This window comes from Scardinius erythrophthalmus (assembly GCF_964197995.2).
Source record: "Scardinius erythrophthalmus genome assembly, chromosome: 7".
Taxonomy (NCBI): domain Eukaryota; kingdom Metazoa; phylum Chordata; class Actinopteri; order Cypriniformes; family Leuciscidae; genus Scardinius; species Scardinius erythrophthalmus.
Window position 1 is genome coordinate 36,642,302 of NC_138227.1, and position 263,936 is coordinate 36,906,237.

At 39.0% G+C, this 263,936-nt stretch overlaps 2 protein-coding genes across 3 annotated transcripts; one reads left to right on the plus strand and one right to left on the minus strand.

Annotated features, from left to right (window-relative positions):
* Positions 1–51,569: 51,569 nt before the first annotated feature.
* dscamb (Down syndrome cell adhesion molecule b) lies at positions 51,570–210,128 on the minus strand (the record flags this gene model as incomplete). Its single annotated transcript, XM_081369741.1, has 33 exons — positions 51,570–51,943; positions 56,625–56,927; positions 57,778–57,975; positions 59,263–59,412; positions 59,879–59,994; positions 60,088–60,118; positions 60,243–60,419; positions 61,588–61,878; positions 62,845–63,033; positions 63,251–63,349; positions 63,861–64,024; positions 64,318–64,435; positions 65,287–65,440; positions 66,851–66,984; positions 68,207–68,362; positions 71,470–71,616; positions 73,605–73,845; positions 75,701–75,771; positions 75,892–76,059; positions 76,985–77,113; positions 77,218–77,314; positions 79,469–79,665; positions 88,965–89,144; positions 90,884–91,003; positions 91,199–91,477; positions 96,925–97,197; positions 99,122–99,418; positions 102,086–102,361; positions 104,368–104,646; positions 106,384–106,530; positions 176,464–176,610; positions 178,967–179,284; positions 210,086–210,128. The coding sequence occupies 33 exons, from the start codon at positions 210,126–210,128 to the stop codon at positions 51,570–51,572; spliced, it is 6,063 nt and encodes a 2,020-aa protein (XP_081225867.1).
* Positions 210,129–232,582: 22,454 nt separating this feature from the next.
* bace2 (beta-secretase 2) lies at positions 232,583–261,001 on the plus strand. Of its 2 annotated transcripts, XR_014030569.1 has the most exons (10): positions 232,583–233,101; positions 247,314–247,402; positions 249,699–249,915; positions 250,640–250,771; positions 255,271–255,405; positions 255,643–255,744; positions 255,880–256,029; positions 256,321–256,489; positions 258,364–259,584; positions 260,586–261,001. XR_014030569.1 is itself a non-coding variant. In XM_081371688.1 (9 exons), exons 1-9 carry the CDS (start codon positions 232,823–232,825, stop codon positions 258,603–258,605), a joined length of 1,515 nt encoding a protein of 504 aa, XP_081227814.1. In that variant the 5' UTR covers positions 232,583–232,822; the 3' UTR covers positions 258,606–261,001. The 2 variants fall into 2 exon arrangements, 1 of the variants encoding a protein (XP_081227814.1); XM_081371688.1 differs by having other exon boundaries at positions 258,364–261,001.
* The last annotated feature ends 2,935 nt before the right edge of the window (positions 261,002–263,936 follow it).

Sequence of the window (263,936 nt, forward strand, 5' to 3'; positions counted from 1 at the left end):
ACTCTCCCCTGTGAAGGCCTCATCGACACGACAGCCATCAGCACTGATCCTCAACAAACTCATCTCCATCCCGACGTGACTCTGATCTTCAACCAGATGGAACTGGATAATACTCTGAATGTTCCAATATGACTTCTGACCTGTAATGCTGCCTGAATAATCATACACTGTTCGTTCGTTCATTGGTCAGAGCACTACAGAGAACTATATATATATATATAAATGAAATAAATTAATTACTTTTTTAAACAAGAATGAAACATCACTGAACTTACTTAAAGGACAATGGTGAAAAATGAACCTAGGGGTAATTAACACACGGTTACCGAGTCGATCGTTCCCTGGGATGCGTTTTCATGATAATCGAATGTAAAGAGTTTTGAGTATATGGGGCACAGAATAAGTAAAAGTAAATCGCTAGTTAATACCACTAACACGGCTCAAAATAGCCTCACACTAACACGGTAGCATAATGAGGGTCCCTACATGCAAACCGAAGCATTGAGAACTTTGTAAGTCTACAGACAGTTTAATAAGAAGATACTTTATAAAGACAGTGCATTACGCGTTTACAGGCAGCAGGCATCTTGAAAACAGTCTCGATTAGTCGAGTCACGAACGCCGTGCTACGTGTTGGGCACATTAAATTTGCTTTATGCTACCGTGTTAGTGTGGGGCTATTTTGAGCCTTGTTAGTGGTATTAACTAGCGATTTACTTTTACTTACTCTGTGCCCCATATACTAGTGTTATAAGCTAATCTGTTTTTAGAGATAAAACTCGTTACATTCGATTTTCATGAAAACGCATCCCAGGGAACGATCGACTCGGTAACCATGTGTTAATTACCCCTAGGTTCATTTTTCACCGGAATTGTCCTTTAAGCTGGACTGTGACGCTATTTTCCTCTGGAAACAAACTTTGTTGCATTATTTTCCTGTTATCTCTGTAGAACTGCTTTGAAACAATCTGTATTGTAAAAAGCACTATATAAATAAATGTGACTTGACATGACAATACCATAAGTGTCATATAAGAGGTCCATACGATGCTTTATATTCTTCTAATGCTATATGAATTTAAGCTGCCATTTACTGAAAATCTTGATATTCTAGCTCACCATGGCAAGTTCATGAGAAAAGTGGTTGTGAGGGAATCATTCAGCTCACTGACTTGATGCATTGTCACAGCCTAAAGGCCCGTACAGACCGGGACGAATATTGGCGCGCGTTATTCGCCAGCGTTTTTCAACGCGTTTTTTGTGTTCACACCCAAGCGATTTTCGCTGACGATGAGCCGAGTGAACATGCAAATTCATTCCCTGACATTAGATGGTGCTTAATACCACTCCATAACAGTTCTCTTTTATCAAGATTTTTGTAGTCTTTTTTTTGCTGTCACAGTTTTTTTTTTTGTCATAGTTCTTTATGTTCCGACACCAACGAGACCAGCAGCTCTACATTCATCTTGCCTTGCATCTTCCTTGTCTTATTTCTTCCCGGCAGTGTTTAGACGCTACTTGGTGTATATCTTCTTCGCCGTTACGTATGTGTGCTCGTTTTGTGTTTGAGCGCCCCCAAGTTGTGTTTTACTGTAACTTCAGAAGCTCCAGACACGTGAGCAAAAGCGGCAATCTCATTGGTCGCATTGACGCGGCGCGTCAAACCAAAAAAACGAACCCGAGGCGTTTTTTAAAAAATGACGCTTTTACGCGTGGCGTTTTTCGCGTCGGTGTGCACACTTACATTGGCGCCCTTTGTTTAGTTACGAGGCGTTAAACGTCGGCGAATATCGCGCCCGAAATTCGTCCCGGTGTGAACAGGCCTTAAGGTTGCGTAGATCTGAATCTGAATCAGATCTATATGTAGTCTTTGAAAAAAAAAAAAAAAATACTCTGGGGGCCATGAAACTTATGTGAAAAATATTACAAAATAGTTTGGGTGGCTGGCAACTTTTTTAAAAAAATGCTGGTGGTGAAAGAGTTAAAAGCCAAAGCCTCCTTTCATTGCATTTGCAACAAGTATAGTTTTGTCAAAATGTATCATTTTGTGTTCCACAGAACAACCTGAAGATGAGTAATCATGACAAAATTCTCATTTTGATAAAGTAATTATTTAAGGCTAATGCCAGCTTGTAAGCTTAGATGAAAATATCTCCAACGGAGACAGAAACATTCGTAGTGTACATAAATGTAAGACCATGCTTTGTATAATACAAAATATAAAAATATTTTATATTAAATAATATAAGTATACTGATTAAAACATTAAAAGATGCAGGATTAAATTACTTATGCAGAAACATGAGACAGAAACATGTTTCTGCATTTACAGTAGCCCTACACCTTGTGATTCAAGTGCTCATGGGAAAGGTTCGATATATCGTGGAGTGAACCTGAGACTCTTGTGTTACTGTAAGTGATCATCACAGTGTGGCTGTATTGCTCTGGTTCCAGATTTGCTGCAATTTAAAGAAGATAAAACTACTTTCAATTATGGGCTCCATATTAATGATCCAATTTGCATGAATTACATGGGGTTGCCAGGCATGTTTGGCTTATCTCATTCTGCACTCTCTCCTACAGAATTAATAATGGGTAACCCTGGGCTCTCCCTACAGAGGAAAGATATTGGCTATCACTGGCTGAATCTGGGTGAGATATACTCTCTTCCTCATAAGGGATATCGATAGAGACTTTGATCACTGGGTTGGTGCCTGAGGCGTTGTAGAATCTGTTAGTTAAATGAGATTATTTTGATGGGTTAACCCAATGATGACTGCTAATCATTTTTATTTTTATTTTTATTTTACAACAGTTATATGGAAACACAAACAGTATGCAACCAAGAAGTCGTTTTATCAATACACAATTTTTTGACATGGTAAGTATATATTTTATAGTTATAGTTAGTTAGTTTGTACTTTATTGTTCAGCTTTAGCTTTTTTTTCTGCTAAGGCTTTTGGGATTATACAAATGATACATATACATACATGCTTATGCGTTCCTCTCATCAATATTACATTAGGAAGGGTCTCTGCCCTCACTGTGGAGATTTGATGTAAGTGGACAAGATCCTTAACTCATTCTGTAACTCTAAGCAATTAACAGCTTAAAGAATCCCCATTGTGCTCTAAGATACACTAACACTTTAAGGAATCAAAACATGAGATTGCGCCGTCAAATATTAAGTAAGGTCTGACAGAAGCTAGCCTGATCATGGAAGGCTGCTGGGGTTGAGGAGGGATTTCTCCTATAATGTGGGAGCTTCTCTGCAGCATTTCCTCTGCGAACACCCCGACTGGATCTTCTGCAGCAGAGTGTGATTAAAATGTGTTGCAGACACCAATGCAATATAGTCTTCTCCTGATGCAGTGTTTATTCTCAGAGTAAACATCTGCAGAAATGCCCATAGTGGAAGTCTGAAGGCTTTTGAACAGACTACAGGAATTGAGGAGAGAATTTTGAATGGCACACATGAGTGGAATGATAGATGGAGGATAAACTGTTCATAATTATATCTGTGGATTTGCAGCAAAATACTTGTTTTGTGCTTTTCAGAGTTAAATTATATATATATATATATATATATATATATATATATATATATATATATATATATATATATATATATATATATATATATCACTGATTCTTGAGATAAGGGACAAAAGTACTTTTGAAAAGTGACAAACAAAAAATCGATACTACATTCATTTGAATTGGATATCTTCATAAACACGGGTCTCATCTATCATACTATGAAAAGGAACAGGTTTTTTATTTAACCACTTTTTATAAAAATTGACATTTACTCACTTAGTAACCTGACATTTGTCAACTCCGTCTGACACATGAAAATGTTTTTTTTTGTGTGTTTGATCAATTCAACAACACTGTAAAGTCTTTAAGTGTGTAGAAATGGTGTGCCTTAGCAAGGTTAAGTGATAAATTGCGTTGTATACACTTTTAATATTATTTTACATTGTTTTTGAATTAGCCATTTTAAATTACCTTCATTTAGTTTACTAATTTTTTAATTTTTAAAATATACATTCAGTGGTTTTGTGCACAAGACACTGATGCATGTAGATAAGTTGGTGTTTTAATGTATGAACACACTTAATCGAACAAAAGAAACATACCTTTTTATATAAAAATGAAAAACCTCCATCTTACGGTGTTGACACACAAATGACGGTGTTGACACACAAATGACGGTGTTGACAAACTAATCGAGAATAAAACTGATTAAAGATATTTACCTAGTTTTGACATGGCAAAGGGAGAGAGTATCAAGGGAAAGGGTATCAAACTTCATACAAAGAGTACCTGGTGTCAGGATCTTGGCACACATGAAAATGTCAAAATGTTCCTGGTATCAAAAGAAAAAAGCAAATGTATCTGGAGGTCCTCTGTTGGTCATCTATACTGAACAACACGTTTGTTTTTGCCCCCATTCTTCATGATCTGAACTCAAAGATCTAAGACTTTTTCTATGTACACAAAAGGCCTATTTCTCTCAAATATTGTTCAGAAATCTGTCTAAATCTGTGTTAGTGAGCACTTCTCCTTTGCGGAGATAATCCATCCACTTCACAGGTGTGGCATATCAAGATGCTGATTAGACAGCATGATTATTGCACAGGTGTGCCTAAGGCTGGCCAAAATAAAAGGCCACTAACCGATATGGATTTTTTAGTGCCGATACCGATTTTTTTTCATCAGCCTTAGCCGATGACCGATACGGGGTGCCGATTTTCTTGGGCCGATATTTGGAGCCGATACTGCTTTTGCTCACTCAATTTAAATCATAAAAATGACACAATGATGATAACAAATGTTACAAGTCTCAAATAAAAATAAGGAACATTTATTGAACTAAAAAAAAAACAATATTTGACAAATATTAAAAACATGTGAGGTAGAACAAGTAAAAAAAAGTTCAGTGCTAAAATTATTGAAAATAAATAATAAGCATAATTCAAATTCTTTAAGTAAATTCTGAAAATAAATATTTAAGCATGAATAAAATAATTACACTATTGCACACAGTAGCAACAAGCAAGCAGCATAATAAACGTCTGTCGTTGCTATGCAGCCATGAACTGCGCTCTCCATGATGACATGGAGGAAGAAGGACTAATTTATTTCCTGCCCTTTACGAATATATTTATGGAGATGAGAAATAAAAACCCGCCCTGTCCAGCTATGATCAGCTGTTCGGCCGATCTTTCGATGTTGTCGTATTATTCCACCACGCTTGCGGCATTCTGAAAAGTTGAGATGTTTTTATATCGATGCGGCGCGAACGCGCTTGGAAAAAACGAGCCCGTCGCTTCCATAATGAGCGTGCATACCGCGCGCCTACATTTGAAATAACGAACTTGAGCACGCAAAAGACGCGATATGTGAACAGGCCCTAAAAAGTTTCGATGTTTTCATCTCACCACGGCATAGGAGCGCCTGGACAAACGAGCGCGATGTGTCGCAACCGCGTCGCTGCTTTTATGATCACACGTCCAAACCTCAGCCAGGTGGTCGCTGAATAAAACTCCCACAAATATCACGGAACAACGTCGGCATTATTTAATCCTATGACCAGTGTTCGTAACAGCTGCCGTATGCATATGGATAGCCTCAAACTTAGCTATTTGCAGCTCCCTAAATACAATGACAAGCAGTTTTATAGATGAGGCATTCGCGTTTTCCATTTGGACCCACAAACTTGCTTAGTTGCACGCACATATAGAGCAACGTGTTTCCACTTTTAAAGTGTATGTCAATATTTCAGCTAAGTCAAACAGTTAAAAGATGCTTTGAAAGTTTAAAACTTGCCATTGTCTTGAAGAGGCTTCCAGCACTCTGCTAGTGTGGGAGGGGCAGTGCATGGGCTGTGCGTGAACTGCAGCGTCTCCAGCAACACAGAGCTGCCCACGGACGCCTGTCTGTAAATAATGCCGGGAAAAAACTATCGGCGAACGCAGCAGCCGCGTATCGGCCGATGCCAATACACGTCAAACCCGCAAATATCGGCCCGATTTATCTAAAATGTGCAGTTTTACTGTATTGAGGGGGTCTGAAAACCAGTCAGTATCTGGTGTGACCACCATTTGCTTCACGAAGTGCAACATCTCCTTCGCATAGAGTTGATCAGGTTGTTGATTGTGGCATGTGGAGTGTTTGTCCACTCCTCTTCAATGGCTGTGTGAAGTTGCTGGATATTGGCAGGACCTGGAACACGCTGTCGTATACGCGATCCAGAGCATCCCAAACATGCTCAATGGGTGACATGTCCAGTAACTATGCTGGACATGCAAGAACTTGGATGTTTTCAGCTTCCAGGAATTGTGTACAGACCCTTGCAACATGGGGCCGTGCGTTATCATGCTGCAACATGAGGTGATGGTCGTGGATGAATGGCATAACAATGGGCCTCAGGATCTCGTCACGGTATCTCTGTGCATTCAAAATGCCATCAATAAAATGCACCTGTGTTCGTTGTCCATAACATACGCCTGCCCATACCATAACCCACCGCCACCATGGGCCACTCGATCCACAACGTTGACATCAGCAAACCGCTCACCCACACAATGCCATACAATGCTGTCTGCCATCTGCCCTGTACAGTGAAAATCAGGATTCACCCGTGAAGAGAACACCTCTCCAAAGTGCCAGATGCCATCGAATATGAGCTCTTGCCCACTCAAGTCGGTTACAACGCGGACTGCAGTCAGGTCGAGACCCCGATGAGGACAACGAGCATACAGATGAGCTTTCCTGAGACGGTTTCTGACAGTTTGTGCAGAAATTCTTTGGTTATGAAAACCGATTGTTGCAGCAGCTGTCTGGGTGGCCGGTCTCAGAAGATCATGGAGGTGAAGATGCTGGATGTGGAGGTCCTGGGCTGGTGTAGTTACACGTGGTCTGCGGTTGTGAGGCCGGTTGGATGTACTGCTAAATTCTCTATAATTCTCTACGGTTAATGGTAGAGAAATGAACATTCAATTCACAGGCAACAGCCCTGGTGGACATTACTGCTGTCAGCATGCCAATTGCACGCTCCCTCAAAACTTGCAATATCTGTGGCATTGTGCTTTGTGATAAAACTGCAGATTTTAGGCCTAGTCCACACGGACAGGGGTATTTTTATAACTGGAGTTTTTCCTCCTGTGTTTTAAAAAAAAAATCCCGTCCACACATACTCTGTTTAAAAGAAATGTCCGCCTAAATGAAAACGCAAAAACACGCTATCAAGCACTGTCAAGAGCATGCCACACCAGCAGGCGGCGATATAACCCTAATCGTAAAGCCACGTTGACCAATCAGAAGCCTGAATCTGAAGCAAAAACCCCGGTTTTACTGTCTACACACAACACTGCAACCGGCGTTTCTGAAAATCCTCACCCCGGCAGGGGTTTTCAAAAATGTTCGGTTTCAGTGACCTGATACTGTGTTTCCGTGTGGACGAACGGCCGAACCGCGTAAAAAAAAAAAGTCACGGTTATAAAAATACCCGTGTCCATGTGGACAAGGCCTTAGAGTGGCCTTTTATTGTGGCCAGTCTAAGGCACACCTGTGCAATAAACGTGCTGTCTAATCAGCATCTTGATATGCCACACCTGTGAGGTGAATGGATTATCTCCGCAAAGGAGAAGTGCTCACTAACACAGATTTGTGAACAATATTTGAGAGAAATAGGCCTTTTGTGTACATAGAAAAAGTCTTAGATCTTTGAGTTCAGCTCATGAAAAATGGGGGCAAAAACAAAAGTGTTGCGTTAATAATTTTGTTCAGTGTATATTTGAACTAAAATGTAAATCTAACAAATGATTTGCAAGAGGACACAATAGGCTGAGAGCTAACTAAAAATACTTTTTTATTAAAGTTATTATGTGGCATTTGGGTATATTAAGATATTTTAAGTCAATCAACATGTATACTTAGATCATATTATCATGTTATGTAGTTGTTATACATTACTTAATGAGTCCTTGGAAGCACTTTTCCACTCCGTCAGCTTACATGTCAACACCGTCAGACAAAATATCTGACAGAGTTGACATCTGACGGAGTTGACAAAACAACATGTTTTTTCAACTTAATCACGTCTAATAAATGGTAGCCATTTTTATTTTCCTCAGTTGCCAGCTGCCATTAAACTAAACAAAACTACCAATTTTTATTTCAAAATTCTTGATTGAAATCATCCCTACTTTGAAGACAGTGTTGACACATAAAAGCTGTGACCACAGGGATTTCAACTTGTTTGCTGAATATATATATAAAAAAGTAAACTTACGAGACCATGTGTTGGACTGCTGCATTCATCAACAGATAGAAGTCAAAGGGGGTCCTCAGGGTTAAGTTGACCAAAATATGCCTGATTTATTTAGAATTTGAAACATTTCTGACGGAGTTGACATGAATTGATGACAGATTTTGAAAGGCTATTGTTAATGTATAAAATAATGCAATGTTCACTTTAAGTATTTTGTGATATTTTATTAAGCCATCCAATTAACCTCATATTCATATTTGTGCATTTTGGGCATTTTAAAACACTTTTTTTTTGCATTTTGATTTTGTGACCTCTATGGAGGACGAGTTCATTTGCATGGGCTTTCATAGTGCAGTGCCGGTATTTTATAAAATTCTATGAAATAATATAAATATATACAAAACTAAGGGTCTAAACATACACAAGTCTTTCATATCCAACTTTTAAAGCCTTTTAAATTAAATAATTTATTGTTTTTTAAGGCAAATTGCAACATTTTGATGGGGGACATGTTTTGTCCCTTATCTCAAGAATCAGTGATATATATATATATATATATATATATATATATATATATATATATATATATATATATATATATATATATTAAACAAACTGGGTTGAATTAATTGACGCCTACTGTACTAATCTAATGACACAACACAGCCTACTGTAAATAAAGAGAGATAATAGCCAAACAAGCCATTGGAAACAGGCTAATTTGAAACCAGCAGTAAAATGGCAACTACAACATAGCTACAATAAATAATTACTTGTTTATTTGTTTCACAGAGAAGCAGAATAAACCATTTTCAAATCCTAGCATATAGAGAGTCCCACGAATATAATCCTGGTGCTTGTTTACCCTGGACTGTCAGGCTGCTTTGAAGCTGCGCTCATGATGAGAGGACAGAGACGCAGCTCTTCATTACTGGAGGAATAAAAGAGGGATAGTAATATTTCAGAAGGAAGGGAGGAGATTTGCCGACGGCTCTCCTATTGGTTTAGTGCAACCGTGATGGCATTGAGGTGACGGCTTCGTACTTTATAAAGCTCCCTCAGAGTGAGGAAACACTGAACTCCTTACAGCTGAAGTGGCGCTGAGGAAAACCCGTGACATAACACTGAACCATGAGTGAGGTAAGTGCACCTCCAGCTTCACCGCATTCAGGCGAGATTTACCCCTGCCATAAGAGCAGATTTTGATCATACAATATGCATAATGGATTTACTCATATTGATTTCTTTTGAGTGCAGCAGTGTGTGTTGTGAATATTCGCTCAGCGAACTTTAATTCACTTTAGCTTTGCCGATAGATCTGTGTGTTTAGGCTACTTTGAACTTGGCTATTTCATTTGACGAAGACTTCTGAAGAGGGCGCACTTACCATAACACATCATCACATTATAGGCTAATTAAATAAATGTCCGTTTTCGGTTTCTAAACTGCATCTATCTAAACATATAGGCTACTTTATACAGTGTAGATAGCCTACGTTTTATCTACACAAATGCATTGGGTATTTCCACTGTCATTGCCCTGGAGAAGTGGCACAGTTCATTAAACACACAGTGACCTTTTGCAACACCATCACTCAATAGCAGTGCATGTTATCGCTGTGGGAGCCTGCCATTAAAAAGCACATTACAGGATAGTTAATGCCAGTTCAGCAAAATCTGAACAGTTAATAATGAAGCACTAACCAAATCATCAAGAGCGAAAATGGAACATGCAGAACATCAAACATTGTTTTTGACTGACAGATGTCGTAATTCATAAATAAATAAATGTATAAAATGTGAAAAACATGCCATGCAAAAACGTGCCCCAATGTGACATTTATAAAATGTATTAACATTTTTTTAAATTACAGTTGAGCCTTGCCTTAGTAATGTATGCCACTGTGGTTTTATGATGTAAGAGTTTATAATATTGTCACAGAAATATGACAGTCCTGGAAGTTTAGATTACATTTCTTGAAACATTTTTTTCTCTAGATATTTGAAACTATAAATAATTTGACTTTTGACACAAAATCTTATAAATACCAATATAGAGCTCTTGTCTCCCAATTATAGAATATTTATATAGAAGGAAGAACAAGAACTAGATTAATTTTTTGATGATCTGTTTTTACTTTAATTTGACGATGAAATGCATTCTCTTGCCGCATTGAATCGCAGGTCTGTTCTGTGTTGCGGACAGTATGGAAAAAATAATGCTAAATGCGAATAATAAAATCGTGCATTGGCTAGTGTTTATTTGGATACAAAACTGTCACTTTTACTATGTAATTTTGTATTTTTGGGTTTATATGTAGTTCCTGGTAATATTTTGGTAACTTTGTATGATAAACAAAACACCACTTGTGTCCAATGTAAAATCTAAGTCCTGAAGCAAACCTAGTTTCTACAAATAACGTTATTCTGTAGGCAAACCCTGGGCTGTTTCACTTAGAAATCATTTTTCCATCTTAGAATATCTGCTGGATTACCTTCTTCTGGACTTTTGCTTTGGTTATTAAGGGCTGAAAGCAGCTGTGTCTGTGCTTGTTGTGTTGGGTACAGGTCATGATAATCTTAGAGATTTTAAATAGTTACTAAATTTCCAGAGAGGAAGTGCTAATTAACTTCAAAGTTGTCTAGAAGCGGTGCTGTTGTGGCATCTCTCTCTAGCGATATGAGCTATAGGTGTGTGTGTGTGTGTGTGTGTGTGTTTTCTTGTCGTTATTTTCTGTGGCCTGCAGTGCTTTTGAACATGATGTGCCAGATGTAACAGAGAGGGATGCTAATTATGAGAGAGGAAATTAGCATAATCTCAGCCCTGATTTAAGCAGTCAGGTCATTACCATGCGTTCAGTTTGCTTCAAAGTATTAGAGCATTTAATATCTAAAGAAAAAGACCAATTACTGCGAGAGCTGTGATCAAACACCATATGCCACATCTCTACGGCTTCTTCTCTTTTATTCTGCATTTTCTTGTAGGAAATTTGGTAGTGAAAAGATTTTTCTATCCTGATATTTGTTGTAATAACGTTTCTCTCTGGCCCTATATGCAGAACGCCTCTGACTTTAAAAGGAATGTGAAATCATAATCTTGAACATTATTTAATTTAACAAACTTTAACTACTTCCTTTTCAGTCTGTTGTGGGAGTGGGAAAAATAATATTAACCGATAAGTAAACGGCTATTAAGGCATTGTTTTAATTTACTATTTTAGATAATGTGGCCTTTATAAACTGACTATAATTAACAAAACTAAAAGTTGGAATGGTTTAGAGATGAATTTAAAGTCAGGTGATGTAATTAGACAAAGGTTAATGCCATTAAGATTACAACAATGATAGCAAATAGCAAATTATAACTTTCATAAAAAAGACTCATTCATTTATAATAATTTGCTTTAGCAGAAATGCTACAAATAAATTATGACTGTAAAAAATGATTTGAATTTAATGGCAAAAGACTGTAAAATGTTATGGTAAAAACCTAAACAGTAAGTTCCCGTACACTATTCTGTGAAAAACTGTAATATATCTAACAGGACAATTATACAGTAAAATACTGCTAAATGTTCAGTTTTTGGAAGAACGGGTCATCTTATCTTGTTTACAGTGTAAAAACCATAAATTGACATTCCCAGAATTCCCTGTGTGACAGCTCACATTTGATGTTTTTAATTGAAATAATTATGTTTAATCTTAGTCTTTTGTTATCAGTTATGAACATTAGGGTTTCATGTTGATGAATGCTAATTGCATTATTTTAGTGTCATGCATTATTTAAAAATTTTGTAAAATTTTGGCAAATATTTACTGTTTTTTAAATTGTAAATTTAATATATTTTTGTATTTATAATATTTTTATATTTTGTTCAGCACACATACAAAACGTTAGCATCAATAAATGGTAGTTAATTAATAAATATTAAGTAATAGAATTGTATTAAAATATGCGAAACCTTTTTCCGTTTTCCAAAATCAATGCTTCACAGTTAATTCTTTTTTTAATTCTGTTTTTCTGTCCATGTTGTTTGAGTTGTGGCAATAGGCTGTATGAATGTACTCATCACTTGAACAGAGCTGCAGAGCACAGATTGGGGATAGATCAAGAGCCACACGACACATTTAATCTGATTCTGACAACTCTTGAAAAACTGCCCACATTACTCAATTCAAAATGGTCTCCTCGTCTCTCGTCTAATTCATCTCTGACCTCCCACACAACACTTGCCTCACACTGGATTGCTTCATGACACCCAAAAGGCCTACTACATTTCTCCAAGCAACACGATTGTCTGGACTGTCGGGAATCTGATTGGACATGTGTTGCCATGAGCAAGAACGAGCTGCAGCATCCCAGCTCCCCACATTTGCCACCAACTTTTTTGCCCCCTGCAACTGTCGGATGTAATTTTCCATAAACAGAAGCGGTTTTCATTTTGCCTGTTTATAGTGAGTAGGAAGTCAGCTTTCATATTCAATTTGACAAGCATCTGTGCACTTAATGACACTTGGTACATTAACCTAAGATGTGACTAATGGGACTAAAAGGAGGTGAAATAATACCTGAAAAAGTTAGTAGTCACAAAATAAACCGATGAGCAAAAACATTATGAACACCTCCCTCATATGTTGGTCCTTTGTGTGCTACCAAAACAGCACCGACCCTCTAAGGCAGTGGTTCTCAATCGGAAGAGGGGCGCAAATTGTTTTCAAGACAAAAAGACGTTTCTTGTTGATGCGAGGTCTGACCTTGCGCAGTACTTGGACAACCCATGTGGTTAGTGCAGTTGTCACACCTTTAGACATTTTCGATGCAAGGGAGGGATGCCAACATCTTGCTTCTTTCAGACAAAAAGTCAGTGCATTCATTGGCAAATCGGCTGATTAATAAAAATGTTGACATGTTTCCCAACTTTGCTGACTGTGTGCAAGAGACAGGGATAAATATCTCTCCTTTCTCAACACAGTCGGGCAACATGTTGAAGGACTGATATAGTTCGACTGTTATTTCAGTGAGGATTTCACTTCATTGGGTAAGAGATACCTTCAACTGCCCTGGAAAAGACCTTTCAGGTGATATGGAGGAGCAGTTAGTCGAATTAAAGAGCGACACCAGATTGCGACACCTCTAAAGCTCTTGCTCTCTGCCTTCATTATGGTTGAGTGTGATGACTGAATATCTGCAGTTGCCTGATGCCACCATTACATGCCATGTAATAAAATTACCTAAATTTGCCTCAACTCATCTGTGCAAGGCCGGGCTTTCAAAATTGACTGCCTTGTAAACCAAGTACCAAAATCGGCTCCAGGAGGAGAATGACATAAGGTTTGCGCTGGCAAACAATTAACCGCGAATTGCGTATCTTTGTAAAATGAAGAAAGCGCCGGTGTCCCACTGATTGATTTAACAAATGTCATGGCTAATGAGACGCGCCCTTTGTCCAAATTTACATAATTTAAATGCAAGTGTTTTTAGAAATCTATCTTAGTTGATAGATAGTTGGGGTTTGGGGCTTGGGGGGGCTTTAGTTTGAGAACCCGCTCTAAGGCATGGACTCTGCAAGACCCCTGACGGACGTCAGCAGCAGATCCTTCAAGTCCTGTAGGTTGCGAGGTGGAGCCGCCGTGGGTCAAACTTGTTGGTCCAGCACATCCCACAGATGCTCAATTGGATTGAGATCAGGGGAATTTGGAGGCCAAGGCAATACCTTGAACTCTTCATCATGTTCCTCAAACCATTCCTGAACAATGTGTGCAGTGTGAGGCCACTTCCACCAGGGAACACCACTGTCATGCAGGGGTGTACCTGGTCTGCAACAATGTTTAGGTACTGTAGGTGGCACATGTCAAATTGACGTCCACATGAATGGTCGGATTCCAAGCAGAACTTTGTCCACACTCCCTCCACCGTCTGACAGTGCATCCTGGTGCCTTCACTTCCCAAGGTAAACGGCGCACATGTACACGTCTGTCCACGTGATGTAAAATAAACGGGACTCATTGGACCAGGCAACTTTCTTCCACTGCTCCAGGGTCCAGATCCGATGCTCGCGTGCCCATTGTGGGCAAAGGTGGGGACTGTGTTTTGTGACACATTCCTTCCATAACTATGATTAAAATTTTGTGTGACTTGTGCCACAGAAGAACTTCTGTTGCCTCGGACCAGACTGGATAGCATTCGTTGCCCTCGTGCATCGCTGAGCCTTAGACCCCTAACACCCTGTCGCCGGTTTGTGTTTGTCTCTCCTCAGACCACTGTTGGTCAATTTGTTGGCTTTGCTGTTTCAGAGATACTCTGACCTAGTCGCCTTGCCATAACAATTTGGCCCTTGTCAAAGTCGCACTTAGTCAGATCTTTATTCCTGCCCATTTCTCCTGCATCCAACAATGTTGATTGTGAGAACTGATTGTTTGCTCACCATCTAATCTACCCAGACCTTAATATGTGGCCTTGTAAGGAGAAGATCAACGATATTCTCGTCATCTGTGATTGCTCATAATGTTTTGGCTCAGTGTATTTTATTCTAGATATTAGATATTACAGTATCTCAAGTGACATCAAAACATTTACATAAAGAAATATTTGATTTTGACATGACTTGATTTTTTGTAATGTCACTGGCATGAAGCAAACAAAAAAAATGGCTTAGAGACTAGTGATGTTTGATTCTTAAACCAATAATTTTTTTAACCGGTCAAGTAGCTTCACAGAATCACACTGAATTGAACTTTGTTTTCGGGTTGATGATGCAAGACACACATCCAAAGTAGCATCCATGCCTCAGCACAGAATGAGCGACTGAGCATGACCCGAAAGGTTATAGAACCGAAGAACTGGTTCAAAATGAACAAATAAAATAAAACTGACGCAAAAAGAAACGAATAAGCTGGTTCCAGCTGTCAAAGGTTTCCGAGGGTTCTTGTCATGCTAATTGGCTGGAAACGTCTGGACATGCTTATTGGCTTATTACACCTAAGTATTTTCAAAGGTAATGATCCAAAAACGTAATCTATGAACTTAATCCAAGTCGACACAAAAAATAACCATGAACCATGAACACAACAACGTAACATACAGTACTTCAATACTTCAAGACCATGAAACATGGCAAACATGAGGGTTAAAAGGGGTTCAAAACTCAGTTCCTGAAGGGAAAACAGCCCTGCAGAGTTTTGCTTCAACCCTAATTAAACGCCAGTGATGGGTCCTTTGACAACACGCTTCTTTGTGAAGCTTCAAAACCCTTGCGAATCATTTGTTTCGAACCAGTGATTCGGAGCGTGTATCAAACTGCCTAAGTCACGTTATTTCAGTAAACAAGACTTTGTTATGTCATAACTTTCTAAATGTTTCTACGTTTCTATGATCTCTGTGAACCCATGAACCAGTATCCGTGGCTGCATCTGAAATCGCATACTCTCTTGACTAGGTACTTATTTTGAATAAATAATTATTTTGTGAGTGCTTAAAAGTATGTTCTACATAGTATGATTGTGTGTAGTATGAATGTAATCTGGATGTTGTCATTATCATGTGACCTACCAGCATCAGTTGCGTCGTGTCTCTGCCATTCACAAATCCTCTCCCGTGGCATCATGGGATAGTAAAGTGTCCCATCGTATGCACACTTCAGAATCTCATCGTCTCATCGAGATGAGAAGTTGGTCATCCGGGTACTTTTTACCAACTCTTTTATGAGTATTGCGAATTCAGACATACTTCTTTTGTCACATAGTTTTTTGCCTACTATATAGTAAGGAAGTATGCGATTTCGGATGCAGCCATTATGATTTTTATCAGCTGGCGCAACTTCTCCAGAGCGGCTGCAATGGCTGTCATGATGACACCGCTGTTTTAAGATTGGCCGAATTCATCGCATGACACCGTTTTTCGTTTTTATTCGGACACCTTCAGTTCCACTAATGTTCACAAATCAGTGTTTTTATTAAAAGTAAAATCTCTTAATGCAATTATGATGTTATATTGTGTCATGTTTATTAACATAAAACTGATAAAAAATATATATAGACCCTACTTCAATGGTATTTAAATTGTATAGGCTTATGTTGAACTTTATTCTTGTACAAACAGACGTATATTTTTGTCAATGCTTAATAAAAGCCTGATATATTAATAGTATGAAATATAAGTATGATAATAAACACAACAATATATTTGTTGTTGAAACTGTGTAAACAACAAATGGAACTGGAACATAAGACTATAAAAAGACACAAACAAGGGACTTTGCTTCCTCATTTCAGAGGTCCATCTATTGCCACTGTAGTGAAGGATTCACTTTTTGCCAGTTACAAGCCAAGAAATCACTGTTGTGTTATTCTGGATATTTTCTCTTTTCTTAAATCTCCAAAGCATAAGCTGTTTCTTTGAACATTTGCAAATGAAGTAGCCTTACTGCAGGGCAAAGCCGCAGTAAATTTTTCGTTTGGCCGAAGGCATCAACACATCAGAATATTAAGAAGCTTAAGCAAACAGTTTTGTTATCCAAGCTGGATTATGTGAACTTTGCTGTATCATTCTTATAGCTCTGAATGTTTGGTAGTGCTTGCAAAGGCAAGTATTACTATAATTATTGCTCATACAATTCCTGGACCATCTGTACTACGCTTATGAATCCCAGGCAGCAACATAGTGTCGACCCAGAACCGGGCCACATCTGGTACATGTGGATTCAACGTGCAGCAGATATATTGCTGTCTGGGATGATGCTTAAAATCACATGGCTTATTGAGGAAAGATGTGCTATTACTCTTGTAAGTATTGTAACCACATAGCAACATACAGTACTAACCACTCTGAAAACCTTTGCAACTGAATATCGCAGCATCCTGGATACGACCTACAACAAGAAAATGTAAAAAAATACAAATGTTCTTGACCTTGCTGTACATCTTCAGCTTGACTTGATTTGATGTCAAAGTGCAAACTTTCCCATGATTCCACTTTCACAGCTGCCATAACCAAATTAAAGATGTCTAAAGAACAAGAACCAAATACGTATTCACAGACCTGGTTCTATAATATTGTCATTTGCTCTGCTTATTAGATGCTGCTTTCCAAATTATAGCATGGTGACAGGAAGTAAATAAAAAAAGCTATGAATATTTGAATGGTCATTTACTTCAGGAAAAGGGTCATAAATCACACACACACTCGCATTCACAATTTACAGGGTGCATTGCAGACTGACAGGCTAAGTGTTGTTATAAGAATAAATTGCCCCTGTAATATGTTAGTTTTGGTTTGATTACTGAAGCATTTTTCATCAATTGCATTAGCTCTCAGCATTGGGTTTATAAGATTCCCTGCCGACTGCTTTGCCTCTGTCTTTCACATGCAATGTAAATCTGTAAATTAAATCGATAAAGCAAACTGACAACTTTATTAAGCCCCTTTATGGTGAGAAGTGAATTGAAAGACGATAGCAGAACATTTAGTGAATTGAACAATAAACTAGGTAGAAACACTATAAATAAATCTCACTTTACTATGGACGGCATGCCAGCTTGATTGATTTAGACCGTTGTTTATAAGAAATGCTCTTGCTGGTATGCTCTGTATAATCCACAAAATATGATTTCTTATTGTAATTACTTTACATGCTTTTCCACTTTGCTCCACTCCACAATGTTGGTTAGGTTTTTGCACACACAAAAAATCAGACCACTGGTATTACAATCATTGGGAGAAACTGTAACCCCCAAAATGGCGGCTCTAGTGAAGTAAGAGAAGTAAAAGAGCCAAGTCACCCACATGGCCTTTACTCGCACATTGGCTGGGCCAACCTGAAATGTACAGCTTTTTAGCATTATTTGAGGGTAAGAAACAATGCCAAACAATACCATTAATACAAGATTGTATTGCTCATTTGAAATACTTTATTAAAATGCGACTTTAGCAATTAGGCGTAACGTCTGAGGCTGAGACTTAGGACACCACATACTGGGACTTTTCCCTGAACACATGGACGCCTGGTCACCCTATTATGTGTTAATGTTGATAATTAGGTACCTATTGTTAAAGTTCAAAACTGACTACATTAAAGAAAGGCGATGCTGTTTCAAGTTAGTTGACTGTGTCAAAGGAGACGTTTCTGTAATGTAAGACGGGGGATCTGGTGACAGCAGAAGCGAGGCATTGAGGAAGTGAAACGTTCCCTTGCGGTTTCAGCTACGGCTCACCTGACAGACGGCTCATAAATCACCCCACCTGTGACAGCTGATATCTGTCACTTCATCTGTCAAGAGATCTCGTTCATCTTAAACTTAAACATTGCTTCAATGCCCTGAGAACTCAAGAGCTCAGTGGATGATTTTCCTCTCAATCTGTTGTTTTTATCTCTAAAAAACTCACAGAACAGTCTAGGTATAATGCAAAACCTACTGAGTTGGCCCGCTGTCTACAGAGCACACCTTTCTATCATGTAACCGTCATGGACCAGTGGCAGTTTGAAGGTGTTTAACAGTCGTTGAGAAGTTTTCCGTGAACTTTTTCCGGTGAGCTGTTTCAAACCTCTGAAACAAACTTCGTTTTGGCCAGACTTAGTTGTAAATGTCGTTAGACCCGTTCATTCTTCGATTGATCTTGAATTATATGAGGACATTTAGGGTCACTTCACCTCTGAACACCAGGTTGCTAAACACCAAATCCTGTATGAAAGAGGAACAGATGTTAAATGAGTGTCTCAAAACTTTTTCAGACCATACATTTTTTTAAGAATATACTACAACTCTAGGCTGGACTGAGAACAAAGTGTCAAAGGAGGCGCTAGATCTTGAAAAAAGTTATGTATCTACCTTAGTAGGTCAAACTAAATGTTAAATATCCTTTTTTTTTAGCATATCTTTGCATGCATGCATGCATATATACATTATATGTACAGTACATGCGACCCTTTTACCAAAAGGGACTGTTTAAAACATGATTCTTTTGATATTACTTTTCTAGAAAACAAAAAGTGAACAAACATATGAATTAAATCATAAATAAAATGTACAAAAATAAAGCCTACAGTATCATATTTGATATACACATTTCTAAGGCCTAAATTATAAACATAATCAAAACTTTGCTTTACTTGCCTTCTGTCTGATTGATTGACATTTTAGCATATAAAATGGCCCTTTAGTATAAGTGTCTTTTTACTGTAAAATTTTAAATTGTTGATTTTAAATTTAATGATTTTTTTTTTGAAAAATGTAAATATGAAACAACAGGCTTTTACTTAAATGTTTTGCATTGCATTATATATATATATATATATATATATATATATATATATATATATATATATATATATATATATTATTAACTAATATTATATATTACTTCATATGTTTGGCTTTAGAGGATTAAATAACTTGGATGAAATAGTCAATGTTCGGCTGACTACAGTCAACACTACAATTTGTGTAAAAATGGAATGAAAAAAAAAGGAAATTATTATTTGTCTTCTCACCATTTGGGAGATAACTAATTTCTTATTTGATGAACTTTACGCAGTTATTGAACTGAATCAACACTTAAGAGCTGAATTGAACTGTGTTTGAATCACTGAATCATTATCCCTGTTTATCACTGCTTTTAAAGAATCTGATGTGCATAAAGCGCTATATAAATAAAGATGACTAGATATGTAACATACTTTCATGTCTACTGTCTCTCCCCTTGCTGTTTTTAAGAAGCATTAGTTCAAAACAATTTCTTCTCGCACACAAAAGGGAACTTGCATGAATAATCCAAATGCTGTTCAAGTTTGTGGCCTAATTCCACGTCTTTCTTCAATTCTTAATTCACAGTGAAAGCCATGCAGAAGTGCTGTAGACTGTGACATCTACAAGCTTCGAAAATAGCTCTACAAATGGCTGTGGGGAATCATTTATTTATTCAGCTCAAATTTTACAACTGAAGACACAGACCGTTCATCTTCACAATGCATAATGACAAATTTACTGACTTTAGATTTTAGATAATAAGATTTAGCAGGATTCAAACTGGCAATGTGAAAGTTGACTTCACACAACGTAAAAGGAAAAGGGAAACATAATTTACCAGCACCCAATATGACATACAGTATTTATACTGTACATGCCTTTATTCACCCAAACCCAAACAAACACTTTTATCTAGGTATGAAGCAAAATACACTAATATCTCATCTCATCAATATCTGAAAACTAAGAGACTTAGAAAAAACCCAACAACTTTAATTTACTGGTGAATAAAGCTTAGCGAACATGTTTTTTTTTTTTTTTGTGACCTTCAGAATCACTCAGCATGTTTTTGCCTTAAATTAAACATCTTTACTGCATTTGAGACATATGAGCAGAATCCTGAAGACAAACTGGATACATTAGGGAAAACAAGTTGCCTTAAGAGAAACAGATATTATATTTACATGTTCTAGTTTGGGATCCACACAAACATTTTTTCCTCTTATGTACGAGGCAGGTTTATGTATGCCGTGCCTCTGAGAAGACGAGAGGTTAAGACTGAAAGTGCTAACTTCAAAACAAACCTCTCATGCGTGTGAATTGCACAACCTTGTCGTGCCATGTCAGCTATCTAGGAGAGGCCATCAAGCATCAATGTCACGCATTTAATATTTATGGCAGGAAAATCTCCCAGTCTTCCGTGGTTCTGAGCGAGCAGCAGCCCGAGGAAACTGTCTCCGGGGGCCTGCTGTTCCCACAGACGCTTCAACACTGATTCTCACATGATGGGCACAAAACAGCTGCGACAGAGAACCAAGGAAGTGTGTTTAGCGAATACATTTGAGATTAGAGATGCTAAGTGTCTTGGGGGGAAGCTTCAGAAGAATTCATTTAAAACCTTTGCATTGTTGCCCGTGTGGAACACAAAAGTAGACGTTTTGCAGAATGTCTGAGCTGCCCTTTTCCATAAAATGAAAATGTGATTCAAAATTCAATGCTAAAAAAAAAACCCAAACATGCACTTCTAAAGTCCCCCAATAATTGTATCCCTTAAAACTCATCTTTAATCACCAAAATCACATATTTATTCTTCATGATTTAAAATATCTTGAATGTAACTCTACACCCTTGCCTTATTTAGTATACGTGGTTCTATGAATATGCAAATTAGCCCCGCCTCCACTCACTCACACCAGCCCAGAGATCCACTCGTTGGCGATCACACGTTGATCTGATTGGTTACAAGGTAGTTTGTGACGCCAGAAACACCAGCGATTTCAAACTGCATTTTTGAGATTGTCTTTCAATCATATATTATTATTTAGTACTAAAAATAAAATGATGGTGCCATTTTTGAGTCATTTTTGGTAGAACTATTCCCAAAAATATTGTTGGGTTTATGCAACATCCTTTGCACTAGAGGTCATTTAACTGCTTCTGCAGTTCATTTAACACTCGTATTTTAACACTTTAACAGTCTTGAGTGTGGAGCCAAGTAAACTCCCAGGAGAGTTCATTTAACAGTTTTTGCTGTGTGCATATTTGTGGCTGTCCACCCATTTTTGTATATTTTAATGCATTTATTCCAGTGTATATTCTTATTTTTTGTAGGTTTGCATTCATTGTTGTAAAACACTTTGGTCAACTTGTGCTATTTCTATGTTTGACATTGTAAGTATTAAAACAACAATTGTATACTGTTTCATTGTAATTTTTTTATAGTGCCACTAAATTTGTGGACAAGAGAGCAAACCAGCTTGGTGAACTGTAACAGGACTCAGGATCTCACACACCTTAAAGGCAAACACACACTTCACTTTCTCGTAAAAGCTTTTGTGGCTGCTGCCAAAAGATTCCAGAGGACATTGAACAATTGTATTCTTTGACAGACTACACAGAATATTTGTACTTTAAACATTAATTTGTCACGTTGCAAGACAAATAAAATGAATGGCAAAAGTAATTAAAATGGTGACCAATTACAGTGCCTAAATTACGTGCAGTACTTCCACATATACATGAAATGGTTTAAGTTAAAAATGATATGCATTGAAAGTATTTTTAAGACAGTAGTTGAAATAACTGTTCTGTACACACACAATGTTTGGTTGACATTGCTGCTGTGCAGGATTTTTTTTTTTTTTTTTACTTCATGAAGAGCTTTTGAATAAAATCTTTTGATATCTCTGCTCTTCAGAAAGAGGTAATTATAATAGCTTTTTTCAATTTCTATGCAAAACTAGACATTGCAGCAACCTTGATTTGGAGTTTTAAATGCTAAAGAAAGCACTTTCCTCCAAACGCAGAGACTATAGCAACATAATTGGTTTTCTGAGCGGTGACACTGTGTTTTTGCTGAAGGAGCCTCTCTCCGCTCTTGATTTCTGTGGTTGTGCAAGGAGAAGCCAACAAAAGAAACATGTTTACCTTGAACATTGTCTTTTCTGACTCTTTGCTGAGTGGAAACAAGATTGCATGAGCGTCTGACATTCTCTAAAGAAGTCCTCTGTAATTGCCAGCACTGCGGTTTGATTATGGTTGCAGCCCATGGGGAGTGTGTCTGTCTGTGTGTGTATGTGTGCGAGTGCGTTTCAGTTTTTTTTTTTTTTTTTTTTTTCACAGTTTGTTCCTTTAGTACAAACACCTCTGCGTTGTATGATTGTGGGTGTGAATAGTAATTGGGATTTTGGAGGTTGCGAAACCTTAAAGGTATATCCACACTGACAGTAATTGAATGGCTGCTCTGTTGGTTACTGTTGTTACTGCATTGCATTGTATTGGGTGGTGGGTCACTTCATTCAGCTTCATAGTCTGCACTCCCATTGGTCATCACAGTGTTGCTGCCTGGATGAATTACGTAGGGATTGCTTTTTGGATTTCAGAGACACTTTCTTCACTTTACCCTAAACAAAGGCAGCATTGGAAAGACAAAGGCCATGTTCACACAGCCTCAGACAGCAACATAGGCCCAGATCCGGGCCACATCTGGTACATGTGGATTCCATGCGCACCAGATGTGAACCGGATCTGGGCCTGCACTATATTGCTGTCTGGGGCGGCAGAATACAGCTGTAAGTCCTGTATTTGAGCCATTAAGGGGGACCTATTATGCAAAATTCACCTTTGCATGCACTGCATCAAAATCGCGTTCTGTACTACATTTGATTTTGTGTTTGAACCATTCAAAAAAGCATGTTCTACATAGTATGAATGTGGGAGGTATGATTGAAATTTTGTCACTGCCATTTTGTTAGTCAATTGAACTTCTTTTCAAAAGAGACTTCTTTCAAAAATATAAAAAAATCTTTATTATTCCAACCTTTTTGACCAGTAGTCTATAAATCACACAAAAATAAACGGAAAAAATATATATTGAGAAACTAACATTGTAAATTATTTACTTGGATAAAATTACAGTAAGTTACTGGCAGCACGGTTGCCAGCAAGTTGTACAGTAATTGTACTGTATTGCAATTTATAGTATACAGTACTGTATAACTACTAAACAGCATGTTACTGTATTTGAACTGTTTTAGTCTATTTCTACTGTATTTTATCTATATTGATTCATTACTGCTAAATATTAGTGACTGTAATAATGACTAATAAGGATACTATATATTATAATTAATGTATACACATAAATCTATAGTTAGTTATATTGTATAGTTCTTCTCAAATTCATTTAAAATTAAAATATTTTAAAACATTTTAGTACTGTGTTTGTTACCCAGAGTACAGTGCATCAGCAATTTACAGCCATGAAAGCCTTTTAAAGTTATTAAACTAGAAAACACTAGAAAGAAAACCAAACCATTATACAATGAAAAACAATAACAATTAAAAAAGTTCAAAAACTATAACTATTTATACTTTTCAACCTTACTATAAAATAAAATAAAATAAATCATCTAAAAATTAGGAAACAAAGATGCATCTAGACTATAAATAACAAGGAATATAGATGAAATCACACAGCTGAGTGCCGATAAAAGCAATGCTAACAGTCTCAAGGTCTGAAAAGAAATCAGCCCTTTTTAATAATAATAAAACACATAATAAAACACATCAGTCAAATATAACATGGGCATAATCTGACAGAAGGTTCACCAGAAGCACCCCACCCTCTATACATATTTATGCACTCAATCAAGTGTAGTAAAAAGTTTTTTTTTTTTTTTTGTCACATGATTTAAAAGCACGAAAGCTTTCATTAAAAAGAATGTAAGGAAGCATTAAGCAGGACGGCAGTGTGGTTGTCCAGCGGGTTATTTCTGTGCTCGTGTAGGCTGAACATTCTGCACTGCCTGAGAGGACGTGCAGGTTGCCTGAGCTCCTCACATCAAAGCACTACAAACACTGTTTGAAATTCAGTGAAAGTGCAGTTAATAATGCAGGAGAGGATGTGCCCAGGGAAAACATGTTTGGCGATGCCTTCTCTCTTGCTCGGCTGTTTAACTGCACCCTATTTTCCCGATATTTCAGAATTTGACTTCAGGGCCAGTTTGGTTTGGGTTTGTTGGAATATCCAATAAATCATCAAAGATCATAAAGCAAACTGATACTTTTTTCACATGATTCTGCCAAAAAAGCATGCGTTATAGCACTGATGTTTTTGATTTTATCCAAGCAGAATCAGACCAGTCTAACCGAGCAGGCTTAAGATTTTAAATGAAAAGCTGAAAAGTTCCTGAAAATTCAACAATAGAATGTTTGTTTCAGTTGAAATCTATATCACTAGCTAATGTTTTTTTTCTCCTCCTTTGTTTTTAATTATACTTTTGGTTTTGGGTTTAGTATTTCTATTCTTATCAGTCCATTTGCAGCTATAACTATCATAAACAGCATTTTCAATTACTTTTTAAGCCACAAACCTCTAATACTCTTTATCTCATTGTTATATAACTTCTCTTACTTGGTTACATGCCCCTCTCAACTTTTGTTTTCGAAGACCAAATATGTGGGATTTTTTCCTAATTGTCTTTCAAAACAACAACAACAATAACAACAACAACATAAATAAAATATTTAAAGGCACACTATGCAAGATTTGTACCTTAATAAAACAGCTTCGAAATCATTTCGATGGTAAACGAACAAAAACGGAAAGCTGACCAAAACGGTGTGGTTACCAACATTGTTCAAAATATCTTCTTTTATGTTCTGCAAAAGAAAGAAAGTCATACAAGTTTGAAACTACACAAGGGTGAATAAATGTAAATAAACTGAATTTTCATTTTCGGGCAAACTATCCTCAAAGTATAAAATTATTTTTTTAATGTAACGTGATACTCTAAATAAGAAACTAAAACTGCCAATAGGTGGTGGTACAGTAAATGTCTAAATGAGTAAGTCATCATTCATTCAATTCGATCAAATGGATGATTCATTCATGAATGAAGTAAATGGCTCTCTTTATGAATGGGTTCACCTCAAAACACAGATTCATTTAGAAACTAAATATTAACTTCTTATTTATTGAACTGTTGTATAAAATCAATATCACATTTGCACATGCTATTCTGGTCGAAAACAGCACTCGTGATATTGCGCTCAATACTCGTGTGATATTGCTCAACTATATCATATGCTATTAATATGAGACAAAGACTAATTGCAGGGGCATTTTTTGCCCTGATATATTGATTTTTAGGGGCATTGTAACTGCATTCTATAGGCTCCATCACGCAGTGAGTTGTTGCCCTGCTTCATGCTCATCTCTCACAGATATTCAGTTGTTTTTTATCCTGGTTTCATTTCATTGACTTTTAGTTTGTATTTATTAGTTTCCTGGTCTCCTTTGTCTAGTTTCCTGCCACTTATTTATTGTCATAGAGATTCATTTATTCAGCACAGGTGTTCATCATTATTTGCTTTGTATTTAAGTTGCAGTCTTTTCAGTGTTCATTTGCCCGGTCACATTAACGTGTAGAGGTTATTTTAGTTTGCCTGCCTTGTTTTGTCAAGTCAAGTCAAGTCATCTTCATTTATATAGCGCTTTTAACAATGTAGATTGTCTCAAAGCAGCTTTACAGAGATAAGCGTATAATTTAAGGTAACAGAGATTGTTTCGGCTTTACAGCAGAGTTAAGTTATTTCCATCTAAAGTTAGTTTTAATTGATTTGGTTCCGTCGCAATGATCATTTGTTATTAAATTAGGGGCCGCTAAGACGACACCATTCTCTCTACACAGACTTTAAACGCGAACCTGTGAGAAACGCTGATGGCGGTCACATGCGCATTTAGAATGGGTTCTATAGTTATGTGCGTTAGAATATACGCAGGTTTGGAATTCCCTACAAGCCAAGCCTAAACAAAATACTTGTCTTTCCTTATAAATTTTGATAAGGAATTTTATTTTATTTGTTGCTTTGGGGTAGGACCGCAAGACGAATTTTCCCGACAACGCCTTATCTGTAGAGTGGTAGTGGGATCCTCCATAGGGAGAGACTAGTTGGCACTTCAGCACTGCGTTGTCATCGGTCCAGGTGAAGGTCCTTCGTCAGATCTGGATACGGCCTGGATCCGGCAGGCTGCAGGAAAAACCTTGGGATAAACACAGACACTAAAATTAGCGTAGATGCCATTCTTCTCGTGATGTAACAAGTACATCAGGATTTTTGGGAAGTGTTCCCGGTTCCGGCTGACCTAATCTATGCAGCATAACATTAAATTATAGAAGTCTATAATGTATTATGTGAAAGCTAGGTCAAAGAGATGTGTCTTTAATCTGACTTTGAACTGACAGAGTGTGTCTGCTTTCCGGACAATGGTAGGAAGACTGTTCCAGAGTTTTGGTGCTAAATAGGAAAAGGATCTACCGCCAGCAGTCGATTTTGATATTCTAGGTATAATCAACTGGCCGGAATTTTGAGATCGTAATAGATGTGACGGACTATAATGCGTTAAGAGCTCGCTCAAGTACTGCGGAGCTAAACCATTCAGTGCTTTGTAAGTAATCAGCAATATTTTAAAATTTATGCGATGTTTAATAGGGAGCCAGTGCAGTTTTGACAGAACCGGGCTAATATGGTCATACTTCCTGGTTCTGGTAAGAACTCGAGCTGCTGCGTTTTGGACCAGCTGTAGTTTGTTTATTAAGCGTGCAGGGCAACCACCCAGTAGAGCATTACAATAATCTAGCCTTGAGGTCATGAACGCATGAACTAATTGTTCCGCATTTGTCAATGAGAGCATATGACGTAATTTAGATATATTTTTAAGATGGAAAAATGCAGTTTTACAGATACTAGACACGTGACTTTCAAATGAAAGATTGGTATCAAAGAGCACACCCAGGTTCCTAACCGACGACGAAGACTTAACAGAGCAGCCATCAAGTGTTAGACAGTATTCTAGATTATTACGTGAGGAAGTTTTTTGTCCAATAATTAGAAACTCTGTTTTTTCAGAATTTAGAAGTAGGAAATTACAAGTCATCCAATTTTTTATATCCGCTATGCATTCCGTTAATTTTGTGAATTGATAAGTTTCGTTAGGTTTTGAAGAAATATAGAGCTGAGTATCGTCAGCATAACAGTGAAAGCTAATTCCATGTTTCCTAATGATATCTCCTAAGGGTAGCATGTACAGAGTGAACAGCAGCGGTCCTAATACTGAGCCTTGTGGTACGCCATACTTAACCTGTGATCGATGAGACATCTCATCATTTACTGCTACAAACTGATAACGGTCAGATAAGTATGATTTAAACCATGCTAGTGCATTTCCTGTAATGCCAACATAATGTTCTAATCTATTTAAAAGAACGTTGTGGTCGATGGTGTCAAATGCAGCGCTAAGATCGAGTAACACTAATAGAGAGACACAACCACGATCGGATGATAAGAGCAAATCATTTGTGACTCTAACGAGAGCTGTTTCGGTACTATGGTACGGTCTAAATCCGGACTGGAAATCCTCGCAGATATCATTTCTTTCAAGAAAGGAACACAGTTGTGAGGATACTGCCTTTTCTAATATCTTTGACAGAAAAGGTAGATTCGAGATCGGCCTGTAATTGACTAATTCTGAAGGATCAAGTTGCGTTTTTTTAACAAGCGGTTTAATCAAAGCCAGCTTAAAGTTTTTTGGTACGTATCCTAGAGACAAAGACGAATTAATGATATTAAGAAGAGGATCTATGACCTCTGGAAGTATTTCTTTCAGTAGCTTAGTCGGTATAGGGTCTAACATACATGTTGTAGATTTAGATGATTTAATGAGTTTAGTAAATTCTTCCTCTCCTATAGCAACGAATGAATCAAATTTTTCCTCAGGGAGACTACAATGCACTGCCTGATGCGATACTGTAGTAGACGGTTGCATAGTTATAATTTTGTCCCTGATATTATCAATCTTATAAGTGAAGAAGTTCATAAAGTCATTACTGCTGTGTTGCTTGGAAACTTCGGTGCTTGAAGCTTTATTTTTCGTTAGTTTAGCCACCGTTTCAAATAAATACCTAGGATTATGTTTATTTTCTTCTAATAGGGTTGAAAAATAAGCAGATCTAGCAGCTTTTAAAGCCTCTCTGTAAGTAATTGAGCTCTCTTTCCATGAAATGCGAAATACCTCTAGTTTTGTTTTCTTCCAGTTTCGCTCCATTTTTCTGGCTGCTCTCTTAAGGGCCCGAGTGTGCTCGTTGTACCACGGCGTTGGACTATTTTCTTTAATCTTCTTTAAGCGCAACGGAGCAACTGTGTCTAAAGTGCTGGAAAAGAGAGAGTTAAACGTTTCTGTTGTAATATCTAGTTCTTCTCAGCTATCTGAGATGCTGAGATGATAAAACTGATTAGGAAGATTATTAATAAAGCAATCTTTAGTAGCAGAAGTGATAGGTCTCACATATTTGAAACACGGAGTCGGCTTTGCAGCCTTGGCTAAATGCAAATTACACGAGACTAGATAATGATCTGAGATGTCATCGCTCTGCTGCAGAATTTCAACGGCATCCACATCTATTCCGTGTGATAATATTAGATCTAGAGTATGATTACGACGATGAGTAGGTCCTGACACGTGTTGTCTAACTCCAATTGAATTTACAATGTCTTTAAATGCCAATCCCAATGCATCTTTTTCATTATCGATGTGTATATTAAAATCACCAACAATTAGTACTTTATCTGCAGTCAATATTAATTCTGATAGAAAGTCCGCAAATTCTTTGATAAAGTCTGTATGGTGCCCTGGTGGCCTGTATACAGTAGCCAGCACAAATCTCAAACGTGATTTATCGTTTACACTATATATTTTTACATTAAGCACCAATGCTTCAAAAGAATTATATTTAAAACTTGATTTCTTAGTGGTTTTGAAACTATTACTATAGATTACAGCAACACCACCCCCTTTGCGTTTCAGACGAGGCTCATGTTTATAACAGTAATCTTGCGGGGTTGATTCATTTAAAGTAATGTAATCGTTTGGTTTTAGCCAGGTTTCTGTCAAACACAGCACATCTAGGTTATTATCTGAAATCATATCATTAACAATGAGTGCTTTTGAAGTAAGCGATCGAATATTCAGCAACCCAAGCTTTAGCATTTGCTCATCTGTATTATAGCTGTTTTTTATTTGTTGAACATCAATTAAATTTTTAACCTTAGTTGGGTTTAAACGTTTTTTGGATTTCCAAATTCGGGGAACAGACACAGTCTCTATATGATGATATCTAGGTGAAAGAGGCTCTATGTGATGGGATTTATCTGACCTTGGTGACGAGAGGCCGCTAGCAGACAGTCGGTTTAGCCAGTCTGTCTGCTTCCTGACCTGAGCCCCAGATTGTCATGTTTGAGCTCTAAGACTATGAGCCATATTACTAGAGAGAAGAGCAGCACCATCCCAGGAGGGATGAATACCATCTCTTTTCAACAGGTCAGGTTTGCCCCAAAAACTTTTCCAATTGTCTATGAATTCTATATTATTAAGCGGACACCACTTAGACAGCCAACCGTTAAGCGAACACAATCTACTAACTATCTCATCACTCCTGCGAACAGGAAGGGGGCCAGAGCAAATTACAGTCCTTGACATCGTACTTGCAAGTTCACACACCTCTTTAATATTAATTTTGGTGATCTCCGACTGGCGGAGTCGAACATCATTAGTGCCGACATGAATAATGATCTTAGAGAATTTACGATTAGCATTAGCCAGCACTTTTAAATTTGCTTTGATGTCAGGCGCTCTGGCTCCCGGCAAACATGTGACTATGGTGGTTGGTGTCTCTATTTTCACGTTCCGTGTAATAGAATCGCCAATAACTAGGGCACAATCATTCTCAGTGGGTGTTTCACTGAGCGGGGCAAATCGATTTGTTATGGTAATCGGAACGGAAGAGTGGTTTTTAGATCCGCGACTAGAGCGATCCCTCACTGTCACCCATTTGCCCGGCTGCACGGGCTCTACTTCAGCCAGAACCGACTCATGTAAAGTGTGCACTATTCTATGGGCATCCAAAACATCTAAAGCACTAGCACTCTTACTATCCTCAATTAAAGTTTGGATGCGTGTTTCTAATTCTGAAATCTTCTCTGTCAACCTAACTGTCTCCTTACATTTATCACATATAAATCCTATATTGTCGACAGAGAAGCCTATACTAAACATGTGACATGAAGTGCAAGTGACAATAACAGGACAAGACATTACTCACCGTGTTTGTTGAGTGATTCTTACTCACCTGAGCTTTTTATGAACTCAAAGGCGCGGACGCGCGAGAGAAAAATAAATAAATAAAATAGCTGAGCGCACGGGTGGCGCGTTAACAGGCTAGCGAATTACTAGCGTTTTGTGCTAGTAGTACTAATAACAAAAGCTAGCGATGTCAGGTTAATCTGAGATGTTGGGTAAAATGTAGTAGTATAAACAACTAGAAATGGTAGTAAAATGATGGTTCAAAACAAAGAAATATATGGCTAAGACGGAGCTTATCGCACCGAATCAAACAAACACACTCACAGCAGGCAGCGAGGCAGACAGGAGCAATCCTATCAATTTGTGTATTCTAGTGTGGATTATTAAAGCCTTTGTGAACCTGACCTTCATCTGCCTGTTCTTCCTGCAACCCCCTGTGACAGATGACCGGACCTACAATGGATATAGCAGCGCAGTTTGCCACTCTGGCCCGGAGTGGCCAGAACATTATGGATTTTTGCAATCAAATCTTTGTACTGAATCTGGTTTAACTACCATCAAGTAGACCTCCCAGACACCCAAGGTCTTGACTGGAGGGAGGTGATACTTCAATGTCTGGAGAGTGTCTACCCCTGATCCATGACACAGCCAGACCCAGAGCCCAGCCCACCACTACTCTTGACCGCGGAGTCCCTGGCAGACATGAGGCTTCTGCTTGAGCCAGAACCCAAGGAAGAGAGGACAGCGCCGACCATCGCCCCAGAGCTGAAGCCCCAGAGTGAGTCTGACCAGGGGTGTGAGCCAGTGACAGTACTGGTGGTCTTGGATACAGAGGATTGGCTGATAGATTTGAATTCAGAGGTACTACTTCCCACCCTACCCCACCCTGAACCATCAGTACCTTCATTGCTGGCCCTGTCCAGCACTAAGATTATTTCAGTGCCCTGTATTGAGACTGTTTCATCATCCTGCATTCACTCAGAATTATCATCACTGATCCTGCCTCCCTCTCCAGCCTGGCACTACAAAACTATGCCAGTCCTTCAGTCCCTCTTCAGCTAGTTCCCATAAGCCCTTCGTCTTACCCTCTAACGCCATGCTGCATAGAAAAGCCTCAGGTCTTACCATCACAAGCTTCGCTTGGGCTAGTGGATCCCCCGGCTCTGCCTCAGGTCGCTGATCCCATCGCTCCACCTCGGCCTGTCGACCTGTCAGTTTTGCCTTGGCTACTCCCACCCTCGGCTGCACCCTTGGCCTTGTGGCTCCATCAGGCTTCCTCGTTCCTCCGGCTGTGCCGAGGACTTGCGAGCCATCCACTGCGCTCCATCTCTCCACCCCTTTGGCTCCAGCAGGCTCCGCCCTCCCTTCGGCTGCACCTTGGTCCTCGTCGCACTTGCTACGCCTCAGTCCTCATACGCTCGTTGCGGTGCCTCCCCCTTGGTCACCAGTGCCAGCGGTGTCGCTTGGTCCCATCGGCTCTCCGTCTGCGCCTTGGGCTCCCCTAATAATGGTTCCATCTCCATTGGTTGTCCTCCGGATGTTGTCAGCTACTTCACCATCATGGTTCCTCCCTCCATTGACTCTGCCGTGGGCTATCGCCATGGCTGAGCTCTGGGTCCACACCACCTGGCCACTCCGTCCATTGTCTCTACCCTGGCTGCTTCTTTCTTCCTTCCAATCCTCCTTGGTCTCGTCTGCCTCCTCTCACCATCCCTTCATCCTCCTCCTAAGCCACCTCCTTATCTACAACACAGAGCGAGGCCCCGTCTTCCGGGAGGGGCCATACTGTCACAGATATTCAGTTGCTTTAAATCCTAGTATCCTAGTCATTAGTTTCCTGATCTCCTTTGTCTAGTTTCCCACCACTTATTTGTAGTCATGGAGATTAATTTATTCAGCACAGGTGTTCGTCATTATTTACCTCGTTTGCTTTATATTTAAGTTGCAGTCTTTTCAGTGTTCATTTGTCCAGTCACATTAACGTGTAGAGGTTGTGTTAGTTTTCTTGCCTTGTTTTGTGTATTATAGTCTGGATTATGATAACATAATTATGATGAAATATGACTGGTGACTTTTGAGTTTCACCCAGGCCACGTTGTAGTTTTAGTTTTGTAGTTAACAAACCTTCTCTTCATTTATTTCAGCTGGCTAGTAACCGTTAGTGGTGGGCAGATCGAGGCTTCGTGGAACACTAAAACAGTTGAAGCAAATTTGCCATATTGTGTCGAGGCTTTGAAACAATCTGAAACCCGTCTCCACGTGACCCCTAGTGGTCAGAACAGTGTAAATGCAACAAAAACCCAGACCAAACATGCATAAAAACACCTTTTACAAATCTATTGCACATTTTTTATTGAAAGTTAAATCTTTCAAATGCATTTTTCTTATCATCTCATAAGATTATCAAGTGTATGTTATTTTATCAATTGTCAGGATTTGTTTTGTTTGTTTTATGAATGGCTCAGCTAAACAGGCCAATGAGACCATTATTCATTTTAATTATACTAATGTCTAATTAAAACGTCTACAAATGTATAAAACTGATCAGAGTTCAGTAAAACCCACAGACACTTGTTCATTGGTTCTCAGTGACTCCTCATGATTCATGGGTTGACAGAGATCATCGCCTCCAGCGGTGAACCATTGAAATTTCGAAGTGTTTCAAAACAGTTATGACGTAATGAAGCCTTGTTTACTGAAATCACGTGATTCTGGCTTTTTTATTTAGTTCCTTTTCTTTTTATTTCAACAGAGGCAAGGATCCGGAGCAGCTGGTGGCAACAGCAAAACCTCTGGGGCACAAGGTACTGTGAAAATATTCCACACGAAACCAAACACATCATAGATCTTTAATAATTTTTTGCCAGCTTCTACAGTGAATACAAACAGTATGTCCCAGGAATTATTTGTCTTGGAAGAGAAGAGATTCATCATGTTGTTGAGTTTGCCCCAAACAACCTTTAAGCATACAGAAAAGCCCAGCATCCCATCTGAAATCTTCAGGCATAAGCATTCTAAAGTACTCCCTGACACGTCCCACCAAACAATAATGTTCTGCGCTCTGCTCAGTGAAGGAAGAAAGAGTCTGGTAAGCATTTCAAAATTTGTGCCTGTGTTTGAAAAAAAAAAAAGGCTGAAGGAGGCGGCAAAAAAAAGAAAAGCGTTGAAGCAATGAACACGGTCCCCAGCGTTTTAGCTGCACGCTCTTATGAAAAATGCAACTAAATGTATCTGAACCAACAAATTGGCCCATACATCTTAAATCAGACTTAAAAGACTTGAGGGTTTTTCTGTTGTTGGTTTTCTACCTGATGAAGTAATGCTCTTGAGGACGCTGAAGCCCCGGGGAGAGTTGGGTACAGAGCTTATTGAGCAAGGCATAAGAACTGCATCTCAAAGGAAGCTGGTTTCACTGAAGCTTGAATCTTCACGGAATTGCACGGCCTTATTTGCAGATGATGCTTTAGACATGAGAACATAATAGTGTAATGCTAGCACCAACTCTCTTACTCTAGTGTCAGGAATGATGTTATACTACATACAGTACACATTATAGTAAATTTCACAATAGTAAAGCTTCTGCTAAATCCAAATACCATTCAGTGACCACAAAATGTATTTGGATACTTAAGCCACATAGAAATATCTGAATTTCAATGCATCAGACACAAAATATAAAATCAAGCAAACAAATGATGCTAGAATTCATTTCTCAACAACTAAACTTACTGGATTTATGAAATCAATTCCCCTCTCAAATTTGTTATATTATTAAATACATTTACAGGACTTGCTACTGCCAATACACACCACTCTCCCATATAGCAAATTTTATCTGGCCCAGCTCCATTCCACAGAACCCCTTTTCCCTCTGCCCACATACCGCAAAGAATGACGGTCCTGTAGTGGCTCAGATCCGGATTAAAGACATGGACCACACATGGGCCAACACTAGCCCAAGCCATTTAATAATCATAACAGGGCCTGAACTGGGCCAAAACTGGTTTTAATAGTGGCGCCAATTCTCAGCCATTAATAAAACATATCAACACCAGCTTTTAACCAGACCCTCATCCATTTAATAACCCACAACTAGCCCTACACTGAGACAGAATAGGTTTTATTCTTGGTACCAATTATCAGCCTTAAGTAAACCAAAACAGAGCCACACCTGAGCCTTATCTAGCCCAATCCCAAAACAGAATTGTTATCTTTTAGATTTCCTCTCTGGTGGTATACAGTAGTTTTGTGAGATCCATTCTTTGAAGGCATTTCTCATTCAAACGCACCTTACCTGAAACACAGCATCAATGAGCATTTGATATCACTGTCGTAAAACTTGTCATAAAGCTTCTTGAGGTTTTCATTACTGAAAATTCCTCCCCTCAAAGAAATCAGGACATAAGTGAAGGTTGAAAGTGAACAAAATAGACCAGGTGTAAAAGGAAATGCGTCTCCTTCATCTACTTGTGATCAGATCAACTAAATCGCATCTTAATACCAGGTGGAAACAGTGCCTGAGAATTAAAGATCGATCGTTTGAGTTCGTTCAGCAGCAAGCAGTACTTTTTTTTTTTTTTTGCAATTACAAAAAGTCCGAATTGTGAGATTTCTGATATAAACATTGATTTGTGTAAACAGAGAAAGGAATATGGTGAAAAAACCACTCATGTATTGACTGAAACATGAGGCCTGCTCTCTCTAGAGGTATATTTAAAGGATCTTGCTGTGCTTAACGTGTATGTCAAGGTTTTCCTCCTCCCTTGCTTAGATTGCTATTGAATTTGCCAACAGTCTAATGCGCTGTTTCATCTCAAAGGTATTCACTGAGCTGTAATTTCTTAACAATACAACAAATAACCTTCACATCTAGTACTTTCATGAATAGGGCTTGAAAGTCTTTTAAAATCATGCTGTACACATTTTTTTTAAGCATTTAAAAAGCATTTTTAATGCATTTACTTTATATGAGGTTCACCGTTTTCAAAAACCAACATCCAGAATTGAATCCTTATCTTGAGTTGCTTACACTTTTAACCCCTAATTTATGTTCTAGATAACAATAAATACACAAACAGCAAACAATCTACTTTAGTACATGAAACAATCAATACTCGTATGCAATACACCTGTGAGCAATGATCAGACGATTAACCTATGACAAGGCACATGGCAGGATAACACGACAAACAGGGAATCACAGAAACATGACAATGACAAGAACAAGAAACAAAACTCAAAACGTGACATAGCCTCCCCTCTATGGGCGGCTCCCGACGCCCAACAAAACCAAAAAACAATAGTTCAGGAGGGTGGTGGAGCGGAGGCGGACTTGAGGGAGGGATGGAGGGCCAGGCCCGTGCAGGGGAACGGGACCAGGACATGGCAATGGCGGGCCTGGGCCGTGGAGCTTGGTCGTAACTCATAGAAGCTTGGGCTTGGGCCTGGGCGGCACGGCTTCTGAGGCCTTAATCAGGTACCTACTGCCCCTCCCCAAAATTTTCTTGGGATGAGTCTCTGGCATGGCGGCCATCTCGGGATGAGTCTCTGGCGTGGCGGCCATCTCGGGATGAGTCTCTGGCGTGGCGGCCTTCTCGTGATGAGACTCTGGCGTGGCGGCCATCTCGGGCGAAGACTCGTGGACTGGAGCCGATGTGTGTGCTGCCCACAGACACAAAATAGCTGTGGCCACTATCATAAGAGCTGTATCATCCAGAGCTGACTCAGGTGCAGCGGCCATCTTGTGCGAAGACACAGGCACGGCTGACCTGGCGTGAACTGTCTCTGACTTGGCAGGCCTGACGTGAACAGGCAGACCTGACGTGAAGAAGCTCAGGCTCGGCAGAACTGACGTGAATCATGCTGAGAGGATACTGTGGGTTTGCGGAATATAATTCTGAAGTTGTAAAACACCCAGTGTTCAATTAGGCTAATTCAAGTGTTTTCATGCAGAGAATAAAATTGTCATTACACTGATTGTTGTTAGATTATATATATATATATATATATATATATTTTTTTATTATTATTATTATTATTGTTGTTTTTTATTAATATTAGTCTATTTAAAGTGATTGTGCTGGGGGGTTTGGTCAAACTATGGCAGCGATACAGCGAATAGTTGTGCTAAATGAAAGACGCCGCAGTCGGCGGTCCGCATAACGTTATCGAGAAACGCAGCCCTGGACTGGAAGCGTATATGAGTGTCTCCAGTGAATTTTATTTTAATGGCTTCTGTACACCACTTGCAGGGAGTTTTAGACAGGATTTGCTTTGTTCCAAATTTGTTATATGACATTGCAATCAGTGTGACACTGTGTGACATTTCTTTCTTGATGCATTATTGCTAATATCCTATAAGTCATAAATAATGACTATGTAAAGACATTTTTACACAAAACTGAGTTAAAAGTCCCGCAAACCCTACATAGGATAAGTGGTTTAAAGAATGGATGGGTGGATGGGTTAGTGAGTGAGTGGGTTGGTGTTTGGATGGATGGATGGGTGGGTAAATGGATGGATTAGTGGGTGGATGGATGGATTGATGGGTGGGTTGGAGTGGGGGTGGATGGATGGGTGAATTTTTGGGTGGATGGGCGGGTGAGTGAGTTTTTGGGTGGGTGGGTTTTTGGGTGTATGGATGGATGGGTCAGTGTTTGGGTGGATGGGTGGATGCATGCGTGCATGGGCGGATGGATGATGGATGGATGGTTGGGTGGGTGGATTAATGAATGGGTGGGTGATTGGATGGATGGATGGATGGATGGATGGCTGGACGAATGCAAATATTTGTTTAGCATATTTATAAGATGAACCATTATTCCATGATAAAAGTGCTACACAGTTGTCATACTTTTTTTTTATTCTTTTTTTATTATGTTATCAAAGCTTAAGCTAACAGCCAACAGTCTTGGATGTTTTGTCTTTCTCCATTCAGGTAAATAGGAGCTGTATTGCCTAGAAAGTGTTATTTTTGCCAGTTGACATTGTGTGTGTAATTTGTCTTATCCTTTGCTCTTAGTCAGATCATTTTCACCAATACAGTACATGCACACTGAATCAGTTTGATAGCATTTACATAAAAATGTAATTCTAACCCTATTGTTTGACAGCTTGTTTTTCATCACCTGCATCGTCGTGTTTGATTATATTTAGAAGTTAACATTATGTCATTATTAAAGTGCTCTTATTTTTCTATGCCCAGATGATTCTAAGAAAGACGTCCCTGAGGATTTCGACATCGACATGGAAGCCCCTGAAACCGAGAAGGCAGCTGTCGCTATTCAATCGCAGTTCAGGAAGTTCCAGAAGAAAAAAACTGATGACAAGTCATAGTTGCCAGCGGACATCTCTCTCCGTATGGCCTCATCAGGACAGCATGGTTTGATGTTGCATGTAATAGAATCCATTCTATATGGACTCAAGGGAGGGGGAGGGGAAATCAAGGTCGTAACCTGTCAATCACTGATCTAACCTGTTATTTTACTGCTGTAACTGTGAATTCCATAGTTTATATTCATTTTGGTTCCAGCTTTATTCTCCATTCTGGCCAAGAATATATGTCTTACAAGTGTACTGATGCATGATTTTCTATTGTAACTCATAGAACCTGTCCATTATTTGTGAAAGCACAATATGTTTTCATTGTGAGCTGCTTACAAAATTAGTCAGAAACTATTTATTGCATTATGTGTACATAAATATAGAGCAGAACTTTATTTTTGTTTCACACCATTAGTCTTGATCTGACGAATGCTTTAGCATACATTCACATCCCAGCGGAGTTTTAAAAATAGCTTGTCTTTTGAAAGCCATATTGTTGAATAATTCCCATCTTATCTTACCGAATCCTCACTGTATGCTCAGTTTTCTTTATTAAATTCATTTCTGTGTTGAATTCCATGCTGGATAAAAATGACTTGAGAGCGAGTGTTTGATTGTCTATTTTGCTGTGGCATATCATAAAATTTCTGTTCATTTTCTTCCTTTGCAAAGAATCATGGCACAGACATTAGCCAAACCAAACACTCACTCATTTCTATCTCAACTCAACTCTTATCTCAACTCAGTCTGAATGAAACAAGAAACTATTAATAAACATCCTTGAGTCTCTGGAACTAAATACTGTATTGTCTTTTAATTAAACTCAACCTTAAAGCAGGATGCTTATTTAGAAAAAAAAAATTGTCCTCATATACAATTGATGACAACAGATTCTGGACATCTGGAGAACTGCACTTTTTAGAAAATAAATCATTGAGGTTTTCTCGCTGCATAAAACACTTTCTCAATTTCATCTCATTTCATCTACACAAAGACAAATTCAATTTAATCCAAAGGTCCATAAAAACTTTTTTTTTAATTTATTTTTTTAAACAAATCAGTCTTTCATTTGCATATTTTATTCTGATATCAGAGTCAAAATGGCTGACAGTGCAAGCTATGAACTACTTCTCTCAGCAAATCCTATATATGAAAGAACTGTTTGAAAGAATACCTACCCTTCATACCATGTGAAGGTCACACATTGCACCGAGTAATATATTATTTACACTGAATCCTCTAGTGTAATCCTCACACGCACACACACACACTCACACACACCCCTCCTGAGCCTCTGTACTGAGGTGAGACCCATGAAGAGACACTCTTCCCAGCATGGGAAAATAACACCATAAAAAAGTGGGAAATAGGATTAATGTGCTCAGAAAAATGGGCATATGCTTGTATGTTTATCCTGAAATGTGTCTTGCAATAGTTAAAGGATTAGTTCACTTCAGAATAAAAAAATCCTGATAATTTACTCACCCTAACGTCATCCAAGATATTCATGTATTTCTTTCTTCAGTCGAAAAGAAATGAAGGTTTTTGAGGAAAACATTCCAGGATTTTCTCCATATAATGGACTTCAATGGTTATTAACGGCTTGAAGGTCCAAATTGCAGTTTCAGTGCAGCTTCAAAGATCACTACACGATCCCAGACAAGAAATAAGGGTCTTATCTAGCCAAACCATCTGTCATTTTCAAAAAAACATTTATATACTTTTGACCACAAATGCTCGTCTTGCACGTCCACGACTTCACGCATTACGTAATCACGTTGGAAAGGTTTGATTGGGTAACCTAGACTGGGTAAACCCAGCCCGATCTGCCGGCGATTTGATTTCACCCTAAAGCTCAGGCTGGAAACCTGTACATTCTCCTATCCTGCTTCCTTTACAAATCTGCGGGGACCAATCACAAACTGGCTTATCCACCTGGTGCGCTATTGGCGGGTTTAATCCAATCCAATTCCTTTTAACCTCTCGACAATGCTCATTGGCTTTAGTTTAACAAAAAAATCGCTCGAGTGGGTGTAAATACCACTCACTTTCATGTTTTTTTGTTGTTGCAAAAATCGCTCGATGACATTGCTGCTTCTGCAAACTGCTGATCAATGCTCCAAACCAACACGTTTGTTGACACGTTTCCTGCCTGGAGTTTTCACTGCAAAGTACGTCACCTGGATTGTTGGTCTGATTGGTTGAAGGACTATCCAATTGCGTACAGAGTCATTGAACTATGCCCGTTGATCACGCCTCTTGTGCAGTAGAAAATACAGAGCAGATGGTCCCACTTGGTCTGGTGATAGTCAGACTAGCGGTAACCTGAATTAGGCGGAAAATGTAGTATTGGATGAAAAACTCCATCTCATTTACTCCTCCAACTTTAAAATCGCCCGACATCGTTGTTTTACCTTTTCGTGTGACTTTAATGCCCGTATGCACAAAAACTGTGAATAGGCCTCTCTTCCAGAAGTGAAATTTATAAATCTCAAATGATCTTGAACTTGTGCGCAGCTAATTAACATATAAATCAGCACCAGTCAACGTCCAAATCCTTTACTTGAGAATGGTGAGCGGCAAGAATTGCTTATATTTCCAAATACCTGCAGTACTCCGACTCTCTGCCACAAGGAACAGTGTGAACGTCTGCTTTAGACCCTGATGTGGCGCTAAGCACTTTTCCACGTCAAAGACTGTTCTTATAAACATGAACCATAGCGTGGATTTTAGCGCACACACACTCAAAGATCAAATCTGTGTGTCTGCATGTTTTATAAATGAGGCCCATGATGCAGAATTGGAAAAAGATTGTTGCTGGAGGTTGTGTACTACTGTATGTTCCAGACATGATAAAGCCAAAAATAACATTGCACTCCAATTCCCAAAAGCAGATAGCCAATATTACCCTAAGTTCACTCAACAGGTAGGTCACAGGTCTCTTCTGATAAAGTCATCAATACCATGAAAAGCATTAAAAAAACATTGCTTAAAAAAACCCTGAATGAATCAGGAGTGCCTGTAATATTTCATCTTAAGGTACATACAGATGTTCTTTTTGTTGTCTTTTCTTTTTTTAACAAGATTAAATGGGACAGTGTTACAGCAATCATCTCTGTTCTCGGTTTCACAAACTCTCTTCAGAGTGCTTGCCTCTGGCTAAAGAGTGCAGTACCTGGGGAATACACCACAGATTGGAGAAAGGGGTATATCAAATCGCCAATACAAAATAACATATATTTCTAACCAAATATATTCAGTTTAAAGCAGTAGTGCAATTTATAGTATTCTGTAAGCACCAAGATTGGGATACTGTGTAAAACACTTTAACTAAAGTAAGAAACATGAAAGTTTAAGTGACATCAGTTCAACCAGACATAAACAACGAAAGGTCCAAATCAAATCATCATAATAGGGGAAAGTCGAATTTGCTCAGCGAGTTACTCTGGTGTCGAGTAATGATGCTCATTAAATATGCCCTTGTATCCGGGCTGCACCAATCACAGCGGGTTATCTGATATAGGCGGGCCAGAGGCGAGCTAAACAGAAGACGACAGCGCTGTGACGTCCAAGTCATTAGTAAACATTGCAAGATGGCTATGGATGAACACCAGTTGTTTGAAACGGCTTTGGCCGCTACAATAAACAAGTTCGACTTTGCTTTTTATCTAAAAGAGGAACAGAAGACAGCGCTCAAATCGTTCCTTTGCAAGAAGGACGTTTTTGCTGTTTTGCTGACCGGATTTGGTAAGAGTATAATCTACCAGTTAGCTCTGCCGGAAGCTAAGCGTATGAGGTTTATTGTTGTGATTGGTCGTAGTGTTATCCAATTGCGTGCAGTGAGATTTTCAAATGCATGCTTGGTGCCGCCCCTCGAGCTGGCCGATTTTCATTAGTCGACGCCAGACCATTAATCTTTCAGATTTAGGTCTGGATTTCCAGGCTATCAATCATCTGTAACTCGGGGACAAACACACAACTACTCACTGAGCCATCACACTCTACACTAGGTAAAAACAAAAAACAAAACTGCTTATCCATTTAATAAAGTTTGGTGAATTATAACATTTTCACTCGATTACGTTCACCCTTCCCAATTTCATCAAACTTTCAAATGATCAAACATCAAAAAGTAATGAAGGACACACATTTTTTCTTTACATGACCTTGAAACTATGAAGTGAAGCCATCTGTGAAGCCTGCAGATTAATCTGCCAGGTAGATACATGTCCATATACACATATATAAAGATATAAAGTTAAATTATTTATGCACTTTTCTTACAAACTGTATTTTAACTGCATTCTCACATCCCTTCTTGTAAAGTCATTTGTATAACGCTTCAAATTTCAACAAAGGTGGAGAGCATCTCTTTTTTCCCAGGTTCAGTCAACAACATATTCATGAATTTAATCATTACCATTCTTTTGTTTATTCTGTTATCTTTCTCCCTTCTGTTACTCTCCTCAACACCCTCAGGACTATTTTCTGATTTTCTATCAGAGTTAGTACTGGTTGCATACAAATCCTAATTGTTGGTGATTTTAATATACATGTAGAGAACGAAAAAGATGCATTGGGATTGGCATTTAGAGACATTCTAAACTCTATCTGAGTTAGACAACACGTGTCAGGACCTACTCATTGTCGTAATCATACTCTAGATCTAATATTAACACACGGAATCGATGTTGATGCTGTTGAAATTCTGCAGCAGAGCGATGACATCTCAGATCATTATTTATACTTCATTTAGTCAAGGCTGCAAAACCAACTCCTTGTTACAAATATGGCAGAACTATTATTTCTACCACTAATTTCTTTATAAATAATCTTCCTGATCAGTTTCAATTCCTCAGCATAGATAGCTTTGAAGAACTCAATGTTACAACAGAAACTATTGACTCTCTTTTCCAACACTTTAGACATGGTTGCTTCTTTGCACTTAAAGATTTAGGAAAATAGTCCAATGTTGTGGTTTAAGAGCACACTCGCGTCCTCAAGAGGGCAGCCAGAAAAATGGAGCGCAGCGGACAGAAAACAAAACTAGAGGTTTCTTTGCATTTTGTGGAAGGTCAGTACTGTCAAGGTTTGAAATTAATACCCGCCAAATGCAGGTAAAAATCAACGGTAACGCTGTCAAATCACTAGCCAATTTGGCGTGCTATTTATTATGTTTACTCAGTTTGCTGGGGAAGTTCAAGTAAGACAAATCTGTGCAGATGTAGCGCAAATACTCAACTCGTGAGTCATCATTATATATTAAATACAGCGTATTGTGCAGGATCTGCGCATATTTGGTTTAATTGAACACACGTCACTACGCAACAAATAACGCACTTGATTATTTGCATTGACACAATAGCAGAGATTAAAACGCATTTGGTTAACAGAAAAGACATTGCTATTTTCCAACATCCTATTTTTTTTATGTTCTCTGTACTGTATTAATCTGTCCACCTAAAAATTTTTTTTTTTAATTTTTGGTGATGAGGCTGAAAGAGAAATAAGAAATGAATGTATTAAATCTAAAACTTTAGTATATGAGTGTGTGTGTGTATGTGCATATATATATATATATATATATATATTTTTTTTTTATGTATATATATATATAAGTAAATAAGCTGTGACATTGATAATCCGGTTCATTTCTTTTTTCTTTTTTTTTTTTTTTTTTTTTTTCTTTTTCTTTTTTTCTTTGGCTAGTAGAAGTTCTGTATGGCCGGCAACTAAAAAATTTTGTAGACAAATTGGCCGGTGAGTGAAAAAGTTCATTTGAAACCCTGGTTACTGCATACAAAAAAGGCCTTAAAAACGGCTTGATCTGCTTACTTTTCGACTCTCTTAGAAGAGAACAAACACAACCCTAGGCAATTATTTGATACAGTGGCTAAATTAACAAGAAATAAAGCTTTAACTTCAGACATTTCCAAACAGCACATTAGCCATGACTTTATGAATTTCTTTATTTAGAAAGATTGATACTATTAGAGAGAAAATGAAAACTATGTAACCGTCTTCTACAGTATCATGTCAGACGGCATGCTATAGACCCCCTGAGGACAAATTCCATTCATTCTTTGCTGTAGGAGAGGAGAAATTGTCTAGACTTGTTAAATCATCAAAATCAACATCATGTACAGTATGTTAGACCCTATAACGACTAAGCTACTGAAAGAGATGCTTCCAGAAGTCATAGATCCTCTTCTTAAAGGGGTCATGAACTGCGTTATTTTATTGTTTTAAAATGTTTCCTGGGGTGCACTTATAATGTTAGTATGATTTTTACATCAAAAATGGTCATAATTTAGAAATAAAAGGCATTTTTCCTTCCCTGATTTTAGCCCCCTGATTTGAACGCTGTGTTTGAAGGGGCGTGTCTGTGTGAGACCAGTGATTGGCCAACATCTTTGCATATGAAATAGCTACTATTACATGAGGAATTCTCTTGAAAACCTTTAGCACGTTTTTACTATTACAGCTCTCAAGGTTAACTAATTGTGAAAAGTGTTGATTATAGCATTATATTTAGACAACGCTATCTCACGACCAATTCGTACGAATTCGTACGAATGATAAAAAGTTGGCTAATTCGTACTAATTCATACGACCTCACTCGTACGAATTTGTACGATTTGTCTAAACCCACGTGATGGGTAGGTTTAGGGGTGGGGTCAGGGGTAGGTCATTCGTATGAATTCATACGAATTGGCCAATTCGTAAAATATGTACGATTTTGCAAAAAACGTACTAATTCGTACGAGTCAGGTCGTATGAATTCGTACGAATAAGCCACCTCGTAGAATTTGTACGTTTTCCCGTGAGATCGGGCTCATTTAGATCATGGCATTAAAGGTTGCAGTTGGTGAGCATGTGCCGATCACAGACATGTTGAGCACATGAATGCAGCGATCTCGTCATTGCAACTTGATTTCGGCACACTAACGAATTATTTTACTAACAGTGCAAATACAATGTAAATAAGAGATTCATTGATAAAAACTGCAGATAAAAGGGACTTTGTTAGGGTCCGTCGAGGGACTCTGTCGAGTCCATAGCGTTAAAGTCTGTTTGCAAAGCCTGCGACTGTCACATGCCTGTCCTGTCTTGTGTAGCACATGTGGTGTTTGTGTTCCTGTCTCTGTTTTGACCCCACCCTTCTTGTTATCTCATTATTGGTTTCATTTGTCCCACCTGTTGTTCCCTCATTACCTGCCTGATTTGTCCCTTTTATAAGTTCCTTTGTGTTTGCAGTCTGTGTCGGATCGTTGTCTTGTCATGTGTTCCTGTTCTCCTGTAACCCGCTTGGTATGTTTTTTTGAAGTTCTTGTTTTGTGCTTTGTCTTTTCTTTTATAAATAAATATTATTTCTCCTTGCATTTGAGTTCTCCATTAGTTTCTTTATTGTAACGTGACAGAACGATCCGACCATGTGGAGAACAGGAACACATGACAAGACAACGATCCGACACAGACTGCAAACACAAAGGAACTTATAAAAGGGACCAATCAGGCAGGTAATGAGGGAACAACAGGTGGGACAAATGAAACCAATAATGAGATAACAAGAAGGGTGGGGTCAAAACAGAGACAGGAACACAAACACCACATGTGCTACACAAGACAGGACAGGCATGTGACAGCGACGAAATGGCGACTGATTTACCAAGGAATCCACAGTGAAATGTACCGAAAACAAATAAAATAATGCTTCTCTGAGACATTCACATTGTTGAAAATAATAACCACATTCCTAGCATTAGGATCCATTGGAAGGTAATGTTATTTTTAGTTCATTAACCCTGTATCATACCATTCATTGTTAGCTGACTAACAATGAGTCGTTCTCTGGGCTTGGTTACAATAAAAGCTGACTAACAAGGAAGTTTTCAGTTTTGAAACTTACAGAATATTCTTATTGTATGATGACCTCTTATATGTCGAAAGCTCAAGGAAAATTTGATTTCTCAATTCATGGCCCTTTAAATATTACTAATTCATCATTGTCATTAGGATGTATACCAAAAACCTTTAAGATGGCTTAAAAAAAAAAAAGTATCTGTCTATTAGTTTTACTGGATCTTAGTGCTGCATTTGATACTATCGACCACAAAATTCTTTTAAATAGACTCGAAAATCATGTTGGCATTAGTAGAATTGCATTGGCATGGTTCAAATCGTTCTTATCTGACCGGTATCAATTTGTAGCCATTAATGAAGAGGTGTCATATCGATCACAAGTTCAGTATGGCGTACCACAAGGCTCAGTACTAGGACCATTTCTTTTCACCTTGTACATGCTACCCTTGGGAGATACCGGTAACGCTTTACAATAAGGTTTCTTTTGTTAGCATTAGTTCATGTATTAACTAACATAAACTAACCATGAACAATACATTTGTTACTGTATTTGTTAGTCTGTGTTAATGTTAGTTAATAAAAATACAGCTGTTTAATGTTTGTTCATGTTACACAGTACATTAATGGTAAAACATTATGTTAATACAAAACAAATGTTAATACAAAATTAGATTTTAAAAATGTATTAGTAAATGTTGAAATTAACATTACCAGAGATTAATAAATGCTGTAGAAATGCAGTTGATTAATACGTCATGTTCATTAATGTAGTTAACTAATATTAACTAACGAAACCTTATAAGTGTTACAGAGATATCATTAGGAAGCATGGCGTTAGTTTTTCTGTTATGCTGCTGATACTATTTTTCTTCACGACCTGACAAAACATACCAATTCACAAAATTAACAGAATGCATAGTTGATTTAAACAATTGGATGACTAGTAATTGCCCACTACTTAATTCTGAAAAAACAGAGGTTTTAATTATTGGACGAAAAAACCTCTGCATGTATTAACCCAGAATACTGTCTAACACTGATGACTGCTCTGTCAGGTCTTGTACCCCTATTTCACAACCTAATTGTTTGACCAGATCTACTAGTGTTTAAATCCTCAGGCTGACCTTGGCTGAGGGCAGCTCCGTCTCATCGACCTTCACCATCAGCTGGTCTGGATATTGCTAATAGGGACAGTGTAGAAATCCTGGCCCTATGCTCAATCATACTAGGTTAGTGTCCTATCCCTGCAACATTCCCAGATGATGTTTGTGGGGTACTCATTATACCTGTAACAGTACTATGACTGTCCATATTTTCCTCATTGTTGAGTAACAACCCTGAAGTGACAGATCACTTTCTGAAAGTCACAATGCACTGACATTTTCATTACAAATTCTGATAATGTATATCTTTCTGATTCACAACTTCATCACCATCATCTCTTTTAGGATAACAGGATGTGGCCTCACAAATGGGTCCCCAGTGATCTGTAGTGGCTGATTTCTGAATCCAGGTCATGGCACCAATCTGTAGCAGACTACTCGTAACACCATAGGATAAACCCCCAATAAGAACACTGACAGTGCCTTTTTTGTGCCTCCTGCAAGCATAAAATGGAAGTGTTAAAACAATTGTCAATATTAAACAATCTCTCCTCAGAGTGCTTCCTGTAGCCTGAAGAGCGCAGAACCCAGGGAATATACCACTGATTGAAGAAATAGGTATATCAAATATATGTAGTGTAAAGCACTTCTCTGTGTTCTAAAGTATAGTGTAGTTTGCAAACCCACTCGACCAACTCACATTCATTGAAATAAAAAATAAAAATAAAAAATAAATAAATAGAATGAATGGTTATTTCACAAATTATTGGTTTCAGTAAACGGAAATATGGGACACAAGTAATAACTTCTGAAATATTTACAGGGAAAATGTTTCTCATGGTACGTACCCCAGACAGCAACATAGTGTCGGCCCACATCTACTACGAGTTGAATCCACATGTACCAGATGTGGCCCGGATCTGGGCTGGCACTATATTGCTGTCTGGAACAGCACGTGCGCATATTGTTCAAAGAGCTATTTAAGTGGTTTGAACAATCTTAAATGAAAAGAACTAAATAAGAGACTTTTTTACATAAATACTGTATTTTTTACAAAAAAACAAACAGGATATCGGACTCTTAGCATCCTATCTGCTGGCTGAAACGAAACACATTACCTTCAATTTGGTTATTTTAACAGGTAATGACAAGTCAAATGTTCGCACAAGTCATGTGATCCAGTACTGACGGATATGACGCTATCAGGAGCTAGTAAAGTGACTTTCTTTGAGCTTTCTGCTTAGCAAAACAATCCCCAGACAGCAACATAGTGTCGGCTCAGATCAGGGCCACATCTGGTACATGTGGATTCAATGCATACCAGATGTGGGCCGGATCTGGGCCGACACTATGTTGCCGTCTGGGTCGAGTACATTTGGCCTCAGCAGAGAGAGAGAGAAGTGGACGGCCCAGGTGCACAACAGCAAGAGAATGAGTCCATCAGATAAACAGACGCCTCTGCCTCGAGAATGCATGAGGACAGCTGTCATTACTGCACGTAGATGATTCTTTGATGAACAGAACGTTTGAAGAATAACATTTATTTGAAATAGAAATAGTCATTTGTAACATTATACATGTCTTTACTGTGATTTTTCAACAATGTAACGCATCCTTGCTGAATAAAGGTATCAATATCTTACAAAAACATAAACATTTCATAGTAATTCCAAACTTTTTATGATAGTGTTTTTTTTTTAGAGAGATTTCCACTATGTTCATTTTTTTAAATACCTCTTTTATAAGTTTTTTATGTCCCTATTGTCATCATTGTCAGATATCCATGAAAACATTTAAAAATCAGGTAATAACAACATCAGCCTTCATCGTGAATGTCTTCATCCATATTTCATCAGCTATGAGTTCAAGATAACACAGCCTTTGGTTATAGTTTATATTTTTTTTATATATCAGATACTCTAGATACTCATGCTTTAGTTTCTTTTAACCATAATATGGAAACTCCGCCACAGAAGTTGTATGAATTTTTTTTTTTTTTTTTTTGTGTGATAATTTTAAGAGGGTTCTGCTATGGGATAGCAACTCTGGGAATTCAAAATGTTACTGCATTTAATTATTGTGTAATATCCAAAATATGGTCATTTTGAATGATAGATTTCTCAAGTCACACTATTGTTACACATTACCACACTATTTGTATGCACTATTTTTGTATGTGATAATTTTGTCAACCTTAACTGAAAGAAAGAACTTGAAAAAAATAAATAAATAATTAATTGTAGTTCTTGGAGTTGAGTTGGAAGCTTCCAGATAAAAAGGAACTAGTAAAAACCTTGAGTGCTGATGCCTTGAGTTATACTGTATGGCAGATGCTGTGTATTATTAAAAATGTTTGTACATTTTAGTTGTAAGTTTGACTCATGTTGTTTGTCTGAGCAACCATGATCTATTGCTTTTTTCAGGAGGCATTTGCCTTTATTTATTGAAAAAAAAAAATATATATATCACATGTTTTTGGAATTTAAAAAAAAAAGAAGAAAAACAATCTGATTTGGTTTAATGTGAGTAAATGAATATGTTGGTTGGCTGCTTGTGCTGGTTTTCAGCTGACTGTAGAGAAATCCACACAAACAAAAGAGCTCCTCCTACAGGCAGCAGTCAGAGCTTCGTTCATAAACATCTCAAAAGACATCACAGTGCCATCTGTTGGTTATGATCATGGATGGGAGTCTGTAACCTGGGCTCAACATTTTGACCTGATTTTTTTGAATATTTATGAATTTTCCTGACGTAAGCTAATTCTGAATATATATATATATATATATATATATATATATATATATATATATATATATATATATATATATATATATATATATATATATATAATTTTGATTCTCATTGCAGTCATTTTTACATCGTCATGATTTACCATTTTGGTCTTTGTGTTTAAGGCAAGCGTATTTAAACTGATGTCTACTCTGACATTCGAAAGGCAGGCTTGACAACTGAAGACATGAATGGCAAAAACGAATCATGAAATAGAGCATTAGATATCAGAGTCCCGTTTTTTCATTATTCTGTCTGTTTACTATTCTCACCATTAGACAGGTTTTTCAATTATAGTTTAGAGATTGTGTCATTAGTTTGTCTCTTTATTGTCAATCATCTTCGGGTTTATTTTTCATTATGCATTACTGAATACATTCATATCTGTTAGTACTCCAAGATGTCCAAGAATTACGAAATTATTAGTAAATCCAGTGTCATATTGCTCAATTAAAATATCTTCTCTTTGTTGCGTGTCTTACACAAAACAGGCCACACCATCTACAAACAGGTGAATCAGATACCATTCATTCAAGGAGCTGCTGGAGAAAACTGCATAAAGACGTTTAGGTTTCTTCCACGGTTCTCTCTTTGTGTCACACATGCTCTGCAGCTCATCAGATGAAACTACCGTTACGCAGTCACAAAAAGCTCCAAAAGAGGAAAAAAAGACAAGAGAACCCAACAGTTTCAATTTTCTAATCAAACCAGATGTGTGCAAACATGACTAAGGACTTTATTTACCAAATCTTTTTTTTTTCTCCCTGTATTATCCACAAATAAAAGTGATTTCTTCATGTGTATGTATATATTTATATATATTTATATTTATATGTATATTATAACATATATTATAACATATAATGTCATAACATATATTACAACATTATATATTCCCTTAGTGTGACAAAAAAATCTCTTGGAATTATTTTTTTTTATTTTCAGGTCCCCATGCAGTCCTTAGAAAGCACAACATTCTGAGACGACTGGAAACTGTGGACGTGTGTCCAACCTCCAAGTTGGACTCGTTGTCCTTCCTCCATGTCTTCTGCAATCGTCAGATACACAGGCGCGATAAACAGCTACGAAATTGCCGATCACACCTCGTCGTTTCATTAAAACAGTAGAGTCATGGATAAAGAAAGCAACGTCTTCCCGCAGAGCTGACCACACCCCGCCTTTTTAAACCATTTTTTGATAATTTTTCTCTATTTTTATATAATAACAATAATGACTATAGAATTATCCTTGATATAAATTCAAAAGTAGTTCCTCTGTCAATTTAAATAAATAATTTTGGCAATCTTCATAACGGTGGTATTTAAAATAAATGAATGATTACGTAAAAAATCCAACTTAGTCAGAAAAGAGGGCAAGATAAAAAGGAGAGAAAAAGAAAGTGTAAAAAAAAGCAGAGAGAGAGAGAGAGAGAGAGTGAGAAAGACAGAAAGAAAGTCAGATGCAAAGAAAACTATCCACTTTAGGAATTCAGAATGTATGTACAGGACTCATCTCTGAATCAGAAAAGCGCTCGTCTTTGCAGCGGGTCCTCACGTTTTGTGTGTGTGCGTGACAGTGCAACGTGGTCCGTAGCTGTAGTCCTGTGTTATACAAGTGTGTAGGACTTTGCGTAGGGGTTGTTGCTTTGTTTCAGGTGTCCTCTGGAGTCTAGCAGCGACTCCTGGGAGCTGCTGAGTTTGGCAGCCTGGGCCAGGTCGCCCGGCTCGCGCTGTGGCAGTGTAGAGGCAGTTCCCGGCTGCCACTGCTGTACCGCCTCTCTGCTGGGGGGCCCGGAGGAAGAGAGGGCTGACGAGGGGGTCTCGGAGGGTGTGGGGGCAAGCAATGCTGGCCGCTTCGCCAATCGGCTCTTCTGTGGGTCCATACAAGTCTGTCCTGTGGCCTCCCGACCTGAAGGGGCCGCTCCCCGGTTCAAAAGGAAGTCCATACGTAGGTAAGGGGGAAGATGGACCAGCTCACCTCCTACGAGACAGACAGGGTCATGTAAGTGTGAGCACTGCTCAAAGATCAGATTTGCTTTGCACAATGTAATAAATAAGGGAGGGGGGTATGGATGGAGAGAATAGTCTTTAAAGGAATGTTCTGGGTTCAAATCAATCTGCCAGGTTCAAGCTAAATCAACAGCATAGGACAGGGCATAACAAGATAGGTAAGGTTACCCTTTAGTCAATGCTGTTTTCTGTTGACGTGTGTACAAAACGTCATTAAACATTATTTATAGTGCACCTATAGGTTAAGTTTAGGGTTGGACTTGACAGGACAGGATAGGGTAGATTTACAGTAGGATAAGGAAGGTTTGTTTTAGGTAGATATGTTGTGGCAAAATACTGTAGGTTATGTTTAGAGTAGGAAAGGTTAGGACAGAACAGAACTGGACAGGACAGGATAAAGTTGCTTTAGGGTAGGATCGTATAAACTAGGATAGGTTAGGTTTAGGGTATAGGATAGGATAGAGTAGAGTCGAGTATGATTGGTTAAGTTTAGGATAGTATAGGATAGGATAGAGCCGTGTCGAGTAGAGTAGAGTAGAGTAGAGTAGAGTAGAGTAGAGCAGAGTCGAGTCGAGCAGAGCAGAGTAGAGTAGAGTAGAGTCGAGTATGATAGGTAAGGTTTAGGATAAGGTAGAGTCGTGTCGAGTCAAGTCGAGTCGGCTCGAGTAGAGTAGAGTAGAGTAGAGTCGAGTATGATAGGTTAGGTTTAGGATAAGGTAGAGTCGTGTCGAGTCAAGTCGAGTCGGCTCGAGTAGAGTAGAGTAGAGTAGAGTAGAGTAGAGCAGAGCAGAGTAGAGTCGAGAATGATAGGTTAGGTTTAGGATAGGATAGGGTAGAGTTGTGTCGAGTCAACTCGACTCGAGTAGAGTAAAGAAGAGTAGAGCAGAGTAGAGTCGAGTAGGATAGGATAGGATAGAGTAGAGTCCAGTATGATTGGTTAAGTTTAGGATAGTATAGGATAGGATAGAGCCGTGTCGAGTCGACTCGAGTAGAGTAGAGCAGAGTCGAGTCGAGTCGAGCAGAGCAGAGTAGAGTAGAGTAGAGTCGAGAATGATAGGTTAGGTTTAGGATAGGATAGGGTAGAGTTGTGTCGAGTCAACTCGACTCGAGTAGAGTAAAGTAGAGTAGAGCAGAGTAGAGTCGAGTAGGATAGGATAGGATAGAATAGGATAGAGTAGAGTCCAGTATGATTGGTTAAGTTTAGGATAGTATAGGATAGGATAGAGCCGTGTCGAGTCGACTCGAGTAGAGTAGAGCAGAGTCGAGTCGAGCAGAGCAGAGTAGAGTAGAGTCGAGTATGATAGGTTAGGTTTAGGATAAGGTAGAGTCGTGTCGAGTCAAGTCGAGTCGGCTCGAGTAGAGTAGAGTAGAGTAGAGTCGAGTATGATAGGTTAGGTTTAGGATAAGGTAGAGTCGTGTCGAGTCAAGTCGAGTCGGCTCGAGTAGAGTAGAGTAGAGTAGAGTAGAGCAGAGCAGAGCAGAGTAGAGTCGAGAATGATAGGTTAGGTTTAGGATAGGATAGGGTAGAGTTGTGTCGAGTCAACTCGACTCGAGTAGAGTAAAGTAGAGTAGAGCAGAGTAGAGTCGAGTAGGATAGGATAGGATAGGATAGGATAGGATAGAGTAGAGTCCAGTACGATTGGTTAAGTTTAGGATAGTATAGGATAGGATAGAGCCGTGTCGAGTCGACTCGAGTAGAGTAGAGCAGAGTCGAGTCGAGCAGAGCAGAGTAGAGTAGAGTCGAGTATGATAGGTTAGGTTTAGGATAAGGTAGAGTCGTGTCGAGTCAAGTCGAGTCGGCTCGAGTAGAGTAGAGTAGAGTAGAGTAGAGTAGAGTAGAGTATAATTGGTTAAGTTTAGGATAGTATAGGATAGGATAGAGCCGTGTCGAGTCGACTCGAGTAGAGTAGAGTAGAGCAGAGTCGAGTCGAGCAGAGCAGAGTAGAGTAGAGTCGAGTATGATAGGTTAGGTTTAGGATAAGGTAGAGTCGTGTCGAGTCAAGTCGAGTCGGCTCGAGTAGAGTAGAGTAGAGCAGAGCAGAGCAGAGCAGAGTAGAGTAGAGTAGAGAATGATAGGTTAGGTTTAGGATAGGATAGGGTAGAGTTGTGTCGAGTCAACTCGACTCGAGTAGAGTAAAGTAGAGTAGAGCAGAGTAGAGTCGAGTAGGATAGGATAGGATAGTATAGGATAGGATAGAGCCGTGTCGAGTCGACTCGAGTAGAGTAGAGTAGAGCAGAGTCGAGTCGAGCAGAGCAGAGTAGAGTAGAGTCGAGTAAGATAGGTTAGGTTTAGGATAAGGTAGAGTCGTCTCGAGTCAAGTCGAGTCGGCTCGAGTAGAGTAGAGTAGAGCAGAGCAGAGCAGAGCAGAGCAGAGCAGAGTCGAGAATGATAGGTTAGGTTTAGGATAGGATAGGGTAGAGTTGTGTCGAGTCAACTCGACTCGAGTAGAGTAAAGTAGAGTAGAGCAGAGTAGAGTCGAGTAGGATAGGATAGGATAGGATAGGATAGGATAGGATAGGATAGAGTCGTGTCGATTCGAGTAGAGTAGAGTAGAGTAGAGTAGATTTGAGTTGAGCAGAGTGGAGTCGAGTATTATAAGTTAGGTTTAGGATCAGATAGGTTAGGACAGGACAGAATAGGACAGGTTTGTGATAGAATAAGATCAGGTTTGCTTTCAACAATGTGATAAATGGGAACAAAAATGGATGAAGGAACTAGTTTTTAAATGAATGTTCTAAATTCGAAATAAAATTCTGCATTCAAGGTCTGTTGACACCATAAAACAGGAAAGTACAGGACAGGACACTAGTTTTTGGATTGGATAAAATAGGTTTAGGGTAGGGTAGGGTAGGGTAGGATAAGATAGGATAGGATAGGATTCAATTCAATAAAATGTTTCAATTCACATTGATTTGTATAGCGCTTTTTCACAAGACATATTGTTTCAAAGCAGCTTTACATAAAAATGCAGAGGTGATTGATAGGATAGGATAGGATATACTTTATTGATCTCTTCCTCATCTAGTTGTCTAAACAACTAGTAGAATTTTAAATCCAACTGTGAATCCTGTACGGATCAGACACATCTCACACAAAAGAGCGTTCTAAAAATGGCGGAGTGCAGTATTATATAAAACTTGTTCCAATAAGGCCAGTGATTGAAGTTTATATCACATCCAATGTCTCCATTGTGATAGTAAACTGCTGTTTTGTAAAGACAGACGATACCTCTACAGCACAGGATGCAGATCGCCCCTACTTGGCCTTAAGGAACAATGCCAGGTGCTCTCACTAACCAAAGTCTTCCTGTCTGGGGGAATAGTGCAGATACATTCACATTGAGAAGGTAACACTAAGCGCTAATCAGTAACCCAAGAACCGTCTGGGGCATGAAATCAGCCCTGGGTGGCCCAGACGCAGGCCACGCTAAGCCCACTGATGCGAAAAGAACATGGCAGTGTGTTTGGACAACAGCCTTCAAGCCTGTACCCATCAACACAGGAATTGATAGCACACTGCAAGAGTGACAGCTGACTGGTGAACAGGTAAACTGAGGAACACGTGGAAAAACACATTCGCACACATATACTACTGCTCAAAAGTTATAATAAGAATAATATAAGGAATAATTTCTATATTTTAAAAGCGGCGGCTATTTGCAAAGTGTAAATAGCAACTAAAAGTATTTTCTTTACACTAAGTGCAAATAGTGTTAAATACTATGTACACTGTGTAAATAGGATCTGTCACTATTTACACTTAGTGATAATAGCATTTAGCTATATTTACACTAAGTGGAAATAGTATTTTCTTTGCACTATTTGTGTAAATAGTTGTTTGATGCTATATGTATGCAAATAGTGCCAGATACTATTTGCAACTCAGTGTATCATAGTACATTATAAAATAGTATACAATAATAACATATTCAGTGTAAATGATTATATTTATTAAAATCAAAAATGGATGCTGTCCCTAAAGCCCTCCCCTAACCCTACCAACTTAACACTTTATTCCCACTTTCGAATACCTGTTAGGCACTTTATTTCCACTTATTCCAAATATTTTCGGAATTTGTGCTTATAAGTAAAAAATTTTCAAATGTGGTGGGCGGGGCCACTAGGTAACTCCAACAAATGCATATGCAATAAGGTCAGCTGGAAAAATAACTGTGTCCACGGCTTTACATCGCAAATGTTTCACTGCATGTCTTTAGTAAATCTTTAGTAAATTTAGTAAAGTTTTTTGATGTTATTAAATCTGGCCATAACTCTCACTTTTGATCAGTGTCATTAACATTTCAGTAACCCAGATCTTCAACTACCTTGCTCTATTCTGGTATGTAACACTCACTTTTTACAATCCTGATGGATAAATTTGAGTCACGCCCTACTTTTTTTCATGCTGAATATCCTGTTTTACTCAGAAATATGTCCAGTTATGAAAGTAAAAGGACTTAAACAGTGTTTTTCTTGAAATATGGGATATTTAATACAAGTAGAGACTCGATGATAATTAAACTCTACCCTAAAAACAGTGGAAATGACTTGTGTTCCCAGTTGTAAAATCAAGTGAGAATACAGCAAATTGGTTTTCTGAAAGCACAAATCGAGCGTAGGCAGTTGACGCTTCAACATGTTTGCAGCCTTACCGGGTCTGTGTGCTTTGGGCACGGCCATATTCATGACCCGGCTGGCGTCCTGTGGTTTGGGCGGGGAGGCTGTGAATCTGCAGATGCCTGACTCTGACGGCGTGCTGGACGTCAGGCTGTCTGTGTAGTCATTGGTTCCGGCCGTCATCTGTTCGGAGGATGTGTCTGAGATGAAGCATTCTGTGATCGTGAACTTAGCGTGTCGCAGTTGCTCCTCCATCTTGGCGTGTTCGTAGGCACGGGCTAGTTCCTCGTACGTGGAGGAGGCGCTTTCTGTAGACACCATACTGCTGCGAGCTCGGTCTGTGAGAGAGAATACACATGTCGTTATACATCACAAAGCTTTTTACCACATGCCCTATCATACACCCGGTGCAATGCAGAGCCAGGCACGGCAAGTGTTTTTTGCTAGTTTCAGCCCGACGCAGTTATCATTTTAACGTCCTGCGACGTTTAAATAGCAAATGCATTTGCGCCCATTTGTTCGCCAAAAGACAGAACAAGAAACAGAAACTGCTAAACTTTTTTACCCTCATGTCATTACAAACTCATACAACTTTTGTTCATCTTCAGAACACAAATTAGGATATTTTTAGTATTCTCTCACCATTTTTGTCCACCAGTTGAGAACCAAAGCAACCAAATCTTTCATGAAAAAAAAAGTAATCCAAATGAATTGAGCAGTTTAACACAAGTCATCTGAAGAGACACTGTCGCTTTATATGATGAACACATTAAGTTTTTATGAACTTTTTGAAGCTTGAAAATTTTGAAAGTCTGAAAAATTCTAATTGATGGACAAAAGTGATGAGAGGATATTACAAATATCTTCATTTGTCTTCCAAAGATGAATGTAATCTTATAAGTTTGGAATAATGTGAGGTTGAGTAAATTTCCATTTTGGTTGAACTAACTCTTTAAAAATAATATGATTTTCTGGTATTCAGAATAAATAGTATCTGTCCTACTTTATCATTATTACTGGGCAGGCAAAGTGGCAGAATAGGCGTTGACGTAAATATGGATAATAATAGTAATCTGTATGACATCAAAAAATCACAGATTTTGGGACAAAACCATATTGTTTTTGAACTGGGGAGGAAGTTTTGAGATTTAAAAGTTACACGAGTAAACAGAAGCTGATATCTGTTACCTGTGTCCTGAGAGGGACTGACACTGTAGCTGTCGCTCTCTTTGTCCACTGAGCCCGTGGCGCGGGGTGTGGGCAGCCTCCAGTCGGTAGTGAGAGTGTGTGAGGAGACGGGGGGATGTGGTCGGTTCAGGGTCCACTGACTGGCGTATCGACTGCGTGTGGCGGGACCTGCTTTAGCTGTGCGGCGGGCAGTGGGGTCTGAGGGAACAGAGACATACACCTGTTAAAACTGTACAAAGTGACCGATGTGAAGTGAACCAAATCTCTGACCTTCCATCCTCTGCCCGTGTGATTATACTATGGTGCAGTGATGGTATCAGATGGCAGTAACATGGTACTTTACCATAGCAAATATGCAAATGCATATCTTTGCATTTCCATATTCATAGAACCGCGTATACTAAATGAGGCAAGGGTGCAAAGTTACATCCAAGCTATTTTAAGGCTCTTTTTCAAAGAAAAAACGTTTAAATATGTAATTTTGCTGATCAAATATGAGTTTTAAGGGATACAGGGGGACATTAAGTCATCTTTGTATTTCACAAAAAAGTAATATGGGTTTGAATGACATGAAGGTGAATTTATAATTAATTTAAGGCAATGCTGATGAGTCCACCTGAATAATCAATGACTGTAATCATGACCAGTGTCAGAGAAATGCTTGTCTTCAGTTCAGCTCCACTGAAGCCGTCAGTGAGCAGAGGAACCTATTCTAACATTCACTCTATTCACTTCCTGTGAACTCAATTAAACTGCTCATGTGCTGTACATGCTATTTAAATCATAGGACAGGATAGAGGCAACCTCAATATTCTTTCAGGTCACACTCAATGGGACTCACAATATGAGTCCACATTCAGGATGATTATTCAGGATATCGGACAGGCACGAGGTGAAGAGGACAAAGCATTAATCTAATATTAGTTTGAGGTGTGAAACTGTTAAACTTCAATTCAAGACCATACCATGGCACTCCTGAAACTTTATCCACGTAAACCACTGAATCCAAATGCTTTCTCAATCAGATTCAAAAATACGTTGCGCACATATGCACAGTGCAGTGATGCAATCTTGTATGTCTTTCAAAAGAGTGTATGTATATTTACGTCATTAAAAAGTAAGTCCTTTTGTACTTTTGCAAGAGTCAAATATAAAAGAAGTATCTATACTTTCAGTGCAGTAGTAGTTCATTGCGGTATATGCACTTAAAGATGTGTGTCCACCACCGATGTATGAATCCTTTGAAAATGAATCTATGAATTCTATATGAATTCTATAAAATGAATCTATGAATTTTGGTATAGTATTTTATGATTTGCGATTCACAAATTCTGATCTTGCATTACATCTGTTAGACTACTTTTGGTCAGTTTGTTGATGCCATTTCTTATTTCTGATTGTGACTATGAAATCATCTACACAAATGGGTGCATTAATGAGACTTTTTGACATCAACAGAACCAAGCCCACAAGTTCAATTCTTACTTGTACCAGGTCTAGCGTCAGACACGTCTACTAGCGGTCCAGTGGCCTGAGATAGAGACTGGTAATGCACTGTATGGGTGACGGTTGAGGACTTCTGTTTAGATGTTTCTCCAAAGTCATTATCCGTCAATAGCACTGTGGAGCGGTCATCTGAAAGAAAGAGGAAAACAGGTAAATGAAAGCAGAGAAGACCATCATGCAATAAACATTTTCTTATAAACATGAGTGGTGGATGTTATTGGTTATCTCCTCAACAGGCCACATGGCTCCATTAATCACTCACTGTATTCCCATTTTAGAAATCATGACTAAATTATACACTGCAAGAGTGGAAAAATTAGGAACCATGTGAATGAGAAGACAACATGTTGATTGATATGAAAATAGGAAAACATAGTTACGCCCTGAGCTAAAGACAACCCCTTTAGGAGTTGGTCAACCATCAAAGTTTAAAAACTCACGACTCATTTGAGCTAAATTAACCCGTTTCTCTTACATAACATTTATGTTTGCACAAACGGTGCAGGATGAGTTATGTGAAAATGTTTAAATACTTGGGTTGTTAGTTGTTTGTTAGAAAAAGGCAAACCCCTAACATAACATAATGGTCTCTTACCGATTGTCTCCATAGTGTCTCTCTCCTCAATGAGCAGCTGAGCACGTGGGATATCGATGTGCATCCTCAGAGTCTGCTGCTGTTTGTTCACGGTGTCTGGTGTACGTGCATTTTTACTGGAGAAACACATCCAAACAACAGAAAACAATTACACGCACTACTTTATGACAAAGTGCACTGGTTTATAAGTCAATGCTATAGTTCTTTACCTCATTAGCATCTCTGCTAGGCTCTTTGCATCTGTTGAATTAAGAGAAATGAGGAAGATATGAATTGCAAACCATTGATGACAAGAAGACATTTTTAGAGTATCCTCAAGGATCTATAATGTTCTGTTTGCAAAATACGGTATGTGTCCACAGACCTCGTAATCTCTTGAGTCTCTGCTCTCTTCTCCTCCTCCTCAATACCAGAAGAACAATGAAGACCATAGAGATTGCCACCAGAATGCATATGATTGTGACCATCATCTTTAGTCCTTCATTGCCCTGCCTGGTCTCCTGGCTGGGGTCCACAGTATTTGGCAATGGAGCAATCGTGCCTGGAGAAAGAAGATTGAGTAGTTCTGGTCAAGGTCTGGTCATAACCAAGTTTTGATATCTAATCATTTTTTTTGTCCATTTTCTTCTGGTTTATGCTGTTTAGTGTTGATTTGCTACTTGTCCAAATGGTAAACCAGCATGCTGTCCAAAGGCAAAAATGCTGCTTCCTTGTCTGAACAAGGAAGCCTTATTAGTTATGCCATTTAAAATATTAGTTCACTTCAGAATTAACATTTCCAAGATATTAATGTCTTTCTTTCTTCAGTCGAAAAGAAATTAAGGTTTTTGAGGAAAACATTCCAGGATTTTTCTCCATATAGTGGACTTCAATGGGGTCCAACGATTCTTAATTGCACGATCTCAGCCGAGGAATAAGAGTCTTATCTAGAGAAACCATTGGTCATTTAAAAAAAATCATAAAAAAGGTAACATTTATATACTTTTTAACCATAAATGCTTATCTTGCACATCCACGACTTCACGCATTACGAAATCACGTTGGAAAAGTCAGTCAGGAAAATGTAGGATAGGGTGAAAAACTCTTTTTCTCCTCCAACTTCAAAATCGTCCGACATCGTTGTTCTACCTTTTATTTAATTATTTAATTAAAGGGCGTTTGACTTATTCTTTGCACGTTCGCTTTGTAAACACTAGGTCGGTACTTTCGCCTACCTTTCAGCGTGACCTTTCAACATGATTACATAATGCTTGGCGCATCACAGTGCTAGTTCAAGATGAGCATTTGTGGTTAAAAAGTATGTAAATGTTTTTTTTTTTTATGATTAAAAAAAAATGACCGATGGTTTCTCTAGATAAGACTCTTATTCCTCGGCTGGGATCGTGTAGAGCCTTTGAAGCTGCACTGAAACTGCAATTTGGACCTTCAAATCGTTGTACCCCACTGAAGTCCACTATATGGAGAAAAATCCTGCAATGTTTTCCTCAAAAATCTTAATTTCTTTTCGACTGAAGAAAGAAAGACATTAATATCTTGGAAATGTTAATTCTGAAGTGAACTAATCCTTTAAATGGCATTTTTGCCTTTGGACAGCATGGCGATGCTGGTTTACCATTTGGACCAGCAGGAAATCAACACCAAACAGCAGAAAATACTTTAAGCAACTGCTTCCGAACACTGAATTGAGTAGTCGCTGATCTAGTACTCACTGCCATCCATGTTTAAAGTTGCGAAAAGCACCCTCTTCTCTGCTGTTCCTGCGCTGTTGCCCACTCTCATCTGGAGCTCATACCAGGTGGCCTCCTGTAGGTCGTGCAGAATGTGGCTCTTGATGAGGGAATCTCGCTTTACCATGGTCCATTTCATAGTGTCCACGGGCCGATATTCCAGTGTGAAGGAGTCGATCGGACAGCCACCGTTGTTCCAGCCAATGAGGTTGAGCTCCACACGGGTAGAGTTGATACTTGAGAAAAGCTCATGGTCTTTGGCAAACTGTGGTTCTGATAATGTGGAGAAGAAAGAGATTATGTAATTCTGAAGAGAGTTTCATCTGAACTTACTTGTACTGATTAACAATCCCTTGAAACCAAAATTAATTGTCCCTTCGGACTTTGTTTCTCGGCCGCCTGCTCATAGAGATCAATTTATATTATAAAGCTCGTATTGAGGAAAATATTTGGTTGTAGCTCTTTGCCTATGTACTATGATTGTAAATAGGTGTCATTTGTGTTTTAACAACATTTACCTCACGAGTTATTTATCTGAGAAGTTCGAATCTGTGAATATATTGCCAACTTTACTGAACTCCTAAGCACTGAACGCATTTCTTTATATTTGAGTCCAAGTTCAAACACTATGAAACGCTCCAATGTTAACATACAGAGCTGTTTGAAACACTGCCAGTGGGACATTAAACAGGAAGGGTTTGTCTGAGCTCCCAACAGGTTTTGTGAAAGAACACAAATATCTTTGCAAGGGAACGCCATGACGGTTTGCGATGGAAATTAAACACAGATTAAGTAAACACATTGCAGGAAAACAGATCAAAAGTACTGATACAATCATCTCCTGCTCAGGGGTGTGTATACATTGTCTTATAAAATGCAATCCAGAATGATAATGAATAAATGAAGGAAGGAAGTTAATTAGGAAGTAGCAAACCATGGCTTTGTTCGGAATAAATTATTAATACTAAACGTATTATTCATTATTATAATTTTTAAATAGTGTTCTCAAATTTAGCTGTTTGCTATTCATAAAAAAGGATTAACCTTCAGCATGGTCTCCCAACTTGTTTAAATAGTATATATGTGAACACTAATGAAAAACTTTCTAAACTGTTGGTTTGAACAATTGCTCATGAATTGCTTTGAATCAGCATTCAGTTACCATTCAGTTTGGTTACGTTCAGTTATCAGTCACACACTTTAGCCATTAACTAGGACGTAAATTACACAGATTTGTACCTTTCCCGTGGGTTTTAGCCTCAATGATTTCACTGATGCGTCCAGGACCAACTGCATTTTGTGCAGTTAGAGTAAATTTGTACCAAGTGCCACACTTCAGATTCTCAAGACGGTAAGACCGCTCACTGGGGCTGATGGAGAAACTGCCCCACTCTTCACTGTTATCCTCAGAGTACTGCAGAATGTAGCCTGAACAGAGGAACACCACACCACACCACTTTATGCTCAGTACTTGTGTTCATTTTGACAAATAAACCCCAAATGCCAAACTTTATTCACTTTTACGTGCACTGTAAATTGATGGAAAGCACCTACTGTACTATGCAATGTTGACCTTTAAGGTCATCAAAATATTACACATTAATGTGGATGAAAATATGGAATGCAAATATCAGTGCAGCCCAACCTCTGATGGAGCTCCCTCCATTGTCTCCAGGGATCCAGAACAGCGTGATGGAGGTGGTCGTGGTTTTGGTCACTGTGAGGCGTGGTTGGTCCGGAGGTACTGAAATATTTTGAGAGTAAACACAAAAAAATAGTGTCATTTGTCAGCCACTAAAAGTGCTGTCAAATTTACCAATGTTCGCCAAATGTCTGTGGGAGAAAACTATTCGTTTCAATAGAAATCAGGAATTTTAAAGGATTTTCACATGCAGATTTCATGCAAGCGTTGCCCAACAGAAAGCTGCTTGGTTTGAGAGAGACTTCTGTAAGAGCTGTGCTCATACATCACGACACTATTGACAATGTACCTTTTTGCGCACAAAATTTCACTGTGAGCCTCACTATTTATTAGCTACATTATTTTTTTCCCTTTTTTCAAAGATTTGTGACAACAATACTGTGTGTGAATCATGTGGTGTTCCTAGTTAAATCTGTTAGTAGCATTTTTTTTTTTTCATTGATTTGCTAAAACCCCCCACTAAAATCGCAAAGCACAAACTGTGTAAATAATTCAATACACAAAAAAAGCTCTCTCTGCAGAGTATATTCTGGTTATTTGATCACAAACACACCTTGGACCTGAAGATTTAGCATGATCTCATCTGAACCCCAGTTATTGCTGGCAACACATCTGTAGTACCCAGAATCCTCTGCTTTGATGGTACGAATAACAAAGCTGCCATTGCTGTGAGCGCTGCGACGACCATCGATTGAAACTGGAGCAGGTGTACCATTACTGCAGGAAAACATCAGTTTCATATCGGTTTCATAGCAAATAAAAAGCAAATAAGCAAGAATGAATTCATTCAGGTGTTTCATGCATGATTTGTAAAAATGAACTTACAAAAAAAAGTTATATTTCCCCCAAAATCTTTAGAATACTTTATAATAAAAAAGACACATTTTGACAAGATTTACAAAATGACTTCTTCTTAAGCAAGTGCAAGAGTGTTTTGTCTGTCTAAAACAAAGGCTGGAGTTGAAGACTTTTCCATGTTTAAATGTAAAGAACATGTAAATCAAACATACTTTCCCTTCAGCCACTTGATGGTTGGAGGAGGGTCTCCGACTGCTTTGCATGGAAGGACAATGTCCCTCATCCAAGGGGTGGTCACTGTGCCACTGAACGTCAGGATTCGAGCAGGGGCTTGAGAAACAAACAATGCCGTTTTAATGGCAGACTCAAACCCTCTCTCTTCTGTGTCATTTTGCTCCTGCTATTGGTACAATAGAGTGCTGCAGGGATGATGTATTTTAGTGGCCAAAAGTGGCCAAAACCCAGAAACGAGTTTTAGCACTTGTTTGAATGTTTTGTTTATTTATTTTTTAGGGGTTTTTGGCTAATTGCCTGAAATAACGTTATAAGGTTAATACAGACTCAAGATTTTCTTTAAATTATATGACATAGAATACATCAGCAATACCCTCTTGTGATTTTTTAAAGCTTTTATTTGTCTTGAACAAGTGGCTAAATGGGATTATAGAGTTTGTTGGGGAAATAAAACATCATCACATTGAACATGAAAATACATTACTCATTAGTCCACTTTCACAGCCTCATTGAGATTATAATCACAATCTTGCAAAATATTCTAACTAAAACTTTCATGGAAAGCACAGACTGGAAACCGTGTCAAGTAGCTGAATGGTGGTGACATTAAAGTCACGTGACCGTGGTGCTGCTCATTTATAGCCTAAGTTTAGCTTTTTACTTCTGGCAATTGTATTTAGGCTTCAAAATTCACAGAAGTTGTGTTCATTTGTGATGATAATGATGAACAAAACATGTAAGATTCATAAGCTTTTGTTGGTCAAAGAGCTTATTTTTTGCAATAATCCAAAAGCCAATGGAAATTGGGTTTTTGTTGAGGGAATCAGGGTGATGCAAACTTACGGGTTGGCTTACAACAATACGTCATCCCTGTAGAACTCTATATGGCTGCGTTTGTATAAAGTTGTGAAGAGGGTGATTGATTCCCATGTGCCAGTCATCCGTACCTTTAGCTTGGGGCTCTACGGTGATAATCTCACTGGTATTCCCACGACCCGCCGCAGTGACCGCCACAACCCAGATGCTGTACTGCCAGTTCTGGTTCAGGTTGGTCAAACGACGGAAGTAAACATCAGGAGCAGCCTCAAACTCACTGATCACCTGTAATGGCACCCGAAGAAAAGCTTTCATAAGAATAACAACAAACAAAAATACACTCTTTCATTGTTTTTACATTTAGGATATTGGTGTCCAATCGCACTCCTGCAGAGCAGCTTTCCTGCCGAGTTCTGCTCCAACAAACCTTCCTGCTAGTTTCTAGTGATCCTAATGACCTTGATTACCTGGCTGCATAATTTTATACAAAATGTACCACTCATGCTGAGTTGCTTATGCCACACTGTATGATTTTCAAAGTTGTCAGATAACTGTTCTTTTCACACTGTACGACTATCTGGGGTAGCATTCAGCTGCAGCTGTCTACACACTGCACGATGGATCAGCGACAAGAGGTTTCACTATTGACTTTACAATAGGAAGAATTGCAGACAACTCTGTCTGGTCTGAAAACTACGTTTCACAACCAAACACACGCGAGAAGTGATCTGGATATTTAGCATGGCAAATATCTCACGGGCATCGGTGAAACATCGGCGATTCTCTCAGATCGCATCTTTGATAATTCACACTGCGTGATTGTCACTCGCATGAATGAGCACCGATTTGCCTCAGATTTCGGCCATTTGTCGGCAATTTCGCTAAATCTGTCGACGAGATCCACATTCCTCCAGAGTTTAGCTCCAACCACAATCAAACACACCTGAACAAGCCAATCAAGGTCTCAGGATTAAAAGAAAGCTACAGACTAAGTTGGAGCTAAACTCTGCAGGACACTGGACCTTAGAGGCCAGACTTGCCCAGCCTTGGCTTACAGTGATATACACTGCCTACTATTTAAAAAAAGAGAAGAAAACAGTATATATTAAGCAATAAACAAAGCTGAATTTGCAAATGTAGTAGGTCATTCAGGTGTCCTATACCTATATACTTTTCGTAGGGGCAATCCGCTCGTTAAGTCTGATATCACGAGTCACCATTTCCGGTAGATGGTATATACACCGTGAGTTTATAAAAGCTTACCTTAAATATGTATTCTAAATAAATAGTGCTCATAAATGGCTGTTGAGATAGTATTCTCATTTGAAACGAGTGGAGGCTTGGACCTGGAAACAGCATTCCTTACGCCACAACTTAAAAGGTGGCTATAGTATATCTAAAGTAAGAGTGTTCTCTTACTTCAATGTTTCCCAACCCTGTTCCTAGAGGCAACTCAGCACTATGCATTTTCGATCTCTACCTAATCAAACACACCAGAATAAATTCATCAGCTCATTAGTAGACTCCCAAGACCAGAAATAGATGGGTCAGATAAGGGAAACTTAATGTTTACTTTTGGGAGTGCCTCCAGGAACAGGATTGGAATTCTGAGAATAAAATACTGTTTGGTAAATCATGATATTTGAAGGGCTGTTGGGGTGTGCAGAGTCACACAGAGCCACAGCTTATGCTCACCGTGGGGTAAGGGTTGGAACAGAAGACGGTGTATTTCCGGATGATCCCGTTGAGCTTGAATGGAGGCAGCCAGGAAACAAACACCACCGAGCTTGTGGAAGCAGCTGCCTTAACTCCAGCCGGAGGGCCAGGAACTGGTTTTAGCAAGAGAAATAACATCACCCACGGAGAAGAAGCACTAGAAAATACACCTTGTATGCTACAAAGCAAGAGACCTACAGCTTCTAACTGCATGTAAAGGTGAGGTGTGTAACGTCACATGGTTTCTCCAATCACCCCTATCAGTTTGGATTGGTTTTGCCTTTGGGTTGAGATGTCTGTGCAATGAAGTCAACCTACAAATGGCTTACTTAAGGCGGTTGTCATGATCCTTTGTTCCCCTGGTCTTGAGTGGACTATTTCCTGCTCTGCGCCATGTTTTGTTGTCCTTTGTAGGTTTTCTAGTTGATTAGTTCTTTGATTGTAAGGGGTTGTTGAGTCCATAGCAGAAGAAATCAATGAGAGCAAAATCTGGGAGGTCAGTGTCCAGAAAATGTCCAGAAAGTCTTGGATGTGGTCCTGGAGTGAGAGAGTTCCTTGGTGAATTTGGACTAGGGTGGCTGCTGGATCCATATTGGCGAAGTCTTCTGTTATGGACTCAACAACCCCTTACAATCAAATAACTAATCAACAAGAAAAACTACAAATGACAACAAAACATGGAGCAGAACAGGAAATAACATAAAAGTCCACACAAGACCAGGGGTACACAGGCTGGGATCATGACAGAGATATCACACTAGTTGACGCGAAATAGCTTAACTTTGGTCAGAGCTGTTGCTCCTAATGAAGGTCTGAGTTCTGTTTCACTTTTCAATCAAGAATGGAAGAGTGGTGACAAACTAAACTACTGCCTTTGACAATTCCCAGTCACTGATTGGCAAAATAACAGCTAGAGCTCCATATAGATAACTATATATGAAATAGCATGCAATTTGTGCAGTGAATTTGATGTGGGATGTGTATTCGTTTTATCAGGATATGTTGTAAAAAGCTTATGTCCAACTTAAGTGAGAAAAAAAGTGTTAAGTGCAGAAAACCCCTTGCTGGGTACAGTCAACACGGATAACAACTGCCATTTGCAACATGTGCTTTGCATTTGGATCAATGACTGAACAATCATTTCAAACCTGGCAGATGTTGTTGAAAGGGACTTAAAGATGTTCAAATTAAGTTTACGTTTGAAGATTGGCTATAAGAGCATAATCCTTTTTTATTGTTTCTCTAGATTAAATTGAAAACAGGCAATTTTTTACTACGTTAAAAATACTTCCTATGTAAAAGAATGCAAGTATGTGCAATTGGAGGGAGTCTCACCATCCTCTTTGGTGCGTGTGTAGATCTGCTCGCTACGAACGCCGTCTCCAGCTCGAGTGAAGGCCAGGACCTGGATACTGTAGTTGGTGTATTTCTCCAGCCGTTCCAACTCTAGTGAAGGCTTGGTGGTTGTGATGTTCCTGATCTCTCCCAGCTCTGCAACACACACACAAACTGTTAACTGATCTGAGGGGAGGGGGGGGGGTGTCTATTTAATAAATCAATTGTTTTTCTACATCGAACGGCAATTAAATGGAGATCAAATGAAGACTTACAGGTGTATGCTTACAGTAAATGGCCTGCTTCTCAATTCCCCCCTGAGGAACCACCCATAATCTCACTTGTATATCTTTTTCAAGGACAAAAGTGAGTTTCAAGGGCCTCAATAGAGTCTCAAACTTACCAATATAGTCTGCAATTACACTTCAACGATTTCAAAATTAAAAATTTATCATCAGATTCTTCCAAGACCACATTATCTGAGGAATTAAGTCATAGCCAAGCATTTTTTGAGCAATACAACTTTTGCTGGGATGTCTGATTAGAAAGAAAGAAAGAAAGAAAGAAAGAAAGAAAGAAAGAAAGAAAGAAAGAAAGAAAGAAAGAAAGAAAGAAAGAAAGAAAGAAAGAAAGAAAGAAAGAAAGAACCCCACTATGCTAAATTCATTCAGAAAAATTGTATGCATTCAAAACCAACACAAATTAAACCTCCTAACAAAATATCTATATTTTGGGATTGGCCATATATCATGTCAGGGTTATCTTAAAATTTTATACATTTATTGAGTTAACTCTCATCATCATCATTTGCACTGGACAATTAATTGCATTTTGTATAGTCATAGGTCACTGTGTCCTCTATAATACTACAATAGACAACACATTTACAGACTGCAGCATGTGCCAACATCCCTTTTGATTTTTACCCTTGCATCAATATCTTATTGTAGTTCAATTATTAATGGCTCTGCAGTGCAGCCTGGAAAACGGCCACTGCTCTTTCTGCTGCGTGCTCTCTGATACTGACATTCATCATGCTTTCAAAAGATCACATAAGTGTTAAGAAGGTCACATTTTCTGAAGCCAAAACCTAACATTTTGATCTACAGTTTATCTTAAAAAAAACTCCCTTTGTCTAAGCAACCGGTTGTGATCAGGCTGAAGTCTGATCAAATAATGAATCAAAAATAGATGTTTAAAATCACATTATTAAAATCACATTGTTATCACTTTGCATTATTATTTTTATATTATTATAGATTTTGGCAAGAGATTCGAGTCCCCCATTGTCCACAACAATGTACAAAAGCTTGATACTGTTTGATTGTAAATAAAATTTCAGGATTTCCGCTTTTTCTTACCACTGAATTTATGTGACTTTTTCCAGTCGATCTTGATTTACTGGACAGGAATTTTGAAGAATATTTTTTACTCAAAATTTCAACCCTTTAAAATCATGGCCCGAAATAACTAGAAAAAAAATTATATTTATTATAATTTTTTTGTTTTATTAAGAATTTATGTAAGATTGAATTAATGTACAAGAATTTTTCAGGTCTATAAACTTTTTTAAATTTGACCAGCTCATATATACAGGTTTTCCAAGACAGTGGGAAAACTGGTTAGTCAAAGAAAACAATGTTGTGGGGATGAATTCAAATAAGAAATATCTTGATTTTTAGTCATTTTAATGCTTGTTTCATTTTATTTAAAATAATCGTATTTTGCAGAGCTCCCAATAGTGAGTCCCGGCTCCTACGTCATCCAGGTATTCCATGTACACAGTGAACTTGCATACTGTCCACAATATTCAGTACATACTGCACAAACAATATGAGAGGTATGTTTTATGCATATATAGCCACATTCTTTCCAGCAAGCTATAGCCGTCATTTCACAGTCTAGGTTAACTATAGACCCGATATAGTCTGGCTATGAGTAACCCACTTCTAGCTTGAGATATGTATGACATTCCATCATGTAAGCAAAGTTAGTGATTACAGGGTGTTTGGTTTCATTTCTTTGACATATTATCTAATTGATGACTAGTCTATTCTCGGGCTATGGTTTAGACGTCTATAAAAAAATTCACTGACAGCCCAAATTTTGCCTCTTTTTAGCCTAGATGTCTAGGCTGTGTTTGGACGGCTATTAGATGTCTTTTAAACGCAAAATTGCTTGCTGGGTTGGGAATGATACTAAACCTCTATCCAGTAAGTAAATCACTTTAGATAAAATCATCTGCTAAATGAGTGATTGTAAATCTTAATGTAGCCAATCTGTCCATTAAGTATATGTCCTACTTCTGCCCTCTGTTCCTTCACTTTCTGTCCCCTATACAACAAAGCCACCATGCCCTCTGGTGGTCTGAGGTATACATGCAATTGAATTGAAATTGTGTCCATTATGTATTTTCATAAAGTCATTAAACAGAGTATCCACCTTATTGTGCACTGGGAAAGTAAGCTATTTTCTGTGAATGTGTGAGATTTCCGATTCATTATCCGCTATATATTTAAATAACTAGAAGAATAACAAAGTGCCGTAAAAGGTAAAACTACCAAAACAGTGTTTATGATTATGGTAATAACTTATAATATGGATAAAAATAAAGTAAAATATATTGAGTAATATCGTGAAATAGTATTTAAATTTAAAATATATGTTTTCAGTTTGAATATAATTTATTTCTGTGATCAAAACTGAATTTTCAGCATCATTAACTCCAGTCTTCATTGTCACATGATCCTTCAGAAATCATTCTAATATACTGATTTCGCGCTCAATTATTATTGGTGCTAAATTAACAATGGCTGTTATAATTATTATCATATATATTTTTGTGGAATTTTTTTCCCCCCAGGATTCTTTGATGAATAGAAAGTCTAAATCAACAGCTTTTATTAGAAAAATAAATCTTTTGTAAGATTATGAATGTCTTTACTGTCACTTTTGATCAATTTAAGGAATCCTTACTGAATAAAACAGTAATTTGCATTTTTTAAAACTTGCTTACCCCAAACTTTTAAATGGTAGCAAAATCACAGTTTAAGCAGCAAATTTGTTTTTTCCGATGCACCAAAATCATGATATTAGAATGATATCTAAAGGATCATCCTTCAGTTGCCCAAAACACCAAGGCCTCTGCAATCTAAAACAATCAAAACTAAAAATGCCCTTTAGCCAAGAACACACCTTAAGAACTGGGGGTTGACATCTGTGAGCTACATAATTATGCATAAATGTATGAAAGTCTGGCTGACCTCCATCAGGTAGATTGGCCCAGTAGATGACACGATATCCCAGCAGCATGCCGTTGAGCGCTTCTTTGGGCAGAGCAGACCAGGACAGGGAGATGGTCTCGGGAGTGGTGGCTGTCGTCACAACGTTCTCAGGGGGGCGACTGGGTACTGTGGTGGGTAAACAGAACAGATAGTGTTAAGGCCCTGATATACTTCAATCGAAAGTGAGAAGAACGAACTGGTGTGATGTCATTTCGAACAAACGCAAGCTTTTTCTGCGAAAAGAAAACAAACTTTGGAAAGGTTCGCTCTCGCTGGTAAACACCGTATGCTGATTTCACGTGCTATCGGAAATTAACAACTATCCACTTCTGAAGTCATGATTACGAACTCTTTGCATTCAAGTGCTTTGTTGTTGGAAAGAACGGGGATCATGAAGGACACCAGGTTTATTCTGGCCTATTTATTCAGAAAATCTGGTAACACTTTATTTTGATGGTCCCTATTGAGCATTCTACTACTATAAGTAACTTTGCAACTACATGTTATCTAACTCTCAGATATAACAGAGTATAACCCAATAACAAGGTTTATGAGAAAAACTAAGAAAGAGCTAAGAAAGAGCAATTTATAATGAAAGCTCAAAATTAAAAGTTGCTGTTTTAAATAAAAAATCAATGGTCATTTAGGAACTCCCATGTCAAAATCCATCTGTCAGTCACTGATCCCAAAAAGTGCACAAAGTAAAAGGTGTGTCATTACAGTCAGGAGATTGAAATATATTGTAGTCAGTAGTGATAGCATGCACTTTCAACAATTTCTGAAAGATAATTAATTCAACCAAAGTCAAGGGCCAAGTGTCAAACTAAAAGTCACAAAATGAAACACCAATCACCATAATGGCGACTTCAAACTGACTTCAACAACTTTTAACACATACGCAAATTGTGTTGTGGTCTTGCTGGGATCATACCAGCAACCAAAAGACAACATATGCCGGTCCACCAGCACACCAGCATCCCAAGATGGTCCCAGCATGCAAAACATACCGTATGCTGGTGACCAGCAATGCTGGATTTTTCAGAAGGGATATCTTAATTGTGATGGTCGGTCCTCCAACAAACATTTTACTGACTATAAGTAACTCTGCAACTACATGCTAAATTATTCTACGAATCCTAACCCTATCAGTCTACTAATACTCTACTAACACCCTAATGAGAGTTAGTTGACATACTGTAGTTGGAACATCACTTATTGTTAACAGAATGTGTTAAAGGAACCATCAAAATAAAGTGAAACCAAAATGTTTATTAAAGCCAAAATTATATTTAGCGTCCCATTCATTGACAATCACAGCACTATCTAGATTCTGGAATTTCGGTCAAATACAGGCTATTTTCGCTCTGTATAAAACATACAATCTGCTTCAAATGATTATTCATACAGTATATGTAAATATGCACTACTTTAATGACAAGGCGATGTAGCTGTCGTGAAAAAAAAACGAATAAAGAATATCAGTCACAGCAGCAATCGTTCTCTGCCATGTTTGAGGTTTATGGCCCGCCCATCCACGCATTTACCATTCCCCAGTGGTATATACGACTTGAGAGGGCATTCATGTCCAATCTTTAGCAAGGAAACTGATTATTTATGATAATTCCGATCAGCGCGTGAAGGCAGCGTTATACTGTCATTGGTCCGTGGCGATGACATAATAAGGTGTGGCTCTGAGGCTCCGCCTTCTTTGATGTGGAACTCTTCTTGGTTCATTTCTTCTGTAATCACCACAGACCAATGGTAGTTTAAAGGTGTTTACCAGCCGGTGCAAACTTTTTCAGAATGTTAGCATTGGCAAGCTATTTCGAACTCCCGAAACAAACTCCAAATGAATTTTGTTTTGGCCTGATTTTGTTCGAAATTACTTCACATCTGTTCGTCCTTCGATTTTGCTTAAGTAAATTGAGCGAAGAACAAAAAAAAGCTTCAATGTGAGTATATCAGGCCAAGTATATCATGTAGTCACAACTGATAACTATTATAAATAATAGCGTAAAGTAATTAATCTTCAATATTAGTCAATGGGATTTTTTTCCCACCCCAACGCAAAAGTATGTAAATTCAACAAAGGTTATGATCACAAAATGACTAACCATCCTCTAGCGTGGTGATGGTGATTTCCTCTGAGGTGGGACCCATTCCTGCCCGATTGGCCGCTTGCACCCGCACCTCATACTGGGTGTACTTCTTCAGGTTATCCAGAGTGAGGGTTTCGATGTCCCCCGTGGTGTCTACATTGATGGTGTTGTACTGGGGACTGCCCCCTGTCCCAAACTCCCGATAACACACTTGGTAACTTCGGATCAATCCATTCTGCAAGTGTTTGAGGGGGGGCTAAAAGATACAACAGAATAGATATTGTAATATCAGAAAGACAGTTTCTCAGCAAAATATGACTGCATTCCAATTCTCTAAACGAAGTACTTCTCTGGTGACGGAAAAAGGGTATAATTTAACTGCTCAGTAACTGCTGTAAGTCTTAAATAGTGAAAAGAGCCAGTCTTCTGTTTTTTTTTTTTTTACTCTAGAACTATTTAAAGGGACTTTTCTGGGATCAGATCAGATGGAATAATGTTAATGTTAATGGTTAAATTGTTAAAACGTATTTGTTCCCCCAAAAAACTTCTGTGATGGAAATAATATGTTATATCCTCCATCTCAATTTTTTTTCTGTATACGTATTTGGCAAGGGCGAAGTTTTGGTTTGAACATTGGGGGGTTGTGAACTGTTTAGCATGATCCCTCATGAGATATATTTCTTCATTTATTTGTTTGTTCATTTATTTAATTTTGCCAAATTGTGTTTTTGTGTTATCATCCACACATGCATTGATAAAATAACTGCAATAAAGTAATAGCCTAGTTAGCATTTACTTGTTTACATATGATAATAATGTATTTTATTTTATTTAAGCACCTAAAAACTTCAAAGTGCCATGGTAGGTCAAACTAACTTTACTTAACATTTTCTTATATTGAAAATGTTAATTTCCTGTCATCTCTTGGAATATCTGAAAGCTAGGTTTTTCCTAATATTACAGAACACATTTTTGGGGAAAACCAATTGTTTTGTCAATCATTCAAAAAGGTCCTCTTGTTTCTAACTTGTACTCAGCCTAAAAAGTAAAATAGTTCTTGTAATTGTTTAACTATAGCATTTGTTACAAGGACATAATTTCAGGTAAGATCATTGATGGCTCCTCATTACCATGCTAAGGCCAATGTTACATTACTTGTCTTATTTTTTTTATCTATAGCATTTGTAATGAAGAATAGCATCCTACACGTTCAGAAACTGTGCCACAGTTGTAATATAAATCATTAGTGAAAAATATATTCAATTAACAGATAATCTATTATAAATTCTACAGGTTAGTCAAAATGTAGCACAGTAAATACAATAGAATTTGATAGTAAAGGTGGTCATGAGTGTTTTAAAAAGCTTTCTAATTTATGTTGGTGCAGGATGATGTTATCCTTTCAGTTTATGTGTCTGTTTTAGATCACGTTTGACATTCTCCATTGTGTTTTAAAGCGGTAAATTCTCAATAGATGTCAAATAGGTTGCACGTTTTATCATCAGATAAAAATCTTATCAAAATTTTCTAGCGTGCTGGTGAACGTGCAGATACGGTGATTCACGCGACACTCAAACACAACCGGACTTCAGTCATAATGCCCAGATAATTGGTCCGTTCGGTTAGTATGGGAATTTTTGTTTTGATTATTGGGGGGTGTGGGGGGATGGGGGAACTATGTAAGACTAGGCTGGATGTAAGGTCATTATTTATTCACCCTCAAGTTGTTCTAAACCTGTGTGAATTTCTTTCTTCTGCTGAACACAAAAGAAGATATTTTGAAGAAGGTGGCTTATCAAACAGTTGATGGACCCCATTGACTTCCATAGTATCTTTTTCGTCAACTGTTTGGTTATACCCACATTCTTCAAAATATCTTCTTTTGTGTTCAGCAGAAGAAAGAAATTCATACAGGTTTAGAACAACATGAGGGTGAGCAAATGATGACAGAATTTTCATTTTTGGGTGAACTATCCCTTTAAACCCCAAATATTCCTGTACAATGTATGATGTAGCCACTAGCCAGCACAAATTCTAATTTTGGACACTATTCATGCGGGATCGCATGCAAATTCGTTCTCTGCCATGGGTGAGTAGTTCCTCAGTAGTACCTTCCACGTGACTTTGATGCCTTGGGATGAGATTGCTTCCAGCTGCACTTCTTGAGGAGCGCCATCAGGTGCTGGATCGATCACATGCAGGACAGACACAGGAAATAATGCACTGAGCCACTAGGTGGCGCCACAGATAACACAATGACTGAAGAAAACCTGACAGCATTTTAAGGTGTAGGAACACTCACGTGCTTCATCCGTGGTGATGGTCAGCTCATTGCTTGGTCGGCTTTCTCCGATCTGGTTTTTGGCAAACATGCGTATGTTGTAGGTGGAGGCGGGGTGGAGTTCAATGATGGTGGCCTGATTCAGCTGAGGGGAGACGTCTTTGGTCATTTGAGATGCGGCCCATGAAGCTTCAAGGAATACAGAGGAAAAAAACAGAGTGTGTGATAATGCAATAAACCACAACAGGCTTTATTAATAATGACAGTAACAATTAGCCATACTTCCATGTGTATACTTCTTAAGTAATTAGTTCATTAGCCTAACTGTGGGCTGTTTATAGTTGCCAAGCAACATAATGATCAAAGATCGTTCTATGAATGATTGGCACATAGAATTCAGCCAGTGTGAATGTTACTCATCCAGTCAGATTTATTAACTCAATCTATCCAGACTAATAACTCAATCCAGTCTAAGATGCTGATTGGTCAATAACACATTCTAGCAGCACTGACACACACACACACACACACACACACACACACACACACACACACACACACACACACACACACACACACACACACACACACACACACACACACACACATATATATATATATATATATATATATATATATACACAATCAAACCAAAAATTATTCAGACACCCGATATAATTTGTGATATTTTTTTACTGGGTGCAGGACACTATAGTTCATTTATGTAAGTGAAGATAGCACAATAAAGTAAATTGTGACATATTATACCCAAACATTATTCATACAGTGGGTTACCAGTAATATTTATAAAAATTTGGGACCAAAAAGTATTCAGACACTTTGACCTGATCATGTTTTTCTTCATTTGCTAATGCAACCTTTTTACACACAGACTGAAGAAAATGAAGCATTGCTGGGTAATCGGTTGAGCTAAACTGGTATTATCTAATTGTGTAGTTAAATTTAACAGCTGACAGGTATTCAACATAATTCTTGTCATATTTTATTACCATTTTCTAAACTATAGCGAATAAACTGTGATAATGTGAGAAATGTTGAAGGTGTCTGAATAAATGTTGGTCTGACTGTATATATATATGAATAAATCTCCTACCGGATTTGTTTTTATAGTTGATGTCATATCCTGTTATAGGGCTGTTTCCATCAAAGCCCATTGTCCAGCGAAGTGCGATGGTTCGGTCCTTTACTTCTCTGATCTCAACCTCAGGAGGGTCAGGACGATCTTTGGGGAAATGTTGGAAGACAAAAGGACAATAATTAACACTTCGTCTTTGAAAAAAACAACTATAATATAATTTAGAACAATAGAATATTATTAAACTTTACCTTGCACTATCAACTGAATGATTCCTTTATCTTCACCGTAAGAGTTGATAGCGATGCAAGAGAAAAAGCCAGAATCTTCTCGGACAGTGTGTAAGATCTGTGAAGACACAAATTATGATTTAAAAGAGATATCATCTTTTGACTAGTACATAAAGGCATTATAGTAAATGATATAGGAGTTTTGGGTTACACTTTATTTTAAGGTGTCAGGTGTATTACTCAAGTACAACTACATGTACTTACTATAGGGTTAGGGTAGGATTAGGATTTGGTTGAGGGTTAGTTGCATGTAATTATGCATAATTTACTGTTATTACTATGGTAAGTACATGTAACATGTGTAACAAGGACACTGTAAAATAAAGTGTTACTGAGTTTTGCTGTTTGATTTTACATTCCAGTCGTTCATGTTTCAAAATCATTTCGTAGAGATCAGTGGGATGGATTTTCATGATTATGTCAGGTAGGGTCTTTTGAATTATTCAATTTGGATTTGGACCATCAACAGACAGACAAACACTCAATCATATTTTTCATACACTTTCCTTACATGTTTCCTCAGAATGGACAACACTCAACACTGCAGCATCTATGAAGGCTTGTGTTTCATATCATATTCGGATAAAGTGAAGGTGGCACAAGCGTGACAGTCCAACCATAGTACACAAGATTAAGTGCTTGATTTCATTTAAAATTTCCAAGAAATCTTTTGTGCAATGTTAAACTAAACAATTGCACAGATCTGCAAACATATCCAATAATACTTACTGGAAAAATCAAGTGCTCATTTAAATGTTTGCAGAGCCTCTTTATAATACAAGGTATATTTGTCTTCCAGGGTCATTTCTTTTTATATACAAGGTCCTCCTAACGGATTGGTTGATTCATTTATTTAATATATTTTGTGGTCTTCAAAATATATTGCCTTTTTGAAATAATTAACCATCAGCACAGTTGACTTTAAGGATTCTAAACATGAGATTTGTTTTTGTATCAAGGCCAAAAATAAGTGTTTTTATAAAATAAAGTGTTTTTCCCCTACTTTTTATGTAGTAAGGGCTTTAATTTCATTCAAACTGTTTCATAATCATGGAGAAAAGCACAAAATTATGAATACTACGATGGTCTGACTTCTGTATGTTTTTCTTTCAAATTTTAGATTTAATTCAATGTGTTACTTGCCGTTTCTTTGTAATTATTTGAGAAATGTATTTATTTATATTTGCTCAACACGTTTTAGATCCCGTTTACTCCTGTATTTAGCGGCGTCCACTCCGATCGACCAAAACACATATTAATACCAGGTTCATATTTACATTTTAATTATTTTTTAACAAATAATTGTGATTAAAAATAAGTGTATTTATTTCTGAGGTAATCCCATACAGCAAAAAAATAGTTTTTTTCTTTTTCTCGCCAAAGTATATATTTGAAATATATGCTAAATATATGTTGCAACAGTGAACTATATTTTTGAAATTGAAAATATATTTACATATACCAAAATATATCATATACCAAGAAAATACATTTCCAATCTTACACTTGTCTTAGGCTAAATGCAGATGTGGATATAGAGATCAAAACTAGATTTATAATAATTTAATAATGTTTAATTTTTTATTTTTAGATTTAAATATACATGGAGGGTAAATTATATTTGTATATGCTTTAAAAATATATATATATATATTTATATTTCAAATATATATATAAAAAATGGCCAAAAATATATATTGGTAGAAATTATATTTGCATAAACATTCACATTTTACATAGCAAATACATTTTTGGCCATTTTTGTATATTTCAAAACCTATTTAAAAATACATATTTTTGCCAAATGGGATAATTGAACTTTACTTGTTGAATTAAATGACATAATAAAAGAAACATAACTTAGATTTTAATTGATTATTGTTGCATACTGCATACTTTATGTTTCACCTACTTCATACAAAGTATACATCATTTAAATCGTAGCATGCAGGAAGTGGAAATTTCCCCCCAAAAAATGCCATTCGATCGATTTCAAGTCTTACTCCGTATTTCTGTCTTATTGAATATAACTTGGAAATACGCCACATTAGAAGTATAACTGAGTTGCAAGCGCAAGTTTTATGTTGAAAATAAGGACAAATGAAAGTGTAGGATGATTTTTGACAGGAAATGATGTCGCTCACTGACAGCAAGTCAGGGGCAGCCCTGAATATGTCTCTTGGAAATGAGGTTGCGTTCTCAGCTCGCTCACCTGCAGGGTGGATATGACCTCATCGCCCACTTCCTTCACCGTAACCACATAGCGGCTCATGTCTGGGTTGATGATATGAGATTCCTTCTCCCAGCGAACCTTGATGGGCTTTTCACCGTGAGCAGTGCAGCTCATCTCAGTCATGTGACCCTGTTCCGCTCGTGTGGTGTTGGGGTAAGACGTGATCATGGCAGGAACTGAAGAGGAGGACAAACAGACAGACACACAGATTGACGTTATACATTCAATCTAATTTAACATCAGCGACGACCCAGCCAAAGCTTGGCTCAGCACAGAAATATACAAACCCATCATAAAACATGTACTTGTAAATCGCACAAATCCTGTCAAGAACATATTTTAGGCGAATTATATTTTGCATAAGAAATTTTGCTTAAGATGTCTCAATTCTCATTGCATAATTATCATTACCATGTGAAAATGATAGTAAATTATATAGAAAGTATAGCAATATTATATACACTGATAAATCCATGAACAGAATAAGATTTAGGTAGGATTTTAAACCATTTAAAAGAAAGAAAGGCTATGATGGACAATGAAAAAGAAATATTTGCAAAATCTACATTATTTCTAAGTCACTATTTCTAGCAAACATGTGACATTAAGCATGAAAAAAGGATTCTGGGCTTTTCCATTAAAGCACGAGAGATGCTCTTTGAGACATTTTCAAATGATATTGGAACAATGTGGATGATCATGTTTAACACACACTTCATGCCTGTTCAAAGTTAGAACATAACAAATTATTTAATATTCTTACATTCGTGTGCGTTGTATAAATTCAACGTTGCACTAAAATTGCAATACCGTCCATATTTGAAAAATCATTATTGCAATTACAATTACAATCTGTTTTTTTTAGGAAAAATGCTTAAATGCCATGAAAGCATGTCACAATTTCACACACACACACAAAAAAAACATCTTTATAGTCCTAAAACAGAATTCAGTTTCTGTGTTTTTTGTTTGTGGGCTGAAATGTGACTTCAGACATGTTAATGGGACATGGGACATGTTAATTCAGTCAATTGGAAATTCTTTGAATAAACTTTCAGCTTATATGCGTCTTATATTACATCTCATTTGCAAATCAGAAGAACTGACTGGCATTGTGAGGTTGTTGTGATACTGAAGTCTCTACACACAGGTTATATTACACGGCCACCTCATCACCAACAAAACATGTGCACATCTGATATGGGTCACAGCAGAACACAACGCAAACATCTGCATCACACACTCTCCAAATAAACGTCGGTCTACATTCATCATTGGTACCTTAGGTGTATTTCTTCAAAAGTAGTTTTATTTTCAATCGGGCAGTGATCGGATCACCTCATATAAAGTAAATGAGCTGAAAGCCAGCTTGTTCACTGTTCAGTTCACAGACATGAAAAGAGCCGCGAGAGCATTCTCAGGCCTGTCTCACCCCCTGTCTGAAACCTTGTTACCCTGGAGCGGTGTGTGAGGGATCTGTCTCTCTTTCTGGCAGGCATGGCTATGATTAAAAGATGAGCACACTTCGATTATTCATATAGATCCTTCTGCTTGTTTTGCTCTGCAATACCGTGATTAAAACCCACCAAACCAACATGTGCAAGAGTCGGGCCCTATGGCGAATACCTTGTGATGCTTCGTATCATTGGCTAGAGATTTTTGCAGTTTAGTGGGGGGAATCAGAACCTCTTGGTAAAAATGTTGTAGAAATGTGAAAATGTCCCAAAACGTGCCCCAAAAAAGCAATGACGTGGAAGAACTCGTTATGAAGGGGTGTAACACCTTGGACATTAATACCTGCCCAAGGACAGGCAGACGAACACACACGCAGCCGTGCCGGGCTCTGGGAGGCGTGTGTGAGCTGGTGGGGTTCAGTGTGCTGTGAAGTGGCGGAAGTTGACATGATGGAGAGTGTCAGAGTCAGGCCTGTGAATGTTTAACTCTCATCTCTTATTCACTCACAAGCTCCGCGCAGCAGCACCGTACGAGAGAACGCTGATTCATTTTGCATGACAACTATGAATGTTAAGTGCGACACATTAAAAAATGAAAATATCTCCCCGCCTTCTCTAAATGTTATTGCTCTTTAGCGGAGGATGCTTTTCTCTGAAGATCTGCAACTGAAGCAAGATATGGCGGAGAGATGTTTTATTTTACCTACAGACGGCCCATTTTATCCAAGTATTTTCCCCATTCATTTCTCTACAGACATTTTCAATAATTCTTCAATAAAGAGAGAAACAAACCAACCAGCTCCAAGATGAATTACAACCTTTGATTCAAAATACAAAAAAATGCTAATACGTCAGCAAGTTTTACTAATTGGTTCCCTCGCTTTAAGTACTGTAAATGTCATAATTTGTTCCCTTGTTTTATGAAATAGTGTGCACAATATAATTAATAAACCTTGGGAATTAATTCTTAATTACTAAAACAACTAAACCATGGGAACGAATTAGTAAATCATGGCCACAATTCACTAAAATAAGAGAACGAATTCTTAATTCATGGACAAAATATTTCTATTTTTCTCCACATGTCATATGTGGGGCTCTGTACATATGGAAGTGGACTGTCACTGTGAGTTCTGTTTCCATGGTAACACCACACATAATCCTAAAGAGAGATCCACCAATCGGAAAAGGCAGCGTCGTCCTTCACCAGGAATTCCACTATTAAACGTGTGTGACGTTTCGGTGTAGTAAGCAACACGCACAAACGAGGAACACTAAAGTCTTTAGTTATAAACGCAATGAAAGACTGCAACTTTGAGAGGACCAAGAGGAACATGATTATGCTGGTAAATACATTTTCTTTTCTTTTACTCATTTTGTGGTCGGTTATTCTGTGACGTGTCGGTGTGGTAAGCAACACGCAAGAACGAGGAACACTAAAGTCTTTACTGTATAAATGCTGGAGTTTCACCAGTCCATTTCATATGCTGTGGCAGAAGACATTGATAATGAAAAAAAAACCTTGTCACAATATGGCAAGTCCTCAGTTCTTCGAAATTCTCCTCAGCGCACCTCCAAAAGAGTGCGTATAATCTCATTTAAAGTCTTGCAGTCAGCAGCCGAGGGGCTTCAGGCAAGAGGGGCTCTAAATGGTATTCCCATAACAGCTTAGTTGATGTATATTTTTAATATCCAGCAATATTACAGGCTCCTGTAATAAAGAGAGAGGGGAGCGCTGATGGCAGCTATAACTGCACATCAAACAAAATCTCCCTTTATTCATTTCAGCAGCCATAGAACAGCACCTAACTATTATTAAACAAACCAGGAGAAATATCTCTCTTGATATTTGATATTCACAACATGTGAGCAAATGTCATCTTTTCACAAACAACATGAATGTGTTTCACAGCCATTCTATGAAGTAAGAAAGTTTCTGTTTTGAAAATGTAAATATCTTCAAATCAGGCTCTTCAAAATTATAAACTTTTTGTGAAATTGTAAAAGGGCCTTGCGTACACAATTTAAGGCTGATATTTATACAAACATCCCTTCAATAAGTATTTACTGTTATCAAATCATTAAGGCAATGTTCACACCGTCAGTTGCCCGGTCTCACCCCAAAACGTCACATACTGACGCGTCTTGACCATACGGCAACATACGACGAAAAGGGTACCCCTAAAACGTCCATATGAGACGAAGACATAAGCGCACCAGCAGCGCCTCTTAGCGGTACCCTAACGCATACCTAAACCTACCCATAACCCGAATCGTCACATATGGACGTTTTAGGGGTACCCTTTTCGTCGTATGTTGCCGTATGGTCAAGACGCGTCAGTATGTGACGTTTGGGGGTGAGACTGTGTTAGATTGACAACTGCATTTACTTACAGATTTGAGCAGAACGCATACAGAACGCTGAGCAGAACCAGAACATATGAACACATCACACCAGTCCTCAGGTCTTTACACTGGCTCCCAGTTAGATTTAGGATTGATTTTAAAGTATTATTACTGGTATATAAATCATTCAATGGCCTAGGACCTCAATACATTGCAGATATGCTCACTGAATATAAACCCAACAGTAGGGATGGGCGATACCACTTATTTTGTTTCCGATACGATACCGATACTTTCAAGGCCAGTATCGCCGATATCGATGCCGATGCCGATACCGATACCTCTAAACTGAACTTTTAAATTTGAAAATTTCTTAAATGATTGAATTACTAAGATTAAAATGGGTAATGATACCCACTTAACATTATATATTAAAGGCATTTTAACATTCAATATATGCCGTAATTGGAACTTATTTGATTATATTTTTATTTACATGTGATTACAATGTTTACTTGTAGTGGTAACCATGGAAATCTACAAAATATTATAGGCCTAGTTGAACTATGATCACTGTAATGTTAATTTCCATAAGGGACTGCCAGTGACCGGCTGTTGCACCCATAAAATGCAACCTTTTTATTCTGACAGTGTATGATTTATATTAAAATTAGTTAAAGAATAGAACTATGAACTTTTAACATTCAAAAAACAATTTATTTGCACAAACTATGTAGGCTACAATTTAAATTAGTTTATAGTGAAATAGCTCAAACATATGATGTTTTTCTGTCTTCTGTTAAGCATTGTCCTGGGCTGCGTTTCCCAAAAGCATCAATGGTTTCTTGTGATACTTTTGGGAAACGCATCCCTGTTTGAATGCATTGTCGGCAGTGTGTGAACGCTCTCTGTGATTGATTGCTTCTGACTTGCAGCATTTGCGTGTGTTCAGATAAGCAGGAAAATAGTTATACTACACAATTATTTGCTAAACATAGGTTATTCATCCAATTCAATGCATATTGTACGCATTAAACTTCTTGTCAAATAAACAAAATCACTGGTAAAAAAAACAAACAACTGTAGTATCGATATTTCTATTTGAGTATCGATACTTTCGATACTCGACGTCAGTATCGATGTATCGATACTTTGTATCGATACTTTGTATCGATACGCCCATCCCTACCCAACAGATCACTCAGATCATTAGGATCATATCAGCTAGAAATACCAAGGGTTCACTCTAAGCATGGCGAGTCCGCTTTTAGCTATTATGCCAGCCGCAGCTGGAACTATAGCTTCCGGAGGAGATCAGACGTGCTCCTACAATAGTCACTTTCAAATCCAGACTCAAAACACTTCTGTTTAGCTGTGTATTTAATGAATGAGCACTGTGCCGCTGTTCGTCCGACTGTTTTTACTGTACTGTATTTTACTTTATTCTTCTAAACTGTTTTAATTATTCTTATTTCTTTTTATTATTTTAATTTATTCTATGTAAAGCACTTTGAATTGCCATTGTGTATGAAATGTGCTATATAAATAAACTTGCCTTGCCTTGAAACTTGCCTGTATAATGCAGATTTTTCTACAAATATCTGCTTTTCAATAACCTTTAACAAATCTGCCAATAGGGTTGCAATTTTAAGTTTGTTCCCTAATAACAAGCATAACACAACATAAGTTATAATAAAGATATTTACTTGTAGAGGAAAAAAAGTGAGACAACTATGTCAGAAATTGATTGCCAAAGTTTTTGTAATGAAAATGTGCCATTAACATCTACATTTGCTAATACTACAAAAATAAGCTGACAACACAGAACTTGCATCTTTTTGAGGAAGGAGAAATAAAAACATAAGTAAAATTAAAATAATTATAAGATTAGAAAATTCCTCTAGCTGGAGTCACACAAACATACGTTCATGATGGACACAGATCCAAAGGTGCATATATACGACAAAATAGAGGTAATATTCTTACTTTACTACAGTTTAAGTCAAACATCCATTATCCTTAAAAAAATATACATTAGTGTGTGTGTGTGTGTGTGTGTGTGTGTGTGTGTGTGTGTGTGTGTGTGTGTGTGTGTGTGTGTGTGTGTGTGTGTGTGTGTGTGTGTGTGTGTGTGTGTGTGTGGTCTACTAAAACCTGGGCTGAAAATGTTGTTCAGCTGTCTTCTGAGAAAAGCTTTACATTTAAACAAGAAGGTAATCAAAGCAAGTATGGGAGTAATATTGCTCCACACACACGCACACACGCACGCACGCACGCACGCACGCACGCACACACACACACACACAAACAAAAGAGGAGTCAGACCGTGGCGCACATGTAGCTTTTAATAGTCTTTATTGTCAGTTCAATGAAGCATATAAGTGGAGTTATCCGGGTTAAAAAGCATGAAAGATGATCGTTTGATGGAGAGACTCATTATAGTGGTGAGCAGTCAATGACCTTGGAGCCAAAAAAAGGGTAAATATATATATATATATATATATATATATATATATATATATATATATATATTTATATATATATATAGTGCGTAAATCTGTATGACAATCACAGATCATTCAGATTCTTTCTGTGCACACATGGCAAGTGAGCCTTAAAATATTCTTGGCAATTTGGACCAGCATTTATGGCTGGGTGTGTATTAACTATGATAAACTCCATTTGTGTTTTCCACTTTGATGGCCATGTTGAATATGATTAGTGTGTATGGCATATCATGCCGTATGAATACAGAGGCTGCAGCAGCAACTCTGGGTGTATATCATCCATTTCAGCCCTCATTTTATCACCAGTACAGGGGCACCCTGGGAAACTAGGCCACCTCGTCACGTTGCCACGCCTGAATGGGCCATCTACCCCCTTCTCACACACACACAAACACACGCACACACACACACACGCTTGTCTGTGCAGGCCAATGGAATGAGGTATATTCTGTGCTGGGAGGGGCAGCACGAGTATGTGTGAGCATGTGTGTGTGTGTGTGTGTGTGTGTGTGTGCGTGTGTGTGGTTGGTGGAGTGCAGCAGGCTGCCATGCTGAAGCAATTCCCCCTTTTTGTTGCACAATTGGTCACAGTCTGAGCATGAGCTCTCTCTGATACCGAAGACGAGGGAGCGCCACCAGACCCACACAAGGAGGAAGAGGACAATATGAAGCAAAGCCCACTCTCTATCAAGCCTAATGACTGTAATTGAACTTATATTCTCTCCACTTACACAACACATGCAAAAACTACAGCACATAATATCTGCATAAATACTAACTATTTACTGTAGATATGTATATATATATATATATATATATATATATATATATATATATATATATATATATATATATATATATATATAACTTCTTTTAGAAGCTAAGTGTAAGGTAATTTGACGTCTATACATTTAGCAATTTGTCTCACAAGCAATTTGTCTTAAAGGAGTAGTTCACTTTAAAATGAAAATTAGCCCATGATTTGCTCACCCTCAAGCCATCCTAGGTGTATATGACTTTCTTTTTTCAGGCGAATACAATCGGAGTTATATTAATAAACACTCTGATGCTTCAGAGCTTTATAATGCAACCATCAGATTGAAGCTCAAAAAAGTGCATCCATCTGCCATAAAAGTGCTCCACACGGGTTAATAAAGGCCTTCTGAAGCAAAGCGATGAGTTTGTGTAAGAAAAATATTCATATTTAAAATTTTATAAAGTAAAATAACTAGCTTACGGCCAAATGAACAAACAGATTCCACTTAAGTCTGAAGCGCAACTTATGCGACACATTACGCTACGCAATGACGCACTACACTACTTCTGACGTCACAAGTTGTTAAGTTGCAAGTAGACGGCGTATGGCTGTTTGGCCGGAAGCTAGAATTTTATTTTGCAGTGTGTTAAATATGAATATTTTTCTTACACAAACTCAAGGCTTTGCTTCAGAAGGCCTTTATTAACCCCCCAGAGCAGTGAGGAGTTCTTGCACTTTTTTGAGCTTCAGTCTGATGGTTGCAATGGTTGCAATCCACTGCCATTATAAAGCTCGGAAACGCCAGGGTGTTTTTTTTTTTTTAATAATTCTGATTGTATTCGTCTGAAAGAAGAAAGTCATAAACACCTAGGCTCACTTGAGGGTGAGTAAATCATGGGCTAATTTTCATTTTAAAGTGAACTACTCCTTTAAGAGCAGCAATAATTATATCACAGGATGCCATGTAGGATAATACACTACACAGAAAAACTGAAAAGAAAAGATAAAGATTTTTTTTATTAATAATTCTTTTTAATAATATAATATTGTTATATTATTTTAGTATATTACATGTATGTTTTGCTTCGATTTTGAGGAAATATTTTTTTTTTGACATTAATTGACATTAATTGTGTGAGGAACAGGCAAAAATGCCTTTATAAGAATTCATGAGAGAAGCAGCAGTTTCTAAATTATGAATGAATCGTCCTTTTGAGTTTTTTTAATGAATCAACTGATCTAGTTCACAAAACTGAACTGAGTCGACTTAGTGAATTATCAAGTAGAAGAAATGATGACCGAATTTATATTTTGGAGGGAATTATTTCTGTAATATGTGTTGCTTAAGTAAAAGTATCTAGTCACAGATCACTGAAGATAGAAAATATCAACAGCATGAATACATGGATACTATTTCCACTATGACCATTTAAACAGCTCTTGAAATTCTGCGCAATTTAAACTGAAATATTGTGTAAAATAAGTGTTTTATGAAAAATGTATGACTTGTATCTACATCTTGCTAGATACCAGCAGTTGCCAGCATAAACCGGCCTGGACCAATTCATGCTAGTCTATGCTGGATTTTTCAGTAGGGTTAATTCATTCATTTGTTTTATAAATTACTGCATTTTACTGACCATCCCGCTCTTTAAATATCAGTGTCAGCAAGCAAACCATATCGAAGACTACTCAGAATACTATTTTCATGCACAATTTGACAATTTCACCAGCCAAAATAATGCTACATTTTAAAGGTGCAGACAAATACAATGTTTCAATTCTGGCGTTCCCCAAGGCTTTGTCCTGGGCTGCTCACACTTTGACGCCAAACGTAAAATGTAAAAGTTGTATGGACTCCTTTTATGGTGCTTTTTGTCATTGAACATTGAGCTCAACAGCTCCTGCCCCAAATCATTTTCATGGCATGGAAATATGCAACATAAACATTCTTTCTAATGTCTTTATTTATTTTGCTCATCTAAATTGGTGGTGATGTTTAGACCAAAGGAATGTGAAGTAATGCGAATACGAGTGGCACTGCTCTGTTGGTTTGGTCTTTCCCTCATGCCAGACTGGGCATAAATGCTGTGCAGTGGGTTTAATGGAGGGGATGTAAGTCTGTGCCTGCTCAACAAATAAACAGTTCACCAAGGAGCACAATACCGTATACACAGCAGTCAACAGGGCAGAAGACCCTCGGGCTCAGACACACACATGTACACACACACACACACACACACACACACACACACACACACACACACACACACACACACACACACACACACTCCTAGATAGAGTGGCACAGTTACACAAACAAAACATTTAGATACATCACAATCACCATACATTATTTCATTCATATACACACACATTCACTCCACACGCTTCACTTGACAGGGTCTTACTTTTAACGGTGAGGTACATGCTCTTGCTGATATCGGCTCCCACGTCATTGCTGACCTTGCACAGATAAAATCCAGCATCTTCCTCCAGGACGTGTTTTATGAGCAGAGAGCCCTTCTCCAGGAGCTGGATACGTGAACCCGAATTCAAGGCGATGGGCTGGAACTGAGGTACGCCAGCACCTGTGACACAAAACAGAAAAGGACCAATGTAACACTGTATATTAGAAAATGTAGTATATTTTTTTATATTTAGAATATTATACTAAATACTTAATCTTTATCACATCTAAAGAATCTATTAGCATAACAAAATGCGGATATATGTATTACTGTAATCTAGGACATCTGATAATCCATCAGCATTACACTCGTTTTCAAGATCAATATCAATTCTAGCTATGCTGTGTGTTTACATTTGATGATTTCTTTATTGGATTTAAAGATCTGAGGGGAATTGTTTTGTGTCATGTCTGGATTAGGATTAGAGGATACTATGAGATTCAATATTACGAAATAAAACATAATACCACATGAGCAACTTAATCTGCCAAAGCCGTAACAAAATAAAATAATCTTGACTGTCAACGTGTGTAGAAAAAAAGTAACACACTTTCTTTATATGTTCTTTTTAACATCTCTAAATGTTGTATATAGGATACTGTACCTGTTATAAATCAATAGAGATCGTTAATTAGTGTTAACATTCTCCCTGTAATGCTAATGTGAGATATGTGAACTATAAGATACATATTCATATATCAGCCATAAAAGCCTATCAGATATGATACTAAAAAATGCATACAGTATGCAAACATTTCTTTTTAGATTTAAAGAAAAAAACAGAAACAATTATTTAATGTTAGGGTTAAGAAAATGATAAAGGAAACTTAATTCAGGGAATCTAGTCATTTGATTTCAGAGAACATGCCCGAAAATAGAAGAAAATTACTCCTTTACCCACAATGCCACAATGCATTTCTATCCCCTTCAACCTCATAGACTCCATCTAGCCCTCTATTCTTTCATCCAAGCCCTGTTGAACTCCACTCGCCCAATGCGCAGCCCTCTTTTTTGTTGTGTATATGGATTTCCATTTGTGAGCTTTCATCTACAATGTGCAGAGAGGGCTTCAAACGCTCCTTCTCCTTCAGGAGGAATCAAGGTCGAGCGAGTCACCTGCTCCCATTCTAATCCAGTAATCCAGCTTCTTTGGCCATGGCCTCAATGGAAACATACACCTGTGCCCAGCCCACCTGTCCAGATAACCCCTAAACCACATTACTACCAAAGCCTGACTGAAATTAGGTACACCACACCAAAGCCCCTTCATTACAAGATCCTACCTTCCCTTTGAGATCTCACAGCAAAAACCAAACACAAACAATGGGTTAGTGAGAACCAAAAACCTTTTTTTTTTTTTTTTTTTTTTTAATAGTATAATGACTTTAGAACAGCAGCTATTTATCGTAATGTTTCTTCAGCCCAAAATACAATGATTTGAATTAAATCATCACAAATGGCAGTGTTTTATAAAATGAAATACATGTAAATGTATGTTGTTTTTCCAATAAAGCTGCACCTCAGTGCCTGCCAACATCAACACACCCACAGTGTTTACTGAGGATTTGATGACTAATGATGTAAAAAGGTGATTATTATTAATAATAATAGCTGGAAAACAGTTGGTGGTAAAAAAATGAAATATTTACTGAGTATTATTTTTGAAGCAATGCCAAAAATACTGACCCTGCATAATGGTAATTATGATAGGAAAACTATGCAAAATTTTTTTGTTTTTGGAGAAAACCGTGACCTGGAAATGTGTTTGTGAAGAATATTTCATTAATATTTCATTGCATCTTTGCCCGTAGACGGTCATATTTAACAGGAAATAATATATATTTCAAATACTAGCATACCTTTGGAGTGGTTCCATACTATAGTGGGGATTGGGTTTCCCTTTGCTGAACAATTCAGGATCACCGACTTCCCATAAATGCCATCCTGGTCTCTTGGCTGTACCTCAAAATGTGGTGGAACTGAGCATAAAAAGAATGTGAATATTAAAAAAAAATGTATGATATAAAATGACATTGATTTAAATCAGGGTTTAGAGACTTTTAGAGCAAAAAACAAAAAAGATGTCCATTTAAGATTATTGGAGAAAATATTATTGTTAAAAGTTAAAAGAAAACCATGAATAAATTCAAAGAATAACCCATGTGATCTCAAACCTTTAACGATGAGCTGTATGCTATGCTCTACGGCTGCAGCCTCATTACGGGCAATGCAGGTGTAACTGCCGTTGTGAATCTCCGACAGGTTTGAAATGCGCAATGAGCTGGTGAAGTCTATGTTGTCGATGGTGACACCCAGGCTGGCATTGATTGGTCGTCCATCTTTGTGCCAGGTTATAGACATGGGCAGGTCGCCGGATATGACCACACAGGGGATGAAGACACGCTGACCGATGGAAGCGCTCTGAGAGTCGGAGTGTTGGATCAGAGGGGGCACTGACAGAGAGAGAGAGACGATCAGAAACACACATGCAATCTATTATAATACAACACGGCAAAAGTCACAGTACACTAGAGTAAAATAACCCGATACTGAAGATATCGAGATTTAATATCAATGTTATCTTTAACGACGTAAGGATGTGAGTTGAATTTGAAAATGGCAAAGCAAATATCAATCAGTCGATACTTTAAAAAGTAAACTGGATATTTAATTGCACTACTGTACTGACTAATGTTAAGGTAAGTACAAACATTTTCTCAATGTATATAGTTATTAGAACATTAATTCATATGTTTATACTGTCATTATACTTGTTCGAAAATATTGATTTGCCATTTTGAAACTTTGAACTTAAAACTGTGCTGCGGTATATTTTTTGTTGATAATTTGGCATGCAGTTTTCTACTTTACGCTTTACGCTGTTTTATGAACGCCGGCTCACCCACTTGAACATTTCTGGCCTCATCCCAGTTATAAATAGAAGAAAAGAAATTAACCCGTTAAATATGAAAGTATTGTGTAATCATTTAAGAGATTTTTCTTTATATAGAACCTTTTTGAACCTTCTTAACTTTTACTACTTTACTGTACATTTAAAGGTGCAGTAAGCGATTTCTGAGAAACACTTTTGATATTTGAAATCCCAAACAAACACACCCCTCCCTTCATTGCTCCGCCCACAAAATGCACAAACAAGCAAGTCAAGAGTGGATGTCTCTTGATCATAGCTGAAGCAAAGCAAAATTATGCTTTGCGAAAAATAAGGTGAAGATGCTAATATAGCTAACATTACAACAACAGCATATCTTGGCTCTGTGAAAGAGCAAAACCAATGTTACTCACATATGGAGAAGAAACAACACAACCTTGGAGTCTGTTTTCAGGCCTACCCAGCTCTAGAAAGCTTTTCTAATATTAACCCGGGTCCTAAAGCTCTTGCCTGATCATAATCCCTGTTTTTCCAGTGATATTCCTCTGACCTTTTCTCTTTTGTAATGTCTTTTAGCCATCTCTCTTTCTACAATCTTTCTTCAAATGTCTCTCTCCGCTCCCCAATCATGAATGGGCACGCCCCCTACTGCTGATTGGCTCATTCTCTCCCCTCCCCCATCATGGGTGGACACTCCCCCTACTGCTGATTGGCTCATTCTCTCCCCTCCCCCGTCATGAGTGGACACGCCCCCTACTGCTGATTGGCTACAAGACTTTTGTGCTGCTCTGCCCAATCCACTTTCAACAGCGTTTCACAGAAATCACTTACTGCACCTTTATGTTCAGTCTGTAAAACCTAAAACACTGCAAACACTTTTTTATTTTTTTTTACAATACATTTCAAATCTTTTTTTAACAGTGTACAGTTACATTCTCCCGGTCTTCCCAGTATCAAACAGCAGGCTTGATATAATCGTTGGCCAAATGTTATTTACATAAAAAACTGGCGGTTAGTGTCTTGACAAAACGGCTCAGAACATACACGATATGGGCTATTGGACAGAATATATGTGATCACACATGTACAATCATCTGTGATTTGCAATAATAAGGCTCCAGTCGGCCTTCATAACAAGTCATTATGGCTCAGAATCTAGAGATTTCACAGAGGAGGAGGCATAATGTAAACTAATGAGGGAGAAACAGAGCAAAGAAAGACAAAATAAAGAAGACGATAAAAGCGCCCTTTCGTTTCCAAGTAATTTCGGCATAATGCGTTCCCCGGGAGACTTCGCAAGCATGGTGCTAGTCAGCCTGTCGCGTTTGAGAATCAATGAGTTAAAATAATATTGAAATAAAGCAGCACTTCAGTGCTTATTTAATTCACAACAAATGGGGATAATGGACTCCAGGGAATCCCTAGCACGCTTCTGAATTTTAAGCATGAATGGAGCAAATTAGCTAACTCAATCACATTTGTTCTATCTTTATGACTCTGAACTTACAAAAACAGATGCTTGCTTGGTTATTACATAACAACACGATCAAATATTTGCAGTTTAACTAGTGTCTATTTGAACTTTAACAATATAAATTTCTGGATTATTGTAATTGGTGTTCTATCTGTGCTTTGAGGTAAAGCTTTTATGTCATGTTGGAATTAGAGTAACTAAAAATATAAAAACCATTAGAGTCTTTATAGAACTTATAGTCATTTTGTAATTGGTAAATGACATGCAATTCTTTTGGAAGGCTAAAATGTTCTGTGGTTTGACATATACAGGTAAAACTATTGTGAACAGCATTAAATATGCAGCTGATACATGAGCTCATATTGACTGAGAGATTACATGGAATATTTGCAATTTCAAATATACACCTGTCACAACGCAAAACCATTTAAATTGTCCATTGAACAATTGAACACAAATGATTATTAAAAATGGTGAAAAACTTTAAGGGCCCTATCATACACCCGGCGCAATGCGGCGCCAGATGCGACGCAAGTGTGTTTTGCTAGTTTCAGCCCGACGCAGTTATAATTTTTCGCCTATAGGCATATCAGTTATCGCCTATAGGCGGGTCCACAACGCGCGTACACTCTGCTTATTACACACACAGGGACATGCAGCAGCATGCAAACATGCCAAATATTAAAAATGAAAGGATTATAATGTAAAAAAATTATATTGTGTACATAAAGATATGGTGGAATCCGGCTTGTCCCGTAGATGGTCTCTAACTCGCGCACGAGCAGATCCGTTAGATCGCTAGAGGAGTGTTCAGTTTTTCCGCTCGCAAATTCCTCCATGTAAATAGCGAATCTGCCATGGCACGAGAGCAACTGGCTTTTAAAGGGAATGGGAGATGAGACTCTGGTTGTTTCTTTGCACGTTACGCCCATAACACACCCATTACTCATTAAGAGAATAGGGACAACCATTTTAGACCATGCGCCGGGTGCGCCAACTAGCAAAAGTGGATTCGGACACGCCCTCAGTATACTTGAGCTGTGCGCTATAGACCATGAGCTTAGATCGTTAAAATAGGGCTCTAAATCAGCCCTCCTTAAATCCCAATTTTTGGTGTCTCTTTATACGTTTTAAGGTCATGTATATTCAAATTTTCTCCTTTACTTTTAGCAGATACAAGTAAGTTCCCAGGAAACTAATAAAATATATTGATGACTCATTCTGAACTATGCGATTTTTTTGTTCAATCACATGCTTTCTAGAATGCGATTGCCCCAACTATGTAATAGCAAAGTCCTGTTCACTCGGCGGCCATATTAACAACGCCTCTGGGCAACTATTTTTGGCATCCAAGACCAAGTCCTGTCCACTTGAATGGGGGAATCCTGAAATCTAATTTAAATAATTAGAATAATTTAAATAATTTAAATAATCTGACATGAACTGTCCCATAAATGTGTTTTTTCACACGTTAAAAAAGCTTATATTTCAGGCGGGACTTGTTCCAACATATTGCACGTTGCACTTTCTCCCATTCATAGTAATGTGAGTGCACCGTCTTTCTACAGTATAGTCTTTGGTAGTAGCAACTATAGACTATTTAAGAAAAGTACACTCTTCCATACACAGCTTTAAAACATGGCAGAACGAAAGAGAGACGATGGTATTGGTGCTTCTATGTGGAATTATGCAATAGGGGAAAGGTTCGTGAAGCTATAGCAACAATACTCCTGCCTTTATGATGTTTCCTCGAGTGACTACCACGACACAGAGAAAAAAGATAAATGTTGGCAAACGATAGCGGAGGCGCTTCGGCCACCCGGTGAATACTGGAATTAGCATTAGGCTAGTACAACCATTGTTTGTTTATGCTCTTGTTTTCCAGAAGTCAATATAGGTCCGCCTTCTCAATGACATCACACGCGTCGTTAAAGACAGCAAGCGATAATTGGTCGGGAAGCAACGGGTCATCTGACATGTTTCTTGTCCACAACAAAATGTAGGAGTCAAAATCACATAATCTGACACGGTGACTATCATAACAGACACAAATATTGCATTAGTCATTTCAAAAGGAACCTGTGTGGTTGGGAATTTCGCTTGAGGGCGAAACATTTCCCCACACAGATTTTACATCAGGATCAAGTTAGTCGAGTGAATTTGCCATGTTAACCAAAAGAAAGCTGCTTGGTTTGAAAGTGACTTTGCTTCACTATTGGCAATGGACCTTTTTTGGCCTGCAAAATTTGGCTAATGTGACAGCACCTTAAGTCAAAAGAGTTTCTATGCTACTTTGGTCTTCTTTGCCAAGTTCTGAGGTCTCCTCAAAAAGCACGATTTGAGGTATCTTTTTTTTATGTAGCACAGACAAGTATGCGAAGATGTAGTACGTAAGGCCTGGGTATACTTAATTTTCCTTTTAAATTACCGTGGTGACGACCCTGATTATAAGATGACACCAAACCCCCCCCCCATTCCTTTTATTTCAAGATGTACCTTTCGGGAAAAGGCTTTTTGATGAAAAAAAAAGTTTCATACTGCATATTTTTCATATTAAAATTTTTGTATTGAAAGTAGTATGGTAAATACTGGTCAAATGTACCAACGATCACATTTAAAAATAAACACTTTTTGGCATACCATAAAAATAACCTGTAGCCCATCTGAATTATATAACAATTAGGCTATCCATCTCATAGTGAAAACCATGTAGCCTACCAAAATTTCAATAACAGTAGAAGTGAAATATTATTGTAATTTTGAAATCTGGGTACCATCTTACATTTTAAAATCCCGTACGGGGGAAGTTTGGTCCCGTCAGCGAGGCACGCAAACATGAAAGTCACGCGACTCTTAGACGGTTTGCGTTTTTAAGACTGTCTTTTTGCTCTCGCGATCTTCTATCATTACTCTCTGACACCATATTTCTTGGCACACTCGTTTTACGTGTATCTGGCGCCACCTGTTGTTGCGGGTGTATTATTGACATGTAAATTCTAGACCCTGAATATAAGACGTATCCGCTTTTTCAGATGTATTTCTAAGAAAAAAAACATTGTCTCATATCCGGAACAATACGGTATACTCCTTTGGCTGTGAGCACAGAAAGACGTGTGCACTATCTAGTGGACTTTTTAATTTTCAAGCGCTCAAATCACTCGCACATGCACTGTTGTACGAGCACCGTCTGTGCACGCATACAGTGCATGGACCGCCGCGAAACACGGATGGCTGACGTGCAGTATACTTTGGGCTTTAGGGTTAGGGATTATGAATCACCAGTCATAAGTCCTAGCAATAGTCCTAGTTATGCTAGCCTTAACAAACATCATTGAAAATGACACTGATCACTCTTGGGGTCATACCCCGGTATTAAAATCTAGCCTTAATGTACCCAGACAGCAATAAAGTGTCGGCCCAGATCCGGCCCACATCTGGTATGTGTGAAATCCACATGTACCAGATGTGGGCCGGATCTGGGCCGACACTATATTGCTGTCTGGGTAATGGCTGACTTCTGTCTGCACAAGCAGTACCTTTCACTGTCACATGAACACTCCTGTGAATTTGTTTCTCTGGATCCACCAGCACGTAGCATGTGTACTCTCCCTCGTCCGAGTTTTGCACATTGGACAGCTTCAGTGTGCCGTTGTTCTCAAAGGCACGTTGGCGATGGTTGAAAGGGAGCAGTTTGGAATCCTTATACCACTTAATAGAGTAATAAGGGTAACCAATGATGCGACAGTGAATGTACGTGTCCCTCCCAGCAATGGCAGTGACATTTTTCATTGGTCGAATACTGGCAGGGCCTGTTGTGAGAAAGAACTATCAGTATACAGAGTCTTTGAATATCAGTTGATAGGCTTATGTAGTACGTGTAAATATTTTAGATTTCAGCTATTATACACATTCTGACAGTAACTAACTAACTAAAAATAATTAATCCTAACTTCAAACCCTCATGGAGGGTTTAACTTCAAGGGATACTCCTCCCCAAATTTTTGTCATCCTCATGCCGACACAGATGTATATGACTTTATTTCTTCAGATGAACATAAATGGTGCTTTTTATGAAAATAATTCATCTCTTTGAGTCCATATAATGCAAGAGAATAAGTCCCTCAAAGTGTGTGTGTGTGTGTGTGTGTGTGTGTGTGTGTGTGTGTGTGTGTGTGTGTGTGTGTGTGTGTGTGTGTGTGTGTGTGTGTGTGTGTGTCCAAAATCTCCAAAAACCTCCTTTTAGGGACGTCTTCATTTGTAAATCTGGTATAAAAATAAAGTAATACAAGGTTTTTTAAAAATGTGAAAATGCAGAAAGTTTTGTGTGATGGGTAGGTTTAGGGGTAGTGTTACAGTAGAGAGAGAGAGAGAAAAAGAGAGAGAGAGGAAAAAAATCTAATATTTTAAACTTAACAACAATCCATCGCTTCCAGCCAATCATCATATGAGTAAACATCAGCATGTTGTGAAGTGTGATTTAAGCATATTGTGAAGCTGACAGTTAGTCAGAAGAGATGGCTTAAAGTTTAAAAACTTAGAAATATTAGTATTTTTCTCACACAGACACACCTATATTATGTTATATATATATATATATATATGTTATATTATACTTTGGAAGAGACTGGAGTCGTATGGATTTTCATCGTATTCATCATGGTTTTTGAAGCTTGACTCTTTAAGGAGCCTATGAACTTGGATTACATGGACTATGGATTATATGGATTATACCTGTATGTGTTCTTCTGAACAAAGAAAGTCATATACATCGGGGCGGCATGAAGGTGAGTAAATGATGACAGATTTTTGGGTAAACAGAGGTTTAAATTAGCACAATGTAGCAATAACCAATGGGAGTGAAGGCAGTAGAGCTTAACTATAGAGGAAGTCTATCATACCTGGAGAGCTCTATCCGTTAGCATTTCCATTCATCTAATCACCATTCATTCCAATTCCTTTCAAAATTAGGCAGAGGCTATTTGTACTAAGTGCATTAGAGGTGAACATGATTTCACCAAATGCAACATGTTCCTGGATAAACATCTTTGTTGATCATGGAACAACATTCAAATCAACCAATCAAATGTGAGGTTTGCAGTTAATGTCTAGTTTAGGTTTAGAACCAGGATTATGTGCTTCTACATCCATATGTCTAACCAAGTTGTTTTCCAAATTTGAAGGTCATTTCACAAAATTTGAGCCCGCTAAAAGGTTTAAATTACAGTACCCTTTGTAACGCAATGTCCAATTTCAAAACACAGGATACATTTTGAGTGTTTACACATTCGAATGAGACCTAATTTATGACGATTACTAAAATATGTGATAGGGGAAAAAGAGTGCCAAGAGTGCCAGTGACTCTGACAGTTAACAGACTATAAGCAAAGTGGAACGCACCAATGCTCAACTGCAATCTCAAACTTTACTCCCATTGGTTGACTTCACATTGAGTATCTGCTCATTTGCATAAAGTTAAACTTTGCTTTTTGTTGCACCGTCATTGGTCACTGCTTAAGAGCCAAATTTCAGTACGAAATCCAATCACTTCTAGTTGCTTTGTTGTTACAAATCCCTGTCACTGAGAACACCACTTTTAGGAGGCTGCACTGCATTGACAATCTAAGACTACAAAATTTCCTTCTAACTAAAAACGCCATATAGAAAACAGACAATCTTGTTGTGTGTGGTTGTGGTGTGGTGTGGGTGTTTTTGAGGAGCTGATCTGACAAGCACCTCTTACGTTTATTCGAGCCTGGTAGGAGACCGATCCGGCCGAGTTGTTGCAGGTGCAGCGGTAGACGCCCCCATCGCTGACCTGTGTGTGGGACACATTCAGATAGCTGAGCACGTGGCCTTCGGTGGTGATGATGCGATCCATGCGGTGGTTGCTGTCTTTGATGACGGGGTCTTCGTCCAGGGTCCAGGTGACGGTGGGGAGCGGCGTTCCTTTCACGTGACACACCAGCGAGATGGGCTCGTTCGGGCTCACCACCTTCTCGCTGAAGGCCGAGAGGATCTTTGGCGTCCCGTCTAGAGAAGTGGAAGAGAGATTTGTAGACAGATGGTTTAATGATGCATTATTTAGCTATGTCTAAAAAAATGTTTTGATTGTTGAGCAGCATTTTCTTGAGGTGACACATTGTTCATAAACTAAATGTGATATTTAATCTGTTTAATATTTCAGATTTTTATATCTTAAATGAAATCGCTGGTATCATCAATAAAACACTTTTGTTAAAGATACAAATATATATATATATTTTTTTTTTTTTTTAAGAAAAAAAATCATATTATCTTTTTAAAAAACCTGAGGATAAACCTTTAAAAAAATCATGTTTAATTATATGAAATATTAATTTATGTTTTTTTTTAAATAGCAGAGCATTGTGGGCTGGGTGGCTTTTTTGTCAAGTGCTGTAGGTAATTTACTCCTGAGTAAACCATTTTCCTGGTTGTTGTTAGTAGATCATACGGGTCAAAACAAAGGCAATGCTAACATGACAGGTGTGCAGTAGTATGTTCAGAAATATATTTATACTCTACAGAAACTAAAAACCAAGAGAAGTTTTGCATATTCTGAATTTTCTCAAATATTTTATGTAGTGCTGTTAAATCGATTAAACGCGATGAATCGGATCTAACAGAAAAGTTTGTAAATATTATATATATATTTTATGTTATATGTGATTAATCGCGATTAATCGATTTGACAGTACTTGTGCTAAAAGTCAGGAAAACTGTAATACATTTAGATCCAAAAACATGACCCACAACCTGATACAAAACACATAGAAAAGGGATTATGAAACTGACTCCTCACATTCTCAGTAAAATACGGACAATGCAAAATACAATAGACCTAGCCAGCCATTTCTTGAAAATCTTTTCAGCACCGTTTTCTTATATCATGACACTTAGAAAGAAACAGCTGTGTTTTCAAGCTTGGTGCCATTGAAATCTTTACCCTCTGATCATCCTGGGGTTTTTTAACATCATTATAGATTATCAATATCCTCTGTATGCAGTTTTGTGGCAATAGGAGACAGTTGCCCCAGCAACCGAGCTGAAGCAACAAATCTTTTCAGCTGCAGGGCTGAGTAGCTTCAGTAGAGTCCAGTAGAGGCTTATATTAAAACACATGCACAGTTACACATACAGTCCAGTATATGTTCACAGTAGCACTCCACAACTTCACAGGTCATTAAAAATTCAAGTCACGTTGAAACGGAAGTAGCAAGAAACAGTGTGATGTATATCCGAGTGCTCTGAATTATCGAAAAAGAGAAAATTTAGGGCGGGGACTTCTTATGCATCAGTTTTTGATTGGATTTTGAGATGTGAGCATTGCAATCAAAAGTGGATGCAGATGAAATCAAGCTTGCTCAATATTAGTGTAAATATTAATATATTTGAATTAGTGGTTTGAAGAACTACATTCATTCATAAATGTCAAATATTAATTTGCATAACAGAGATTTGGGGGAGGGTGTTTGTTGGACTCATTCACATAAACTTAGCTAAAATCTTTTTTGTGTGTATGCGTGTTCAAAGCCAAAGTGATAATGTTATAATTTATCACCCAATTACTTTCTTTCTTTTGTTGTACGGACTAGGTTTTGTGGGGATTTTTTTTGTCCTTTTTGGAATTTATTATTTACATTTGCTGTACCGAAAAGAGCAGCTTTGTCTTATATAATGTTTTGTCTTTCATTGAAGAAGGAAAATTATATATGGTTAAGGGCTTTTTACACTGAGAGCGATTAAGCGATGAGAAAGTACGACGCGATGATGCTGTTGAATCGAAACAGTAGATCCCTATGGAGCCATTCACACCGGGTGCGATCATTCGTGGCACTACAAAATGAGATTTGTGTGGATTATTTTCCCCATCACCCCACGATAAAACGGGCCACCAAAGCTTTAGATCATGTCCCCGAAGGCGCTGCTATTGCATAAAAGGGCGAGATTGGTGATTGGAGATTGGATTGGAGATTGGTGCTACAGTACAGAAAGCTGCTTTGGAAACCAGTGTAAACACCAAAGAAAAGTATTCTGGAAGAGAGAAGTGAACGGATGTTGAGTTCTTGTTACCATTGGTGTCTGGGAACGGAGAGCTTTTTGATAAAAGTTTGACAAAAAAGAAGTTCTGTGGCAAGGAATTGCCAAGAAAATGGGAATCGATGGTGAGTTTAATATCTTATTAAAGTCATAAGTGTTTACCGGTGTAGTACCAAACTTTATATATCTTAATTTACTGTTGCATGTTGTGCAGCAGACCAAGTTAAAGCCAAATGGAAATAACCTACGAGATATATACACTGAAAAAAAAGAAAAGAGAAGATCAGGATGAGTGTGGGCAGTTACAGGCATAAAATGCCTTCTCGGTCAATGCATTCTTTATCTTGCAGGCGTGAGTTACCTGAAGGCGATCAATCGTTTCGGTTTCGGTGTGAAAGCACAGTTGGTCTGTGATTCACTTCGCTTTATTGCTCAGTGTGAAACAACAGCCTTAAGAATGACATGAAGGTGTCAAAATGTTTGTTTTTGGATGAACTATTCCATTAAATGACATAAGTTTGACATAAGTTATGTCTCAGACAGTCCTGGCTCCCTATCTGCATACTTTTAGTAATTTCACACTAACAAGTATATGTACAAGTACACTATTTCTTGTACTTCCTTCGAAGTTGGACTTACCTTCCAAGACGACCTGAACTAAATCTTGGGTGGACATCTTGCCATTTCGAGCAAAGCACTGATACGCTCCTCCATCACTCTTGGCCATTCCCTCCATCACCAGGTTCTCGTTGTTGATGCCCGTGATACGTACGTTTATACCCTGATAGATCTTCTCACCGTTCCTGTACCAGCTGATGTCATACTCGTCAGAGCCAGTCACACTGCAGAACAGAGACACTTGGCTACCCACGCTGCCTCTCACCTTCCGTGGGCTCACCACTGCTTTCAGAGGCTCTGGGGTGGATGGAAACACACATACTCGCACATTAATACACTATTGAATAAAATAATTGTGTCTAAATTCAAAGAAATTGTTTTGTCTTTATACAGACCACGTTTTTCAGAGGATTTGGACTGAAACTTTGTTTGTCATCTTTTAAATGCTTCATACTGCAGTCAATTCAACTCAGTAAGTCATCATATCCAACTTGGAAAAGTACAACAGAATGCTACATGATGTCATGTGAACATAGCGTCACCCAAAAAGTAAATATTCACTTTTAAGCAAATAAAAAAGTCAGTTCTGAGATTACATGAATATACATCCTGTTAAGCAATCGTTTGCAGAGATGAAGTGAGTAAAACCAAAGTCCCTTTAAGACAAGTCATTTCACTCGGCGGCCATCTTTGAAACGCCTCTCGGGCGTGCAAGTGCAGCTTCTGTCTCTCTTTAAATGGTGAAACATCAAATTCTCCAAAACTGTTCGCCAAGCTTACAATTAAATTTCATATTTGAAATCGACCAATGAAATCTGACAACAACTGTCTCATAAATTTTTTTTCCAAACGCTCAGAAAACAAAATCTTTCAGGCTGGATCAAGCTAATGTGCAGTGGAAGCGTGTCTGACTGTTTCTATGGTAACCAGAGCTTCTAACGGCTGCAGTGACGCGATGATTTTACCATTCGGAGATTGGCTCTTATTTAGAAGGCGGGACTTATTTCGCCATATTGAGCGTTGCACTTTTCCCCATTCAAAACAATACGAGAGAAGCGTCTTGTGTTATTCTATAGTCTTTGGTAAAACATGGTTACGGATATTTTCTGTTGATATTCTACACCTTCAAAAAGTATAGCATCATTTATCATCCACAATGTGTTGCTTTGTTGACAAACAAACACCAAGACACCTAACGGTAGCCATTTTGTTTTGAGATTTGGAATCCCTTTATAGTTGGAAGTCTGAGATATTGATATACAACTTTGATTGGAACACAGCATATGTAAAGACTTGTTAACTAATAACAGCTCATCCAACCAATCATGTTGTTAGCTAAATTTTATTTACATCCAATACATTTCAAAACCAAGCTGTCAAAGGGCACATATCATAAAAATGTGAATGCTATAAATGTTGAATAATGTCACATTAATGTCACTTTAAAACAGGGGTTTTCATCTCTGGTCATCGAGATCCATATTCCTGCAGAGTTTCATTCAGCCCCTTTCACACATACAGTCTTTACTGGTAAATTACCGGTATATTACCGGTAACAGATCATATGTGAACAGGACCTTTTCATATATACCAGTAAATCGGTTCTGGCAATTAACCAGTAAGCGAAGTTGTAACATTACCAGTAAATTACCGGTATATGCGCTATGTGAACACAGTATGAAGATTACCCGTATTTTGTACGTCAGAATGCACTGACGTAAGAAGTGATTTGGGCCAATCAGAAGCCGTTGAAAGAGCAACAGCTCTGGGCCATTCATATGACGCAGATGACGTCTTTACTCAGCACTGTATACAAATGTCTTCAAAATGGAGTGACACCGAAACTAAAGCGCATCTCCACGTCTGGGTGGATGAAGAGATTTGTCAACAACAGTCAGCGATACTGTCACGTATGATAAAATAACTAGCCTTCTTCAGAAACAAGGCAAAACCTTTGGATAATTAAGTCATTACAGAGTTTACAGGTATTTTGTAACTGATGTGTGAATGGTCTGTTACCGGTAAAAAGCCAGAACGGCTTTTTGTGTGGTTGTGTGAACAGAACATTTTTGAATTTACCGGTAAAGTGGTTCTGGCAATTTTACGGTAATTTACTGGGATTGCTGTGTGAAAGGGGCTATTAGCACCAATCCAAATCTAAAACACCAGAATTAGCCAATCAAGCTCTTCAGGATCACTATAAAGCAACAGGAAGTTTTTTGATCAGGGTTGGAGCTAAACTCTGGAGGAAAGTGGATCTCAAGGGCAAGAGTTGAGAACCCCTGCTTTAAAAGGTAACTTACGTTTGACCACCAGCCGTCCGACCACTTTGGCGTTTCCGAAGCTGTTCCACACCTCACACACATAACTGCCAGCGTCACTGGGTCGCGTGGCCTCGATGAGAAGGCCCGATACACTCTGGTGGTAGCGGCTGTCTGATTCTAAGGGGCTGTTGTCCCTCAGCCAGCGATACCTGGGCGGGGGGTGACCGGACGCTTTACACGGGAGCTCCACCCGGTGTCCCACCATAACCTCCCTCCGTTCAAACCCATCCAGAATCACCGGAGCGGAGTCCACAGGATCTAAAAGAGAGTGAGAGAAAATCAATTTAATTTAAAACAGGAGACGTTTTAGCAGTGTTCTTTTCTTTTCAGAAGGTCTTAAAAGGACATAGTAACAGCCTTCCCATGACATAATTTGCCTGCGGTTCCAGAGTAATTCGTCCCGTCATTTATGGCTCAGGTTATACAAAACAACCTGGCTGCAGATCTGAGTGGCCATGAGCTGTCTGTTTCAGGGTAGCAGTTATAGCATAAGTTATGCTGCCATATTACTATATATATATATATAAATAAATATATTCCCAGGCTTGTGAAATCCATAAGCGCTGCTGCAATGTTTTCTCTTTCTGCTTGATTTCTAACAGTCTCTTAGTAACAGTAGCAAATGATAAAGATAGTTGATAGAGAGAGAGAGAGAGAGAGAGAGAGAGAGAGAGAGAGAGAGAGAGAGAGAGAGAGTTTCATCAATCTAAAAGGAAATGGAATATTAACATTGTTGCTGTTTAATTGCAATGGCGAATCCATCGTGGTGGACAAAATAAACAGAGGATGAAACTTTTAATCACAGGTTAGATTTCTAATGCATGTTTTGTTAATCTTTGTTTAAAATTAAGTGGTGCATCACACCTAGATCAACAAATACTTGATTAGCTCTAAATGTTGCTTAATTTAATCCTTATTGGTGCAACCAACCCATTAAGACTTGTTTTTGAAAAAAAAAAGAAAAAAAAAAGAGTTTATTGTATGTTTAAAACAAAAACAAAATATCTTCAAGTGGGATAAGAAAAAAAAAAAATTCCATGACATATTTTTTCTTGTTTTAAGCATAAACTCACTTAATTTTGATAGATTTTTCACAAAACAAGACTTAATATCAAAAGTCATTCCTCTTTATTTAAGATTTTATATATTTGTAATGGAAAACAAGACAAAAATATCAAGAAAATAATTTTTGCTGTTTAAGTATAATATGAATCTGTGATTTGGTATAAAATCATACAATCTGACTGTGCAAAAACAAATCATTTGTAGGTAAAGTGTCACCATAACATGCCAACATATGAATTTTATGAAACATTTTCTAAGACCATGTCATGTGTGTTTTTAGAGTAGACTAAAAAAAGGCTAGTAAAAAATATATTGCTCCCTTGTAGTCTATTGTCTATGTGGGGCGAACTGCCCCATTCATGTTTCTATTGTTCTCACTCGACAAACCGTTCACAGCTCTGTCGGGTATGAAACCTAATCTTCATTATTATTTTATCATTATTATTTTATTTGTTTTCAGCCACTATTAGCCTTTATTCTGGCATTCCCATTCATATCGCTTTGATACATTTGATACAATCAAAACATTTCAGTGAATTTTTGACAAAAAACATAATGAAATATAACTGAAGCTGTGCAGCATATGTACAGCGAATGATCTTCCTCTGAGTCATAACGGCGATCTCAGAAGTGAAAACACAGGCTCATCAGATCGCGGAAAATCAGTGGAAAATTAATAGAAAAGATTATTCTGTCTAAAAAAATGAAGTAAATATAACAATATTTCCAGATATGAGCACTTTTGGACTATAGTCAAATCATAATGTAGAACAGTCTCTCATGCCTTGCTTCTTACACGTATTGCCGTTTCAATTTTACACCCAAAATGTGTAAATAATTGGCATGTGATTTTTTTGACTAGATCATGAAGCCCTGGCGTACATCTACTGATTTATGAGAAGTCGTGTCAGCAACACAAAGGCCCCTCACCTGATAAAAGCAGTCGGGCACTGTTGCTCTGTCTGGTCTCCCCTGTGTATCGGTGCCGCGTGGTACAGCGATAAATATTCACCGCGTCCTCTGACTGCACATCCAGAATATACAAGGCCCCCGTGGATGTAATAAGATATCTTGATCCTGGAAGAAAAAAAAAAAAAAAGAGCAAAATATTGTGGTTAGACTTGCTATAACCCCAATTAAAGTCATATCTGTAATTTGACCCTATATATTCCATCAAAAACAAACGCATGTAAAACATTCACGGCTTTTATAAGATAAGAGAATCCGCACATGATGTCTCTTTGAAGCCAGCGCTGGCAGACCTGAGGGAGCGCAGTATTGAACTATCGGACGTGACTGTTTTGCAACCGAGCTGATCGCTCAGTCAGTCGCCCAGAGCTCGAAACAGAAAAGCTTTCAACAACTGCAGCCATTCTTACAGTTCACGCAGACGCGGCCAGAGAAACGGTGCAATTATGACGGTTAGTTCTAGAAATCTCATTCATTTATTTTCAGGATTATATTGCTTACAGTCAAATGACTGTGTAAATGGACACAAATTACTGTGATGTTGATGCATACGAGATGAGAAATGGATCTTGTGGTGCACCGGGGTTGAAAAGAGAGCGAGTGAGCGAGAGAGAGAGAGACAGACAGAAAAGGAGAAATAGAGAGTCTGCAGCTATAGCAAGCATTGACCTAGTTAGAAATGAGAGTCCAGGATTTGATACCCTAGAGGGGGTTATAGCTCCTAGTTTACATGCAGTTGTCTGAGACCTGCTACCAGCAGTGCGAATGGAAAAACTGGGGAAAATGCATCTGTGCGCTGTTGTTTTGAAAAGGTTAAAATTAGAAAGGAAATTCAAGCATGATTCTTAGATTAGCTGAGCTGTGTTGTGGGACTGAGGATCATACAATTTCACAGCTATTTCATGGTGTGTTTTGTAAGTGGGCCCTGTTTCAGTAACATGTATGAGAGCTTGCACACTTTCAAATTCAAGAAAGACATTTTGATCTGACATATGGAATGGAATGGAATGGAATAGAATAGAATAGAATAGAATAGAATAGAATAGAATAGAATAGAATAGAATAGAATAGAATAGAATAGAATAGAATAGAATAGAATAGACAGTATTGCTACACGACCGGTTGAATTTCCATGATAACACATTTACATGACCACACATATTTTGACACCACACACACTGTTTGGATGTATTAAATAACAAGCCGCGTGCACGAGTACACACAGTGTCTTTGAAAACCTTCTCTGGAGTGAAAAGACACCAAAACTGTAAAAATAAATAAAAATTCACTGATAATCATATGGTATTACCATATTTTTATAGAAAATAAGCCGGGTCACAATTGTATTGTCAAGAAAAAAATAAAATACATTTTTTTTTTTTTAAATAATCAATTATAAATAATAATTTACAATGGCAGTAAATACAACAAATTGTTTAGAAACATAATATAAGCCATTAAACATTAGGGATGGATCGGACGGTTAGGCATGCATATATGATTCGCGGATTAATTGCACAGTCTAACCATCATAGAGTGAAAGTTTATCATTTGCACATGTTTTTTTTTTCTTGGCAATTTATTCAAGCGATTTTTTGCAACTGAATTTGGTAATCACAAGCTGTTATCCGTGCGCACAGCGTTTCAGACTGCGCGCAAACACCGAATTGATTCCTCTTTCGCGTCTCCCTGCGCTTGAACGGACACAAACGCACATAATTATGTCAAAATACCCAAGTATGCTTGTAAATACAGTCAGTTTATGTCTGAAGGTAAACAGTTGAGAAATCAGATGTGTATCAGTATATTGGATCCATGCATTCCCTCTTAAAGTGACAGCAGCCTATACATCCCTGCTGCTGCTGTTGTGTCATTGATGTAGCCTATATCATACAGCAAAACATTTACATTTAATATTACATTTCTGTACCTGAAAATCACTGTTAGACCTTATTTGAATTGTTTTTACTTTGTTATATTGTATTTATCTATGCTTGTAATTAGAGTTTTTGAACTTTATTAGCTAGGCTAGTAGTTTCTACTGTGGTATCGAAGTACTTCAAACTTCGCTTTAAGTAATATATGGAAAGCAATGTTACAACCGAAAGGAATTTATTTAAAGTGAAATTGAATCTACCGGTGTGTGGGAAATGCGCTTTACAAATGAACTTGCTCGCATACTGTACCTCACCATGCATCGAAAAGTATTTACATTACAAGTATTATGCATTTACATTATTACACAATAATGAAATCATATTTTTTTTTCCTATTTATGACTCATGTCATGACTATTGAATTTGCTTCCATAAAATTCAATATGAATTACCACAGATATCCTTCACTGTTAAAAAAAGATTTGTTGGTTTAACTTAAAACCTATAACCTTGTTGCCTTAATATTTTTAATTAATTGAAACAAAAACAAAAAAGTTAATACAAAGAGAGAACAACATCTCTTTTTGGGTTTCAATGTACTTTTTAATCATGTTTTATTATGTGTGTTGTAAAAAATATTTTTGCTTTCATAGAGTACCAATTACAGTACATTCAGCCAGTGTTTTACTGATACCAAAACAAAGAAATAGAAAGGCCATTAAAATACATACATTTACAAGACGCACACAGTTTGAAAAACAAACAAACAAAAAAAAGAAAGAAAAAAAAGATCTAAATATCAACTCATAACTGACCAAATAACGCCATATTTAAGTTTAATGTCGTCTGCCGACGCTCCACGTGGGTGACAGAAGGCTGGACAACATGTTCCCAGCTAATCAATGTTAAATCCAGGATCCAGACTGCCTGTTCCTGAGGGGATGAGAGCACTAATCAGGGATGATTAAGGTCAGAGTTCCTGGTTAACCCTGGACTTGGATTTCTCAACCCGCTCACCACACACTCCTGCCATCCTGGGATCGTGGAGGTTCAATCCAAGTGCCAGGAGGACATTTCAGGACTAAATGGGTAAATCTCACAAAACCCATAAAGAACATGTCAATCTTTTAAAGCAAAATCAACAGCAAGGTATTTTGCATGAAGAAAAGCAAAATCAACAGCAAGGTATTTTGCATGAAGAAAAGGTTTAAACAAATACTGTTTTAAGCAATGAAGTGGTTGCATTCACACATTTATTTGTCTCACCAATCCTTTGTCTTTCATTGTCTTTGCTCTTTGCTCTTTTTCCAGCGCTCCTCTCCAGTTCTTAGCATGAATAATTCATTTGCAGCGAAGCCCCAGTAGTGCACCAAGACACAACACAATAACCTTTTCCACTTCACAACCATCTCCAAAATTTGTCGAAACCGACACTGAAAAATGTTCAGGGTGCATAAATGAACTAAAAGCTCATGAAGTTGGAAAGACTGAAACTTGGACCCTCGCATCTGTTCCACGACTCTTCTGTTTGGGCTGCATTTACTCTCTTGTGTCATTCAAGCAAACAGACAGACGGCCTCTCATATTTCCTCCATAAATTATTTAATTTTGTTGCAAACCATGCAAAAAAATGACCGGCAGCCACAGAAATGATTGATCTATATTTCAAAAGGATAAATACATTGTGCATGATGTGCCGTATGAAATAATCATGCATCTGGAGTGAGGCTGATACTGCATTCTCTCTGCATGATTTACTTTGGATTCTAGGTTGGTCAACACGAAAATAAATGTGCTTTTTTAATTCAGCTTGAATTGAATTTATTCCAAAAATGACCTCTTGATGCTTCTGCTGCAATATATCAGAATAATCAAAATATACGACTAGTAATTGAATACTGGCATCATAGCTAGTGCTTCTGGACCTGTGCAAGACATCGCCAGAAGAACTTGTGCTCCCACAATGCCTCAGCAGGGTGCCTGAGTTTAGAAAGCAGTGTATGTCTCCTTCAAAGACTGAAAATATGAATTCAGAGGCCCGTCGCCTCTGGACTGACAACAGGAGATTTCTGCTGCATGCTGGGAAAGTGGGAAGAAAGCGGGAGCGCTGAAATTAATTTCAAATCCAGTGGATTACAACACACTTCTATGGGCTAGTACTTCAAAACAGGATGAATTTCAGACAAATCAAAATGCCTAATGAGCCACTAGGTTTAAACGCACAAGCAATAATCAATTGTAATTTATTCTAAAGTACTCAGATATCCCAGAATCCTGTTCACAGAAGAGACAAAGGCAGGTACACTACCTTATTTATAGCGATTCGATAAAAAAGCCGTGTTCAGTAGAACAGCTCTCATGATAGTTTCATTGATATTATTAGCGGAAGTGTGCACACTGAAGAGGAGAGCAAGAGCAATCATGACCCAATTACAGCGCTTGCTCAACGAGAGCAATTAACACATTTATATCAAATGAGTTCAATTAGTGAACCGGGTCCTCTCGAATGCGTTAAGAGACAAGAGGATATTCTGCTGCGCTAAGCATTGGCATTTAGCGCAACATAGCATACGCTAAAAGAAAACGTATCTGCTATACACCACAAATAACCGGCGCTGACTCAAGATTTTTGCATTCATGCATGATTCATACATTTTTTGAGACAATATCAGATATGTTTTTATTTTTTATTTTATTAAATCAACTGAGGCCAACACTGAATTCTTTTAAATGAGTATCACAGGGTGATTTTCATATTTGTCATTGTTCTGACATAAAAAAGACAGCATGTAGGATAACATAACTATGGAAGCTTTCGCTACAGAAAAAAACATTTTAAAAGATAATTGCACATTTTACATCTCGCAATTTTGACTTTATTTCTCAGAATTGCGAGCTATAAAGTCGCAATTGCGAGATAAAACTCAATTGCACGAAATAAACTCGCAATTCTGACTTTATAACACGCAATTGTGAGTTATAAAGTCCAATTCTAAGGGAATGTAATAAAGTCAGAATCGAGTGAAATAAAGTCGCAATTGCGTGTAATAAAGTCAGAATTGCGAGATATAAACTCACAATTGCATGAAATAAACTCGCAATTCTGACTTTATAACACGCAATTGTGAGTTACAAAGTCCAATTCTAAGGGAATGTAATAAAGTCAGAATTGAGTGAAATAAAGTCGCAATTGCGTGTAATAAAGTCGCAATTGCGAGATATAAACTCAATTGCACAAAATAAACTCGCAATTCTGACTTTATAACATGCAATTGTGAGTTATAAAGTCCAATTCTTAGGGAATGTAATAAAGTCAGAATCGAGTGAAATAAAGTCGCAATTGCATGAAATAAACTCACAATTCTGACTTTATCATGCAATTGTGCGTTATAAAGTCCAATTCTATGGGAAAAAAAGACTGACTTTTTTCCTCAGAATTGCGAGTTTATATCTGACGATTCTGACTTTTTAACTCGCAATTGCGACTTTATATCACGCAATTCTGACTTTATAACTTGCAATTGCGAGACGTAAAAAGTTGCAGTTACCTAACGGAAACAAGCTTCCACACATAACTCATTTGTACTGTGGTGTTTTTTAATGTTGCCTTAAAATTTTAATTAATGTTGTAATAATCGCATTTGTGACATGAGCAAATATGAACAAAAGAAATACGCTCACTTTAATAACTGTACTGTGAATGCTTTTCTTTTGTAGAACAAAATTATGTCACCGGCATAAATTTATGTTACAGGGATAAAACATTAAAATTCTGTCATCAGTCACTCACTCATGTTGTTGCAAACCCATAAGTCTTTTTATGCTCATTTTTTAAACACAAATTAAGATATTTCTAATGCAACCTGAGAGATTTCGGTCCCGCCATTGAAAGTTCATTCCAACAAAACTTTCAAGCTTCAAAAAGTTTATGATGACAATGACATACATAAATCAAAATTAATCAGTCGGATTAATTTGAGTCTTCTGAAGAGACATTGCTTTACATGATTTGAACAGATTTAATTTAGTTTTGAGTTCTATCAAGGTCAAGAGATCAATATCTTTTACAGCACTAATTATTAATTGGATTGGCTATTTGTGAGTTTGTGAAGATGTGGGTCATAGAGAAATAATATGAATTAACTGAAGAAATTATAAAAACTGGTATGATATGGTGACATTAATGTGTGGTTGCATTGGGTAAAATAGTAGAGCAGGTATTAATGTATAATTTATTTGTTGTCTAGAAAATGATCAGTCTAGATGCTTGTGTTTTCAGCTGGCACATTTGAGGGCAGCAAAAAACATTTTTGAAGAATAGTGGCATGTCAGCAGGTAGAGTGCATGATGACTAATCAGACCTCCAATAGGAGCTGATATCAGATGCACAGGCCCCGGATTTTAATAGGGTCTGTTCTCAGCGATTACACTCGTACAATTCGATCAGTGCCAGATAAGTATCAGCATCTGAGACCAATCTGTGGAGGGGAAATTAACACTGATGTAATAAGTTCCATTTATCATTATTAGAGAGACACAGTGACAGCTAACGTCATTGTAACCCCCATAATGCTCACATGCACACATCAAAACGAGCTGCTATAAGAAGACGTGTGGCTCTTTGTCGTATGCAGGAACAACTAAGTGTAAACACTGTGGCGCCGCAGCACCAGTTACAGGCCTCCCAACCAGGGCTGCGTTTCCCAAAAGCGAAAATTATATTTCTCTTGCAAAACTTTATCGTTCCCCAAGAAACGTTGCAAAACTTTTGGAATAGAAATAATGGGAGATGGGAGAAAAACTTTATTTCTGTGCTTTTCTCACAAGGTTTCTTGGGGGAACGCAATAGTTTTACAAGATAAGGTTTTGTGAGTGAACGCAAAGTTTCTCTGGGAACACAATAGCAGGGTTTTTCCTGGGTCAAAATTGGTCTTCGGTGGTGGCTGACCGACATGGTCATCCACACACAGCAAAGAGTACCCTAGTACCCACATGATCCGCAAGCCCAATATTGACAATACATGTTAAATTTAAAATAAATACAAAGAAACAGTTTGTGATTTTTTTCTTAACCTATTTATTCAGGAAAAAACGATCACTGTCAGGCTAGATAGTAAAAGAAAGCGATTACAACTTATTTTATATCTATACCTTGACGTTTGTTTCTTTTGTTCCTCGTTGTTAATATTTGGTTGTTCATTCTTTTATTTTATTTATTTTGGGGGCCATTTTCTTCCAGACTGTGGCTGATAATTCAATTTTAAACCTCTTCCAAATTATATATAGACTGCAATTATCAGACACAGATATTACCTGTCACTCTCACTGTCATCCTTTCTTGCCCTCTTTGCAAAAAAAGCTGTGATTTTTTCCACGACTGGCTTTCATTGTTTTGAAAGATGGTGGGCGATATGGCAAAAATATCATATCACGATTTTTTTCAGGGAAATCACGATTCACAATTTTATCACGATTCTTTTTATGTTGGTTTTACTATTTTGTGACTTAGCATTACAGCCAAACTAATGTCCATATTTTAAAAACAAAGCCTTAGGTAACAAAATAAAAAAAAATAAAAAAAGGCAGACAGGGGCGAAGATAAAAATATTTGTCATTATTTTCTTTGTTATTAAAAATTAAGATCAAAGATACACATTACACATACACAACTTAATATACAAATTAAAAAAAGGGTAGTATATTTAGTATAGTATAGTATAGTATATTTTTCTCCTATGGAAGTCAATGGGGACCAGCTACTGTTTGGATAGCCACATTTTTCAAAATATTAATATTAGAAAAATATTAGAAGGAAATTAATAGAGGATTGGAATAACATTAGAGTGCGTAAACTATGAGATAATTTTTATTTTTGGGTGAACTATCCCTTTAAGGACAAGCGGCAGCGTGTTTACTATAACTACTGTCTCTTTAAGAGTTGTGCGCGACGCGTCTACTATACACGCATTTGACAAGCAGATTTTCTCTCAATTTTCTCAAGTTTGCTTTCACTTTAGACATAACCGACTTTGTTTATGTAAACCTTGTGTGTATTTAACAGTATAAGCACAATAAGACTCGAAAGATAACTTAGTCAAGTATCCAGGCGCTGGTAGACAGGCTTTTAGTGCATGTGAGCTTCACATGTACGCGCTGAGGAACTCACACGTAACAGTGCATCAGCACGCGAATTAGCCTAAATATTTAACCGACAAGGCATTAAAGCACATGCAAATTATGAACTGCAGTGTCCCGTTCCGTTCCGCTGCGTTAACATTTTATGTGAATATACGTCGCGTTGTTCAGTATGTTGGGACCATAGACTGTAAAAAAAAATACAGGGACAGAGGCGCCAGAACAGATATAATGCACGATTCTACGATATTTCTTTAAAAGCAGATCGTGGAGACATTATAATCATCCACGATCAAAAACCCTAAACCACTTCAAACTGGATAGATTTTTTGCGTTTATTTAAAGTTATGTCAGCTGCATGTGCAGAATGCTTGTCACAAGTTGTAAGAGAAGATAAGGCAACTTTTTTTTGACTGCAATTCACACCCAGTGCTAATTCAGCAAAAATATTCTCCGAATACACCACGTGAAACATGGATTCGGTCTTCCGACCTTTAGGATCAGTTGATTTTGATGCGAGGGAGAGAGCAAAGATGACGGAGAGTGCGCGCGCGGGGGTGGGGCGCTGTGATCGTTCTCTCCGTCACTCCGTCAGTAGCCTGCTTCACTCACAAAACCCAATTACAGATCAAATAAGGCTTTGGCGGGACAAAAAATCGTTTTGGCGGCCGCCAAAAAATTTTCAATGTAGGAAAAACCCTGCAATAGTTTTACAACAATTAATCGTGATTAATCGCATCCAAAATAAAAGTTTGTGTTCACATAATATATGTGTGTGTGTAGTCTGTGTACTGTGCATTTTTTTATTTTGGATGCGATTAATCTCGATTAATCGTTTCACAGCCCTATTTGTGAGTGAACGCAAAGTTTCTCGGGTAACACAATAGTTTTACAAGAGAATGTTTAGCGAGTGACCGCAAAGTTACTTGGGGGAACGCAATAGTTTTATGAGAGAATGTTTAGCAAGTGAACGCAGTTTCTTGGTGGAACGTAATAGTTTTACGAGAGAATGTTTAGCGAGTGAATGCAAAGTTTCTTGGGGGAACGTAATCGTTTTGCGATATAATGCAAATGTTTCAGAACGCAAAGTTTCTCAGGAGAATGAAATACATTCACAAGATAGTGCAAAAGCATTGAAAAATATTTTTTTCGCCCATCTCATATTAATTGATTAATCTCACTAATTAACTGATTAGAGATTGCAAAATGCATGAACAACAGAAAGCCGTTACTTTTTTAAATCACATTAACAAAGTTAACGTAAGTATGTAATAAGTATGTAAATGGAGTATGTTTTACTCCTGAATACATGTGGTTCATTCAGTCAGCAGCTTTTCCACAACGTCATTTCTAAATGTTGCTGTAATGAACATCCCATCTGAGGACGACTTAACAGTTTTTCACAGCCATTTGGCTTTTTTTTACGTTTGATTTATTGTGGGTTTCGATAAATCTGTAAATTAATTTGAAGATGTATAGATGTAATACATCTATTTTTGATTATTGTGCCCAAAGAGTATGCTCGATTCTTCTAACCACAGGTCGAGAGCTGTTGTTCCAAACACACGAGTTTGCAATGATGTTTGCAAATATTTGTTGGAACTATAGTTTTTAGTAAACGGTGAATTGCTGATCTATGGTGGTCAAGCAGTGAGTTATGTCGCTGTATGGGAAACGCACAGCAACACTGACTTAACCAATGGCATGATTTGTAGGGTTTTGTTCTGCCAATGAATGCCAGATGGGGGAGTATTTTTGCCATTCCATCGTTTGCTTCTAATAGTGCAGAAATTACACACTTCTCCAAAGAAAGAGCATCATAGCAGGACCAAACAGAGGCAAACTGAGGGTATGCGTTTGTGTATGTCGAGAGGAGGTGAAATTAAATGACACACATGGCTTCATTATGCTGGAGCTTGTTAAACCCTACCTGCAGCCTGAGGGCATGTCCATCTCCCTGGCCAGCTGCTGTCTGTCTGACAAGAGCTTGGCTATTTCCAGATCTGCTGTGAGCCCGCTACCTGATTGATGCGATCATTTTCCCAAGAGCTTTATCTCCCTCTTGTACCTTACTGTTCGGCAGCCTCTTCCTTCAACGTTCACCAACATCTCTCTGAACAATCGTTAAATCACCAAGAAGTTGGGGTAGGGTGGTGAGCTACCCCTTTTTAACCATAATGGTTCGCGTTCTGGAGCCAGCGCCTGTTCTCGGCCAGGTGAACTAGAGCCTGTCGCGAACGAACGGGGACGTAACACTAATAAATGTTCATCAGTGCGACACTTGTTTTGCTGTTTACAGTACCGGGAGTGATTCTAGTGAATCGGCAGCCGGCATTAACTGCCGGTACTATCATCTGTCCTTTTCAGAGATAAACTGCAACTGTTAATTCACTCACTCCCCGTAGTTTTATATATTTAGATGTAAAGAGCAATGTATTGCAACGTTATTACATAGCTCAACGAGACAGTGCCAGCATTTCTCCACCTCCTCTCCCTATATCTTTTTGAGACCAGAAAGTTTTTAGGGCCAGAGTTAAACTGATCTTTCTGGCCTGGAATCCCCTTTTCTGCAGTGGAAATGTGCGGAACGGTTCGAGAACGGACAAAGCCTGGTAACCCGCACTGGAACCGTGTTGGAGGAAAAGGGTAGAGGGATGCAGTTTCTATCGCCTCTATTAATTACCCTGTTAGTGTAACGCCTCCGGGTCCTACTCGCACTGCTCCAAACATGACTCGAACCGGCGTCTCCCCGGAATGGTAGGTGGGCGTGCTAACAAGGACTCTAAAGACAACAGTAGCTAGAGCACCTCTTAAATGCAGGGGAGTGAGGTTTACCTGCACAGCTCTGACTTGCTGGCCTCCGTTCCACTCACCCCCCTAAACCTCACTCCCATCCGGGTCACGGCACCATTGTAACCCCCTCCGATCCTACTTGCCCCGCTCCGAGTAGGACTAGAACCAGTGTTCTCTGGAATGGGAGATAAGCGTGCTAACAAGGGCGCTAAAGACCACAGTCTAGGTGCCACTAGGTGGAACAAACTGTAATTTGAACTACTATCTGTTCAAAATAAATGAAAAGAAACCTAGCATTGCTTTTTCTGTTGTACCGAACTCGTATCGAATCGTAACCCCAAAACTTTGAGAAGAATTCTGTGTACCGTTACACCCCTAATGAATAGTCATCCTACACTCTAATCATGATTTCACATGTATATTGCTGAGATTCAATGTCTATTCAATTCAATGTCTATTCAATGTGTCTGCAATACAGCACTAAAACATTCCGTGATTAATATTAATATAAGAGAATATTTAGGATTTTGAAGAAATATCAATCTACTCCAGACGACGTGCTACATATATCATAGCTTCTCTGTATTATACTTGTGCTTTTCAGATGCTTTGCAAGTTGCAACTTATTAAATTTTTTGCATATAACAGAGTTAAGCTATATGCACAACTTCTGTTACAGAATCACATATTGGGCCAGATTTACTAAACAGGGCAAATTAGTGTGTGGCTGCAATTAAATAAAAGTGCGGATGGGAGTGGAAAGTTCTGTGGGAGAATCTACTGAGAATGTGCAAATTCACTGTCAAAATGGGTTTAAGGCAAGCTTTTTTTAAGGCGGTGGGGGGGGGGGGGGGCAGTAAATAATGACACAAATATCACTCAACTGACAACCGCAAACCTAATTAAATCACATTGCGTGATTCTTTTAATTACCGTCCGTTGTCTAACAGGTATAAGGCATATGCAATAAGGTCTGGTCATGTGCAAAAATAACTGTGTCCACGGCTTTTCATTGCTAATTTCTCATGTCTTTAGTAAATCCTGACAGTTTTTTTTTATGCCAATGGAGGGTCCCTGCTGATGCAATCTGTTAATACAGTATTGTTTCGCACATAAGACGACCCTGAATATAAGACGACCCGCCTTTTTCAAGATGAACCTAAAAAAAGGCTTAATGAAGACCAAACCAAATTTTTCATATTTATTTTTTTTATATTTGTATTTAAAATATGGTAAATACTGTTAAAATGTACCAACAACAATCACATTCAGAAATAAACACATTATGGCATAGCTACCATAAAAATAACCTGAAATTCTCATTTAATACATGACTGATATCTCACTTTTTTATGAACAGTGACAGATGCTGGCATGTCAAAAACAGGTGTTTGATCCAGGGGATATAAATGTTGTTGTTTTTTTCCTTAGGCCGACCACAGTGCTGAAAGACAGCAGTTTCTCCTTAAAGTTGGAGAGCAAGCGCTAATACATTACGCCGCATCATTCTTAGCGGCCGCTTCGAGGATATTGACAGGCAAGTGTGTCAGTACGTAGCCGAAATAAGAAATGATGGGCCTCGCTGGTGGGTAAGTTCAGCTCTTTGGTGATTTCCAGTGCCTTCAGCAGGATGATGGCTCTGGTTATGGGCAGCCCCTCATTTCTTTTTTCGGCTACGTACTGACACACTTGCCTGTCTGTTTCTTCGAAGTGGGCGCTTTTAGGACCTTTTCTTTGACTGTTAGCATTTTTAATGCAACTGTTAGTCTTTTTGGGCTCGCCATCTTCTAACATCAAACTCTGACACTGCATTTCTTGGCTGCTTAATGTGAGTATATTCGGAAAAACATACTCTCTGTAACTTTAGCCCTTGGTCTCGTACACTGACACACAATGCAGATTGACACTTAATTTTGCTGCACTTGAAATCTTTGTTCTTTGTAAATTAGATTCATGTACTGTAGTTACTCAAACTTCCCCAGGTCTTACTAATGAGCTCAAGGAACACACTTTATCAGTAGATTAGTTTGACAAGACATGGGGTCAGCTCCATTACAAAACCAGAAAAAAAGCCTGTAAAAATTGACTTAATTTTAATTGAAGAGTTTATTTCTGCAGCCATGCTCTACTGTAGCCTTCAGCTACAGCTCCTCTAGAAACCATTTCCTTTTCTTTCCTTTCCAGACGATTAGTCCTCCACTCCTTCTCAACATGTGATAATTACCGTGAGCAAAAATATCTTTTGATGGAGCCTTAGATTTTCATAAGATCAAATGGGGTCTGAAGCAACCGTAAATGAGGGAAAGGAAGCAAAAAACAACAGATTCCTATGTCATGGCATATAGTCACGGAGTGATATTAAACTCTGTGATGTGTGACATTAACCAAAGGTCACTTTCAGAATCATACAACAGCTGGAGGAATGCAGCTTCCCCTCTGGGGCTTAACATGGTCTGTTCCAAAATCAAGCGAGATGACTCGCTTTTCACTGCCTACGTGCGAAGCAACCTTTGAAGGCTGTCCTGGGATCCAAACTGTCCTGGGATCTGGAAGTGACTGATTTGAGGACACTCTTGAACATAATAGTGCTCCTCACTCGAAGCTCACCATTCACCTACTGCTGATTCCAGAAGAGTTTGATGTTAGCACGCTGCTAAGCTAACAACCAAGCGGCAACCTTCCTGTCTCTCTCTTGAAACCAACACGGAAGTGACTTAAACTGCAATTCATCGAATGGCCGCTAGAGACTCCAAAAGAGAGTTAATCCCATAGACCGCCCATGTTAAAAAGCCCAACTTTACAGCAGAAAAAAAATATTTTTACAGCCGGGTACAAAAAGTGATTTTGGTCTATAGCTAATTTTGCCCTTCATGACAACTGTGAGGGGAGTGACTTTTTTAATAACTTGAGTGGCCACTTGAGTGACAGGTGGTTTGCCACTGATGTCACTACTAGCCGTTTGTCTGCTGTCTGTTAGCCGTCACGTCACCTCAGCTAATCCTGCCCTACCCGACAAGATGCGTTGGCCAGCTCCGCCCACTTAGGGCTTCAAAAATGCTCTTCAGAAACCTACGGGTGACGTCACGGACACCACGTCCATATTTTATTACAGTCTATGCTAACATCACAATGGTCCCCAAACAATGCAGAGCACAAACAAATATTTGGTGAAATAGTCAATGTTTTTACATTTACTTTACAGTATGAAATAAAATATGAGTATATTTACACTAAGGCCCCGTTTACACGATGGGAAAACGCAGATATTTCCCTGCGTTTTGGCCTGTCATTTACACGAAAACGCCGTTTTTATCCCAGAAAACGATTATTTCTAAAAACTCCGGCCAAAGTGGAGATTTCTGAAAACGCCGGTTATGTGTTGCCGTGTCAACTGGGAGAAACGGGGTTTTAGGTTCTCAAACGTCACATTATGCGCCAGAAAATGCTTACGTCATGTGAGCGCCCTATGTTTAGAGTTTGTTTGGCTACTATTTGATCATGGATGCTGTTAAAGTGGTACTCATTTTTACTTTTGTGCAAACGCTTTTGGCCTGTTTGCATTTGCTTCGCTGTCTGTCCACACGAACGAACCTCGCGCCATGTCTATTGTTTTGAAAGGAACAGGAAGTCGCTCGTGCTATTCGTTGTTGTCGATTTTGAGGATTCTGATTGGCTTGCATGGCTTTATCCTTCTCCCTACACTGCCGCCCATTGTATTTATGCGGGTTGATGTAAACGACAACTTTTTTTGAAAACGATGTTGTGTGCACGATGTTATTTTTGAAAACGGAGGGGGAGAAATATTCGTTTCTCTAAATACCCGGCTATGTGTAAATGTGGCCTAAATGTTCTGCACTCCATTTGAACACAAAGAAACCATATCATTGGAATCACTTTCAGAACAGCTGATGAATAATTAAAACATTGACAGCCAATCAGAATCCATCCTGCTTTCAAGAGCTCGAGCATTTAAAGCGGCAGACAACAGAACTGCAGCAAGCTCATAGTAAACAGAATGATATTTGATGTGGATGCTAGTTATCATTATAGTTATCTTTATATTTATCGATATTGATGTGAACCCGACAGCGCACACCTCTGTGTGCATCAGTCTTTTTCATTTTTTTTTATCAGTATTTTTTTTATCCTTATTCATTTTAAATACAGTTTCTGGATGTTATTTACAATCAGTTATTTACATATAAAAACTAGCTGATGTCATATTAATGATAAAATAGTGTATTTCAATGAAAAAATATTTTTAGCATTAGTTATGTGAGGCAAAAAATAAATAAAAAATTACAAGCAAGGATAAACACGTAAACTTCTGTTCACGTATTTGAAGGCTGCTTTTGGATCATTGAGTGTAAACATCCAGCTTTTAATGTTGTTTATGTCTATGTGGGGTTTAATATGCTTTAAGACAAACCATGTGCAAATTCATGTTAACACCATTGCTGAGTATTTTCTCCTTAAAACTGCAGTGAACCTCAAAAACTCAAAAACGTTTCTGATGTCACAAACTACTTTGTAACCAATCAGATCAAAGAGTGATCATCAACGAGTGGATCTCTGAGCTGGAGTGAGTGAGTGGAGGCGGGGCTCATTTGCATATTCATAGAACCGTGTATACAAAATGAGGCAAGGGTGCAGAGTTACATTCCAGCTTATTTAAGGCATGAAGAATTTTATTTCCAAGGAAAAAACATTTAAATATGTAATTTTGGTGATCAAATATGAGTTTAAAGGGATGCAATTATTGACTACAGGGAGACTTTAAGAACAAATCGTGCAACCAAATAAAGTACAGAGTTAGTTGAAAACTAGATAGTATTTACCAAGCTTCTAGTATGGACTTTACGTACCAATTTAAATAAGAACTTACCAACGGCAAGTGAAACCCGACCACAGGCCACTCTCCGAGCTTGAAGACTCAAAGCTGCCACTGGTCCAGGCACTGTGCAGGCCACGTGGTCACACAATGCCTAATTTCAACCTCAATTTCCCCTCAAATGAATGGAGGCCCACCCCCATGCTCTCTGCCTGCATTTTAATTGGCCTGCGTTAGATTCGCACCATTAAACCACTGCTGTTTATACAGAGCTCCCATTGGTCTTTTTTCTTCTTCCATTTGGTTTGGCAGAATCCCAAACCCTTTTATCGCTCATTTCCACACAGCATTCGCCATGAATATTTAACACTTCAGGCCTGTGATTCATTATACAGTGACATTTTCTTCTTCATGACTCAAACATTTAAAGTCAATAGTGTTTTGTAGAGGTTTGATTTGGTCAGTTTCATTTTAATACAATAAAATGCAGCGATGTTCATTTAAAGCTGCAATTTGAACAATCGCTGATCATTATTTTGGTTGCATAGCAACATTCTGTTATGTCAGGGTCTATATTTATATACAAAGTGGAAGGATTACATTTAATGGATATTAAAAATATATATATATATATATGAAAATTTGTGTTCTTAATATTCTGCAGTAAGCACTTGAGGTTGTGCAATATTACTCTTAAATCTAGTAAACTTTGAACTTAAAATAATTTTTTTGTAATTTTTCAAATTTATGTAATATGAATTACATTATTTATTAATAATTAGTGTAAAACAATTATAGGTTACACTTTAATTTAAGGTGTTCTTGTTACAGTTTAATTAAACATTTAAGTACTGAGTAATATTAATTTACATCTACTTACTATATAAAATATCTAGGGTTAGGGTTAGTTGCATGTAATTATGCACAATTTACTGTTTTTACTACAGTAACAATTTAATCATTGATGAGCAGTGTTATTTTTTATTTTTAACACTGACAGGCTATTATTTATTTTTGAACTATATTACAATATATAATATTTTGAATAATTTTCTCTCCGTTTCTTCTTTAATTTAAAAGTTTTTAGTCATTTTGTTGTGTTTTTGTTATTTTTATTAGTTTTTTTGTTTGTGCAGTTTTTGGTATTTTTTAGTTGTATCTACTTTAGTAGTCCTACCAAATTAAACTAAAAAAAAATGAGGGTTACATTTTATTTGAATGGTCTACTTTAAACATTCTACTGAATATAAGTAACTTTGCAACTACATGTCTAACAGTCATTAGAGTCATTAGAGTTAGGGTTAACATTATGTTAGGGTTAGTGGAATGTGTGTTGGAGGAGCATCATAATAAAATGTTAGCAGATATTAAGCAGACACTCTACTAAAACTGTAGTAGACATGTAGTTGCAAAGTTACTAAGTGTTAGAATGTCTAAAGTGGACCATCAAAATAAAGTGTTACCAAAATGAGAAATGTTCTCTTGGCAACTAGCTTTTTTCCCCTTATTTTCTTTCAAGTAACAAACATTTTTAGTTTTACTTTAAGTATGGTCTTAGTTTTAGTTAACTATAATAACTCTGTTAATCAGGTAATTTTGCGAAATCTTATTTGGACTGATAAAACGAGCTAAGACTGAGAAGCAAATCTGAGTAAAGTAACAATTAGTCACCATTCCTCACTATTCCGAACAGCACAGCCACTGAAACCGACAAGTATCAGCCGCAGCGCTACGAGGCCTTTGAAATACTTCACATAAAATTCACAATGCCCCACGCTTTCCCAGAGCATGTTGTTCAAGATGAAAGACTCTGAAACTGTCCGCAACCCTTCTTCCCTGCATGAAACAGAGACAATGCTCCAGCCATATGTTTATTCTCTTCTTTCATCTGTCAGTCTCTCTACCACTCAAACACACACCATATCTGCAACCGCTATCATGTTTTATTGAGGTACAGTGTTATTGGCAGTGTGCACTTCCTTTGCAATGTAGCTTGTTAGTGCTTAATTACAGCCAGCAGGATCAATTATGCGCAATCTGCGTTAATTTCTATGCGATTACCTCACCAAATCAGAATCAAGCTGACGTGAGAGAGCACACAGAGGAAATCTATCAATCTCTATGTACTTGGTCTCCATCTTGTTAGCTGTGCAGGTTAATATTTCTGCATTTGGATGGAACTACAGCTCACTTGATCTAGACCTCATCAGCATCCCTGTTAAGTGTGAAGTGAGCACTTTTTTGTATCCTGGTTTAATGTGCGGAGACAGCAAACCATTTCTATCTAGGGTGAAACGTGTCCACATTACATGGGGAGATGAGAGTGACCACTCACAGAAAAAAAGGGAAAAAAAGAAATCAAATGCTTATCATGGCAGCTGTGTGAATAGAAGTCCAGATTGTCATTTAAAATAGCCTTTTGCCTTCTGATGGAAGTAATGGCTGTTTATTTACTCTTAAGTGCACACGCACATTTGCTGGATCAGCCTGAAAAATATAGTGTGATTTGAGCTAAAGAAGCAAAATCTCTGCTACATAATCACTGCATTTGATTTTATTGCTCATTTGAATTATAACAGTTTCAGAGATGTATTTCCTAATTCAAGCAGACACAATTGTACTATGCTGAATTGTCTATGTTAAAGTGATGTGGAGGAGGTCAAGCATTGCAAACTTAGCAAATATTGTAAACAGGAAAATAATAAAAATAATAATATATACACTAAAAGGATTTTCAAGTACACAACACCACATGTATGACAATGTATCATGGATTTGCCATTGTGGCATTTTTCCCCCGCATACAATTATAACATCAAAATTAACTTTAGGGAAATTTCTTTCTTTTTCAGATCTCTGAATCAACGTACATACAATTAAAAGAAAAAAAAGAACAAAAAACAGAGAAACCCATAGTGCAGAATTGATGTAGTGATGGCAGAGGCGCTCTGTTTTAATATTGCTAGTGTTCTGACTGCACCTTCTGATACTGTTGAATCATTCAATCCTAATTGATACATTAAACAGATGGTTTGGTTCTTATTTGTTAAATAGAACATTTTTAGTGTCAGATGGAGATGATTTATCCTTCCCTTCTACAATCATTAGTGGTGTTCCACAGGGCTCCCTGTTTTCCCAATTTATATGTTACCTCTTGGATCCGTTATCCAGAAACATCATTTAAATTTTCACTGCTATGTACATGATTTACAGTTATACTTATCACTGCGATCCAATGATCAGACTAGCTTAAATGTCCTTCAAGCATGCTTAGCAGATATATTGGATATAATTGGATGGATTGTAATTTTCTGCTTTTAAATACTGATAATCGTTCAGGGCTCTAATAAAAGTCAGATTGAGTAAGCTCTTAATAAGGTGTTTTCTACTTACTACTTTAACTACTTTAACACACTTTACAACGATTCAAATTAGTAGAAAATGCCGCTGCTAGATTGCTGACACATTTAGCTTCATAACAACCGCTACCAATTCATTTTAGTATTGATTTTAAGATATTATTATTGACATATGTTATGGAATAGCCTGCCAATGGATATTAGATCCACGGAATCTCATGTTTTTAAGTCTCATTAAAAAAACGTATTTGTATAGACTTGCTTTTATTACTTAATGAAGTCTTTTTGTGTGTTTTGTTTGTTTTATTTTATATTTGTTTTATTACGTTTAATAAACGTTTAATTATGTTTTATGTCCTTTTTACTTTTGTAAATTACTTTGTGTCATGTAGCTTTAAAAAATATTATTAATACTATTATAAATTTAGCAAAATACTAGAACTCTTTAGGGTAACAAATGGTTACCACAGGTTTTACAGTGTGTGGTTTTCTAATATTGAAGTCACGATAATTAGTCTTCCCTATTGTGACATATATCTCAAGTGAAATGGCTTCTCAAACAAGAAAAAATATAAGGCGGGACTTGATTCTGTCCAGAAGGAATTGATTGGATGGTTGTGGTTTGCTATTGGTCAATCTCATGTGAGTGACAGGTTGACCCGCCCTCGCGCCAGTAAACATTATGAGGGCACATAAAAAAAGATGTGCATAAACAACTCATTTATAGTAAAAACTGCAAAAAAAGAAGAACTGTCAATTTTGATTTAATGGTAATTTTAAGAGAAATACCTGGCCTGGTTTACCTTCACATATTCCAAAATATTGAATTACTTTAATAATAATAATAATAATAATGATGATGATGATGATGATGATGATGATTTCAAGACTCCCATCCGTAAGTAATTAACTTACAATTAAGACTGTGAAAGAGTGCAGCTTATTTAGGAGAGGTGCTCTACAGCTTAGTTATTACTGTATTTATTTCATAAACAATTATTGTTGGTGTTGCTAGTGGCACAGCAACGACTCACTTCACCTTTAAGCTATTTTTTCTTCCAAACACTCACTAAGGCTTATTTCAATGCCCATAAAAGAATGAAAAATGACTTTGGCCGCATGTTTTCATAAAGAAGTTCTTAACTGCCTCGGGCTGATCTAATTACAATCTTGCCTCCAGCTATTTGGTTTGATCAAACTGTGCTTTTAACAGTGACTGTGTCCTCTCTGCATGTACTTATGCAAATCCCACCAGAGCGCATATTCAGAAAGAATCGTGCAGACAGCCGAGATGAACATGTCTGGAACGGATCTCCTATACCCCAAAGCCCTGTCCTCCTGACCGCCCGGCATGGCACACTGGGACAGAAGCAGTTATGTGTGATTATCAAACAAAATTAGCACTGTTTAATCTTTCATAGCACCGCCCTGCACAATATCTGTTTGTGCAAGGCTGCCATGAATTAAACACGGCCATCAAAGACTCATTCAGCAGCACTGAGAGACGGAGAATCTGCTAAAAACAAATATGACTTAAACTGCGGGATTATAGCAGCTACCCAGAGGCGTCGCACAACTGCCGTGAATCGCAGCTTTAATATTTAATATTTACAGTTTAATATTGGCGGTATCTGTCGCTGTGTGTAATGGTGACTTATTGCTCGGGGTTGTACAGCAAACATTTCATATGACTGTGGATGTGGAAACAAACAAGCAAACTGGAGAATCAACAGTGATATTCAAAGCTGCCGATGCACCGTGTATTCTTATGAGACCGACTATCGACTCTTTACAAACATTTGCCTGCCAAACCCATGGCGATAGCAAAAACGAAGAAAAGCTCTGCTTCTGCAAGACCTCTCCAGGCTTTTATCTCAGGTGTCCTTTATAAATGTGTAATAACAAGTCAACTACTACAGTAATTACATATTGAAGCTAAAGGAAATGTGCACTAAACATTTAAGGCGAGAATCAAATTCAGTGACTGCTAGTCCATTTGGTCCATTAAGGAAACACAAAAGACTTGGAACTGATGTAGCACCAAAGGTGGGACTCGTTTAATATATATATATATATGTGTGTGTGTGTGTGTGTGTAATGTGTGCGTTTGATTTATATTACATTGTGGGAACCAAATGTCCCCACAAGGATAGTAAAACCTGAGATCACCTCCATTGTGGGGACCAGCCAGCGGTCCCTACGAGGGAAATGGGTTGATAAACATACTAAATTATATTTTTTTGAAAATGTAAAAATGCAGAAAGTTTTCTGTGATGGGTTGGTTTAGGGGTAGGGTTAGTGTAAGGAGATAGAATATACAGTTTGTACAGTATAAAAACCATTAAGTCTATGGAGAGTCCCCACAAAGATAGTGAACCAGACATGTGTGTGTGTGTGTGTGTTTCAATTATTAACATTAGATCGGACCCTCCTTGATATCATGTTGTTTTTCGCGGATGGGATGCCAGCAGGCCAAACTGTTATTTCTCCCCAGAAAGTTGGCAAAAAGGCCTAATTCCATAATGAAGGTACATAATTATGGAAAATTTATGTTAACATTATCAAAAATAACCTTTAAAACATTAACATTGCGATATGTCTAGATGTGCTTAAGGTGAATTTGAATTACTGGTTGAATTCCTGTCCTGTGAGTGCTGAGTGCAGTTCAAAATCAACTGTCCCTCAACTTTGATCAAATTTGTCATGTTTTCAGATAAAAAAAAAAAATAATAATAATTTATTTGTGTAATAGGGTAAGAGAGGTGAGGTATGTTTGGAGGGTGGGCAGTGTGATCTTAACCAGAGGGCTTGACTTTACTACTTTAAGTTGTAATCTAAGTTGAATATGCACCATCAAAGTGACTCATGCATTGCCCAACTACAGCTGCGCTGTGACACTATGTAGCATTTGTTGAAAAAGAAAAGGCTAGGTCACTTAGACCTGCAGGACACAAGGTTACCATACTCGTTCTGAGCAGCGTTCATTAAAAGCTCTTCACCATATTCTCCAGCCCACAGACGAGATCATGGATGCTAGTTATAGCTCACCCACCCATCCACAGAAGCTCCTCTTATATACACTAGGTCTCTTCAAAGAAGCTCTTCAATAGAGGAGACTTAAACTGAAAAGCTGCAGATGAACATTTTATTGTTGTTTTAATATGATTAATCATCAGGCGGAACCAAATTATGTAGATATAGTGTGTAATTTCAGTGCCATTAGTGACCAGATGGAATTGTAATTTTTACAAACAATTCCCAATTGTCTTTTTCCCAAACAATTCAGAGCTGAAGAGCTGGTTCCCTTTCAATTTATGTGTTGACTTTTGAATTGAATTGGCCACACCTCACAGGAACTTGAATTGGAATGACAGGAATGGGATTTTACATATAAGGACTATAAACCTTCAATTTAAAAACTTTTATATACATTTTTTTTCCCCCAAAACTTTTAAACTGCTTAGACATAATTTTAGAAGTGAGGGAGACATAAATTAAAAGTGTAATACCCCAGTTTTTTTTTTTTTTGACCTTTGTCTAATTGACAGGACAAACACCCACCCCCCACCCCCGTGATTTTTTTTTTTACAGTGTAACAAAACATGAAACTTGACTGATTTCCAACGGCCGACTAGTTTCTACCATTCAATACAGTGCATAGTTATTTCCAAGGCCATAACTCTTTTTCACACCAGAGATGAGTTACTTCTCACCGCGAGTCACACGTATTCACTTAACAATTCAAATGGGGTGATTTCCAGCTTTAAGATCCTATTTAGCATCCGTAAGGGAGGTTTGCTCACGTGACGTGTTCCCCGCAGAATTGAGATTGTCTGCGCACAGGCAGAAATGAGACACTTCAAGCTTTGCACGCTGCTTAATTTGATCTACTTGAGATTGCGACTTCCTACACTTGGTGTAATTAACGTCTGATGTGACTAATTAAGTTGACGGTGAGAAAAGAGGGGTAAAAATGGAAGCGAGTCTTAAGCCCAAGTCTTGGTCTGTGTTCGACGCTGAAGATGGCTAGGATTGTAAATATTGTCCCCATTGACTGATTACACAGAACTGCTTGTCTCGGGGTCTTTATTAGCCCGCTAATGAGAGCTGCTGATGACAGCCAGTCTGAAACGGAAAAACTCTCAACATCAACAAATCTCAGAATGTCAAAAAGCTGAACTGCCTACTTGTGCAAAGTGCAATGAACTCCTTTTTAAATTGGATGCTTGTGCTAAAACTTCCTATTTTATTTAGCAGAAATGTGGCTGTGTGATATCATACGGACATGGCGGCACCAAGTGACGTACACAGTTGATGATACAAATTCATTTTTAAAGTCACCATGAAATCAAAACTGACATTTTGTTTATGGAATATTGAAGCATTTTCAATAGCATTTTTATGTGGCACAAAAACATTTAATTAAAATAACTTGCAGCTCATCTCTTCTCTTCTCTGGTGTGAGGGCGGGTCAACCTGTCACTCACATGAGATCCAACAATAGCAAACCACAACCATCCAATCAACTCCCAATGGACAAAATCAAGTCCCGCCCTACAGTTTTTCTTGTTTGAGAAGCAGAATCATCACAATAGGGAAGAAAAGACAAGCACAACTTGCGTTTCATGCCAGCTTTAAGCAAATAAAAGGAATCAGTGAGTTCAAGTGGATACATTACATGACAATACAACCTGTTTAGCGAGCTTACAGAAACAGGTGTGAAAAAATGATTCTCTGGTTTTATAATCGTACACCTGCAAAATCCGTGTGCCAGCAGACTTCTTTGTTGACAAGTGAACACCTGCGTTTCGCCTACCATTGTCGTGTTTCTTCATACAGTACATCATCTTCAGAGCATCAGAAATTGAATGTCTCTCCGGTTGGAAGTCAATGATATCAAGTAGGAATCAGAGTCCTGCACGGGTTTGGATACCCGCGGGTGCTCAAACGGGTGGCGGATACGGGGCGAAACACGGGTTTAAAACAATCACGTGCAAATGGAAAAGGAACACATCTACAAAAATATGCCTGTATTTCAAGTTGATAAAATAATAAAAAATCCACATCAGTTTATTTGTGCCCACGGCACGCCCTCCCAGGATCTATACTTTCACTTTTAAAAATGCATCATATCCGCGCACGCGCGATCTGCTTGCAGTCGTCGAGATGGATGCTGAGGAGTTGAAGAAAAGAATAGCTATATGAGATTGTAAAGTTGTCGACAATACGTCATCAAAAACCAAGTCCAGTGTGTGGGAGAAATTTGGAGTTATCTGAAGAAAATATTGTGTACGGCTTATTTGCTGCATGCATTTTCGTGTTTGATAGCCGCAAATGTGGAACTTCATCCCTGAGGAAGCACGCAGATAACTGTGGTAACAAACCAAGCCGTTCTAGCGAACAGTATTTTTCAAATCTAACACTGTTAAGTATGTGTGGTGTGCAGGGCGTGTTTGAACCCAAAATTGTCAGATGTAGGCTAGACAAAATTGCGTGGCAGATATAGTGTTGTAGCCGCGTCTGTTTGATTGGTAAAATGTTATGAGGCTACTCAAGTTAGCCATGTTCTTCATGTACCGGCCTCTTGACAGCTTCGGCTGAAGTTGTCCTTGTGTTAATTGTCGTGTAATAACTTCTGTATGACCTGGCAATAAACATTTTTGTAAGTGTGTCTATAATGTGATTGTCTAAACTGATTTTATTTGGGTTGCGGGTCGGCTGGTCGGTTCTATTTTAAGCGGATTTTAATTAGTGCTGCTGTCGGAAAACGGGTCGGATGCGGTTTTACAAAATCGGACCCGTGCAGGACTCTGGTAGGAATATCCCACATCTGACTTTGAATGGCATATTTACTATTGTTTTTAGCTTTGAATGCTGCATCTTTGACATACCAACCAATAAAGCTAAACACGCACCAGTTATTCTTCCATTATAGACAAAGACGTGACAAATATCTGCTTAGGTATTCTTTCTGACCTCTAGTAATAGCTTCCCAGACAAGCAAAAAGTCATGTAAAGCGTCTTTAATTAGAGCTAATGTAATTGACAACGCAAACCAATAAAACACATCCTAAGCTGCTGACTCAGAATCAAGGGGAACCGATAGATGCCTTCGTCGTTCTGCGGCCCAAGCCACATCTAATCCTGGGCAAAAAATGGGCAAAGTCCGGGATGGCTAAACACTAAGCTTTAGGAAATGAGCTCAATTGTAAACAAATGCACTACTTAAAAAGCTATTGCTGTTTTAGAAAAACAGTTGTTGCCAGTTTTTGGCAGAATATGGGGAGTTGTGTGTGATGAATCACAATGAAACACGAGTTGCATGCTCAAGAGCGGTGTCTTCGAAAATCTGCTGAGAAATATAATAATGAATGCGTCTCCACCACAGTGAAGCGTGGAGGAAGAGACGTGTGTCATTGTGTGGAAAGCCCTTTTAGCTGCTGGTGTTGGTGAGCTATTTCACTGAGAAAAGTCATTTAATTAATGCTTTAGAGTACAGGAGAACATTGCAGAATAGCTTGCTTCCCACAAATGAATAGTTGTTATCTAAAGAGGAATGATCAGATGTTATTGATAAAGACAATGCTTCTGGCCAAATTGCAAATACAACTAAGAAGTGGCTTGAGGACATTAACAGAAGCTCACGAAAGCTATTCAATTCCACCAAAAACACAATAACAAGACATGTAGCGGCGGGTGTCCGAGTCATTTATAATGTTTCAAGTTCTGTTTTATGTAATAATGCATTAAATATGAATTTTCTCATAGTTGAAGGGTGAACCAACCATGGTAAGGCTAAGATGCGCTTTCCCTTTAAAAACACATTTAATTCGATTTCCTTGATAGTGTTTCAAGTTACGTGTCACAGCATTCACAACCTACACATGCAGCATAAATGCTCCCAAAAATGATCTGTCATTAAAGCATTGACGTTCACAAACACTGGCTGTTTTGGCCATTAAAAAAGAGTTGTGTTGGTTTAACTTATGCAGAGATGGTAAATCATATTTCTGACTTGAAAACTAATTAATATAGATGTTACCATTTTGTTTACCTTTTTTTTTTCTCCAGTAAATGCACAATAGCATAATTATAAATGAACATTGACCTAGATTAATAAATGCTGTAAACATATCTGTAGTACTAATAATCTGAATGTGTTTTAAATACACAATAACCACGCTTATATATTTAATCATCCATTGTTTCAAAGCTAGCCATATTTTAATCATGTTCATATCGTTTAACTGATCACATTTGATTGTTTTCACGATGGACAGGTTTAATGCTGATTGAAAGAAATTTGAATAAATGCATTTTGAAAATATAATTATTTAAATCAAATCAAATAGATGCAAAGAGTTAGAGTGCAAAAATCGTCACATTATGTTTATTACATAACTATATTATGTAATTGTAACGGTCTTTGTGTTTAGTTTCATTTTCATGGACTTGTAGTTTGCATTCGTCAGTCACCTGTTTCCTATGTTTCCATTGTTCTAGTTTCCCGCCATTATTCTGTTACCATGGAAACTCATTTAATGATCACACCTGCTTGACATTTAGTTCATAATCTTGTGGATAAATGCTCTCTTTTGTCTGGTATTGTTTGCGTCTTGTTACATGACACGTCACCTGCTTCTCGTATTGGATTATTTGAGCTTGTTTTGTAAATAAATACTTCGTTTTGTAACCTTTTTCATCCTCCTCTTCATCATCTGAACCTACAAGTGACAGCGATAATATAATAATACCGTGCAATCCAAATGGATGGATTTAATTATGGTTCATTTTTGGCCTAAATATTATTTGAGTTAACCTACAGTAATGTTAAGAAATGAAATTATAAGTTTAACTATTTTTAATTTCAGTATATGTCATTTTCATAATTTTGCACAATGTTTGGTCTATGTAGATCCATTTTATGTTAATGCATTGGTTGCATCTCAAGGAGATTTTTGTTTATTGTCATTGGAAAATCAATTGCTACTATATCGGGTCTTCACTTGATGTCCAAAGCAAAATGTGATTCCTGAATCAGTTGAGAACTACTGATATCAAATAGCACATTGTTATGTTATCATATGGTAGCATCATAGTACCGCGGTAATCCCACAGTAAATGAGCAAATTGAATGGCCTTCCTTTATCCTCAGCAAAACTGCAAGATAGCAAACAGCCACACAGCGTACAGAGGACAAGAACACACGACTGCCTGAGCGAGGGAGGAGCTCTGTGTTACTGGATGAATAACAACCTCAAGACGTCAGACGCCTTGTCACACACAGTCTCGCATTTCTCCTGCATTTTTCTCGCTCCCTTTCTCGACGTGCATTTTTTTTTTTTTTTGCATCTCCTGTTTTTGGCTTTGAAAGCAGGCAGCACTGGCTGACAGCGACACTTACAGCACACTGGAAATATGTGACAGAAACCCGGAGAATGCTCACAAAACACATATTTGGCATGACTTCAATAAAGCATGTTCTTTTTGTGCTATCACTCCGTTACTTCCCTTCTCCTCTCTTACGGCCGTGTTGCACTCACCTCATTAGGTGTGCCTGGAGAGAGGAGGTGAGACGGTTACTGTGACAACCGGAGAGATAGCGAGAAAGCTAAGCGTGTCTGCGCTAGGCTCTGAGAGTGTGATGTGTCAGCTGTGTGACTTGGACAAGAACTGTATCCTGTTCTTATCAGAGGAATAAAGCAAAGGAAAGGTGCAACAAAGATGTCAGCTCCAGAATAAATGCCATCTCAGCCATCACTCCTAGCGGGTTTTTTTTTTTTTTTGCAGAACACGAACACTTAAAGGAATTGCCCATAAAATGAAAATTCTGTCATTATTTACTCACCCTCAAGTTGTTCTAAAACCAAATGATATTATGAAAGATTTTTTAAAATCTTCATGCAGTTTTCCCACTTTTCCCACACAACCGCAGTTCATAGTGACCACAGCTGCCAAGGTCAAACAGAACATTCAACACCATACAATTGATCCAAACTACGTGTGTGTGTTACGAGTGTGTTTAGGGTAAGTTTACACGACAATGATATGCTTACAATGGAGAAGTTTTTCTTTTGAGAAGTCCATCTTAAGTCCAAGGCCATATTTTCTATGACTTATTCAAAGTTTAATATGATTTAAGACAAACCATGTGCAAATTCATAAGTCAACACCATTGCTGAGTATTTTCTCCTTAAAACTGCAGTGAACCAAAGACAGTCTCAAAAACACGGTTTGAAATCGCTGGTGTTTCTGACGTCACAAACTACCTTGTAACCAATCAGATCAACGTGTGATCGTCAGCGAGTGGATCTCTGGGCTGGTGTGAGTGAGTGGAGGCGGGGCTCATTTGCATATTCATAGAACCGCGTATACTAAACGAGGCAAGGGTGTAGAGTTACATTCAAGCTATTTTAAGGAAAAAACATTTAAAAAATAATTTTGCTGATCAAAGATGAGTTTTAAGGGATACAATTATTGACTACAAGGGGGACTTTAAAATGTTTTGAGCTATTAGTTGAGCCAGTGTGGTTATGTTGGGCTTGGTCAGACCACTCAAAAAAACATTTCAATTTTATTTGTTGCCACTAGTTGCATATTTTTAAAGCATGATGAAAAGTCTATCTGATTTAAGCACGAGTGACACTTTTATCACTGATATAGAAAGCAGGAGGCTGCATATGTTTCAGAAGACATATGTTTCAGAAATGCATGTGACACCTTTATTCCTACAGTAAGTGTGTGTGTGTTTGTTGATGGCTCTTGGCTATGACAGAGAGAGATGTCTTCATGACCCGGTGAAAAAGGTCAGACAAAGCCTGGGGGAAAACAGAAGGACAGAGCGAGCGTCTCAACGGGAGAATTGAAACAGAGGTGCTCCCCCTACATTGTGGATGACCTTCACACTGTAGAAAGAATTCAGGGCTCCCCGAACCCACACGAGCTCTCTTTTCTTTAACTATCATGTTGCACAAGCTTTTGTATAGCATATACTTTTTAACTGTAGGGCAGGGGTGTTCAATTAAAGTTCCAAGAGGTCTGGTTTCTAGATTTCCTTTCAGGTGGAGGTCCGGACAATGCTTTTTTGGAACAGTTATACATTATACGGAACTGGACTGCAATCCGCTAATCATAGTCCCTGAAAACAAGCTTTCACTTGTTTCTCCAGTAAATGTATCTTGTTTAAGGGTTTTTGTATATTTGCAGTGGAAAACAAGACAGAAATACAGAATTATTTTATTTTTTATTTTTTTTTGCTGTGTAATTCATTCAGTGCCATAATTAAACATTTCTGACCACATTGTTCCGACTACTTTCGTATTTAGCGTTCTTCAAGTGCTGCAGTGCAAAAAAAAAAAATCACTCGAGCAACGCTTCTAATGTGAGTTTGGGTTCGGTGGGGGGAGCACTGTCTAAATTTCATTGAAAGCCTCCACTAAAAATGTCCTTTTCAAGACTAATTACTGTCAAAGCGGGTAACAGTCAGCAGAGGCAGGCAGCGGGGCTCAGAGGTAGACAGAAATGGGTGAGAAGGTACAATAAGGGCAAGATTAATGTGAAGATAAAAACCTGTGCATGCATCCCCGCTATCAGCACGCGAGGCACACGAGATCGGCACCAGTCCATATGGTGTGGATCCTGTAACGTACGCACAGCTGTGCCTGTACGTAAATGTCAGACATTAGACAGAGGTCTCTCCAGATTGAATGAGATGTAATCAGATTAAGTAGCAGCTGCCACAGACGGCCCTTGTTGCTGTGTTTTATGAGCCTTCCTTTACATGTGTACACACGCTCAGAGCCGCCAGACAAACGTCTGCGCAACGCTCTCTTAATGTTCTAGAGTGCCATTAACATACATTACAGGCTGCCAATGGAAGGGTGAAATGCGGTCAGTGGCGATGGATGAGCTCTCTGACAGTATTTATACGCTATCTCCTCAACAGCACTAACCTTGCACGTACTGGAAGTGTTAGTAGGCTTGGCTGATGGGCGTAAGGCTCTAACCATTTCCCCCATAAAAGCTGAGGGAAAGACACATAAGGCATCGGGTTATGCTTTGATTATTCTGTGGCAAATGAGCCTGGCCCCTGTTTGAAGCATGGCCCATAAATCAGCCACATGCACAGTGAGCGACACCCAATTCAGCGAGCACATTCACATGCAACCCGATCTCACAGCAATTCGTACGTATTTTAAGAGGTGGCTAATTCGTACGAATTCCAATTCGTACGATTTTTGCAAAATCGTAGATATTTTACGAGTTGCCCAATTCGTATGAATTTGTATGAATGACCTACACCTGACCCCGTCCCTAAACCTGTACCCATCATTGGGGTTTAGACAAATCGTACAAATTCGTACGATTGAGTACGAATTCATACGAATTGGTCGTGAGATATGAGATCCGTCACATGACACGTTTGCAGTTAAAGTCTTGCACATGGTCAGGTAGTCTAGACTTTCTAAGTATACTCCATTGATTACGAGCTTCTACGGACAGGGTCAACACATGCACAGTGCTTTGTACACTTCATTTGACCCACAGAGGACAGCGCGGAGTTATATCTTTATAATTTTTCAAACTCGAGCACGAATGTGGATGCCTTCTGACCTCATTGCACATCCTTTTTTGTTGTTTCCACATCAATCTTCTGTAATTTTTAAAGGCAATTTTCAAGTAGTTATTAAAAGCAATGGCTAGACTCTAGTGAAGTCAATCCAGACAAAGCATTCAGACTACTAGAAAAGGCTAGACATTTTGGCTGCAAGCACAGACTGCTGATAAAGAAATGGACGTCATGCATACTTGTGTGCGAAACTTAGTGGAAAACAGACAATTGAACTATATTTTCGACTTAAAAGCACCTATACAAAAGAGTTGATCTCAATGGGTAGGGTGCGTTGCAAGAACGTAGAGGAAACCACAACAACATAAAAACAGGATAGGCATTCATTGACCAATGAGAAATTTGACGGATCAGACAAAGTTGGAAAGAGTCATTTGAGAAGCTTGATGGGTCCAGTTATGTCTTTGAAAATCCAGTTCCACTTACAATCCGTCCAATATCACGCCGTAGGAATGAACTTATGAACAAGGGATTCTCAACCTTGTCTCTTACTGTACGTTCACACCGCCACCGGCGAGAGCAGCAAAATTCGCTCTCGCCGCCCTGCCACCGACGCCGTAGAAAGATTCGGGGACGCTCTGACGTAGATTAGAATGCGTGATTTTTTTCCTCTCAGGCAGAGGACTTCTACATTCCGATTGGTTGCCGCTGGTTGCCGCCGAACCGCGTCATAGCTTATTACCATAAAGTTGACTTGATTTCAACTCCTCTCGCCGCTCTCGCCGTCCAAGACCGCGCCGCGCCGCCCTCGCCGGAGCTCGCCGCCGGCTCTCATTGAAAATGAATGGCTTCCGGCCACGTTGACGCTCTCGCCGCCGGCGGTGTGAACGCACAGTTATGGTCCACTTTCCTGCAGAGTTCAGCTCCAGCCTCAATCAAACACACCTGAACAGAATCAAGTTCTTCAGGATAACTAGAAAGTTACAGGCAGGTGAGTTTGACCAGGGCTGAAACTAAACTCCGCAGAAAAAAATGGACCTCAATGTTGAGAACCACTGTTATAAACCTTTTCAGCCTGGCTCATGAATATTATTCAGGTGACGTACAATATTCATCCAGTAGTACTAAATGATTGCTGAAAGCCATGTACTGTAAGTGGCCACTAGCCACACATCCAGGATGTATTTTGGCCTCTTAAAATTACACTTCTGTGTTCATTCAGCAACTGGGTGGCAAGCTTCTGCTTTGTCATTGTTTTTTTACTTTGCACTGCAGCCAAGCAAAAGGAAAGACTTTAAATATGACTGCTACCTCCCAAAAGAGACGTGGAAACTTTCTATAATGGGTCAGCTGCTGGTATTTGTGGGAATATGGTTGTTACACCCGTGTCAACTTTCCTGAGTAGACGCCATAACTCTGGAAACTGGAAGGCCCATCTTGCGGTGCTAACGTTTACTGCGCACAAGTTAATGTGTCGTAACTGATTGCAAATAAATGAACGAGAACGTCTTTGTAAGTCAGTGGGTCATGTTGGCGCGGAAGCACTCGGTGACGTCAGACATAGAGGGTTTCCCTCTCTGCACAGAGACTGTCACACGCTATATAACGCTAGTAGAAGAGTTAACAGCTGTGTTATCCTGCTAAGGCAGATATTCCCTCGTCATCGCTGGAGCGAAAATACACTCCTGCATTATGCAAGAGATAAAATGAGCGCGGAGACTCTCTCTGATCATCGATGGCAAATCGGGGAATCAGATGGCAGGGAGAAGCAGGCGCCGCTTTCATCCTCAATTGAAGTCACTTTGCGCAAGGGATCGCTCCCTTTGTAGCGACACTCTGTTGTTTGATAGCAGAGAAGCGCCAGCAGCGTGCAGGGAGGTTGGGGGTGGTTGTTCCAACAAACAGTGTGGCATATGGTTCCTTCCATTTTGGCGATGACAAGTGACAAGTTAACAGAGCAGTCGGCTGTGGGTACACACGAGAAGGAGGGGTGGGGAACCGACGAGAGGAGGGTGCACGACGCTAACTGCTCTCATTTGTTCATGCCCCCGGGCGCTACAGTACTCCTTTATGTAGATGAATTAGTAACCGGGTCCTCTGTTCAGAAATGATGTATAAATACATTAGAAAAAAAAAACGGCAATAGCTTAGCAGTGCTACAGCTCAGAACGCAATGTCAACAGTTGCCTCAGGGTAACAGCTCCCATTTTTTATTAAATTACAATTGAAGAACGAAAAACACAGCTAAATGGGACTTCTTCTTTCTGCTGTTAATTGACATCTTCCCACAGGACCTCCGTCGCCCCCTGAGAGCCGTCTCCCTGAGTAGGAGCTTGATAAACAGACCCAAGGCTTGGCGAAGATCTCCCATCATTGTAATCACCCGTCTTCTCTACTTTCTGATGTAGCATCTGTAAATTGATTCTAATCCAAGAAATCTTGAGAAGACTAGCATGGCTGTTAAAACCAAAAGGTTACAACCGCTTATCTCGTTGAGTTAAATGCAACATTTTAAATATTCCCTAGGACTCTTTTTAAAATCCCAGATCAAATCAACTCAAGGACTTAATGAAATTGCTTGATAAGCACAGTTTTCTTTCCTATTTGGGGGTGGGACATATTAAAGGTCTTGTCTTTTTTATAACAGCCAATACTTTAGGTTTATATTACAGCTCTGCAAAATCTCATTTGACGGCTTGCCCCATGTAAGAAAGTCCAACTGCTTGTTGATTGTTGGTCAAGGAAATGTCATTCTGTTGAGCCCTCAGGGGCCGCATACAAGAACAACATACAACACAAGCAGTATAGTCTGATTCCCGAACAAATGACTCTGAGCCGGCTGTCTTTATTCAAACAACTGAAACACGCATAACTAACTAATCAGTGTATTTACTCCCTGGCTGTTCATATGACAGAAGCATGAATGCAGAAGCATTAAGATGAATCAGAACAGGAACAAAAATCATTACATGTTTCATGTTTCCCATCCCTAACCAGCATATACAGTAGATGGCCTCAAAACTATAGACACTAGAACTCCAAATTTGATTTCAGGGGTTCATGAGCTCCCGGATCAGCACCACGGACAGTTCCACTTCTTGTACTGTATGCAGTGTACTATTAAAACTTTCGACAAAGTTTAACACTCATTAAAACCAATTGGTTGGTAGAAACACAAGATATACTGCGAAACATGTCTAAATGGGTTAAACAATCTTTCAGCTTTAAGAAATACACACACCAAATGCAACCAACAGCTTTCAGCATACAACTTCAATGCAACATAGTGAAGTACTGAAGTTGTTAATTATTGACTTTTGTTGTTGACAGGTTTATTAAAAATCTGTCTCAAAACAGCATATTGGCTTGGGAGATTTTCATTGTAATAGACATTCTTAACTAAGACACACACAGCAGAGTGTGGAGAAATTACCAGGGCAATGGTACTGATGGGAAATTATCATCAACTTACAGACTTCAACCCTATTTGCACCATGCTGAAACATCACAGATGAACATTGAGTTCAGATGCAATTCAAAGATAAAAGCTTCTCCCCACCTCACCCATAAATTAGGCCCGATTGTTTCTCCAGGGAAGAGGTTTTGAGAGCTCTGGCGGGAGTGCGTGTGTGTGTGTAGGGGTAGGAGGGGGTGGGGTGCTAAAGAGAAAAGGAGTGAGAGAGAGAGAGAGAGAGAGAGAGAGAGAGAGAGAGAGAGAGAGAGAGAGAGAGAGAGAGAGAGATGAAAAAAGCGGCCATTGTAATTCCTGCGCAGCGTGCTTTCCATACTGATTGCTGACACATTGTAACAGGCGATGTGGCTAATGGGGGGGGTCTATTTTTAGCACTTCAAAAATAAAACGATAAAGAGAGAGAGAGAAATCTCATTCACAATCATGCCCGCAACACTGAAGTACTGAGGGAGGAAGCAAATGTTATGGGCAGCCAAGCAACTAATAGGGTTGAACCCCAGCACTCGCAATAATACGACCACTTATTAGATCCCAATTAGGCATTAAAAAGCCACACTCACTGCTGTTTATTGATGCAAATCAGGCTGCAAAAGATATCTTAATGCCAAAAAGAAGCCTGAATGATTACATAAACTAAGCTTGTTATATATTAATGAGTTTTTTTAACTGCTTGGGACATCTGATAATTCAAAACAAAGACACAGAGGATCTTAATTAAATGAGCTGTATAAATGTACATATTTTCTACACTCATTTTAGGGTGAGGTTGTGGACACACTTGACCATATTTACCTTATTAATACACATTCATAGTCTAATTTTGCATAATGCATTAGTTAATTAATCTAACGTTAATCTAACAAAATAGAATATAACAGAAAAACTGCTGCTGAAAAAAAAACAAGCTTATGCAAGCTATTAGTTTGTTTTAACCAGTAGATAAATAGCCATTATTTTAGTCTACTGTTGCTTTCTAAAATCTTGACAACAATTAACATAGTAATTGCCTCATAAAAATGATTATAAAGGTTACATCAATAATAATAATAATAATAATAAAACCAATTTGGACAAGAAGAATTATGATTGAAATGCATGAAGATGGTTCCCAGGCGTCAACTTGACCCGTAGCCTCAACTTTCTGCTCAAATAATCCCTTCCAAAAAAGGGGCCAATTGCTGCATTCTGACATAAAACAAACTTTTCACTATCCGACATATTCCTGATGAATAAAAACAAGCCTTGGCCAAAAATTTTTCTTTGAATATCCTGTTTAACTTGTACAAGTAAAATGGGCTGCAAATAAAGTTTTGTGGATTGTTAAAGCATGTCACTAGTGGCACCAAATGAACTAGCAAAATAATGATTGTTTCCCAAACAACCCCTTCCAAACCAGCCCGGTCTCACCCCAAAACGTCACATACTGACGCGTCTTGACCATACGGCAACATACGACGAAAAGGGTACCCCTAAAACGTCCATATGAGACGAAGACATAAGCGCACCAGCAGCGCCTCTTAGCGGTACCCTAACGCATACCTAAACCTACCCATAACCCGAATCGTCACATATGGACGTTTTAGGGGTACCCTTTTCGTCGTATGTTGCCGTATGGTCAAGACGCGTCAGTATGTGACGTTTGGGGGTGAGACTGTGTTATCCAAACAGGTAGTTCAGCTTAAAACTAACGCTATATGCCAAAACTTGTCCTCGTTAATGATTTAAAGCGCCGCTCCTGGGGAAAGTCAAGCAGTAAATGGCTCACGACTCTTGGAATTGAAAAATGGCATCCACATCCATTCAGTTGTGTGGCATGCTTGCATAACGGTATTAAATAGGGACCGTATCACAGGTGTCATCTTCATCTCTGAATATAATGAATGATTCCATGCATGATTATTTACCTCAGTTAGTACCAGAGCAGTCACAGATATAAGCCCAAGACTCAAACTTACACTGTTGTTGAGGAACCCAACTGTAAAACCAAACCTCTTTAAACACAAGGAGTTGCCGTGACATCTCTTTGTTCTTGATTAATCTGAGAAAGCTTTGCCCAGTAAGTACAGTATATCAAGCCACTAGATCACTAGGTCAGCAAACAGAACACCAAGAATTAGGTTAAGGCCAGCCCCATCATCCTATTTCCACAAATAAAGAGCATCTAGACTTGAGCTCTCAATCATACTCTCAACTAATGACATTTATACAGAACATTTCAGGTCTTTAGATGTTGAGTGTTGTTGAAATGCAGTCACAAATGTTGTCATGTTGAAATATCTTACAGATATCTTGAAGAAATGTTTGCTTATGTCACTGGGAATGTGGATGATTCCCTAAGACAGAGGAAGTCCACTGCAGTAATTCATTTTCTTTTTATTGTAATTCTCATCATCTTCATATGTTAGCAGGATTAGTGTCACACGGCAGACACTGAAGTCTAGAAGAGGCGTGCGGTAATGACTTTAAAGGTCCTGCTATTGCGCAGTTCACCGTTCCCTCTGACATGCCTGAATGTACTGTAAAACACACATTTTGTGGCCTTTAGCTAGCAAGTTTACGGTGGAGCAGTATCGTTTCGCTCGATGCAGTAGGGGTTGCACTAGTCAGTTCTGCTGTTAGTCGACGAATTCGGTTTGCTAGTCAAGGAATATCCCACTGAAGCTCATCTAACTAATAAAGTACTTTTCTGGGATGTTTCAAAAATGTATCGTTAGCCAACTACGGTTGCAAGGGCCGTCGTTTTCAACATTCACCCATTTTGGTGTCTCCCCAAAACGTAGTTCCAACATACATGTGCAACACCGTCATTAAAGACAGTTCAATATTATTTTACTAATGCAGTAATTACGGTCAAAACATTTGTTTTGCATCAACTAGTCGGGGAACATTATGCCATACTGTTTTAACCAAAACTAATAAAGGGCTTTTCTAGGGTGTGTTTCCCAAAAGTATCTTTAGCCAACTATGGTTGCAAGTTTCAACATCATCAACATAATTCAACAATCTGATGCTTCTGAAACCATAATTAATTTGTAAAAGATATTACTCTACCTGCGTGACAATGTCATTAACGATATAATAATTACAATGGTTTTGGGAAGCAGTCATAACTAGCTAGTTCATTCCTCCAATGAAGCACTGTAGTGACTTAGCGAGTTGCGTTGTTGTACGGGAAATACAACCCTGAATGACTATTCGCAAAATACAAAGGAATCGCTGCAAAAGGCCTGTGATGCAGTCAGTTGGTTAGGACAAAAACCCAAATTCATATGGTAGGATTTATTGCGTTGCTTGTCAGGTCAGGTGGGCCGATCATTGGATCCAATAACATTGTTTCAATTCAAAGTTTCCACTGGGATTCTATCAGCCAGGTCAGGTTTGGCACACAATGCTATCCCCGGAGAGCTGTAATCCGCACATAAACAACCTTATAAGCTGTGACGTGGTCCAGCCCTGTGTCCAGACGTGGATGTGCAGCTATACCCATTAGGGGTGGGGTGTATTGGGGTGGGGGGGTGGAGGTTGGCTGGTCCTGTCATTAGAACGGCAGGCTGCCTCTCTTTAATGGGCCAATTGTGTAACCTGATAAAGGGCAATCCATCTGCGGTCCCCGAGTCAACTCTGACATGGTTTCCAGGGAAACGGCACCCACGGGAGTGGGCGGGAGACCTTGAAGGGGGAAATATTCTTCTGCTGCGCTGTCTGAAAATAACCAGAGGAGAAGGAGGGGTGGGGAAGAAAACGGAGGAGACGAGGAGGGGAGGACAGAGCAGCCGTGACACATGCACACGCCGCTGTCTGAGGGGTTAACTCTAATCAGACGTGACAAACGCCTTCCCCAGGACTGACTGACAACGGCACCACAAAATCGCACCCAAGATCCACACAGAATCGCACAAAAACCTTTGTAATGACTGCTTAGATGAGCTCAAATCACAAAATAAGTACACCTCCACTCTCACTAAATTTGAATGAAAAAACCTTATGTGATCCGGACGATATAATGACATCACACCCTTTAAAGGTGAAGTGTGCCATATATATATATACTTTTTTTTTCAAAGTTAAAGTGCCTGCTCATTTACAAGTTCATAATGTTATTTTTGGGGTCTGCTAGAAGGATTTAAAGTTCATAAACATTATTTTTCTCATACTGTAGATTGCTGCAGCACCTCTTTTCCTGAAACACTTTGTTTTAGTTCCTGTCTGTTTAACCCTCTGGGGTCTGAGCTGTTTTTGGGGCCCTTGAGATGTTCTGACATGCCCTGACATTTGTGCTTTTTTCAGTTGCTTATAAACATATTAATGGCAAAGGTGTAAATTCACTCTATAAAGCACAAACAGGGCTACCATAATATGTGAGCCACGTGTATGTACATGTTTTCATTTTTGAGAGAATAATGTTTATGCATGGTTATTGAAAAAACTAAAAACTAAAATTTCTGAAATAAGGCCACAAAACACATAGTAAATATGTGTCAATAAGACTTTTGAATAATGGATGTCCTCGCCTAGTGTTTTTTCTTCAAAATCATGTGAAAATAGTCTTGCTTTATCGTTCACATAAAACCATACATTGATTTAAATTGATGTAAAACAGGTTTTGCTTGGAAAGCCAATATGCGAGGAGGCGTGAACGAGGAGTGGTTTACAACTTAGAACACCCACTCTGCATAATGATGAGCCATTCACACAGGTGTGAAACTGGCTGAGCCACAATGCAAGGACAAAGGATATTTAGAAGAAGACTTATATTGACCATTTAAGATTTTGCTTACATCTATCTTGTAAATATGTTTTGCCATTTTATTAAAAAGGTTACAATTACAACAATATTACAATTTCAACAATATTTCAAGTGTACTCTTTCTTTGTAAAAAAAGAAAATGATTATAGGCCTACATTTTATCTATGTATTCATTACTTTCATATTTCGCTTGACTGTAACGTTGTTTTCATGAAATATTAGGGCATATTGTTAATTTGCAGTTTAATACGTTGCTTATACAAATAGCCTACATTTTATTTCAACATATTTCAGTCGATTTTTACTCATCTCAGTATAGCAATACAGTTTGCTGAAACATCATCATTCATTCACACACGCGATTTAAATTTAAACTGTCTTTGCCAGCTGTGGTAAACAGCGCGCATCTCTGCCGTTCATTCATTCATAAACAGAAACCCACGTGAAGAAATTCACGTGAGAAGGAAAAAAACTTACTAGTATTCCTCAGCTCGCTCCTCGATATACCCGCACTTCTGGGGGACATTTTCCATTATTATTCCTCACAGCTGCAAGACGGTGTAAACAAGTAATGATCTGAATAAACTTGTGTTTTCTCGCGCTGATATGGGGGCGTTCACAGGATTGCGCGGATTGCCTCAGTCATTTGCGTTTGAATAGCGTGCGCTCTCCGTGGGCGGAGTCACATTACATCTGAATTAGATGTAATTAGCTCGACTGGAATCGCTCTCTTTTAATACAGATTTCACAAGATGAGAATATTTGTTTTTTATATAAATTACTTCATTAAAAAGAAGAGAATTCAAGCTTCATGCCTGTGTGACTGTATGCCTGTTTGACTGAGTATTCGCTGAGTTATTGTTCATTTTCGGACGCGTTTCAGAATGGACTACACTGGCAGAGAGAAGGCAGAACTCGCTTCGTGTTTATTTTTCTTTTTTTGGCAAAAAGCACAGCACTTTGTTTTTATTGTGAGTATACACAAAAATAATACACATTTAACAGAATCGATTGATGTATGAAACTTGTTTTGTAAAATCAAATTCAAAAGAGTATTTCGGGTCTCAATTCAACTCATAAGGAAAAAAGCGAGCAGATCACGCCGGCGTGATCTCCGACCTCTGAGGGTTAAAGCCTGCCTTTCAGAAAAGCTCACTTTGCTCTGATTGGTCAGCTGGCTCAGTCTGTTGTGATTGGTTAACCGTTAAGAGCGCATGTCAGAAATATTTGCTGGTGTGTTAAACAGCATTCACGATACAGTCACCATTTCAATAGTCTGCGTACTGAAGTTGGGCATAACAGCACACTTCGCGCACCAGAAACAACTGAAACACAGGGCTATATATACAAGGGACAAACAAAGTAAACTAAACTAGACACAGGTGAAACTAATTAGTAACTAAGGCAACTAACAAGGGGTTATCAAGAACTAAGGGTAGGTTTACACTAGTGATGGGAAGTTCGGATCATTTTACAGACTCTCTTGTTCGATCACATTCATCAAAATCAAAATCATTCATCAGGTTTTCATAATCAGGTTTCAGCTCCCGAGGCTTCATAAGCAGCAGGATTATATCTATGGTGTCAATATTGAAAGTCCATACAAAGTTTTTTTGCCCTTGCAGTGAAAAAAAGTCTCCTTCACATAGCAAAATCACTTATCCAACTGTTCTTTGAGGGTGGGCCAAAGCAGCCAGTAGGGGGGAATTATGCAAATGTGTAAAATGACTACAAGCGAGGTGTTTCAGGCAAGTGTTTTCTATCGGAGAGATTTACTCTCTTTGGCATGGAATTTATGCTTTGTAACTTTGAAGATCATTTACATGCACAAACAGCTACAGTATATTGCACACTAAATGAAAGGTTAAATGACATGCTCTCTTCCATCCCAGCTTAATATTCCACTAATTGTAAGCTATTCATAAGTTGATTCACCTGGGGTAAAAAGTAAACCCTGTGATGCTATCAAAAGATTTGACTGAGCATCCCAAGCAGCCTGACACAGCAACACTGGCTCAACCAATCCCTGCATTTGGTGGCAGGATTATTTGTTTCTTAAACCAAAATGTGTTGATGTGTTTGAGAATCTAGTATGAAAACATTACGATATTGTACATTAAACTTACATAACTTTGCATTGTTTCTGCTCTGGTAAGTCAGTCTTGCTACTAGTGGCACCATTGAACATCATGCAAAAAACCCACACTGTCATGTGGCAATAGCAAAACGCACTTCTGGGAATCTTAGTTCTTGCTTATGAGTTTACATCTCGCAATATAAAGTCGAAATTGCGTGTTATAAAGTCAGAATTGTGAGATATAAATTCACAATTGCGAGAAAAAAGTCAGTATTGAGAGTTTATTTTTCGCAATTGCGAGTTTATACCTTGCAATTCTGACTTTATAACACGCAATTGCGAGTTTATATCACTCAATTCTGAGAAAAAAAGTATTAATTGTGAGATAAAAAGTTGCAGTTACCTTTGTTATTTTTTATTCTGTGACGGAAACAAGCTTCCACAATTTTATAAGAGAATTTTAGAGAAGAATTTTATAGTGAGCCATTTGTTTTCTATTGCATGCTTACAAGAAACTACAGTATATAAATATTTAAGAGATCTCATCATAATCTCTTTCTCGCACGTATATATCGCTCATTTATTAAAAACACACTTATACATTCTACACAAATGTACAATCAGTAATATGACAGAAGTACATATTCATCACCATCTCAACCAGATTCTTACAAGGCTAAGATAAAAAAAAAATCAAAAACTCATCCTTAAGTTGTTCAAATTATATATCATGGAATATTGTGGCTGTATTTCGAATTCAAAAGAAGACATGCTTTGTTCACTTTATATGTTGGTCAGACTGCCTCTTAAAGCTGCAGTCTGCAGTTTTTCCTCTTTGTCGCCATCTCTGTTCGAAATCTGCAATTGCAGTTATTCGCGGAATTATCAACTTTACGTGGGTTGTGCTTCGGCACCGTGCGGATGAATCCAATGTTTTGAGGAGAATGTGCGGCTGTCAGTCGGTGTGGATACTGTCATTCGCAATCACAGATTTTTGGAAGTATGACCAACATACGAATTTTCACCTGAAAATGTCATCTGAACAAGTAACATCCACTTTTGTTCTGACCAACTAAGGGGAAAAAAGCATTGCAGTAAATCACACTGATTAAATCTAACGATCGGTTATATCACGTCAAACCGTGCAAATTATACTTTGTTCTCAAATTGTTAATGTTCACAACATCATCATTGCGTGACTACATTTAACGCCCTTCTGATATTTATCCTTGTTTTCGAATGGGCCGGTTGCAGTCTCTTTTTTTCTGTAGCCAGTCCGAAATCCGAAGTCTTTTGCGTTTTACAACGGGTGAATCTCCAGTTGTCACTGGTGATTGTCGTTTGAACCTTTCTGGATCCGTCATCGAATTGATAAGTTTAATTATATCAAGTGCTGTGAGAAAAGGCTATAAATCTCCACCTCCAACATCCTCACACTCATAGCCTACTAGCCGAGACTCTTCTTTATGTGTAGAGATGTGACGTAATGACGCGAACACATGCTCGAATTTCCCACGGAAATCCACCAGTACCACTGGAATTAAAAACATTATTACAAGCTTACCGTTTTGAACGCTGGCTGGTAATGTACTTGCTCAAAAGTTTATTTTGGATCATTTTTAACCCAAAAAAGTTACGGACTGCAGCTTGAAGTGGGCAGTTCTTGGCCAGAAAAGGCTGTAATAAGGATAGTCAAACGTCGTGCTAAATGAAATTTAGTGTGGGTTGTTTTAAGGTCTGATGTGTTATCACATTTGTTATATCTTGAAATGTTAACAGGACTAGAACATGCACAGTATTTTTGAAGACTTCATAGCCCAGAGACATATGAGTCATACTACAATTGTTCTGTGCCCTGTGAGTACACAATGCAGGAATTCAAATTGTGATCAATATTTAGCATACATTTTCATAATGAATGGATGTAAAATGAAAAAAAAAAAAAATATATAAATTAATAAAAAAGTAAAATTTTGTTAAAACTATATACCGATTTTTTATAAATTTTGATAACCGATAATTCTTTATATTTGAAAGCTGGTAACTGATATATTGGCCGATAAAATGAAATCCAAATTTTTATATACATTTTCAGAACCTGATTACAAAAACAAAAGTCTCACCATTAAAAGTCATGTCCCAAGCACACAAGTATATGTTCTCATTATAATTTTATGTAGCCGATATGACAGACTTGCGCTGCACATGTTGCACAGAACTGTATTTACCTTTTTTTATGTGATTCCAATCATATTTCAAGCAATTAAAGCCATCATGACGAACAGTGCGCATCTGAAGTGTCTCAGCTGAAGGAAATAATCCATTATTTATCAGCTTTAATATATCGACCGATAACGATAACATTATATATATCTGCCGATACCGATATGGTGGTCGATATATGGTGCGTCCCTATTTGAAATATATATTTTTTGCAACAATCTTCACAGTAGTAAACGCCACTAATGATGCCATATTATCAGGGTAACAGAATCCATCCCATAATATCGCAACTGTCCACGCACCCTGAAAACACACAATGCAGGAATTCAACATTTAGCACACATTTAAATGTAATATTTTTGTGGTGAAAATGTTGCGCAGTGGTGCTGGTGGCGAGTGGCCTGTTCTCAGCGCTAGTCCTGCTCAGCTGAAGCATAGCAACAGACCTGCCCTGCCTATAAAAATAGGACGGGCCTCAGCGAGAGCGCTCCAACACAGAGGTTACAGCGCGCACTTCTCTTCATTGATTATGCGCCACAGCCCTGGAGTGAGCCGCTTACAAGACACATCTCCTCATCCCTCTCTCTCTCTCTCTCTCTCTCTCTCTCTCTCTCTCTCTCCCCACACGTCATGTTTTCCTGCCATCCACCCCCCCCCCCCCCTTCTGCCCGTGTCTCACATTTGGGCCATTTTCTTGCCTACACACGCATAAATATTTCAAACAGAATTGTCTTTTCTTCATTTCAGATTTTTTTTACACTATTCTTCCATCTTTTTGGAATGAAATGTTAATATTGCACGGGCTGAGGTGCTCAGAGAAAAGCACTGGATAAGAGCGTCTAAAGGTGTTGAGATGAACTATATATTATGATGAATCTATAATCAAGCATGTACGGCGAGGAGGAAAAGAGAAACGAGTGCCCTTCGTGTCTGTCTGTAAAGAATGATTTACTGCTTTCATTCAATTGGCGGAGGAGCTTCGGCGAGCGTTTCTGTGGCAGCCAACGGCATCATCAAACGCAAAGCCCTTCTCTCAACACGTCACCGAGGCGCATTCAGATCATTAGATGTTTGGCTTTTCAACGTAATGCCACCAGAAAACCACAAATGAGATTTGTTTAAAATCACTAATGTTTCTCTGGGCGATTAGATTAAATAGAGTGCATGTGGAGACTTTTGCTTTCTCCTGCTACTTAGACTTTTCACCAAAGAAATACACCAATGCACACACATATATGAACATCTATCAACTAAATTACATTTTTTGAAGAAAAAGCTTTTTGAATGCTTGTTGTCGTAATGCCATGCGGTGTTTGGTATGTTGCTTTGGCAAGTGTTTGAGATGGTGTTCTGGGAGGTGTGTGACATAAAAGTACATTTTCATATCGGTCTAATCAAAAAGCACACATTTTTTCTAATAAAAAAAAAAAAAAATCACTTATTTTTCACATTTTTCCCCTCCCCAGAAAAAAAGAAAAAAAAAGAAAGAAAAAAAACTAGCTTAACAGCAGATATCAATGTGCAGAACATAAACTGGCTAGACTGCAGAAAATACTGTGGGTTTTCTTAATTTTTATTATTATTTTTTTCTTTCTACAATGCAACAACAGAAAGCAAACAAAAAAGACTCACAATAAACATTAGGATCGTTGGAAGTTGTCTTTATTCATAGTAAGCAAACTTAATTAAAAAATTGACTAATAAAATGTTTCATAAATAAGTATTCTACTTTCATATTGTAGGTAATTAAGCTTTTTTACGGGGAAATTAAGTCATAAAAGCAACAAATTAAATTCTGCCTATCATTAATCTGACCAATTCAACTAGATGAAAATAGAGATGTTTTATTATATTAAAGTAATATTATTGTATTAACTATACTGCCATGTAAAAGCAATGTTATAACATAATAATGGAACTTTTTAATAAATTAAACAAATTGATAAATAAAAAAATGAATAAAAGTAATTTTTGGCTCATCTCTGTAGAAAATATATTATCTTTATAATACAATATGGTTTGCAGTGCTGTCAAATCAATAAATCGCGATTAATTGCATTAACATAAAAGTTTGTAAATATGCACACACACACACACACACACACACACACACACACACACACACACACACACACACACACACACACACACACACACACACACACACACACACACATATATATACAAACTTTTATGTTAGATGTGATTAATCACAATCACAATCTTGATGATACCAAAGTCTGCACTAAAAAGTCAGGGATTTTACTGTAAACTCAAATATTTCAATTCACATCATTTACTAGCTCTATACTCAAAAATCAACTTGTTTGCGTCTTTTTTTTCTCCTGAGGAATTTTTGTACGAACATCAGTGGTTGCCGGATGGTTGCTAGGGCATTATCAGGTTGTTGCAAGAGAAACCTTAATGCAATAGAATTTTCTACTGAGCATGCAAGTATTTTTATTTATTTTTTAGCTCTTATTTAATTGCTCGTTGTGTATGAATGATAACAACATTGATAATGAATTGTCCGCCTCTACAAAAAGTGATGTGATCTCCCGTTATTTTAGTTGTATGCACTTATTAATGGGTTTTCTCCTCACTTATATTTGGGTGATATTTTCTAAGAGCTCAGATTATGGATTAGGTGGGATTATGCAAAGGAGTCTGCACATGCACGCTTATCGCGCTCATTTCTTTGTCCTCTCAATGATATTCATGCAAATTCCCGCAGTGCCGTATCTTTGCTCACAGCTGCCAACTGGAACTAAAGGATTATGCAAGCAGCTTCAACAAGCAAATAGATTTCACCCACTTCAGAAGAATCACTAGTTACGCTGCTCTCCATCTGTCCGCAAGCCATTTACAAAAGACTTTCTTTTTGTTTTTTTAGTAAATTTGCTTTTGCGTGTTTTAATAGAGTACTTTATAAAAGTGTGAGGGTGTTGGGGAATGTCTTGGGTAAAATGACTGCGGTAGTAATGAACAATAAGGAATTGTTTTAAACGGCTTGTTTATGTCATAAATAACATGATCATCAGATAAAAACCACCAATCAATCTCATCTGATCAATCTCATCTGATCAATCTCATCTGTATTCGTAGGCACTTGTGTATGTTTAGATAAACATTGAAAGGTCTAGTTGTCTTGGCAACAGCTAAAACATAAACTTTTTTTGTACGCACAACTTTAAAAACATGCACATTTTTACAAATCCTCTGCCGAATAGTTGGAAGTGGAATTTCAGGAATATTTTCAAGTGTGTCGCCGCATATTCAATACACAATCCAATGGGAAGTGTAAACATTTATATACCACTAAAACTGTTTATATGTAGGCTAATAGATCAATAACAGTGTAGATTACTTACAAATTGTGACCAAAATTGTAATAAGTAACGTGATATATTACATTCTAAGTAATGTAATCTGATTACTTTTAGATTACTTTTGAACTAACTGACTCATCATATTGATTTAAATAGGCAAATCTTGTATCATATTTATATACAATATCAACACCATGAATAATATGCATTCAATTAAATATTACATGCATTAAATATTACATTACATTACATCAGGGTTTCCCAAACTGGGGTTTGTGAAGCAACTGCAGGGGGTTTATAAGCTAATAAAGCAAATAATCAACTAGGCTAAATCATAAAAATGTAAAATTTAAATAAATAGATCATTTTAAAATAGAAACAATCAAAATAACACACTTTACAGCAAAAATAAAACACAAAAGGTTGTGACCATGTGACCATTAACGATATCAGAGGACAAGCAAGTGTGTTGTTAAATTATTGATTTTATTATTAAACATTCGATTTTATTATTAAAATCTCAGGACTATACTTCCAGTAAATATATTAATTCAAAGAGGTTCTGCTGACAAAAAAAAAAAAAAAAAAAAATTGGGGGGAATCCCTGCATTATATGTAAATATGAAATATTTCTTCCAATATGAGCAATTGACAAATAATAATATAATATAATATAATATAATATAATATAATATAATATAATATAATATAATATAATATAATATAATATAATATAATATAATATAATATAATATAATATACATAACTTTTCCTTTGTATAAAGCGATATTCCTTTTTTTATGTAAAAGATTAATTACAAAATGATCAACAATGCACTGCTATTGTGATAACATGAAATCAATAAAATGTATCTATAGTCTGATTATGAGTATTTTAAAACATTCTGTTTACAAGTACCTCATTTTTGGAATCTGATTATATGATCCAGATTACAAGTAACCAGTAACTTCAAGGCACTGTCCACTCATTGATAGTTCAGTCAATACAATATTTGTATTTAAAATCAATCTTCACAGGCTGATATAGGAGCAGACTCCATCATTGTGAAAACAGACATTCATAAAAGGCATAAAAGTGACATTACTGAGCCGTCAGACGCGTGTGGAATAGATTTGACCTAATAACCTGGCAATTATCAGGAATTATCTCTAATAGCGATCAGCGCGAGCTATGAAGAGAACACTGGGAGCTTTTAAAGCCACACTGATGGCATGACTACACATGGGCGGTAATTTACTACATGCACTGTTTCTTCTGTGCATCACCAATGTCAAAAATATTTACGAGCTTTACATTTCTAAAATGAAAGAACACTGAATGCTTTTCATATATGAGGAGAACAGGGGGTGTGCCACAGCGATTAACGCCATCAGTTTAACCAATTAGAAATCAGCCACAGGCATGATGATGATTCACTTTCATACATGATCATCATCCTCCTGAGGGACAGCGGAAGCTGCACGTGTGTGAAATATACAGGATTTACATAACAATTAAGCACAAAAGTGACATTTACCTTCTGGGTTCTATTGCTAATGGATGTTAAATGACAGAACGGGTATATATCTGATTCAGCAGATTTCCCCACTTAATATGATATAATAAAGCTTTTATTCTGCATGTTCAGTTAGATATATGACTAATGCGGTGGGTTGTAACATATACAGTACTTCTACCAAACCTTTAAAGATTGCACAAAATGCAACAGTGTTCATTTACCACATAAATTACATTTTCTTTTATTAAATAAAAATTATTTTGAACATTTTGAACTAAATTTTAAGTGTCCTCTTTTGTTGTTGTTGTTGTTGTTGTTGTTGTTTGTAGTGTTGCATGACAGTTAGACATGCACTACGGTAAAATCGTGGTATTCTTTGAAGCACCTTTGAGTAACATGCAAATAAAATCATCTGGTGTAACTATCTGACACAATTACTGTATGTACAGTTACTGCAGCTCATATATGATTTTTTTTTTTTTTTTTTGAGGACAGGGACATGCTAACAGTCTAATTAAATACATCACTTTAATTACACCAGACTTTCCAGCGGTTACCCATTCCAAAATGAATTATACAGTAGTAAAGGAAGACAAAAAAAAAAAACGTAACCAGCCTTGCCAGAACAATATCCTTCATGGAATTCTTTAGCCAAAAAAAAAAAAAAAAAAACTTTTCCAGAATCAACAGGCTCCTGTAATACCCATGTGGATGCTTTCTGTCCCTGAGGAATAATATTAATTAGTAAAGGAGGGTGCAGAGGGATGCATCACCACAGGACACTTCAATATGAGACACACACACACACACACACACACACACACACACACACACACACACACACACACACACACACACACACACACACATACACACACACACACACACACACACACACACACACACACATATATCTGATTCAAAGCTAGTTTTCTCCCTAACCAGTCAACCTGCTAATTACTCCTGAAGGAAAACAGGCTTCTCCGGTTTGCATCCCATTTCCCATTTATAAAGACTGTCTGATCAAGACTTTGTATATGAGGAAAAGCTGTCTTATTTTTGGCTTTCATTTCTGGTGCAACTGCAAACATCTCTAACTGGAACATTTAATTGCTGCCTCCAAGTTTTGAGGAAAGTCAATATGGCTGTAGCATAACTTCATAAATGCACTGCACGTCCTCCCACCACTCTAAATGGATGGAAACAAACATGTTGTTATAACTGTGCTGTAACATAATGAAGAAATCATTCCTTTGACAGTGTAACAATCACATTTCTAACTGAAAACAGTGCTTACGCCTTAAAAACGATAGATTCTGCTTAAATGTAAGAATTGTGGTTGTGCGTGTGAGTGTGTGGTTGTATATGTGTGTGTGTGTGTGTGTGTGTGTGTGTGTGGGTGCGGTTGTGCGTGTGTGTGCGGTTGTGCATGTGAGTGTATGTAGTTGTGCGTGTGAGAGTGTGTATGTGTGTGTGTGTGTGTGTGTGTGTGTGTGTGTATATGTTAGTTTTAAGGTTTATTAAGGATGCTATGAGATCAACCACATATTTTTTTGAACTCATTTACAGATTTTTAGATTTAAATTCTGACCACCATTAATCTGACCACTTCAACTAGATGAAAATAAAGATGTTTTATTATATTAAAGAATAGTATTATATGAACTATATTGATAGCAATGTTATAACATAATAATGAAACTTTTTAGAGTGTAACAATAACATGTTTAATAAATTAAATGAATTATATATTTAACTAAATAAATAAAACAATAAAAAATGAAATTGAAATTGAAATTAAAGATCTAAATTATGTCAATCCCATTAAATAAATTAAAACCAAACAATGATTGACCAATGACCTGCGGACAAAATTCAGCGTTCGGAAGCATCATTCTAGAGATGTTAGAAAAACAATTATATTCTAATTATTATTATTGTTATTATCAATTATTAAAAAAACACTACCATTAATTGTGGCTACTCTATTTAAACAGTATTTTAGAGCGTATGTGTGATTTTGATGTGTTGAGCAGCCATGAGAGTGTGAGATGCTGAATGTTGACTCTAGCTTTGAGAAACAGACAACAATTACATTTGCCCTGGGAGGATGGAGAAACCTGACCATGTTGCCATGGCAACACAAGTACAGCAGAAAGTAACGGGAAAATCGATTCCAAATTTTTCCTCCCTCTCTCTCTCTCTCACTCTCTCTCTCTCTCAGTTTTTCATTTCAGCACAACCAGCAATAGATTTCCCCTTCACCCTCATGTATGCGGAATACCATAATTGATCAATTTAAATACAACAGGCACGTATCAAAATCCACACGGCAGCTGCTTGGAACAAGTAAGAGAGTGATGGAGGACGTTATACATTTGATAAAATGAAACAGAGAGACCGGCTCCGCACTTTTTCTTACATAAAAGCCACAAAAGCACAGCTGAATTCATGTGATAAGCAAATGCTGCTTGCAGAAAGCGCTGTGATTGGCTGACCCGCGCTACATTAAGATTGCAGCGTACGTCATCAGGAGTCAAAGGTCAGCCTGCAAGCTCATGATATCGCACCACAAACTGAGGGGGGAAAATCTCTCACGACATTTTGCAGATGAGCATTGAGGATGCTTGTCACTTTGCAACTTCAAATTTGACTGATTACATTATAATAAATCAGCAGAAGTCATTTCTAATGGCCAAATCAGATATAAACAGATCCTCAAAGGTATAGTTCACCCCAAAAATCAGTGACTCACTCTCATGTCGTTCCAAACCTGAATGCATTTCTTTCTACTGTGGAACACGAAGCACAAAAGAAGATATTTTGACTTTCTTTTTTCTCCCTATACAATGAAAGTCAATGGGGTCCAATGATGACTTTCATTGGATGGACAAAAAAATCGTAAATATATTTAAAAAAATATATATTTTATGGCCAAAGAAATGTGTTATTTAATAGTGACTCTAGTTATGTTATTTATTAGGGTATATTGCACAGTATTGTAAGATGGTATTCTATATTAAGGTATCCAATAGGTTTCCCAAAAATAACTTTGGCTGGTTTGTTAAGAGGGGTCTGCAGGAAGTAAACAGCTCAAGACTGATGGTTAACATGGTAAACAAGGAAGAGGATGGAAGGTCAAACGAGACAGCTGAGAGTTATGGCGGAGACACACAGAGAGCAATCGGCCAGGGTCTGCTTGTACTCGTCTATACAGCCGGATTTCAATGGCATTGTGTTACAATATATAATACATTGGGGCGAAGGGTTGTAAACATTTGCACAGACAAAGATTCAATTTAAATATGATTCTTTATTAACGACCTAAACAAGCGGTTTTCAAAGGTCCAGTCTCTTTATTTCATTCTGATACCGTAATCATATTTAGACCGTTTCCAGTAGCCATGTATAAAATGTAGTGTATGCAAGCTGTGTACATTTAAAGGTGCTATATGTAATTTGTTTGACTGTACTAAAGCATGATATGTTTGCAGATATTTAGGAAGCATGCTAAGTTCACATACTTGTTTCTCAGAAAAAGAAGTGATCGCAGATTTTACCCCACCTAAAAAGCCTCGGCATCCATCTAAAAACCTTCATGATCAGAAGAATATTAAAACGCGGATAAATCAACTCATCAACTTACAGTAGCCACGTTTCCATTACAGATTTATTTGATGTTATAGATTTTATGTCGATAAAAAAACAATTGCAAAATGGCGGCATTTCTATTAACCGATTTTATGCGACTGAAACGTAATTGTTTGTCTCTCGCAATAAGTCATTCCAAACATCATGGCGATGGATGTTGGTAGGCTTACATATATCCCAGCCACCGCACTAAGCATTATTTTTAATGGATGGGAGACGTAGGCGTGTTATCCAAGCATTAATAATGGCAAGGAAACTTGTGTATGATACTTGCAAGGTCTTGATTTTTGCATTTCTTCCTGGTTTAGAATCCAGTATTCATGTAATACTTTTGTCTTTTATGAGTTTAATAATGAAAAACTCTGTCTCGTCTTCTGTCCAAACACACAGCGCCTTTCCATTGCAGTTTTGCGAAATATTACTTTTTCGAATTGCACGAAAAACCACCTCATGAGAGCGCAAAAACTTTTTTGCTATATACGGGAGTTTTTGCGAAAATTGTGTGTTTCCATTGGCCGTATTTTCAATAAAAAATTTGAAGGGTAATGGAAATGCGGCTATCATAAGGCTCGTCTCCTTCTATTGCGCTCGTTCCTGATGCGTGTCCTCAATCTGGCAACCAGCGTAAGCGTCGAGTCTGAACAGGAGGGGGTGGGGAAACAACTCCAAAAACAATATTACATACTGCACCTTTAAAACATAGGCATTGTAAATGTTCCAGTGTCCCTTTTCTAATGAGTGAAAAGCTCTGTATATACTTTGGTCACGTACACACTGCAGCTAAATTTGGTTGTCAAATCCTGTTCTGTTCAAAACCAAACTCATCTAGATGTTCATGACTTACGACGAGAGATATGAGAGATGACAGACGAGAGATACATCTCTGATGCATGCTAAAATACATATTTTGTATGTGAAATCACAGGAAAAGCGGTACGAGATTGACTCGTGTTGCCAGATCTTGCAAGCAAATCGGCGAACAAGAACAAGCCCATAAAAATAATAAATGGAAATGCTTTGTGCTGAAATCAAGGCCGAAATATCACGACTGGTACACTTTGATAACTCCATAAACTCGATTGCTGTATAAGTGCACACATGGAAGGATAATTTAGGGAACTCACTCCCGCTTTTAAATGGGGTTGTCACTCCTGAAACTTTACAGTGTGTACGGGAATGACAACCATATTCTGCTGCTGTGTGAACATGGCCCTAGTGTAACCCAAAATGATGAAGAAGAAGATGATGATTGTTATTATTATTATTAATATCCAATATATATATATACAGTATATATATATACATATTTTTTTATGTATCAATGCATATTTATTCTAATTTGAGCTCAATATTTTTTGCTATTTAAAACAGAAAAAAATATTAATTGTGACATGATTTACAAATCATTAAAATATAAAATAGGCTATAAAAAGGTAATCAGTAATGTCTGCTGTATAATAACAACATTTATTTGAAAAGTGAACTAAAATGAACACATTATATCATGCTTATCAGATGTTTATTCAGATAAAAAAATAATAATAATTAGCACAGTGCATTCACACACTCTTGGTAGAAAATCCATGATTTGAGAGGAAAGAAGTGAAAATGTTTCTATTCATTAGTAATGACATGGCCTTGATCATTAAATTCATACAAAAGCTGTAAACATAAATGATCACATAATATTCGACAGCAGGATTCAGCACAAATAAGTCTATTGTTCAAGAACGCCTTGTTTCGAGTGCCCTTTCATGCTTTTAAAAGGACTGCCGACCCTCGTTCCAAAGAGGAGAAACGAAGCTCCAAAAGCACCTGTGCATCTGAACATATGGAAGATCTCAACCACGGGCCAAAACACCTGCCACCAACCTCCTCCAGCAACGGGGCGAGACAGACCCCAATCCAAGGCACCTGGGGTAAAAAAAACAGGCCAAATCTACAGGCGTTTATAAACTGAAATTAATTGGTTGTTCCGCCCGTAATTAGCTCACGCCACACTTATTACTAATCTGCTATTTGGAGCGCTGCCATTTTATGCCCTGGCCGTGGTCCAGAGCGTGGTGTTATCCATAAGCTCGGGAAAAGTCCCGTACTGGGGAGCGGAGCCAAACGGCAGCATAGCATCAGACAGTAACCAAGCCATCAGTGCTTATTAAAGATTAAGTCTCGCTCGGTCCCCAGTGGCCTGAGCAGACCGGTCGATAATCATATTCATCCTAAACTGCCTAATTGCCACCATATTGCTCTTATTTATCAGTAAACAGTGATGTGAGAGGGATTAATCCAGGGTTATCTCCTTCGCATTCCTAGATTTCTGTACGTATAATGTGCATATCCGAGTGCACTTTTCAGGGAATCAACCTAAAAATTGCTTATTTATTTGAGTAAGGTGATAACAATAACACTTTACAATAAGGTTTCATTTGTTAGCATTAGTTGATGTATTAATAAGCTAACATTGAGCTATACATTGTTGTATTTGTTTATCTTTGTTTATAAAAATACAGCTGTTCATTGTTTGTTCATGTTGCTTCACAGGGCATTAACTAATGTTTAACAAATACAAATTTTGATTTTAGTAATGTATTAGTACATTTTGAAATTAACATTAACAAAGATTATTACACGGCTCTGTGGAATGCTTGATTCTGATTGGTCAATAGCAAATGATTGCTGAAAGCCATGTAAGTGACCACCAGCCACAAGCTTCACGTTTAAAGAGCTGATAAAATATTTAGAGACTCAGATCAATATATCATGTCTAATTATTTGCTTTTGTGGCAAGTATCCGTGTAATAAGCGACATAATGTACATCCAGCCGGTTGTTATAGCAGAATAAACCCCTTCAGGCTGATGCAATCCTGATCACCCTGTCTGGGTTTATTTTGCTATTGTCACGAACTGCTCCGAGACACGAAGGTTGAGGATCCAAATGCAGTTTTATTGAAAGGGTAGCCTAAACCACAATCGTAGACGTAAACAGGCAAAGGTCATAAACTGGGGAATCAGTCCAAACAATAACAGGGTCAAAGGGGCACCGGCAAAAACAGAGGAAACCAAGAAAACCGTACAGAAGATCGAAAACCAAGATAAAGAAAACCAGGAGAATGCTTGGAATTGCAGTATGACACTAAACAAGACTTCACAGGGAATGAATGAGTGTACATGGTTTAAATGAGACTGACAAGGTAATGAGACACAGGTGGATGCAATCAGGGATGATGAGACCGGGCAGTGAGTAATGGGAAACGTAGTTTATGACAATAGTCTGATGGTGGCTCTCAAGGGCACTCCAGCTGGTGACCGTTACATAGCCCCCCCCCCCCCCCCCCCCGGAGCGGAGCGGAGCCGGATCCGGGGGCGGGATGGAGGTCCAGGCCCGTGGAGCGGAAGAGGGCCTGGAGACTGAGGCGGAGCAGGCTGAGCAGGCATCCAGGACCGAGCAGGTGCCAACGTTTCAGGGGGCCAGGGTGGATCCAACGGTTCAGGGAGCCAGGGCGGATCCAACGGTTCAGGGGCAGAGGCGGCCATCTTGTCTGAAGACACCATCGTAGACACAGGTGTAGAGGCTGCCATCTTATCCGAAGACACAGGCGTAGAGGCAGCCATCTTATCCGAAGACACAGGCGTAGAGGCAGCCATCTTGTCCGAAGACAAAGGCGTAGAGTCTGCCATCCTGTCCGAAGACAAAGGCGTGGCGGCGGCCGAAGACAAAGGCATAGAGGCGGCCATCTTGTCCGAAGACAAAGGCGTGGAGGCGGCCATCTTGTCCGAAGACAAAGGCGTGGAGGCGGCCATCATGTCTGAGGACTCTGGAACGGCAGCGGCCATCTTGGCCAAGGATTCACGGGCAGGAGCCGATATGGGTACTGCCCACACACTCAAAATCGCCGTAGCGACTATGATGAGTGCTGTCTTTTCCAGAACTGACTCAGGCGCGGCAGACATGACGTGAAGAAGCTCAGGCGCGGCAGGCATGACGTGAAGAATCTCTGGTGTAGAAACCTCAGGACAGGAAGGTACTGGAACCACAGGACTAGCGACAATTGTAGCTGGAGATGCTGGTGACTGTGGTGGGCCAAGCTCCGTGGGCACTGGATCTTGGTGTGTGGTGCCCCTCCCCAAAATACTTTTAGGGGACATGTCCTCCTCAACCTCACCAACCGTGAAAGAGGAACCACACAAAAGCATGGCATAATCCGATTTCCTTGCCGCAAACGAATGATTTGCACTGCTGGATCCACTGGTGGCGAAGTCTTCTGTCATGAACTGCTCCGAGACACGAAGGTTGAGGATCCAAATGCAGTTTTATTGAAAGGGTAGCCTAATCCACAATCGTAGACGTAAACAGGCAAAGGTCATAAACTGGGGTTTACCAAACAATAACAGGGTCAAAGGGGCACCGGCAAAAACAGAGGAAACCAAGAAAACCGGACAGATCGAAAACCAAGATAAAGAAAACCAGGAGAATGCTTGGAATTGCAGTATGACACTAAACAAGACTTCACAGGGAATGAATGAGTGTACATGGTTTAAATAGGCTGAGACTGACAAGGTAATGAGACACAGGTGGATGCAATCAGGGATGATGAGACCGGGCAGTGAGTAATGGGAAATGTAGTTTATGACAATAGTCTGATGGTGGCTCTCAAGGGCACTCCAGCTGGTGACCGTTACATAACACCCCCCCCCCCCCCCAAAGGAGCGGCTTCCAGACGCTCCAAAAATTGTCCAGGAGGGAGATGGAGCGGAGGCGGATCCGGGGGCGGGATGGAGGTCCAGGCCCGTGGAGCGGAAGAGGGCCTGGAGACTGAGGCGGAGCAGGCTGAGCAGGCATCCAGGACCGAGCAGGTGCCAACGTTTAAGGGGGCCAGGGCGGATCCGACGGTTCAGGGAGCCAGGGCGGATCCGGCGGTTCAGGGGCAGAGGCGGCCATCTTGTCTGAAGACACCATCGTAGACACAGGATGAATGAGTGTACATGGTTTAAATAGGCTGAGACTGACAAGGTAATGAGAGACAGGTGGATGCAATCATGGATGATGAGACCGGGCAGTGAGTTAAACTAGGAAATGTAGTTTATGAGATTGAATGACAATAGTCTGATGTGGAGTGCCCTCTGGTGGCTCTCAGCTGGTGACCGTTACAGCTATAACAACCGGCTGGATGTACATTATCTCTTACTTAATAAATGCTGTACAAGTGCAGTTCATTATTAGTTCATATGAACTAATATAATTAACTAATGTTAACTAATGAAACCTTATTGTGAAGTGTTACCATGAGAACTAATAGGAGAAAGTATTTTAATATTGAAACAAATGACAAACAGACCTTTAATTTGGTGTTCTATCTAAGATATTATTTTTTATCTGTACAGTTGTATTTTATTTAAAACATTTTTACTTAGGACCGACTTAAAAAAAATGTTGATGCCATGTTTTTCTAATATTATATTTAACTTTTTATTTAATAAGACAACAATTACATTCATACAAAGCAAAAATATTATTCATCATAAAAACCATAAACTGAAAAAAGCGTTAGCGAGAAATATCACAAATTAGCATATGCTAAATTCAAAGTCTGCTCCTTGAGTAAAGCAGCAAAGACATAGGCTGAATCTGAATCTGAAATCTGCACACTTCGCTACTACTGTATATAGTAGGCGAAAAACAGTTTGTGACAAAAGAAGTATGTCTGAATTCACAGAACTCATAAAAGAGTTTGCTCCAGAACACTTCAAGAGACACAATTTCAATCCCCATGCAATGCATGCTGGGAACTACAGTTTCAACATAAAAAAAAAGTAGTTAACATTTGCCCTACATATATCAATCTAGTTAGTAGATTGCACAATTTAGCAAACTACATTAATCAGTAGCAAAGAAATCACGTTTAGAAGAGAAACAGCGTACTGTGAGTAGGAACTACATTTGAATTTGAAAGACAAGACCTTCATGTTTATTGTCTTTTTAAAATATCCATCATCCTTTCTGTTATGTAGCCTGGTGTCAGGCAATCAATCAATCAATCAATCGATCAATCAATCAATCAATCTGAAACCCACAAACATTTCTGCAGTCAGTAAAGCTAGCCAGTTTATATTCTGCAAATTAACACTCTGGTGTCAAGCGAAAATACTATTTACACAAAATTGTTTCTCTTAATTTTTTCTATTGTTTGCTTTTTTGCCAAACTGAACCAAACAGGTTTGAAACATGATTTTTGATTAGGCCGACATAAAAATGAGCTTTAAATAAATGACACTGTATTTTCAGTTTACAATATGTGAAATTAACAGAGTTTGGCATCTACTATGAAATAAAAACCAAACCTTAAACCATTTCTTTAGGTACATGGCACCCTTAAAGGAGACATCAGAAAACCGATACCTCTCTCTCTCTCTCTCTCTGTATTCCCTAAACGTTCACCAGCACTCATGCTGCAAATGCACAAATGCATCCTTCAGCTTATGCTCCCATAATTCTCAGTGGCAGCTGTGTGATTAATGTACATAGCTATTGATTTTTTAGGTCCTTTTTTCCCCTCCTCTACACTATATCCTTCTTTCTTTTTCCTTCTCTCTCTCTCTCTGACGTATTTTGAGCGATGAAAGCAGGGGTTTTAAAAGGCACGTGGAGCAGAATTGTACGCTTTAGTGTTTTTTTTTTTTTAAGAGATACGCGTAGAGCTCGTCACAATTACCGCTGCAAGTACACTTCATCTGGACGAAACAATGATATGACAAATTCGATTTAAAAATGATCCGTCTAGTTTTCCCGCTGAAGTGAGCTGGCCTTTGGTCTAGTCATGAGCTGGTGTGATGCTTTGGAGATGATTGTGGTTTCTTCTTCAGTCGTGACCCAATTTACTAACAACATACAGCATCCTATATACCATATAGAGAAATATTCCTATATACAGAAAGACATATACCAGAAATGGATACATAGAAAAGTGAAGTACATGAAACTGCAGAAATCATATTCTTAATCAGATCTGTGTTTATTTTCCAGTAAAAAATACTTAAGCATCAGTGCAGCGTGTAATTTTTCTCTGCCGTGAGCATCACCAAATATAGCCTAACCCCAGGCTTCGTTGTTCATCCCAAACTCACTATTATTAAGCCGGAAATCACCAAGATGGGCCACAAACAATGAGAGCAAGGTTTCGAAAGAGCCTCAGTGTTTACAGGAAGTCAAACTGGGATATGATGAGGAATATTTTATCAGAGTGTCTATTTACACCAAGTGCAAATAGCCTGTCTTGTTGGCAGAGGTTATTTACAGTAACTCCACCCGCCGTTGTCTGTTTGAGCCAGAGACATTGCGATAGAAATCCCAGTGATGACGTGGAGAGTAAGGCGGCTGGCGTTGGCTTTTGACACGACCATCCGAGTTCAAATCTGCCATTTTTCCAGAACTCACTCTTCTCCCATTTCCCATCGCATATCAGCTCGGACAGGTTTTTATTTCAAATAAAAAAAATACAAAAATAAAGTCCCTAATGGGTTAATAGTGGGAATAAAGTGTTTATTAGTATTTTTAGTATATTTATTAGTGTTAAAGTTAGGACAGGGACAAGTAATGTCCTAATAAAGCAGTATCCATTTATGATTTTAATGAATATAATCATTTACACTGAATATGTATACGGTTCTATAATATACTACGGTTTTATAATATACTGCAATACACTGAGGGGCAAATAGTATGTGCCTCTATTTGCACCAAGTATAAATAGCATCTAACTACTATTCACACTCTTCATACTGCTATTTTCACTTATAGTGCAAAAAGCCGCTGTTTTGGTACAAGTAACACTAAACCCAAAGTGACATTTTATTTCCTTTCTGTCACTAAATACAGAGCAGGTTTATCCAGGAAGAGTTAGCATGTGGTGTCTGAATCTTAACACCCTAAGCAAGTTTGTCTCTCAGGTAAATCTTATTTTAAGGATGGATTTTATGCATTTTTATTGGAACACAAGAAAAAGATAATAATGAAGAGCATGATTTATACACATTTATACATATACTTCCTGTATAGTTACTGTGTGATTTGTATATCTGAAATACATAACTTGGAAATACAAATCTTCTCTGCTTTGAAACAATATGTACAGTATTGTGAAAAGCACTATACAAATAAAGGTGAATTTAATTTAATCGAATAGTGAGAGTTCACAGAGATTTCACATACACACATACATGTGTGTGTGTGTGTGTATATATATATATATATATATTTAATATTATTATTATTTTCATGAACACTTTCATTAAATGGCCCGTCGTTTGCTGCTGCGTCTGCTAATGCACTGGCTGCAATTTTGCTGCTGGGTTCAATATTTACATTTATGTATTTTGCAGATCCAAAATGACTTGCGGTGCATTTAACGTACGAGTTCATGCGTTCTTTTTGGAATCAAACTCTGTGATTGAACAAACTCTGAGACTGTGGCCTTTCTAGTGCGCCAGGCTTGATCTCCGTGAGCGCTCGATATAGTTTTAATGGCTGAGTTGGAGCCGATAGCGAAGGTAAAGCAGCCAATTAGTGTATAGCGTAAGTTTTCTTTTCTAGTATTTTAAAATGGGGGAAACAATACAAATATATTTCATAAAAAGCATAAGTAAAGAAAGGTGTGAAGAGGGTTAAAGCCATGAGAAACCGACACGTTCCTCCAACAGCAGTGAGTGAGGTTTCAGGAGAGACGTCCACACTGCACAAGAACATTTGCTGTACACACAAAGACAAGGTAGAGCACAGAGAGAGAGAGAGAGAGAGAGAGAGAGAGAGAGAGAGAGAGAGAGAGAGAAAGCGAGAAAGGCTTACATTTATCTTTCTCCTCTAGCTTCAGCCTGTAAGCCTGATGCTTTACCATCTCCAACTTAATCTGCAGGCTAGAGAAAGATGAAAGGAGTGTGGGTTTGTTCTAATGAGAATGCACTATCTACAGGCTCCCAGCATCATCCACACACACCGTCTCTGGCCCCAGCCACACTCACTCAAACATGGCGCTGGGTTTCAACATGTCTGACCGCCCCTCCGCTCTTTATATATTCTATAAGGAGCGCCAGTCGCCCAGAGGAGTCCATGCCATTGATGCTCCTCTCTCCACTCATGCGCTTTGTAGCAGCTTTACATCCCTGTAGGGCAGATTTTGATTTATGAATGTAGGAAGTGATCTGAAATGTATTTTTACTAGGGGTGTAATGATAGATATCTCGATACTGAACTCACGATACCATACTACTGCGATACTCCAAGACACATGATAAAAGGTTAACGTTATTTTTTTTTACTGGTGCTGGAAACTCAATGCACAGGACAATAGGATTCTGAAGCTGAAAATATCTGAAAACTTGATTTTTTTTCTCACACAGTAATTTTTTTTTTTTGGGTAAACTATCCTGGATACATACTGTATTGTAACATTCTAAAACCATGATACATTCACTTTATATAAGTAGCAGCTTAAGTCTTGCTTTCTGGAAATGTATCAAAATGGTCAGTTTACGCTTAATATATAACAAATATCTGGGGGGCAGAAAAAATAAGCGTAATTCAAGCTGAAAACAAGTTTATTTTTCTGACCCCTGTTTTCAGATTTTTCAGTGAAGACCTCGTCGATGTGACAGCCGTTGGCACAGATCCTCAGCAAAGACCATGAGATCCCGACAAGTCCTCTACACAGATTGGACATTCCAATGGCCAGCTTAGTCTCAATACTGGCATGATGAATCCAATCTTCAAGCAGAAGGAACTGGATAAAACTATTCTGAATGATATTCTCAATTCTATCAAAGGCTTCTGATACAGCCTGGAATGGGCTTTCGCATCGGGCAGTTTTAGGAACTTAGTTCTAGGAATTAGCCACCAGTGTGTTTCCCCGAGAACTAATGGTTCCCTTAGGAACATTTTCCTGGTTGCATTCACACCGCCAGTAGGAACTCTTAAGTGACGTAAGCCGCGCTCGTTGTTGTGACTTATTTTGACGGCGCTGAGAACACAAGTGCTCACATTCTCCGTCTCCATAGTTTACGAACTATCTAACAGTCCTGTAGTGTTGCTAGCTGAGTAGAAATACATAATCATGTTTGGTTTGGTCCCCTCAAAGTTGCATTGGATTTTCTGTTCGTAGAGTTTGTGGAGTAAATATAAAGGCTATAATATGTGTGTTTACACAGTCTTTTTAAAAAATAGCAGGTGCTGGTGTTTCATGTGCGTTCGGCCAATCAGTGAACACCGACGTCACTGGTAGTTCCTATAGTTTAGACCGACTCTGAGCTCAATTAGTTCCTCCAAAAGGAGTTCCTAGAACTAAAATCGTTCCCAGTTCCTGCGGTGCGAACACGCCAAAAAGCGGGTACTTCCGCCATTAGTTCTAGGAACCAAAGGTTACTCCGGGGCGAAAGCCCCTACTGTTGGAACTGGGACTGGTCCACCAAACTTGTTTTTATTTAAATCTCCATTTCTGTCACCTCATGGAGTTTGGGTTCCTTGCCACTGTTGACTCTGCCTTGCTTATTTGGGGACACTTAATATTCTGCAATATTATTGACTCGACTGCACTGACACTATTAGATGAGCTGGACGATGACATCCAGGGCTTGACATTAACACCCGCCAACCCGCCAAATGCGGGTGGATTTTGCTCGTGGCGGGTAACACAGTCACTCCAACTAGCCACTTTGGCGGGTTGAATAATTGTAGTCTTTTCAAAAGGCATCTGAAATAAGTGTGACACTACGACACTACAACTCCCATAGGGCTGTCAAAGAACATTCTAAATTCGAATATATATTCGAATAGTTTTAAAAAACAGAATTTCGAAGGTGAAAATGAATATTCGAATGTGGAAAAACGCCCGCGGTAGCAGAGGCGCGGCTGTCTGCTTTGTGAGTGGGCGCGCTGCCTGAGGAGTCATTTTATTTAACGTTAAACAGAAACATTACTGAAGTGTAGGCTACTGTACTGACTGAATAGATATTGCATGAATAAGGTAGGTTAGATACAACAGTTTCATGCACTGCAGGCTTCCACTGGTTTGATTATTTACCGTTTCATGTCAAGGAAAAGTTCCATGTTTACCACAGCACAGCTCGCTCGGAGCGTTCAATGTCGGTTATATATACTGTAAAACTTCAATTAATGTTAATAATATTTGTTTCAATCACTGAATGAAGCCTGCTATATAAGAGTCGCGACCTTAAATTGCTTGCACAAAACTCTTGATCAGCACTCAACATTCGCTTATTGTTGTTGTTCATTTAAACTGTTATGCACAGAGCGCGTGACGCCTCATTCGCGCCGCAAGACCTCCAGACGCGCGTAAACACGTCTTTACACTCGCGCCAGACGCTCTATTCGCGTTCGGTGTGAACGCAGCATGAGTGAGGGCGAGAGAGAGAAAGAGTGCCTGTGAGTGAGGTCTGCGGTCTTGGCCATTAGTTGATTTACTTGTTTTCATGTAGGTAATACGTTGTCAAATATGTTTAAACTTAAATAAACTACCTATACAAGTAGTTATGTCTCTTTGTATTAATTTCTCCTGTTATTGACGTAATGCGCGTCATTGACAAAATGCGCAACCAGATGTTCGAATAGTTCGAATATAAGCTATGTGTTTCTTTTTAGAGGGAATATTCAAAGGTCATTTTTGAGCAATTTTGACAGCCCTAATGAGTATTGTCGCTAGTGACAGACAACAAAGAATCGAAGAGACAGCTAGATGCCCTGCTGGAGTTATGTCGTATGCCGGTGGAGCAATGTGGCGACACATAATAGCCTACATAATACATGGTTTTATTTTAAAAAAGGAGCTTTACACACAACCTTATCAGAGCTAATGATAATGACCTGTATTGTTATATATTTATGTAGTCTTGATTTGGGTGTGTACAGTGGTTTTACATTTAAAAGGGTTGTAAATAGTTCAAGTAAATTTTAGCACACCATTTCACAACAAAAATGTGGCTAGTAAAAATGCTGTGTGGCTAGTAACTTTGGAAAACCACTAGCCACATTGGCTAGTGAGCAAAAAAGTTAATGTCAAGCCCTGATGACATCACTGTTTTCTCCAGAGCTGCTTTATAGCTGAATTGAACTCATTTCATATTTGATGATCTTTACTCTGAACACTCGACACTGGACAGACTTCAGCTGAACAATGGGTTGAAAACAATCTGTATTGTATAAAGCACTATATAAATTAAAGTGACTTGACTTGACACCATTGGCAGATAAGCATAAACTAACTTAATTTGTATGCCTTTTTCAGAAAACCAAGACTTAGGGTCTTGCATAATTGTGCAAGGTAATGTATTTTGATTTAAGAATGTTAAGATATTTGTACTGGAAAACAAGACAAAAATACTAAGCAAAAAAAAATTGTTTTTTAGTGTTTCATATCACCAAGGTTGGAGGTTGAAGGTTATAAAATAACCTCTGTTGTCAATATAATATTGGTTTAAATATAAGGGCTGAGCAATGTGGTGGACATTTCATTTTTTAGTAGTGCTTGCTGAAGTAAGTATCACTATTACTGTTTCTCATTATTAGGGCTTAAGGTCTATGGACATGAATAACACCTCAAATGGTAATATATAATGCAATAATATAGCAATAAAGATTTTCACCTGGTAGACAATAAAATGGATGAAAAAAACACTGGACAACAGGACAAATGGAAGAAGTTTACAAACAAGCTTTAAAGGAGGATAATTAAAACAGATCATTTCAGACAGAGGATTAGAATGAGGGTGAAAAACATAATGATAATCTGCATATGAATATATATGTCATGGAGAAAATGCCTAAACCATTTTTAAATAAATATTAGAATAGTAATTTCCCACAAATTTAAGCAATTGTGTTCAATGACTGATTCATTTTGAACGTGTTCCCACTGGCTAAAACACTGACACATTAAAGTACCAAGGCTGTAATGATTCATTCATTTTCCAGTTAGCGCCAATCCACAACGGCACCTTAAAAGATGAACTCATCAACGCATTAGCAAAATGCAAACTCTCAATATTTACAGCAAATTCCTATTAGAAACAAACCATTAAATAAGTAAAGCGCAATGTGGCTGCGATTTCCCCTCGAACTGTGCTGGAAGGGAAAGTGAATTGAGCTTAATGGTTTGACAAATGTCAGTGAATGTCAGCCATGAGAGAGGGACACTTTTGCGGCCATGAAGCAAACCGTAATGAGAAAAGCCAAAGGCAAAAGCGCTGTAAAAAATGACAGAGGGTCCAAAGTTTAGCACGAATGCAACACGATGCGTAGAGTGTAGTTATTAAAGGGGCTGTCAGTTTCTGAGCGATCTGAGTAACAGGGATCAAAAACACGGCTCTTTCATGTACATGTGACACATATGACAAGTGGTTCGAGGGGAGGGGCTAAAAGTTGAGGGCTTGGTGATGTCATCAGAAAAGGAAAGCAAGTTTTTACATTTTAATGAAAGGATTTTTTTTTTGGGGGGGGGGGGGGGGTAACGTACACTACCATTTAAAAGTTTTGGATCGGTAAGATTTTTAATGTTTTTAAAATAAGTCTCTTCTGCTGCATTTGTTTGATAAAAAAAAACTGTAATATTGTGAAATATTATTACAATTTAAAACAGCTTATTTTTATGTCAGTATATAGTAAAGTGTAATTTATCCCTGTGATCAAAGCTGAATTTTCAGCATCATTACTCCAGTCATCAGTGTCACATGATTCGATATAATGAGTTGATGCTCAAGAAACATTTCTCATTATTATCAATGTTGAAAACTGTTATTTACATTTTTATTTCAGGATTCCTTGATGTTCAAAAGAACAGCATTTATCTGAAATAAAAAGCTTTTGTAACATTGAACACTACCCTTCAAAACTTTGGAGTCAGTAAGAATTTTTATTTTATTTTTGAGGAGTAAGAAATATAAGAAATCAATACTTTTATTCATCAAGGACGAATTAAATTGATCAAAAATGACAGTAAAGACATTTATAATGTCACAAAAGATTCTATTTCAAATAAATGCTGCTCTTTTGAACTTTCTATTCATCAAAGAATCCTGAAAAAAATGTACACAACTGTTTTCAACACTGATAATAATCATAAATGTTTCTTGAGCATCAAATCATCATATTAGAATGATTTCTGAAGGATCATGTGACACTGAAGACTGGAGTAATGATGCTGAAAATTCAGCTTTGATCACAGGAATAAATGACATTTTAAAATATATTAAAATAGATAACAGTTATTTTAAATTGTCATAATATTTAACAATATTACAGATTTTTTTTTTTTATCAAATAAATGCAGCCTTGGTGAGCAGAAGAGACTTCTTATAAAAACATAAAAAATCATACAAATCCAAAACGTTTGACTGGTAGTGTAAGTGTATTATGAAAATAAATAGGCTTTATTTCATGTTGACTTTAACTATATGCTTTTTTTTTTTTTTTTTTTTGCATCCCTTCAGTCACTAAAACCAGATCAAATGGGTGAGCCAACGGATAAAAGGCCCTCATACAGACAACATGACAAAAGAAAAACGGCCACCATCAATATTCAGTAGTCAAACCCCTGAAACACACAAAAAAACAGCCAGCAAGGTGCATCAGGACCTGTTCTGTGCTCTGGACACTCAAAGAGGAGGATACACTCACAAACACACACACACACACGGGCCCTTTCACCTGCACAGCCTTTCATCTCTTTATTAGAGCTGTCAATTGTTTATCAAAAGCCGGGAGGGGACGGATCCACGGCCATGAATTTGAAAGCGCACACAGAAAGGTCCGTTTTAAAATGCATGACAGGTTAATGGTAAGTTAGAGAATCATTAGGCCCCGTTCATTCACATTTAAAACAGGCCCTCGCTTCAAATGACTAGGGAACAGTCTTTATTTTGAGAGGTAATTCATATTGTAATTATATTTTCAATCACAGTTCATTAATTAAGACAAGTCCCACTCTGTAATCATGCATTTCATCTTCTCTGTGATTTGCTGGGGACAATCTCTAGCGTTAGCCGGAATTATAGGGCCGGAATAGCTCGCGCGTCCACTGCCGAACACTGATTTATGCTAAGCAGACAAGAGAAGAGAGATTGAACGCTTCATGCTAACAGCACAATCGCTCTGCTCAGACGCACAGTATTGTATGCGTCAATACAGATTTAACATTTTTAAAATGATTACTAAGAGATTTCGGAATGCCGAATTAGCTAAACTATGATTCATATTTGGTTTGTACATTTTAAAGCTAGTGTTAACTCAAATGCCTCTTTAAAATCACATATCGAAACTACTTGAATCTAAAAAAAAAAAATAATAAAAATTGCAACTACGTTTTTTAAAAGTGTCAGTGTGTGCTTTATCAAAAACTATACAAATACATGCGCTGTGTCCGAAATGGAATATTTCCCTAATATTTAGTATGCAAAAACAGTACGCCAATAGAGTAGTATGTCCGAATACATAGTACTGGAAAAAAACGATGGACAACTTACTATCACGAGGCCAAGGGAGACGATTTGTGAATTCCCATTTCACAGTTACAAGGCGAATGTAGTACGTCCAGATTACACTCATACTACACACAATAATATAGAACGTACTTTTTAACGGTCGTGAAGTGAGTTTCAAACCTACTACACGGTATGCAAATTCAGACACAGCGTCGATGTGTGTAGAAAAGTCAAGCTAACCGCCACTATCAATGAAACACAATATTTCTATTGTGCTTTATTTCCAGTGAATCTTTAATTTGGTCAAATTATGCAAACTGTGTGAAATAATTATTTTATTGTATTTAGAATATACTGATAGACATTGTTTGAAACAGTCTATTATGTTTTACTATAACATTTATAGTAAAGTCCAAAATGGGGGTCCACATTTGAAGAAACATCCAATTACATCTGGTGAAGTAACATTAACAAAGCTGCTAGGATAAGAAATCAAAATGTCATTTGGACCCCTTCTTTCACAACCCATTTTTCTGCCACAATATGATGTATTTCTGTGTAAAGAAGGATGTGCAATGAATAAGAAATGTAGGTTTGACTTGACTGTATCCATCAGGAAATGACTGGATCTTTTCATACCAGAACAGTGGCAGATCTCGAAGAGTTTGCAGTGCATTGTGAAGGACTGAAACATGACCAGCATTCACTGGTCTTCTGGGACATGCAGGCTGAAGGTCAAGTTCACACCCAAGATCATCTAGACACATCCCAATATCTACACTTATACAAATCAATCATTTCTGGCATTCAATTACTGTGGTAACTATTGGCAAGATATTAGAAAAGTTGCCATACCTACAACTGCCAACAAATAACTTTTTTAAGCCCTGGTTCTTTATCATTTTAATTATTTATAATAAAAGTATTTTGGTAACCTGAACGATTAATTTGCAAATGATCCAGTCAAAGCGAGTCTTTATGACTTAAAATGAGCCGAGAACTGCGGTATCGTCACTGATTTATATGGCACTGATTTACTACAGCTGAATTTTGATTATCGATTACAGTGTATGAAAATTATATTTAGGTCTTCAATGTCAGCTATTTATGATGTAAATATGTAAATTACGCCCATTAATGCCTAAAGCAATTTCTCATGATATAAAACTAGTATTTTTGAATTGCGTTCCTCTTAAAATGTTAACACATTTAGCCTCATCTTTACACTGTATTTTTATACTATTTGGTTACACTTTATTTCGATGGTCCACATTTTACTAACTATAAGGATTCTTTGCAACTAGAGTTGTCAAAAAGTACCGACTTCGGTACCAAGTCGGTTCTGAAATTTAAAAATGTGACGATACCAGCATTTTCCTCTAGCATTTTGAGCGCTGTTGAACGGATTCTTAAACACCTCTGATTGGCGATTGTGTTCACGCGCTCAACATACATGTCTCTGATTGGCCATTATGTTCATGTGCTGAACATACATGTCTCTGATTGGCTATTTTGCTCATGCGCTCAACATATATTTGTCAAAGATGTCATTTTTGATCACTGTAGCCAATCAGAGACGTATATGTTGAGCGAATCAGAGATGTTTAAGAATCCGTTCAACAGCGCTCTAAATGCTAGAGGGAAATGCTAGTATCATCACATTTTTTAAATTTGGTACTCGGTACCGAAGTCGGTACTTTTGACAACTCTAGTTGCAACTACATGTCTGCTAACTCTCATTAGAGTTATTCGTTGATTTATATTAGTTGAGTATTAGTAGACTGGTAGGGTTAGTAGAATAAGTTGCAAAGTTACTTATAGTCAGTAGAATGTCTTTTGGGGATCATCAGAATAAAATGTTACCTAAAAAGCCACATCCAGCCAAAGCCATTAAATGTAAAACCTGTAGAGTCTCCCAGAGATTACAGCTGGATTGATTACGGGCTGTACATTTGTTTGTTGCTGTTCCCATTCTATGAAATACATGTTCCAAATTTGCCTCAACTAACCTACAAGCATGCTACTGTGTTCCTTAAGGCTGACCACATCAACAACAACAAATATTCACAAAACCTGCTTGATGAAAAAATAAAAAAGGAAAGAAGCACAGACACATCCCAGCATACACATCTCATTGTATATGTCACAAAGCCCATTTCTCTGCAAGAGTAAACAATTCTTCAGCCTCACATGCCAGAGAGCTTTCAGCCTCGCGTCCGAGGTCCTTCGTCATTAAATATTTAGCGAGGGATGAGCGTTGGATAGGTTTAATGCTTCTGACATCTTGCACACGGTTTGATCTCGGCATGTGCTGCGACCACGTCAGATAAAACAGATATTCATCCTTATAAATGAAACTCACCATGTAATTACAGAACCATTCACAAAGGTATGAGCCGCAATATCATGCATAGTATTTCATATTTCACCAACCACACCGGCCAATTACTACCAGACTGTTACCATGGAGATGTCGTCAGCTAGTCATAAGTGGTGATGTACATTGATTGGTGAGGGAATGGATTTTTCAAAGCTCAATAAAGGCTCTGGTACAAGATGTTCATGGCCAGATTCTTTGAGAGGTGTATCTTTGAATCTTAGGGCTTCGAATTACTTGTGAATGTACTTGATCAACTTTACAGTAGCTTTTACATGTCTAAAGCCACAAGCCACACTTGAACTTTCCTGAATGCTGCCATTCGTGACAAATCCAGCAAGAGGGTACCAGTCAGTCGAAGGATTGAAACAAACAGAAACCGTAAAGTGAAGCAAACTCAACTATTTCTAAAAAAGCTGAGGCAGTTCAAAATGAACATGCTGAGCGAACCATTTTGTTTCAACGTTGGGAGATTGAGACACAACATTGATGCTAGAAGGTGAACTATGAACTAAAAAAATATGCAAAAGGCTGTGATATTGATGCGGCAATTAAATCATGTGCAAAAGTCTTAATCGAAAGCAATGTGAGAGATCAGCCCTACCTGAGACAAGTGAGACTGTGTCTTTCTCCCATGATACAACACTGACGTACTCCTCTACTGAGGCCGGGATAATGCACTTGAAGACGGCCGTATTCCCCCGCATGACTCTCTGATCAGCCACACGCACTGTGTACGGCTCCCGGAATACTGCGGCGAAGAGAAAACAGCGTCTTTACTCAGTGTGGTTCTTACAAATTCAAAATACTGACTGAAAGTATGAACTCTAAGAACTCTATGCACGTCCTGACTTCGCCGACATATTTTGTTGATCCAGGAACAACATTCCTGTCCAAAAATGTTATCCTATCCCTATCCCTAAACCCTTAAGTTATTCCTAAAATCAGAGGGAAATTATTGTGAATAACTCTGATGTAGAAGCACCTAACCCTGGTTGTAAGCCTAAACTTGACATGAACTGTAAACTTGTCTCTCAAATCTGATTGGTTGATTGGAATGTTGTTCCAGGATCTACAAAGATGTTGATCCAGAAACATGTTGCATTTGGTGAAATCAGATTCTGTCCAAAGGCTAAATATCGTAATTATATTCTGTTAAATAAATAAATAGTAATATTCAAATCATATGTAATGTAAATACATTAGTAACTGTGCAATATAGGGAATCAAATAAAGTGCATCACAATTTATCGTAAACATGCTGTGCTATTTATATTTAAGAAAAAAAAAAACCATATACCTTATTCAGAGCAGCGCCATGATAGGTATGAAAGCGAGTAAAAAGCTGTATGAAGCTTCTATATCACTTATAATTTTCCACAGCTCATGTTGTCTGGAGTTTTTTGTCTACTGGAACTTCTTGGAAAGATGTTTCGTCAGCAAAACCATCCAAAAACACATTAAATAACAGTACAACCCACTGAAGAGATGCATGCCTATCCCTCTCAGCCTCGCTTTCATTCCCGTTAAAAATCAAAATGGCGCCGCTGTGAATAAGGTCTATTGCTGCACTCAGAAGAAAAGGTTCTAAATAGAACCGTAAAGGTCAGGCGCTTCATATATAGAATCTTTTAGAGCTTACCATCATGGGATCATTTGATGAATTTTGTTTTAATTAATTTTTAATCGTGTAAATTAAACAGCTTGTAAACACATTTTAGGTTCTGTTTATAATAACCCATTAAACGTTAAAGCATTTTACAATCAATTAAGACATTTCTCCTTAGAACCTTTTTAGTATTAAGGGTTCTTTAAAATTGAGTCGAGAACCCTAGGGTTCTTTATAGAGCCCAACGGAGCCTTTTTTCTAAGAGTGTGGTTGGTTCAGTTGGCTGAAATGTACAAAACCATATAAATGACCCAAATTCCAGCATTGTCTTCTCCACACATGACTGACCTAAGCGAAAAATGCATTAATATTTCAGTGTTTTCATCTGTCTATCTTAGAGCTGTCACAGAAGCACAGCTCTATGAGCACTTTTAACCAACGCTGAACTGTAGGAGATTTGAAAAACTCAAAGGGAATATAATATTTGCTTTTTATTTATTTATTTATTTATTTATCTATTGTTGTTGTACATAAGAAGCAATAGTTAAAGGATTAGTTCACTTCAGAATAAAAGTTTCCTGATAATTTCTTCACCCCCATGTCATTTCATTTCATGAAGATGTTCATGTCTTTCTTCAGTCGAAAAAAAATAAAGGTTTTTGAGGAAAACATTCCAGGATTTCTCTCCATATAGTGGACTTTAACGGTTATCAACGGTTTGAAGGTCCAAATTGCAGTTTCAATGCAGCTTCAAAGGCTCTACACGATCCCAGCCGAGGAAAAGGGGTTTTATGCACTGATCTATATAGAATGACGTCATTAAATAGATCAGTAGTTTTATGTAGCCAAACCATTGGTCATTAAAAAAAATAAAATAAAAAATGTATATCATTTTTAATCACAAATGCTCTACTTGCACGTCCACGGTGAAAACACGGATAGTGTGAAAAACTCCATCTCATTTTGTCCTCCAACTTCAAAATTTCCGACATTGTTGTTTTATTTTTTTCGTTTTTTTTTTTTTACGATTCTTTGCACATTCGCTTTGTAAACACCAGGTCGGTACTTCCGCCAACGTCGCGCATAACCTTTCAACATGGTTACGCAATGTGTGGCGCAAAATGACCGATGTTTTCTCTAGATAAGACTCTTATTCCTCGGCTGGGATCGTGTAGAGACTTTGAAGCTGCACTGAAACTGCAATTTGGACCTTCAACCCGTTGGACCCCATTGAAGTCCACTATATGGAGAAAAATCCTGCAATGTTTTCCTCAAAAACCTTCATTTCTTTTCGACTGGAGAAAGAAAGACATGATTATCTTGAATTGACATGGGGGGTGAGTAAATTATCAGGAAATTTTAATTCTGAAGTGTACCAATCCTTTAAATAAATGATAAAGTTATTATTATAATAATAAAACAGACATTTTTGTGTACGTATTTCTCAGTGGGTTTCATGTTGTTTAATTATGATTTTTACTCTGTTGAGCTGACTGACCGGCCTTAATGTGTAGATCTTGGCTCCTGATCTTCCCTGATGGGTTTTCCGCTGTGCAGTAGTATGTATTGTCATTGATTAGGTTACTAAAGCTGGACGGCAGGAATCCGTAGATCTGCAGCGTGCCGTTGGGGTGCACATGGCGGATGCCTGGGACATCGTAGATCTCCTCCCCGGTGGCCAGGTACCAGCGCAGCGTGGCGGGGGGCACGGCCGCGGCGGGACACGGCACCAGTGCCCCTGTGGTGCTGGAGAACACTACCTCTTGCAGAGATGCATTGACAAAATATAAGCTGGAACGTAGATCTTCACCGAAAACTGTTGAGGAAAAGACAGGACAAGAGTTAGTGAGTGAGAACTGTAATATGGATGAAGGAGCATTAATGAGACTGAAATGGCGAAGCGTGTCAATTTTTCAATGTTTAAATATATTCTGTACCAGCTTAATATAGAGACAAGATAAAAAACAAACGGCAGAAACCTGTGGCCAAGTGGCTCTTTTCAAATGTAAACTTCCAATGTTAGCACCTAGCGATTAGCACAAACATTTAAGTAAACTGAGCTCATATGGACAAAGCAAGTTTGAATCTGACTTGCAATATACCCCATTCCTAGTACTCCTTTTTATTTCCCCGTTCCTTTACTGATCAATAAGACAGTGGGGTGAAAAAAAAGAGAAAAAAGTTTGGAAACTATTTACGGTACTTTATCATACTTATCTAAACTACTTTAACTACTTAACGTTAAAACTGATTTGAAGAATTACACCTAGATAGAAGACTACATAAAAAAAATCATTTAGGAAATGCATGATTTAAACTGCAGTATTAGGAATCTTAAACAATGACAGAATTATAAAAAAATTGGGGCAGTTGATGGGATAAAAACTATATTTAATAAATAAATTAAATATGTTTTGGGTGGGAAAAAAAATCGATTTTTAAATGCTAAAAAAACGATGATGATAAAATGACTGATACAATTATTATGTAGAAAATACTTTGCTACATATCATTGTTTTAATTTATTATTATTATAAACAGTACTTTTTTACAATATTTTTTTAAACCAAAAACCTAAACCTAAAATGTCTAAAAAAAAAGTACTAATTTGATAATATATTAACTAACATGAACTAACTTTGAGCAATACATTTGTAACAGTATTTATTAATCTTTGTTAATGTTATTTAATAAATCATACAGGCTTTCATTGTTTGTTCATGTTAGTTCGCGGTGCATTAACTAATGTTAACAAATACAACATTTAATTTAAATAATGTGTTAGTAAATAAATGCTGCAGAAGTATTGTTCGTTCTTGGTTCATGTTAACTAAAGTAATTAACTATGGTCAACTAATGAAACCCTGTTGTAAAGTGTTACCAAATATGCTAAAAAAAAGTAGATATTAATGTAATATCATAGTAAATGTACGACATGAGCACAAATGCATACAGTGCATATCTTAATACATACGGAGAGTATTAAAGGTCAACACTAAGACACTGACAAAATCTGACATCGCATCATTGTAGCTAATCACAGCCAAAGAAAAGTTCAAGATGGATGACTTCCCGCTAATTGCTAAATCTTGCTCGTGTCTTGATGAAAATCTCTTCGACGCTGTGCCACAGGCCCCATCTGAGAGCCAATCTCCGTTTGGCAGTAAATGGCTCACCAGTGACAGCTGGCAGTGTTTTCCCTCGGGACGAAACATTTTAGCACTTCATAAATTTCTAACAAGGTTTCAAATTGCAGCAGTTTCAACCTTTTCCGAGGATCAGCGGGTTTCGCTCACAAAGCAGAAGGTGCGCACAGTAGAAGACGTGCATTCATAAACACATGTGCGCCCACATGCTCGGATATTACACACCAGTTGTTGGCACACTTGATGAGCAAACACCGACAAGCAAACAAACGAAACCCGCGAACAAGCGCTCGTAATGGTGATAATCTTTACTGTGGCAATCTGAGGCATATGGTATCATTCATCAAGTGGCACGCTGAAGCAACCATCTGTTAAAATGTCTTGTTTTGCCAGCGAGAGGCTTGGCGGAGCGTTTGTTCCGATATTACAGAGCGTGAAAACATTCTGGCCTTTATGCAATGAGAATTTGCTCACTCACTCTGTTGTAAACCAAAGCAATCATTGTTGATCTTCATTCCAAGAGGACGTTTTGCTACCTAAGTGATTCAACACATTCTGCACTAATCAACTTGTGCACTTGATGAATTCATGTCGGTTTAATAGACAAGCGTTCTTTAAGTGTGGCTTCCGGCTCTGAAATAAAGACCCGCTGATGTAAAACAAATTGTAAACTCCATGTGTGTCCGCTACAAATGAATAAATCCTAATTAAGAAATTTCAGACTGCAGAGAGTAACCAGTGTCTCTTCTGCGAATCTGGGATATCTTAAAGGTTGGACAGCAGCAGAAAGGATTGACAGCTCGAGTTATGATGCTCTTTTCTTTTCCAAATTCTGAAGGGAAAAAAGTCTCATAAAAAGAACAAAATTCTCAAAAAGAAAGCCAAATTCAATTGGTATAGCTGTCTATTATTATTGGTGTGCAAATTAAAAAAGACCTGACTGTGTAAAAAAGTCACGACCTGCGTCCAAAATCGCAAACTCTCTGGAGTAGGCACTGATTTTGAATAAGTAATTATTTTGTTACCACTAAAAAAGTATTTTCGATATAGTTTGAATGTGTGTAGTAAGAATGTAATCTGGATGTATGCCATGTTGTCATGATCATGTGACCTACCAGCATAACTTCACTGCCATTCACAATCCTCTCCCGTAGCCTCATGGGATAGTAAAGTGTCCCATCATATGCACACTTCAGAATCTTTTTGCCTACTCCTTTATGAATACTGTGAATTCAGACATGCTACTCTTGTCACACACTGTTTTTCATCTACTATATGAGTATGTGATTCTGTCACGGCTGAATGAACGAGAGACGAGGATTCAAATGCAGAGGAGATTTATTCCACACAAACAGATAGGATACAAACTCAAGACACAACTAGCCAGCGGGAAGGAACATCAGGAACAGGTAACTCAGACAACGAACCAGCACAGGACTACAAACACAAGGAAGCTAAATAGGGGAACAAACAAAGGAGGGTAATGAGACTAACAGGTGGGATAAATTAACCAATAATCAAATAACAAGCTGGGAGGGGCTAGACAATAGACACGAGCACATGGCCCAACATAACAAACACCCATGTGCAGCACAAGACAGGACAGGCATGTGACATTACCCCCTCCCTACGGAGCGGCTACCAGACGCTCCATAAGACCAGGGCGGGACGGGAGGGACAGACCAGGGCGGGACGGGAGGGACAGACCAGGGCGGGACGGGAGGGACAGACCAGGGCGGGACAGGGGAAAAAAAATGTCTGGGACACCAGAGTGGTCCACAGGGTTCAGGAGGCCAGGACGGGGCAGGCTGTGCAAACGGCCAGGGTGGAGACTTTCCTTCGGGCGGCCAGGGCGGAGACTTTCCCTCGGGCGGCCAGGGCGGAGACTTTCCCTCGGGCGGCCAGGGCGGAGACTTTCCCTCGGGCGGCCAGGGCGGAGACTTTCCCTCGGGCGGCCAGGGCGGAGACGGAAGTTCATCGGGCGGCCAGGGCGGAGACTTTCCCTCAGGCGGCCAGGGCGGAGACTTTCCCTCAGGCGGCCAGGGCGGAGACTTTCCCTCGGGCGGCCAGGGCGGAGACGGCAGTTCATCGGGCGGCCACGGCGGAGACGAACCCTCGGGAGACCAGGAAGTAGACGACCCTTCAAGCGACCATGGCACAGGAACCGACCCCAACTCAGGAACAGGAACCGACACCGGCTCAGGAACTGGCACCGACACCACCAGCTCAGGAACTGGCACCACTGGAACTGGCCCTGGAACTGGCACCACCGGCTCAGGAACTGGCACCGACACCCCCGGCTCAGGAACTGGCACCGACACCACCGGCTCAGGAACTGGAACCACCGGAACTGACAGTGGAACTGGCACCACCGGAACTGGCACTGGAACTGGCACCAACGGCTCAGGGACTGGAACTGGCACTGGAACTGGTACCACCGGCTCAGGCACTGGAACTGGCACCACTGGAACTGGCACTGGCACCACCGGCTCAGGCACTGGAACTGGCACTGGAACTGGTACCACCGGCTCAGGCACTGGAACTGGCACCACTGGAACTGGCACTGGAACTGGTACCACCGGCTCAGGCACTGGAACTGGAACCACCGGCTCAGGCACTGGAACTGGCACCACTGGAACTGGCACCACCGGCTCGGGCACTGGAACTGGCCCCTCTGGCTCGGGCACTGGAACTGGCACCACCGGCTCGGGAACTGGCACCACCGGCTCAGGAACAGACACCACCGGCCCAGGAACAGACACCACCGGTCCAAGTGTGTGCGTAGCCCACACACACCACATGGCTGTGGACATAATGGCTAGTGTCGCGGTCACTAAGGGCTCAGGAACAGACACCTCCGGTTCAGGAACAGGCACCACCGGCACAGAAACAGACACAAGCACAGACACTGGCTCCGGCTCAGGAACAGACACTGGCTCCGGCTCAGGAACAGACACTGGCTCCGGCTCAGGAACAGACACTGGCTCCGGCTCAGGAACAGACACTGGCTCCGGCTCAGGAACAGACACTGGCTCCGGCTCAGGAACAGACACTGGCTCCGGCTCAGGAACAGACACTGGCTCCGGCTCAGGAACAGACACTGGCTCCGGCTCAGGAACAGACACTGGCTCCGGCTCAGGAACAGACACTGGCTCCGGCTCAGGAACAGACACTGGAGGTTTGAAGGGCGTCTCCAGGATCCGAGCTAAACGCTCTAAATAGCCGATCAGTGCCCCCCCGGCCGTGAGAATGGGCATCTCCCGATCTATCTCCGACTGGGCAGACGTGGCTTGAACCATCTCTGGCTGGGCAGATGTGACCTGAACGGTCTCTGGCTGGGCAGACGGGACGTGAACAGTCTCTGGCTCGGCAGACGTGACGTGAGCAGTCTCTGACTGGGCAGACTGGACGTGAACAGGCTCGGCGGCGGCCATCTTGTCCGAAGACACAGGCTCGGCAGGCGTGACGTGAACACTCTCGGTGGCGGCCATCTTGTCAGGGGACACAGGCTCGGCAGACGTGACGTGAACACTCGCGGCGGCGGCCATCTTGTCCGAAGACACAGGCTCGGCAGGCGTGACGTGAACAGGCTCGGCGGCGGCCATCTTGTCCGAAGACACAGGCTCGGCAGGCGTGACGTGAACAGTCTCTGTTGCGGCCATCTTGTCTGAAGACACAGGCCCGGCAGACGTGACGTGAACAGGCTCGGCGGCGGCCATCTTGTCCGAAGACACAGGCTCGGCAGGCATGACGTGAACAGGCTCGGTGGCGGCCATCTTGTCCGAAGACACAGGCTCGACAGGCACCACCGGAACTGGGACCACCGGAACTGGGACCACCGGAACTGGGACCACCGGAACTGGGACCACCGGAACTGGGACCACCGGAACTGGGACCACTGGATTCGGAACCACCGGAACAGTTACAGAAGGAGTCTTTTCCCTCCTCCTGTGTTTCGGGACCACCGGAACTGGGACCACCGAAACTGGGACCACCGGAGTTGGGACCACCGGAACAGGCATGGAGGAAGTCTTTCTCCTCCTCCTCCGTCTCGGGATCAGTGGTGAAGGCTCTCCTTTCCGCTGATCGTCATCGGCCATGGTCCTCTCCTCCTCCCAAGTCCTTTGAGCGCATCTGGCGAAGTACTCAAATAAGGAGATTGAAGATCCCTTCTCCTCTCCCTGAGGAAAAACCTCACTCCGCTGAATCCACATATTGGCTGGTTCGTTCTGTCACGGCTGAATGAACGAGAGACGAGGATTCAAATGCAGAGGAGATTTATTCCACACAAACAGATAGGATACAAACTCAAGACACAACTAGCCAGCGGGAAGGAACATCAGGAACAGGTAACTCAGACAACGAACCAGCACAGGACTACAAACACAAGGAAGCTAAATAGGGGAACAAACAAAGGAGGGTAATGAGACTAACAGGTGGGATAAATTAACCAATAATCAAATAACAAGCTGGGAGGGGCTAGACAATAGACACGAGCACATGGCCCAACATAACAAACACCCATGTGCAGCACAAGACAGGACAGGCATGTGACAGATTCTGGATGCAGACAAATAAAGTCTAATCATGTGACCTTTTCTCGAGAATGCAAGGCTGGTTCAGGTTGTAAAATGCAATATGGTGGTGATTCCACAAAACTTCCCATGATATAAGATTTTTTATGAATTAATATTCACAATCTTTGTTTTAAAAAAATAAATACAAAATATAGCTGCAAGCAGCAATTAACAGGGTTCAAGCATTTAAGACCGTCATGCCAACTATGCTGTTGGGCTATAGGTTGAACCGAAATGTAGGCCTGAAACCATAAAATATCCATAATGGAGAATGCGCAAATGATATAAATCCATAGTACCAGTGCGCCCTGGTTTTAAACATTTGTTTATCAGCCAATGCTGGATAATGATAAAGATTAGATTACAAAGATGTATTGTCCCTCTTGTGGACAACAGTAGTCTTAAAGGCTTCATCTTCAGTTTAAAAGTTTGATAGAATTACGTGCGCATTCGATTGGATGCGATGGACACTTTACTATCCCATGAGGCCACAGGAGAGGATTTGTGAATGGCAGTGAAGCGACGCAACTGACGCTGGTAGGTCATGTGATAATGACAAAATGGCGGATGTAGGTGCACAAGGTCAAATTAATCCACAGAGTAATCAATCCAGATAATAATAAAAGGACCAAGGCGCAGGAAAACAGGCAGAAGAACAAAATCATGACAAGGAAACCTGAGATAGCAACCCAAAATGCAGTGTAACTCTAACATGCAGCAAGACTTCGCAAAGAATGACTGAACACACAGACCTTAACGACATAATAACACACAGGGTGGAAGCAATCAGCACACAATGCGTCATGGGAAATGATGTTCATAATGCAATAAAGAAAGCAAGAGGAGGCAATACTAAATGAGATTGTAGAGTTACATTCAAGCTATTTTAAGGCATGACGTTTAAATATGTAATTTTGGTGATCAAAGATGAGTTTTAAGGGATTTTAAATATTATTTTAATCCACAACATCTCAGTTTGAGAGCTGAGTTTGCTCTGACAAGGTATCATTCTTAAAGCTTTGTTTTTTCTTTAAAAAAATAAAGCATAAAATGTCCAAAAGCAGAAGTCACATCAAATCTTTCTTGAAAAGGCCACACATCTGAATTTACGGGAAAACAGCACTTCAGTGCTCAACAACCCGCAGGAAAAATTCACAATTGTCATAATTTTTCATGAGATGAACCATAAAGACGAAAAAGTGACACTGTTTAATAATGTATTGTGTGCATTCATAATTAACCAAGGTTTTTCTCTCTTTGGTACTGCTTTGGAAGAAAAACTGCTCTTTATTCAATATTAAACTGCTCTCTCATGTGAAGGTCTGCACATCAAATACATCTTCCCATCCTTTTATTTGGGCTGGGAGAGTGATTGGGATGGCAGTTGACTCTAATGCACTGGCCGAGCTTTGCCTGTAGGCCTTTAATGTCGTGTCACCTGAGACGTGGGCTGAACCTGATGGAAAGTGGCTAACAACAAGCCAAGGTGACTTTAGTAGGGCATTTCAGAAACACGCACACAATCATTTGTGCATACCCCCCCCCCCCCCAACTGATCATACTCAAACTGAGATGCTCAAATATTGATTTATTTTGCAATGTTTACAGGTTTGGAGGTACTGATTGATTTTCGATTAACTTTTGCTGCAGGTACATGTGACAACAACTGACTGTGTTTATGAGCGAGTCATTGAATTATTCACTCACTGAGTGATTGAGGAACAAAACAGCAGAATGCATATTGATGATGGGATGAGGAAGATTCAGGAATTGAGGAATCTAAGAGCTTTTTGCCATATTGACAGCATGCTAAAAAAGTGTTGGCTTTGAGAGCACCGGGAGATGAGCTTTATGCCAAAGGCAAAGACTGCCAGTCAGAATCTCAGGTCTCAAAGAGAATATCCACAAGTTGCCAACATCGACTAAAATTTGTGAATATAAATGTCCACACTCACATGCCCAGTTTCAGAGACAAGGCTTTAAGTTTAGTGCCAGAGTAAAATGCATGTTTAATAACTGAAAGCAACTTAAAATATGTCAGTGTCATTGTTTTGTCTCAAGAGGTTTCTTAGTGTCTGTTTACATGACACCGTTTTGGAGTTTTGGACACGTTTTGAAAATGGGGTTCAAAGTGCAGGTTTTTGAAAACGGTCTAAGTATAAACTACAAAAAAAGGCGAATCTCTGAAGACGATGACGTCATGCACATGTGTATTACGTGTTCAGTCTGTCGTGTTTCATCGCCCTCTAATGGCCTGGCAGAGGAATGCAGCGTCTTTAGTCGTTTTCGCGGATCCGTGTGAATGGGGATCGTTTTGACAATGGTGTCGTCTGTAGGCGGAAAACTCAAAGGAAAAGAATATTTAAGTATATTGTTGTCATGTAAACGTACCCTAAGTCGTGTTTATAAAAGCTACTTAAATGTCCTAATTTAACTAAGGTCTACTTCTGGCTTAATCTAAGCCCTGTCTGTGAAATCGAGCCTCAGTTTTTTACTTCAGTCGTCAGGCCATATGGGTGGCTTTTAAATTGTAATTTTATGTAATGTTTATTCAGCCTGATTTTTAGAAATTAGCACTTTTTTTGTTGAAAAGAGCACAATTTTGCTTAGCGGTAAGAGAGATGGTGGGTGAAGAAAAGTCACATATGTTTATTTCCAGCGCTGAATCCAGCTATTCTGCATAAATATATTTCAGAATTTGTTTAATTAATTTGTAATGTTTTTAAATACAAATAATAGTTTTAATAGTTAGCTTATAATATACAATAATATTTTATAATAAGATTGTTTTTCTTTTCTGCCTAGCAGGGAATTTAAAGTCCCCCTGTGGTGAAAATCAAGCTTTTAATGTTGTTTATATCTCTATGTGGTGTTTTTAATATGCTTTAAGAAAAACCATGTGTAAATTCATAAGTCGACACCATTGCTGAGTATTTTCTCCTTAAAACTGCAGTGAACCAAAGACAGTCTCAAAAACACGGTTTGAAATCGCTGGTGTTTCTGACGTCACAAACTACCTTGTAACCAATCAGATCAACGTGTGATCGTCAACGAGTGGATCTCTGAGCTGGAGTGAGTGAGTGGAGGCGGGGCTCATTTGCATATTCATAGAACCGCGTACACTAAATGAAGCAAGGGTGTAGAGTTACATTTTAAATATTTTAAGGCATGAAGAATTTTTTTCAAGGAAAAAACTTTTAAATATGTCAATTTGGTGATCAAAGATGAGTTTTAAGGGATACAATTATTGACTAAAGGGGGACTTTAAAAAAAAAAAAAAACATGCGCCCAATGTGAAAAAACGAATTAAAAAAAAATTAGCTTACCCTTATATGTAGTGCGCTATTTGAGGGGACAGTCATTTCCAGTGGTAAATTCCTGAAGATGACAGCCACAACGGAAACACACACGTGTGTTTTCCTTTTAAATGTATTATTAAGTTGTTTAATAACGCTTTACTCAAGCTAGTTTGTTTTCATGGAGTTTACCAGGTAATGCAGATGACACAAAGCAATCTGCTTTATTTTTATATTAAGGACAAACTATGCAAAAAGTCTTTCCTGTGCACTCAGTGTCCAAATTCACTTGCTCATTTTCAATAACTCCTTCGAGTTGACTTTATTAGTGTACAAATGTAATGAATAGGGAATGAGGGTATGGGGGGATTATCTGTCTCTATCAGCACTTATCACAAAAACAGGAATATCAGGAATACAGGAATATTCAGTTCGTATATCAGTTCGCCCCTGATGATTTCAAACAAACTGTTTTCTAGTAGGCAATTACATTTGAATCGCTTACTCACCTCAAATAATGTAACAACTGCTTTTAAAACAGAGTAGGTTTTTTCAGTAACAAGTGAATTGGTTCATCCTTAATGACTCTCTCATTTCTAGCATTAGCAAGTCTGATTTATTCTAGTAAGAGTCAGTTTGTCCTAAACGATCCCCCCCTCTCTCTCTCTCTCTCTCTCTCTCTCTCTCTCTCTCTCTCTCTCTCTCTCTCTCTCTCTCTCTCTCTCTCTCTCTCTCATTAGAAAGCCATCAGTGAATCAGTTCATCCAAAACTGATCTCTCTCCTATGCAGTGTTGTTCCTTTATTTAAAAAATCACAATTGCTGTTGTGCCACAAAACTACTGTACAGATTAAATGATAAATCATATCATCAGATAATGATCTTTTTCTGTAGATGGCTCTAACACACTTAGCTAGTAGTGTGTAGCTTACTAACTACTAACTACTACAAAGATCAAGTTTACAGTTCAAATACTTTAAATAAACAGGCTGCAAACAACAAATGTAGCTTTTCCCAACATTGTGTTGGTCAGGGTCACAAAATTAGTCTTACAATTTGAGATGGATCGTGCATGTATGTAGCAGTTCCTAAAAAGTTACTGGGAAACTTGCAACTTTATAAATCCAATAGCAATTTTTAATTACATTTGGACCTTATAGCTATAGATATAGATTAAATATAATTCAGTAAAGCATCAAATGGACAAAAGAACAATTATACATGTATTTAAAAACACAACAGGCAGTACGCTAGTCTCCGACTCCAATTTAGGGTGACTAGTCAATCACACACAAACGCATTTGTCATCTTCAGCTGCCTAATCATCCATCCTAAACAGCTTTCAGGGCCACTGATGCATTTGATCTGAGCAATGGTGCGATCAATGCCGATGAGGCAAACACTAACACCACAAATAAACCAACAAATCTACCACTGTCTAGTATCATTACAAACTGCCATTAACAAAGAACTTCAAGTTTTGTGATTTTTATTTACTATCTGTCTAGGTTTCATCAAAACAAATGACAGCAATATTCTAAAACATCACAATATCACTGTAAAGTTACTCAAAAATCTAAATGTGTGTATAGAGCCCAATGCTTTCCGCCCTGTGTGCATGTTTGTTGTGTCAACGGTCAATTATAAGACCGTTTTTGTAAGAAGTTTATTTTGCAATTCATAGTTTTCAGTCATGTGACTGGTGCAGAGACCTGGAGGGCAAAACATCCATAGAACTGCGGCAGTATTTCAATCATTAAAAGAAAAAATGTTTTAAAAGACGTTTTAAAATGCCTAATGTAAAAAAAAAAAAAAAAGCGTTTAATGTTAAAATATCAAATTCAATATACACCTCATTTATGATGCAATTTATTTACAGGAAAGCAGATGAGCCTCGCTAAATTGCACATTAAGCATTTCTTTATAATAGTTTTCTATGGGAAATCGCTTAACATAAAACTTTGCTTGTTGTGTTAATATTCTGGGTTCATCAGCTTACTTATACATAGTCTATGTTTTATTAATAAGGTGTATAGTGAATTTGGTCTTCCATTATCATCGTCTAAGGTCAGGGGTCTGAGGATACGTCTACATTAATCTGGATAGATTTAAAAACTGAGTTTTCATTTCATTTCGTTCTCTGTCCACACTAGCGTTTTCCAAAGGTTTCTCATCCACACTGAAACGTCAAAAAAAAAGATAAATTCACCTTACAGCGCATGTGTAAACCCTCATAAAAGCTCACTGAGATGATACGGACAGAACCAGACATAATCAAGTTATCACGCAATTCTTCTGGCAGGATCATTTTATTTAGCAAAATATCTCACCACTCACTGATGCGTCCAGGTCGCACTCAGTCACTATTATCTGTTTGGTCTAAAACGCGACTGCTCTCATGTTTTGCCGCAGGACAGCAGATGCGAGTGAATTTTCTGTCATCTTTGCAGGACTGTGATATGAAGAGTGAGCAAAGTAACATATTTTAGCAACAGTGTGAAAGTGAATAGCACATAACAGGCACAATACCGGTATAAACATGAATATATATGGGTTAAATATGAGTCACATGACTAAACTTACGTCATCGTTTTCAAATACCTCCATTTTCACAGACCAAACTACAACGCGAAAACAGAGTTTTCAAATGTATCCGCTTTGGAGAGCGTTTTCAAAAAGCTTAGTTTTCGTTGCTAAAATCGCCGTCTCAGTGTGGGCGGAGGACCAAAACTGAGACAAAAAGATGCATTTCCAAACGAAAACATATTAGTGTGGACAAGGCCTTAGGGTGTGTTCACACTTGTAGTTCAGTTCTCTTGAGTTATTTTGGTCTGGACCAAAAAAGAAAATGATACATTTAGTCCTGCTTGTTAGTCGTGTTAGTCATTTTAACACTGAACCTAAAGATACAAAACAAAAACAAAAATGACATTTTATATTTTGTCATGGAACTTATCGAACAAACAAAACAATGCTGTGTTCAGGGCTAAATGCACTCTTTTTATGTGCGTACATATGATGGTATTTTGACCAGCTGAGAACTCGAAAAGAGCTTATAAAATGTGTAAAGAAGTCACAACAGCGGCAGGAATCCCTCCGTCACACACATAAACACAGATCTGCTGTGAGGAGAACACACTAGAATATGTTTAAAAAGATGGGTCTCAGTCCGCTTCCAAACGAACTCTGGTGCAGTTCAACCGAAATATAAATGCAACACGGACTAAAGTTAAACAAACCAAAAACAGGATGGGATTTCACAAGATGTGACTCTAAAAAAGACAGAATGTCAAGTCAAGTCAAATCAAGTCATCTTAATTTATATAGCGCTTTTAACAATGTAGATTGTTCCAAAGCAGCTTTACAGTGATAATAGGAAATTAAAGTAAAGTGTTTTGGCTTTATAGCAGCTCTAGAATAAAGTTATTGTCCAGCTAAAGTTAGTTTGATTGATTGAATGCTCAAGCAAACCTGGTTTTTCTCGTTTGGTGGCACCAGGGTTCAGATGGCAGCGTTCACACTTATTCAAATGAACCGCACTAACAGAACAAGCCTGCCAGGTGTAAACACACCCTTAAAGGGATAGATCACCCAAAAATGAAAATTAGCCCATGATTCACTCACCCTCATATGGAAGCTTGTTTCCGCCAAAAAAAAAAAAAAAAAAAAAGATAATTGCGACTTTTTATCTCACAATTGCGAGTTTACATCTCGCAATTCTGACTTTATTTCTCAGAATTGGGAGATATAAAGTCAGAATTGCGTGAAATAAAGTCAGAATTCTGAGATATAAAGTCAGAATTCTGAGATATAAAGTCAGAATTGCGAGATATAAAGTCACAATTGCGTGTTATAAAGTCAGAATTCTGACTTTTTTTCTCGCAATTGCGACTTTATATCACGCAATTCTGACTTTATATCTCAGAATTCTGACTTTATATCACGCAATTCTGACTTTATAACACATAATTGCGAGTTTATATCTCGCAATTCTGACATCTTTTCTCAGAATTGTGAGATATAAAGTCCAATTCTAAGGGGGAAAAAAGACGACTTTTTTTTTTTTTTTTACCTTAAAATAGTTTATATCTCACAATTCTGACTTTATAACACGCAATTGCGACTTTATATCATGCAATTCTAGGCCAGCAGCCATATCACCCTGTAGCCCAAGACTGGTTGCCCACTGAAGCTAAGCAGGGCTGAGCCTGGTTAGTACCTGGATGGGAGACCTCCTGAGAAAAAAAAACAGGTTGCTGCTGGAAGAGGTGTTAGTGAGGCCAGCAGGGGGTGCTCACCCTGTGGTCTGTGTGGGTCCTAACGCCCCAGTGTAGTGACGGGGACACTATACTGTCAAAGAGCACCGTCCTTCGGATGAGACGTAAAACCGAGGTCCTGACTCTCTGTGGTCATTAAAAATCCCATGGCATTTCTCGTAAAGAGTAGGGGTGTAACCCCGGTGTCCTGGCCACATTCCACACATTGGCCCTTACCAATCATGGCCTCCTAATAATCCCCTTACATTGAATTGGCTCCATCACTCTCTCTCCTCTCTCCACCTATAGCTGGTGTGTGGTGAGCGCACTGGCGCCGTTGTTCTGTGGCTGCCGTCGCATCATCCAAGTGGATGCTACACACTGGTGGTGGTTGAGGAGAGACCCCTGATATGATTGTAAAGCGCTTTGGGTGTACAGTAGTACATATGAAAGCGCTATATAAATGCCTCATTCTATTCTATTCTAATTCTGACTTTATATCTCCCAATTGCGTGATATAAAGTCAGAATTCTGAGATATAAAGTCAGAATTGCTTGAAATAAAGTCGCAATTGCGTGTTTTAAAGTCAGAATTGCGAGATATAAAGTCAGATTTGCGTGATATAAAGTCGCAATTGCGAGAAAAAAAGTCAGAATTCTGACTTTATAACACACAATTCTGACTTTATTTCACGCAAATCTGACTTTATATCTCGCAATTCTGACTTTAAAACACGCAATTGCGACTTTATTTCACGCAATTCTGACTTTATATCTCGCAATTCTGAGAAATAAAGTCAGAATTGCGAGATGTAAACTCGCAATTGTGAGATAAAAAGTCGCAATTATATTTTATTTTATTTTTATTTTGTGGCGGAAACAAGCTTCCATACCCTCAAGCCATCCTAGGTGTATATGACATTCTTCTTTCAGATGAATACAATCTGTGTTCTGGCTCTTCCAAGCTTTATAATGGCAGTGAATGGCCATTTCTGTTTTGAAGTCCATCAAAGTGCATCCATCCATCATAAAAGTGCTCCACGAGTCTCCGGGGGTTAATAAAGGCCTTCTGAAGCAGAGTGATGCGTTCGTGTAGAAAAATATTCATATTTAAAACTTTATCGACCCTTGACACGACGCACAACGTAATGACGAACAAGGAAGCGCAGAGGATAACAAAACACCAGTCAAGAATTAGAAGTTTAAAACGACAATTTTTAAAGAGAAATGTCAGAGGAGCTTGAGTTTGTTGCTCAGCCCTGTTTGTTTGATCTGCGAGAGGCGTCTAAACTTACGATACTCCTACATCTACGTCATACGAGTTACTCTTGTGGCGCAAGTTGACTTGCGTAGGCCGTCTGCCGGAAGCTAGTTATTTTAGTCGATTAAGTTTTAATTATTAATATAACTCCGATTGTATTCGTCTGAAAGAAGAATGTCATATACACCTAGGATGAGTTGAAGGTGAGTAAATCATGGGGTAATTTGAATTTTTGGGTGAACTAACCTTTTAATGCATTAAACCACATTAAGCATTCTATTTATAGTGGCTATAATGGTAAAACGCTTAACGTGCAATCTGTTCGGCTGCATATAGTGTGCATCTTCAGTAAGGTGTATACTGACTGTGTTGTTTTAATAACTTTAATAAGTCTTAGTACACTAAACCTAACTAGACGGCCGATGAGGAAACCCTTGTTTTGTCCTCCAGGGGGGTGTTCCTATAAAGGTGTGATGCCACATGAAAACTATAAATATCTCAAATGGCATGTATCATGTCTAGAGTCCAGCGTGCTAAAACTGCACAGATCTGAGCCGATGTGGAGCTTCGTTCCCGCCCTACTGGTTGTGCCAGGTCTGGTGTGGATATGTGGGATATCTGCTTCCCAATGACAGGCTCTGTCAAGGGCCTGGGGTAATTAAGCCTGCACTCAGCACACCGCCTGGGGGGCTTCGGCGGGTGGGGGGGGGGGCGGGGTTGGACGGGACGAGACGAGGTGCCGAAGGGAGCGGCTGGGGACGGAGGACAAGGTGGGGTGAGCAGGACAGGGTTTTTGCCACTGTGAGTATGCACTTCTCTCCTACAACCCCCACAGGCTTTAGCACTCGCAGCACTTGCCAAATGACTGTCTCCCAATTTGCTTTCATGAATATTAAGCAGGACATGACAGACGAGAAAATGCCTGCCGTCTGCTCGCCTGTGATATGTGCAGACAGATCGGCTCTCTGATGTCGGCGAAGGGTAAAGCGCGCCGACTGTGGCCCTGCGGTGTGCCTCTGATTCCCGTTGTCATGTTTTAAACGAGCGAACGTGAGCGGCTCGTTAAGAGCCGACTTGGCAGCGGGCTGAGATCGGAAAACGAAAGCGCCGCTGACTTTAATGTCTGAATTTGCCCAGCTGATGGCACGAACAAGGCTGTTAGTCAGGCAATTTTCAATCTAAGCACTTCCATATTCAAAAACTTCTAAATCTATTATGGCGAGCCACTTAGCCAAGTACAGCAAAGATAATATTTATCAACGATAGTGTCAGGTCGGATCTCTGGAGCAGATGCTAAAGACTACTGACTGACGTCTCTTAATTCCAAAAGTAATTAACAATTATCAAATTAATTTAACCTACACACTACGTTACACATCCAATCCATTTCTAGACTTTCTGAGAGCATGAACAGATGACAAACACAACTTTTTTTTTATTAATTCTAATAAGCACTGTGTATCAAGAAGATACAACGATTAGCTACTGCCACATTTCATCAATTTAGATTTTTCAACTAGGTGTTTGGTTTTAACAGATTGTTATTTACAAGAATATTCAAGATTAAAGTTCAACATAAGCCTATACCATGCAAATATCAATATAGTGGAGTCTATATTTTTTAATTAGTGTCATTTTTATAAACATGAAAAAAGAAAATTTTATAAAAACGCAGATTTGTTAGCATTAGCAGAACTGATTAGAACACAAAAATATGTTCTAAGAACGTTTTGCTAACGTTCCAATTAAGATATAAAACTTTTTTCTGAATGTTCTCTGAACGCTCAAAATGTCCAGTTATTAAAATGTTTTAAAGTCCCCCTGTAGTCAATAATTGTATCCCTTAAAAGTCATCTTTGATCACCAAAATTCCATATTATTTACATAAAATTTCCTTGAACTTTTTTCTTCATGCCTTAAAATATTTTGAATGTAACTCGACACCCTTGCCTCATTTATTAAACGCGGTTCTATGAATATGCAAATGAGCCCCGCCTCCACTCACTCACACAGCTCAGAGATCCACTCGCTGACGATCACACGTTGATCTGATTGGTTACAAGGTAGTTTGTGACGTCAGAAACACCAGCGATTTCAAACCGTGTTTTTGAGACTGTCTTTGGTTCACTGCAGTTTTAAGGAGAAAATACTCAGCAATGGTGTTGACTGATGAATTTAAGTCTCAAAGCATATTAGAAACACCACATAGACATATAAACAATATTAAAAGCTGGATTTTCACCATAGGGGGACTATAAAAAAAAACTTGGTTATTCGAATGGGAAATTCCATTCGATCTTTCTTCAAACTTTATGAGAATGTTACTTTTAAATGTTCTTTAAACGATCTGAAACAAGCAGGAACATTTAAAAAACGTTAAACAAACATACAACTGAATGATGCATAAATAATGTTTTTGTGCTAACGTTTATTTAAAAAACAGATATCTCTGAATGAATGTTTTATTAACATTACTGGAATAACGTTTGTTCCTAATTTTAAGAGAGCCTTGCCAGAACATTAGACAAAGTCCTGAGAACGTTCCCTGTAGGCTGGGAAGGCGTCTGAATAAACACAAAACACATTGTCATTGGCGAATCCGGCCAATCGTGGAACAGCTGTGTCATCATCAGAGCTTGTGCAGCCGTTCATACTGCACAGAATGAGCTTCAAGTCAGACATTAATCTAATTCCATTCACTTATCGCCTGGCACACAAAACATCTGCTCCAATCTGATTGGCTGGCTTTTTGTTATATTTGAGGCATTTAAGGATGTCGCAAGTACTGTAACAGTATTTTGGTTCCACAAATTCTAATTTGCATAAAAAAATCTGATATTTGATTGGGTCTCATCTCAGATTAGATATCAAATAATCTTTGATGATCAGGTGACCTTCAAAGACCACATTGCAAAGACAGCACAGGTTTTTATTAGGTTTTCATTTCACAACATCAGAAAGGTCCTTCCTAAATAAAGCCTGCTGGACTCCTCATCCAGGCCCTTATCATTTCTAGACTGGACTATTGCAATGCTTTTCTGGTTTGACCTCTAGCATGTGCAATCAAATCTCTACAAATGATACAGAACGCAGCAGCTCGGCTGGTCTTCAACGAGCCCACGTCATGTCATCCAAGATGTTCATGTCTTCTTTCTTCAGTCGAAAAGAAATTAAGGTTTTTGAGGAAAACATTCCAGAATTTTTCCCCATATAGTGGACTTCAATGGGAACCAACGGGTTGAAGGTCCAAACTTCAGTTTCAATGCAGCTTCAAAGTCTCTACACGATCCCAGCCGAGGAATAAGAGTCTTATCTAACCAAACCATTGGTCATTTTCTGAAAAATAAACATGTTTTTAACCACAAATGCTCGTCTTGCCCGTCCACGACTTCACGCATTACATAATCACATTGGAAAGGTCAGGCGGTAACCTGACGTAGGCGGAAAATATAGGGTGAAAAACTCCATCTCATTTTCTCCTCCAACTTCAAAATCATTCGACATTGTTGTTTTACCTTTTATTTTTATTTTTATTTTTTTGTAAAGGGCGTTTGACCTAGTATTTGCACGTTGGCTTTGTAAGCACTAGGTACTGACGTCACGCATGACCTTTCAACATGATTACGTAATGCGTGGTACATCGCAGAGCTAGTGCAAGATGAGCATTTGTGGTTAAAAAGTATATATATTTTGATTTGTTTAGAAAATGACCGATGGTTTCTCTAGATAAGACTCTTATTCCTCGGCTGGGATCGTGTAGAGACTTTGAAGCTGCACTGAAACTGCAATTTGGACCTTTTGAAGTCCACTATATGGAGAAAAATCCTGCAATGTTTTCCTCAAAAACCTTAATTTCTTTTCGACTGAAGAAAGAAAGACATGAACATCTTGGATGAGGTGGGGGGTGAGTAAATTATCAGGAAATTTTCATTCTGAAGTGAGCCAATCCTTTAACAGTTGCTGCTTGCATCAAGTTCAAAACATTGATGTTTGCGTACAGGACAGTCACAGGCTCTGCACCCTCCTACCTCCACTCACGCTTACAAATCTACACCTAAGGGCCTGCGGTCAGCGAGTGAGCGGCACCTCATGGTCCCATCACAGAAAGACAAATCTCTTTCCTGAACATTCACTGTTCCTCACTGTGGGAATGATCTTCCTAACCCTATCCGGACAGCCATATCCCAGCTAAGAACTCATCTTTTCCATGAACACTGAGCTGCAGCCTGCTGATGTTGACAATACAAAATTATTTCTGTGCTTTTACTATTTTTCTCCCTGTGAAACGTAGTACCAGCACTTCTCATGTTATTGCCTGCTTAGGATGAATTGCTTTGTTGCATTAGTCATTTGTAAGCCGCTTTGGATAAAAGCACCTGCTAAATGAATACATTTAAACGTAGATATAAATATGTGAATAAGGCCTAACAGTGTGAAATCAGCCTAAAGAGGAGTTCACATTAAAGTTGACACCAAATAAAAAATCATCCTTTCGCTTTTCTTAATGTTAGATATATAGATCATATTGTGAACGATTTATCCGTGCATTTTACCTCATAATGTTTAATCAAAATGTAATAGCTGGACCTTTTGCTGAAAACAGTACACTTCTCTCTGGTGACGTATGCAGGACTCTAATCATTTAATCCCCTGCCAGCCCATGTTCATCTGCCTCCACGTTTTAGTGAAACGCCCACATCTGAAAAACCAATCAACAACTGATGCAAGTCCCCACCCTATTTTTTATTTCTTTTTCGATAATCCATCACACTCGGATGTACAGTACATCACAATACGGAAGAAAAGATATTCAGTTTTCTGTGACTATAACAGCGATTGGCAGCAACACAGCAACTAGATATTTTTAAATATATCTCTGATTGTGTCCATCTGAAAGTAGATAGCTCTTGATGGCTTGAGGGCTTGAGTAAATCATGGGATAATTTTCATTTTTGGGTGAGCTATCCCTTTAAGACACAAGGTGCATTCCAATTCATGTAAATCAAATGCGTCCTTCCTTCCCAGAGCAATGAAGGATACAACAGATGGATCCTTTGCGGTCTTGATTACCCCAGAATTCATTGAGCTCCAGTGACGACAGCATTTGTTTGGGAAGAAATTGTCAAATTACACTTTTAAACATAAGTATTGGGTTTCAACTTACTCAAATATCTAATGAAACAGATGAAAAAAAAAAAAAAAAAAAACTTTAAAGCGGTTCAAATGTTGACATATCTAACTTAGATGTGATTATATATATATTTTACACTATTTATTATATACAGATATGGACCATGGTGAACATATTTAGACAGTTTGTGAACACTGTTTTGTTTTCAGACAGTTTAATATACAGTAACTTTCCAAAAAGTTTAATACAAACGTTACTGTTGTCGTCAACGGCAGCTGTCACAGTTGCTAGGCAACAAGAACAATCCTCTGCAGTCTAGACTGTACCACTTGGCAACGCTCAGTCTGACCTTCGCAGCCTTCGAAGGGTGCAGCCTCTGAATTGGGACGCAGCTTTCATGCAATCAACTGTCACAGTTTTAGTTACATAGCGAAGTGCTATTAGACTCCGATGCTGAATGACAAAAGAACCATATAAAATTCACAAACTACACGGTCAAGTATATAGTGTATAGTGCGCCATTTGGGATGCAACTACAGTCTTAACATAGTGGCTATGTTTATGCAACTGGCCCAACCATAAGAACTACTGTATATATTCTTAGTCAGAGATCCAAGCCAATCTTATGAGAAAACATAATTGTTTTGCAAAGTTGCAATTTCGTATGATGTAGGAAAACTTAGCCTACGATTTGTAATAAAAATAAGCATGCAGCCTGCACCCCAAAACCTGGCCTCAGTGGGACATGAGCACCTCGTAAACAATGTCCGAACTCGATTGTACGCATTCATACGAATTCGCCAACAATTGTCATTGACTTTATTGTACAATCTTGCAACACAACACAGGCCTGAAGCAAGAAACAGTAAAAAAGAGCAAGATTTAGAGGCCCACTGAAGTGCTTTGGATCGCGCAGCTTTGTTTGATGCGTTGACGTAATTTCCACTGAAACAGGAAGCTAAGGCGGGACATATTGAATGGCTCCTCCTTCTTTTCAAATAGCCAATAGCGTTTAGTTTACCTCACAGACTGCAAGTCGTACTTGACAGTGACATGGAAGCGAATCCAAGCGCTGATGATACGTTGGATTCAATAGTAGAGCTGTGAATAAATTCTAGCCGTTTCATTCTTAACCAACATACAGTTGGAAAACGGAATAAAACTCGAGCATTTGAGCAACCGAACACACATCTCCAACCCATATTGCTCCGTGACGTGTCAACCGTTGCTTTGGCCAGGTGGTGTTTTTAGCATAGGGGTGGAGCTTTAGATTCTAGAGAGCATTTGATTGGACAGAAGATGTGATGAGAAGCTGCAGTGATGTCATAAAATCCCGTGATCCGTTTTAGCGGAAGTGAGAGACTAAGTTTTGAATGCTTGTATCTCCTAAATGTGAATTTGTCATTGTTTTGGAACACACCAGCTTATTCATAACCTTAAGGCTAACATATTCATACTAAAAGCTAAAAAAAAACGTACATTTTGATTTGATTAAGAATGTTTTAATTTGAAACAAATGAACTCGCCAAACTATAAATGTACTGAGGCAATACCATGTACAGTGATAATCACAGTTATATCATCTGATAGTACCACAATACTTATATATACCATGGTAGATGTCCAAAAAGCCAAAGTATGTGTGGTGGGGGGCGGACGTGGTATTGTCATGGTATCATGAGTAGTACCGTGTTAATTTTTGGTACTTTTCTGTACCAATGATTATTTGTAACCTGGTTAGCTGATTAACATGATGTTAGCTATATTTCTTCTCAATCTTTAAGAAAAGGTGTCTAATCAATAAAATCTGACTTCTAATCTTGGCGCTTCCTAAATAAGAGTCTGTTATTGGACAGGGGCAGAGGGAATAAAAATTAGGGGATACAAGAGCTCTTTAGTGGGAAGTCAAAACTCAGGGAAGTCAACATACAGAGAAGCCTCTATCACACGGCTCAAAGGAGAGACTATGAGACCGGTGTCCAGAGAGGCCGTCCTGCCTCGACGCTTCATAATGATGTAGAGCATCTTTACAAACAAGCATCCTGTCTTCATTAGAGCCAGCGAGAGGTCCAACAAGAGCCCTCATTGTGGTCAGCGCGACTCCGGATAGTGGCTTTTCCCCCTGCTTGGCACGTAAAACTGTTCTGGGTTCAGTAAAAGACTTCCTCTGTGTCGTCTTTATCATGGTGCAGGTGTCTGTTTCAATAGCATCTGTACACATCCGTCTATTTGAGCTTGCAAAGGCTAATGCCCAGCTCGGTTAGCTGTGCGCTAGTCAACTCGCGGCACAACGATGCCAAACATCACAGTCCACGTCTCAGTACACCTGGTCATTACTGAGCTCCTATAAGACAATATTTCATTATCTCTACAACACAAATGCTTTATGATGATTAATGACATTAATGACACTGATGCTAATTTACTGACAAAGACTACTTGAAAGACTTGGATTCTACACCAGATCCAGTTTCAGTAGTATGGTTTTCAGTATAATTGATACAAACAAAAGACCATAGTGGAAATGTTAACCTTGTAACATTATCTAGCTGACTTTGCAACTGATCACCCCATTGATAAGAAAATGGCTTTCATTCAGTAAATGTCTATAAACGCTATGATTTTGTCAGAGCCACGGTGTAATCCAGACAGCATCACTGATTTTATCACCAGAGACTATTAAGACTTTGACTAAATTAAGATTATTTTCTGTCATTGTCCCATTTTTTTTTTTTTTTTTTATTCCAAGTATAAAACAATGTTTATCTATGTAATCTTTCAAGAAAGAAAGAAAGAAAGAAACACTGATGACATTATTCCTGGTGACATGACTACGTCCTCATTGTACAATGTCACTACTGGTATTTATGAACAACAACATTTATGAACAACAAAAAGTAATTTACAGTGAAACTTGTAACGCATTACAAGTAATGCGAGTTAAGTAATCAGATTACTTTTTTCAAGTAACTTGTAAAGTTACGCATTACTTTTCCATTCAGAACAAAATAACTGAGTTACTTTTTTAAATAAGTAATACAAGTTACTTTGTTTTCCCATTTATTGACTGACAGCTCTTCTGTCCTCATGAAATTGTGAGTAAGTGCAGAGGCGTTGTGTGTAAACATGATGATTATTGTAGTTGTAGACTAAATGTGAACATGCATTTACTCATCTCACTTAAAAAAAAACAGATTCAGTATTCCTTAAAATTAAAAATTATTAAAACTCAGAAGATTACACAAACCTGCAACAATTAAATAGGTTAAATTACATTAATTTAATCTCACTTTATTAACCAATGTGTTTGCTGCTGGAAAAAGTATCAAATTTACTTTCCATAAAAAGTAACTTAAAAGTTACTGAGAAATTAGTTACTTTTTTAAGGAGTAACACCATTATTGTAATGCATACTACATTTAAAAGTAATTTTATGATAAATACTTTGCTTGTTAACATTTCAGCCATAAATGAGCTATAAATGTTAGCTAGTTTATGTTCAATACCCGTCTAGCGATGTGTTTTGTGCTAAAATATAATTAAATAACGGTTTGATTTTCTAAAATATCTATGGCATGCCACACATAATACTTCCTGTAAGGGAACAAAGTGAGCATCAATGCTCACTGGTTTTCATTGTGCACTGTGGGACTTTTTCGTGAGCGAACGTTTCAGTGCACTGCAAGACAGCCCTTAAAGGGATTTTTCTCCCAAAAATGAAAAAAAAAAGTGTCCTCATTTACTCACCCTCATGTTGTTCCAAAGCTGTATATGTTTCTTTCTTTTGTTGAACACAAAAGAAGATATTTTGAAGAATGTTGGTAATCAAACCACACAGACCTTCATTATAGGTAAATAAATACTATGGAAGTCAATGGAGTCCATCAACTGTTTGATTACCAACATTCTTCAAAATATCTTCTTTCGTGTTCAGCAGAAGAAAGAAACTCATACAGGTTTGGAACAACATGAGAGTGAGTAAATGAGGACAAAATGTTCATTTTTGGGTGAACAATCCCTTTAAAATGGCCGACTCCCTGATCAGAGCCCTGACTACTGAACCAGCGAGCTGATTGAGACGCACCCACGATTTTCTTGAAATTACCATGAAATTATTTTCTTCAGAATTAAGCAAAATTTCCCCCAAATTCACATTATCATAATGCAAAAAAAAATATAAAATAAAAATATAACAAAAAATCCCATTCTCATTCCTGTAATCCAAAAGATAATGACAGTATCATTGTTATAATAGAGAAATGAAATAATCTTGTCCATTAACTACTGGATTTGAATAAGAAGAAAGCAATATTTTAATTTTAATTGAAAATGTATTATAATATTATAAATAAAGATAATGCCACAATGCGAATAACTACTACTACTAATAATACAATTATAGTGAATACAGGTAAATTGAATTTTTTTTTGCCAAAATGCCCAAATATCCCGAATTAACCCTAATTGTCCTAAAATAAACTACGTTTTCTTCAAGCAAAATATAATTTCTTTTACTTTTGATTTTAGAATAATATATGACCTGGCCAATTTTTTGACAGTTGTATCTAAATGGACAGGTTTTGTGTGTTGTTGTTTTTCCGTTTTAGTATGAAAGTGGTCCATGTCCATCTGTAGGGCTACAGCGCTGTGGTGTTTTCTGAAGGAAGGACACAGTGCACCCCTCCCCACCCCTCTTCTCTGCAGAGTGTTTCTCTTTCCATTTCAGGTTGTCACGTTTCTTTTCTTTTTTTTTCTTCTTCTTCTTCTTCATGTGTGCTAGCAAGGTGACAGGAGACCGCTGCTCCACACAACCAAAGCCAGCCAGCCAACCGAGCAGACACAAATATATTCAGAGCATTTAGTACCCTGGATTAATCGAATTATAATTTAATCATCTGATCAAACAGCAATTAGCATAATCACTTGTGGGGAACAGCTGATAGAGGAGAGAGAGCAACACATAATAAACCTCAGGCAACTGCCGCTCTAATGAGACATTTAACTGCTAAAACACACATCAAAAAGCAACATCTTCATGCTTTCTGGAGCTGAGACAGCTGTTATGAGCTGAAGGACAATAATGTGTTTCAAACGCAGCCATTTAACAGGCAAAAGTGCATTAAATTATATATATATACATACATAAAAAAAAGGTCTATCCAATGTGCAAACTGAGAACACAATTATTATGCAACATAAAAAAAGGCATTTGTAATGCAAAACATAACTGTCATTAAATCAATTTAACAAAATGATTTACACTTTGAATGATCTTTTCTTCTCATTTACTATGATTTTGCAGCATTTACAGCAACTATGGCAGAAAGTTATGGTTATCATGGTCAAATCTTGGACATGGGAATATGGGAATAACCATATTGATCCTGAATACTGATTCCGCATCAAAGGTTGATGGCATATGCAGTGCATGGAAGAAGATATACGTGTGCGATTTCATTCTCTAAAGAGACGTGAATAATGTTGAAACGAATAAGAACATGACCGTACCGTTAAACGCATGTTCACATCACGCCGTACATTCAATGCATGGCAGACATCTGGCCAAAGTGACAGTGCTCTGAAAGGGGGCAGCTAAAAATACCAAGCACCAACTTGGTCTTACATCTTACAGTCTATGCCATGTTTAAAAATATATCACAATGTTGAGAAAGCAAGCTCTGGTCATTTGTCACCCTGTCACTTTCTCCCACCTAGGTCAGAGATGCCTCAGCCTACATTCCTCTCTCTGCCTCTCTTTTTAAAAATAACAAGACAGCGGTGGAGGGAAAGCACATGAATACTGAGATGCATGCTCGAGATAAAAGTCATAGGACGGTGTTTTACTGAAGGCATTGATGACAGACACAGTCATTTGGTTTGATGGATATTAGGTTGATGTCATTTGCACATATTGTAAAGATAAAGCACTGCATAAAACAGAAAATAATGAGGTTTTTCTTTTATTTTTACTAAGTCCTCGTCCACACTTATTTTGTCAATTTTTTTTTAAATACAATCTAATGTGATATAACCCTATTATATATATATATATGTGTGTGTGTGTGTGTGTGTGTGTGTAGATAGATAGATAGATAGATAGATAGATAGATAGATAGATAGATAGATAGATAGATAGATAGATAGATAGATAGATAGATAGATAGATAGATAGATAGATAGATAGATAGATAGATAGATAGATAGATAGATAGATAGATAGATAGATAGATAGATAGATATCCTTATATAACCCTATATATTTATATATATTTCTAGAGTCTCAGAAATAAGAAAGCCTCTTGGAGTGTATTTTGAGAGTGTAGTTTCTATAAAATATAACAAGCTAAAATAGAGAAATGATGATTGCTGAACATTAAGGTTTTAATTTCATTTTTACAAAGTCCTCATCCATTACTTATTTTGTCACTTTTTTTTTAAATACAATCTAATGTGATATAACCCCTATATTTTTTATTTCTATAACCTTATATAACCCTATATATATATATATATATATATATATATATATATATATATATATATATATATATATATATATATATATATATATATATATATATATATATATATGTTATATTTTATAGAGTCTTGCTTATTTCTGAGACTCTAAAAATGTATATATATGCTACTGTATATATATATATATATATATATATATATATATATATATATATAGTATATATATATATACTCTAAAAATGTATATATATGCTATACTGTATATATATATATATATATATATATATATATATATATATATACAGTATAGCATATATATACATTTTTAGAGTCTCAGAAATAAGCAAGACTCTATAAAATATAACAAGCTCAAATAGAAAAATGATAATTATTGAACATTAAATTAATGATTTTTCAAGTTATGTTTTCACGGCAAAAGCAAGAGACACATTTCCTTTCTTTCCTTTCTCCGAGAGTTAATACGAAGGATGAGAAACTTTTTTTTGGAGCCACATTTAAATGTGATACATAATTAATTCAATTTAAATAAGAATTGTTTGAAGATGGTTCCCTTAAATGTGCATGCTTTCGAAACAAAATATTGTTCTACCTATAGAAATCCAGCAACAAAAAAATACTAATAAATACTTAAATAATCGATTCATAAGTAAATTTACAGTATACAATTCATACCTAATGAGTAAAACTGACATCACAATGTGACAGGACAACTGTTTCTCCATGTTGTCCTCAAAATGACCTCTAAACATGTTTGTCCTCTAACATGACAACGGCAGAGTCTTTCTCAGTCAACAAATCATCTTAGCAATACAGCTCATTTCATTAAGAATATGCTTTTTGGCATTTTGTGGTTGAATTGCACTGATATCAACAACACTTTACATTACAGTCCTTCATGCACCCTTAAGTGATAAGGATACAGTCCTTAAGTATAAGCACATACAAACAGTGTAATCTAATATTATCCAAAGACAAACGGTTAAATCAGTGGCTAACATTAAAATCAGTGGGTGGTTTGACTCATTCAAAGTCTCATCTTGATGAAAAGATCCTGCTAAACCACATGTGGCAGGGAAGCAGAAAAAAACAGCTAAATTGCTAAATAACTGAACAAAATGAGCAAAAAATGACACTGTGAATTGCAACATAAATATGTACTTGAGGATGGGGGGTGGGGGGGTGTTGAGGACGCGAACTCCGAATCTTTAAATAGGTAATCGAGGATTGCAGGGCGCAGGTCTTACAGGACTATCTCACAAACCGGAACAGATGGGCCTCTAATCAGCAAACTGCCTTAATTGCCCCCAATAGATTAACAGTTGCACACAGCCAAATTTACTCGAATCATTCCTCGCATTTCTCCTTAGACTCTTGAAGAAATCCCAGTTAAACCTGAAATGAAGTCATTATTCTGGATCATATCATTCTGATTGCTTTGGTATAATTCAGTTAGTGCGAGGACTGAATAATCCCCAATAACGACAGCATGTTTTTGCACCGGATTTAGGGCGGCTGAGATTATAATCCGCTGTGCGACTTGCATGTGTTTTTGTGGACAACAAGTGACGGATTATAATTTTCGAGTAACAGATCCGAGGCAGTTACATTCCTCATCCCAAGCGCCTTGTTGTATTTACTCTGTTTTGCTTTAAATCAAGGTGCTAAAAATTCCCTTTTCGGCTGAAACTCTTGATATTGTTACAGTGTAATTATATATTTAAGTACTGAGTAATATTAAGCAACTACATGTACTTACTATAGGGTTAGGGTAGGATTAGGGTTTGGTTGAGGGTTAATTCCATGTAATTATGCATCATTTACTGTTATTACTATGAAAAGTACATGTAACATATGTAACAAGGACGCTGTAAAATAAATTCTGTTATTAGATGTAGAACTTCAATACATGCATTTCTTTGCACAACATGGCTGTCGTGCACATGAAACAGTCGAAGGGATTCTTTTTACTTCTGCTATCTGTTAGACAATGCTGCAAATAAGAATAAAAAATAGCAATAAATATTTTTGAAATGATTGAATTGATTGATTTGGTAATCATTGATAAAAACATGTTCCTAAACGGTAACAATAAGATACCTATTCAACCGATGCTCTTTTATTGTACATCAGGGGTCATTCATTCACACACACACACACACACACACACACACACACACACACACACACACACACACACACACACACACACACACACACACACACACACACACAACGGCCTTATTTGATACGTGACTATGGCTCTAATAATAGAGGTTTCCATAGTGACAGGCCAAGCAGCATGTGATAAAACTTCTAGACTAGAGGCTTGAATGTTCTAGAATACAGTTGCTTTCTGAGATGAGAAAGTGGCCGCTTACTGTTTAACGGGGAGGTTGATTATTCTCAGATCATAGAAAAGGGGACGCAGAACAAATCATATATTTGTCTAGTTACATTCCTAACTTTTCCCCAATTAACAAATTAGCATATTAAGATGTCAACAGCTAACTTAAAAACTGCTGCACGCATAAGTCATGAGCTGGTTTTATAGGAACGGCAGAGAAATAGCCAAAACACAGGCAGAATAGAGAGCGTTGGGCGATGGTGACTGATGAGTTCTTACTGCTCTTTTATGAGTTTCAGCAGAGGCAGGGTGGCGCAATTTCAATTCAAAGTTATTACAAAATACATCTCAATATTTTTTATTTTTTTATTTCATATTCGCCCCGAGTGAGAAAGCCTCGGTGTTTCGAGCTCAAACAGCAAGAGTAAAGGGTGTATTTATCTCCCTCCTCTGAAGAAGGGGATTATTCTGTTGTTTTCTTTCGTAACATCCTCACCGCCTCAAAATGACTGCCATTCAAAGCTTCACATTGAGGACTCACTCCAGCATTTGCCAATAGCCATTTTACATCAAATCTTTTTTTTTTTTTTTTGTCCAAGCATGGGTCTCTGTTCCCCTTTTTTCGCCTCACGCATTAACCTTCCCTCGACAATGTCTGTCTGTCTGCAATTTTTCGAAGAAGATAAGTCTATTTTCCCGTCTCGCTTGATTCTGTTTTTCCCTCCATGGCTCCCTCCTTACGTACACACCCTTCCATGTTTGCACCTACTGACCATCTCTCCAGTTCTGCTGGCGAATCACACCTTTTTACACTGCTGTGAAGATGCAGTACTGAAAACAGGTTGGAAAGAAAGGAAAATCATGCTTAAGGCACAATCGGCCTTATGAAATATAAAGATGGCTTTAAATTTCTAGCTGCACTCACACACACACACACACACACACACACACACACACACACACACACACACACACACACACACATCCACGCAGGCGCAGTCCCTTAAGTACACACACTTATTAAGGCGTTGTGTAGTATTTTTCATCTACTTCCCTTGCATTTGCTTATGGACAATTTTTTTTAATCACTGATTCATTTTTGTATGTTTCATATTACAGTCTCATTTTAGATATGCAATTCAAAAAGTATGACCATCGAGCTAAACACATCATTTGTTTTTAAAGACTTTAATTTAGCATATAACACATTTTGCAAAAACAGATATAGGCCCTACATAATTTGTGTTTTATGTGTGATAACATGTGATCAAGATTGCATTATATTTAATTTGATCATATTTAATTTTCACCTACTGTGAGGCTCAAGTGTACAGGGGTGTATTACCAAAAAAATAACTGGATGAAATAACTTCATTTGACGTGCCCGGATGAAATATTTAAATATTCACGGGGTTAATTTTGTGCCGTCAAATGATTTTGATCATACAATAAACCAATTAAATACCATTCCTCAGTTTATTTATAATCATCGTAAATAAACAATGTATTTATAAATGAAACAATATATTGCAGCCATTAATTAAATTAAATTTGACTTGGTTGATTTAAAACAGTAGTTACACGGATGGGGAAGGGCGCAGCACATATAACCAATTTAAAATACGTTAGTCATTATAGATAAAAAAGGGGGGGAAAGACCTTTAAAATACGATATGCAACACTGAAAATCGAAAGCACATGGATGAGTAGCTTCTACAACACTCAGTGTGATAAACAAGAGGTCACGTTCATTAACATCTTCCCATGCGTAAAACAAACGACAAGAAACCTGTGCAATACCTGCCGGTGGCCCCTGTGTGTGTGTGTGTGTGTGTGTGCACAGGAATCATTATATGAGGCTTTTTGCAGTACGCAGTGCTTATATAGTGCTGGCATCATCAAGGCCATAATGTGACTAATGTAAGGTGTGTGCTTTTCCCCCCATAAATGATTAGAGGAGGGAAACTCTCCCAGCCTATAGGTGACCCCCATGACACCATTACAAATCTTGAAATGAATTTGCATACAGTACACCTTTTCCTGAATGTCCCGATGAGGGTAAATCAAGCTTGAAATTAGGAAGAAGAAAAAAAAAATGAAGACTAACCATTCAGGATGCTCTGGAGAAAGAGAAATGCCAATATCCACATGCCCCGCTGCGTTCAATCCCCAAGCTAGATTTTCCTCTTTTCACTCCGCACACTTTGTCCACAGCTTTTTCCTGATCCCCCAGTCAGAATGCCAACAGTAAGGTTAAAACAAAAGCCAGTCCAGATTTCCTGTGCCAATGACTTGATAGGATCTCCACCGTGCGTATTATGTGCGCGCTTTTGCGCCCGGACGTTGCGCATGAAGGATGTGCGGATGTTCTAGTGTGATTGTCTTGGTTAAAGCTCGGATGCTCTCCGGATGCTGCTGTGCTTCAGGGGTGGGGGGGTGGGGGGTGATGCTGGATGCTGGATGCAGGTGCGATGCTGATTCAGGAGCGCCTTTCAACGGAGCAGATGGTGATGCGGGAGGAGAAAGAAAACTTTCAAAGCAAAAGCAACGGTGCCGTTCAAGCGTTTCATTTAAACCAAGGGGAACCAAGTATTTTTGAAAAAAAGGGAAGAAAAGGAACTAAACAGGGGAGTATAAATCATAGGTGTTTAATCAGAAATGGGAATGGAAAGAAAGTCCGGAAAAGCTGAAGCGGCAGGAACAAAGGTGAGATCCCAGAGTCAGACCATCTTCTTGAGCACCTCTCGCCGTCCAGCAGGCTGCAAGCAGGCGCATCTTCCTCCTGCGTGGCGCTTTAATCGCATTGGTTCGTGTGCTGCTAACCCTCTCTGCCTCAGAGCATTAGAGAATAACCCTCTCTCTCTCTCTCTCACTCTCTCTCTCTCTCTCTCTCTCTCTCTCTCTCTCTCTCTCTCTCTCTCTCTCTCTCTCTCTCTCTCTCTCTCTCTCCTGCCTCCACAGCCTGGCTCACTGCTCACTGCCTTAAAGGAGCCGAGACACTCCTCTGAAGGATGAGGACACACCTATTTCAGGTGCGCACTTAGTATGAACGCGGGAAAAAAGTCCCGCGCGCTATCTTAGCTCGCGAGTCTTAGTTATTAACGTGTCAAATACCTTCTCCATGCATTTCTAGGTTTGTTCAAATTGAACTTTTTTAACCAAACTGTACTTTTGTCGTGTTATCGTCAATGTGTGTAAGATTTAAAAACATATGCTAGAGCATTATTTAAAGTTCACAGAATAAACTTTTAGCGGATTTAAAATTGATAGTCTTTCACTTCTGGAAAACATCGATAACTTACCTTTTTACTCAGAGCCGTATGCATGTTCTGCCCATTAAAATGAAAATGTACCAGCTGCTAATGCTGCAGGCTAGTATTAGTAAATAACAAATCTTGATTCACGTATGCGATGTTGTTTGAAAGACTTCTTCAGCCGTTGCGCCATATTACTATATGCTCGTATGAATAATCTGATCAGACCACATTATTTATAGTCAGTAGGTCTATTTTTGCGCTTTGTGTCTAAGACGTTGTCTTTCTGTCAATTACTAATGACAGTTTTTGTTCTTAAAAATTAATTTAGTTGAACTGTTGTGCCTGACAAAGCCTGTATACGTTTTTTATATATATATTCTGTTTTTCTGTTTTATTATTAGCACTAGAAGAGTAGGCCTATGTAAATACCAAAACCTGTATACGTTTAAACATACTGTAAAAGAAACTCAGCTCACTTTAAACCATGCACAAGAAACAAGACTCCTTTTCTAAATATGATGTCGGAAACTATCTAATTGAAAGTAAAATAAATTCAGAATTTTGGGAAAGAAATAAAGTATTTTAGAAAAAAGAAAAGAAAATGGTGATGGCTTGTGAAACTGCACATGTTCAGTTTTTCCAAGCAGACTGATAAATATGCACCATTGGCTCTATACAACAATTTAAGTACAGTAGCCTTACACCTGTGGCCCAAAACAACACCTCACCTCTACATCCTTTATTAGCAACAAATCTCTGTGACGTAGATGAGGTCTTGTGAGATACCAATTCTGTAAGCTCAACTGTCTGGAAAACGCTCTTCTGATGTATACTAAGCCCATTTTGTTGACTTTAGCTGTTGCAACATTTTCACCATTTAATGGTGCTGATACAAAAGGAAATATGCATTGAATTCTCAGCACTTCATCAAGGGGGCTAGAGCTAACATTAGCATAAACTGTCCTGTTTTATGGCCATACCGTATGCATGTTGGAGTAGATCATGTTAGAGCATTTAAATGTCATGCTATTAAAGTGACTGCAAAGATGGCAATTATTTAAACATCTCCCAGATACTACATGCATGACTGGATGGTCTTTTTGATGTGGTCTGTGGCTATATATATCAAGAAGAGGACGGGACCAAGTACTGAACCCTGGGGCACCCCCTTTACATGCATTTAGACACCCCTCCTCTGTAAGATACACTGATACTGTTATTTTGTCTTGTCCTTCTTTACTCAATGCTTTAAACCCTAATCATTTTTTTTTTATTTACTCAATGAAAATTACAACATCACTGCACAAGTATATATTTGTTTATCATATTCACTTAAGAAATGCTGAAACAAAATAAACCATAAACATTAAAATAAGATTATTCTTCTGCAATCCATATTCTACTGATTCTGTTAACTTCAATCAGATAGGAATTTTTACCCCTCTGTAGATTATACAATGGCGGGAACAGTTGCTTTAATGTGAAATACTTTCATGACAATGTTTAACGTATCCACTGGAGGCAAGCTTATTGAGAACCCAAGTGCAGTTAATTACAAAGATCAAACATAAAACAAAAACATGGGAAAACTCAAAATGAAGACATGAACATGAACAGACTTACAAACAGTGGACTAGGAAACAATACTTGACCATGACACATGGCAAACATGAGGGCTTAAATACACAGACTAATTACAAGAAGGGACACCTGTGGACAATAGTTTCCACTGTCGGGCCAGTGCGAGCCAGGGCTTTAAACGGGCCGTGCTGGGCTAATAGCCTTGGGCCAGTAGCACCGGGCCCAAAGTCTGCTGCGTTTCCACTGTCGGGCCAGAAGCTCTACAGCGCTTCACTAAAACACGCCTCTCTGGAACAACGTCACACTAACCCATCTTTTCATCAACAAATGAAAGTTTTATCAGAAAACTAATCAGAAAGAAATCACTGGAAACAGCGTGATCGCAAAACAAACATGATAAAAGCGACCGTTTGCTGGCATTTTTGTTGTTTACTTGAATATTTAAAACCCAAGCATTGATGTTTTACCACAGGTTTACAATAAATAGTGATAAATTGATCATAATGAATTCAATTGCAATGTATGTAAAAATTGCACATTAGTCACACAGAAATAAATTACCGTTAAGTCTATTTCACAAAAGAAAGAGAACACACTTACTTATTCAGTCGAGGCTGTTTCTGTTTATTTGGTAGTTACAGGACATATTTACATCACATTTAGAAAGAATGATCATTTCTACAAATATGCCACCAAAAGTACGACCTGAGGAGCTTTAGCACTCTCTCGACTCCCAGTAGGCTACAGATATTTTCAGTCAGAGAAACAGAGGAAGCTCCCGAAAAGAAAGTTGCTTTATTTTATGATAGTCCGGTATAAAGAGACATAGGCTACTGACAGATAAAATAAAAACATGATTATGATAGCCTTTATGATTTGTCTGATTTCTTCAAGCGTTCATAATTACTATGTTAACTATGGTAATGGTTAGCGTGCATAGACTTTTGCATCGTGTATAAATATTTCTACCTTATACGGTGATCAGAATCCACATCAGATCACAAACAGAAGGCATTCAAACATGAAAGTGAGTTTTGAGGTAAATTATTTTAAAAGTCTTTAATGCTGACAGAATCATGTTGACAGAAACATGACAATAATGCTGACAGAAACATGACAATGACAAAACCAAAACTCGGCTCCCGACGCCCAACAAAATCAAAACCAAACATAAGTTGAGGAGGGTGATGGAGCGGAGGAGGTCTTGGGGGAGGGATGGTGGGCCAGGCCCATACAGGGGGACAGGACATGGGACGTGGTCTGGCATGGACGGGCCTGGGCCGTGGCATGGCGTGGGCGGGCCTGGGCCGTGGCATGGCGTGGGTGGACCTGGGTCGTAGCATGGTGTGGGCGGACCTGGGCCGTGGCATGGCGTGGGCGGACCTGGGTCGTGGCATGGCGTGGGTGGACCTGGGTCGTGGCATGGTGTGGGCGGACCTGGGTCGTGGCATGACCTGACAGTTCAAGGGGCCAGGGCAGACCTGACAGTTCAAGGGGCCAGGGCAGACCTGACAGTTCAAGGGGCCAGGGCAGACCCGACAGTTCAGGGAGCCAGGGCGGATCCGACAGTTCAGGCGCGGTCTCCATGGCCCTATCAAGGGACCCACTGCCCCTGAAAAAAATTCATGGAACAGACGTGGCGGCGGCCATCTCTGCTGAGGTCTCAGGTTCAGGCGTGGCTATAGCTGATGTGTGTGCTGCCCATACACACAAAATAGCTGTGGCAACTACGATCAGCGCTGCATCTTCCAGAGCTGACTCAGGTGCGGCAGTCATCTTGTCGAAGACAGGCACAGTAGGCATGACGTGACAGTCTCTGGCTGGGCAGGCTTGACGTGAACAGTGTCTGGCTGGGCAGGCTTGACGTGAAGAGACTCAGACTCGGCAGACATAACGTGAAGAGACTCAGACTTGGCAGGCATGACGTGAAGAGACTCAGACTTGGCAGGCATAACGTGAAGAGACTCAGACTTGGCAGGCATGACGTGAAGAGACTCAGACTTGGCAGGCATGACGTGAAGAGACTCAGACTTGGCAGGCATAACGTGAAGAGACTCAGACTTGGCAGGCATAACGTGAAGAGACTCAGACTTGGCAGGCATGACGTGAAGAGACTCAGACTTGGCAGGCATGACGTGAAGAGACTCAGACTTGGCAGGCATGACGTGAAGAGACTCAGACTTGGTAGGCATGACGTGAAGAGGCTTGGAGGGTACTGTGGTTTTGCGCGGCTCCTCGTCTGCAAAACCCACCGTAAAAGTTGAGCCACTCACAAACAAGGCATAGTCAATGTGTTGGGCCAGGAAAAAATCATTTTTCCCCCTGGCAATCAAGACCTGACCGGTTCATTCAGCCCAAAACGAAAAATGTCCTTTAGAGCCACGTCATTAAAATCTACCAAATCGCAAAGTTCACAAAAGTCCTCAACATAGTCCTCCAAGGGACAATTCCCTTGGCGTAAACGAAGGAGGGCAACTGCTGGGTTCATGGTGGGTCAAGTATTCTGTAATGTATACACTGGAGGCAAGCTTATTGAGAACCCAAGTGCAGTTTATTACAAACAAGATTAAACATGAAACAAAAACATGGCGTGGCATGAGAAACTCAAAATGAAGACATGAACATGAACATTAACCAATGACAAGACATGCGGCAGAATCACATGACAAACAGGGAATCACATGACAAGACACAGAAACATGACAATGACAAAACCAAAACGTTACACAATGACATCTGGATCATGTGCAGTGTGAAACTCAATACACCAGTCCTCTCTCAGGAGCACACTGTGTGAACCACTGACTGCTATTTTCATGTCATAAATCAGGGTAACTTGTACCCTCAATATACATAAAGGTAACATTCAATCACAATGCAAGCAATGACGAGTGCAACAAGTGCAAATTGTGATAGATGCAAAATAGCAGGACTTTCTGTCCTAGTAGTGTAAATAGTAGTTAGATTTTATAAATACTTAATACTGTAAATCAGTGTTTCCCAACTCAATTCCTGGAGGTACACCATTTTGGATGTCTACATCATCTGACATATCTATTTCTGGTCTTGGAGTCTCTACTAACGAGCTGATGAGATGAATTAGGTGTGTTTAATTGGGAATATGTGTAGTGTTGGTGTGCCTCCAGGAACAGGGTTGGGAAACACTGCTGTAAAATAGTGGCAAATAGTATTTGCACCCCAGTACATTATAAAACAGTATGCAATAATAACAGTGTTGGCGTCATGAACGGGGTGCGGCTTGGAAGGGGGCGACTGACTACTTCAGTCACTGTGCCCCTTACTTTTTTTGGGGTGTGGCTTGGAAGGGGGCGACTGACTACTTCAGTCACTGTGCCCCTTACTTTTTAAAGTCATAAATAAATGCCTTATTGGCATTAAATGCCTTATTGACCCTTAACCCTATTGAACCTCCTGATCAGTAAAGGTGTATCCAAAGGTCCAGAAAAGGAGCCAAGTTTTTTTTTTTTTTCACACGCATCAAAGTATTCCACTCCTCTGTCATAATCAGCCATTTCAATATACACATACGCAAGATGACAGTCAGTAAGTCAGTCCTGGTGAGAGCGGCCCCTTTGTTTTGACAACTCCACTGAGGCCTAGTGTTCCCTTACAACCAAACACACACCGGTCTATCGCGGCCAAATGTCAGCCCGCTGACTTCCAGACATCCTGCAGAGGATCAGGTTTACCTTTCACTACGTTGCCCATTAGCCAAGAATAGATCCGTCTAGAGCAACACTATATGATCTCTTTTGTTACCTTAAACAATAGTGGCGATAAAGACATGAGGAGCGTGTTGAGAACTAAATATAACAACATGTAAAGTTATCCGCTGGCTGTACTGTCACTAATGCGCCATTTTCAAATACTGTACATGCCCATGAAAGCCAGAATTCACCTTACAGATCGTCATTATTTAATCAACCCTTGTGTCATTCCCAACTTGTATGTAGTTATTTTTTTCCATGCAACACGTAGAATTAGAATGGAAAATGAATTGCTAAAGTGTGTAAAGGTGATGATACACAGGGCAACTTTTTGAGCAATGTTGCTAGGCAATGTTGCCGTCAACAGGCAACCAGATGAGACACAGGGCCCACGACTGATCTAAATTATCCAGATAGAAATTTATTGCCCATTTTCAATGGGAAAGTGCCCAAGCAACAATCGCTCGGCAAGATTGCCCAGCAACATTGCTCAAAAAGTTGCCCTGTGTATCATCACCTTAACAGACACCTTTCATGCGAGTTGTGTCAGAGGCATGTTGCTACATTACGCATGCTATACTTAAGGGGAGACTTAAAATGACTGATGTAACATCAGTTATCACTTAATTCACAACAAACTGACTGGCAATATCTGGTATGTGCAAACACAATTCAGCCCTCAACTTCCTCCCAAACTAACGGTTTCACTGACACAGTCTTAGCACACTGTTTTGAGTGACTTAAAACTAAAAATATGTTAATAAAGCCATAATTTATTTTACAATAAATACATAAATAAACATATCATTTTGAACAGTGATCTCTCCTTCAAAAGTTACATGTTTTCATGTTTCTGGTCTTATCTGGAGACAAGATTAAGAAATTTCATGTGATGTGTCTGTATGAATGTAGAATAACAGCTGCTTTTAGAGTTGCACAAATGAGGGACCAGAACACGTAGAATGGACAGACATTTGCCGAGTGTAGATGAAATATAGATTGAAAAACAGATTCAAAAACATCTAATGTCCTATTTAACTATTTCACATGTGTTACTATTCATTTAAAAATGTGTTGGTAATTTTAAAATTGATGGTGTTGTGAAGACATGTTATTTGATTGGATCAGGAGACAGCTTTTTTCCCCCTGTCCTCTCCCAGTGTACAAGAATGGCTCTTTTGGGTTTGACATTTACTATAGGCATAACTGTAAATAATGATGATAATAAAAAAAAAATAAAAAAATAAAAAAAAAGAATTTAAATGAAAGGTAAAAGAGCACAAAGAAGTCTCAGTAGTAGACAAACAAAAACAGCATGCAGGAGATCAATGGACAGTTAAGAACAGGAACTTGAGAGATTGCATACCACACATGAACAAATGAGAACATACAAGGATTAACTGAGGTTAATCAAAGGACTTAAAAAAACACAGGGTAAACAAAGGACACTAGAAAAGACACAGGTGAAACTAATTAGTAACTAAGGCGACTAACTAGGGAGAATTCAGGGACTAAACTGAAAGGGAATACAAGAAACAGAAACAGAAACACAAGAACAAAATGACAACTCTTACATAACTCCCCCCTCTTAGAAGGCACTTAGGAACTTGAGGGAAGGAGGAGCCTGGTGGAGCCGAAGGGATGGAGGGCTGAGACGCAGCCGGAGGCCTAGAAGTCCACGGCTGAACCAGGACGATGATGGACCAAGGCAGAGCTGGAGGATCGAGGGAGCCCGAGGGGCAAAGGCGGAGTCAACGGACTAACAAGCCAGGGTAGAGTAATGGGCCCTGGTGCAGCCAGGGAATCCGCCACACAAGGCCAAACTGGTGTTAGAGAGACCCGAAGCGGAGCAGAAGAGCTGAAGGAAGCCAGCAGAGAGAGAAGAGCTGAGCAGGTGACCAGCACCAGTAGAGAAGGTGGATCAAGGGAAGTGGATGGAGCCAGCAGAGGGGGCGGGGCAAAACGGGTGAGGGATGATTCCAGATACTAATAATAATAATAATTAATAATATTAATGCGTATTATTTATAAAGCACTTTTCCTAAGCTTAAGGTCTCTGTACAGGGAAATAATGAAGTAGACATGGAATCAACAAATGGCACCAGTTCATCCAATAAGCCCAAGAGGACAGGCTGAGGAGGAGAGAGTTCTGGGCTGGGAACTTTGGTAGGGACTGGCTCCATAGACCACAAATCAATGAGCCATAGCTTCTCCTCTGGCTCTGGGGTGGACTGGTCTATCGGCCCTTACTCAAGAATGGGCCTGAGGCAGGCTTGGACCTCAGGACAGATGTTGTCTTCCTCAAGATTTCATATAATAAAGTCGAACAGAGACGGAGAGTGTCTTTTTAAAGATATCTTTCCGCCTGTGTTTCTAGATGCGGTCAAAATCTTTCAGCCTCGGACAGTCATGATTGCTGTCTCAAGTGTTTGGGTCTCACCCACACTGACACAGCTTTTATGGATGGCTCATATCCTCATTGTGAGACCATACAGTAACTGTCAAACCTGCGATTGTGATGTTTCTGCCGAGTCAATCCCCACAGGCTTCGTCTTGTACGTTGTGCCCGGTGGAGTTCCCGGATGAGTTTTACGGTGCATCACATACTGTAGCACACATGATTGCTCATTTGGGGCTCCAGATGATGGAGAACTATCGATTGCAGCATCAGAGGGTGGGCTTGTGCTTTCCAGTGCTTTCCTGAGGACTTGGCTGGATTCCCACCCTCAGGTGCAGAAGCTCAGTTTGAGTCTGATGCAGAGTTGGCAGCCATGCTTGCCCGGGCCGCCATGAACATTGGGCTGAAGTGGAATCCTCCACCCTATTCCGAGCTTTCACATCTGGTTGATTGGTATCTGGACTCAGAAGTCACAGCCCCAGTGCCTTTCTTCCCGGAAGTGCATGACGAGCTGACAAAGCAGGGCACCTTTCAATACCCGGTCCCACTTCACAAGCTCTTCCACCCTCCCTATCCTCAATGGTGGGAAGGCCAGGCAGTATACGGACATTCCACAGGTGGAGCATGCGGTTGCGGTGCATTTATGCCCGCAAAATACCGCCACCTGGTGGAATCGTCCCAGACTGTAAGTTAACTTAATCTGTAACAGCAAAGGCTTACAGTGCTGCTGGACAGGTCGCCTCCAGTCTGCATGCCATGGCAGGTTCATCAGGCCAAAGCTCTAAAAGAGTTGCACGAGGGAAGTTCTGAGCCGGGATTGATGCAGGAATTGCTTGGCGACTGACTTCGCTCTCTGTGTGACGAAGGTCATAGCGTGGGCTCTCGCACAGGCGATCTCTACCCTGGTGGTCCATGAGCGCCATCTCTGGCTTAACCTTGCTGAGTTGAGGGAGGTCGACAAAGTCCGCTTTCTTGACGCCCCTATCTCGCAAGGTGGCCTCTATGGTGACAACGTCAAGGATTTTGCCCATCAGTTCTCGGCTGTCCAGAAGCAGACAGTGGTGATTAAACACATCCTCCCTCCCTCCATTGCCCCCTACAGGCCGCCTAGGTCATCGTCACCGAGGGTGTCCGTCTGTGGCTGCCACATCAGCTCCTCTGCAGCCCGAGCCCACAGCCCGGCTGCAGCGTTCAGCTGCCTGCAAGAAGGTGATGCAGCCACTCATCAGGTGAGCATCAAAAACCCAAGAAGGCTTCGATGCATCCCTGATACAATGACCCAGAGGTGAGAGGAGCTGCTCTTTCCCAGGAGATGGTGAATGTACCGCTCCTTCCCTCGGTGGAGGGCCAGGTGGAGAATCTTTTTTTTTTTTTTTTTTTTCACCACACACCCAAGTTGCAGCGGTACCCTAATTTTCATAGAGAGAGCTCACATAGAGTCACATAGCTCACAGCTGAATCATAATGGACGCAGACTTACCACCTCCTCATGTTCAGGTCAGTGTGGCACATTCAGAGGATGTGCGGCTTCCTCAACCGTCACAGGCTGGTTCCCGTGTGAATCAGGGCCTTTCTTGCTGTGAGGCAATAGTGGTACCCACTAAGCCATTATGTCCAACTGTTCATCAGAATATGTTTTACTGATAACAAATATTAGAAATGCCATGGCAACGTAATCACTGTGGTATTGGGTCTCGTGTGTGGTAATATAGCTTTTTTTATCTTTTTTTTTTTTTTATCCAGGCAAGCTTTTTATGGCCCTTAGAAAACCTGGAATATGTTTTGGAGTGTGTAAATCATACTTTTTTTTTTTTAAGATTGTTCATATGGAAATGGTGCATAAAGAACTTATTCAGCCACATAAGGGTGCATTTTGGGGTGAACTATCCCTTTAAGTCTTGCAGACGTGCTGTCTCTATCAGAGCAGAGTTTGTGCTTGTAGGAGAGAGATGACCTTTGGGACAAGGGCAGATTGACTGAGCCTGACAGGACGGAGACAGTCTGTAACATTATTGAGCTAAAAGTCAGCTCAAAGTCTACTGTGATAAGATCATTTAATTGAAAAGGGTCTCTAAAATCTGACTTTGTCCTTTCATGAATAGGGAATAGGCATTTCATTAGAATAATTAGGAATATTGTTGTCAGTAAAAGGTGAAGTGTGTAATTTCTTTGCCACTGGAGGCACCAAACAGAATTGCAAAAATATCTTTTTTTTTTTTTTTTTACATTTTCTTAAGAAAACGTGAAGATGCACAATGCTAGGATGGTATTTGCTAGGATGTGCCAGGGTGTGTTATGGCAAAATAATGTTCTTGTTTTTTCCCCCCACATGCTTAGTTTAGTAATAGCCATGTGATTTGAGCCATCATTCTATAGCTATCAGCTATCATTCACAACCAGAATGAGTTATGCATATTAGAATGAGTCATGCAACTTAGAATACCTACTTATAATAACTGTATAATAGTAATGCTTGCCATAGCAAACACCACTAATGATAGTCTCCAAACAATTTTCTTGAACACTCAGTTTTACAATTGAAAATAGTGCAAGTCCTATGGATTGTGTGTGTGTGTGTGTGTGTGTGTGTGTGTGTGTGTGTGTGTGTGTTTTGGTGCTTTAAAGACAGATACCATTCACCTTTGCTGTATGGAAAACAGCAACATTGACGTTTGTGACATAAATAGTCATAGGCATATATATACAGGATTGAAAAAGACGGTTTTCATTTTTGGGTGAACTGTCACTTTAAGGATTAAATAAGTTTTTTATAGAATTAACTTTTAAAACCAGAAAATAGTATATCATATGGTACAGTGTTATTTTAGTATCATTGAGATACTTCTGTAGTTTTTATTAATATTTTTAATGCATTTGCATTTTTATATTTTCTGTTTTAATTTTAGTTCAAGTTTTAGTCATTTTGTTGTGTGTTTGTAATTTTTACTGGTGTCTTTGTAAAGTATAGTCTGTATAGTTTTAATAGATTTTTATTTAAATTTTAAATTGAGCTATTTTAGTACATCAAGGCCTTGTTTCACAGACAGGAATTAGATTAAGCCAGGATTAGGCCTTAGTTAAATTAAGACATTTAAGTAGCTTTTATAAACGTGCCTTAGAAAAAAAAAAAAAAAAAAACATTGTTTGTGTGCATCTTGAGACAAAACAATGACATATTTTATATGTAAGTTGCTTTCAGTCAAGACAGCTCAAATTTTTGTCTGGGACTAGACTTCAGCCTTATCAGTGAAACCGGCCACAAATCAATCTAAATGCAAAAGAAAGTACAAGATTTTCTGTATTTTATTTAAATTCAGTTAATGTTTAAGTAATGGAAATGATTTATGGTTTTAGTTTTAGTTAACTATAATAACCCTGACAGTATAGTAATGATTTTTTTACGAGTGAGTTTACTTGTATTACATTCAAATCCTGATTATCTTCTTACAATATTCTTGAATGCCTTTCCCTACATGCTGAAGACGTATGACGAACCAGCCAGTCAATTTTCGTCTCTCAGCCTCTGTAATGTCTGCTCTTTGCACACACGCCGTCTATTCTTCTCAGGTTCTTCCCTGATGTGACCTGCCACAGTAAAACAAGCATCCCACACCCGTGGCAGCGACCACCATCCTCAAAGCCTCCCACTGGCCACTCGCTGCGCTGCTGTGTGACACGACAGCCCCACCCTTACACTGCAACCGCTGCTCGCCTGCCATTGGCTGGCCAGAAGGCATGGGCTAGAATATATGTGGCCAACCTTGAAATACTAAACTAGGGCACTGAGAGGGTTAGAATGCTAGAATGAGGGGAGGAGAGAGAGGGAAATGTTGAGGGAGTGGTGGGAAGGCGGGGTTGGGGGGACAAGAACAGAACTGGGCTGTGTGCTTTGTGTTTTCCCCAGTTTCAGCACACAGCACACTTTAGCAACATTACAGGGCAATAACCGAATGGCTGTGATATATACAGATCATCTGCATCTGAGTGCTGTTCATTTATCATCTTAGAAAGATGGAAATTTTAACGAAAATATATTTTGAACTGAATTATCTTAAATGTTGTTAGTGTATCCCAAATGGGGTTCGCGAGAAAATCTGCTAATGATTAATTATATCAAATGTACAATTAAAATAAATATATGGGGCTGTGCCATAATCATGATGCACCTTTTGTGAACATTGTGTGTGCTAAGGTTTGCTTTATTTACTTATTCACATAATTGCATATAACTCTAATAAATGCACAGCATTTCAACAGTATTCTGCCAAATTTAAAAGCTTGAGGATTTAAAATCTCGATGGTCTGAACTTTTGGAAGTGAAGAATTAAGGTATAAGTATTAATATTGTAACTTGTAATTAAAAATATAATCATTACAATTATTATCAAATATAAATTTTTCATTTTATGGTGTGATTGTAATTAACAACAGACATATATTTCTGTCTTCATTTTTATAATTAGAGTTAAAACATTATTATTATTGATAAAAGATGATGATGATGATGATGATGATAATTAATAGGCCTACATAATAATATGTCTGAGGGGTTTGTCCAACAAAAAAGTTTGGGAACCCCTGGTTTAGTAAAATAATACAAATTACTGTATCCCAAATAAATCAAAATTGTGAAGGAATTACTTCTGATTAAATTGTTAAACTGCATACATTGCAAATCCTGTGCATTTCACTTTAGGATACAGTATTTTGGTGTATGTCAAGACGGTTCACTCCAATTACAATGAATGGGAGCAACTGCAGCACGCAATAGTAAAAGGAAGTCCCGCCTTCTAAATGAAATAGCCAATAGGCAATTGGTAACGTCATCACATCACTGCAGATGCTGGTAGACACTCTAGTTCCTGTAGAAACTCAACATGTAGAAAGAGTCCTGAGACCACTGGCTGGACCAACCTGAAATATACGCTTTTTTTTCAGCATATCAGATTTTATTGCTGATTTGAAATATAGTGTTGTATAAGTGCTAGACATTTTAGAGATTTCAGTAATTAGGAGTTGGTCTTGCATGACCAAAACAGCTGCCTGGAGGCGATGAGAGTAACAGACTTTTGAAAGGGATTTTGGTGGTGTGTTCTGATGAATACTTCACATTTTGTCGAAAAATATAGGTCATCCAGGTATTCAGTGCATACAGAAAATTCACAAACAGTGCATAATGCTGAAATTGCAATAGTACGTTAATATGATAATACACTTTTTGTCTATGAAGGTACCTCAGGTTTCAGCATGACTTCCAAATCAAACACATACGTAATGAGTACAATGCAATACTTTTATCTCTTGGTATAAGACATGGTTTCACGAAAGTTATTTTACTTATTTTGATTTACTCTACAGCCATTTTTATTTGTTCTAAAAAAGTTCCAAATGATACATCTATGCTGCTGCCAGTAATTGACCAGATCAAGGCATCTTACCCCGGATTTCCACCAACTGCGGAACGGCTGCGGATCGGCACCGCTGCGTGTCGCCCCCCCCAGTGCTCCGTCGTCCTTCAATACCCACCAGGTCCGGATTTGTTGCGGAACGGCTGCGGCCATGACTGACAGCTGAAGTCACGAGGACACAACGAGATCTCGCAAATTAACGTATGATCGCGCAATAAGTGCTGAATTGCTGCGGAGCTCTCCGGCATCAGGCAAAAATAGAAGCTCTGCGTATCTGAGGGCTGCGGATCGGAGTCGTAACGCAGCCGTTCAGCAGTCAGTGAAAATACACACATTGACTTTAATGGAAACCTATTGACTCCGCCGCCGTTCCGCAGTTGGTGGAAATTAGGGGTTACCCAGACAGCAACAGTGTCGTCATTGTTGGGCCGACACTAAGTTGCTGGCTGGGTAGTAATCAGGTAACAGGTAACAAAAATATAAATTTTTCGATACTGAAATATCTGAAACGCTTCCAATACTCATTTTCTGCAGAACAGATCCACCTGCCGCCTCCTCTCGCTCCGGATGAATATTACATGTTACAGGGCTTGAATTTCGGTGTGGGATTGCGTGTACTGCGCATAAATTTAACTCATTCCCACAGATTTTCTGCATACACCCAAAGTGCGGCACATAAAGCCGCCTCTCAGCACTAAATTGAGTTCTTTTTCACTGCTTATTGCGCTTAAACAGTCAAATTCACATAAAATAATATCAAAATGCCGCTCTTGGCGAGTGTTCACGTAAACACAGGCGGTTATGTTTTAAGTGAAAGTAAACAGTTGAGAAAGAAAGCGCATGTGTTACAGTATAATGGATCTGTGTGTTCGGTCTTAAAGTGACAGCAGCCTAATAAACCTACTGCCAAATTACGAGATAATATTAAAAATATCTATATGTCAGTTTTCCCCCATGGTATCGATGTTAAAATTGTGGTCAGTGAAAATTGGGAACCTTTGGAAACCTCTAGCCACAGTGGCTGGTGGGCAAAAATGTTATTGTCAAGCCCAGGACAAGTTGTCAAATGTGCCTCTTTCAGAGCCACTTCCCAGATCAAAGTGATTGCTATAGCGATCATCACTTAATGTGGTTTCACCAATTACAAAATGTTCCTGGATCAACATCTTTGTTGATACTGGAGTAGGGATGGCGAAAACTAAAAAATTTCTTGACCGACCACCGAGCCTCATTAGCCGGTTGAAACCGGTTAACCGATTAGTTTAAAAAATGCTACGCTAGTTGAAATAACAGCCATTTCGAGCCGCGCCTGCAATTTCGCAACTCTGTCGCGTCGCATCTATCTGCCGCTCTGCCTCCCGGCGCTCACACACTCACGTCACTTTTTTTAAATCCCCTACGGCGCGAAACATGAGTCCCGCAAACGCGGCGCCGAGGAGCTTGTATGTAATCGGAAACCAAAATGGCTCCTTACTTTCGAAATGGTTTGGGTACAAGGTGATCGTGTTGAAAATAATGATGTTTGTCTAGCGTTAGAAGCTCATTTGAAACATTGCCGCAGAAAATGACAGCTCCGAAGAGACGCCGCTCTAACCTCGAGTGTTTTAGCCTGTAGCCTTTACTTTTCGCAAACCTTGTGAGCGTGCGAACCCAAACGCTGTGACCTCGCGCCAAATGTTTTTATTGGTTTATTTAGTACAAACAAGCGAGTTATGAAAAATTGAGTGTGAGGGATTTGTTCACTTCACACAAAAAGATCTTGGAATGAGATGGCTAACTGTAGTAGCGTTTAGTCCACTGTCTATAATAGCCTAATTTAGAGATCACTTTTTTTTTTTTTTTACCGACTACCGACAACTTTGATCGGTTAACGCTGATACGGTCAACCATCGGTCAAACGGTCATCGGTTAACATCCCTATACTGGAGCAACATTCCAATCAACCAATCAGATTTGAGGGACAAGTTAACAGTTAATGTCAAGTTTAGGTTTACAACTAGGGTTTGGTGCTTCTATACGTCAGTGTTATTCACTATCATTTCCCTCATATTTTCGTGATAAGTTATGGGTAGGGTTAGGTTTAGGGGATTATGGTTAGGACTATGTTTTTAGACAGGAATGTTGTTCCAGGATCAACAAAAGATGTACAGCATATCGTTTTGTGTTTGACAATTAGATTAAATGACCAGCAAGTGTGTCATTCTGCTCATGAGCAACTGTAAAACAAATAAAATAATAAATAAATAAAAGATGAGTCCAATAAAGCTTGTGAATTTGACTGCTCAGCTTCACAACTCAATCCAATACCGGGTTGCAGTGTTGCCTAGTAACGATGGCACACAACTGACCTTATCTCGTGCGGTCATAAAAATGTATGAAGTCCCCCCTATTTTCCTTCCTCGGTTCTCTATTCCCCGTTCTCCATGCACAATCACTCGCACGCAGCCAAGGGCAAAGCACACTATGCATTTTCTTATTCCCTACTACAGCACTGCTATCGTGAGTGTGAGTGAGTGTGTGTGTGTGTGTGTGCTTTGCCTGGGAGCTCCCTTGTTTCATTACAGCGTTGTTATCTGAACCAGAACACTGTCTCACAACACACACTGGGTAGGAGAGAAGCAGATCACATGGTTTAAATTTAACACACACACACACACACACACACACACACACACACACACACACACACACACACACACACGTTTCTATATGGGAGAGGGAAAGGGAAATGTCTGAAAGGGAGAGGGCTTATAGAAGAGGCTGTACCTTTATTGGATTGGCCTTGACAGTGATAATTTCGGCAGAATCCATTCAGCCTCCAGGGGGAGGACAGACACCAGCGTTCAATAACACCTGACACTTTTTTCCCATCATCCACCACACTGAGGCTACAATGTAATTCTACTGTGTCTGTTGCAGCATTGCGCCAATTTCTTTGGAATATGATTTTACCTCTAAAGATTGAATAAATGTACAACTCTGAAACTGCAGGCTGCTTTAGGGGACACTGAAGAATATTTATTGATGTTTTCAAAGGCAACCATCCATATTGCCTTAGCAGATTTGAACAAACCTCCATTTCTAGGTATTAAACTTGGGTGTTTGCCTCATACAAATCCTGTGTGGTTAATTAGATTAATATACAGTACTAAAATGATTAAATACAGTTCATTTTGTGAATCCAAAAGCTATGTTCTTCAGTAAAAACAATCATTATTGAAGGAAAATGTAAAATTTCAGTCTACCCTTTGATGGGTTTTTTATATATTTTTGAAATAATTTATCAATTTAAATACTTTTAAATAATCCAGCAGCCCCCTTTGAAGTTTGTTGAGGCCAAATACCACTCATATTTTATTTAAAAAAGAAAAAAAATGTGACAATATTCACCAAATGTTTTGAATGCGGCTGATTTTGGACAGATGAAACTCCTAATCTGATCCACATTTGGCAGGAGCCTAGTTATTTTACTTTATTAAGTTTTAAATAAAGATATTTTTCTTACACAAACGCATTACTTCGCTTCAGAAGGTCTTTATTAAACCCCCTGGAGCCATGTGGAGCACTTTTATCATGGATGGATGGACTTTTATGGACATCAAAACAGAAACAGCAATTCACTGCCGATTGTATTCGTCTGAAGGAAGAATGTCATATAAATCTAGGATGACTTGAGGGTGAGTAAATCATGGGCTAATTTTCATTTTTGGGTGAACTATCCCTTTAAGTTTATTCCGTGCACTGTCAAGTGCTTCATCAGATTTGTCGTGTTGGCGGTCTTGGCAGCAATTATATTGTCGAAAATATTGCATCGCGCGCTGTCGGCATCAAGTCTGGTGAAATGTAGCCACACTTTTCATCTTTCCCACATCTTTTACAACCATCGGGGTTGGGACGCTTACACCATACAGCCTCTGGGCATAACCGCCGTAAACTAGTGTTTATTGGCTCATTGTCGCTGACGATATTAACCCCAAAGATATAGAAATTTGGTAACGAATGACAAGACAATTTTTAATACTCAAAGATATTGAGGCAATTCGGTCGGTGCCTAAAAAGTATCAAACTCAATACCCAGCCCTACTTACAGTCAACAGAGGACCTTCAAAATAAAGTGGAACCAAAACGTGTTCTTTCTGTCCTAACTGTGTATTTATACTGGCAGGGGTTAACAGGGCCATGCTAACCAGAGACACCTAAACCCCTTGGGTCTAACATCTCATCGTTCAACTGTCCATTTTCCTCGTCCTCCATCTTGTTCAAGAGTAAATCATGTCATGTTAGATTGAGTCAGGTCAAGGTTCAAAGGGATTTTACACACTATCATCCACGGCGCATCTGTGTCACATGAGGAAAAAACGGATTCGACTGCACTGTGAACGCAGCCAAAAGTGGATTGAACTTTTAATGGCGATTCTAGGCCTTTTCTCCTCTATGTCCTCTAGTTCCTTTTCAAAGGAGCCGGTGATCAACACACCTCGCGGTCATATCACAGAAGGTGTTTGTGATGCCGAGTGCAGGACGGCTCCGGCCCCAGGGGGCACCGTGAGGCAGCGAGGGTGGCAGCAAGACTTCACCACTCGACCTCCCGCTGTCCTGGGAACAGCTGCGGCGCAGTGTGGCGCACCAGCGTCTGTCGGGGCGCAGATGGCGGGCGAGGGTGATACCTCAGAGATGGCAAGCGGGCGATGCCCCTTAAGAGAGCAAGCTGGCAGGTACAGGGACGGTGAGCTTAACCCTGCCAGTGGAGCGGGTCGTCAGCAGTAGTGTAGTAGTGTGTAGTGTGCAGCGATGCTCACTGCAGTACGGACAGTTACACACCTGCAACAGACTCTGGTGTGGGAAACCTAGTGTACTGTAGCTGAATGCCGTAGGGTACAAAACAAGCAGAAGGGAGGAGGGAAGGAAGGAAGAAAGAAAGAAAGAAAGAAAGAAAGAAAGAAAGAAAGAAAGAAAGAAAGAAAGAAAGAAAGAAAGAAAGAAAGAAAGAAAGAAAGAAAGAAAGAAAGAAAGAAAGAAAGAAAGAAAGAAAGAAAGAAACTTTTCCTGATGTTTCTCATGTGGTTCAGTATGAGAAATCCAAAGAGAAGACAGTACAGAGCTATAAAATGAAGGTGGATCACCAATGTGATAAGTGTGATAAGAAATCTTTTGTTTGGTTGTAGACTTTTGATATCTTGGCAAGGCCATTTGAGACTTTAAAGTCTCCTAAGGAGACAACTGAGATTACTGGACTCTTTATCAGGATAAGCAGGACACTTGTGCAAATGTCTCCATTTGTTCTCCAATTAATCTCTGGTGATTGACTGCAGTCATGGAGAAAAAATAGAAGAAAAGCTGCTTTTTCTTCTTCTTCTTTATTAGAGACAGGACTGAAGATGAACCCAGAAGAAAACTGAGATCGATGGTTAATAGGTTATTGGCCTGTACTTTTCAATTATAACATATAGACTCAAATTTGTATTGGATGTTTCTTCTGAACTTCCTTAATGTGGATATCATAGATCTGATCTTAAACTCTTTTTCTTAAAAGATCTTAAAAGTTGTATTCCTAAACAATCCCAATCTCACTTGGGTTAAATTACCATGGAAGGAAGTGGGAATAGAGAGAAAAATAGTGGCATAATGTGATCTTTGGTTTAAACATATTCTACTTCTTGTAGTGTTTGTGAATCCAGCTAGCTAGTTTGGTGTAATCAAATAACACATGTCTATTTTGACTTTGAATTTGACTTGAATTACTGTAATATCAACATGTACTGTACATGACCAGCTGTTCTTCAAAGTAAACCCCTTTAAGAGAAAATGTGTGAAGATTCTCAGATATCAAGGACAGTTATTTTCTAATCAACTGGATGTGTTTGTTGCTCAGGGACTCTTCTTTAAATACATAGCCAGTGAGAATTTACCAGTTACTAATGATCTTTAATCTTTAAACAAGCTTTTAGCAGAAACGCTCTGCCTGATTCAATTTAGCAGTTACGCAAGTAATACACACTGGAGATATAAAACAACATAAAACTAGCTGTAAACATTCAGATGGAAAATGAATACACGCAAAGCAGAGAGAATTTAGGGAAGGAGAAGAAGAAGAGAGGAAATAAGAGAAAGCTCAAGCCCCATTCTCTATTACTATATTTTATAAGATTTATCATGTTTAAATCATTTTTCCTTTCATAATTTATTCAAATTTATTTCTGTTTTGTTTTATTTAATTGAATTTCTTTATATCTTTATTATATTTTATTATTTTCTTTTAGATTATATGCTTTATTTTTTTACACTGTTAGCCTATTTTATTTAACACTATTCTTTTCTAGTTACATGTAACCATTTCCTGCACTTCTTTGGAAAATATGGTAAATATACAGTTCATGTCATGCCAATAAATTCACTAAACTGAAACTAAAAAGTAAACTTTGCTTAGAGCATGGTGCCCAGACAGCAACATGGTGTCGGCCCAGATCCGGCCCACATCTGGTACACGACAAGGGCGTAGATTTGGTTTGAACATTGGGGGGGTTGAAAAATTATTCTGCATATTTTTCATGTGATCATGGTATAAATATTGGGGGGTTGTAATGCATAGATTTAAATATTGGGGGGGTTATCTCCCCCCTAACCCCCCCACAAACTACGCCCCTGTGTGGATTCCACACGGCCCAGATGTGGGCTGGATCTGGGCCGACACTATATTGCTGTCTGGGTGGTAAGTTTCTCCTGTGTTTTGGAACTTCCTCTGCCCACAAGCTGCTCCATCACCTGCACACTAAATGGTCAAGGGTGGAAATTAACACTAGAGCAAAATCATGTGGACAGGTCACTCCTACACACATCCCTTCCTTCCCCCTTAATCCCAGATTGTCCAGCTCCTCTTCCCTGCCTGTAATTACACAATATCACCATGCAAGATGCCAACAGATGCACTGCGTCTAAGACAAGCATTATGGACTTAGAGATGCTTCAGTAATTCGGCCTGCAGATTACTCTATTGAACAGGTCTTAGGTCGAGCGGCAGAAATGTACAACAGGTGGTCAGTTTCAGCGTGAACATGGCGTGAGACTGAGGGGGATGTAATAAGACGAAGCGAGCATATGCTGTTAATAACCTTAATTAAATATTAGTTTTTAATATGAAATATTAGGAGACACTCTACGGTAATTGTTAAAGATAAATACGATTAATTGGCCACATGTTTTACTAGTTTACTTGGTTTTCTACTAAACATATTTAATATTCTTATATATTTTAAATCATTTTATTTTTGATTGTTTTGCATTTAATTTTTTTTTTTATTTATGTTTTATCTTTAAAGGATTGTGGAGACTACACCACATATAAAATGCTATAACCCACCATCTTTCCAGACAAAGGTGTTTGAACGTGCTGGGTTAAAATGGCAGTGGCTCTGTGGAGGAAGATGGGTGTTGTCTTGAGGTAAAAGGACGCTGGTGCATTTACCTCTGACTGGTTCTCTGTCTTGCTCCTCAAGGCTTGTTCCAATCAGGGTTCGTGGAAGATTAGGGAGCAATGTTCCAGGAAAGGCGATTTGGACTGTAAACTGTTAGCCTGCTCACTCCGATAATCTCCCTCATTTACCGCACAGCTTGTTAGATGGGGTTAGTGAGGAGTGAGGAGAGGTGTACTGTGCCCTCATCTGACGATCAGCGGTACTGCAAGACAATGGCCCGAATGCAAGGAGATTTATGAGCATAACTCTGCTCATGTAGCCTATTGTAAAAAAAAAAAATATATATATATATATAATGAATGTCATTGTTTTTTTTTTATCAGCTAAATTTTAGTTTCTATATCAACTCAGGTCCCTTCGAGTTCACAGGGTGTCCTACCGTAGACAGACAGACAGACAGACAGACAGACAGACAGACAGACAGACAGACAGATAGATAGATAGATAGATAGATAGATAGATAGATAGATAGATAGATAGATAGATAGATAGATAGATAGATAGATAGATAGATAGATAGATAGATAGATAGATATTCCTTCAGAAAATACAAATAGTTATCATCAATATGGTGCATATTTTCTCGTTAGACTGAACACAGCCAGATTAAATTTACTCCCCAAAAGATTTCCCCCCTATACTGACTCTCATCTTAACAGATTTATCAGCCTGGGCGCCCACAAATGCTGCCTAGGCAGACAATACACTAACTTTTGAGACACATCCCAGTATAGATAGTGTTTCCCTCTCCAACGCCTCTGGCCCTGGAATGTTTGCGAACGCTCGTCATATCCGTCATGTGCTCTTTCAGGAAGTTATCAATTGAACACATTACACACACATAGCCTACTTTATTTCCCCGCGGCATCTGTCTGGTTCACACACTCTCTGCCGAAGATTATTCCCATAACTAATAATCAGAATGGAACTTCAGCCGTCAATGACAGAGTTCTGCACTTTGAAGCAAAGCTGAGTGTCTGTCAAGGTGAAGTTTGGCGAGATGCGGCTCTACTACGGTCTCCTGCTACTTTCTCTCTCCTTCTGGACGTCCCATTCAGTGTTTCAAATACCTTTGAAAATATTTGCTGGGAATTTCGACCCGTCTGTGCAGCTGGACCTCAGGCCTTTGCGACAGCATGAAGAGGCAGTGGAGAGCGGACTGTCCCTGGCGTCAGACCCAGCGGGCATCGTCAACTTTCTGGACATGATCAATAATTTAAAAGGAGACTCTGGTAGGGGATATTACATGGAGATGGTCATTGGGACTCCGGGACAAACGGTATGTAGCCTACACATTTTGAAACCTCAATCTTTTTCATGGTTTCCTTTTGTACATGAAGTGTCAAAACATTTCAGTTTCCAGTTAAAACCCTGCGGCATCTGTTTTACATTGTAACTTTTACTAGATTCTCTGTCACAGCCTCTTCAAAAGTATGTAGACATTTAAGTCGCACGAGCAAGATAGCCTATCAAACCAACCATTATTTATTTAATTAAGAAATATAGCACAAGCACACACATTTCACAACAACAGATGCGCTACATTTTACATATGCTGTTCAAAACTAGTAGGGCAAACAGTGTTTTGACACTTTCTGGAGGTCAAACACTTGTGGAAAATCGGTTACTTTAAACTATCCTCGTATCTCTGTAAAGCCGCTTTAGAACAATCTACATTGTTAAAAGCGCTATATAAATGAAGATGACTTGACTTGACTTGGAAAATGACCATAGTTGTGGTGAACTGCACCTGAGAGGAACTGACATCATTTACATCCACATAAAACAACTTGGGAAAGGTAAAAGACATTGCAAAAGAAAAGTGAAGTTACAGTAGGCTAGTTCTGAGAAAAGCATCAGCACGATGTGATATTTTATTATCTAATGAAATGACATTCAGATATTTGTAGGCATGTGTTTTAAACCGTTTTCATGTGGTTTGCCCTTCACAGTCTCGTTCAAAACTCGGCTGATCTCTGATTAGCTGTTACTGTGCTTCAAAAACATCAGATTAGATGGGGTACTGTAGGCCAGGCTGATCTCAGAGCAGTGTTTCAGCCTTTAAGAGCAAATCAGTTCAAGAAGCATGTGATGTGAAAGTCTCTATGAGACGCCTTGGGCGCCAAAGAGCCCTTGATCTTTGTGCTGAGAATAAGTAAGAGCCAACTCACATGGGTTCACATGACAGCGGGCCCCTCCATCAGAGCAGCTGACTCAGATTAGGGCCTGGAGGAGATGCGTGTGTCTGTACAGGCTTTATGGCCAGTCGCAATTGCCGCTGTCCATTTCTCTTTCTGATCAAAAGTGTTAGATGTGTAGATGGTGAAAGGTTTTAAGTGATCGGACTGTACCGTCTACATCCCACAGCCTTGTTTTCGAACCTGACTGTTTGAATCGTTCAATACATTTGATTCTTTGCTAAATTATATTGTATTTTGAAACATGAAATCTGACCAAATTTGGCAATGTGATTCATTTGTTTTGGGACGATTCATAATTAAAGCACACACTTGTAACTGAAGCGACAATTGCATGGATCTGTTCTGGATATTAACTGAATGATCTGTACAACAGAAATTGGTATAACTGTAATTGCATTCCTCTCTCTTCAGAAAATGAAGCTTGACTGTAAGTGATCATAAATCCTTCACACGGTGTGTCTCTCTGGAAATATTGTAATGAAATCTCCAGTGTCATTGAACATCATGTTTATTCTCTCATCTCATCACAAACGAATGAGTGAGGTGAACTGCGAGAGGCCAGGATCTTCCCGCATCCTCTGCGAATATGTAATTAAGGGTACTCATGTTAATTGAGGCGCTCTTTCTAAACGAGCCACTAATTGCGGAATCTGTCGTATGTGCGGAGGCGTCGGACTGGAGTGGCTCACATCTGCTAATTGGTACAAACAGGTAGCAGATGCGTTCCCAGTGACAGAGCGCCTGCCAATTAGCTAAGCCACCTCGATAGGGGTGATTAGAGCCCGCTTCACCAGTAGAGGAGCCATGGGAGCGCAGAGAGGAGGAGCGCAGGGAAGGGGCCCGATTCCTGGAACCAGCGGGAGTATGTGTGTGCCAGGGCCCTGCTGCGGACACACTTAATGTTACCGAAAGAAGACAGTAGTCATGACGGGAACGTTGCCATAGTGAGGAAATTGTCCTTAAAGGCCCCCTGAAATAAAAAAAATACGTTTTTAGTATGAATATGTTAGCCTTATGGTTATGAAAAGCTGGTTTGTTCCAAAACAATGACAAAATTTGCATTTAGGAGATACAAGCATTCAAAACTTAGTTGCTTGGTGGCGCTATTGTATTTATCTCTCCACCGAAGAATGCGATTGCAACCGTGATCGAAACAGCGGTTGCACTTTGTTCTGTTTGCCTGAAAATTTGTTAAAGCTGGTAAGGAATGAGGAATTACACACAATAATGGGCAACTCTGATCAAGTTTCAGCTTACTTAGGCTTAACTTAGGTCTAGTTAAACACAAGACGATTGTTCCTCTTGAATTTCTTTCACACCCTACACAAACAGAGGCTATGCTCAGAAAAACAAAAACCTATTCATTCTATTTCTGAAGTACTTTACTAAGCAAATACAAAGCAGACACATTATTGGCCAATGCTTGTTCTTATCAGTTTACTTACTAATGTGAAACTATGTGTACTGATGTGCATCCTGTGACAAAACATTGGCACTGACAAGATTTGTCAAGGGAAGCGGAGGGGAGTGGCTATCAGACTCTAATGCTGAATGACAAAATAACCATATCAAATTCATACACTACAACGTTTAAGTGTATAATGCGTCATTTAGGACAGTTTAGGACAGAGTTTCTTTTTGATGCTATGTGTATTATTTCCCACATTACAGTAGACAGTATGCATACAGTAGTATTGTATTTCAAACATAGCCGGGGCCTTTCATTCTCACTTATTCCTCCTCCTCAGAATAGATCTAAAAATCATTACTTAATAACAACTGAAGATTTTCCATAATGTTTAATTCAAACACGGCATTAAAATGCGTTCCTAGGTTCAAGAGTTTAAGTGTTTTTAAATAAGCTGTTAGGATCAGTGCAGTGGAGCAGATCTGTGTGTATATTATGATGGCGTTAACGATGAGGAATGCCCATAATGGCCTCTTTGGCAACTGGGTGAGATGGCACAGCTCTGTTATCTCATTAGTTCCCCCTCGTTGAACCAGCGCTCCAACAACATTATTCCAACTGCTGTGACCGCCTCACAAGCGCCTGGCTAACAGAAACATGTGTGGAGAGGCTAAATTGGAGGGCTCTGTGCCAGCAGGGTTTGATGGTTTTTAGGTGGTTGACATTTGAAGCACAAAGGTTTAATATAAACTAAATCAATACAAGATAGTTGTTTGTACAGCTTTCGGTACTCTGAAAATGTGTGATCTTTTTTTTTTTTAAAGATTTGTAAGATTAGTAAAGAATTAAGATACATACAGTAGATGGTGTGTTCGGAATGAAGGATGGATGGATCCCAGACTAATTTGTAATCTAGACTACTCAAATCAAGCATTTGTTTATTTTAAAATATCAATTAATTATTTTTTTTTTGTTGCTTAGACAGAAAACCATTCTGATATAATGTCATATGTAATATTATTGTTAAACGTTTATGCAAATTTATAAAAAAAAGATATTACCAATATTACCAGAAACTCTTATAACGTTAATTCTTATCAACTACTAAAATATTTTTACTTGGTGACATCAGATTTAAAACTTTGGTCAAAATAAAAATTTTGTGATATAGTAATTAATCAAACTAATCACTATTAATATCAATATTAGCTGAGAAAGGCTCCCAAGTAAAGAGAATTCAAAGACACTACATTATTGTGGCTGCCTACGAAGACATTATATGCAGTGGATCTACTGTATACCCCCTGGATTTTATGATCTAGAAATAACTCTTGTCATAACTTTTGCACCTCTAATGTAAAAAATTACAACCTGTGCAGTGCCACTGAAAACCAGTCACACATTTCAGGAAAAAAACAACAACTTCAAAATATATCTGCAAGCAGCAATTATCAGGGCCAAGCGCAAAGAAAACATGCCAAAATGCCAACATGGCTGAAAGTTTCAGACCAACTGACCAACTTAAAGACATTTTAAGATGATTTTAGGCAAAATGGCTGAATAATCATACAGTCACTAATAATATGATTTAACGGCTTATTACTTTCGACCAATAGGTGGCACAATTACGAAATTGATGTGAGGTGACAATGTCACATACAAAGTTTGTTGTCAATATGTCAAGGCATTGCAGAGATAAAGCCTGAATAGTCATCTTGACATTTGCTGCTGCGGTAAATGAAAACGGTTTCGTCTATCAATACAAAATTCATAACTTTTAGTCGGCAAGGTCAGGAGATGATATGATTAGATTTTGGTGAAAATTGGACAACCGGTCTAGGAGGAGTTTGAATAAGTAGGTTTTGAATGAATATCGAAACAGGAAGTTCGGCCAAATACGGCAAACTTGTTATCCATGTTCTCGGCCTGACACGAGAGATCTATTAAGACCAGTTTCTCATTTCTAATAGGCTTATTTATTTAAAATGTATTAGCATTTTTGGAAATTTCATTATAAATTTTGACCAAAAGGTGGCGCTGTCTCAATCTTTTTAGTACCTTCAGGGCATGGTGCTGATGGCACATACTGAGTTTCGTAATGTTACACCAATGCATTCGTTAAATAGCATTTTACATCACAATACTGTATTGATGTCAATGGCAATTACATGTTTTGTTCTATTATAGCGCCAACAAGAGGCACAATCCCACCATTGTTTTTATGTGTCCTCAGAGTGAGCCCATACATGTGTGTGTCAAATTTGGTGACTATCTCATTTCGTTTTGGAGTATAACAGACATTTATATGTATAAACTCACAAAAAATTACCCACACCTGACTTTGTTTGCATTTTCTTGCCACTTACTATTAATATTCTGTCATTTGGTCAGTAGTTTATGGCCATCGACCTATGTTGGTTATTTAGTTTGTTACTACGACCAAACTTCCCATGGTGGTTTTGTCTCGATCGGTTTAACGGTTTCGAAGATATTGGCAAATGTTTTTTAGGCGTTACATCACAACACTACACAAACCGTAAGGCAAAACCTAGCATGTTTGCTAACTCGGCAAGGATTCAGGAATCTAAGGAGATAACTCTTGTGAAAATAAGTCAACCACACCCAGAGTTCTAATCATTTGAAAAAAAAATTCATTACAATATGTTTATGCATTCATAAAATACAGCATTTTGGTACAAAATTAAAAATGGCTTATGTCTAAAGTGCTCGATATGGAAAAATCGGATATTAGTCGACTTGGCATGACGCCCTGAAGCTAACAAGATTTTTGGACAAACCGTTCAGAAGTTGTAAGCAAAAATAGCCATTTTTCGTATATATATAGACCAGTAGCAGGTGGCGCTGCACCGAAACGCAGCATGTTGCCTCAGATCTGGCTTTTGATGACATATTCTAAGTTTGGTCTGAATGCGATAAAGCGTAGCAGAGATACAGCCTTACATCTGTTTTTGCAAGCGCTACGTAAAATTAGTTTGCGTGGTATTCAAGAACGGTTTAACAAATCAACGTGAATTCCATAACTTTTTGTCGGCATGGTCTGAAGATAATCTGGTTAAATTTTCGTGAAAATCGGAGCAACCGTCTAGGACGAGTTAGAAAAAGTAGGTTTTAAAAAAAAATTAAAAATGGCGGAAAGATATAAATGACGGAAAATGACGTAATATTATGCAATTGATTTGTCTTGAGCTAAGGAATCAGTGGGAACATTTTGAAATTTTGTTTCTAGCCCTTAGGTTCAAAAGTTATTAGCATAAACATGAGTGAAACTTTGGACACATGGTGGCGCTAGAGGGACTGAGTTAGGGACTCCAAATTTGCTATTGTGACTGTTCAGACTGTCCTCTATCAGTGTGCCAAATTTCATAACTTTCCCACAAGCGGTTCTATGGACTGCATAACGTACTCGGTTACTAACGTAACCTCGGTTCTCTCTAGAAGAGTTCTCTCGTACTGCGTTTTGCTAAAAACGCTATGGGAAAAGTCTCTTTTCACGAAAACACTGAAGCAAAAAATTATCCTTAATTTTCATATATGTAAAACGCGTTGCGGCAGCAGCAGACAGCTGAAGCAAGACGGCTTGTCTGCTCATTGGCTGCTCTGCGGCAACTGCATAAGCCTATCGAGCGCAGGCTGATGCAACATCAGGCCAATGAGGGCGCTTCGCGCCCTCCTCGCCACTTCCCGCCGAAACGGGCGTGGCTTATCCCTATAAAAGGAGCTCGAAAAGGCTGATTCACTCAATTTTGATCGCTGAAGCGAACCAGAGCAAACCAAACGCACGGCAGGGAACGCAGTACTCGTTCCCTCTTCTAGAGAGAACCGAGGTTACGTTAGTAACCGAGTACGTTCTCTTACGAGAGTTCTCTCGTACTGCGTTTTGCTAAAAACGCTATGGGAACCCCTTGCAAAACGCCGTGCGTGCCGGGACGAAAACACCAATCACCGGAAGCTAGTTCAGGCATACAGTGCATAATCACCGGATAGACTCACACAGAGTCAGGGAATAAGGGAGGAAGCCTAAATTCCCTAAACTGTAGCGTCCGTGGGTTACATTACCTCACAGGGAAAGTCTAAAGACGAAAGGGGTTTCCCCCGTCCTTATATAGACATGTCCTCAGACACGAATACATCACATAGCCAAGGCAAGGAGCCTGCACTAATGCGGGAAAACGTGGGTCTTACGTAGTTTGCCCAGTAAAATCGGCAGCGCATAGCGCCTGTAAGCAGATTACACCGACAAAAGCTTAGCCTGCAGGGCGGGAACCTCTAGGTTATAAAACCTAATAAATGTAGAAGGCGAGGCCCAGCCCGCCGCCATACATATATCTATGTATGAAGCAACGCCTCTCGTGGAGTGCGCTCTAACTCCCAACGGGCATTGAATGCCTTTGGCAGCATAAGCCAGCGCTATGGCGTCAACTATCCATCTGGATAGACTCTGTTTCGAAACAGCCGTTCCTTTGGAACGACCGCTGAACGAGACAAAGAGCTGCTCTGTCTGTCTGAAGGCAGCAGAGCGGGATACATAAGTTCTTAAAGCCCTAACTGGGCAAAGAAAACTCGAGTCCCCCTCCTCACTCGACGCCGGCAGGGCAGCCAGGGAAATAACCTGAGCCCGAAAAGGCGTGTTGAGGGATTTCGGCACATAGCCGTGTTTAGGTTTGAGTATGACCTTAGAGTCATTAGGACCAAACTCCAAGCACGTCGGGCTCACAGAGAGCGCGTGCAGGTCGCCTATGCGCTTCACTGAAGCGAGAGCCATCAAAAACACTGTTTTAAGAGATAAGTGTTTGAGGCTGATAGACTGAATAGGCTCAAAAGGGGCACTTTTCATAGCCGCCAGGACTGTAGAAAGGTCCCAAATAGGGACTGAAGGAGGTCTGGGCGGATTCAGTCTCCTGGCTCCCCTGAGGAAGCGGATGACTAAATCATTCCTTCCCAGTGACTGACCTAGCGCTGAACCAGAGAACGCTGAGATAGCCGCCACGTACACTTTAAGCGTGGAAGGGGATCTGCCCTTATCCAACAGCTCTTGTAAGAAGGAGAGAACCTCCGTTACCTCACATTCGAGGGGTGAAAAACTCCGAGCCGTACACCAGCTGGAGAAAACCGACCACTTCGAAGCATAGAGCCGCCGAGTCGACGGCGCTCTAGCCTCAGTGATGGTATTTAAGACTCCCCCTGTGAGACCAACGGATATCCGTTGAGTGCCCACACATGAAGGGACCACAACTCCGGGTGTGGGTGCCAAATCGAGCCCAAGGCTTGCGAGAGGAGGTCTCTCCTCGCCGGCACTGGCCATGGAGCGATGTCTGCTAGCTGCATCAGAGCCGGAAACCACGCCTGGTTTTCCCAGAACGGTGCCACAAGCAGTATTGGGCATTTTGTTTCCCTGATCCGTTCCAGCACCTGTGGCAGGAGTGAGACGGGGGGAAACGCGTATAGCGGGCAGCGCGGCCACGTTCGGGACAGCGCGCTGCTGGTCTTTGAAAAGAACACGGGGCAGTGAGCGTTTTCGTGGGACGCGAATAGGTCCACCTCCGCTCTGCCAAATCTCTCCCACAACAGCCGGACTGTTTGTGGGTGTAGAGACCACTCTCCTGGGGGAATGTTGTTCCTGGACAGTCTGTCCGGGCCCACATTCCGAAGTCCGGGCACATGCACTGCTCTCAGCGAACGTAAGTTGTGCTGAGCCCATATTAGGAGGCGTTTCGCCAGCCTGTACAGGGACGCTGATTTCAGACCGCCCTGGCGATTTATATAGGACACCACAGCCATATTGTCCGAACGGACTATGACATGCTGGTCCATGATGTGGGGACAAAAACGCGTCAGCGCGTTGTGTACTGCCATCATTTCCAGGCAGTTTATGTGTTGGAGCTTTTCTCGTTCCGACCATAGGCCGAAGCACGGTCTGCCCTCGAGCAGCGCTCCCCATCCCGAGGTGGATGCGTCTGTCGACACCATCGTTACCTTCGAGGAAGTCCCCAGGCTTACACCTGACCGGTACCAGTCGTTCGCCAACCAAGGTACCAGGGCTGTGACACAGTCCTGATTGACCTTGAGGCGCAATCGACCGGTTACCCATGCTCCGCGTGGTACCCGCGCTTTCAACCAGAACTGCAGCGGGCGCATGCGGAGCAAGCCCAGCTGGAGAACTGATGATGCTGAGGCCATAAGACCCAGCATCCTTTGAAACTTCCTGAGCGGGGTTAAAGCGCCGCAGCGGAAAGACTTCGCCGCGCTCTGAACACTCAGCACGCGCTGCGGCGACAGCTGTGCTGTCATAGATAGTGAGTCCAGAACTACCCCCAGAAACGAAATCGTTTGACTGGGGATCAGTGAACTCTTCACCCAATTGACCGTGATACCAAGATTCTCGAGGTGATCGAGTAAGATGGCTCTGTGCTCTATGAGCTGAGATCGTGATTGGGCTAGGATTAACCAGTCGTCCAAATAGTTCAGCACTCTCATGCCTCTGTTTCTGAGAGGGGCGAGCGCTGCGTCCATGCACTTCGTAAACGTACGAGGTGCCAGGGACAAGCCGAAAGGCAGGACTGTATACTGGTATGTCTGACCCTCGAAGGCGAATCTCAAGTATCGCCTGTGGTGCGACGCTATTTGTATTTGAAAATACGCGTCCTTCAGATCTATCGATATGAACCAGTCTTCTCGGCGAACCTGCGCGAGAATTTTGCTGGTTGAGAGCATTTTGAAACTGCGTTTCACTAACACTCTGTTCAGCCGTCTTAGATCCAGAATGGGTCTGATACCACCGTCCTTTTTGGGGACTAGAAAGTATCTGCTGTACATCCCCTGTTCGCTTTGCGCACGGGGAACACGTTCTATCGCCCCTTTGCTTATCAGTTTTGATATTTCGGCGCGAAGTAGGTGTGCTACTTTCAACGGCACCGAAGTTTCGACGCGCGCTGTAAAGCGTGGAGGGCGTCGAAAAAACTGTAGCGAGAAGCCTCTCTTTATAATGCCTAAGACCCAGTCCGAAACCCCTGGAAGCGCTGCCCATGCTTCTGCATGGTTGGCTAAGGGCCGGATACAGAGCTCGCTCTGTTCGCCGTGCGACAGAGGTGCTACGGGACTCGCAAACGTAGGCGATTCGCCTGTGGCATTTGAGGCAGGGGGCGCGCTTAATACAGCGGGCGGAACGCTCGCCCTCGACCCCGCAACAGTGTTTAGCTGAGTGAGGGAGGGCTGCGAGAGTCCCGTGGGACTCATGTGTGCAAGTATATGTGGGCTGAGAGCGGGCACATTTACTGATTTGGGCGCGCCGCCTGTGTGAGCAGCGCGCGCGCTCACAGGTCTCGCTTTTACGGAGAGCCTGTGATCTGATAGACATAGTGTTCGTGGGCACTGGGCAGTGGGCACTTTTACTATGTTGGAAGCGCAATCGACCGGAGTCGATTTTATTCGCGTGAGCCCTAAATGTAGGGCTGTGCTTGTGTGTAACGATGGGCACGGGGGGGTGGGCATCGATACTACATTTATAGCACCATCGGCCGTGGCCGGGACACCAGAAATCACACTCATTTTGGGATATATCTGGGTAGCCGTGAAAACGGCTTTTGTGTGCAGGCAAGCGGGCAGAAGAACAGGCTTGCGCTTTGCAGATAGCACTGGAACAGCCGCGAATCTTGGGGCTGAAACAGCGAGGCGCTTGGGTGAGAGGCCGGCCGCAACGGGACTCACACACCTGCGCTTTCCTAGCGGTGCTAGGATTTCTTCGGAACCTCAGGTTTCACCACAATCCTCGGTCGCGGCCCGTGCGCAGGGCGCCGGGCGGCTGATCGAGAACGGGGCCTCGAGCTGCGCTGTTGCGGTTGCTGTGAAGATGAGGCCGAAGGCGGGGGCTGAGGCTGAGAGCTCCGCGGGGTCCGTTTTCCACGACTCGCCGCAGAACCAGAGCGCTTCGGTAGGAAGTGCTTGAAGGCTTGGGACGCTTTCTGGGCTTCGGTAAATCTCTCCACGAACTCGGAGAGAGAAGAACCAAAGAGGCCAGCGGAAGACAGCGGGGCGTCGAGAAACGCTGTGCGCTCGGAATCAGCCATCTCCGTGAGCGTTAGCCACAAGTGCCTTTCAGCGACAGTAGCGGAAGCCATGCACCGTCCCATTGCTTGCGCGGCAGCCTTGGTAGCTCGGAGCGTAAGGTCCGAAGCACTCCTTAGATCCGCCAAACAGACAGCATCAGGTCCCATCTCATCCAACTTACGGAGGAGATCTCCCTGGAAGATCTGTAAGGTCGCCATGGTGTGTAACGCTGACGCTGCTTGCCCAGCAGAGGAGAAAATTCTCGCGAGCAGTGATGACGTCATGCGGCAGGCTTTCGAAGGCAACACCGGTTTAGTCCGCCGTCCAGCAGAGGGCGGGCAAAGATGTGTCGCTATCGCCTGTTCCACCGGCGGCAGAGAGAGGTAGCCTCGGTCTTTAGCATTATCCAGCGAGGAAAATGCAGGCGACACAGATGAGCGCGTCCGCGCAGAGTAGGGCGCGTTCCAGGCCTTCGCAACTTCTTCATGTAACTCAGGAAGAAAGGGAGCGGGCTTTGATTCCGGAGAAGAGCGCTCACCGGGGAGGAAGCTACCATCTAGCCGGGTGCGAGAGGGGGGCTCCGGTGCAGACCACTCGAGGCCGAGGCTCGCCGCGGCCAGCGCGAGTATCCGCATGAGCTCCGTCTCGATGCTGGCTCTCACCGAGGGCTTTTGGGCAGGAGGAGCGGGATCCTCAGAGACCGCCCAATCCTCGCTGTCCGAAGCCAGGAGAGAACAGGAATCCTTATCCCCCGACGCGGCCTCTGAAACGACCCCCTCAGATGAAGCGGCGGCAGACTGCGGGCGCTGAGCATCGGGGAGTGATTCGAGCGAGGCCGGTGAAGCTAGCGGGCGAACCGGCGAGCTTAGTCGGGCTGGAGCGGGTTCCGGGATCCGCTGCGAGCGCCGCTTCTTTCGGCGCGGCATCGCGGCGGTGAATGCAGGCTTCGCGAAGGATGCCAGGCGGGTCCTCAGAGCCACCATCGGCAAAAGCTCGCAGTGAGGGCAGCCGCCGTCAGCGAGCGCGAGCGCTGCATGGTCCTCACCGAGGCAGGAAACACAGATGAGGTGGTTGTCTCCCTCGGCGAGTGGGGCTCTGCACGAGCCGCAGGAAGGCATCTTGAAAAAGACGCCGCTCTTTTAGGGGTGAGTGTAACTGATACACCACACGCACACACAGAAAAACAGAGCAATAATAGAAAGGATATGATGCGTCGGAAAGCGCAGTAGGTACGGCTGTAGAAGGCGGCGTTGGCCAGCAGCTTCGAGTGCTCGTCCCGCTGAGATGCTTGCCTCGACGACGCTTGCTTCCGTGATCCAGCGATGCGTGCGCTCCGCTGAAGAGAACAAAAATTGAGTGAATCAGCCTTTTCGAGCTCCTTTTATAGGGATAAGCCACGCCCGTTTCGGCGGGAAGTGGCGAGGAGGGCGCGAAGCGCCCTCATTGGCCTGATGTTGCATCAGCCTGCGCTCGATAGGCTTATGCAGTTGCCGCAGAGCAGCCAATGAGCAGACAAGCCGTCTTGCTTCAGCTGTCTGCTGCTGCCGCAACGCGTTTTACATATATGAAAATTAAGGATAATTTTTTGCTTCAGTGTTTTCGTGAAAAGAGACTTTTCCCATAGCGTTTTTAGCAAAACGCAGTACGAGAGAACTCTCGTAAGAGAACCTAAATGCATAAGTGTGCACAACCTTTTATAATTGGGAATTAAATGTTCAGAATTAATCATCAAGCTCATGTGAAAGTACACTCCTGTTTTCACCTGAAGTGACTCAAAATAAACCTCACCTGTTCTTATAAGATTTTTCTGACATCTTCCTGGTTACTTATACTTACCTTATAGTACTGGCTACTATAAGAGTCATGGGCCACAAAGAACATAGGAATAACTTGGATTAACAGGATCTCATTGTTGAAAGGTATCACTCACGTGAGGCATTAGATATTCCATGGGAACACAGTAAAGTCAGTCAGAAACAAGTGGAGAAAGTATGGGACAACAGGGATATTATCAAGAACTGGGTGTCCTTCTAAAACTGATGAGAAGACAAAGAGAAAACTTGTCAGGGAGGCTGTCAAGAGGCCTACAGCAACATTAAAAGTTTCAGCTCTTTCTGGCCAGTACTGGTTGCTCTTTACGTGTGACAAATCTGTATCCAAGCCCAGCTAATCTTTGCAAAAATATATATCCACTTTTCCAAAACAATGAGGAAAAAAGTGTTGTTGTCTGAGACCAAGATTGAACTTTTTGGCTGAAATTGTAGGCGACAGTGGCAAGGAACCAAAACTCCATCAGGTGACAGAATGGAGAGAAAAAAACCTTGGGAGAACCCAGGCTCAGTCGGGGCCAGTTCTCCTCTGTGTATGCACAGGTCAGAAGTCAGATTGGATCATAACATTCAGAGTATTTATCCAGTTCCAACTGGTTGGAAGTCGGAGTCATCATGCCGGTATGGAGACGAGTTTGTTCAAGTCAAGATGTGTCAAGCTGATAGACTCCTATCCAAACAGATTAAGTGCTGTAATAAAATCAAAGGGTGCAGTGTAACTTTATAGGTTGTAATTTTAACATTAAAGTCCCAGTGAACTGGAAGTTGCAACCGACTTTACTTCATTGTGACGTATTTCCAAGTGAAACAGAGTATTGAATAGAGGGCGGGGGTCATTTTTGCGCACATCCTCTCCATCCCTTGATCACAGCAGACTGATGGTTGAAGGGGAGTGGTTAAGGATATTCTACCCAAAACGTCAAACTGATCCAGAACGGAAGACAATTTGCAGATTTTGATTAAAGATTACCATGACAAACAATAGTTTTTCTATGTATTAACTTGCTCTGATCTAGTCAAGTCTAGTAATGTGCGCTAAATATGATTTAAATTTTTACATAAAAAAAACAAAAAAAAACGCTGTTGGTTGTTAAAAGTGGTGTGTAGACTTATTATATCCACTGTAGACATGCAAAAAGTAGCTCAACATTTTTAAATCTTTTTTATTTGACGTTTTTTTATTTATTTATTATTTATATTTTATTTGAACACTATATAGCCAAAAGGATTGACCCCCTTCTAATTAATGGGTTTGGTTATTTCAGTCATTTCTCTAAGGACAAATCTTAATGCTACGCGATACAATGGCATTCTAGAGAACTGTGTGACTTTACACAACACCAGGGAAGGTCCCTTTTTTATTCCAGCATGGCAATAATCCTGTGAACATGAGTCTGGCAGAACATGACTGCCTGCGAAAAAAGCAGACAAGAACCCCACTTAACACATTCAGTATCAAGTGGAATGGGAGCATATCCCTGCATGTTCCAGCATTTAGTGAAGACCTTTCTAGGAGCGTATAAGCTGTTAAAGCTCTTGATGAACCCGGTAACTCTCATATGATATGGGGTGTGATGTAACAATCCTTAAATAACTTTTCACATGGAGATAACTCCATCCACAGGAATTATATCGCTAGCAAAGTAGTCCGACTTGAAAAACAAATAAATTAGACTTTACAGCTCAACAGTTTTTAACAAAAAGAAGCTAGACATTTCTGCTTAACAAAAAAGCATTCCATTAAAAGTACATTGTTGTTTCTTTAACATTACATTTTATCCAAAGTGACATACACTGCATTCAAGGTAAACATTTACATTTAATCGGTTCTTTACCAGCCGAGTGATGTTGTTTATTTTCTCCGTTAATCAACAGCATGTTACAGATGATAAGAAGTTAAATTCAATACGGAGTATTCCTCTGAAATGTCATTATTACCAAGTAATGCATACATAATGAGTGTAACATCATTGTTTTCTGTCATTGCAGCTGAACATCCTGGTTGATACTGGAAGCAGCAACTTTGCAGTAGCTGCAGCAGCACATCCCTACATCACGCACTACTATAACAGAGCGCTGTAAGATCACATCCCCACATCACACACTACTATAACAGAGCACTGTAAGATCACATCCCTACATCACACACTACTATAACAGAGCACTGTAAGATCACATCCCTACATCACACACTACTATAACAGAGCACTGTAAGATCACATCCCTACATCACACACTACTATAACAGAGCACTGTAAGATCACATCCCTACATCACACACTACTATAACAGAGCACTGTAAGATCACATCCCCACATCACACACTACTATAACAGAGCACTGTAAGATCACATCCCCACATCACACACTACTATAACAGAGCACTGTAAGATCACATCCCCACATCACACACTACTATAACAGAGCACTGTAAGATCACATCCCTACATCACACACTACTATTACAGAGCACTGTAAGATCGCATCCCCACATCACACACTACTATAACAGAGCACTGTAAGATCACATCCTCACATCACACACTTCTATAACAGAGCACTGTAAGATCACATTCCCACATCACACACTACTATAACAGAGCACTGTAAGATCACATCCCTACATCACACACTACTATAACAGAGCACTGTAAGATCACATCCCTACATCACACACTACTATAACAGAGCACTGTAAGATCACATCCCTACATCACACACTACTATAACAGAGCACTGTAAGATCACATCCCTACATCACACACTACTATAACAGAGCACTGTAAGATCACATTCCCACATCACACACTACTATAACAGAGCACTGTAAGATCACATTCCCACATCACACACTACTATAACAGAGCACTGTAAGATCACATCCCCACATCACACACTACTATAACAGAGCACTGTAAGATCACATCCCCACATCACACACTACTATAACAGAGCACTGTAAGATCGCATCCCCACATCACACACTACTATAACAGAGCACTGTAAGATCACATTCCTACACTACTATAACAGTTCACTGTAAGATCACATCCCTACATCACACACTACTATAACAGAGCACTGTAAGATCACATCCCCACATCACACACTACTATAACAGAGCACTGTAAGATCACATCCCCACATCACACACTACTATAACAGAGCACTGTAAGATCACATCCCTACATCACACACTACTATTACAGAGCACTGTAAGATCGCATCCCCACATCACACACTACTATAACAGAGCACTGTAAGATCACATCCTCACATCACACACTTCTATAACAGAGCACTGTAAGATCACATTCCCACATCACACACTACTATAACAGAGCACTGTAAGATCACATCCCTACATCACACACTACTATAACAGAGCACTGTAAGATCACATCCCCACATCACACACTACTATAACAGAGCACTGTAAGATCACATCCTCACATCACACACTACTATAACAGAGCACTGTAAGATCACATTCCCACATCACACACTACTATAACAGAGCACTGTAAGATCACATTCCCACATCACACACTACTATAACAGAGCACTGTAAGATCACATCCCCACATCACACACTACTATAACAGAGCACTGTAAGATCACATCCCCACATCACACACTACTATTACAGAGCACTGTAAGATCGCATCCCCACATCACACACTACTATAACAGAGCACTGTAAGATCACATCCCCACATCACACACTACTATAACAGAGCACTGTAAGATCACATCCCCACATCACACACTACTATTACAGAGCACTGTAAGATCGCATCCCCACATCACACACTACTATAACAGAGCACTGTAAGATCACATTCCCACATCACACACTACTGTAACAGAGCACTGTAAGATCACATCCCCACATCACACACTACTATAACAGAGCACTGTAAGATCACATCCTCACATCACACACTACTATAACAGAGCACTGTAAGATCACATTCCCACATCACACACTACTATAACAGAGCACTGTAAGATCACATTCCCACATCACACACTACTATAACAGAGCACTGTAAGATCACATCCCCACATCACACACTACTATAACAGAGCACTGTAAGATCACATCCCCACATCACACACTACTATAACAGAGCACTGTAAGATCGCATCCCCACATCACACACTACTATAACAGAGCACTGTAAGATCACATTCCTACACTACTATAACAGTTCACTGTAAGATCAAAACACCTCACAACTACATCACACTGTTTTATAACAAAGCATTCAGACAAAACTTACATTCGTTAATTCCAGTCTTTTAATGTTTGTTAGTGAATTATGTTTGTAGTGCATTAGTGATAAACCAATGTTATGATGGTTTGCTCAGTTCCAGTACATATCAGAGCACTGGGAGAGCAGTTGCAGTAAAATACACTCAGGGAGAATGGGAGGGGGAACTGGGAACTGACCGCATCAACATTCCTCAAGGGCCCAGTGGTAACATCACCATCAACATAGCTGCAATCCTCACCTCAGAAGGCTTCTTTCTGCCTGGAATCAACTGGCAGGGAATTCTTGGGCTTGCTTATCCTCTACTGGTTCGGGTAAGTCACATGATGGTGTTACATAGGTGTTTTATTTATAAAAGGTGTGTTATGTTAGCAATGTGTGCAAACTGTTGGATTTTGCTCTGCTATGGTTGTTACGTGATAAGTTAAATGTCACAGAGGTGTGGCTCAGATCCTCAAACATCAATGGTGTTTTGAGTTTGATAATGGTTTATGTACTCTACTAGTGAACACAATAATAAGGTAGTTGTATTTGCTATTATTAAGTGAGTCAGAAAATAATAATTGTAAATAGTTTTTTCAAATAGAATATTTGTGTTGGTTTCAAAGCAGTGTAACAGGTATTTTGATATGTACAGGTACCTTGGTATTCTTTGATGGACGGTCCCACTTTGTATTAACAACTTGTGTAAATGCATATTGTTACAAAATGTAGTTAATAATTCCTGTTACACGTGTACTCACTGAAGTGAAAAAAAAGTGTTGTTACTGTTACACATTTTATACTTACACATACCATTCTGTGGGTTGTTACATATGTGTAGGTACACAAATATTACAGCTGTAGATATTATGTACCAATGTGTACTTACACTATAGTTACATACTATGTACACATGTAGTTACCATGTAAGTTCACATGTATTAGGGCCACTTAATATAAAGTGGGACCATTTGGATTTAGACTATTAGTATTATATGATATGAAAATACTAAGAGCGCCTTAAATAGGATGCATTTTGTCTTTTTCTCCTTTCAGCCCGACCCATCAGTGGAACCCTTCTTCAACTCTGTTGTGCGGCAGACTGGGATTCCAGATGTGTTTTCTCTCCAGATGTGTGGAGCAGGAGTCTCAGCCAGCACTACAGCTGACCCAGCAGGCGGCAGCTTGGTATGTACCAAACCTCATGGAGTCTTACATTGAACTGCAAAAATATACGATCCAAATTAGTGCAAAACTAATCCAACTACTAGGAGTGAACTGCTACTGTGTGTACACCATTTTGTTTATGTTAACATGAAAACGATTACATTTTCATATGAAATAAGTTGCAATATTAAGTATCTCTATTAATATTTATTAATTTAGTCACAAAACGTTGTTTAAATAACTTCATCTATAAAATAAATGTTACTGTATTTGGTAATATCACAAAAATACTTATGGCAAGAGTTGTTTTAGTTTTGCCAACACTATATAACTTAATTCTTTTTTAATTAAATGTTATTTTTTTATTAGTATACTTTTGGTAATGTTTTCGAAATTAGGGAAAATAATGTTAATATGATGGAAAGTATTTTCAGTTAAGCAACAATGTTTTTAAAATGGTTAAAATCCCCCTGTAGTCAATAATTTTATCCCTTAAAACTCATCTTTGATCACTAAAATCACATATTTAAATTTTTTTAACTTGAAAACAATTTCTCCGTGCCTTATAATAGCTTGAATGTAACTCTACACCCTTGCCTCACTTAGTATACATGGTTCTATGAATATGCAAATGAGCCCCGCCTCCACTTACTCACACCAGCTCAGAGATCCACTCGTTGACGATCACACGTTGATCTGATTGGTTACAAGGTAGTTTGTGACGTCAGAAACACCAGCGATTTCAAACTCTTTTTTTTGAGACTGTCTTTGATTCACTGCAGTTTTAAAGAGAAAATACTCAGCAATGGTGTTGAATTTATGCGTGACTTGTCTAAAGCACATAAAAACACCACAAATACATATACACAACATTTAAAAGCTTGATTTTCACCACAGGGGGACTTTAAATGATAGAAAATGTTCAGTACAGCTTATTCTGCCCCAAGAACTGCAAGAAGAGACTGTTTATGTGTAGGTTTATTAGAAATAGATTATTATAGATGGCACCACAATATTAGACTGAAAAGTGTATTCAAACAAGGAGCAGCAGTCTCTATGGACAATTTGAACAAATCTGAAGAGCCCATTGTCTACAAAATCAGAGACCCTGATCACAAGTGTCCCCTGGTAAAACATTTGAGAACATTGTTATTAACAGGTATTATTGATTTTAATCATACAAGTTGGTGCCGTAAGTAGCATTCAGGATTCCTGCTCTCATAAATCAGGCCCGTTTACACTCTCTCAAAGACAGATGAGATTGGGTTTCTCAGTGCTACTCAAGAAACATAATAAGCTCAGTGCGTCTCTGTGTCTCACACCTCCGCTGCCTCCTATAGGATGGCGTGTCTCGTTAGTGAGAAGCTAATTAAGCTAAAGAGAGCCCCCTGCTGCCAGCACATTCTGCTAGCAATACGGGAGCGCTGGAAGAAGAGGCGGCCACGTGTCCCGCAGAGAGGAGCAGATGGGAAGAGCGGTGGGGAGGGGTGTGTCCCGTGTCCACCGCTGAACAACGTCCAAAGCCTTTTGGAAATATTTGACTAGCCTCTTAATTAGAGGCTATTTGCAGAAGGCAAATGCCAGATCTAGTCAGTTTTATTTTTTTATTGTCTTCATTTGAATGTATTTTGAGAATCTTTTGCTTTATCTTATATTATTAAATATAAGGAAAAAGATACTGTAGATCCACATTTGTATTATTGTTACTTAAAAAAAGAGAACATGGGGATTCAGTTGATACCTTTTCTGTCAAAATAGTTTTTCCCTTTGTAATTTTTATTTATTTATTTATAAATAAATAAAATAATTTTGTATTAATTTTAATTTATAATTATTTAATTATTTATACAGAGACTTTTGATAACTTTTGCTGTCAAGTAAAAAAGCAGAATTAAACTTAAACAGATAAATGAACAATAAATACAACTAACAAAATAGAAAACACCCTATTTTTGTATAGTGGAGTTGAAAACGTAGCAATGAACACCAGCACTTACAGTGAGGAAAATAAGTACTTGAACACCCTGCTATTTTGCAAGTTCTCCCACTTGGAAATCATGGAGGGGTCTGAAATTGTCATCGTAGGTGCATGTCCACTGTGAGAGACATAATCTAAAAAAAAATAAAAATCCAGAAATCACAATATATGATTTTTTAACTATTTATTTGTATGATACAGCTGCAATTAAGTATTTGAACACCTGTCTATCAGCTAGAATTCTGACCCTCAAAGACCTGTTAATCTGCCTTTAAAATGTCCACCTCCACTCCATTTATTATCCTAAATTAGATGCACCTGTTTGAGGTCGTTAGCTGCATAAAGACACCTGTCCACCCCATACAATCAGTAAGAATCCAACTACTAACATGGCCAAGACCAAAGAGCTGTCCAAAGACACTAGAGACAAAATTGTACACCTCCACAAGGATGGAAAGGGCTACGGGGAAAATTGCCAAGCAGCTTGGTGAAAAAAGGTCCACTGTTGGAGCAATCATTAGAAAATGGAAGAAGCTAAACATGACTGTCAGTCTCCCTCGGACTGGGGCTCCATGCAAGATCTCACCTCGTGGGGTCTCAATGATCCTAAGAAAGGTGAGAAATCAGCCCAGAACTACACCGGAGGAGCTGGTCAATGACCTGAAAAGAGCTGGGACCACCGTTTCCAAGGTTACTGTTGGTAATACACTAAGACGTCATGGTTTGAAATCATGCATGGCACGGAAGGTTCCCCTGCTTAAACCAGCACATGTCAAGGCCCGTCTTAAGTTTGCCAATGACCATTTGGATGATCCAGAGGAGTCATGGGAGAAAGTCATGTGGTCAGATGAGACCAACATAGAACTTTTTGGTCATAATTCCACTAAACGTGTTTGGAGGAAGAAGAATGATGAGTACCATCCCAAGAACACCATCCCTACTGTGAAGCATGGGGGTGGTAGCATCATGCTTTGGGGCTGTTTTTCTGCACATGGGACAGGGCGACTGCACTGTATTAAGGAGAGGATGACCGGGGCCATGTATTGCGAGATTTTGGGGAACAACCTCCTTCCCTCAGTTAGAGCATTAAAGATGGGTCGAGGCTGGGTCTCTCAACATGACAATGACCCGAAGCACACAGCCAGGATAAGCAAAGAGTGGCTCTGTAAGAAGCATATCAAGGTTCTGGCGTGGCCTAGCCAGTCTCCAGACCTAAACCCAATAGAGAATCTTTGGAGGGAGCTCAAACTCCGTGTTTCTCAGCGACAGCCCAGAAACCTGACTGATCTAGAGAAGATCTGTGTGGAGGAGTGGGACAAAGTCCCTCCTGCACTCTGTGCAAACCTGGTGAAAAACTACAGGAAACGTTTGACCTCTGTAATTGCAAACAAAGGCTACTGTACCAAATATTAACATTGATTTTCTCAGGTGTTCAAATACTTATTTGCAGCTGTATCATACAAATAAATAGTTAAAAAAATCATACATTGTGATTTCTGGATTTTTTTTTATTTTATATTATGTCTCTCACAGTGGACATGCACCTACGATGACAATTTCAGACCCCTCCATGATTTCTAAGTGGGAGAACTTGCAAAATAGCAGGGTGTTCAAATACTTATTTTCCTCACTGTAACTAAATATTTCAATAAAATGAAAAGGGACTTTACCTGAGTGTGAAAAAGATTTAAGTTAAGACACTTTTTCTGGCTGTTGACAGTATTTTCTGGTTTATGGGGTGATTAAAAGAGATATCGAAAAATCCCCTCTGTAAAAACCTTTGGATAAAGTCCGATTCAAAATTCAGATTTCTGTTCTCGAAATGTATGCATATATATTTAGATAATGCCCTATTTGCATATTTAAACGTAACATTTCAGAAAACCTGCAATACAAAACAACTGTCTTGATGCCTTTAATCAACTGGAGAAAGTATGTTGATATCTATTAGTTAAATTAAACCCGTATTCACCTGTAGTTTCTTGCCTTAATTTATATCAAGAGTATCCATTGTTAAAGTCCCCCTGTAGTCAATAATTTTATTTCTCAAAAATCATCTTTGATCACCAAAATTACATATTTAAACGTTTCTTCATGCCTTAAAATAGCTTGAATGTAACTCTACACTCTTGCCTCATTAATATACGGCGGTTCGATGAATATGCAAATGTGCCCTGCCTCCACTCACTCACTCCAGCTCAGAGATCCACTCGTTGACGATCACACGTTGATCTGATTGGTTACAAGGTATTTTGTGACGTCAGAAACGCCAGCGATTTCAAACCGTGTTTTTGAGACTGTCTTTGGTTCACTGCAGTTTTAAGGAGAAAATACTCAGCAATGGTGTCGACTTATGAATTTACACATGATTTGTCTTAAAGCAAATTATAAACACCACATAGAGATATAAACAGCATTAAAAGCTTGATTTTCACCACAGGGGGACTTTAATATCTTGGAAGATTTTTACTATAAACAAAGGAAAGATGATATGCCTCAGATGACATGCTTCTACAATATATGTCTTTGTGTTGCGTTTCAGATCATGGGAGGAGTTGAGCCAACCTTGTACCGGGGTTCAGTTTGGTACACGCCAATCCTGGAGGAGTGGTACTACCAAGTGGAAGTCTTGAAGCTTGAAGTTGGAGACCAAAATTTAAACCTAGATTGCAAAGAGGTACATGACACAGTCCAGCCCAAAAAAATTAAGTAAATTCAACCAGAAAATCGAGTCCATCCTTTTAGAAAAACACATTGATAATTACTGGAATTGAGCTAAGGGTGAGTTGAAATTGTACATTTAATGGCTGCCAGTGGAGTAACTACAGCATTCGATAAAATATTACGGCAGCGATAAGAATGTAGTGATCTTGTTTTTGATGGATCTTTCTCTCCCTTTGGTCATTTTGTTCAGTACAACTCAGATAAAGCCATTGTGGATAGCGGGACGACTCTACTGCGACTTCCTGGAAATGTGTTTAGTGCTGTGGTGGAGGCTATTCTGCAAACATCATTGGTATGACCTTCCGTTTTTGGCAAATTATTTACCTCAGAAACACAAATTTAGTGCGTATTTAAGGGGTTCAGTCTTCAGTCTACTCTAAAACGACTCCTTAGTTACAATTGATTGTAGGTAACCCTGCTCTCCTAGATAGAGGATTTCTCTGCTGGATTTTTTGACGGCACCAAGCTTGCGTGTTGGATGAGAGGAGAATCACCATGGAGGCTTTTTCCCAAACTCTCAATCTACCTCAGAGCAACGAACACCAGCCAGTCCTTTCGCATCACCATCCACCCACAGGTCAGGACTATCCTTAGAGAAACTGAAATAAAAATGATTTAATCTTTGTTAAATCATGTCAACCTGTCTTAAAATTCAGCGTTGGTTGAATCAATGTGTTTCGCTCCCCAATGGTGGGGGGAATCGTCCCGTTACGGCACCCCTGCTTGTACACAGGACCCTTAGGCTCCAAACCCATGATATACCTGTACTTTGTGGTTTTTGATGTTGCATATTTTCTTAAATTGAACAGAAACTGAGATTGTACATAGCTCGCAGATCTTCTTTTGACATCAGTTTTTCTCTCTGCAGCTGTACGTCCAGCCAGTCACAGATATTGACGGGACATTGGACTGTTTCCGGTTCGGAGTCTCCCCTTCAGCCAATGGCTTAGTCATTGGAGCCACTGTGATGGAGGGCTTCTACGTCATCTTTGACCGTGCACAAAAGAGGGTGGGCTTTGCTGTTAGCACATGTGCAGGTAGGTGGGACACAAGCAGACACAGGGGTTCGGGAGCCTCAAAGATGTGTGCCCAGGGGTGTCACAGCTGCATTTAGGATCAGCTTTCTGCTACGAGAGTATTTCATTTAAAGGTGCAGTGTGTAGATTTTAGCGCCATCTAGCGGTTCGGTTGCGAATTGCAACCAACGGCTCAACCACCACTCCCTTTTGAAGAAGCTACGGTGGCCAAAACAGGACAAACATGTCGTCGTCTGAGACATTGTGTCTAATTCGCTGACTTTAGCTAGTTAGCACAGTAGCGAAGCAATGCCAACAAATAAGTTGCACTTTATTTATGCAAATTCTTAAAGCAAGCATTATTGGTCACTTGATTGGTACACTGTCCTGTTACATGAAATAACAATCCAATGACATATTTTTCATCATTGACAAGGGAAAAACGTTACTTCTCGCTATGATTATGCCCATTTTGTAGCTAAAGAAACCAAACAACAGTTTTCAATTAATGTTACATTGCTAAAGTTGGACTAACTAAAAAAGCCACACCTATGTTAATATGGGATTTCTGCCGTTGTCTGTCCCGACTTTGTCTGGCTGCATCATGTTTTCTTTTCTTTGACTGTCTGGAAGGTCTGTGGTGAACAGAAGCCCGAGATATTTTCACGTTGTATTCTATGACATAAAATCCATCAGTAGCTTCATCAGTAATAAGAATGCATGAAGCTGTTCAAGCAGAGGGTTTGTTCTTTCTTTTGATATATTGCATGTTCAGATGTTCATACAACAAAATATTCTGGCGGCCATGAAAGTTTTGTGAAAATTAACAAAAACGCTTGCAGTGGCCAGAAAAAAAAAAAAAAAAAAAAAGTTTAAATGTAAAAAGTTAAATAACATCACACCGAACCTTGAAAACACATCTACTCACTGGTCTGCTTTCACAGCCTCATTGTCAATAATTCATAAAAGTTCATAAGTTGTTTATTTATGAAGACTATCATGATGAACAAAATGTGTAAGAATCATAACCTTTTGTTGGTCACAGAGCTTATTTTCTGCAATAATCCGAAATCCTATTGGGTTTTTGCTGAGGGAACCTTTTGTAGGTTAGCCAACAAAAATTTGTCAAGTAACTTCGATTAAGTTCAATTCAGAATTAAAATTTTCCTGATAATTTACTCAACCCCCATGTCATCCAAGATGTTCATGTCTTTCTTTCTTCAGTTGAAAAGAAATTAAGGATTTTGAGGAAAACATTCCAGGATTTTTTTCCATATAGTGTCTTCAATGGGTTTCAGTGAAGCTTCAAAGAGCTCTACACGATCCCAGCCGAGGAATAAGAGTCTTAACTAGCCAAACCATCTGTCAAATGTTTATTTTTTTTAGAAAATGGCCGATGGTTTCTCTAGATTTTTCCTTATTCCTCGGCTGGGATCGTGTAGTGATCTTTGAAGCTGCATTGAAACTGCAATTTAGACCTTCAACCCATTGACAACTGTTGAAGTCCACTATATGGAGAAAAATCCTGGAATGTTTTTCAATTCAATTCACATTTATTTGTATACCACTTTTCACAAAACAAATCATTTCAAAGCAGCTTTACAGAAAATGCACGAGTCCACATTACAATTTAGAGTGATCTGTTATCAGAGGTGATCGTCTTAGTTATGTATTTCAGAAATGTACATATACAAATCACAGTTAGCTAAAAATGTATTAATTTAAACGATGTACTTCAGGACCAGGGTCGGGAACCACTGTCTTGACGTGCATGTAGAAACCGAAGCCTACTTTGGGATTAACTGTCTCAGGAATGTTTACAGTGGACTAGTGTGTTACTGCAGCCATCTTGGTCACGGTTCTTTCTGTATATACCTCTCCTGTCCTCCAAACAGAAAACGGCGGTGTACCATTTGCAGAGATTGCCGGGCCGTTCCTAGCCGAGGGCGTAGCGTCCGACTGCACCAGCGGCGTGTCTCTTAGGGAGCCTATGATGTGGGTGTTCGCATACGCTCTGATGGGCATATGTGCAGTGGTCCTGATCGTACTCCTCATCCTGCTCATCCTGCCCTGCCGATGCCACCGAGACGGAGAGATTACGGACGAGTCCTCGCTGGTGCGCCATCGCATCAAGTGACGTCAGGCGTCGACGGAGGACGAGGAGACACCGACTCGGCAGAACAGGGCCGAAGGGAACTCGGGGCAGGTAACGGGTGAACACACTGCACTGAGCTCTGGGTGAGTGACTTTCCCCAAAGATCACAGTCCTGTTTGTCAAGATGCCAGGATTTAAACATTTCCGGACAATTTTTACGGTAGGTTGAACTTTTCAAGCAGGACAAAACTACTGAACGATGAAGGAATCATGATTATACATGTGACTTTTATAGTAATCAGAAATCATAAAGTGCCAAAATACGAGTATCGCACATTACAGTGGAGCATCAACATTACCCTGTACTTCACTTCAAAGTATGCTGCTCTTTTTATTCTTAGTCTTCAATAGAATTGTGTCAATAAAGCCACTGGTGCCTAAATGAGGTTTATGGTCCAATGAAGTAAAGTTTATGTACTGTTCACATCTAGAGGCTTTGTTTTCCTTTTAGATGCAGTGCTTTGAAAGGAATATTTCACCCAAAAATGAAATTTGTCATAATGTACTCACCTTTATGTTGTTTGAAACCTGTATAATGAAGATGTTTGGCTCTGCTCTTTTTTCGTACAATGAAAGTAAATGGGGAGGGATGCTGTTGAGCTCAAATAATTGCTATTGTAACGGCTTCAGAAGACTTGTTATATAGCACACAAGCAGTATGGACTACGATTATAACCCTTTTTGTACGGTAGTTTTCTGCCGTGGACTGCATTCAGGAACTTCAGAAACCAAAAAACGCACAATTAAATAATAAACCTGGCTTCACATTCCACGCTCTCTGTATATGTACAGACTTCCATGTCCCGCCACTCCGAATGTCTTTATGCCACATATATAGTAAACTGAGTGAGTTTGATTTTCTCTTTCATGTTTGGTATCAGTTTAAAAGTGTCTGTGTGATTGATACAATGATGTCATTCTCGTACCTATATAAGCTTGTTTCCGCCACAGAATAAAAAAGGTAATTGCGACTTTTTATCTCACAATTCGGACTTTTTCTCACAATTGCAACTTTTTTTCAGAATTGCATGTTTATGTCTCGCAATTCTGACTTTCTAATGCAATTGGGAGATATAAAGTCAGAACTGCGTGATATAAAGTCGCAATTGCGTGATATAAAGTCAAAATTGTGAGATATAAACTCGCAATTCTGAGGAAAAAAGTCGTCTTTTTTTTCTTAAAATTGGACTTTATAACTCACAATTGCGAGTTTATATCTCACAATTCTGAGAAAAGATGTCAGAATTGCGTGATATAAAGTCACAGTTCTTTATATTGCGACTTTATATCGGGCAATTCTGAATTTATATCACGCAATTTCGGCTTTATATCACGCAATTGTGACTATATCACGCAATTGCAACTTTATCACGCAATTCTGACTATATCACGCAATTGCGACTTTATATCTCGCAATTCTGACTTTATATCACGCAATTGCGGCTTTATATCACGCAATTGTGACTTTATATCATGCAATTGTGACTTTATATCACGCAATTGCAACTTTATATCACGTAATTCTGACTTTATATCTCGCAATTGCAACTTTATATCACGCAATTCTGACTTTATATCTCGCAATTCTGACTTTATATCTCGCAATTCTGACTTTATATCACGCAATTGCAACTTTATATCACGCAATTCTGACTTTATATCACGCAATTGCAACTTTATATCTCGCAATTCTGACTTTATATCTCGCAATTCTGACTTTATATCACGCAATTGCGACTTTATATCACGCAATTCTGACTTTATATCACGCAATTGCGACTTTATATCTCGCAATTCTGACTTTATATCACGCAATTGCGACTTTATATCACGCAATTCTGACTTTATATCTCGCAATTCTGACTTTATATCTCGCAATTCTGACTTTATATCATGCAATTGTGAGACATAAAGTCAGAATTGTGAGATGTAGGCCTAAACTCGCAATTGTGGGATAAAAAGTCGCAATTATCTTTTAAAATGTTTTATTTTGTGGCGGAAACAAGCTTCCTTACGTACCAGCATGGCAGATCATAATAAAGATTTAAAACAGGGAAACTCTTCTCTACTTTGAGGGTTGTGCCTTTCTTGTGTAAAATCTCCCCTCCAGTTAAGCTGTGACCCCATTGTGTTCAGTTCAAATTTGATTTAGTTATCAATTCCCTCAGATTTCTTTAATTTCTGATCTGGGTGTTTAAGAAAGACTGGCAAAAGAGCCAGGAGAAAATCTTTAGAAAAATGTGCACTTTGTATTGCCTGGTATACTACTTTGACTTATTCTTATGCTTTTTGTAATTGATTTTGGATTGATCTTTTGTTTCCTAATTCTTTAATTTACATGTGTAGTCCTACATGCTAAATAAATTGTTAGACTGGAATCTTGTGAAATGATTATTTCTAGTAGATTACAGGGCTTTTCACACTTAAAATAATTAAGACAATTATTATCTGATTTGGCAAGTATGTACGTGACGACATTAATTAGTGTAAAGTTGTGGTGGGTTTGTGATGCTGAGATCATGCAGGTGAAGCTGGTGTGAGACTATGGCTCTATAATTTAGGTATGTGAATGAAATGTCTAAAATAATGGTCAATATTTAGTGAGAATCGGATAAAAGGATTTAATTGATTTTGTTATTGTTGTTTCAACAGAAGCACAGGAAACACTACCATTCAATATCCCATTCAATTGTTGGGTCAGTATTTTTTAGGTCCATCCCCATTCATTGTATGGAAAAGAGCAGTGTAAACATTCACTAAACATCATTAGACGATCTCACATAAGAAAGAAAATCATCTGTGAAGATGGGCTGGAAAAATCTGGGCCTTTACATTGCAAGATCATGAGAAACATTCAGTTGAGTTTTTCCAGACTTTTAAATGTGAAAAAGAAATGCAATATCATATACATAACTGTTTTCAGTGGTGTATAAAGACCTTACTTAATGAACCGTTATGTTTTTATTACGTTAGAATGAGCCATTTCTATCTACATACACCACTACATACGTCCGCTTACATTGAAATGCGCCGACATGTTTCTACAGTGGCCCTGAACGGACAAACGCGTTTCGTCACTGTTGTTCTTTGTGCAAAGAAGCTAGCTAAAGTCAGCGAATAAAACACTGACACCATGATGAACAAGTAACAATAATACTCGCAATAACATATCGTTTTACTAAATCATTAAGTAAACCTAATTTCTTACTTTATCGTTGTAAAGAAACCCTCATTGCGTAACTGGCTACTCTCTGTTGTCTCAAACGACGACATCTCCTGTCGGCCACCGTAACTTCTGTTGGTTGCAATTCGCAACATCACCACTAGAGATCCACTAAAAATCACACACCGTACCTTTAACTGATGTGATGTGTGATTTAAGGCCAGATTTAGTAACAGCTTGCATCAACACAATCCCTCTTTTGGTGTTAATAAATTAGGCATGGGCAGTTATTTTTGCAGCTGACCTTATTGCATATGTATTTTTTAGAGTTTCCCTTTCAGACGCAAAATGTATGGGAGGAGAATATTTAATTGAATCATGCAACGTAAACAATGGTGCAAATAGCAGTAAATCGACTAGCGCAAACCTTAGTAAATCAGGTTTGCGCTAGTCGATTTACTGGTATTTGCACCGTTTAACACCCCCCAAAAGCATGTCTTAACCCGTTTTGTGATAGTTGCTGTAGGAGGAAGTGCAGAGAACAGAGAGCGTATGGAAGAAGGGATAGAATCTTATACACTCGCGCTTTGAATCGTGTATTTTAAATGCCAGAAGATGACGATATCCCAACATAGCGTTTGCCAAGCCATGCTATCTTCAATTTTCTGTTCCTGTATTGTTAGTTGATTACCCACACCTGATTATCAGCGGCTCTGCTTGTTTGCAAATCTGCGTTAATTTGCGCTGCTCTTGGTAGATTTGGTGTTGGTTATTATGGAAATGTTCATTGTCAGTAGATTCACCCGCAGAACTTTCCCTCATCTGCACTTTTATGGAATTGCGCTCTCACGCTAATTTGCCCTGCTTAATAAATCTGGCACTTCATTTAAATTGAATGATATAAATGTATTCGAATAATTTTAATATACATGTATATTGCTAATTAATTATTATTTATTATTAAAATTGATATTTAATATTTCTACTCACTACTCTAGACAGATTTGAATTGAACTGCTTTAGTCTGGAAAATCGGAAAGGCAACTGGAATAAATGCAAATGTCCACAAGCTTCCATGCCTTGATTCTTTCCTCAATCTCACATTAGTGTTTTGAGTGCAGTGCTCAACTCTCTGTGGATGAGCTCATATTCAGTCCAGGAAATGCTGAACACTGCCAAAAACAACCAGGTCAAACTCCACTGACAATATCTTCCGTCATTTATGACACACGTTTTCACTGTTATACGGTAGGGGGCGCTGTTACAGATCTTCTGAAAGAGTACAGCGTCTCCGGATCCAAAAATAAGTGACGATAATGATCTGCGTAAACTAGAAGGGGCTTATAGAAGTTGCATATGCACAAGTAAGCTAACGTGAGCATCAAACATTCAACAGCATATAAATCAAAACTGCCAGATGTTACCGAATTAAATATCGACCAGGACGAGGCCATTACAATTTTGTGAATATGATCAAAAATGCTGCCGAGGAGTTAAATGTTTAATAATTTGTCAGGTGATGGTAACTTTGTTGTCGAACTGGACTGGTACCACAAAGTTTGCATGTTTTTCAGTACTTTCCAATATCCCACTTTATCCCCCACAACCATGGTTTTTAGGTGGGACAACTTTGGAGTAATGCCTCCAGAGATCCTCAATATGGACGGTCCCTGTAGTGTAGTATTGTATTCCATAAATAGCTTTGGATAAATCATTGGCTAGAGAATTACTAATATCAACTTGAGAAAATCAGTAGAACTAGCTAGATTTTCAGATTGTGGTTTTTGGTTTTGGTTTCTAGGGTTTTGTGGTCAGTTTTTGAGGAGTTGCACACACACTGAAGTCGTTTTGTGAGTTACGTAACAGCCTCTCGGCAACTGTTTTAAAGTATGTTTGCCTCATGAAGCCACTAATGAACCTCAAGCATCTCTAATGATTGTGCAGCTCAACTGCAGTCCTTCCACTGACTCTTTATAACTTCATTAACTGCACCCACACACTGATTAATGAAGCAGAGATTGTACTGTGTCTCATGGGATACTGTAGCAGGCAGAGGTGTACAGTAGAGACAGAAGCAGATTTGTACCCCTGATAACCTCATACTATCGCCAGACATACAGTGCCTTACGAAAGTTTGGAGACACTCTAGG

Coding starts and splice junctions, on each gene's coding strand:
- bace2 (XM_081371688.1), top strand. CDS start 232,823: ATGCGGCTCTACTACGGTCTCCTGCTACTTTCTCTCTCCTTCTGGACG. Junction 249,916..250,639: donor CTTATCCTCTACTGGTTCGG/GTAAGTCACATG, acceptor TTCTCCTTTCAG/CCCGACCCATCAGTGGAACC. Junction 256,030..256,320: donor GCATCACCATCCACCCACAG/GTCAGGACTATC, acceptor TTCTCTCTGCAG/CTGTACGTCCAGCCAGTCAC.